Source organism: Hippopotamus amphibius, chromosome 1 (assembly GCF_030028045.1).
Source record: "Hippopotamus amphibius kiboko isolate mHipAmp2 chromosome 1, mHipAmp2.hap2, whole genome shotgun sequence".
Taxonomy (NCBI): Eukaryota; Metazoa; Chordata; class Mammalia; order Artiodactyla; family Hippopotamidae; genus Hippopotamus; species Hippopotamus amphibius.
This window is the reverse complement of record NC_080186.1, coordinates 102470261-102758618: the sequence shown is the minus strand read 5'-3', so window position 1 is coordinate 102758618 and position 288358 is coordinate 102470261. Positions and strand designations below refer to the sequence as shown.

General features: G+C 43.1%; 5 protein-coding genes across 9 annotated transcripts; 2 read left to right on the top strand and 3 right to left on the bottom strand.

Annotated features, from left to right (window-relative positions):
* Positions 1 to 23804: 23804 nt before the first annotated feature.
* Positions 23805 to 53792, top strand: VTCN1 (V-set domain containing T cell activation inhibitor 1). Its single transcript, XM_057702225.1, has 7 exons — positions 23805 to 23875; positions 25542 to 25606; positions 25771 to 25833; positions 37083 to 37430; positions 40479 to 40757; positions 46951 to 47120; positions 53666 to 53792. The coding sequence occupies exons 1-6, from the start codon at positions 23805 to 23807 to the stop codon at positions 47073 to 47075; spliced, it is 951 nt and encodes a 316-aa protein (XP_057558208.1). The 3' UTR covers positions 47076 to 47120; positions 53666 to 53792.
* Positions 53793 to 79954: 26162 nt separating this feature from the next.
* TRIM45 (tripartite motif containing 45) lies at positions 79955 to 88847 on the top strand. Its single transcript, XM_057720353.1, has 6 exons — positions 79955 to 81052; positions 82656 to 83389; positions 84637 to 84766; positions 85407 to 85521; positions 87583 to 87709; positions 88578 to 88847. Exons 1-6 carry the CDS (start codon positions 80565 to 80567, stop codon positions 88724 to 88726), a joined length of 1743 nt encoding a protein of 580 aa, XP_057576336.1. The 5' UTR covers positions 79955 to 80564; the 3' UTR covers positions 88727 to 88847.
* TTF2 (transcription termination factor 2) lies at positions 84391 to 140956 on the bottom strand. 4 transcript variants are annotated; one of them, XM_057720319.1, is made up of 25 exons: positions 140900 to 140956; positions 140718 to 140820; positions 138726 to 138812; positions 129674 to 129740; positions 127862 to 128866; positions 127435 to 127549; positions 126914 to 127096; positions 124976 to 125124; positions 123441 to 123522; positions 121525 to 121644; positions 119785 to 119935; positions 117989 to 118094; positions 114325 to 114506; positions 113465 to 113618; positions 113045 to 113136; positions 112187 to 112269; positions 111655 to 111791; positions 109228 to 109398; positions 106125 to 106183; positions 105120 to 105270; positions 104317 to 104399; positions 102856 to 102930; positions 99570 to 99722; positions 98713 to 99244; positions 84391 to 84747 (listed from the first exon to the last, which is right to left on the bottom strand). In XM_057720319.1, exons 1-23 carry the CDS (start codon positions 140925 to 140927, stop codon positions 99578 to 99580), a joined length of 3528 nt encoding a protein of 1175 aa, XP_057576302.1. In that variant the 5' UTR covers positions 140928 to 140956; the 3' UTR covers positions 84391 to 84747; positions 98713 to 99244; positions 99570 to 99577. The 4 variants fall into 4 exon arrangements, with proteins under 4 accessions (XP_057576302.1, XP_057576321.1, XP_057576294.1 ...); XM_057720338.1 differs by having other exon boundaries at positions 84392 to 84747; positions 98713 to 99722; positions 113465 to 113585; XM_057720311.1 differs by having other exon boundaries at positions 84394 to 84747; positions 98713 to 99722.
* A 19900-nt stretch (positions 140957 to 160856) lies between these two features.
* On the bottom strand, positions 160857 to 195333 carry CD101 (CD101 molecule). The gene is made up of 9 exons (XM_057696522.1): positions 195291 to 195333; positions 187282 to 187662; positions 185507 to 185923; positions 180604 to 180990; positions 177024 to 177407; positions 175912 to 176316; positions 172202 to 172612; positions 169206 to 169601; positions 160857 to 161092 (listed from the first exon to the last, which is right to left on the bottom strand). Exons 1-9 carry the CDS (start codon positions 195331 to 195333, stop codon positions 160857 to 160859), a joined length of 3060 nt encoding a protein of 1019 aa, XP_057552505.1.
* A 9411-nt stretch (positions 195334 to 204744) lies between these two features.
* PTGFRN (prostaglandin F2 receptor inhibitor) lies at positions 204745 to 282145 on the bottom strand. Of its 2 annotated transcripts, none has more exons than XM_057720258.1 (9): positions 281771 to 282145; positions 246929 to 247297; positions 243971 to 244384; positions 237616 to 237996; positions 226498 to 226923; positions 223129 to 223548; positions 214334 to 214441; positions 209755 to 210060; positions 204745 to 208252 (listed from the first exon to the last, which is right to left on the bottom strand). In XM_057720258.1, the coding sequence occupies exons 1-9, from the start codon at positions 281817 to 281819 to the stop codon at positions 208086 to 208088; spliced, it is 2640 nt and encodes an 879-aa protein (XP_057576241.1). In that variant the 5' UTR covers positions 281820 to 282145; the 3' UTR covers positions 204745 to 208085. The 2 variants fall into 2 exon arrangements, with proteins under 2 accessions (XP_057576241.1, XP_057576232.1); XM_057720249.1 differs by lacking the exon at positions 281771 to 282145 and adding an exon at positions 281230 to 281656.
* Positions 282146 to 288358: the final 6213 nt, after the last annotated feature.

Genomic DNA, 288358 nt, shown 5'->3' with positions numbered 1-288358 from the left:
GTGGATAATTTATGGTTCTGTATATGGAGTACTATGTCATCTGCAAATAGTGACAGTTTTACCTCTTCCTTCCAATTTGGATACATTTTATTTCTTTTTCTTGTCTGACTGCTGTGCCTAGGACTTCCAACACTATGTTGCATAGAAGTGGTGAGAGTGGGCATCCTTATCTTGTTTCAAATTTTAGTGGGAAGTCTTTCAGTTTTTCACTGCTGAGGATTATGTTGGCTGTGGGTTTGTAGTAAATGGTTTTTATTATGTTGAGATATTTTCCCTCTGTACCCACTTTGGTGAGAGTTTTTATTATGAAGGAATGTTAAATTTTGTCAAAAACTTTTTCTGCATCTATTGAGATGATCATGTGATTTTTGTCTTTCCTTTTGTTAATATGGTATATCACAGTGATTGATTTGCATGTGATGAACCATCCTTGTGACCCTGGGGTGAATCCAACTTGATCATGGTGCATGATACTTTTTATGTATTGTCGGAATTGGTCTGCTAATATTTTGTTGAGGATTTTTGCATCTGTATTCATCAAAGATATTGGCCTGTAGTTTTCCTTTTTTGTAGTGTCTTTATCTAATTTTGGTATCAGGGTGATGGTGGCTTCATAGAATGAATTTGGTGGTGTTCCCTCCTCGTCAATCTTTTGGATAGTTTGAGAAGAATAGGTATAAGTTCTTCTTTGTGTAGTTGGTAGAATTCCCCAGTGAAGCCATCCAGTCCTGGACTTTTGTTTGCAGGGAATTTTTTTATTATTACAGATTCTATTTCACTTCTACTGATTGGTCTGTTCAAATTATCTGTTTCTTCTTGACTCAGTTTTGGCAGGTTGTATGTTTCTAGAACTTGTCCATTTCTTCTAAGTGGTCCAATTTGTTGTCAAATAACTTCATAATATTCTCTTAGGATTTTTTGTATTTCTGTAGTATCAGTTGTTATTTCTCCTCTTTCATTTCTTATTTTGTTTATTTGGGTCTCCTTGCTTTTCTTCTCAGGAAGCCTGGATAGAGATTTGTCAATATTGTTTATCTTTAAAAAAAAAAAAAAAACAGTTCCTAATTTATTGATCTTTTCTATTTTTTATCTCTTTTATTTATTTCCTCTCTGGTCTTTATTTCCTTCCTCCTGCTAACTTTGGATTTTGATTTTTCTTTTTCTAATTCTTTTAGTTGGTAGGTTAGTTTGTTTACTTGAGATTTTTCTTGTTTCTTGAGGAAGGCCTGTATATCACTATGAACTTCTCTCTTACAACTGCTTTTGCTGCATTTCATAAATTTTATGCTGTGTTTTCATTGTCTGTTGTCTAGAGTTATTTTCTCATTTCTTCTTTGATTTCATCATTGACCCACTAGTTTTTTAGTAGCATATTTTTTTAGTCTCCATGTGTTCATTGTTTTCCTATTTTTCTTTCTATGGTTGATTACTAATTGCATACTGTCATGGTCAGAAAAGACACTTGAAATAATTTCTATCTTCTTAAATTTGTTGAGCCTTGTTTTGTGACCTAGTACATGGTCTATCCTGGAGAATGTTTCATGCACACTTGTATTCTGGTTTTTTTTGGATGTAGTGTCCTGCAGATATCAATTAAGTCCAACTGGTCTGCATGATCTGTTCATTTATGTCAGTGAGGTGTAAGAATCTCCAACTGTTATTGTATTCCTGTCAATTTCTTCCTTTGTGTATGTTAGTATTTGTTTCATGAAATTCAGGTGCTCCTATATTGGGTGCATATATGTTAATGAATCTAACATCCTCTTCTTGTATTGATCCCTTAACATTATCTAATGACCTTCTTTTTTTTATGGGACTTTATTTTGTCTGACATAAGTATTGCTACCCCTACTTCCTTGTCATTTCCAGTTGCATGAAACATCTTTTTCCATCCTCTCACTTTCAATCTATGTGTGTCTTTCTCTTGTAGGCAGCATATTGTAGGTTCTTCCTTTTTATTAATCTAATCTGCCAATCTATATCTTTTGATCAGCACATTTAGTCCATTGACATTTACAGTAATTATTGATAGGTATGTCCTTATTGTCATTTCAAACCTTGTTTTCCAGTTGTTTTTCAGTTCTTAGTTCATTTTTTCTTCTTTTTGTTTTTCCTTTTGCAGTTTGATGGTTTTCTTTTGTAGTATGCTCAAGTTCCTTTCTTTTTGTTTTTTTGTGAATCTATCGTATGTTTTTGATTTGTGGTTACCCTGGAATTCAAGTATGTTGACCCATAACTATATCTACTTGCTTTAAGCTGAGTCATACAAGTTCAAACATGTATATTCTAAAACATATAGATTTCTATATTCCCCTCCCCCACATTTTGTAATTTTAATGTCCTGTTTTACATCTTCATACCAATCCTTTTGCTATTAATTGTAGCTATAATTGCTTTTACAAAAAATTTTTTTTTGTTTTTAATCTATGTACTGGCTTATTTAAGTGATCTTCAATATTTCTATATATTTACCTTTCCTATTGTAACTTTTCCTTTTCCTATAGAGTCTTACTTCTTTCCTATTCAGAGAATACCTTTTAATATTTCTTTTAGGGTAGGTTTAGTATTGTGGAATTCTTTTAGTTTTTGCTTGTGTGAAAAAGCCTTTATCTCTCTTTCTATTCTAAATGATAATCTTGCTGGGTAGAGTATCCTAGGTTGCAGGTTTTTCCTTTTCATAACTTTGACTATATCATGCCACTCCCTTCTGGCCTGCAAAGTTTCTGCAGAAAAATCAGCTGATAGCATTATGGGGGTTCCCTTGTAACTGACCCTTTGTTATACTCCTGCTGCCTTTAGAATCCTCTCCTTATCTTTAACTTTTGCCATTTTAATTATGGTATATCTTGGCATGAGTCTGTTTGGGTTTATCTTATTTGGAACCATCTGTACTTCCTGTACCTGGATATCTGTTTCCTTCTTTGGGTTTGGGAATTTTGCAGCCATAATTTATTCAAACACTTTTCAATCCCCTTTTCTCTCTCTTTCTGGAACCCCTATTATGTGTAAGTTGGGGTGCTTTATATTATTATATTATCCCACAGATCTTGTATGTTGCTTTCATTTTGTTTTTATTTCTTTCTGTTTGCTGTTCTGATTGAATGATTTCCATAATTCTATCTTCCAGATCACTTATTTGTTCTTCTGTATCACTTAGTCTGCTACTCATTCTTCTAGACTGGTTTTTATCTCAGCAATTGAATTGTCCAGTTTTGACTGGTTCACTGTTATAGTTTCTAGTTCCTTGTTACAGTGACCTGAAATCTATCAATAATCCTTCTTAATTCCTTTAACATTTTTATTACCTCCTTTTTGAACTTGGGTTCTAGCAGACTGGTGAGGTCTCTTTCATTATTTGTTCTTTCAGGAGATTTCTCTTGTTCTTTTAATTGAGAGTACTTCCTCTGCTTTTTCATTTTACTTAGCTTTCTCTGTCTCTCCAAATTTAGGAGAAAGTTATCTGCTGTGGTCTTGAAGAGGTGTTTTTATATGGGAGCATCACTATGTAGACTGTGTGAAGCCAGTATATTTGGTGTGGGGGCTGGTTTTGGTATGGATGACAGCCATGTCTTTCCTAGAGTATGCTGGCTGTCATCTGCTTGGTAGGGGGTGTGATTGGTGTTGTGGTACCTAGAATCTGTGTTGTGTACCTGCCCTGTGGGGCAGGGCCTCCTCTTTGCTCTGTGACTGTCACCACTCTGCCAGGCGTGGGGTCTTCTCCTCAGTTGTTGGAGTAGAAGCTACAAGTTTGATCAGGCTCCATTGCCCTTGAGTTCATTCCCTGTCCTAAAGGAGGTGACCGGTAAAGCAAGTGAGGCCCATATGGTCACAGTGAACCTATGTACCACCCATGCAGGCATCTGCAATTCCTCCCAGAAGCAGCCCAAGGTCATGTCCCTTTCTCTGTTGTGTTTGTCCCAGGCCTAGTGCTAGGCTGTGATGTGGAGTAGGCTAGGGCTAGGGGCTGGGGTGCTGTGGCTGCAGGAATTGAGGTGGCTGTGCTGCCACCTGGGACCTGGACTACCTCTGTGGCAGACCTCTTCCAGGAGGTGTCCACCCCAGATCCAGTGCCAAGATGCAGTGTGGGGTAAGTGGAGCCAGAGCACTCCCACTGGGAAATGAACCACTGCATACTCCTGTCCAGGGCCTGTCTGCCTGAGACTCAGCACCCAGCTGCTCCTGTGGCACCATGTCTGCTGCTGCCAGACCCACACCCACATGTGTGCTGACAATGGGCTCTGTGGTTCTCCACCATCAGCACCACAAACACAACCACGCTCCAGGGCCTCTGGGCTATCTCCGTACAGCTAGATCGAGTCCTTTCCCAGGGCCTGTCTGCCCAAGATTCAGCACTTAGCCATCGTGTGTTCCTGTGGCACTGCCTGGTGTGTGCACTGACAATGTCTGCCTGGCTCACCACGCTGCCCCTATGTGTGCACTGACACCAGTCTCTGCAGTTTGGCCTGGATCACACCCTAGGTGCCCTGACCTTTCTCTGTACAACGAGACTGAATCTTTGCTCTGATCTCCCGCCAGGCTGTGGTGTGGAGTGAGCAGGGCCAGGGTGTTCCACAAGCACAGGTCTCTCTCTGCCCTGATTATTAGCAAGCCAGTATGTGCACACTCCTTGTAAATAGAGTCTGGGCTTCTCCAGCCCCTCTATTTGTCCCAGCAGACAAGGGGGCTCCCCAGGGTGAGGGTCTGCCTGTGTGGACTTTCTCTTCCTTAGAGATCTCTCCCAGGGGTGCCAGTCCCATCTTAATGCCTTTTTATTTTTTCTGCCCTACATGGTTACATGGAGATCTTTCTTGCAGCTTTGCTTGTATAGGAAATCTTCTGCCAATTTCCAGCTGGTTTTCTGTGAAAATTGTTCCACGTGGAGAGTATTTTTGGTGTGTTTCTGGGGGAAGATGTGCTCCTACTCCTCCATTTTGATTCCCCTCTTCCCCCTTTTATATTTTTAACATCTTTCTCTATACTACGCCATGTGTAATTCTTCAACTCTTACTTCTGATTAATTTTCTCTTCCAGCTGTATCCAATCTACTATTTAACCTGTCATGAATTTTATAAGTCAGTTATTTTTTATTTCTAGGTATTCTGTCTGGTTCTTCTCCCAATTTTTCTGATCAGTTTTTTTAGTCTCTTGTTCCTTACTTAGGCTTTCCATTCCTCTTTCATTTATTTTAACAAATTTGAAAGGCTTATTTTATATTCTGTATCTAATGGTTTCAATATTCAAAGTCTTTTCATCCCAAATCTGCTGCTTGTTTCTGCCAACTTTTGTTCATGGTATTTTTTTCTTTGTGTATGTAGTGCCTTTTTAATTATTATTTTGGGGAATTTCATTTGCTAAAATTAATTAAAGCCTGGGTTAAGAGTACAGTTCTTTTTCTTTCTCCTTTTTTTGAGGTGGGAAAACCTTTTTTTTTAATTTTTATGGAAATACAGTTGATTTACAATGTGTTTGTTTCAGGTGTACAGCAAAGTGATTCAGCTATACATATATATGATATATATACACATATATGCTTTTGTAGATTTTTTTCCATTATAGGTTATTACAATATTTTGAATATAGTTCCCTGTGCTATACAGTAGGTCCTTGTTGGTTATCTACTCCATATATGGTAGTGTGTATATTTTAATCCCAAACTCCTAATTTATCCCTCTCCCCCGCTTTCCCTCTGTTACCATGTTTGTTTTCTGTGTCTGTAAGTCTGTTTCTGTTTTGTAAATAAGTTTATTTGTATCATATTTTAGATTCCACATATAAGCAATATCATATAATAGTTGTCTTTCTCTGTCTGACTTACTTCACTTAGTATCATAATCTCTAGGTCCATCCATGTTGCTGCAAATGGCATTTTTCATTCTTTTTTTATGGCTGAGTAACATTCCATTGTGTGTGTGTGTGTGTGTGTGTGTATATACACATATATCACATGTGATATATATACAGATAGATATCATATCTTCTTCATTCAGAGAATATCTCCTTTTGCTTCTATTAAACATTGGAACTTTACCAGATAGAAACTCTTTAAACTTAATTCTTGGTTTAGGATTCTTTGGGGCTGGATGTGTTGTGAATTCAGGCCTCAAAATTGCATGATGACTGATATATACACCATTTCAGGGGAGTATTTTTTCCTCTTCACTCAGAACCAAGACCAAATGAGGTTACTGTCCCTTGGGGGAGTAGGAATCCTAGCTTATGTGAGTCTCCAATTAGAGTCCCTAGCTCATGTGGCCCCTTAGCTATATCTCTGTGTTCTGCATGGCTCTAAAGACAGAAACTTTTGGTCACTGGGAAGCATAGACTCTCTTACCTGTCTGGATTCATGTTTCTCCTTCATTTTCAGCCTCAGCACATTTCTCTTCTTTTTCTTCCCAGCAAAACCACATGTTCAAAAATATGCGACTGGTTTTGCTTTGTTTTGTTTTATTCAGCATTTTAAACATTTATAAAGCTAGATTTTTAAAGATATTTATATTCACTATTGCTGGAAATTTAAATTTTCATTCCTGCAAAGTTTCTTTTTCTTTTGGAGGGACACCTCTATTTTGTAAGTCATTTGTGGAGAGAAATGATTAAAGGGATACAAGTTTAACAAGTAATCAAGCACAGACATTATCAATTAATTCCTTTTCCAGGTTCCCCTCCTGACCTCAGTTAACCAGATCTTTTCCCATGTCCAGCTCTCCAAGGCATTTTGTTATAATTCATAGCGTTGGCAAGATTTCACATACCACAATTTTTAAAAGATTACTTTCCTTTATTTTATTATTTAAAAAATTTTAAATCTTGCATCAATAGTTATACCTTTTTGTTATTTTTTTTCTACTTTTAAAAAAAATTTTTATTTTATATTGGAATATGGTTGATTAACAATGTTGTGTTAGTTCCCGGTGTACAGCAAAGTGATTCAGTTATACATCTACATGTATCTATTCTTTTTCAAATTCTTTTGCCATTTAGGTTACTACAGAATATTGAGTAGAATTCCCTTGCTATACAGTAAGTCTCTGTTGGTTATCTATTTTAAATATAGCAGCATGTACATGTCAACCCCAAACTCCCAATATTTTCCTTTAGATAAGAAGATAAATGATAATCTCTCCCATAATTGGCTTCCCAAGAGTTAAGAATGTGTTAGTTTCCCTTAGTAACACTGTATTGATATTTAATTTAATCATTACTTCAAGTTTTAAGTACTATGTGCTAGACAGTCTGAGGAAAGCATTCTCTAAAGTGGAGAATTTATTCAACAAACATTAGATTCCTACCACGTTCCAAGAACTAGAAAAACAGCATGAACAAAGCATAGAGACAAGAAATGGCCTGGCCTATTTAGGGGCCCAAAGTAGTTTAGAATAGATGGGACATGGAGGTAGGGGGCCAGAAGTGGGACAGGAAATGGGGTAAAGGATCCACAAATTTATGTAAACTCTTCTTGAGCTTATATTTGTGTTTGGTTTTTTAAAATGTTCAGAATTCATATGCATTCTTCACTTTTTATTCTCAAATCAATACTGGAGATTTAAATCTTAAGCTTTTACTAGAATATGGTATTTGGATGTGTAGAAGTCTTAATTAGAAGAGAAAAAGAAATCTTATGTGTCACTGTAGCCCTGTAACCAGTCTCTGGGTCAGTGCCTGGCCCTGGGTCCCAGTGGGTTAGGGTGCTCACAAGGGTCTGGGATAGGAGTTGGGGGTGGGTATAGGAGAACATAGTAGGACCTTATTGCATGTGATATTGGGGAATGCAGGAACCATGAATCTACGGGAGAAATCTGTGACCAGGGCCCCAGAATTCAGGCTGGACCAGAGGGGGAAAGACGAAGAGCAGAGTCTGAAATCACCAAAAGAAGGCCTGGGTTCATGCCCAGCTCCAGGACAGAGGCAGGGTGCTAATTTCAGGAAGGCCAGGGAAACTTCGTGTCTGTAACAGACAGGTCACTGTAGATCCTAGGACAGGGAATATTGCCCCTGCCCTGGGTTTCAGAACTGTCCTTGGTGTGGACAAACAAGGCTTGTCATGGTGCATACGGCAGCGCCAGGGCAGCTGATGAGTGCAGCTCAGGCAGGCCAGGCCCTCAAAGAATGGGCCAGTAGTCTAATTGCCACATCTCCACCCTCAAAACTGTGCCCATGTCTAAAAGATGAGAATGTGGGTCCTAGCAGGTGAGAATTTGCAGTAAAACTCCTGGTAGGACTTTTGGAAGACTACACACCATATCCCTACTGATTTCCAGGATACAGTGGTCTGCTTTCCTCTGGGAATATTTTCTAGTGTTACTGAAATAAAGAGAGTGAACGATAGAAGCCTTGGAGTGTACAAATATAATCTTGTGTCCCATTTTAGGATGCAGAGGCATCAGACTGCAGGCATATGTGCTTGGGTAGATAAAAGCTTTGAGGGTGACAGATATAGTTGTTTCCAGCTTTATTCATGAATAAACAATGAAGTGATCCCAGGGCTAGGCTTTCTGAGAGGGGACAGTCCAAGTAGTTCTCTGAATGTCTTCAGTGACAGTGCACAATCCTGAAGGCAAGTTAAGGAATAAAAAGTCAAACAGTGGAAGAAAGGTGGCAGCAAAGTAGAAGGACATGGAATGCACCCCTCTCCACAGATGCATCAGGAATACACCAAAAGATGCAATAATTCCCACAAAGAACAGCTGAACACCAGCAAATGACCTTGCAGACCAGAAAGGACTGCAAAGATCCATGCATAACTGGGTAGGACAGAGGGAAGAAAAAAAAAAAGGAGAAAGAGGAGGAGAAGAAAGGAAAAGGACAGGTCCCACACCCTAGGAAACAGAGGGGAGATTGCTGAATTCTGGGAAACATCCCTTATCTGATGGGGAAACCCCTCCTCCAATGGGGAATTTTCCTGGGTCAGAAGGGAGGCATTTCAGACTGTTCAAAGAGGGTGAAGCGGCTGAGCTGTGGCAGATGGGAAAGAGTGAGAAACACACAGAGGGTCCTCACCATGGCTCAGCGTGTCCGGACTGAGACATTGGTTCACAGCTGAACAGGGGGTCTGGGAGCTGGAATGTGGGAACTGGAGAACTGGTTCAGGGTGAGAAACGTTGTTGGTAGTGGGGAGACGGACTGAGAGGACAGGAGGGAAGAAATCCGCAGTGGAGAGTACCTACCGTGGAAAGCTGTGCAGCCATAGTGGCAACTGGATACTGCTGACTCACAAGCAGTGGGGAGGAGCCACAGGTGTAGCTTCTCTCTCAGCACCTGTGACAGACAAAGGAAGGACCCCTCTGGGCCTGGCTAACACACTCAGGGATAACAAAGGCCCCCAGGTGGGGCTGGCCTGGAGTGCCTGCAGCTGAGAGCCAAAAGTCCACAGAGTGGCCCAGCTCTGGAGACATTCTGTTTTCACTTGAGCCACCGGCATCCCTCTGCAACAGGCACCCCCATGGCCAACTGAGCCGCTGTGACCCAGGCAGGGTGCCATGGTGGAGTCGTAGCAGAGGGAGGAGCTGTGGTTGGAGTCACTCTCTCAGCCTGAGCCATCCAAGCCACCGTAATCCAGGCAGGGCGCCACTTCTCACTCACTCCCAGGGGAAGGATTCACTATTGTACCCTCTCTCTCCCCACACACCAACACTTACAGATTAACAATAAAGGAAGCTCTGCTGGTCACAGAGTAATACAAAAAACCCAAGGCAGGTAGAAGGACACTTACAACTGAGACCCCAAGGAAACAGAAATATAATTATTAATTCTATTGATCTGGTCCATTCTGGGGTCAGTTTTAGTTTTTGTTTTGTTTTGTTTTGTTTTTATTGATTATGATCTTAGTCCTAAGGGATCTACAAGTTTTATAACATTTTTTATTCTATTTTTTATTCTATTTTTATTTTTAGCCTTTTTATATATTTCTATTTCTAGCTAAGTTTTTTGCAGTGCTGTCTCTCTCCTACCTTCTTTTCATCTTTATCTTTTATACATTTCAATTTGTTTCTTTTTCTTTTCATATTTCCAGTCACACTACTCTCTTCTGTTGCCCTGTCTTCTATCCTTTTTTAGTTTATTTTATCTTAATATACTTATAAGCAATATTATAGGTCTGCTCTGTTTCCTTGCTTTATTCTCCAGATGACACACTGCTTTGGTTTTTATTATTAGGTTTTGTCTTTATCTTAGTTCTAAGTATAATTGTCTGATTTCATTCTGAGAATCTTCAGTCTGTCTGGTGGTACTCTTGCTCTTTACTATATTTGATCTTAGCTTTCAAAATCTCCCTGGATTTGTGTTTGGGGGGGGTAGGTTTTTTTGTTTGTTTGTTCTTTTGGTTTTGAATTTCTGTTAGTTTTCTCTTTGATTGTCTTATGGCATACTGGGGTACTTCTGTCAGGTCTTTCTAGTGCCTTATGTTCTATTGGATTCAGTATTTGTGTGTCTTATACATGTATGTGTTTCCCTGACTTAGTATTTGTTTGATTCAACACTCTGCATTAGTCTGGGGCTTGGACAGTCTTCTTTAAACACCTTTATTGCTAGGACAAGCAACCTCTGAGGTCTGGACTACACCATCAGAAGTCAAGTGGGAGGCTCTGGGGAGGGAGCACTGAACCCAGCATGCTAGACTACTAGGAAGTCCTCAGACACAGGGAAGATTAACTGCAGAGAAATCTCACAGAGCCCTGTATCAGAGTCTAACACTTGGCTTCGTGTGACTGTCTGCAACTGCCAATGCTGGACACCTCACAGCAAACTACAAACAACACAGGAACACAAACCCACCCATCAGCACACAGACTACCTAAAGCCATATTAACCTCACAGCACTGCTCATCAGAGAGAAAAGACAGAGACACACATGGGAAAGCAGACACCAGACCCCCCCACCAGGAAGGCTACTCAAGGCACTGGACAAACCCCACCACAGGGGGCAGAGGGCAGAAACAAGAGGAATTACTACTAGGCAGCATAGGGAAAGGAGACAGCAAATCCTTTGAATTAGACAAAATGAGAAAACAAAGAAAAACCATGCAGGCAAAGGAGCAGGAAAAAAATCCACAAGACCAAATAAATGAAGAGGAAATAGAAAAATTGCCTGAAAAAGAATTCAGAGTAATGATAGTAAAGATGATCCCATATCTTGATAAAAAACTACAGAAAATACAAGGAACAGTTAATAAGGACTCAGAAGAACTAAAGAGCAAACAAACAGCAATGGACAACAAAATAACCAAAATTAAAAATACTCTAGATGGTATAAACAGCAGAATAACTGAGGCAGAAGAACGAATAAGTGAGTTGGAAGATAGAATGGGGGAAATAACTGCCACAGAGAAGGGAAAAGAAAAAACAATAAAAAGAATGGAAGACAGTCTCAGAGACCTTGGTGACAACATTAAGTGCACCAACATTTGAATCATAGGCATCCCAGAAGAAGAAGAAAAAAAGAAAGGGTCTGAGAAAATATTTGAAGAGTTTATAGTGGAAAAATTCCCCCACATGGGAAAGGAAATAATCAAGTCCAAGAAGTGCAGAGTCCCATACAGAATAAACCCCAGGAGAAATACACCAAGGCACATATTAATCAAACTAATGAAAATTAAATACAAAGAAAAAATATTAAAAGTAGCAAAAGAAAAGCAACAAATAATATATAAGGGAAAACCCATAAGGATAACAACTGAACTTTCTGCAGAAACTCTACAGGCCAGAAGGGAATGGCAGGATATACTGAAAGTCCTGAAAGAGAAAAACCTACAGCCAAGAATACTCTACCCAGCAAGAATCTCATTCAGATTTGACAGAGAAATCAAAAGCTTTACAGACAAGCAAAAGTTAGGAGAATTTGGAACCACCAAACCAGCCTTACAACAATTTCTAAAGGAAATTTTCTAAGCAGGAAACACAAGAGAAGGAAAAGACCTACAAAAACAAAACAAAAACAATTAAGAAAATGGTAATGGGAACACACATGTCAATAATCACCTTAATGTAAATGGATTAAAAGCTCCAACCAAAAGACACAGACTGGCTGAATGGATACAAAAACAAGACCCTTCTATATGCTGCCTACAAGAAACCCACTTCAGACCAAAGGACACATATAGATTGAAAGTAAAGGGATGGAAAAAGATATTCCATGCAAATGGAAGTCAAAAGAAAGCTGGAGTAGCAATACTCACATCAGACAAATTAGACTTTAAAGTAAAGACTATTACAAGAGACAAGGAAGGACACTACACAATGATCAAGGGATCAATCCAAGAAGAAGATATAACAATTGTACATATCTATGCCCCCAACACAAGAGCACCTCAATACATAAGGCAAATGCTAACAGCCATAAAAGGGGAAATCAACAGTAACACAATAATAGTAGGAGACTTGAACACCCCACTTACATGAATGGACAGGTGATCCAAACAGAAAATAAATAAGGACACACAAGCTTTAAATGACACATTAGACCATCTCGACTTAATTGATATTTATAGGACATTCCATCCAAAAACGACAGAATACACTTTCTTCTCAAGTGCACATGGAACATTTTCCAGGATAGATCACATCTTGGGTCACAAATCAAACCTTGGCAAATTCAAGAAAATTGAAATCATATCAAGCATCTTCTCTGACCACAACACCATGAGACTAGATATCAATTACAGGAAAAAAACTATAAAAAATACAAACACACGGAGACTAAACAATACACTATTAAACAACCAAGAAATCACTAAAGAAATCAAAGAGGAAATCAAAGAACACCTAGAAACAAATGACAATGAAAGCACAACAACCCAAAACTATGGGATGCAGCAAAAGCAGTTCTAAGAGGGAAGTTTATAAGCAATACAGTCCTACCTCAAGAAACAAGAAAAATGTCAAATAAACAACCTAACCTTACACCTAAAACAATTAGAGAAAGAAGAACAAAAAAATCCCAAACTGAGCAGAAGGAAAGAAATCATAATGATCAGATCAGAAATAAATGAAAAAGAAATGAAGGAAACAATAGCAAATATCAATGAAACTAAAAGCTAGTTCTTTGAGAAGATAAACAAAATTGATAAACCATTAGCCAGACTCATCAGGAAAAAAAGAGAGATCAAATGCAAATCAACAGAATTGGAAATGAAAAAGGAGAAGTAACAACGGACACCACAGAAATACAAAAGATCTTGAGAGACTACTACAAGCAATTATATGCCAATAAATTGGATAACCTGGAAAAAACAGATAAATTCTTAGAAAAGTTCAATCTTCCAAGACTGAACCAGGAAGAAATAGAAACTATGAATAGGCTAATCACAAGCACAGAAATTGAGACTGTGATTAAAAATCTCCCAACAAAAAAAAGCCCAGGGCCACACGGCTTCACAGGTGAATTCTGTCAAACATTCAGAGAAGAGCTAATACCTATCCTTCTCAAACTCTTCCAGAATAGCAGAAGGAGGAACACTCCCAAACTCATTCTATGAGGCCACCATCACCCTGATACCAAAACCAGGCAAAGATGTCACAAAAAAAAGACAATAACAGGCCAATACCACTGATGAATATAGATGCAAAAATCTTCAACAAAATACTAGCTAACAGAATCCAACAGCACATTAAAAAGATCACACACCATGATCAAGTGGGGTTTATCCCTGGGATGCAAGGATTCTTCAATATATGCAAATCAATCAATGTGATACATCATATCAACAAATTGAAGGATAAAAACCATATGATCATCTCAATAGATGCAGAAAAAGCTTTTGACAAAATTCAACATCCATTTATGATAAAAGCTCTCCAGAAAATGGGCATAGAAGGAAATTACCTCAACATAATAAAAGCCATATGAGAAACCAACAGCCAACATCGTTCTAAATGGTGAAAAACTGAAAGAATTCCCTCTAAGAACAGGAACAAGACAAGGGTGCCCATTCTCACCATTATTATTCAACATAGTTTTGGAAGTTTTAGCCACAGCAATCAGAGAAGAAAAAGAAATAAAAGGAATCCAAATTGGAAAAGAAGAAGTAAAATTGTCACTCTTTGCAAATGACATGATATTATACATAGAAAACCCTAAAGATTCTACCAGAAAACCACTAGCACTAATTGATGAATTCAGCAAAGTAGCAGGATAAAAAATTAATGCACAGAAATCTCTTGCATTCCTACACACTAACAATGAAAAAGCAGAAAGAGAAATTAAGGAAACTCTCCCATTTACCACTGCAACAAAAAGAATAAAATACCTAGGAATAAACCTGCCTAAGGAGGCAAAAGACCTGTATGCAGAAAACTATAAGACACTGATGAAAGAAATCAAAGATGATACAAACAGATGGAGAGACATACCATGTTGTTGGATTGGAAGAATCAACATTGTGAAAATGACTATCCTACCCAAAACAATTTACAGATTCAATGCAATCCCTATCAAATTACCAAGGGCATTTTTCACAGAACTAGAGCAAGAAACCTTACGATTTGTATGGAAATGCAAAAGACCCCAAATAGCCAAAGCAATCTTGAGAAGGGAAGATGGAGTTGGTGGAATCAGGCTTCCTGACTTCAAACTCTACTACAAGGCCACAGTGATCAAGAATGGTACTGGCACAAAAATAGAAAGGAAGATCAATGGAACAGAATAGAGAACTCAGAGGTAAGCCCAAGCACATATGGGCATCTTATCTTTGACAAAGGAGGCAAGGATATGCAATGGAAAAAAGACAGCTTCTTCAATAAGTGGTGCTGGGAAAATTGGACAGCAACATGTCAAAGAATGAAGTTAGAACACTTCCTAACACCGTACACAAAAATAAACTCCAAATGGATTAAAGACCTAAATGTAAGGCCAGACACTATTAAACTCCTAGAGAAAAACATAGGCAGAACACTCTTTGACATACATCAGAGCAAGATCCTTTTGGACCCACCTCCTAGAATAATGGAAATAAAATCAAGAATAAACAAATGGGACCTAATGAAACTTACAAGCTTTTGCATAGTGAAAGAAACCATAAACAAGACAAGAAGGCAACCCTCAGAATGGGAGAAAAAAGTTTCTAACAAAGCAATGGACAAAGGATTAATCTCCAATATATACAAGCAGCTCATGCAGCTTAATACCGAAAAAGCAAATGAGCCAATCCACAAATGGGCAGAAGACCTAAATAGACATTTCTCCAAAGAAGACTTACAGATGGCTAACAAACACATGAAAAGATGCTCAACATCACTAATCATTAGAGAAATGCAAGTCAAAGCCACAATGAGGTATCACCTCACACCAGTCAGAACAGCCATCATCAAAAAATCTAGAAACAATAAATGTTGGAGAAGGTGTGGAGAAAAGGGAACTGTCCTGCACTTTTGGTGGGAATATAAGTTGGTACAGCCACTATGGAAAACAGTTTGGAGGTTCCTTAAAAAACTAAAAATGGAACTACCATATGATCCAGTAATCCCACTACTGGGCATATACCCAGAGAAAACCATAATCCAAAAAGAAACAGGTACCATAATGTTCATTGCAGCACGATTTACAATAGCCAGGACATGGAAGCAACTTAAATGCCCATCAACAGATGAATGGATAAAGAAGATGTGGCATATATATACAATGGAATATTACTCAGCCATGAAAAGGAATGAAATTGAGCTATATGTAATGAGGGGAATAGACCTAAAGTCTGTCATACAGAGCAAAGAAAGCCAGAAAGAGAAAAACAAATACTGTATGCTAACTCATATATATGGAATCTAAAAAAAAAAAAAGATACTGATGAATCCAGTGGCAGGGCAAGAATAAGGATGCAGATGCAGAGAATGGACTGGAGGACACAGGGTTGGGGGGGCAGAAGACAAAGGGGAAGCTGGGATGAAGTGAGACTGTAGCATAGACATATATACACTACTAGCTGTAAAATAGATAGCTAGTGGGAAGTTGCTGTATAACAAAAGGAGATCAACTCGATGATGGGTGATGCCTTAGAGGGCCAGGACAGGGAGGGTGGGAGGGAGTCATGGAAGGGAGGGGATATGGGGATATGTGTATAAACACAGCTGATTCACTTTGGTATACCTCAAAGGCTGGTACAAAACTGTAAAGCAATTATATTCCAATAAAGAGCTTAAAAAAAAAAGTCAAACAGTCACTGTGGCTTTAGGGTATTGCAAAGGTGATCTAGATTACAGATCACTCAAGCTCTGTGGACCCTCCATCTGCCTGAGGCCCGGATCCATGACTGATGCGGAGAAAGGGTTAACAGAGGGAGCCTGCCCTGTCCTTCCCCATCAGACTGTCTCAGATTCAGCTACTGCCTCCCATCTCCCATCCTAAACTCCCATACCTGGTCCTTCTCCTCTCTCATGGGTTCTGGGGTTTGCCTTCCTGCCCTACTCTCTTAAATCCACTAAGGAAAGAAAAAGGAGAGCATGCTCTGGGCTGGGTCTTCAGGAACGACGTCAGTGGACAGTCAGAGCTGAGCGGGGCTTTGAATGGGACCCACTGTTGATAACCAGAGAGGAGGTGGAAGGATGTGTTAGGCAGAGGGCAACAGGGAACAATGCACAGAACAGCCTGATGAGAACATGGGGCTCCAGACAAGGAGAAAGGTTAGACAGACAGCATGGGGTGATTTAGGATGGTCTTAAATTCTAGGCTTAGTTTGAACTTTATAGCAATGGGAAGTCATTTAGATTAGGGGGTACTAAGATGGTAAAAAATTAAAGTTAACCTTTATAATTTTAAAATAGCTGATATTTATACTTTACGAAGCATGGTTTGTTCCTTTGGGCCCTTACAACAATCCCGTGGAGATGGAAGTGTTACTTTGGACACAGGTATAGGACGAAGGGCAGCATTCTCAATGATACAAGCCCCCTGCTCCCACTGCAGCTTCCATAGGTCAAGAGTGCCAGGCTCTCCGCGGAGCTGGTAAGGGGAGAGGGATGGCTGTGCCTTCTCTCTGTGTCATCCATTCCAGAAACGACCAGAGCGAGGTGGTGCGGGGCAAGCTGGGGAGGAGGCAGTGGTGATAGAAGAGCAGCCCAAACCACAAGGGCGTCATGAACAGGGAGCTCTTAGCAGCAGCTAAACCTCAGGCCAGGCGCTGTGAGCACCCCTGGAAAGCTCTCCTCAAGGCAAGTTTGAGAGACTCACAGGCTGTTTCAGTTCTGACTACACACACGGCTTAGGGGACACCGGCTTTTCTAACAGTACAGATACCTCAGGGAGTGGGGGTGTTTCATAAAAGATTTGACGTGTGTTTGTTATTAAACACAATGGGATCCGCTATGCTGCTGAAGGAATCTTCTGGAAATGTTTTTTTTCTCTGTGGTGAGAATAAGGAGGAACAGGAAATACAGATACGATTAGGAAAAGGAATAGTAATCAACCTTGCGTTGACTCTTGTCTCTCTCTGCTTGTGCACCGGCTAATGAGATGCTAATATGGCCTTCATGGTTATAAATAGAGCCGGCTTAAGAGTAAAATAGGATGGCTTTGCTGCAAACTCCAACACTGTCTAGTTATGAACATTCTGTATTTTTCTACCTGACACTCCCCCTTCCTGTTTTCCTTTCAGTTTCAGACCAAAGATAGCTCCTGAGAGAGGGGGACTCCTTCAATCTATGTAAACCTGGCCATGTTGTCCTTCCATGGGTTACAGCTGTACAAAACATGAGCCTAGACATGGACTTGAACCTGGGATTTACAAGAATTATGGATTTATATAAAATAGAGTATAATAATGAAGGCCATGGATAGTGGAGTCTAATTTCCCAGGGATGAGCCCTTGGACGAGTTCCTTAATACGAGGCCTTGGTTTCCCCATCTGTGGAACAAAGATACTAGTACCTACCTCACAGGGTTGTGGTGGGGATTAAATGAGGTAGATGAGGTCATGCCCTCAGTATATATCAGCTATCATTGTTAAAGGTTTTAGGAGGCTTGTACAGATTACATAACTGTGGCAAAGGCAAGGCCAAAGCAAATCTCAGCGAATATCAAAGTACAGAATCATTTAACTACAATACTATATTTGAAAGGGACTTTCGGAATTGTTCCAACCCTTGTTTGGTGCCAGAAACTCTTCCCTTCCCACTTCTCTCCCTAAGTGGTTACTCAGCCCCTGCTTGTACGCCCACACGCAGTGATGGGAAACTGCTGTCTTAGGCCAGAGCCAGAGAGCCGTGTTGGAAGGTTTCTCTGCACACTGAATCTACACCTAACCTCCTAGAACCTTCGCCTACTGGCTTCGTTGCTTCCAGAGTGATGGAGTATAGGCCCATATAGCACCTTTCAAGTTTTGGAAAGATCATCACTACAGTTAGTCCTCTCTACATTAAACTACCCTGGTTTCCCTAAATATTCTTCAAAAGACTTGTCTTCTAATCACATCACCACCCTGGAACTGTTTCTCCTAGATCAATGATTCTCAACTGGGCTGACACACCTGGAGACATTTTAGGTTGTAACAAGAGGGGCAGGGGTGCTACTGGCATCCTAACTAGAGGCCAGGGATGCTGCTAAACATCCTACAATGCAGAGGACAACCCCACCACCAAGAACTATCTGGCCCAAATAGTCAGCAGGGCTGAGCTTGAGAAACGCTGTCCTAAGTATACATGTGAATCAGTATTCTTCTTAAAGCATGGGGCCCAAAATGTACATGGAGGAGTGTCAGCTAACATTGCCATTGACCTGTCATCACTTTGCTGTTAAATTAGCCTGAGACTCAGGTAGTTTGTAGTGGTCAGTTAAAGCCCCCTTTCCTGTGTTACCGCTAACCCAGAGATAGGGCCTGCATGCCCACCTAGAAATCACTGATCAGTGGTGGCCCTCTCTCTTGCTGAGCCCCGAGGCAGACTTGCAATCTTTCCCATACAATATCCTAAGCCACCACCATTAACCGTTCAAAAGAAGTCAGTGTGCGAGATGAAATCTATTTGCTGTTCATGTTTCCCTGGTTTTGTGGCATGGGGGCCAGGTATGCTGTACCTGGGGCCTGTGCTTTGGAGGATCCCCACAATCCTGTGTTACGACCCCTAGTGGCAGCTTGAAAGAAGAGAGGATGCCTCAACCTGATACTCAAAAGCACCCAAGTCTCTCACACACTGTTTCCTGAAATCCCTTTTCCGAACACAAAGCCATCCTGACCGCTGATATTAAAGCCGTGTGGGCAGAGCAGGGCTGCCCGGAAAGGATGCCCGCTCTTCTGCACATGCTCCTCAAGCTCCAAGGAACAGCTCCTCCCCTTTGCCCATGTCTTCCCCGCCCTCTGCTCCCCACTCTTGATGTTCATGCTCTGGGTTTCCTGGATCTACGCTGGCCTTGATTTTCCCAATGTAAAGAGATGAAGGAGAGGAACTCAAAATTAGGGAAACATACTCTACACCCTGGATTCTTCAGGGAAAGAAAGAACTTGAGCACACAGCAATCCAAACTTCTCAGAAACCTAAAACCTATACTAATCAATATCTAGAGAATGGTTACATAATTTTACCTTGAAGCCCAATGCTTCACAGAGTGTTTAAAATAATTCCTTTTCTCCTTTTATGGGAAAAAAGAGGGAGAAACTCTTTGGATAGGCTGAAATAAATGTCTTCAATTTCAGCATTCCTTCATAAACCTAGTTACTTCATTAGTTTATGAACAAAGTAATGTTTGATTTATTCAAATATTTACTTGATTTACTCAAATATTCTGCTTGTGATATTTGAGTAGAATTTATTCAGATTAATCCCTCGATTGCTAACTTAATCTAGTTTCCAGAGTATTCATCATTTATCAGTTACAGGAGTGGCGATAAGCTGATGATGTATAAGGAATGTGGTATCTGTCAGCTTCTAAGTATCTGAGAAAGAGGCAGAAAGTGGACAACAGAGAAACCAACTTTGAATAAAACAAAGAGAACCTGACATACGACTTCTGGGATGAGTTCTCTACACAACAGCGTAGCAGATCCAGGAAGTCCTTGTTTTCAGAAATGGAGCGAGAGAAGATATGCAGGAGTAGGGCTGAGGGAGCCTTGCAAACTTGTAGCCTCCTGCCATGTGACACTTTTTCTAGAAGTACGGCTCTTGGGAGCACATTCACAAGTTGGGTTTGAGACCTGGCTCTCCCACTTTCTAGCTGGGAGAGCTTGGTCATTTACTTAAGCGAAGCCTCAGTCTCCCCACATGTAAAAAGGTAAAGATGGCGGTACTTACCTCATAGCATTGTTGCAAGGAATGAACGAGACTCTGTGCACAGCACTGGCACACAGAACATGACATAAGCATTAGCTGTTGTTTTATCACCCTCAGGGACCTCTGATACACTGAGAGTTGGCCCTTAAGACGTAGGTATCTCTATCCCAGTTTATTTCTTGGTAAGTCATTAACATAGTCTGTCTGCTGCTGTGCAGATTTCTATAGCACCATAGCTCACGTGTGTTTGGAAATTAGGGGGACAGTAACACTTTGCTATGGAAGTAGTATTGGTTCACATGCAACTTTTCCCAAGGCAAGGGAGCTAACATAGCAGAGAATGACAGCTTCCATGGGAAGGGCTCAGTGTGGTTTTCCTTTTTTTTCCTTAATTTTAAATGAACACCTGCACTTGGGACTCCCGCCCCAGAGACACACACCCCGGCCTTGCACCTCCCAGGTTCCACATCCCCCCATCATACCCACCTTCGCAGCAACGTCACTTGCTCCCAGCACTTTAAGTCAGAGTCTCCACTCAATTGTTTCTGTGCCTTTTACGTTTTCCCCAAAGCAGCTTCTGGGCCTACCGGGCTGCCTGCCTTGGCCATCCAAGTACCTCCCAAGGTACCAATTATTGTGTCTCTTCGAGACCGATTACAAAGTCACATAGGTTCTGAATGGTCTGCCCTTAACCCTGTTTTTTCCCATAAGCACTGCTACCTTCCTTGTGTGATTTTGTAGAATGTGAGGTTTTGCAGGAACAAAGCGTGTCTTCACAGAAATGCCTCATTTCTTTCCAGTGCCGCAGAGAGCGGCGGCAGCTGAAGCGAAGACATGTGAAGGAACTGAGCAGGGCCATCGTCAGGCAGGATGGATGTGTTTGCAGACTCCCAGGCTGCAAGGCGGGTCCCTGCCCTGAAAGGCGGAGTTCTGCAGCCCCTGCAATCACCCTCCCGGCCCAGAGAACTGACGTGTGATGCCTGGGTCCTCACCCCCATGCAGTGCAGCACAAAGAGCCACTTTTCTTTTTGGTTCTGCTTTGGAGAGAGAGTGTATTTCTGAATAAAGCCTTTCTCTTTACTTTCTTTGAAATTCGTTCACAAAAACGTACTCTGATTCTCCTATTTCTCTCAGATGTAAATACTTCCTACCTCCCTAGAATTCCTGTGAGAACTTGTTCCTCTCTTTACTGAAGACCTCACCACGTTGTCTTATTGCATATGGTGTGTATGTGTGTCTGTGTGTGCATATGTGTGTTTGTGTATGGTTTTTTTTTTGGTGCCTGTGTGTTTTGCCTCAGTTACACTGTAAGTTTCTTGAGGGCAGGCACTTTGTTTACTTCACCTTTACACTCCCTCCTATTGCCCAGAACAATGTCTTTCACATGGTAAGTACTTAATAAATGTTTAAGTGGACAAATCCTCCAAAGGCAATGACTTTCACCTGAGCTCTTTTGTCAGGCGGGTCTAACAAATGTGCACTGTGAATTCCAATGCACTGGTTAGAAGACATAATTTTGCATTAAAAATTTCCTGTAGCAAAGTTATTGGAAATTATTCTGGGGAAGTCAAAACCAAAAAGCAATGTAAGAACACCTTATGTGAAATATTTTATTCATCTTTTTAAAAAATTAATAAGAAGCAGACAGGAGTTATTTCATTTGGCTGCTCTGATAGTTCCTGGTTCTCTTTCCAAGGCTCTGGAGGGTGAGTTATTTCCCAAGGGAATACCAGCTCAGAACAAACCTCAAGGAGATTTCTGCTTAGATAGGGAACTTGCTGACAGATGGCAGGGTTCTCTTCCACAGCAAGGGAAGCACGTGGGCCTGGGGGTAAGGAAGACGGGCTCAGCTGCTTTGACTGAAACATACAACCTCCACTGTCCCCTTCCTGTGGGTGAGTATCCAGGTATCTATTCAGCGTCTCTGCTGTCCAGCACCCTCCTCAGAGAGGGTTGCCCTGTGGCAGGGGCATCCATGATTGTTCCGTGCGGCTGGAGTGCAGGATCCCGGGGGCAGTGGGGGGAGGGGCAAGGCTGGAGAGAGAGGGCGAGACCCCCTTTGGAAGGCCATGTTGGCTACGTCAAAAAGTGGATTTTTATCATGAGGGAAATGGAAAGGCACATGACGTTTTAAGTAGAGGACTATTATGATTAGTTTCGTAATCATTCTTACCAATAGCTCAGTAGCTAACCAACAGGTAACAGGTGGTCCTCACAACCATTTCCATCAGCACCACCAAGAAAATGTATCCTTAGTTAGAAACATGTGCTTGAGAAATAGAGACACAGACATAGAGAACAGACGTATGGACACCAAGGGGGGAAAGGGGGTGGTGGGATGAATTGGGAGATCGAGGTTGACATATATACACTAATATGTATAACATAAATAACTAATGAGAACCTGCTGTATAACATAGCACAGGGAACTCTAAAAAAATATGCTTGTTATATAACCATAGCAGAAAAATGAGAATGATAATAGCTAATACTTATTAAAGCTTCCTATGTGGCAGACACTATTCCAGGTGATCTTTTAAAATGTGTTAACTCAATCTTCACAAGAAGGAATGGAAATCTGAGGTCACATAATTAGTAAGTAGTGGTGCTGGGACTTGCACCTGTTCAGGCTGGATTCAGAAGCCACGCGAGTGGTGACAGCATTACACGGCCTCAGTGAAGACCCTTGTTCCCGCTTTCAACTAGGTTCTAGCCCCTAAGCCACACTCATTCTGAAGTCACCACTGATTCCGGCCATGTGAAGAATGGGTTGGAGAAGTCTAGACTAGAAGCAGGGCTGTCAGGAGAGTGTGGCAATGATGCCGCTGAGACATGGTGGTGACCGGGAGCAGCGGAAGTGGAAATGGAGGAAAATGAGCGGAATTAAGGAGAACAGGATCTGATAATTCAAACAAATGAGAAAATGCTCATTGAACACTTAGCACCAAGCCTAGGACATGCTCTTTTTGATATATCAAAATACTATGATATTTTTATTATTACCAGCTGGGTTATTCTCCAGATTTAAGTTCTAGCTTTTAATAATAAGCTTGCAGCAAAGAGCCATAAGCAAACTTTCTTTTTTATAGTAAAAAGCAACATATAAGTAGCCTTTTATGGAATATGCAACAACCATCCATTTTGTTCTTAAAACAACCCATTTGTATTGGTCTGCTAGCCCTGCTATAACAAAGTACCACAAACTGGGTAACAACAGAAAAAAAATACTGTCTCACTACTTTGGAGACTAGCAGTCCACGTGTCAGCAGGGTTAGTTCTTTCTGAGGACTGTGAGAGAGAATCTATTCCAAGCATCTCCCCTAGCTTCTGGTAGTTTGCTGGCAATCTTTGGTGGTCCTTGGCTTATAGATCTCTGCTTTCATCTTCACATGATGCTTTCCCTGTGAGTGTCTGTGTCTAGATTTCCCCTTTTTTATAAGGACAACAGTCATGCTGAATTAGAGGCCCACCCTACTCCAGTATGACTTCATCGTAACTAATCACATCTGCAATGTCTATTTCTGAATAAAGTCACATTCTAAGGTTCTGGGGGTTAGGACTTCAAAATATGAATTTGGAGGGGCGCACACTTCAACCTGTAACACTTTTATAGCAGGTAGAGCATGAATTACTCTTATTCCCGCTTTAAAGATGAAGAAACTGAGTCTCAGAGAGATGAAGTAATTCACCCAAAGTAAGTGAATTCCTGGGTCACAAATGCAAGTGTGCTGTGAGCTCAGTGGTCAGAGAGAGCCAGATAGTATAGTACCTCTTGCTATGAGTTTGTCTAGCTGTTCTCAAACATTTGGACCAGTAAGATCTGAGGCCACACCTGGGTGTGTAAAGAGAGGGGCAGTGGTCAACAGTGGCCTCTTCTTGGAATCCACTTCAGATACCCTGTTATTAAAAGCTTTATTTTGCTGCCGCTATGGCTGTACCTCATGAGGGTTTAACCTCTAGGGTAACTGTTTCCTCAAATTGTTTCTTATAAGTCTGTCGTTTCTCTCTGGTGGGCCCTTCCCTGAGGTGAGGAGAGCTGGGTACAATAAGCCTATTCAGGGCAGAAAGTAAAATGCCCCACGCTTCCCTTTGCTCTCTATAGCATCATTCTTTGCCTCCCTGTGCCTTTCTTTTGTCCTGCCTCTTGTGTAACATCAGTGTGGGTGTGGGGTGCGTGTGACTTGCCAGCAATGAGAGTGTGGCCGAGGACACCTGCCTGATGACTTCTGCACCAGAGCAGGCAGCCCTGGGCAGGCTTCCCAGGAACGGCTTCGCCACCATGCCGGCTCTGACCTGCACCTTCTGTTCTGCCTGAGTCCCTCTCACCAGCTAAAGCCGGTATCCCCTCATGGGTTCCTTTGGGCAGAAAGGAGGGACACACCCCATTTGTGAGCCCCCACCCTTGGGAGGCAGTGTAGGAAGTAGTCAAGTGCAGATTCTGGAGACAGATTCTAACCCCAGCTCTGCCACTTAGCAACCACATGAATTTAGGGAAGATGCTTAACCTATGTCGCGTCCTCATCCGTAAAACGGAGATGATAAATTTGTTTACCTCATAAGGTTATCACATGGATAAATGACATAATCCATAAATTGAGCCTAAAACAACATGTCTGCTATGTAATTCTAGCACTCAGTAAATGGAAGCAATACTTCCTTATGTGTTTATTTCTCAAATGCCTTTTGTTAATCTGCTCATTGAAAACTGGCGAGATGCATATCAAGAAGTTAACGGTTGTTATGTCCAGATAATGGAGTTACAGGTGACTTTATTGTCTTATTTTTGCTTATTTGTATTTTCTAAACTTTCTGTAATAAATATGTCTTACTTTTTTAATAAGAGAAAACAAACTCCCATCGAGGATCTACAGGGTGAAGTGGACTAGAGATGAGTGGGTACAAAGTGAAGACACGACCGTTGTCCTTAGTGGAGTTTAAAGTCTATGGAAGGAGAGGAAATAGATTAATTATGTAAGGGGGGGGGCAGTAATGCTTAGGGTGGGCTGGGGATGGAATCAGTCCCCCTTAGTGGCACCTGGCATGACAGAAATGCCATCGGGTTTTCCCCAGCATTCTCTGCGTATGCTCTTCATTGATCAGGAAATAAGAAAGTAAGATGATACACACAGTCAGATAAAAGAGCCACTCCTTTAATTTATCCCAGCAACCCAGGGGGATGGGGATGGAATTCTTGACATTCCTTTCTAAGGCACCTACTTCTAGGAAAGGGCTTACGTTAAAGAAAACGTTATGATTCTTTACATAGCACCTCTTACAAACGACCGGTATGAGCCCAGGTTGCAAAGCAGCATGTCAATCGGAATGAAGAAGTAATTTCCGGTTTTTCTCTCCCTCCGTAGCATTGTTAGTACCATCATTATACTGGCCGGAGCGATTGCACTCATCATTGGTTTCGGTATTTCAGGTATGTGATTCATTGCATTATCACAATCCATCCACCCCTTGTCACTAAGTCCCTCATCACTCGATGTGGTAGAATGGCAAGAGTACAGGGCTTGGACCAAGAAAACCTCGGAGTAGAGCACTGGTTCTTCTACTTATTGACTGTGTTCTCTGCGCTTTCTTCAGTTAACTCCCTGGACCTCAGTTTCCTCATTGATAGTGTGGAGGAAATAATGTCTACATCACCAGGTAGTCGAGAGAATCAGCGTGTTCTGTCTACCGGATAGTGCTGAAGATATCATTCTGGGATCATAGGTAACGTGCTGTGGCTGAGCCATTCTATCAATGGTTGGCCTGAGTAGATGATTCCTTTGCAATGAAGCTTCAGCTGAAGTGTTAAAGAGGATCACGTCTGTACACAGGTTTCTTAAAGAAAATACTTATACTGGTCATGACTGCTGTTCCTTGTAGGGAACAGAAGCCTTTGTGGCATGGATGGTGAGGTTCTGAATGCAGCTAACTGATGTCAGTTGCAGGAACAGTCTTCTCTTCTGTGTAGACCATGTCTCAGAAGCATCTATTGTGGATGCTGGATTAATTAAGACATTGAGTGAGTTAGACCAGCAGCTGTCCTCTCTGAAGCAAGTCGTTTGCTTCATTTCCCTTAAAGCGCCTGACTCAGGCCAACACATTTATTTTAACTTAGTCTGTGGCCAAAGCTGTCACTTTATAACTTTGCTTTTTTACAGTTCCAGCTGTCTTTTCGCTCTGTCACTCTCCTCCAACGTGTGTGCTGCCACTGAATAGTAATCACAAGACCTAAATGAAGAAAACTCATTGTAGATGTGTTTGCCTGGAAAAGACATTAGCATCCTTCTCCATTTTCTTTATCGACAAAAATATATATTTTGTCTTTCATCCATTTTTCTATTGGGTTATCATTTTCTTTTCAATATGTAGGAATTCTTTATATATTCTGGGTGCAATTTGGTTATGTGTATTGCAAAATCTCTTCTACTCTGTGGCTTGCTTTTTCACTCTCTTAATGATGTCTTTCAGTGAGCAAAGTTCCTAATTTTAACAGAGACCAATTTATCAATCTTTCCTTCATACCAGGAGTTTTTTGTAGGCAGTTTGGTTAAGAAGTCTGCCTATCCCAAGGTCATAAACATTTTCTTCTAGGTTATCTTGTAGAAGCTTTAATGTTCAACCTCTCACATTTATATCTACAACCATCTAGAACTATTTTGTGCGTGGGCAAAGATAGTGGTCAAGATAGGTCAAAACAGTATCCCTCCCCCACCTCTCGTTTTTGTCATAAATCAAGTATCCAAATGTGTATGGATCTGTTTCTGAGCTCACTAGCCTGTTTCATTCTAATATTCTTTTATAGTTCGTTTCCTCTTTATCTTATTTTCTCTCTTCCTATTCCTATTCATGGGCGCGCTCTCTCTCTCACCTTAAAATAGGTTTACAAGGTGTTAATTAGCTTCATAGTAGTTTCGAAGGAACCAGGTTTTAGTTTTCTTTTTACTTTCTCTGATTTTCTTATTTAATTAATCTTGGCTTTTATCTTTATTAATGTCCCTCTTTCTGCTTTGTTTTGCTATCTTCTAATTCTTTTTAAGTGATGATCCATTTTAAATTCTTTTTTATTTAAAAAATGTTTTTATTGACGTATAGTTGATTTACAGTGTTGCACTAATTTCTGCTGTGCAGCAAAAGTTATACACACACATACATTCTTTTTTTTAAAATTCTTTTCCATTATGGTTTAAACCAGGAGATTGTATGCAGTTCCCTGTGCAGTACAGTAGGACCTAGTCGTTGCTGTCTTTTAATTCTTTATCTAATATCTCAAAACAAGCACTTCACAAAATAGTATGTCCAGAAAGCCAATACATAGCTCTTAGTAGATACTGACATTTAGTTTTGCAAAGTGACTTACCAAGTTACTCTGCACAAGAAGTGTATGAAAGACCCAGTGCTCCACGTCCTCACCAACCCTGGATATTGTGGAATACTGTTGTGATTTTAACTTCTATTTCCTGGTGACTGAGGGACTGGGTACGCTTTCATATGAGAAACACAGTGTTGAGTGACAGAGCCAGACACAAAACAGTATATTCTGTACAAAAAACAGGCAAGTGAATCTCTGCTATTAGAAGGCAGAATAATGGTTATGACCCAGGGAAGAGTGAGAGAGCAGCCATTAGGAGGGGCGTAAGGGGACTTCTAGGGGATAGTAAAGTTCCATTTCTCAGTGTGGGTGGCGGGGACATGGGGCAGAGTTGTGATAATTCTTCAAACTGCAAAATTATGTGCACATTTTATGTATGTGTGTTATCCTTCTACAACTTCTATAACATATATTATATGTGGAAATAAAAATATTGACTGGTAAAGCAAATATTTTGGACTAACTTTTAAAGATATCAGTACATACATTTTGGTACCTTCCTCACTAATGCTTAACTCCGCTTCCACAGTTATAACTTAACCTATTTTTTTTAAGCTCTTTATTGGAATATAATTGCTTTACACTCTTGTACCAGCTTTTGAGGTACACCAAAGTGAATCAGCTGTGTTTATACATATATCCCCATATCCCCTCCCTCCCACAACTCCCTCCCTCCCTCCCTGTCCTGGCCCTCTAAGGAATCACCCATCATCGAGTTGATCTCCCTTTGTTATACAGCAACTTCCCACTAGCTATTTTACAGTTGGTAGTGTATATGTGTCTATGCTACTGCCTCACTTTGTCCCAGCTTCCCCTTCGCCCCCCACCCCATCTCCTCCAGTCCGTTCTCTACATCTGCATCTTTATTCTTGCCCTGTCACTGGGTTCATCAGTACCATTCGTATAGATTCCATATATATGAGTTAGCATACGGTATTTGTTTTTCTCTTTCTGGCTTACTTCGCTCTGTATGACAGTCTCTAGGTCTATCCACCTCATTACATATAGCTCCATTTCATTCCTTTTTATGGCTGAGTAATATTCTATTGTATATATGTGCCACATCTTTATCCATTCATCTGTTGATGGGCATTTAGGTTGCTTCCATGTCTTGGCTATTGTAAATCATGCTGCAATGAACATTATGGTACATGTTTCTTTTTGGATTATGGTTTTCTCTGGGTATATGCTCTGCAGCAGGATTACTGGATCATATGGTAGTTCCACTTTTAGTTTTTTAAGGAACCTCCAAACTCTTTTCCATAGTGGCTGTACCAACTTACCCACCAACAGTGCAGGACACTTCCCTTTTCTCCACACCCTCTCCAACATTTATTGTTTCTAGATTTTTTGATGATGGCCATTCTGACCAGTGTGAGGTGATACCTCATTGTCATAGTTATAACTTACCCTATTCTTGATCTTATTTACCACCTTGAATTAAAACTCTAGTGTTTGTCCTTCACTCTGAGTCTTGGTGCCTAACCCTTTGGGGGCCTAGAGCTAAATGGCTTGGCAGCAGAGCCCTTATAGGGTTATCTTTTATCTGATAGGGCTTTGACCATCCTAGTAAGAATTTTCACACTGTCACAGCTTCCCTGTGACAGTCACCATTTTGCTACTTATATCTTTTCCTGTGGCATAGCTATAATGACCTTGGGTACTGAGCTCAGTTCCTTGAATACAGAAGGTACTCCTTAAGTGCTTTTTTTTTTTTTTTGGCTGCATTGGGTCTTCAGTGCTGGGCATGGGCTTTCTCTAGTTGTGGCGAACAGGGGCTGTTCTTTGTTGTGGTGCGCGGGCTTCTCATTGTGGTGGCTACTCTTGTTGTGAAGCACAGGTCCTAGGCACTAGGGCTTCAGTAGTTGCAACACAATAATACTAAAACCCTACCACCAAAGAAAGATTGTCTGTCTTCTTTCTATTTCATAAGGTAAAAGCTGGTTATTTCAGATTAAATAGGCTGTTTATTAATTTAACACTATTTAGTTGGATTTTTCTCAATTGCCTCTATTAAAAGGACCAGAACCCTTACCTGAGAGCATTATATTATCACACTTTAAATAAATTAGATAAAATTTTAGCTGGATTAATACACAAGACAGTGAAATTAAGCAAAGAGCATTAGGTAGGTGATTATGATGATGATGGTGTTGGTGATATCTTTTGAACCTTTTCTGTGTTCACCTCACTGTGCTAAATAACTCTGCAAACCTTATCTGATTTACTACTCACAACAAACAGGAGATTAAATATGACTACGTCCTGATTAGAAACCTGCCTAAGGTTGCACACGGCTGGCAAGCAGGCACAGTTGTGTCTCAAGCTCTGGAAATTTACTTCCAGAACCCACACGCCTACCCATCACCCGACAGCAATGATAACACTCATGCAGAGCCTTGCGTCACTATTCCTGAGACCACAGATCTTAAAGATGTAAAGATATTCCTAAATACAGAAAAAAAAAGTCTGCTTCTTTGTAACTCTCTGAGGCCGTATATGTCACCTTCTCATAGCCATTCCACTCCTTACAAGGTCTACATATGGACCTCATCAGACATGAAATGCATTTGAGGTGGATTGTTTGGAAGAGAGGCTGAGCAGCTTCCATTAGGCTGGCGTTAGGGCAGCCTTCGTGGATGACCCTTTGAGAAGGAGGGAGATGCAGTGGAAAGGCCCCTGACCGTACTTTGCCAGTCCCTGTGCTCTCACTCACCCACTGAACAGTTCTGTGTAGTGGGAACACGTAGGGATCAGAGTTGTTCTAATCTCAGGTCTAACACTAACTGCGTGTCCCTTGGGATATAACAATGTTCCAGAACCTCACTGGTAAGACAGTCAGAGTCGTTGTGGGAATTGCACGAGAAAGTGTTTATAAAGTGCCAGACACACAGATGTGTCATAAATGGCTACTGCTGTTTATACTAATAGCATCCGTACCATTAATAATAATTTGCTATTATTAATGCATTCACATAGCACTTCCTAACATTTGTATAATTTCCAGGCCACACCAGGAAACTCCTCTGAAGTTAGGGAAGCCAGGGCAGGAAGCCACAGGACACTGCCTCCTAATTATGCTCCATCTTTGGTCACTGGATAAAGCAGTCAGGCGTGTGCTCGTGGCACCAACACAGGAGCACTGAAGTTGCTGGGAAAGAATTTGATACATATCTTTTCATTGTAGTCACCTGAGAAAATAAACAGCTGTTGGCCTTTCTTACATCTGCTTTAAGGTTTTTAATTGGTTTCATTTTCACATGAGGTGGGGATACTGTTTTAGCGGGTAGGCTCTCCACATTTTTCAGTCTGGCCCTGGATATCAGCAAAATGTGGTAGAAAGAGTTCAGGCTCAGGACTACCTCAGATAAGACCGAGTTTGATATTGGCTCCACTATGTGCTAGATACGGGGCTGTAGGCAAGCCATTTAATCCCACAGAGCCTCTTTGTCTTCACTCATAAAATGGGTAGAACAGTAATTCCTACCTCTCAAGGTTGTTATCTGGCTTAAAATGAGTCACTATTAGTAAAGCATGTAGTAAAGTGTTTCTTTCCTCCTGGTGCTCTGATCTGCAATCTTTCCAAATGATTCTAATTAATAATTGTTATCAACATCATTGATTTAAGGTTTAACGTGTGGTAAGTCAGGTACTATGTGAAGCTCTTTACCTACATTGTATCATTAGTCCTTTCAGGGACCCTCTGAGGGAGCTACTGTTATTAGCATCCCCATTTTACAGATGAAGATAATCATGGAATAGAGAAGTTAGAAAACTTGTCCAAGGTCCCATATCCGGTGAGTGGCAGAGCTGGAGCTTGAACACAGACAGCCTGATACCTGCTCTCAAATGCCATGCTCCGCTGCTGCTTCCTTACATGGTTCCTTTATCTAACCTGGGCCCCGCATCCGTCCTCCCTTCCTTCCTCCCTCCCTTCCTCCCTCCCTAATATTTATCTACTTATTTATTTTGGCTGTGCCAGGTATTAGTTGCAGCACATGGGATCTTCCTTGCGGCATGCAGGCTCTTAGTTGCGGCACGAGAGATCTAGTTCCCTGACCAGGGATCGAACCAGGGCCACCTGCACTGGGAACGTGGAGTCTTACCCACTGGACCAACAGGGAAGTCCCATGGCCCAGCATCCTTTCTGATGTCTTCTCACAAGAGCAACTGTTATCCCCAACCCTTGCCTCTTCTCTGGCAAGAGTGGCACCCACAGGTACCACCCCAGGTTCCACTGGTGCAGGCTTAAGCCTATGTGTTTCCACCTTTAAGCCATGTGCTATGGTGCCCATCTGCACAGCTGGGTTACAGCAGAAGCTGAGGATGCTCGCTATGCTACTGGAATCTACAGTACTTGTCTTACCGAGTCATTCCAAAGGGAAGTTCATTTCCCAGGTTTCATTCAGTGGTGTGGGGCATCCCAGAATCATAATTTCTATAAAGAATCCTTGCTTTGTGTTACCTATAACCCCACTTTCCAAGAGATTCCTGCTCCTCCCGCAGAGGGCAGTTGAATAGTGCCCACCCGTGTGAAGACAGAATGGCCCCAAGTTCAGCTTGCTCCCCTTTGACAGCTCCTCTTTTCCCACGCAGACCAGAGCTCTGAGAGCAATGAGCCCTCGTGAGCTGGAGAATTCATTTTCAGTAAGTGGCTGGGGCTTCTCACTTTAAAGAGGTTTGATGGAATCTTAGAGACCAATGGAACTCTTAAAATCCATGCCTGTTTACATTAACAAAATTTTGTATCCGCAGATAGCTGCCTCTAACCACCTCACAGTCCTTTTACCCTCAACACACCACACAAGAGCCCCTGGTGGTTAAGAGGTCTGGAGAGTCACATTAGGCCAGACTGTGGTTCCTAGAACGTAGCTCCTTGAGCCAATACTTGTTTGCAAAATTGAAGGCCGATTTCTTTCTGAGAGAAGCAATATTTAAATGCTATTGCTTGCAAGTTAAATTTCATTTTGTCACTTGTAACCGTCATTTATGCACCTAACAAATAAGTATTTACTGATTGCTTTCTGGGTGCAAAGCAACGGCCAGACCCTCATGGTTTTTTTTTTTAATTCTCACTGGCTTTTATTCCTCCTCCTGGTTTGCTACAAGGAGGGGGGATTTCATGAACTTTACACTCATTCCATTTGCCACATCTTTAATGCAACCTTAAATGAGCTAGAGCCTGCAGCGGGTCCCTGGGGCACCCCACAGCTGCCTACTTCTAATCATTAAGTTTTCTAAGAGATATTTCAACAAATTCCCCACCTGTGGGCTCAAGGCCAACACATTAAAATTAATTCGGTAACATAATTACTGAACTGAGGTATGTCATTACCATTTCATTCTCTCCATAAACTGTGCTAATCATGTTTTTTTGTTTCTAAAAAGTAATTTTTCAATTCAACTTTAATGGAACTTTATAAACTACTATCAAATTTACCCTTGCTCTGACATAGTTACAATTGCTCTATGATTTTATTGAGAATCATGGTATATTTTCACTGCTTTTTTTTTTTCACTGACTCACATTTCCCCAAAATTTAGATGGGATAATCTTGCCAAATGTTCCCTACTCCTACAATCATTTCGGATAAAATCACTATTTCAAACAGTGCCTTGATTTCTACTGATTTTCATTCATTCACTCATTCATTTATTCATTCACTCAACAAATAGTATTTTTCTCTGTAGAAACACAGCACTAGGCACTTGTCTTAGTTTGCTCAGGCTGCCATAACAAAATATCATACACAGGGTAGCTTAAACAATAGAAATTTATTTTCTAACAATTCTAGAGGCTGAAAAGCACCCCACGCTCCAGGCTCCAGATGGACCCGTCTCTAAGGCTTCCATTAGAGGCCCTCTGGCCTGTTGAAGCATAGAGCTGAATAACACTATGGTCTGGTCCTATAAGATCTAAGAAGTCTGACAGCCTTGCTTCATCTTGTCTCATTTTTCTATCCCCTTTAGTTTTTCCGTACCGAGCAGGCCGTGTGTAAGCCTGTCTCTATTCCTGGCTTCTGTTGAGGTGGCTGTTAAAATCCCAGTGAGTCACACCTATGATCTCCTTATCAAATGGTTATTCACCCACACCCTGAGTGCTCTCTTCAGAACAGTCTTCTCATTTTTTGCGATATGGATATGCTGAGAAGTTTCCAAATCTTCAAGTTATGGTTCCTTTTTGCTTAACAATTCCTTCTTCAACTCATCCCTCTCCTTTCCCATATTTTAATATAAGCAGTCAGGAGTAACCAAGCCTCTCTTTCGACACTTTGCTTAGAAATTTCCTCAGCTAAATATCCAATTTTAACACTCACAAGTTCTACCTTCCACAAAACACTAGAACACAGTTCAGCCAAGTTCGATGCCACTTTCTAACAAGAACTGCTTTTCCTCCAGTTTCCAATAACATATTCCTTATTTCCCATCTGAGATCTCACCAGAATCACCCTTAACTTCCACATTTCTAGCATGCATGTCAAAACTCTTCCATTACCCAGTTCCAAAACTTCCTCCACATGCTTAGGTACTTATTGCAGCAGTACCCCACTTCTTGGTACCAAAATTTATATCCGTTAGGGTTCTCCAGAGAAATAGAACCAATAGGGTGGGTGTAGATATGTGTGGGGGGTGGTGGTGGGGGGATGTGTACGGAGGAGGAGAGTGGCGGGGAGAGAGAGCAGTGAAGGGAGAGAAAGGCAGAGAGAGAGAAGGTAGAAAGAGAGAGACTCATGTTTAGAAAGAATTGACTCACGTGATTCTGGACTTTGAGAAGTTCCAAGATCAGCAGTCAGCAAGCTGGAGACCAGGAGATTTGAGTCCAAAGGCCTGAGAACCAGGAGAGCCAATGACCTAATTCCAGCCTGAAAGGCAGGCTCAAGATCCAAAAAAAGGACACGTTTCAGTTCAAGTCTGAAGGCAGGAAAAGACATATCCTAGTTCAAAGGCAGTTGGAGTTCCCTCTTGCTCAGCCTTTGTGTTCTATTTAGGTCTTTAATTGACTGGATGAGGCCCACCCACATTAAGGAGGGTGATCTGCTTTACTGATTCAAATATTAATCTCCTTCAGAAACATCCTCACAGACACACCCAGATTGTCTGACCTTATGTCTGGGTCCTCTGTGGCCCAGTCAAGCTGACACGTAAAATTAACCACCAAAGCGTTATAGGACTTACAAACATGATTAAGACATTTTTTTCCCTTGAAAAGCTTACAAATTGTGCCAGAGACCGACTAGAGACAAGGCAGAGGGAGACAGATGCTATAATAAAGGCAAAAAAAAAGTGTTCGGGAAGAGTAAAGAGAGAATCTATTGATTTTGTTTTGGCACATCAGAAGAGGGTTTCATGCGCATCCTGCCATCTGAATAGCCTTGAATGTAAGTAGAATTTGGATAACTGGTGATGAAGGAGTAGAGGGAACCATAAATTGTAGGTGCACGATGAACAGGGGTGTGTATGAAGATGCACAGCATAATTATAACCGCTATTAGCCTGCAATGTCTTGGATATCAATCTGTCAAATAAAAACAATTAAAAAGCACATTAAATCTTTAAAGCAGTGTTCCAGAAAATGCCAAGGCAGGGGATGCGGTGTGCTGTACACATACTACCCAGCTAAACTTCATACTACCCTCTTTCATAATTTTTCTCCCAAATCTCCCACACGAATGACCATGCATCGCAGCTACTCTAAGGCCTCCAAAACATCCTCCCAACCCAGCCTATGCACATGTTTTGTTGCCCCTGCCTCCTTTTTACTGATAACTTTTCTTCCATCAGTAGCTCTCTATTCTTTATAATATAAATTCATCTAGCTTGCTTTTCTAGTTCTGTGCGTCACCTGTTATCTTCATCTACTTTATAAAGGCCTAGGAGCTAATGAGACAATTCCAACCTCTTATGGGCTGGAAGACACAAGACGCCAAAGATATTCCCTATGTTCATAATGTATACCCCTTACATTTGAAAAATAGCAAATATGCTTTGCTTATGTATTTGTCCATTGAAAGCAGCAAATCAATAAATCACTTGATATGCAAAGACTACAGGATAGACTTTGAAAGGATGTAGTGGAAAGTGTGGCTGGAAAGACAGCAATAAGGGCTAACACCCATGAGCATTTCCTGTGTGCCCTGCAGTATTTAACTTTGAAGGCCATGCTGTATAGTTTGGAGTTTACTCCACAGCCCTTGGGAGCCATGGAAGATTAGTGATTAGAAAATTGACATGTTCACATTGAACTTTAAGGTCTACCTTAAAGATTATATAAGATTAATTTATGTAAAATAGATTAGATGGAGGCAAAGATGAGAGGCAGGAATACCAATAAGGAAGCTAAGAAGTCCAGTTGAGAAGAGCTCAGCACCCACCATGTTGGACTTTCTTGGCTGTAAGAAAGAGAGGTTTGTGCAGACCATTATAATGTAAGGTGTTTGTTTAAAGGATACTCAGACAGTAGGACAGGAACTAGATCTGAAAACCTTCAAGATCTAAGACGGCTCTGGGGATAGGGGACTTTCTTCATCTTTTCCTCTCATGGTCTCTCCCCCCACACTTCTTTGGGTCTGTTCCACTCTCTTCTTGAGCTCAAAGACCCATCCTCTCCTTAGCTTCACATCCAAACCATGGAAGAAGGCTCTCAAGTATATTCAGTTAATTAAATCACCCCTATAGGCATCCCCAGTCAGCAGCCTCCAGTACAGAAAGAAGAGCTGGTCAACTCTTTACAGACTGAGTGGGCTATCGGCTGAGCAAGTGAGGAAGAGGCAGTGGACGTGGCTGTCACCGTTATTAATACTTCTACTTGTGATATGTTTGGAGAGGAGGGTGTGACTTCCATCTCAGGCAAAAACTCAATTTAATTAAGTACCATTCTTCATTATGCCATAGCTGGCACTCTAACCTTGGCCAAGTCACTTCTATTCTCTATGCCTTAGTTTCTTCATCATTCAAGTGCAGATAAAAGTAGCAGCACTTTAGAATTTAGCATTCTTCAGAATTAGTAGCTATATTTAGTTAACATGAGGTTTCATTTGTGCCACTTCTGGTTAACTAAGAATACCAATACCTTATATGTGTATTACAGTTAGAAAATCAAGTTCACATCCATTTGATTTGATCCTCACAGGACCTCTTTAAGGTAGTAAGACAGATATCATTACCTCCATTTTTCTGAGACCCAGAGACGTAGTTAAGGTCACATAGCTCTTAAGTGACAAACCAGGATTTGAATTCTCATCTTCAAAACCCAAGTCCCATACGTTCTACTCTTGTTTGGTCTCCAGGTTTCAGTTTCTTGGTCTCAAAAAGCTACTGTGTAGCTTTTTTACCTACTTTTGGCAGATCTGCTGTAGGTATCAAAACTATTATCTTAATGCTCTTTCTATTTTTATTGTCTTCTTTTTTCACGCCTCTCCTGTTTTGTATATTTCTAATTTATTACAGAAGTCCCTGTTTGGCTTTTTAGTAATGAAGGATTTGGTTGTAGATGTTCAAAAGCTTCCCTTGGCATTGACCCTTGTTTCCTGAATTGTAGGAAGACACTCCATCACGGTCACTACTCTCACCTCAACTGGGAACATTGGGGAGGATGGAATCCTGAGCTGTACTTTCGAACCTGACATCAAACTTTCTGATATCGTGATACAGTGGCAGAAGGAAGGTGTTATAGGCTTGGTCCATGAGTTCAAAGAAGGCAAAGATGACTTGTCAGACCAGGATGAAATGTTCAGAGGCCGGACAGCAGTATTTACTGATCAAGTAATAGTTGGCAATGCCTCTCTGAGGCTGAAAAATGTGCAGCTCACAGATGCTGGCATCTATAAATGTTACATCATCACTTCTAAAGGCAAGGGGAATGCTAACCTCGAGTATAAAACTGGAGGTAAGTTACTTTTGAAGAGAGGGGAAGAAGGTGCCAGAAGATATTTGAGACTAGAGAGTGTGAATTGCTGATGAAATGTCATATTATGCTCATGAGTGACTAATGTCAGACAAAGACCATCCAAATTCTGCTAGCAGCCATCCTTGCTGTCCAAGACCCACACCAATTCCAGAAGTAACCCACTATAATATTAGGTCTTAAAATCCTTTGTTCAGGACTCTAGCTTCTTCCAAATGTTCTCATATATTCCCTGTAATATTTTGCTAAAATATGTTTTCTCCATCAGTGGCTCTCTGCTTTTTCCCTTTTATGGTAGCCTTTGGTCTTGCTAGTGAGAGAAGCCTATAATCTGGTCTGCAACTTCTCTGTGCTTAGAGGGCCCTAGCCCAAGTCTGAAATCATATACATCCAGGGACTCACGACAGTGGAACCCACTATAGGAGACGTTCAAAGGTAACTGACCAAAACAATATTGTCCTATAAACTCACGAATCCTCCCCCAGTGAAATCCACACTTCCTTACCAACTAAATTTAACATGTTTTCTTAATTTATGTATAAGGGACTCAGATACTGTACGGAGTAAAAAGAGATTAAGAAAACAAAGATAATTGTCCTTCCTTCTGTAGCGCTCATAGTACAGAGCTTACAGAGTTGAGGGTCAGGGCAGAGATAAGAAACATATGTAAATATCTATCCTAATTAGTGAAGTGTATTAAATGCTTTAGGTGAAAATATAGAGTGATTTGGGGATTCAGAGGAAGAGAGAGATCATATCCAAATGCGTAAGGAGGAAAGGGATAGGAAGGCCCCCGTGGAGAGAATCTGACATTTGAGAGGAGCCTTGAAGAACAGGCAGAACGTGTCCTGAGGCCTCCCAGCCTAAGCCAGTCTGCACAGGCCTTTCTTGGACTCCTCATAACATGTGTATGTAATGGTTTGAAGCATAGATCTAGAAGTCAGACGTGGGCACTTACAGTGGCCTGGGCAAGGCAACCTCACAGAGTCTCAGCTTCTTCGTCTTAAAATAGGAATTAATAGAGTCAGGTCAAAGGGACACGGGAGCCAACTGAAAGGGCTTCCAATGGCAGAGCTGGAACAATTTGAGCAACAAGATAAACAAAATAGTATTAAATTATAACTAAGTATAAAATAAATATACCAGTCCAAACTTATGAGGGAGATGAAACAAATCTTCTTTACAGATGAATTCCAAATAATGTTTTTGGATCTCTCCTCCTCCAGGAGGTGGAGCTTAGAACTTCGCGGCTCCCCAACCACCACACATAGGGTGTGTTAGACTCTGTGAAGTCCAGCTTCCAAAGAAACCTGGTAAACATACCATCAGCCAGGTGATCAAAGTTAACATCCTCATGATAAGTCATGTTGATAGCATGCACTCTCTGATGTGACATGATGAGAAGGGCACTTTTACTTCTACAGTTTTCCTCTCCAAAACCCATAACCTCAGTCTAATCATGAGAAAAACATCAGACAAATTCCAAAAGAAGGCATCCTACAAAATACTTGGCTAGTACTCCTCAAAGCTGTCAGCATCATGAAAAACATGGAAAGACTGAGAAAGTGTCACAGACCAGGGGCATCTAAAAAGACACGACAAATAAGTGCAAAGTGGTATTCTGGATGGGATCTTGGGATAGAAAATTGACATTAGTGGAAAAACTGGTAAAATCCAAATAAAGTCTGGAGTTTAGTTAATAGTAATACACGAAAGATAGCTTCTCAGTTTTGTCAAATGCATCATGGTTATTTAGGATGTTAATATTAGGGGAAACTGGGTGAGGAGTATACAAGAACTCTGCGTACTATCTTTGCAACTTTTCTGTAAATCTAAAACTATTGCAAAATTAAAAGCTTATTTTGGTAAATGGGCACAGTAACAGATATCCCTAGGACTGTGGTGAAGGACAAATGAAATAATGTCTGGAATTTGGCCCCTAGCACAGAGCACACCCTCACCCTCAGTAAATGATGGTTCCCTGTCACGTACACTCAGGTTCCCATGTCGCCCCCCGGAGCTTGTTCCCTGCCTGCTCCACATACATAAGTCTCGTCTCCCCTGCTGGGCAGCAGGCTCTTTAAGGGCACTGCAAAAGCTTTCCTTCCAGATGCCTTAGAGGACTGGGGTGGGGAGGGTGGGGGGGACTCGAGGGGGGGGAGTCAAGGAAGGGAGGGAATACGGGGATATGTGTATAAAAACAGATGATTGAACCTGGTGTACCCCCAAAAAAATAAAAAAAAATAAAAAAATTAAAAAAAAAAAAATAAAAGCTTTCCTTCCACCTCTCACTCAACACTAGCACAGTCCTTGGCAAAGGAAGATGCCAAATAAATTAATAATTTGTATCTTACCCCTTTGGCCTAATAGACATTTTACAGGCCAAAGTCCAGGCTTTAACACTTTGTACAAGTGTCTCTCTGCCTAGATAGACGAGGAAGTTAGTCTTAAGTTCAAAATGTACTTGCCTCCCCTGTGAGGAGAATTACCTTAAAAGAAAACAAATGCCTGTCTTTATTCACGGGTAGCAGGGCTGGGCAGTGTCCACCCAAGCAAACTTCAAATCCCCATAAGGACAAGGCCTGTGTGTGGAATTTCTGTGGGTAGGTGCATGCTGTTTGTTTCTTCTTGCTACCTCCCTGCCCTAACTTTACCCTCCAGGCAGAAAGATACACAAAATTCAGGAGGCTTCAAAGGTGCCTGGGAAAATAAATACCCAGTTTCCCTAATTGATCATTTTTTTTTTGTGCTCACTGGAACTCCTCTTACTTGGAGAAGTTTATTTGTTGTAATATTGTACCTAGAACTTAGGTCCTTGGAGTTTGTGATATTGGCCAAAGTGGTGTGATGTATAGCAATACTATGAGCAGATCATTTTTTGCATCTACAATACAACGGGTCATACACAGACAGCCCACTGGGAAAGCAGTGACTCATTTCAATGCGTTTTTCAGACCTAGCACCTCTAAGGCTATATTGTCTTATCTGTCTGACCTTGATATCTGCCCTTTTTGACCTTCAACCCTGCAGCCTTCAGCATCCCAGAGGTCAATGTGGACTATAATGCCAGCTCAGAGAGCTTACGATGTGAGGCTCCCCGATGGTTTCCCCAGCCTACAGTGGTCTGGGCGTCCCAAGTTGACCAGGGAGCCAACTTCTCAGAAGTCTCCAACACCAGCTTTGAGTTGAACTCTGAGAATGTGACCATGAAGGTTGTGTCCGTACTCTACAATGTCACAATCAACAACACATACTCCTGTATGATTGAAAACGACATTGCCAAAGCCACCGGGGATATCAAAGTGACAGGTGGGTTCCTTCACACTTTTGGTATGGGTTTATTGGGGCCATAGTCAAGTGTAAATTAAAATCTAATTTCTTTAACAGATATATTATGTATCAGGGCACAGAAAGTTTCACTGAGACCTTGATCACAATTCCAGTTGGGATTGCATTTGTGTAAGAAGAAAATTAATACAAAACAATATTTATGGCATATAGGTTAAAGGTGGCAATTAGTTTTCATCTTGTATGCCTTCTTACTGCCTGGAAAGCTGTGTTTAGGATTCTAAGGCCCTATATAACTCAGAAGGATTGCTTTGGTAAAGCAGTGGAGAAGTGATGATTATTTGAAATCTTTGATATGTTCAGCTGGTGATCTACATCCCACGTCCTTCAAAAATGATTTGGGTCAAGCCTGCCTTTGAGAAGACTTTTGATTTGAAGACTAAAGTTCTTAGAGTCTGCCTTAGAGTCAGTCCCTCTAGGACTTGCTCCATATCCCACTATTATTGGCCCAAGGTTAATCTGAAAACTCTAGATTGAGCTGGCCTCCCAGGCTGAGAAGACCAGGAGCCAGGGAGGCTCAACACCCTGGTCTCCCTGGGTGCTTTAGTATAGTCCAAAACCTACAATTAAATGCACAGACTGAATTATGAATTTTAAGACCGTGCCTCTTGGGGTTAAGTTGAATTCAAGCTGTAGGGACGGAGTATGTCAGGAGAACCACTGTCTTATATCAAGACTAGTACCAAGCAGGATACCTTGCATACTTTTTTTTCTGGCCACACATGTGGCTTGTGGGATCTTAGTTCCCCAGCCAGGGATCAAACCCAGGTCTGTGTCAGTGAAAGCGCAAGTCTTAACCTCTCTACCACCAGGGAATTCCCAACCTTGTACATTTCAAGTGCCCTTTAAATGTTTGCTGAATTTAACTAAATAAACCATATATTCATCAGCTATTTCTAATTAAAATTTATGTATACAAAAATACAGCCTATGGAATGGGAGAAAATGTTTGCAAATCATATATTTCATAAGTGATTAGTATCCAGAATACATATAGAACTTCTATAATTCAACAAAAAAAAGTCAAGTAACTTGATTATAAAATGGACAAAGGACTTGAATAGACATTTCTCCAAAGAAGATATACAAATGGCCAACAAGTATATGAAAAGATGCTCAACATCCTTAACCATCAGAGAAATGTAAATGGAAACCACAATCTCACCTCATACCCATAAGAATGGCTACTAACAACAACAGCAAAGCAGAAAATAACAAGTGTTGGCGAGGATGAGAAGAAATTGGAATGCTTGTGCATGATGATGAGGCTGTAAAATGGTGCAACCACTATAGAAAACAGTATGGGAAGTTCCTCAAACCATTTAAAATAGAACCAGCATGTGATCTAGCATCCCCATTTCTGTGTATTATGTCCAAAAGAATTGAAAGCAGTGTCTCAAAGATATATTTGCACACACATGTTCACAGCAGCACTATTCACAATAGCCAAGAGGAGGAAGCAGCCCCAATATCCATCGACAGATGAATGGATAAACAAAATGTGGTATATACATACAAAGGAATATTTTTCAGCCTTAAAAAGGAAGGAAGTCCTTTCATGTGCTACAACATGGGTGGATATTCAGGATATTATGCTAAGTGAAGTAAGCCAGTCATAGAAAGATAAATACTGTTCGATTCTACTTATAAAGTATCTAAAGTAGTCGCAGAAACAGAACATAGAATGATGGTTACCAGGAGCTGGGGGCAAGGGGAAAGGATAGGGGGTTGTTGTTTAATGAGCAAAGAGTTTCAGATTTGCAAAATGAAAAAGTTTTGGAGATTTTTTTTCACAACAATGTGAATATACTTAACATTACTGAACTGTACACTTAAAATGATTAAGGTAGTATATTTTATATTACGTTTTGGGTTTTTTAAATATTTATTTATTCATTCATTCATTTATTTATTTTTGGCTGCGTTGGGTCTTAGTTGCAGCACTCAGGATCTTTGCTGTGGCATGTGGTATCTTTCGCTGCGGTGTGTGATCAGGCTCTTTGCTGTGGCACACGGGCTTCTCTCTAGCTGTGGCATGCGGATTCTCTCTCTGTAGCTGTGGTGCGCAGACTCCAGAGCACGAGGGCTCTGTAGTTTGTGGCACACAAGCTCAATAGTTGTGGCACTCAGGCTTAGTTGCCCTGCGGCATGTGGAATCTTAATTCCTCAACCAGGGATCAAACCTGCATCCCCTGTATTAGAAGGCAGATTCTTTACCACTGGACCACCAGGGAAGTCCCTATTACATGTTTTTGTTTTTTTTTTACCACAATAAAAAACATATCTAATAAAAAAAATCATGTATATGAGAAAAAGAGAGCTCTCCCACTATCCTGTGGAACAAATTGGTGACTGTACCAATTAGAACACTTCTAGCTGCTTTTAACAGAAAACAAAACCAGCTCAAGCCTAAGTTAAAAGGGGGAATTTATTAAAAGGGTATTTTGATGTCTCGTGAAACCAAGGACAGAAAATGCAGTGTGGCTTCAGGAACAGCTGGAACCAAGAACTTAAATTCCATTGGGATTCTTTGTCTCTCATTTCTACTTTATTCTCTTTGCTCTCTAACTTACTCTCTCTTGTTTTAGTCTATAGGGCAAGAATATGGTTGCCAAGAGCTCCTATCTTTAAAAGTCCCTTTCACGCAAGAGAGTCACTAGACTGAAACTCAGTCCCTCAGTCTGATTCTACATTCCCAGAACGGCTTAACTTGGGTCAGCAGCCCGTACTTAGACCAATGAGGCAGTGCCTGGGTGGAAGGCCTTCCCAGAAGAGAAGGGGGAAATGAAGCATTGGGCATTTAAAACAATGAGCGTTAACAAGAGTAGCTCAGTTTAGGTCTCAATTAAAATCTCCAAACTATATAACTCATGCCTTCTAATAGAAACGACAATAACTGAACAAACCACAGAAGTTTAGAGCAGCTTTTATTCAGTGAGCAGGTTCTTTTTCCGTACATGCTTATTGGATACATCAGAACAAGTGTTCCGTGTACCAGGACTAGGACTATATGTGACTTTTAGAAGCATGACATATCAAAATTAAGATAAAATAACATATTCCTCCTTATCATGCACAAAGTGAGCTTTTAAATAATTGAATGAGGCCATGGGGTTTATATCCTGTGTTCTCTAACTATACTGCTCATTTGGGTCATTCATTCAACATGCATTATTGAGTGCCAAATATATGCAAGGCAATTTGTAAGTCCCATGAAATACTGAGACAAATAGCACAGTTGTCATAAGAGAAGTTAATCCATGTGGATATGCTGCCTAGGGGAAGGAGTTGTTCATTATTACTGTAGTGGCTCAATAAATGAGGTAGAGTTCAAACTGGGTTTTAAAGAAAAAGAATGGTTTTGATAGACTATGAAGGCATGAAGTCAGGAGCCTACGTCAGTGTCCAGGGGAGAAATAATGAGGGCCTTAACCAGGGCAGTGACAATGGGAAGGAAAGGCGGGAAGAATCAAAAGTTAATGAAGAAAATAATCTACAGGACTCAGTGACACAAATGTAAGGGACAAGAGAAGGAACAAGTCAAAAGTGGTCTGACATGGAAGCAACCTAAATGCCCTTTAACAGATGAATGGATAAAGAAGATGTGGCACATATATACAATAGAATATTACTCAGCCATAAAAAAGAATGAAATTGTATTATCTGTAATAAGATGGATAGACCTAGAGACTGTCATACAGAGTGAAGTAAGCTAGAAAGAGAAAAACAAATACCGTATGCTAACTCATATATATGGAATCTAAAAAAAATGGTACTGATGAACCCAGTGACAGGTCAAGAATAAAGATGCAGATGTAGAGAATGGATTTGAGGACACGTGGTGGGGAGTGAAGGGGAAGCTGGAACGAAGTAAGAGAGTAGCATTGACATATATACACCACCAACTGTAAAATAGCTAGTGGGAAGTTGCTGCATAACATAGGAAGATCAACTCAATGATGGGTGATGACTTGGAGGGCCGGGGCAGGAAGAGGGGGAAAGAGTCACAGGAGGGAGGGGATATGGGGATCTATGTATAAATACAGCTGACTCACTTTGTTGTACAGCAAAACAGGCACAGCAGTGTAAAGCAATTATATTCCAATAAAGAGCTTTAAAAGAAAAAAAGCGGTCTGATGCTTCTACACAGTTTGCTTAGGAGGTTAGTAATGCTACATACAACAACAAAAATGAAAATGTAGGGAAAGCAACATGTTTGGTGAAAAGATGAAGATTTTGTAGATGGTGAGTTGAAAGTGCCTGCTGTGTACAAAGGTAGAGACGTCCAACGCTGGGCACAGTACCCAGCATATAACAAGTCTGGGGGAGACTGCTTCATCCCCACTCCACATATTTCCTTCCATGGGAAGAGATCCCCACTAATGTAACCCTTCTAGTCTCTCTCTTTTCCCCTCTTTCACGCTTCCCCAGAGGAGGAATTAACTTACCCAGTTAGTGAGTTTATTAGGAGAAGCTGGGCATAAGTAGCTCAGCTCCTCGTTTCTCCTTTTCTCTCTAGCTAACCAGAAGTATACATTCTACTCTGCTCCTCCAAGCCACCAGTTTTCAGGGGTAGAATCTGCCCTTGCAGGAGAAAGCCTGACTCAGTCTTGTGCTGCCTGTCACTAGGGAAGTCTGGGCTGCAGCTCACTTCCCTGAAGACAAAGCTTAATCCTTTATTATCAGATTTATCAGTAATAAAGGTGATTTTAGTCTTCCAGTTGCCTTTTTCTGTCTTACTCTTTAATTGGTTCAGTAACTCAGCTGGGGAGAGGGTGTTTATTGGACTCCTTTGAACTCAAACAAGTGCTCAAAAATATTTGCTGAATCATTATATTTTTATTGTTTTTAATTTTTAAATTTTTTTTCCTGGTATTTAAATTTTTTTTGAGGTTTGAGATCTCCTTTTACATAATTTAGTATATAACAGATTCAAAAACCAAACTTCTTGACCTCTCAATATTAAAGAACTAAATGTGCAAAAGAACCACTATAAAATAGCACATAAAAAGCTATACATTTTCTATGAAACAATATGTGCACAGATTTTCAAAGCTGTGAAAATGCAATAAAGAGCACAACACAGTTTGGTCACTTTATTAAATGACATTAAATAGTTTAGGTTTCAACTACTAAACAGCACTTTGGTGAAAACAGTATTATTGTCATACTTGAACGCTTTTCTTTAAAAACACAATTCCAGTCCTTATATATTACAAAATAGCCTTAAAGGAAGAAGTGACATCTTTTCTATAGTACTTAAGATACTCAGTATGGAACTGAAAAGCAGACTAACAGAAACAGTAGCAACTGTAAATACAGATGTGGAGTTTAGGACAGAATTTGGGCTAAGGAGGTGGACTTGGAAATGATCAGCTTAATGGAAGTAATGTTGATTAGGCTTGAGTGGGGTTACTGTTATAGTTTTTATAGCTAATATTCACTGAGTGCTTACTGTGGTGCCAGGTTTTGTTCTAAGTGCTTTACATGTATTAACTCATTAATTATCAGAACCCTATAAACTGATTATTATTATTTTAGCCCTGTTTTATAGATGAAGAAACTGAAGCACATACAGGCTGAGTAACTTGCCTAAACTTGCCTGAAGTCACACAGCTAGTAAATGTCAGAGCTGAAATGAACTAAATGACATTGGACTGTCTAGGGAGAAAATAGAGTAAAGAGTAATTTAATTTCTTCACTTTTGCCTTTCTCTACTTCAAAATGAGAACAATACTTTCTCATTACTTTGCAGTGATGTGATGAAAGTAAATGACAGAACCTGTAAAGGTCATTGCCTAGAGGGAAAAAAAATGTGTCTGAAACCAAGGACTGGCCATGGCTGTTGGTTTAACTTATTCTTTATTTGGTAACCAATAGCTATCTGTTTATTGGCATCATTTTTCATTTGGCTGGGTGCTCACTGGAGTGGACGAGAGAAGGGAACGTCTGGGAAGGAAGGGAAAGCTCTGCTTTTAAGCCAGTTACAGAAAGGTGGAGAATGGGGTACAAATTTGCCCCCAAATTAGGGCACAAGTTCTATTAGGAACAACTTGCTCTGTTTTTTTGGGTACTTTTCTTTGCTGACCAGCCATGTGAAGAAGACATCCAGCTTTTCCTCTATGACCCTGAGCTTTTTTCTCTCCCTGTACAGACTCTGAGATTAAAAGGCGAAGTCACCTACAGCTGCTGAACTCAAAGGCTTCCCGGTGTGTCTCTTCTTCTGTTGCCATCAGCTGGGTACTCCTGCCTCTCTGCCCTTACCTGATGCTAAGATAATGTACCTTGGCTACACAGAAACATGCAAAGTCATTGGTACGACAGGTGAGATGAATCACGAGTGGTGTGGGGGATCCGTTGCGTGTGTGTGTGTCCCTAACAAGAATCAAACAGCCCCGCACATCAGCCTCAGAGAGAAACGTCTAATAATGTCAGGGCAGTAGGCACTGTCTCCACTGCTATTGTGAAAGGTAAGCATTTGTTAACAAAGAGTATGGACCTCACTGACAGACTTACAGGAAAAACAACTCCATACAAGTCAAATACTTGTGTAAATCCAAACACCTTTTCATTTATGGAGTCAACCTTGAAGGCAAACCTATCTTACTGAAGAGAGAGAGATTTGGCCCTGACTCGTTACTCTGGATTTCACAATGAAACATCATGACATGAGCATAATCGCTCCCGTAAGTGGCCTCCTCCCAGCGCCCCCAACAAAGCCCCTGTTGACTGGAGACTTGACAAATCGCTCACCAACTAACCCTCTTGCTGAGTCTTCCCACTCTCACTTCACTCCTCTGGCTTGAAATTATCGGTGGGACATTTCTTTCTGAATATTCTTCTGCATGTGGAATTTGTGTACAGCTGAGCTGATGAAGTTACAGTCAACACGAGCACATTACGCAGTGGCACTGCCACCATGCACCAGGCTCACAACCTGAGAGCTATTTTTGTCCCCGTGTCCTTCAGGTCAATTTTCTACCCCACTCTATAGTATTTGCCCATGTTGTCTTTCAGATTGACCCTAATCATCATCTCATGCCCCGACTAGTTCTAAAGCCTTGTACTTGCTCCTTCCTCTGTTTCAGGTGAGAGGAAACAAGGTGGCAGGATGAAATTTTTCAAATGCCGTTTTCATCACAGCATTCCTTTACTCTGAAACCTCAAGTGACTCTCTAGGGACTATTATGTGAAAGTTACAGTCCTCAGCTGTGCAGTCACAGCTCTCTAAATTTCTCTCCCTAAGGTTCCTCCTTCTCTCAGCTACTTATTACTGCTCTCTGGCCTCGCTCCCTCTCTCTCTGCCCCTTCCTGGGAATCTCCTCTACTCTGTAGTAATTCAGATCCACACTTCCTTCACCAATTTCCTGACGGTCCTTTTATCTCACATCCCCTTGGTGAGTGTGTATAATTTATAATACCTTACACTCTTTAAGACACATATATCCCTTGCCTAGACGGTTAAGTCCTCAAGGGAAGGCAAAAATCTGTTGATCTGCTTAGATTTTTGAGTGAAGTAAAAAAAATTTTACATTTATTTTTAAAAATAGTGATTGAAATCAAAACATAAAAATTGCAAAGGTGGTATGCAAACAAGTAAATGAGAGGAAACCCTTTCTTATGGGGCTGTTGTGGGGATCAGGTCAGATCATGTTTCCTGAGGTCAGCTTTTATCGCTATAAACTTCCCTCTTAGAACTGCTTTTGGTGTGTCCCATAGATTTTTGGATAGTGTCTTCATTTTCATTTGTCTCTAGGTATTTTTTTTAAATTTCCTCTTTGATTTCTTCACTGACCCGTTGGTTGTTTAGTGGTATATTGTTTACCCTCCACGTGCTTGGTTTTTTTTTTTTGTTTTTTTTTTGCAGTCTTTTTTTTCTTGTAGTTGACTTTTAGTTTCATAGCATTATGATTAGAAAAAATGCTTTATATGATTTCAATTTTTAAAAATTTACCACTGCTTGTTTTGTTGCTTAGCATGTAATCTATCCTGGAGAATGTTCTATGTGCACTTGAAAGTAATGTGTATTCTGCTGCTTTTGAATGAAATGTTTTATCTATACATGTATCTCCATCTGATCTAATGTATCATTTAAGGCCAGTGTTTCCTTACTGATTTTCTGTCTGGATGATCTGTCCATTGATGTTAGTGAGTTGTTAAAGTCCCCTCCTATTATTGTGTTACTGTTGAGTTCTCCCTTTATATCCATTAATATTTGCTTTATGTGTTTAGGTGCTCCTATGGTGGGTGCATATATATTCACAATTGTTATATCTTCATTTTGGATTGATCCCTCGATCATTATGTAGTATCCTTCTTTGTCTCATAGCAGTCTTTAAAGTTTATTTTATCTGATATAAGTTTTGCTACCCCAGCTTTCTTTTGACTTCAGTTTGCATGGAATAACTTTTTCCATCCCCTCACTTTCAATCTGTGTGTGTCTTTAGATCTGAAGTGAGTCTCTCATAGGCAGCATATATACAGGTCTTGTTCTTTTATCCATTTAGCCACTCTATGTCTATTGATTGGAGAATTTAGTCCATTTAAATTTAAAGTAATTCTTGATATGTATGTGTTCTTATTGCCATTTTGTTAATTGTTTGGGGCTTGTTTTTGTAAGTGTTTTTTGTTCTTCTTTTGTTCTCTTCTCTTGAAATTTGATGGCCATCTTTAGTGTTATGTTTGGATTCCTGTTTCTTCTTTGTATATCTAGCATAGGTTTTTGGTTTGTGGTTATCATGAGGTTTTTATATAGCAATCTATATATATACACATGATTGTATTAAGTTGTGATCTTTTAATTTCAAATGCATTTTAACAACCCTGCATTTGTACTATCCTTCCTCATGATTGTTGGGGTCTTTTTTTAAAGCTTTTTTTGATGTAGACCATTTTTAAAGTCCTTATTGAGTTTGTTACAATATTGCTTCTGTTTTATGTTTTGATTCTTTTGGCCCCAAGGCATGTGGGATCTTAGCTCCTCAACCAGGGATCAAACCCACACCCCCTGCTTTGGAAGGCAAACTCTTAACCACTGGACTGCCAGAGAAGTTGAATGATTACTGTTTTTGACATCATATTTTACATCTAATTGTTCTGTGTATCCCTTGAGGATATAGATGATTTTTACTACTTTTGTCTTTTAGCCTTCCTACTAGTTTTGTGCATGATATGATTTCCTACCTTTATGTTTGCCTTTACCTATGAGCTTTTTCCTTTCATAATTTTCATGTTTCTAGTTTTGGCCTTTTTAATTTAAAGAAGTTCCTTTAACATTTCTTGTAAAGCTGTTTTGGTGGTGCTGAATTCTTTTAACTTTTGCTTGCCTGTAAAGCTTTTGATCTCTCCATCAAATCTGAATGAGAGAGTCTTGCTGGCTAGAGTATTCTTGGTTATAAGTTCTTCCCTTTCATCACTTTAAATACATTGTGCCACTCCCATCTGAACTGCAGAGTTTCTGCTGAAAAGTCAGCTGGTAGCCTTATGGGAGTCCTTTGTATATTATTTGTTGCTTTCCCCTTGCTGCTTTATTTATTCACTTATTTATTTATTGGCCGTGTTCAGTCTTCTTTGATGCACATGGGCTTTCTCTAACTGTAGCGAGTGGGGGCTACTCTTCATTGTGGTGCATGGACTCCTTATTTTGGTGGCTTCTCCTATTGTGGAGCATGGGCTCTAGGTGCATGGGCTTCAGTAGTTGTGGCACCTGGGCTCAATAGTTGTGGTTCATGGGCTCTAGAGCACAGGCTCCATAGTTGTGTGCACGGGCTTGGTTGCTCCACGGCATGTGGGATCTTCCTGGAGCAGGGACTGAACCCATGTTCCCTGCATTGGCAGGTGGATTCTTAACCACTACACCACCTAGGAAGTCCCCCCTTTCTGCTTGTAATATTCTTTATCTTTAGTTTTTGCCATTTTAATTGCAATGTATCTTGGTATATTCCTCTTTGGGTTAATCCTGTATGGGAGTCTCTGCCCTTCCTGGACTTGGATATCTATTTCCTTTCCCAGGGTAGGGAAGTTTTCAGCTATTATGTCTTCATCTCAGTCCCTTTCTCTCTCTCTTCTACTTCTGGGACCCCTATAATGTGAATATTAGTGCACTTGTTGTTGTCCCAGAGGTCTCTTAAACTGTCCTCATTTCTTTTCATTCTTTTTCCTTTTTTCTGTTCAGCATCAGTGATTTCCATTACTGTCTTCCAGTTTGCTGATCCATCATTTAGTCTACTGCTGATTCCTTCTAGTGTATTTTTCATTTCAGTTATTTATATTCTTCATTTCTGTTTGGTTGTTCTATCAATACATATTTTCTCTTTGTTAAAAACAACTGCTCACTCTTTGGGTCCATCCTTCTCCCTAGTTCTCTGACCATCTTTACAATCACTACCCTGAACTCTTTCTCAGGTAGATTGCCTATCTCCACTTAGTTGTTCTTCTGGGGTTTTATCTTGTTCCTTCATCTGGCACACCTTTCTCTGTTGCCTCATGTTGCTAAGTTGCCGTTTGTATTTTCATGTATCTAGTAGGTTGGTTACATTTTTATGACCCTGGAGAAGTGATATTTTGTAAGAGACCTCCTATGCCTCCCAACAGCACACTCCCCTCCCATCATCCAAGCTATTTGCTCTAGAGTTCTTCATATGAGGGTTGTGTGGGTCCTCCTGTTGTCACAGGCTATGTGGGAGGTCTAGTAGGCTTGCATGGCCCCTGGTCCAACTGGTTGCCAGACCCTGTCTCATGTGGAGGCTGCTGGCTGCAGAGGCAGCTGACTATTGGAACCCCAGGGGGACCCAGGGCTAGTACTGGGTCACATGTGGGTGGAGTCAGGGTCCAGAAAATTCTGGTAATGTTGTCCACTGCCTCGTGGGTGAAGCACGGTGTTTAGTGCTGGTCTACTGATGGGCAAAGCCATGTCCTGGAGTCTGGTTGCAGGGCCCAGAGGTCCCAGAGATGAGTTGATCTTGGCTTGCTGGTGGGAGGGCCGGTTCCTGACACAGCTGGGTCTGGGGTGTCTCGAAGTTTGTGTTGGCCTGCTAGTGGGCAGGACTGGGGCCCAGATGGTTCCCAGGGCAGGGTCTGGCCTGCTGGTGGACAGGCTAGGTCTGCATGCTCTCAGATAGTGGTTTTCTTGCATCTAGTGTCTGCCCCCTTGTGGTTGAAGCTGGCCCAGAGGCTAGAACAGGCTTCCTGGAGGGCAGCATCAGGGCCCAGGGGATTCTGGGGCTTATACCTTCCCACTGGTGGGTGGAGCCGGGTCCTGGGCCCTCTGGTGGGTAAAGCCATGTCTAGAGGTAGCTATGGGCTCAGGTGGTCTTAAGGCAGACAGTCCGCTGATGGGCAGGGCTGTGTCCCCGTCCAGTTAGTTGCTTGGCCTGAGGCATCCCAGCACTGGTGACTACAGGCTATTGGGTGGGGCCAGGTCTTGGGACTAATGAGCTAGAGAGAGAGTTCACAATGGTGTTTCCCAGTCCCAGTAGTCCAAATGGTAGGAGCTCCCCAAAATGGCTAGTGTCCCCAGGGTAATGTCAGTTGCTTCCTGCCTCTCTGGGAAACTCTCCAGGATCAGTAGATAGGTCTGACCCAGGCTCCTATCAGATTACTGCTTCTGCCCTGGGTTCCAGAGCATGTGAGATTTTGTGTGCACCCTTTAAGAGTGAAGTCTCTCTTCCCCCAGCCCTCTGGCTCTCCTAAAAGTAAGCCCTGCTGGCCTTCAAAGCCAAATGTTCTGGGGGCTTGTCTTCCCGGTGCAGGGCCCCTGGGATGGGGAGCCTAATGTGGGGCTCAGACCTCTCACTCCTTTGGGAGAACCGCTGCCATGTAATTCTCCTCCAGTTTTGGGGTCACGCACCTGGGAGTATGGGACTTGACTATATCGTGAGTCTGCCTCTCCTACCTGTCTCACTGTAGTTCCTTCTTTATGTCTTTAGTTGTACAAGATCTTTTCTGGTAGGTTCTGCTCTTTTTCACCAATGGCTGTTGTGCAAATGGTTGTGATTTTGGCATGCCTGTGAGAGGAGGTAAGCTCAGGGTCTTCCTACTCCACCATCTTGCCTGGGAATCTCTTGATCTGCTTTTCATTCTTTCTCCTGTTCTCCAAACACTATGGTGCAGTGCACAAAACAACTTCTTTGTAAGGAAATCTGCCAGTTTCCATCATTTCCAACCTCCATGGATGTCACTGGAGGGAGATTTCCCTGAGGAAACTATCCTTTGAGGATCTCATTAGTAGAAGGAGCCCTTTCTTCTTTCCTTGATTCCCACAACACTATAAATAAGCTTTTAATGTACTGCAACTAGATAATCTGACGTGTAAAGTATAGCTTATTCATCTTTATCTTGCATTCCCTGAGAGCAGTAATTTGCAATCTTTTTTTTATAAACCATGACATACATGTAACAGATGATGTTCACATACAGTATGCAGTTGTTAATATACTGTTATCTCGTTAGCTGAAGCTCCATCTCTTTCTCTCTAGAATTATAACCTTAAATCAATTTTTTTAAATAAATGAAGAGCTCATTACTTGAGATAAACATCATAACTGACCATGACACTTTACACTCATCCCTTGGTGGAGAACTCACATAGAAGCCATCTTTCTGCTTCTGTCCAGGAGCCGGCCCACAGTCCCTCTCTCAGTTCCTGTTTGCTCTGAGGATGATCCCCTTCCTTAAGGGGAGACTCAAGCCATCCCCTTTCCCCTAGTAACCCATGATACCATGTGGCCTCAATAGAATATCATCAAAGTACAGAAAAACAAGCCCATTTCTGAACAAGAAATACACTCATACAGTGGAAGGGAGACTTTCAGTTCTTGATAAATGTTTGCTGGATTGTTGTAATGGTATCTTATTGCTGTTATTTTCAGGATTCCAGGAATCTGCAGAACTATTTCACCACAAGATATGACCTAGTTTTACAGTTCTGGGGGGAAATGAATTCACGTCTAGAACTCGGGAGGGAACAAACAAGATCAAGATGCAAGAAGAAGCCAAAAGCAACCCACAGAAGACTTCAATATGAACAAGATAAATTTATCTTCAAAGACATATAAAAATTAAAAGTTGGGAAATAATTCATCTGAACTAGAGAATTGTATTACGACTACTAAGTAAAATGCATGTGGAGACAAGTGTATCCCCATAGCTCAGGGACCTCCCCATTTCCATCCAGGGAGTGAGAGAATGGGATACTGCGTTTCTTTTGTCTCTCAATCTTTAGGTATATTGCTGTAATGTTGCCCCGAGGAAGTTTCTAGAAAGTTCGGATTGCAATATAGCCACGTTTTATAATCCATGAATTAAACTGGTAGATTCAGTACGAAGCTGCTAATCAGCTGCCATTTCAGAATTCAGTGGTGGCTGAATTTTAGTGATGGATCAAATGATACACTTTTCATTACAAAGCAGAAGTGTCCTGGCATCTCCTCCTACCTGACACATGCTTAAGAAACGTAGGAAATCATCATAATTTTAACATAAAAGTTGTAGTTGGGAGACACTGACTTTCTAAAGTATGTGAGCACCTTATTTTCAGATGATGTTCATCCTTGAGTGGTCCAGGAAGGGACCTCTTCATCTTGACTATATGTGATATTATGCCATCACAAGGTTTGAGGCTTCTACTTTATATCCTGCATGGACAGTGGTTACCTCAGCTTTCACCAGCATCTACAGCAGTGGGACTCCACCAGGTGATTTTGTGCCACCCCGGGGGACATCTGGAAATTTTGGAGACAACTTTGTTTTCACAATGTGGGGAGGCTACTGGCATCTAGTAGATAGAACCCAGGGCTGCTGCTCAACATCCTACAACATTCAGGTCATCCACCCACAACAAAGAACTAACTATTCACCCCAAACTGTCCGTTGTGCTGGGATTAAAAAACCCTGATGTAGAGTAGAAAAGGATCTAGAAAAGAGGGGAGCAAACAAACCTGTTTGTTTCCTAAAATTAGCCATAAGCTTCTCTCTGGCTGCTGCCTTAGCACAGAGAGCCAGAACTCAGTTTTGGGCAACCAGGAATTTCTGATGGGATTATCTTCAGCTGGCTGAGCGTCTACGTTCCTTTACTCTACAAATCAAGTCCTGTGAGAGAGCTGCCTGAGTTCCATCTCAGGTTCTCTCACTCTGAATTTAGATCTCAGGACTCTGCCTAGTCAAAATTCAAATTAAGGCAGAAAAACATGTAACTTCCTTGGAACAGAGACTTCTGAAAGCAGGGGCAATGAACCTTTGAAATAAGGCCCTGAGGAATGACGCTCTGAGAGAAAAGAATATTTTGTTTCCAGCCCCCTTCACACACTTTTCGCATGTCAACCACCGCCTCCCTGGCACTTTGGACGTACCATGCCTGTATTACATTTTCTTATAGGAAACTTGATTTTAGAGTTCTGACCATTCACGAGAATGATTAAATATACATTTCCTATGCTGTTGTCTGCCTAGTTTGTCAAAGAACGTGAGTATGAGAGAAAATGGATACAAAGCCATAGATAAGGTTCTAAAGATTAGTACCTAGCACATAACAGGCATTCAATAAATGTTGGTTGAAAGAATAGATAAATGAATGGGAGGGAATGATAAGAGCCTGTGAGCATGGGCAAGGTGGCTGGGTCTAGTTTCTTAAGGAAACTACCAGCCTGACAAGTCTCCATCTGGGAAAATAAGTGGTGACAGTAGGCTTGAGGCAGCTGAATGTGGGAAAATACATATGGCTGGGACAAACCCATTGCTCTAGTATCAAAAAAAATCTGATTTTCACTACTCAGGGATTATCAAATTCTCAAGTCTTAGAGGTGGAAGGGCCTCAAAATCCTCTTTCCTAATCCTTTCACTTTTCAGATGAAGACCCAGAGGCCCAGGGTGAAGTGTGGGTAACTGGCTATCCTCGGGCCATATAACTTGCCCCAAATCACACTGGTAGTTGGTGGAGGAATAAAGGCTAAAGAAAACTTAATTGCCAAAGGGCAAATTCCCAGGGGACGTTTGAAATACCTCTGCTGCATTCCCAGCTTGTTCCCAATAGGCATCTTGCAAGAAGAGAATAACGCTGAACCAAACTGAGAAAGTAAACTGTGAAAGCATAACGACTCCCAACCCAGGTTAATTCTTTGGCCTTGTCCGTGAGCACACAGTGATGTGTGCAGATGCATTAGACAAGAGATGCATCATATCAGCTGAAGAACAAAGACCGGAATATGATGTACACCACGAACATCAAGGGAAGCTCAAATCTGGATGCCAAAAAGCTACAACATTTCAGAGGTATTCACAATTTGAGGGAACAAGTCAAACTTCAAGGAGAAGTACTGGCTACCAGCTATACCCAGATTTGTTGTAAGTACACAGTGACCTCAATCTGTGCACTGTTAACTGGGGGATGGGGTGTGCAGGGGGTCATTACTGCATAATAAGGTTTCTGTCTGATGGCACTGTGGTGTGCTTTGGTTCTATTAATGAAATTTGTAATTCCTTATCTCCTTCCAGCTGGTAAAGTCTCCATACATCCAACTGGCTGCTTTGTTTCAGACTGTCTTAACATATGCCTGAGCACCTTGTTCCTCCTAACCTTGTCTTATTTCCTCTTTCACATCAATCACCTCCAGGAGTTTCAGTGTGGGAGCCATGAGTAAAAACTAACAGTCACAAAAACAGAACCTTAGATATGCTCTCCCTTATCTTTCTTTAATTTTTATCTCTCTCAAGCAAAAATTCTCCTTTTCCATGAAGCTGTCTCTGAGTGGTCCTGTGCACTCTGGTTTTACTCTTCTCTTTAGTTTATACGTGCAATTTAACACAAAATCGCACATTGTTTTGTCTATTGTTCTTCGTTGCTGAGTACCTGGACACTTTGAAGACAATGACAAAATAAGGATGGGGGCCTAGGCAGTCCTTGGAAGTTTGCTCCTAAGAGAGGATCAAGCAGACACTCCCAGGAAGCCTTGTTTGCTGATAGCATCTGCTGGGCCAAAGCAGTTAAGTCACAACTTAGAAGCTGGGGTCTGTAGTTATCACTACAGGTGCCTCTGTGTCTACTGAACGGCATGCATCCCCCACATAATGATAGGCCTGTCTCTTCTCAAAGTCATAATTTGACCTGCAGCATTATCTTATCTCTTCAGTTCCAATCTAATTGCCTGGCCTAAGAAGTATCCTTAGCATTTTCAATTATAAGGTTTCTTACCCAAAACTCTAAACAATACTTCAGATAAGAACTTTGTGGATACCTTGGTCCTATATCCCTTCTTTAGAATAAGCCAAAAGTGATACTCAGTTAAGCTAGCCTGTGAGCAGTTCATAGCAAGCTGAAACCAGTTCCTTTCTCTTTGCCTTCCATATTTGCAGTTACCAAAATTTTTTTGTAACCATTATGTATCATTATAAGGAGAACTACTAGGTTTTGACAGATAAAATTCCAGGACCTTATGGTACCTAATGTGACTTTGATGAGTTGGCTCAGATAGCCATATATGACACAAGCGGTGGGTCCAGGTCTCACACCTAGGGTAGATGAGACTGGAAATGTGACAAGTTTACAGCATAAAGATAGCAGTTTCTATTGAGAGGCAGTAGGTACCCCAGAAGAAGCCAAGTCACTGCTGCTAAATGAGCATCTATGAGAAAAATGGCAATTGTCTTTAGTTCCTCTCACCTTCCCTTTTATCCATTTTTCTCCCATACAGCCCAAACAACTCTCCTCTGGGCCCTAAATATTCTCAGTCTTTCCATCAAAACCTCCCCACGGGCTCCCCCTGCCCCCAAGAAAAAAATGCTCCCTGGCATCTAGCTACACAGGAGAAGGTAATTTCTTGACTACCTTTCTTATTAGCTTAATGCACTGTTTTCCTATGGAGACAAATCCTCACTTCATTGAAATAAAGCTATGAGTAAAAATATCAAACAGAAATATCAAACTAGTGAAAGATCCTGGGGGTATCAAAGTGTAGACCAAGGATTCTCACTGAGGGTGTTGGGCTGCTTTTTAACAATACAGGCATCACCACTTCCACTCCCATTGCTGGAGTTAAGAATCACCGTGTAACATGAGGCATTATTTGAATATGTTACCTTTAAAAACATGTAACCACTGTGGACATTTGAGGTCTACTGACGCAAATAACCATCTTTAGAGAAGGAAAGGAAGTTGAATGCTTCCTATGTCTCAAACATCATACTAGGTATTTGTCTCATTCAGTCCTTATCTTATAAGGTGGGTATCATCTTGACCCTAGCACCATCACCATCACCATTTTACAGAAGAGAAAACAGGTCCTGAGAGGTTAAGTAACTTACCAAAGATCATGTAAGCCAACAGGTTGAAAAAGCATTCAAACTCAACTCTCTCACTGCAACCCATACTATTTCTGAAAAAGTATGGTCATGCGTAAAGGTGCTATAAAAAGTTGAAAACATGATATAAATATTGGCTATCATGTTATTATATGCATTAAACCATGAGGACTCATTGGGAGCTTTCAGCTTCAGTGCTCATGAAGATCTGCAGCCATCAGTAAGGAAGGTGGCCCCTCTCCCTGGAGAAGACTGCAATGCTTCCTCAGTTACACTTCGGCATTTTCACCACAGCCCTTCCCCCACTCACAAAGTGGCTGGCAATGAAACTGCAAGCCTCCTCTAACTCACTCTAACATCACCTTGATGTGGTCCCAAAAGGTCCTTGGGGACTATCTCCAAGACTTTAGAAGATGGTTATCTGTTGTAATTGTTTTTACCAGATGATCCAAAATGTCTCTTAAGACCAATTTATATGTTCAGTGTTGTTTGGCCTCAAATATACCTGGAAAGAACAGGTTTAATTATTATAAGTTCTTCCACTGGACCACAGATGGTCCTGTCCACTCTGCCAGGACCAACCACACTGCTTTCATGTAATCAAATCTACCAATTTTTTCCATTTTTGTTTTTTCTTTTAGTACTTATGTTTATATATGTTTAAACATGCCTTCTGTACCCTGGATTAGATAAAAATGTTAACCTTTATATTTTAATACTTGCATGTTTCTTTTTCAACATTTAAATCTTTATTCCATCTGAAGTTAATTTTGGGTACAATCTCTGAGGAAAGGGAGTTAACCGTTGTCTTTTCAAGTGATTCTCCGATACTATTTCTTAATTAACTCAGCCTCACCCCTACTGACTTTTTAAATATTTTACTATATTGCATCTTCTTACATGTATACTTATATCTGCTTCTGAACTTCTGATAATCTTTGAGACCTATAATTTTAATTTTTTTTACAATTCCAGTATATATAGGAAAGGAAAAAGAATAGTTATTTGCAAATATAGTTACCCAGCTATTCCCTGGAGATGGTGGTGGATGTCTCAGACAACAGAAATCTATTTTCTCATAGTTCTAGTGCCAGAAATCCAAGATCAAAGTGTCAGCAGGTTTGGTTCCTCCTAAGGCCTCTCTCCTTGGCTCACAGATGGCCACCTTTTCAGTGTGTCCTTACATGGCCTCTTCTCTGTGTACATGCATCCCTGGTCTCTGTTCCTCTTCTTATAAGGACGCCTGTAACATAGGATTAAGGTCCACCCATATTACTCCATTTAACCTTAGTCACCTCTTTAAAGGCCCTATCTCCAAATACAGTTACATTCTGAGGTTCCGGCGGGGGTGGGGGCAGAGGTAGGACTTCAACATATGAATTTAGGGAAACACAATTCAGTCCATAACACTGGCATATAAGAAGGAACTAATTAGCTATTATTAAGTATTAAAGATGTATTGGGCAGGGCAAATGAATATCAAAGCAACCATAACGGAAAAGATATGACCAACTTAGCTTTTTTTCCCTCTATTTCACCAAGAATAGATGTTTAATATTTGAACAGCTGGGACGCAAGAGAAAGCCTTGTCCAAATAGCGACTGCTTCAAACCAGGTCAGAGGACACTTGAAGACTAGAGCACAATGGCTCAGCAGGTGAATGCTGTTAAGGGGACTGAATTGGCTAATGGCCTCCCCAAACCACAGGTTACTATTTTAAATGTCACAAAAGACCACAGAGCATGAAAAGATGAAAAATAAAACCAGTGTGGGTCCAATCTTCAAACAAGTAGAATTGAGTGATACAGGCAGTTTGGCTCCATATGACTAGACTAAATTGCCGAGTACTAAGGCTGTCTTTGGGCTAGAGGTAGATTACAATCTTTTCTGTCCTGGGGCTCTCAGAATAGAAAACACCTTTTTTCTTTTTTCTGTCCTTCTTACTAAAATCATTTTTGCAGTCCTTGTAGAGTGAAACATCTGTGTGTTGGTCAAAGTCATGCAAAAGGGACACAAACAAAACTAAGTCATGCAAAAGGGACACTAACCCTAGTGCTACATAATGTAAATATAAAAGAGGGTTTATTTGATGCCATATACAAAAATAAACTCAAAATGGATTAAAGACCTAAGTGTAAGACTGGATATTATAAAACTACTAGAGGAAACCAAGGGCAGAATACTCTTTGACATAAAGCACAGCAATATCTTTTTGGTTCCATCCCCTAATGTAAAGGAAACAAAAGCAAAAATAAACAAATGGCACCTAATTAAACTTAAAAGCTTTTGCACATTAAAGGAAACCATTGACAAAATGAAGACAACCTACTGAATGGGAGAAAATACTGATATTTGCAAATGACACGACCAATAAGGGATTAATATCCAACACATATAAACAGCTCATACAATTCAACATCAAAAAAACAAACAACCCAATTAAAAAATGGGCACAAGAATCTGCAGCAACATGGATGGACCTAGAGATTATCATACTAAGTGAAAAAAATCAGAAGGAGAAAGACAAATACCACATGATATCACCTATACGTGGAATCTAAAATACGACACAAATGAACTTCTTTACAAAACAGACTCACAGACATAGAAAAACTTACGGTCACCAAAGAGGAAGGAGGGGAGGGGGATAAATTAGGAGTTTGGGATTAGCAGATATAAACTACTACATATAAAATAAACAACAAGGTCCTACTGTATAGCACAAGGTACTATATTCAATATCCTGTAATAAACCATAATGGAAAAGAATATGAAAGAGAATATGTATATGTATATATATGTATACATATCTATAACTGAATCACTTTGCTGTACAGCAGAAACTAACACAACATTGTAAATCAACTATATTTCAATTTAAAAAGATGGTCAGAAGAACTAAATAGACATTTTTCCAAAGAGGAAGTGCAGATAACTAACAAGCACGTGAAAAGATGCTCAGCATCACTAATCACCAGGGAGATGCAAGTCAAAACCACAATGAGGTATCACCTCACACCTGTCAGAATGGCTACCATCAAAATGAACACAAACAGCAAATGTTGGGGAGGAAGTGGAGAAAAGGAAACCCTTGCACACCGTTGGTGGGAATGTAAATTGGTGCAGCCACTGTAGAAAACAGTATGGAGGTTTCTCAGAAAATTGAAACTAGAACTACCATATGATCCAGTAATTCCACTCCTGAGGAGGCATCTGAAAAAAAAACCCTAAAACACTAATTCAAAAACATACATGCATCCCAGTGTTCATAGCAGCATTATTATAATTGCCAAGATACGGAAGCAACTTAAGTGCCCACCAACGAATGAATGGATAAAGATGTGATGTGTATATTTTATATATATATACACACACACACACATAAACATATATGTGTGTATATATACATACACATATACGTATACATATATATACACACACACACTAGAATGCTACTCAGCCATAAAAAAGAATGAAATTTTGCCATTTGCAGCCATGTGGGTGGACTTGGAGGACATTACGCTAAGTGAAATACGTTGGAGAAAGACAAATATCAATACTATATCACTTATATGTGGAATATAAAAAATACAACAAACAAGTGAACATAACAAAAAAGAAGCAGACTTGCAGATACAGAGAACAAACTAGTGGGGACCAGTGGGGAGTGGGGAGGGGCAACATAGGTATGGGGACGTGGGAGGTACGAACAACTGGGTGTAAGATAGGCTCAAGGACATATGGTGCAACGTGAGGAATACCGCCATACCGCCAATATTCTGTAATAACTGTAAATGGAAAGTTTAAGAATTGTATTAAAATTTTTTTGAATTAAAACAAAAAAAGAGGGCTTATTTGGGAAAAAAAAAAATTCCAAGCAGATTCGAAAGAGCAGAGCAATGCTCTGAGCTCTTGTTAGCGTGGAATGCTTAGGCTGGGCAGAGCTGCATTGGACTCATTAGGGGCAAGCGTTCAAGCAGAGAGCAGAGTCACCCACTCCCACTGCAGTAGAGTGACCCTTTTGCACACTAATGCTCTACATATTTGCAGGAAATGAAAGAGCAGGCAAATATGACCCTATGGAAGACCCCAACCGAGGAAATGGCCTTGTTAGGAAGGGGATCCCCCAGAGCTCAGGAGCTTGTACTAGGTCATTCTCCTGTCAAGAGCTTCTAGGACCCTCCAGAGGTGCACCTGCTCAGTCAAGGAAAAGGAATAATCACACTACCTATCTACCGGCCATTGTAGGGAGGGTCAGGCAAGCCTCAGTACATATAAACGTCACTATTGGTCAGTTGAAATGCCAGCAGAAAGGGTGACAATAATGTTTGAGCTTTCACATGGCTGTGCCACTCTGAGACAGCTCCCTGCCAGGTAGGAAAGTAGAGGCCTGCAGGATTCCATTCAGATTTGTATTAGGACCCAAGTTGTGATTTAAAAACAAAAACGAAAAACAAAACCCCTCTGGAGTTACACGGCCAGAAAGGGCCATGAAAGTGGATCTCTAAATTCCCTTTGCCATTTGAAGACCACCCACAGTCTCTCATTCCCAGAGCACAGATAGCTTCTGAGTTCACTAAGTGATCAATTATTTCCTTCTGACCTTCCTCTCTGCTTCAGGTACTCAGTTACTCCCTGGGCAAATGATGGTCCAGAATCTTATCGTTAACAGTATGAAAATAGTAAAAATGTCTCAAACATATATTATAGAGCAGATGTAATTTACACCAAAGGAAGAGAGTCACTGTTACTGAAAGATCACATACATTTTTGGTAGTTACAAAAAAAAAATCTGATAATTCTCAAATTTTTATCTCCAGTTTTCATCACTTTCCCCTGATACAGACGTGTTCCCAACTACTGACTGAGCACTTCCATCTGAAATTCTCTCTTTCTAAACATATCCAAAACAAACTCATCTTTGTGAGTTATAGTATCTTCTTAAGTCATCCAAGCTAGAGGTCTCAGAGTCATCTTTGATCCCTAACACATCCTAACTAATTGGTCATCAATTCTTATCAATTATACTGCCAAAATGCCTCTATAATCCATCTACTCCTCTTCATCCTTATTGTTTCTGCCTAATTCAGCATCTTCTCTCAAGTAAACAATTGCCCAGCCTCTAAACTGATTTTCCTGCTTCCAGTTTCATTTTAATTTTTGATCCAAGAACCACCCCTTTGAGGCATAGTAGAAATTCAAGATCGATCTCTTCTGAACAAAGTAATTTGCTTCAGGAGAGGAAAAGCAGGAATTCATGGGGCCTGATTCACTACAGAGGAATGACACAGTTAAGAAATAGAGGAACGTGTCTTTCCAGGTCAATGTACCATGATGCTGGGTTTGATCCAAAGATTCTGGCAGAGTACTACGCATGTTATTGAGAGAAGAAGGAGGGAGGTTTCTTGTTGGGAGATAGAAAGACAGAGGGAAAATGGCTACTCAATGAGTGAGTTAAATTAGCTAAGAATCTAATAAGGTTCAAAATGGGTGACTATTAGCTTTCCTGAATTAATGTGCAAAAGAACTTGGGTATGTACTACTTTAAAAATTATATGCAATTTTTAACTTACAGAGAAAAAATTACTCCTAAATCCACCATCCTAATAATGATTACCATGTCTGTGCGTGCCCTTCCAGTCTTTGTCCACTGCACACACAGCTGCAATCAGAGCCTTTGTCTTGGGGAAATATATAGAATTATGTATCGAAAGATTCTATAAGTTAGAAAAAGAATTGACCTTACTTAATCTCATGCATTTCACTTGAGAAATTTGTCAATCTAGAGTACATCATTTGTAACAGAGGAGTTCCTGCTGGTGAAGAGTGAAGTTGCAGCCTGAGTTGTACCTACACAATATTATACTAAAGAAAAGTACAGAATTTGGTAAGGGGCTGTAGGTTTAAAATTGGTAGACCCCAGATTTGGGGGAAATGCCTAAAGTCTAGAAAATAAAAACGACTCTCTTACCTTCATAACACATTCTGGCTTTTATTAGCAGCATCCTTAAAAAGGAGTTAATAATGTCCACTTCACAGGGCTTTTGTGAGGAATAAGTACACTGTAAACTATAAAAAAAAATCATACAAATGTAAGGAAAAACAATTAGTATCACTCATGAGTCTGTATCTCTCACCAACTTCCAAACTTCTGAGACACAACACCCTTGTTTCCTTTCTTGGTGTCTCCCCAACTCACCCCTCTTCCCCAGAATGCTATAAGACAGAGGCAGAAACAGAGTTCTGTTGGAGCTGAGAGAAACAACCAACCAGTTTCTCCTGGGATTGTCAGGAACATTTCACCAAGAGTTTTACAGGGATAATAATAGGGATCTGGGAGCTATATTTAATATTTATAAAAGTCTAACCTGAAATTATACTGTTATCACCAATAAAGCTTTATAAGCTAAATAAAATATCAAGGCTTTATTTTTCCTTGTTTTTTTTCTTTTAAATGGAATTATATAAAACAAATATGCAACTCATAGAAAAATTCATTGTTGCTTTATTTAATAAATATTTTGTGAGGCCCCATGATAACCACAGAGGACAAAAAGATGCATAAAATGTCATAATCCTTTCTTTAAGGAACTCACAGTGCAATGAAGACAGATAAGTTTAATGCACAGGTATAATAATATATGGCAAGGGCAATAATAAGGACAATCACAATAAAGGGAATAAATGCAGGACTCTTAACCCAGGCTTGAGTGGGGCTGGGTGGTCAGGGAGGGCTTCCTGGAGGAAGTTAAACTTTAAAAGACTTCTGGGAGTTATCCAGGCAAAGGCTGTGTATGAAGGAAGAGAGGGAGACCAGATGATATATCCAGGCAGAGGGAGCAATATATGCAAAAGACCAAAGGTGAGAGAAAACGTATCACCAAGAAACTGTGGTTCAATAGAGCCCCAATGTAGAATTAGGGTACAGGAGTGATAGAGACAGGGTGTGGAGACAATGGCATTTTAAAAATGTTCACATCTAGAAAACACTTGAGAAAATAGTGCAATGAGTATCTATATTCTCTTCATCCAGATAATATGGGGTGGGGGGAGAGAGAATCGATGAATGAATTTGGCAAAATGTTAATAATCAATTGGTGGCAGAGAATTCTAACATTCTTGAGATGTTCCTTTTCCCCCAACCTATAAATGTAAATCTTTCAATTATCTTCCCTCTATTTTTTTCTTCATCTCCCCTCTTGGGAAACTTGGGAGATTAATTGGTTACAAAAATATTCTGTTATGTGCATACTCTAGGAATACCTAGCCCAATAAACCAGTGTTTCTTAATCTGTTTTTCATGACCAACCCCCTAAGGAATATTTGCAGACCTTTTTTTTTTCTAACTGCCTCCCTCAGGAAACTTTAATATACAAATATACTGTATATCTGGGTTTTCTCTGTCTCTGCCTCTGTCTCTCTCCCTCTCTCGGGGTATTTTTTAATACCCCAAGAATGAAAAAATTGTCCACTTACAGACAATGTCACTACCATTGAGAACACAAAAGAAGAATAAATCAGATTATGAATTTCTACTTCACTTTATTTTTAGAAACAATATTATATGAATCACTTCTATAAAGTAAGATAAACTCTAAGATTTCTAACAAAAAGGTTAACTCAATGTTTTATTTCAGTTCTTCTAAGAAAATGTTTTTTTATTGTTAGCCACAGACCTCATATTTTTACACCCCAGAGAACCTAGTATGGTGGTAAAAGACCTAGTTAGTCAGTTACCATCTGGTCCTGACAAAACGAATTAAATAACACAAGTCTCTGTTGGGAGGGGTTGGGGGAGGAGCATGACAATCTCAAATAGTTTGGGGGCAACAGAGGGACAACCTCAGGGGGCAACCAAGGCAAGTGCTGGAGAAGGAGCACGCTCGTGGTAGGAGGCAGCTAAACTTAGGTGTTTGAATGAGAAGGCTGTAGGAAGATAAACTCTAGCAATAACATTGTTTTACCAAGGTCTAGAGCAGTGCTGTCCAGCAGAAATTTAATGTAAGCAGTCTATGCAATTTTATTTTAGAAGCCACATTTATAAAGTAAAAAGGAAACAAGTGAAAATAAATTTAACAGCAGATTTCACTTAATAGATTTTAATTAAAATATCACTTTTAGACAAATAAACTGTAGTACATTCGGACACTGGGATGTTATTCAGTGCTAAAAAGAAATGAGCTATCAAGCAATGAAGACATGGATGAATCTTAAATGAATATTATTAAGTGAAAGAAGCCAATCTGAAAAGGCTACTTACTGGATGACAGTCTGGAAAGGGCAAAACTATAGAAAAACGGCAGGAAAAAGATCAGGGGTTGCTAGGGGTTTGGGGAGAAGAGATAAGCAAGAGAACCACAGGGAAACTATTCTGCATGATACTAGAATGGTGGATATGTGTCATTACACATTTGTCAAAACCTATAGAATGTACAACACCAGCAGTAAACCCTAATGTAAACTATGGACTTTGGGTGATAATTTGTACCAATGATGGTTCATCAGTTATAACAAATGTAACTCCCTAGAGCAGGATGTTGATGGTGAGGGAGGCTGGGGGCGGTGGGGAACATATAGAATCCTCCGCATTTTTTGTTCAACTTTACTGTGCATCTGAAACTACTCTAAAAAATAGTCCATATTTAAAATATATATTATATATCTTTTTAACATGCAATCAAGATAAAATATTACTAATGAGATGTTTTACATTTTTTATAATAAATCTTTGAAAACCAGCATGTATTTTACATTTACACCATTTCTAATTTATATTAGCCACATTTCAAGTGCTCAAAATCCACTTATAGCTAGTGGCTCCCATATTGACAGTCTGAGTCTAGAGCAGTGGCAGGACCAAGCCACACTGCAGACATAAATGAAGAACAACTGTTTTGCGCAGCAAATGCAGCTTCCAGACAAACCTTTCAATCTTCTTTCCACCCAAATTGCTGGCTTTCAGCTCCTCTCACATAGATATTCAGGAGCATCCTCAATGCAAGTCCCCTCCCCAGTCCAGCCCTCCAGATAGTATCACTCTAAAGATTTTTTTTTTTTTTTGATGGGACTCTGTCTAAAAGAGAGGCATGGAACACTGAAGGACAGAAGGTATTTATTACACCAGAGTTTCCTGAAAACACCTCATTAATATTAGGTGTACTCCTCATTCATAACAGGAGGAAAAGCTTTCAGGTCCTGTACACTGTGCAAAATAAATGAAGAATTTATTAAAATGCAGAGCAGATTTAAATGCTACCTAGAAAATAGGTACTTAAGAAAAAAACAGTTGCTGTCATCATAGAAATAAATAACTAGGCTTTGCCTCAGTTGGTGGCAATTATTTATATTTCCTTGCAACTAGAAACATTATTTATTTATATTTCCTAGCAACATTCCCTGAACTAATGTATAGACTTCTCTGTATGCCATGAAATATTATAATCTAATCATGCTCTAAATGCTATTACCAAGACGTGGGTGCACTTTAACTCAGAAAAGTTAGCTGTCATTTGAATTAGAAAAGGCACTATGTTAAATCATAGTCTGCCTTTTCATATTCATCACCTTCAGGTTCTATCACTCACAGAAATGAGGAAAAAAAAGGCATTTATTTGCTTACCATTTCCAGCAACTCTTCCAAATGAAGGGAAAGGAAAAAAAAAAAAAAAAAAAACAGAAAGCGAACCAATTATAACAAAGTAAAACTGCAGTCTCACAGAATCCTGCAAAGAAAAGCCATGACATAAAGTAGAACACATACACATCATTTTAAGTTGTACTTATATAGTTACAAAAATCATTATTAAATGTCTAACTCCCAACTGAGTCCTCTGTGAAATAAAGGAAGAAATATTAAAATAAATATATAAAATTGGTATTTAACTGTATATGGCATTTTTTAAAGTAAAAATTCTACATGAAAAGTCAAAATTTTCCCATCTTTACATGTAAACCTTTTCAAATAAGTATCTTAATACAATCTGAATATAATTTTAAAAAATGACATGATAACCTGGGATTTGATTTAAAATACTCCAACACAGAAAAATGATAATAAAAGTTGGAGAAATACTTAAGAATGACAGAATGGGCAGAACACTCTATGACATACATCAAAGCAAGATCCTTTTTGACCCACCTCCTAGAATCATGGAAATAAAATCAAGAATAAACAAATGGGACCTCATGAAACTTAAAAGCTTTTGCACAGTGAAAGAAACCATAAACAAGACTAGAAGGCAACCCTCAGAATGGGAAAAAATAATTGCCTATGAAACAACGGACAAAGGATTAACCTCCAAAATATACAAGCAGCTCATGCAGCTTCATACCAAAAAAGCAAATAACCCAATCCACAAATGGGCGGAAGACCTAAATAGACATTTCTCCAAAGAAGACATACAGATGGCCAACAAACCCATGAAAGGATGCTCAACATCACTAATCATCAGAGAAATGCAAGTCAAAGCCACAATGAGGTATCACCTCACACCTGTCAGAATGGCCATCATCAAAAAATCTAGAAACAATAAATGCTGGAGAGGGTGTGGAGAAAAGGGAACTCTCCTGCACTGTTGGTGGGAATGTAAGTTGGTACAGCCACTATGGAAAACAATTTGGAGGTTCCTTAAAAAACTACAAATAGAACTACCATTTGATCCAGTAATCCCACTCCTGGGCATATACCCAAAGAAAACCATAATCGCAAAAGAAACATGTACCATAATGTTTATTGCAGCACTATTCACAATAGCCAGGACATGGAAGCAACCTAAATGCCCATCAACAAATGAATGGATACAGAAGATGTGGCATATATATACAATGGAATATTACTCAGCTATAAAAAGGGATGAGATGGAGCTATATGTCATGAGGTGGATAGACCTAGAGCCTGTCATACAGAGTGAAGTAAGTCAGAAAGAGAAAGACAAATATTGTATGCTAACTCACATATACGGAATCTAAAAATGGTACTGATGAACTCAGTGACAAGAACAAGGATGCAGATGCAGAGAATGGACTGGAGAACTCGAGGTATAGGAGGGGGCGGGGGGTGAAGGGGAAGATGAGACGAAGCGAGAGAGCAGCACAGACATATATATACTACCAACTATAAAATAGATAGCCAGTGGGAAGTTGTTGTATAACAAAGGGAGTTCAACTCGAGGATGGAAGAAGCCTTAGAGGACTGGGATGGGGAGGGTGGGGGGGGACTCGAGGGAGGGTGGGGGGGGGAGTCAAGGGAGGGAGGGAATACGGGGATATGTGTATAAAAACAGATGATTGAACTTGGTGTACCCCCCCAAAAATAATAAATAAATAAATAAAATAAAAAAAAATAAAAAGAATAAAACTGGAAAAAAAAAAAAGAATGACAGAATGCTGTTATCTGGTGAAGCTGAGTGATGGGTACACTTTCAGGTTACACTTTCAGGTGTGTTACACTTTTCTCTCCACTTGTATACAACTTATATCTAAAGTTGTCCAAATAAAAAAGTTCGAAAATTGTTGGTGGTAAGTTTTAAAATATATGAGTATCTTTAGCAAAAAAATATGTTAAATTGGTTGTCTCTGACTCAAGGCCTGGCGTGGGAGATTTACTATTTACTTAACACTCTTAAATTGTTCATGTGTTTTTACCAAACATTATTTTATCAATAAAGAAAGATCTATATACACACACGTGTATATGTATATATGTAACACACACATACCCCACAGATATATACATACACATGCATATATGATATATAATTATACATTTTATATAATTTATATATAATATATAAAAGATATATATATATAATTATATATTTAATTACACTACATACCTCTGTGTGTGTGTGTGTGTGTGTTTTGGTAAGTGTAGAGCACTTAACACTTCCTGAGGATACTGGTTATGCATTTAGCTCTACACCTTATCAGCTGTGGGTCCTTATGCAAGTCACTTCTGAGTCTTCTTAAGGTTAACACATAAATGAGAAAATACATTTGAAAATGCCTAGCACAGTCTCTGGCACAATACGGGTATTCACTTAGCGTTGGTTTAAATGACATTTAATGAATGGGAGAACCAGATTTACTACGGAGGTAGGCCTGGCCCTAACATTTGAAGGGCCATGAGCAAGAGGAGAAACAGAGGCATTCAGCCCATGATCTGTTTTTCTCCTTCCTTCCAACAGAGGGGCCTCACACACATGTGGGTGGATATCCCAACAAACCTGATCAAGCTCCACCACTCACAACAGCTGCTCTTTGACCACTCTTGAGGCCTAGATGTGGGCATACGTATCCTGTTTATGATCGAAGAAGAGCCAGCACAGGCCCTGAAAGCGGGCTTCCGGCTATTTGTCAGGGAATTGCTAGGGTCTCAGGTAGCTAGCATCTTGTCTGGAATGTGTGTGTGTCATGGCGGGGGGTGCGGGGGGGGAAGGAGTGGGGTGGAGAGCAGTGGGGAGGTGTATTCTTAGAATTCCTTGGCCCTTGGGAAGGGACATGACTGGAGAAGGGCCATCACAGTCGGTCCTTTCAAAGCAAAGGGCCCAGGGCAGGGGACCCAGGGGCCTGGGCTAAAAGCAGTACTGATTAGAGACGAGGTGTTGTATTGAAGCACTCAACAGAATAAGAGTCAGAAAACATGGGTTCTTGCCCAATTCTACCAGTAACTTCTCATGTGACCTTAGACCATTGTCTTTACCATGAGACCATGCCTCAATTTTCCCATACATCCATTCAATAAATAATTATTGGGCTCCAATTACGGGCCAGGCATGCATCTAAATACTGTGGATATACACAGAATTTAACAGACAATAGTCCTTGCCCTCAAAGACGTACCATTTTGGTAGGGAATAAGCCATGAAGATATCCAGGGCAAACATATTCCAAACAAAGGTCTCTTCTAAATCAAAATTTTCATGATTAATCTTGGAAGTTGACGTTCATTAAATATAAATCACAAAAGAATCCTTAGAGGAAAAAGAATAGCACATGTTAAATTATAATGCAACATTATAAAGACCGCAAAGCATGACTTTTATGACCCATTCTCTAATACAGCAGAGTGAGCACTCCACAACTGCTGCTCTAATTTCAATGACAAGAATCATCACCATATACAGCACAACATCCAATCTCTCAATGTGCCATTTTCTTTATATTATTACTAATTTAATTTAAACATGTATATTTTATATAGAAGATAAATTTATATGAAGATATGTTCACAAAGTATTTATCCACAGTAACTTGGTTAGTATAATGTATCAGATGCTTTTTAAAAGGTCAATGAGCTTTATTACACGATATATATAGCAAAGGAATTTACACAAAGAGATGAATAGAGTGTGCAACAATGTATAAATAGTCTAGGAATAGCTTATATTTATGCCAAACCAATTAAGACTGGGTGCAGCTTCCTGACTACAACAACTATAGAATGTTCTGGGTCATGGCAGACGATATGGTCAGACGCATAGGGGTCAAGTGAGAAGGTGTCGAAGATCTTGGATAAGACAGCGAAAAATTTTTTTTCTCAAAAGGTAGATAGTTAAGTACTGATGGAACTTAGGCCTTGTTTAGTTCCGGTCTGACCTAAAAGCAGTCACACAAGGAGAGCCTCAAAGCTCGGATCATGCTAGCCATTGTACCGTACACCTCAAAGTTGAAGAGTTTGCCGTTTATCACAAAACATCCATTATAAGGGAGTGTTTATACTTGTTAATCTCACAATTAGAATCATATCAGGGTACAGTGAATTTCTAGATAGAAATAAAAGCACCAGTAATGCGATGCAACCGAGTTCTCCCTTCTATGTCTCTGTTCAAAATAAACAAAACAGAACAGTGTGCATTCTCCAAGCTTTACTAGTAGCACAGCTTTTTATTGCAGCTACTTCCACTAGATGGCACTAAAGACTCAGGCTCCCGGGGGGAAAAAAAATCAGAAAGCAAAAATGACCTACTGAAATAAATAATAAATTTCTCCAGTCATCTATCCCATCATTATAATCAGTTTCTTAGAAATTAAACGTGAACCTAGGCCATTTATTCACACAAGGAACATTTATTAAACCATCCTATGTTTGAGACATGACCAGTGATGGGAATGCAGAGATAAAACATTGTTCCTTGTTCTTAGTGTGGGAGGGGTGGGGTGTAGTGAGGGCAGAGGGCAGAAACAGACAAGCAAGTATAAAATTGAAATGCAGAATGTTAAAGACTTAATAGAGGTCAGGATTTCCCTGGTGGTGCAGTGGTTAAGAATCTGCCTGCCAATGCAAGGGACACAGGTTTGATCCCTGGTCCAGGAAGATCTCACATGCCACGGAGCAACTAAGCCCGTGTGCCACAACTACTGAGCCTGTGCTCTAGAGCCCGTGAGCGACAACTATTGAGCCCATGTGCCGCAACTACTGAAACCCGAGTGCCTAGAGCCTATGCTCTGCGCAACGAAGAGCAGCCCCCACTCACTGCGACTAGAGAAAGCCCTGTGTGCAGCAACACAGATGTGACACAGCCAATAAATAAATAAATATTTTTTAAAAAAAAGACATAATAGAGGTCATCACAGAGTACCACGCGTAGCACACTGAGGGGCACATAATAAAGACTCGATCGATGAAGGATTCCTAGAGAAGCTGAAGTCTGCAAACTGAGCTTTGAAGAATGGGTAGAAATTAACTAGGCAAGGAGAATGGCCAGGGTGTCCTAAGCAGAGCAAGCAGCTTGTGCAGTCATACAAGAGGCAGAAGCTCATGGTGCATGCTGGGATCAGGGTGGGGCGGTACAAGAAATGAACTTGGATGGGCTGGCAGAGGGAGAGTCAAAGCCCCTGCTAGAAGAGAATATGTGTGACAGCAGGGATTTTTGCTTGTTCTGCACAATGATATATCCTGGCATATAGTCAAAAGTCCCTCCCTTCAAGGAATTTATTATTCTAGTGGAGAGCAAGCCATGAACACATTTGGGGAAAACATATTCCAGGTGCTTAAATGATATTTGATGAATAAATGAAGGTACTGAATAGGCACTGAAGATCATGGTCAAAATGTAGTTTCAAAGAGACCTCTAACACGATTATAGCAAATGAACTGGAAACAGGGACACTAGTAATCCAAACAACGTATGATAAGAATTTGAACTAAAGCAGGAAGAGCAGGGAGGGAGAGAGTAGGTTCAGAGATATGATGCAGGGAATAATGATATCAGTAAACAGAGCCCCATATAAAAGGTGGGCTGGTGCGTTCACCTCCAAATCCCATAACCACCAAGAGAGGATGAAAAGTTTTTTTTTTTTTTTAAGGGTTGGGGGCGGGCACTAAAGGGCCCTGGGAAATAACAATGTTTAAGAGCCACGCAGAGGAAGTATACACCGCAGGGAGAAAGAAAAGGAGTGGTTAGAGGGACAGGAATAGGACAGAAAATCAGGAAGAGTGTTATAGCAACCAAAGAGGAGATTTTCAAGAAGAAATCGTCAATGTCAAAAGCTATAGCAAGTTCTGTAGATAATAACTGAAAAGTATCCACTGGTTAGAGCAGGTGGGAAGTTATTAGGGACTTTGGCAACAGCAATTTCAGGGAATTGTGAGAGCAAAAGCCAGGTTATACTGTGTTTAGGGGTAAAATGTGAGGAGAAGAAGTAGAGAAACAAGTGCAGACTATTCTTTTTAAGAGGTAGAGTGAAATCAGGAGCTAAAGAGGGATTGTAGGGTAGAAGAAGAGAGTTAAGTACGGGTATAAGCTGAAAGAAAAATCCACCAGAGAAGAAAGGATGAAGATAGAAGGAGAAGGCAGATGAGACTGGGCTTCAGAACACAGATCTTAGGAGAAAGGATTGTGCTTGGTTTGAAACAAGGAAGGAGGAAGAATGGTGAGTGACAGAAACAGGTATAATGGCAAAAGAGAAGTCAGACATGGCTCTCTGGTTCACCTTCTGTACATTCACTTCATGTCTGGTAATGCTGATCAGGCATATTGTCCAATCCAGACCTACCTGGTTTCCTAATGGGTCATCCTATCCTCCCTTCCTGGCCTTCCTGTCTCTGGTACATTCCCTGTCTTGGGCTATAGGAGCGGGCTGAAACTCCTTAAACACCTTGATGGACCCGGTCACTTACATTAGTCCTGTTCCTCTGATCCCATGACTTTGCACTTCCCTGTAACTATTATCTGCCTGGGGTCCCCAGAAAGATGAAGCAGTATACAAGCATGGAACAAAACACTAACTAATTCTGGGAGAGGAGGATCCTTAAATAATCCTTTCCCTTAATCTCACCGCATATCACTTACAGTCTGCATTATCCACAAAATTCTTGGTTGCATGTCATCCTGTTTGTTCTACTTTCAGACCATTTATTTGCCTCATCAATAACAGGTCTTTATTAGATGTCTACTGTGTAGGCCCAGGATAGGTTGCCAAGGGTTTTTCATCTTAATAGAGAGACAAAGAATGTGTATGTGTATATATATATGTATACATACTACATATATCAATACATACATAATAAATAAAAACACAATACCAGAATGTAGCACAAACTGAAAAGTGAAAAGTATAAGCAAAAGAGCTATTGGAGTCAACTCTGGAGCTCTGAAATAACAGGGAAAGTTTCACGGAGGTACTGTGAAGCAGTGTAACATAGAAGGAAGGGTATGTTTCAGAAATTGGTTGCGTTTCTTTACACTAACAATGAAATATCAGAAAGGGAAAGTAAAAAAACAATATCTTTTAAAATGGCACCAAAAAAAAAAAAATTAAATACTTAGGAATAAACCTGACCAAGGAAGTGAAGGACTTATATGCTGAGAATTATAAAACATTAATAAAGGAAACTGAAGATGATTCAAAGAAATGGAACAATATCCCATGCTCTTAGACTGGAAGAATTAATATTGCTAAAATGGCCATACTATCCAAAGCAATCTACAGATTTAACACAATCCCTATCAAATTACCCATGACATTTTTCACAGAACTACAACAAATAATCTTAAAATCTATATGGAATCACAAAAGACTCAGAATTGCCCAAGCAATCCTGAGGAGAAAGAGCAAAGCTGGAGGCATGGCCCTCCCAGACTTCAGACAATACTACAAAGCTACAGTAATCACAACAGCATGGTATTGGCACAACAAAAGGTATATGGATCAATGGAACAGAATAGAGAGCTCAGAAATAAACCCACATACCTACAGTCAATCTTCAACAAAGGAAGCAAGAATATACAACAGGAAAAAGTCTCTTCAGCAAGTGGTGTTGGGAAAGCTGTACAGCCACATTTAAATCAATGAAGTCAGAACACACCCTCACACCATACACAAAAATAAACTCAAAATGGCTTAAAAGCTTAAAAATAAGACATGACACTTTAAAACTCCTGGAAGAGAACATAGGCAAAACGTCCTCTGATATAAATCATACCAACATTTTCTTAGTTCAGTCTCCCAAGGCAATAGAAATAAAAACAAAAATAAACAAATGGGACCTAATCAAACTCACAAGCTTTTGCACAACAAAGGAAACCATCAACAAAATGAAAAGACAACCCATGGAATGGGAGAAAATATTTGCAAACAATGTGACCGACAAGAGATTAATTTCCAAAATATACAAACAGCTCATACAACTCAACAACAAAAAACAAACAACCCAATCAAAAAAATGGGCAGAAGACCTAAATAAACATTTCTCCAAAGGAGAAGTACAAATGGCCAATACACACATGAAAAGATGTTCAATATTGCTAACTATCAGAGAAATGCAAATCAAAACTACAATGAAGTACCACCTCACACTGGTCAGAATGGCCATCATTAAAAAGTCTGCAAATAACAAATGCTGGAGAGGGTGTGGAGAAAAGAGAATCTTTTCTATATATAATATATAGAATATATATTCCATATATAATACAATGGAATACTACTCAGCCATAAAAAGAACAAAATAATGGCATTTGCAGCAACATGAATGGAACTAGAGATTATCATACTAAGTGAAGTAAGTCAAAAGAGAAAGACAAATACCATATGATATCACTTATATGTGGAATCAAAAATATGATACAAATGAACCTATCTACAAAACACAAACAGAGTGACATAAAGAATAGACTTGTGCTTGCCAAGGGGGAGGATAGGTGGGGGAGGCATGGAGTGGGAGGTTAAGGTTAGCAGATGTAAGCTATTTTATATAGAATGGATAAACAACAAGGTCCTACTGTAGAGCACAGGGAACTATATTCAATATCCTGGGATAAACCATAATGGAAGAGAATATAAAAAGAGAATGTACATACATGTATAACTGAATCACTTTGCTCTACAGCAGAAATTAATACAACATTGTAAAACAACTATACTTCAATAAAAAAAAGTCAAAACAAAAAAGAAGTAGGAGGAATTGGGAGATTGGTACTGACATATATACACTACTGATACTATGTATAAAACAGATAAGTAATGAGAACCTACTGTATAGCACAGGGAACTCTCCTCAGTGCACAGTGGTGACCTAAATGGGAAGGAAATCCAAAGACAAGGGGATAGATATGCACATGTACAGCTGATTCACTTTGCTGTACAATAGAAGCTAACACAATATTGTAAAGCAACTATACTGCAATAAAAATTAATTTTGAAAAAAAGAAGTATGTTTAAATAATAAAGGTGGAAGAAATCTGAAAACAAAATTGGATAAGACCAAGAAATGTTCTTGGCAATGTTTGGGTATAACTAAAAGACAAGTTTTACAGATCTATTAAGGAATCTAGATTTTATCCTATGGAGACTGGGTGCTACTGAAGCATTTAGAATGAAGACTGATTTATACTGTATTTTTACAATTAATTTGGAAAAAATGTGTAGAATCAATTGAGAAAAAATGGAGGGTAGGAATAATTCAGAGACTATTCTAATACTTGAAGTAAGGGTGATAAAGTCCTTATCACTGGAAAATTCTACACAGTAAGGTGTTGGCAGTAGGGATGGAAAAAAAAAAAGGTACCTGCCTGGATATGGAAAAAGAGAAAGGAGGCCAAGAGCACTATAAAGTTTCAAGCTGGAGGGAAGAGAGAGGGATGATATCCTTGAGAGAATAAAATAGGAAAATTCAGAGAGCCTAGTTTAGTGAATAAAGAAGCTCAATGAAGTTTAAGATATGTGGGGCTTAAGGTGATGGGGCCACACTTGAGCACAGGTTTATAATAGAGGGCTGTGACCAAAGCTCAGGAGAGAGGTCACTGAAAGTGCAAATCTGAGAATCATCTGCGTAAGAAGAAAAGGTAGGGAACAAAGTGGAGGAAAGGGAACCAGGGAGGAAGGAGAATGTGAGAAGCAGGCCAAGAGATTAGAAGGCCAGGAGAGTATTTCAGAAGGCAAGAGGGAAAGCAAGTTTTAAGGACAAGGAAGTATGTAACAATGGAGAACACTAGAGACCATAATGAGAAAAGGCCAGTGACATGGTCACTTGTGATCCACAAGTATCAACAGGAAAGAGGAGTTAGTTTATTTGGAAGAGAAAAAAATGGGTGGTGATGGTGATCAAGAGAAGACCATAACGGAAGGAGGGAATACGGGGATATGTGTATAAAAACAGGTGATTGAACTTGTACCCCCCAAAAAAATAATAAGTCAATAAATAAAATTTAAAAAAAAAAAAAAAAAGAGAGAGGACCATAACGAAAGCAGAAAGTGAGACTACTCTTTTGAGAAATGTACTGGTGAGAGTCACAAAGGTCCGTAAGTTGAAAGCTAGCCTGGTCAAGGGAGGATCTGGTAGAAGAACATGCTAGTAAAGGATTGATTGAAAATGTAGGAACAGCAAGGTTCTGAGAAGGCAGGAAAGGCTGGAATAAAGAGCAAAAGCCTTGTGGGGTTAAACTCAGAAGAAAAGCAGTCAGGAGAAGTCTGAAAGCAGGTGTGATGAATCATAGATTTTTTTTTAGTAAAAAGTGAGGGAGTTGCTTTTCTTACTCAATTAAAGGCAGTTACTTGCTGAGTATATAAAGGATTCAATGCTTAAGAAGCTAGGAAAGCAAAGGGTAGAGGTGGTTAGGCTAGGATCTTAAACATGGTGTCATAATAAAGAGTTCAAGTCTCAGATGTGTTACTGTGGGCTGGCCACCAAACTTGAGACTTTCCTCATAGAATTGTTAAAAGATTAAATGAGATAATAAACACGTAAATTATAAAGCACTTCTTAAACAAGAGAAGCTTACAACAGCTACCATGAGAAATATGATAGAGCATGAATAAGAAATGAAGCAAAGCCACCACCAGGCATCAGGGAGGGTTAAGGTGAAGTTCAGAGCAAGAATATATAGCAAATCCAAGTCTGCACAGTTTTTGTAACTTACTCCAGCATACCGGAGTGGAGAAAGCATATTCTGAATCAGTAGGCATGGACAAGGACAAGAAACTGAAGAAATCTAGGTAAGGACTATTTTAAGACCTTCCTAGGCCTGCTTTCTTTTGGAAATCACGTGTAGTTTACATATAAAAGTGGTATTTGACTCACTGACATGTTATATGTTGGAAATGGCCAAACATTTCTATTTGTATTTTATACTTTTCATATTTCAGAGTCAAGTTTTTGTTCGTTTGTGTCAGATTCCATATTTCTTAAAACTTATAGGCTCCAGGCACTGTGCCTATAGCATGCAATGGATAATAAAGACATCAATGAGACAGCTGCCCACTGGGTCCAAATCAAGTAGGGACGGTCATTAACAAAGCAAGCGGTGAGACAGATAATCAGGTATCCTCGACGGCTTAAGCAGCTGGAGATATCGAGAACAAGTGGAGGGTAAGGAGCCAGAGTGCTACCATTTCTGCAATTTTGGAGATAAAGGTCCTAGATTCCAGGTGCAGCATATCCCCTACACGGCCAAATCAGGAGACTACTCCTAAGGGCACTTAAAGAAGACAAAGAAACTGTGAAGGAAAGGGTGCCTGATGTGGCCATCTGCCCATTAGTCTGTGAGTCCACAAGGGACTTATCCCTCGTTGACATCTCCCCCTATCCCATTGTGACCGGTCATGGGCCGCCCCTGATTGAAAAACAGAGGGGCAAACTTGCCCTGCTTCTCTTACACAAAACTGTAGAATTCTGGATGACAAACAAGCCTTTAGTCATGTGCACCTCTGGCCCCGACGCACGAAACGACGGCTTGTCCAGCCCCAGGGAGCCGGGAGGCAACGCTAGACCTCAGTCCAACAGTCTCCCCGACGGGTCCTCAGAGCCAGCCTGGCCCGGAAAATGCCAGGAGCCGGCGAGCCGCTTCTAGACGCTCTGGGAACCGGCACGCTAGGCCTCAGGGGCTGCTGAACTAAAATAAGCTGCGAGGCCCAGAGGGGAAGTCGCAGGCTCAAAGCGGCGCCAAGGAAAAAGCCGGCCGCCGGGCCCGAAGCCTCGGGAACCAGGAAAAACACCTCCCCTTCGCCTCCCGGCTGAGCCCTGGGCGGAGCTCAGGGCCAACTGACAGCGCCACTCACCAATGGGAGGGCGCAGGCTGGGTTCGTGGGACCAATCCGAGGGCGTAAAGAAGGCCATCCCCGTGGCACATACGCGCGGCTTTTTAAGTGGTACTCTCGCCTCTCTGGTCACCACAGCCACAGAGAGGGGGACAGTCGCCGTAAAATGGTGACGCTGGCTCTACTATGCCGCTCACTCCCAGCTTTACTCTTTTTCTCCTCCGAGGCCCAAGCCCTCAGGCCGCCCCGCCTTCGGCCCTTAGTGTGATCCCGCCCCTCCCCTGAGAGGACAGGCGAAGATGTGGAATCTCCAAAGCTTATTGGATGCGGGTGGTGTCCCTCTGGGGGGCTGCGGGGCCCGCAGCCGCGAGGGCCGCCCCTCTTGGAAGGTGATTGGACGCGCCTGAGTAGCCCCGGGCTGGGAGTGGTGCGAGGAGGGGCCGGAGCCTTCGGGCACCTTGGACCTGAGGGCGGGGAGGCGGTGGCCACCGAGGAGCCGGCGGGGGCTCGCAGGTCCCTTGTCCGCCGAGTGCCTTCCGCGGAGGGCCCGGTCGAGGAAAGGAGCGGGAGGCGCCCCCCCCACCATCACATCACGTGGGGGCGGGGGTGGCACCTGGCGCGTGTCTGGCGCGGGACCAGTGGGGCGGGCGGTGGTAGTGGAGGGCGATAGAGGTGCAGGGGTCCAGGAGTCGACAGCAGGACTAGCTGAAGACCTAGACCTGGAAGCGCTTCCGGGGAGGAGGACTTGGGGGACAGAGGAGGGCGTGGGCGTGTCTGGTATGGGATGCCTTGCAAAGGAGGGGGCCTTGCTGAGTAGATCTGTGGGTGGTTCCTTTGTGGAATCCTCTTCTTCCTTTTTGCCCTTTGATTTGCCGAAGAGAGAGTCCCCATGGTCTCTGTTCAAGTTTTGGAAACTCTCTCTTTGGGTGGGCCTAATCACCTACTACTTCATTATAGAACTGCCCAGGGCCTTTTCTGATACTGAGCACAAACGTGGGGAACATGGCAGAAAAGAGGAAGCCGCTGCTGGGCTTCGTGGGCAAACTCCCCAGTGGGACCACACCTGGAAACGCTGGCAAGACTCACTGTCCTTTGTGCATGGCGCTTTTCAAAGCCCCCAGGCTCTTGCCTTGTTTGCACACAGTTTGCACCACCTGTCTGGAGCAGCTGGAGCCCTTCTCAGTAGTGGACATCCGAGGGGGAGACTCTGACACAAGCTCTGAGGGGTCAATATTCCAGGAACTCAAGCCACGCACTCTGCAGCCGCAGATTGGCATCCTCTGTCCGGTATGTGATGCTCAGGTGGACCTGCCCGTGGGTGGAGTGAAGGCTTTAACCATAGACCACCTGGCCATGAATGATGTGATGCTGGAGAGTCTGCGTGGGGAAGGCCAGGGCCTGGTGTGTGATCTGTGCAGCGACAGGGAAGTGGAGAAGAGGTGTCAGACCTGCAAAGCCAATCTCTGCCACTTCTGCTGCCAGGCTCATAGGTAAAGATGGGATACCCCACCTGGTGTGGCTTAAGAACAGAGTACAAAGAGGTATCAAGACAGAGAAATCCCTTGGTGAGCAGATGGAAAGGAAAGCTCCAATGCCATGGAAGGTCAGAGAGCAATATGCAATGTGATTACAGATATTCCAGAACAGTAGTTAACTCCTGCAGCCTTTATATAATACCCATGGTAATAATAGCACCAAAGGTTTGCAGAGTCCTTTTCAGTTTGCAAAGCACATTCACAGTTTCCTTAGATGATCAATCATTTGTACTGGGTGCTAGAGAAAGAATGAGTATAATGGCAAAGCCCCTGCCCTCGATCTCATTTGATCCTTGCAACTCATAGAAAAGCAGGCACTCTTTTCACCCCTATTTATTATTTGAGGAGACTGAAGCTCAGCGATATGTTATTTGCCAAGGTCCCACAGCTGGTAAGTAGTGTGTAACAGAACTGAATTTAAAATCCAGATCTTCTGACTGCCTCCTGTGCTCTCTCTACTAATGTCCACTGCCTTCCCAGTATAAGGTGCTGATGGGTGGAGCCCCACCTCAGCCTTTGCCTTGTACCCTAGAGTTACTCTGGAACTTGGTGAGGTGGGCTGGTAGGTGCTCACTGGGGTGCAGATTATGTCTTTTATGGTGTTTGGTGAACAGTTTGTCACATGAATCACTCTGCTCCTTCAAACCCCCTTCCCCCATTCCAGAACATCACAGTATAAAGTGGCCAGAGTTTTAGGATTAGCTTACATTAGTTTTTAAGTTCTGCCTTCCATGTGTTTTCTGCCTCACCAACAGAACAAGTTAGGAGCCTTCAGTCTTTCTGTTTTTAGCTTGTAATTATGACTACCTTGCTGCCAGCTAAACAGCTGACCCCATTTTGTCTACAGCCTCTCTTCTGGTGCCAGAATAGGCATGTAAGCTTGATGCTGCTGTAATGCTAACAGGGGAACTCTGAATACTCACTGTGGTTTCCTAGGGATTTCCCTGAATCTCTAGAGGGCTACAGAAAAAGGGAATTTAAAGAGAGTTTGATTTTACTGACCAGTGATTTTACGCTTTCTAATAATGTTGATGAGTCTTGTTGAGAAAAATTCTAGCTTGCTGCTGTGGGCGATGTAGGCACTAGTCAAAGGAAATGCTTTACTGAAGTGTTGGGTGGGAGCTGAGGGAGACTGTTGTGGCCAGCTAGCTGCTTTTTAATTGCCTGAGGTTAACTGCTGTGCCGTGTGGCACAGGTCTTGTCTCTTGCTGCTGGGTCTCCACCACACTCTCCCCTCTTGCTTGTTGTAGGAGTAGGCTGTAGCTCTTGCCTCAACTTGACAAATCAACCATTTGCAGAAAGTTCCAGGATGTAGCCTTAACACTGCAACCTTTTGCAAAGTCATGTGTCACACACAACAGCCCTTGCAGGTAGGTATTATCCCTACTGTACAGATGGGGAACTGGAATCCGAGAGGGTCATGTGGTTAGTAACAGGTTAGAATGAGGAACCGAACCCAGATTTGTTGGACCCAGAGCCCATTCTCTTAAAACTGCCAGACTGTTTCCCAGCTAGAGTTGTGCCCTCATTTCGCATTCCTGACTCTGTTTGCCCCTAGGCGGCAGAAGAAGACGACTTACCATACCATGGTGGACCTGAAAGACTTGAAAGGCTACAGCCAGATTGGGAAACCCATCCTGTGTCCTGCTCACCCTGCGGAGGAGCTGAGACTGTTCTGTGAGCTCTGTGACCAGCCTGTGTGCCGGGACTGCGTGGTGGGGGAGCACCGAGAGCACCCCTGCGACTTCACCAGCAACGTTATCCACAAGCACGGGGACTCTGTGCGGGAGCTCCTCAAAGGCACCCAGCCCCACCTGGAAGCCCTGGAGAAGGCCCTGGCGCAGATCAAAGGGGCCAATAGCACCCTGCAGGAGCGCGTGGAGGCCGTGGCCGCTGACGTCCGCACCTTCTCTGAGGGCTACATCAAGGCCATTGAGGAGCATCGGGACAAGCTGCTGAAGCAGCTGGAAGACATCCGGGTCCAGAAGGAGAACTCCCTGCAGCTGCAGAAGGCACAGCTGGAGCAGCTGCTGGCAGACATGAGGACCGGGGTGGAGTTCACCGAGCACTTGCTGACCAGCGGCTCCGACCTGGAGATCCTCATCACCAAAGGGGTGGTCATGGAACGGCTCACAAAGTTGAACAAAGTGGAATATAGTGCCCGTCCTGGAGTGAACGAGAAGATCACCTTCTCTCCTAAGGAGAAAGCAGGCCTGTGCCGTGGCTATGAAGTTTATGGGGCCATCAGTACCAAAGAGGTCGATCCAGCCAGATGCGTCCTTCAAGGGGAAGGTAGGAAGGCATTTCCCATTGGCATTGAGAGGGCAGTGGACAGGACATGGTGTCAAAGACGTGTGGCTTTTTCAGCTACAGCCTTCATTCAGCTAGGGAGAGAGTCACGCTGATCCAGTGGACAGGGACCCCTCCCTTGTCCTTTTCTTACTGATTTGTTCTGGTCAGGATACAGTGAAGATCGCATACTGGGGTGAGGCTTGACCCTTTAACAGTTGAGAAAAGTAGTAACTACCAAGGAACTCAAGGATCATGCTGTTTCTCTCAGATGACAGGACAGAGGCAGTGCCCATAGGAGATAAGATCATAGACCTCAGGGCAGGGCGGAATCCTGCCTGTTCAGAGAGGATGGCTTGGACCAAGTTCTGAAGAGAGTTTCTGAGGAGTGAGGATGACAGGGTTATGGTTTGCTTTCTTCTATGCTCTTTTTGGTTCATGCAATCCACCTGTTGGCATTTAAAAGAATATGGTAGGCATTTCAGTCAGTAGGGGGAAAAACAATTTCTTTTGACCACAGTGTTGTCTTCCTAAAGGAAGCACATTATTCAAACATATATTTCACAGATCAGTGCTCACAGGAAGATTGTATTCTAGAGTCATCCTGACTCTGGCATAAGAACTCTTACCTGTTTGGAGGTCATAGATCCCTTTCAGAATGATCTCTCCCAAAGAAACACCCACTCATTTGGGCATACAATTTCAGGAGATTCTTAGACCCTTCATAAGGCCTCACAGTAGTTCACAAATCCCAGGTTAAGAAGCCTGTTTCATCTGCCTTCTGGACCAGAGGCTGTAGCTATTGAATATGCCCCCAGCACCTTGCCACAGCTACCACGCTGTGGAGCACCTCACAGCATGAAGAGTCCTTGGTGGTCACTTATACCCCCTGCCTCTTCCAGCAGGATCTGCAGCTCAGAGAGTGTAGATTGGGGTTACCAGCCTCTCTCACCATGTCTAGAGGTTTTTTTCTCGGAATACATGTGTCAAGCCTGAGTATTTTCAAAGCTTCCTTAAGGCTGAAATTAAGGTCCAGGATCCTATATGGTCCAAGAGCAGCTGCTGGCTGAGAGAGAAGCGGGCTCACCAGGAGCAACTCCCGAGAGGTGTGCCGGGGAGAGAGAGGAAAGGGAGGAAACTGGAAACACAGCCTTTTGTTCTAAAGAGAAGAGGCAAGATGGTGTCTGGTCTGCAGATGTAGTCACTGCAGTTGGCCTTTGAGGTGAGGACTGAGTATTTATCTCCCACAGATCTCCACAGAGCCCGCGAGAAACAGACAGCCTCTTTCACTGTGATTTGTAAGGATGCAGCAGGAGAGAGCATGGGCAAGGGAGGAGACAACATTCAAGTCGCAGTCGTCCCTAAAGATAAGAAAGACAGGTTTGTATTATACACTCAGGCGTCACGGGTAATGAGCGGTGATGGAACTGGAAACTAAAGGTCCTTTGCAGTAGTGGGGCTGTAACTGCAGTAGTTCCAGCCTACCTCCACATGATGCCATTAAAAAGTACGATAGGACCAAGTAGACCAGGTGTGTTTCCTTGTGTGGGTTTTAGGCCTGTATTCAATTCTCTCCCAAAGGTCTGGTCTGCCCCTCAGACTCTCTTCACCCCAAGCTTTGAATAGACTGCAAAATATTCTGTGTTAGACTGAATGGTGCCCTTCTCAAAATTCAGCCCCACGTTGCTACTAAATTGTGCTGGGAACAAAGTTATACGTCCCTGGAATTAAGAGGATGGAGGAGGGAGGACGAAGAGCAGGAGGGTACAACAGCAGCTGATTGCAGAGGGCACAGTGACATTTTCAGGGAATTCATCTGAACATCAGATTAAATCAGCGTTTATGTTGCTTACCTTCTGTTGTAAAATTTATTTCCGAGACAAGCAGAAGACACATCCTGCTTGGGGGACATTTAAAATTACTCCTGGATTTATGGTATAGCGTTTACATCCTAAAATAGCAGGCAACTGAAGCAGGCTTGCGAATGACTGGTATTTCCTGAACTCTCATCTCTATTCAGTCCAGTCAAAACGATGGTCCACGATAACAAGGATGGGACATACTACGTTTCCTACACCCCCAAGGAACCTGGCATCTATACTGTGTTGGTCTGTGTCAAGGAGCAGCACGTACAGGTGAGTGAGACCTTGACTATGCTTCCCTGACCTCCTTTCACCTGGCCGCCCTGGGTTTTGTCATCTTAGGATGTGGAGACATTTCTCACAGGATCAGCTGTGGAGAGGGACTGGGCAGGATTCTCTTCTTTCTTACTTTGCCTCACGTTAAAAATGGCCCAGATTTTGCAGCTCTTATTCTTACAAGCGGATGCCGGTGACCATAAGACCTCTCTATCCTTACTTCACCTCCTGGCAGTTGTGCTTGTGTTGTCTCATTTTCCCAGTTAGTTTGCTGGAGTTTTTAATTTGGGAAGGATGCCTTGATCACCGGGGGCAATCTGCCAACAGACAAGCATAGACACATTCAAGAAATATAATCTAGTTCAGGATTTTCTAGCTTTGTTCAGACTATGACCAGACATGGACTTCCTGGAACACCACTGGGAGCGTTGTGCCCCCTCCTCTCAACCGACCAGTCATCTATCTGCCTAACCATCTGCCTTGTTAATTCTCTACTCTACTGTGTGTACACACACACACACACACACACACACACGCTTATCTGTTACCATGGTTACTACACCACCTCCATAGACACATGTAACATTTTCTGGTTTATAGATTATGAATTTTTAAACATTAGGTAATATTCAACATGTCCAGTAGACTCTCTGCTGACATTTGAACTGTCAAAGGTGTCCACCAACCAGAAATCAACACAGACAGGGACAATAAAACAATAAATCACAATGTGTCAGGCTTGTGGTCTGTGCCCTGGGAGGACTCATGTTCCGTAGTCACGTGCTGCTTGCCTGATTACACGGTGCCCAATGGGGTAGGTGTTTGTGCAAACATTATTTCACTTTTCTTCCACACTACTCAGGCATAAAGATCATCATCCAATTAGACTGAGAAAGCAAGCTTGCCACAATGCAATGTACCTGTGTGGCAAAATCATAATTTGAACCCATATCTTTTTTTTTTATAAATTTATTTACTTTATTTCTTGGCTATGCTGGGTCTTTGTTGCTCCAAGCGGGCTTTCTCTAGTTGCAGCAAGCAGGGACTACTCAGTTGTGGTGCAAGGGCTTCTCATTGCAGTGGCTTCTCTTGTTGCAGAGCATGGGCTCTAGGCAGGCATGCTTCAATAGTTGTGGCTCACAGGCTCTAGAGCGCAGGCTCAGTAGTTGTGGCGCACAGGCTTAGTTGCTCTGCAGCATGTGGGATCTTCCCGGACCAGGGCTCGAACCCGTGTCCCCTGCATCGGCAGGCGGATTCTTAACCACTGCGCCACCAGGGAAGTCCCTGAACCCATATCTTTGAACTCCAAGTTGTTTTTAAAATAGATTCTAAAGTCTTTAAAGGAAGAGCGATTTAACATTCGAAAGGCTCCTGAGGTGCCAGACTCTCTGCTTTGTGCTTTTGCAGTGTGGTTCTCACGCAGGGACAGGCACATAGCAACACTTATTAAATATTTCCTGTTTAACGTAGGGTAGAATTTGGAGAATGGAAGTTATCCTTGAAGAGAAAGAGGCAGGAGGGTCTCTGAGAATTATTAACCACAGGCTCTTAACCTTCCTCCTCTCCATCCATTCTCACCGACCCAGAATGAGTGGATGGGTAAACAGTCATGTCCAGGATGGAGAGATGGAAGGAGAGGAACTGGCTCAGTATGTGAGGGGAAGGGGTGTGTGGCCAAGAAATTGGAGAAGGGACCACAGGTGTCCTCACCTGGTGGTGGTGTGCTCTACAGTTACCCGAGATTGCTCGGGAATGGAGGCGATAGAGACCGAGGTCAGTGACGTGAAAGCACAGTTGGGTCTACTCGTGTGTCAGGTGGTCTGCGTGCTGGGAGGGCAGCACAGATTCCTGGACCCTCCCTCTCACTGCCTTTGCACCTGGCCCTGTCCAGCTGAGCACCCCGCTGGTTACTGTCCCCCAGGCACTGCTGCCCTCCTGCTGTCCTCGTCCCTGCAGGGACAGGCCCTGTGACTTAGCTCCGTTTAGTACGTGCAATGCCCAGCGCACCCCCACCGACTCATAAGGTGCTGTTCTTTGCTCTTGGTCTGAACATTGCAGGGCTCACCGTTCACGGTGACCGTGAGGAAAAGGCACCGCTCACACCCAGGCGTGTTTCACTGCTGCACGTTCTGCTCCAGCGGAGGCCAGAAAACTGCTCGCTGCGCGTGTGGAGGCACCATGCCGGGTAAGGAGAACCAGTCGCCCCTAAAAGCCCTCGCTCTCCCTCTGCTCCTGTTTCCCAGTGGTGGGATCAACTACTACAGTGACCAGGTTCAGGGTATTCAGACTTAGGCTTTGTTTCTAGGAATGTCCTCTGTACGTAGAAATATACCACAGTTCTAACAGTTTCATTTAAAGCTTCTTTGTTCTGGAAATTGAAATAGCAAGCTGAAAAGTTCTGAGTTCTTCTAGTTTTGATACAGTTCACCAATCCTAGGAGACTTGTGCTTCTCCTGGAATGCTTGATTTCACCCTGTACCCTTTCCAACAGCCTGAGTAGTGTCAGAGATGTAAACCCATTCTGTTCCTTTTAAAACCTTAAAGAAATTCCAAACAAGGCAGGGATGGGAGAACAGATGCATACATCGACTGAACCTGGTGTGGCTCTCTTCTTGGAGGAAGGGAGGGTGGGCAAGAGGGTCAACTCAGGCAAGAGGTCTAATTATTTTCAGTGTTCTGTGGGGTCCACTCTAATTGTGGGCCTTCACATAGGCTGTGGTAAACTTTCATATAAACACTTCAGGATCTATTTTGTCTATTTCCACCACTCTGCCCTTCTCTTTTATTTAGATTATGTTACACTTAAAATCCAAACCAGTTCTTCTCCTCGAGGTAGCAGTGTTGAAATAGCACTGTTCTTAGAACTGCAGCTGACCTTCAGTGATTTGCTGCCATCATTCTTGAGAGTCCTCCTGACTACAGAGGCGACGGAGAGCTTGTCCCTCTCGCTGGGTTTTTATTAGATGTTTTCACTCCAGGAGCGTTAATTTCCAAGGTAGCTGCTGGACTTCCCTCTCATGGTGGTCTTCCCCTCTCCTCTCTGGACCATGCAGGTGGGTACCTAGGCTGTGGCCACGGACACAAAGGCCACCCGGGGCGTCCCCACTGGTCGTGCTGTGGGAAGTTTACCGAGAAGTCAGAGTGCACGTGGGCAGGCGGGCAGGGCGCACCGAGGAGTCTCCTGAGGACCGTGGCGCTCTGACGGCTTCCTGGGTCCGTGGCCATAGCTACGGCCAGCACAGCTTCAGATCACCCGAGGACCCCAGACCTTAACTCTGAAGAAACTGATGGAATTAAAAACAAAGTGCCTTATGTTATACCCTTGAGTCCAAGTACCTTCCTGTGAGTTACTCACTGATCGTACGTGCGGGTGGTCCAGCCTCAGAGACCACACTGCGCTTCTCTTCTTCTTGGCCAAAGGTTTTTGGGGGGAGGGGGAGGCAGTCAGCTGTCTGGTTAAACTTAATACCAGATGGTGCCCCTCATCACCGTCCTTTTAAAAAATATACACCATAGTCCAGTGAGAGAGCAACTGTACAAAATGGCTAAAGTAGATTTTAGACTCATAGAGTGTGTATCTTAGTTCATCTTCAAAATCCGATAGATCTTGGAAACTATTGGCTGTTAATCAAAGCTGGCTTTATAGGAGGAGTATCATGTATGCACTACTGTTTTAAAACAATGTGAGTGTGTGCGTGTTTTTGTGTGACTGAGCCCATTCATCTTAAGTCTAATAAATTCGTTAGAAATAAAGTACTCGTGTAGACTAGCAAAATAGTACGTAGATGTGATCTCATTGTCAATAGAAAAATCTAATTCAAAAAACTCTGTATCACCCCCTCAAAAAAAAAAGTGTCCTTTCTATACCAGGGAGGCTCCCTTCTGTTTTGTATAGGCACAGAGGTCCCTATGCCACTGGAATTTAGAGCTTTCAGGGGTAATGTAGTTCCTTACTTTTTGATGTATAACCTTTTTATTTCTCCCTGAGCTACTTGTTATTTAGATACTTCCCTCAGAGAATAAAAACCTCCTTTCCTCATATCCACGTGTCGCTAGCACACTTTAAGTGGATCACAATGTACTATTGCTATTTAGGTGGCGGTCCCCCACTTCCCCTCTATGCCATGTTCAGCTCATACCCCAGAGCCTAGAAGACTACTGTTTGGTCAAGGGCAGACATGTAGTCAATTAATAAAGGGGAATGCTATTGAAATAGGACCTCATAAATCCCTTGCAGATACACTCATGTCAGGGGATACAGAGCCTCCTCACATCTCACAGCCCTCTTTGTCTTTTAGAGAATCATCTTCACTCTTGTCTGTATACCTAGGAAATTAACTAGAAGCTTGGACTCCTAGAGCGTGCCTGCTTAACTGAAGAGAGTTCTTCAGAGAGGAAGTACAAAGCACTGGTGCCCCAGCCCTGCCAAGGTCTTCACTGTGTATAGTTTGTGTGTTCTTCTGAGTCACTTGATTTCTTATATAGCAAAAACTCAGCATGTATTAAATATAATTACTGAAATCTGCAGTGTAAGATCCACTGAGAAGTGACTCACTGGAGTGGTGAATTGGGTCAGGCGAAGGAAGTGAAATAATTAAACACACTGACTGTCAGGTTATCGTGGAATACATTTCCTCCTTAAGGCTGATAGACGTGAGCTACATTGCAGCTGTAAATATGAAGATGGTTACTATATTCTCACCCTTCTCTGGAAAGATTCCCTTCAGCCCTCTCTCTGACCAAAATCTGATCTTCCCAGAAGACCCTGATGGCCCTGTAACCCTCTGAAATTATTATTTGCTCTTCCTCACTCCTTATAATCACTGGGCCCAGAGGTCAGGTAGGAGTCCTTTAGCTCAGCACCGCTGCTTTAAGATCAGTGGTTCAACCACAATTCAAAAAGACACACACCCCAATGTTCACTGCAGCACTATTTATAATAGCCGGGACATGGAAGCAACCTAAATGTCCATCAACAGATGAATGGATAAAGATATGGTACATGTATACAATGGAATATTACTCAGCTGTAAAAAGGAACAAAATGGGGACATCTGTAGAGACATGGATGGACCTAGAGACTGTATGCAGAGTGAAGTGAGTCAGAGAAAAACAAATATCGTATATTAACACATATATGAGGAATATAGAAAAATGGTACAAACCAACCTGTTTGCAAGGCAGAAGTAGAGACACAGATATAGAGAACAAACATATGGACACCAAGGGGGGGAAAGTGGTGTGGGGTGTGGGGTGGGGGGGATGAATTGGGAGATTGGGATTGCCATATATACATTACTAATAAGAAAAAAATATCAAATTGTACACTTTAAATATATGCAGTTTATTGTATGTCAATTGTATCTCAATAAAAGTTCTTAAAGAAAAAAAAAAAAGTACAGGCCAACCTAAAAAAAAAAAAAAGATCAGTGGTTCACAACCAGGAGTGAATTTGCCCCCCAAGGATGTTTAAGTAAAGTCTCAGATACTTTCCCTTCGCAGCTGGGGGCAGGGTGCCACTAGCATCTCTTGGGTAGACGCCAGGAATGCTGCTTATGCTCAGTTCGGGACAGCTTCCCACAACAGAGAATTATCCAGGCCACAGTGTTGATAGGGCCACTGTTGAGAAATCCCATCCTAGACTATTATTCCTCCTCTAGAAATGGCCAGACTTGAAGCTCATGCCTTTATACAACCTGTTACCCCTGCGTGGTTCAGCCATCCACAGAGTCCCGGTCATTCCCTGTTATTCCTTGAAGATTTTAGCACCAAACTTGCTGCTACTCCAGTACTACTCCTCATCAGTCTTAGAATAATTCAATATCCACATAGCTATCATAATTCCACGACCAATTCTCTAGTGTTCTTTTTGCCCTAACTCAACATACAGTCATACCCTAGACCTTGTTTCCAACTGCTGCATATGTATAATCTCAATTTCAAGCATCCTGCAACCACGACCTCCCATCTTTCCAGCTCACCCCTCTGACTCTAATTCTTCTACCTCCCTAGAATCCCCAGTGCAGTGACCACCTTCCCACTATTCCCTTCGCCTGCCTCATGTCCTTTCCTTCATCCTTCCTCAGCTTAGACTCTACAGAGCACCATCACACTCCTGCATGTTGTCTGCCTCTGTCCTTTTTGCCTGGGAAAAACCCAGGTTAGATCCAAATCTCCATCTAACCCAACTGAATGATCCTGGAGAAAAACACGATTGTATGATGACTAGTCTCATTTTAAAGCTATCACCACCGATTTCAATGGGCTCTTAGCATTGCCCAAGAGTCTGACATCTCTCTAGTCCATTTACTCTCCACTCTCCTAGACAATTATATTTCATACTTTCTTCTCCTCAAATTGTAGTTTGTATCCCACTTCCCCTCTCCACTTATGACCTTGCTTCCTATTTCACAAAGAAAACAAAAGAATCCAGAAGAGAATTCCCTGACCTTCCTACCATATCTACAAATCTACCTATATTCCTATCAAACAAACTTCTATGAGTTCTCATTCCATCTCTACAACCCAGGAACATTGCTCCAGTAATTTCCCCCTCAGTAATTGCTCGTTTCAGAAAACAAACATGCTACAATATTCCCTATCTTAAAAAACACATTTCCCTTGATTCGTGCATTAGTCTGCTAGGGTTGCCATATAGAATACCACAGACTGGGTGGTTTAAACAACAGAAATATATTTTCTCACAGTTCTGGAGGCTGGAAGTCCAAGATCAAGCTGCCAGCAGGGTTGGTTTCTCCTCAGCCCTCTCCTTGGCTTGCAGATGGCCAGCTTTTCCTGTGTCATCACATGGCCTTTTTTCTGCACATGCATCCCTGATGTCTCTCCCTTTTCTTATTAAGACACCAGTCCTACTGAATTAGGGCTCACCCATATGATCTCATTTAACCTTAATTATCTCCTTAAAGGCCGTGTCCTCCAAATACAGTTGCATTGGGGGCTAGGATTTCAATCTATGAATTTGGGGGGAACACAGATCAGTCTATAACAATTTTTCCATCCCTCCTCTGACAGCTGCTCCATTTTTCTGCTTCCCTTTAAAAAGACCTTAGGGGCTTCCTAGGTGGCACGGTGGTTAAGAATCCACCTGCCAATGCAGGGGACACGGGTTCGACCCCTGCTCCAGGAAGATCCCACATGCCGTGGAGCAACTAAGCCCATGCACCACAACTATTGAGCCTGCACTTTAGAGCCCGTGAGCCACAACTATTGAGCCCATGTGCTGCAACTACTGAAGCCCACGCGCCTAGAGCCCGTGCTCTGCAACAAGAGAAGCCACGGCAATAAGGAGCCCGCACACCACAACGAAGAGTAGCCCCCACTCACTGCAACTAAAGAAAGCCCACGCACAGCAAAAAAAGACCCAACACAGCCAATAAAATAAATAAATTTATAAAAAAATTAAAAATAAAAAAAAATAAAAAGACCTTAAAAAAATTGTTTGCAATCTCTAACTTCCCCTCCTTGCATTCTCTCTTGGATCTAATGCAGCCTTTCATCCTCACCACTGCACTGAAACAGCTCTTGTCAAGGTCACCTGTAATATGCATGTTATGGAATCCAATGGTCAGTTCTTAATCTTTATCCTTTTGACCTATCAACAGCATTTAACACAGCTGATCACTTTCCCCTCCAAGAAAGATTTTCTTCACTTGGTTTATGTGGCATCAGTCTTTTTAATCACCTATCTCATGGACTTCCCTTCTCAGTCTCCTTTGCTAGTTCCTCATCTCTCCAGTCTCTACACATTTAAGAGCTCCAAGGGGGACTTCCCTGGTGGCACAGTGGTTAAGAATCCGCCTGTCAATGCAGGGGACGTGGGTTCGAGCCCTGGTCTGGGACGATCCCACATGCCGCAGAGCAACTAAGCCCATGTGCCACAACTACTGAGCCTGTGCACCACAACTACTGAATCCCGTGTGCTTAGAGCCTGTGCTCTGCAACAAGAGAACCCACTTCAACAAGAAGCCCACGCACCACAACGAAGAGTAGCCCTGGCTTGCCGCAACTACAGAAAGCCTGCGCATAGCAAGGAAGACCCAATGCAGCCTAAATAAATAAATAAATAAATAAAAATAAAAAGTAATCATAGAATAATTCAAGCAAATTCACATTTAAATCAAAAAGGAGCTCCAAGAATCAGTTCCTGCATTTTTATCTTCCTCCCACTTCCTAGGTGATCTCATCCTGTCATGAGTTTAAGCACCTTTTACACACTGATGACTCCTAAATTTATCTCCAGCTCCAAACTCAACATGACTATATCCAAGAGCTTACTTAACACCTCCACTTGGATGTATCATGGGCACCTCATCTTTAAGATGTCCAAAACAGAACTCCCGAGTTCTAATTCTCACTGCCCATCTGCACCGAAGTGTTTCTCCTGCAGTCTTCTCCATCTCTTCAAAAGCAAAGTCCAAACCCATTCTTAGAGGTGGGGGAGCCAATCACCTTGGAAACATTCTTGACTCCCCTCTCAAGCACTACATCCAATCCATTGGCAAATCCTATTAGCTGTCCCTTCAAAATATGTCTACTTAGTACTGCTCTCTGCCTCCACTGCTAACCATCCTCCTCTAAGATACCACGATTTCTCATCTGGACTTTTGTAACAGCCTTCTAACTAGTCTCCCTGCTTTCACTCTTAACCCTCTACAGTCTGTTCTCCACCTAACAGAGAGATCCTTTTACAATACAGCAGATTACGTCACCCACCTTGCTCAACAACATCCAAAGGCCTCCCATATTCCTCAGAACAGTCTTTACATCAGCATGCAAGGCCCCGCAGGATCTGAATTCCTGCTCTTCTCTCGTTCCTACCCTCCCTCCCCCCACCCATCACTCTATTCCAGCCTAACTGGCCTGCCTGGGGCCCCTCAAACTCTGTCTTGCAGCCTTTACAATCACTGCGCCTCCATCTGGAATGCTCTTCTCAGATACCTACATGATTCACTCATTTTCCTCAGGTTTCTGCTCCTCTGTCAAACATCATCTTATTGGAGAGGTCCCTAACTACCCTGTATAAAATAGCAACTCCCCACCCCAAGACTCCGTATCATCCTTACTCAGCTTCATCACCATCTAGCATATACATTCTATTTTTTTATTGTCTGTCCTCTTATCCCAGACTGTAAGGTCTATGAAGGCAGGGATCTGACGTGTATTAACCATTATACTATCCCCAGGAAAGACAGTTTCTGGCACATGGTAGAGGTTTAATGGATATTTTGTTGCATGAATAAAGATCTAATTGGTAGAATTTTTAGTCTGGATCTTCTTGGTATTTGTTTCTACAAGCCAGGCTTCCATTCTTCCGAACTGACATTTTTCCTTCAACCAAATACCACTTGGAAAAAAATCTCAGCCTTCTCTCAAACTTGCTGCATAAATTCTATGCACCTTAGGGACCAGCCTTGAATTTTCCAGTTACCTCAGACATCTAGGGAATTGCTTGCTATGAAGAAGCTTGTTGTATTACATCATTTCCCCCCATGTGTCTTTTCATGAATCAGATTTCAAAACTGAGGATAAAAAGCTTATCATTTATTTCAGTTGGAAAAAGGTTGTGGTCATTGGATAACCGTACTGTAGATGAAGTTCTATTGCAATAGAAAATTTCTATAAGATGTCTAGGTTCTGGCAAATGCCCTAGCCTTTAAGCAATATTAATGGTAATAGTTCCAAATTACAAATATTTAAGAAGTTTGTGCAGGTGGTGGGGAAAAGGGGAAGGCTGTTATTTGGTCTGCGCTACAATGGAGTCTAAACCCAGCTGAAAGACCTGGCAAAGTAAGACTGATCTGCAGAGACCAAGATTCCAAGGTGAGGACGAAAAGTTTCAGGATTTAGGAACTGTGCCCAGTGTAACAGAGTGCTTCAGAAATCACCTTTGAGTTGTGAGCACTGAAGCATCAACAAGGTGCAGCATTATGATGTAAGCTGTACCTCTGGTGTTACAGCTAGGAAAAAATGAGCCACAAATTACAGCCTCCGTCCCCTGGGATGTTGTAACAGGATAAACACCTGGGCTGTCTTAGATAACAAATGTACACACATCCCCGCCAGCCCACCCATTCTCTACTCTCTAAAATGCGGTAGTCACTCGGCTTTACTCCAGAGGATGTATACCTGTGTATTAGGTTTGTCTCAATTAAGATGTGGTTGGGTGGGGTGAATGCTAATTAAAAGCAGAATATAGGAAGAGGCGTTTCACCCTTTGCCTTATTAGTTTCTACATGTTGATTTCAATTCCTTCATCACTTCCTCCTTAACTAGGTCCAATCCCTGTTCGAAGCCCTCCCAGCTACGCAGACCCCCGCACTGCAGCACTCACCATGATGTCCACTTCGCAGCCACATGGGAGGATCTGATTAATGCCTGTCTCCCCGACTAGGCGGGAGGGAAGGCTCAGGACAGGGGCTGTTTGGGGTTTTGTTCACCCTTGTATTTTCAGTGCCCAGGAGTGCCCGGCACATTTAACATATGTTTTTAAATTAATGTATGAATAATTAAGCAGTAAAAGTATTCTTCCCGTCCTACCTTTCATACATAACCTCTACCTACACTCAGATTTAGCGAAGGATTCTGATAAAAAGGATTCGAGCTAGTGAAGACTTTGTCTTCCCTGTTCCCTCCTAGGGGTTAGGCCGTTCTTTCATTTCCATCCCTGCCCCCTGGCTACTCACTCCCATGGTACTTTGTACTATAACTAATTTCGTTTTTATCTATGAGAACATTTTAATCTAGGTGATACGCCTTCAAATTCTAAATTCCTGTCGTAACTCTCTATGTGTTTGAAGGTATGCCTTTTAATTCTTCCTGGCTTGCTCTAAGGCTAGATGCTACACAGCAAATAGCAGTACCATATCCCACTCTGTAAACCCAAATTCTCTCAAGGCGTTATGGTAGATCTCAAGGTTTGAGACAACCCGAGGGGCCACACTGAGCACTGCCATTTCCATGACTATCCTGTTAGTGCAAGAGAATCGGACTTCACCTTTGGGCCCTGCAGAGAGCTACTTCACTGGGCAACAGGCCATCGGAGAGAAGAAACAGCCCAGTATTCCTGTGTAGCCATTCCAGATCACATACGTGATTGCTAGAGGAAGGGGTCATGTCCCACAAAGACATCATTCTACCTATTGTGTTCATAATAACCACATGGCAACAGGAGACCTTGGTAAGGTTTTAAAGGGCCCAGGTTCTACCCAGCCATGGCAGGAGCAATGCCCCTTTTGAATTAACACTGCCAAAGAGAAGTCAAACTATAAACCTTCCATGAAGGCAACCCTGTCACATAAGAAATACCTTGTAAACTGGGTGCTCAGCAATGTTGCACTTTGGTGGCAGATGTTCACCTTCTGGCTCTTTCAGCAGCACCCATGCTTCTATTTGATTCTCATATTCCAAGACCTGGTCCCACAGCAATCACACTCGCATTTGGATGGCGCTTCATGGTTAATAGAGCATTTATTACCTTGTTGCGTCCTTGCCTAATCTGGTGAGGTAGGCAGACAGATGCAGAAAGAAAACCCGACAGGTATGGCGCCACATAAAGGAAGCCTGATTGATGCCGGGAGAACTCACAGGGCAGCACCTCAGTTAGATCACTACGTTGTGGGATGCTGGCCACTGCTAGAGGGTGCAGAGACCCACCTTGTCATGCCCCGACCTTAAGAAACGGACTCACAGTAACTACAATGAACGTGAGCCTGAGACAGACATGAGAATGCTATTTATATTAATTCATGAGACATTTCCACCCCAGGGCTAGGATTTAAGGATGCATGTCTGGTATGACAGTGGTTCCAACTTTTGCAGTATCTATCTCCCTGTTATAGGAACACCTACCCAAGACAAAACTGAGTGGCTTTGCTGGCTTAAAATCAGAATGAGGAACACTAGAGAAACTATTTAAGATACCAGAAGGAATATCAGAGTAGATTACACCGGTCAACGGGCTCTGAATACCTGAAGACAGTAGGTTATAGTCCCTGCACCCATCTTCAGACTGAAAGCAAGAATACTTGAACCTCAGAGTTGACACTGCCTCTCTCCTAAACAGTACCTGGAAAGGACACAGACAGTGTTCACCTAACACACCTCCTGACTGACAGGATCCATCCATCAATCTGGTCAAATGGGGTGTGGGGTGTAGGTGTGTTGCTAAATTCCCAGTGGAGCACAGCGAGCTGTACGCTAGTGCTCACACCTCACAGACGAAAGAACGGAGACGCCCGGGGCATCTGCCGCTAGCTGAGCACCAGACCATCAGCAAACATTCTTGCTGGCCTGGAAGCAACTGCTTCTCAGGTGACACTCCCTTTGCCCTGGTGTGTTGATCTTATAGCGTAACTTTCAAAGGGTAATCTTACATCCCCCATTTCCAGATTTTATCAGGGACCTCACTGTTAGCTGCTTTAGTTCTAAAAACAATGCCTACCACAAATGTGGAAACCAAAGTGTAGATAAGTTAATGAAAAAACAAGGCTACACCCCCAGCTAAGGTGAACCTGGAAGTAGAGTTAAGTCAGAACACTTCCTTCTAGGCCACTTGTCTTTACCTCTGTGGGCCTTCAGACCGTGTCCTTAGAGGGCACCTTTGCTTAAACAGGCCTCAGTGCCTCTGTCCATACTGTGACTGGCCTAACACAGGGCTTTGTCACCTAATTCTAACTCAAAGGAGGGCAACAGTTCTATCTAGGAAGAAATACAGTTCTTTCCAGCAGAAATTAGCAAAGTAAGTGTTCTGGAAATGACTGCCAACAAGAAGAGATGAATCTGAATGGTTTCCCAAAATAAGAAAGTCTCAAGAGTTCATATACCAGTTCGTCAGGATACGAACTACTGTATAAACAACATACAAATCTCATGGTTTTAAAACAAATTACTTCTTGATCACGTTCTAGTTCAATGTGGGTGAGCTGGGGTGAGAAGGGAGGCACATATGGGAAGGTTTGTTCTGCTGTCATTCAGGAACAGAGGTTTACCAGTCTACCAAAGGGCCCGTGGCCAACCGTAGGTTAAGTATCTCTGATCTAGTGGCTTCACAAGTCTCTAGGGGCCTGTAGTCATCCATCAATTCCTTTGTATCCAGTCGGCCAACAAGAGAAGAAACAGCACAAAGAATCATTTGCAAAGTTTTAGAAAGGCAGAAAAGAAATGACTTACATCACTTCTCTCCACATTCCATTGACTTAGAACTCAGTAATATGGACCCATGTAACTACGGTGAAGACTAGGAAATGTAGTCTCTGGGGGCCAAGAGGAAAAGGAAGTAGGGGTTAGTGGACATGAAGCATTATCTCTGTTACACTGTCAAACACATGTTTATTGGATTATGCCAGTGATGATACAAATTCTAAATGATACAATGCTACTAAATGAGACAATACTAAGTGCTACCAATACTGTAAATCTGTAAAAATACAAATACTAGAAAAATGACACAAAAATTAAATTTTATGACACACATACTACATGATATGATAGCAATACAAAATGATATAATAACACTAAATGATATGATACCAAATCTTAAATAATACGATGAGACAAATACTAACCCTCTACATGTTACGTAGGGACCCGCTTCTGCTCAGCCCACATAGAGATGGTGATAGAAGCAGCCTTGTTGGCAGAAGATGATGAGATGGGATGGAGACTGTGTTAGAAAAGGCATATAACATTGGGTCCCCATCAGCTGAGAAGAGAAAAGCGACAGAGGGCTTTCTGAGCTTTAACTGAAGCTTAGGTACAACTCTCCCAGGGCTGTTTTCCAAATTCTCTTAATTCTAAAGCATTTTCTCTTATCTGAAGTAATTTCTTGGTTTCTATGTCACTCATTAAATAAGTTGATTGATTAACACGACTGGTTAACCAAGTGGTTACCACGATAACTGATCCTCACTTTGAGGAGGGCTTGAAGGTGAAACTGAATGCCAAGGAGAGCTCAGAGGACCAGGGTTAGCTCGTTCTCCCCAGATCCTAACACAAACCAACTAGTGGCACTATTCTGAGCCCCATACCCAGGAAGTTAGATGCCAAAAAGGACTTTGAGGTCAGCCAAAGTGAGCTTGGTGAAAAATTCTCCAGATCCTGATAGAATCTGTTTGGCCAAATCTTTCTTTTTATCTTGGAGCTGCAAAATCTTCTCTTCCACTGTTCCCTCACAAACAAATCTGAAAAATAGACAAGCAAACAATCAGAAACCCAAAGCAGCATATCTAATGACATATTCAAACTTCTATTCATGTTTTAGTTTTTATTTTGTTTTTTTTTTAAAGATTTTTTTGATGTGGACCGTTTTTAAAGTCTTTATGGAATTTGTTACAATACTGCTCCTGTTTTATGTTTTGGTTTTTTGGCCCCGAGGCATGTGGGATCTTAGCTCCTCGACCAGGGATCGAACCCACACTCCCTGCATTGGAAAGCGAAGTGTTAACCACTGGACACCAGGGAAGTCCCTATGCTTTAGTTTTTAAATGAGATTTCTTCCTTTATTTTTTCTTAGGTTTGATTAAGAACTCTATGTTTAGGAAGATCTAAACAACTTAGACCAAATATATAACCATTTAAAGTGACATGACCTCAATTTGACGTATTTCTTTCTGATGCTGAGATAATTGAGAAATGCCAAAATAAGCAAAAGATATCCCTATCCAAAAAACAATTGTAGAGATCCAGTTTTCATACAAAAAGCTCCATCTTGATAGGAGCTTTAGGTCAGAAGGCCTAAAGCTTATCAAGTTTCTGCTAGGAACATGTGTGCTGGTTTAAGTACAGAGTGTTTTATTCCTTGGCTAATTCACCCTGAAAACAGGTTTTACAAATCGAGGAAATGCTCCCGTTGTCCTTTATTCACTCATTCACAGGTACTGATGAAGATTTACTACATGCCATGCACTACGCTAGGTGTAAGAACAGAGAGAAGAATACGGCCTTGCAGTGAAAGAGAACACAAGAGAGAGACATGAAAATAAACAGCAACAATAATAACATGACCTGGAAAGTGCTGTAATGGAAGTATGTCCAGCATACAACAGGAGTGAAAGGAAATCTGTCTGGGGTCTTCAGGGAAGGCTCCATAGATGAGCTGACTCTCAGTGTGACTTGTAGGGTGAGCAAGGGTTTGCCAGATGGATCAGTGGGGGAGCATCCCAGGGAATGGGAACATGTGTAAAACCGTGGCTGAGTTTTGGAACATGGCCTGCTGGAAAGGTCATCTGGTCTGGCCAGGGCAAAAGTCAAAACCTATGTTGTACTACAATGGCAGAAGCTCAAGAGGCTGGTGGGGGCTGGATCATGAGTGACTATGATCGCTGTGATGCTAAGAAACTTAGACCTGAAAGAAGGAAATGGCAGTGGGATGAGAAGAAAGGGGTGGTTATAAAAAACATCTAGAAAATAAAATGAATGGACTTGGTTTGTGAAACGTGAGTAAAAAGGGGGAGTCTAGTTTTGGCTCCATGATTAGATAAACAGTGATAGTATTCATAAAAACAAGGAATTCAGAAAATCAGTAGCTATGAGGGAGCAGGGAGAAACTATCCCAGCGTGTGACACTGTGAGTCCCTGGAGCACGTGACAGTACTTGCAACATGGGGACTCCTCAACAGGTATTTGTTTTTTGAGTTGAATGAGACAAATGAGTGAGTGAACAAATAACGGGTGCGAATGTGGACACTCAGGTTCAGATATTTCACAGGGATTTGGATATCTGGACCTGAAGTTTCGGAGACCCTGTAACTGAAGATATAGACTTTGGACTTACTGGAGGAGACAGGATTATTAAGAGATGTGCATACAAAGTGAGCTGAGAGGGCTGATAAGTATCTCATTCCAAGGTCCCAGAGACTGAGGAACAAAGGCCAGCAAACAGGAGGAAAGGTCGAATAAAGAAAGGAACGCCACCTTCAGATGAATGAGAAGACGATATGCCCTGATACACTTGCACAGTGAAAGCAATCTGCAAGTTGGCATCGAGGGCAGAGATAAGCTTGCTATGAATCTTTGCATCGATGAAGGCATACTTTGAGCCTTTAATAGATGAATTAATTTTGAGCTGTTTTTGTTTTGAAATGACATGGTCTTTGGGGGGAAGATTAAGAGATGTTCAAGATAAATGACGCTGTATAGTAGAAATTAACACAACATTGTAAATCAACTATATTTCAATACAGTACATATTTGAAAAATTAAAAAACAAAAAAAAGTGAGCTGAGAAGAGAGATAAGACAGAACAACTGACATAATCGCTGTACTTGGCAAATTTTGGAAATCACTGGTGTCCCCTAGCAAGAACAGCTTCAGTAGAGCGACAGGGGTGAAACCAGTTCGTACAGGGTGAGGAATGAATGGGAAGTAAGTAAGCAAAGATAGACAAGGGTTTCTAATTATTCAGGAAACTTGGTCATGAAAAGGAAGTTGAAAAAGAGGTCCATAACTAGACTGGATTGTACCATTAAGGCAGGTTCTATTGTTTTTAAAGAGAAGAGGGTCTCAAGTAGAGGGGTATTCTACAAAATAAGTGGCCTGTGCACTTCAAAAACGTCACTGTCATAAAACACAAAGAAAGACTGAGGTGTTGTTTCAGGTTAAAGGGGACAAAAGAGTCATGACAACTGAATGCTATGCAGGACCTAGCATTTTCCTTTGCTAGGAAGGACATCACTGGGACAAGTGGCAAAACTGAATAAGGTCCACAGATCAGGTAAGAGTACTGTATCATTGTTAACATCTCGGTTTCGATAACTTTATTATGGTTACGTTAGTGAATGTCATTTTTAGGAAATGCATATTTTAGTATTTAGAGGTAAAGGAGCACCATGTCTACAACTTACTGTCAAATGGTCCAGAAAAAAAGCTTACACACACACACACACACACACACACACACGTGTCACCACGTATACGAATTTTGTGATATTATTCTTGCAATTAAGAACTGGGGTATTCTTGTAAGAATCCTTACATTCTTTTCTATATGTCTGGAATTATGTCAAAATAAAAGTTAAAAGAGAAAAAGAGAGGGGGGGAGGGAGGGGGACAGAGGGAGTAGGGTCCTTTCATGGGCAGCCTTGACTGAGTTAAAGTTTGCACTGTACATAAGCTTTTCTCCTTCTGCAGGACCAGTTCCAAGGTTACCCCCAAATTACCTGTGTGCCCTTCCTGACTGTGACTACCAAGAAGAATATGCCCCACAAGCACCATCAGTACAGTGATCATCAAATACTTTACATTCTGTTAAAACATAACCCAAGAAAAATTTTCATGAAAGCAGACCTTGGTCCTGGGAGACCTTTACTTACTTACCTGTGTATGACAACATCTTTCTGCTGCCCTACTCGGTAGATTCGGTCACAAGCTTGATCTTCAAGTGATGGATTCCTGTTAGAAGACAGGTAAAGCTCAAAGGTACTGACATCCTAGACTGGGGGTAGGTAAATCCCATGGGCAAAATCCAGCCCGCAGTCTGTTTCTGTATGGCCTGAGTTTAAAGTGGTTTTTAAAGGTTTGTAAAAAGTCAAAATCGAAATCTACAACAAAGAATATGCAACAGAGACCTATGTAGCTGACAAAGTCTAAAATATTATCTGGCCTAAAATATTTATAGAAAAAGTTAGCAGATCTCTGTTCTAGTCTGTATGGGACTCGGAAAGTCCCAGATGTCTTCTTGCCCTCTCATGAGAAACTGGGGTCAGATTGCTAACAGTAAGTCGTGGCACCGCCGTCAGCTGAAACTATAAATAACAGAGGTTAAACCAATACTCAAATCCAGTCACTAACTAGCTGGGTGACTTTGGGCAAGTCATCTAACCACAACCCTCTAGGCTACAGATGGCTACTTAGGAACGGGAGGGCTGGCAAAAAGATCTCTAATGCCTTTTTCAATTAACATTCTATGATTCAAGTAAGGAGACTTCATTTGTTTCCTTCTTTCTAGATTCTCATTTTCAATTCCAAACTAGTTTCTCATCTTAGCTCTTAAAAATCTTGGATAACGTTTCTCCAGCTCAGAAATCAGCATGATTCCCATTCTGTTTTCCTCACTCACATGTATAAGGGAGTCCCAAGTAAGACCTAACCACATTCTCCAGAAGATAATAACAGGTTGGCCTGTTTGTGCCCATCTGGGCTGCCTGGAGAATTAACAAATGACAATCCCTGGCAACGGTGCCTGGTACAGTAATCCCTGATGGGCATCACTGAAAAATCAAAACCGGGGCGAATTATGAAACTTTCTCCTAGCAACACATGAATCATTCCCCTCATATCCAGGAAGGATGCTGCCATGTTCCTGGTGTTGACACTATGTGCAGTGAGTCCAAGACTATGTGTTAAGTGCGTGTCTAACATAATTGGAAAATTCCTTTGCCTTTTCTCTTTGGAGTAACAGTTCTCCCTCTTCACCAAAATTGAGATTTCCTTGGACGTCAACAAATATGTCTGAAATATGGTGTTTTGAAGAGATAAAACTCTTCGTTGAATGAAGAAGCTCTTAGCCATGAGAAAAATCCCTGCTCCCAGTTTCCATGGAAACAGACGTCAGATTAAGAATAAAGTGAACAGACTATTTTAAATAGTCATTTGAAGCCTTGCTTGCTCAGGAATTGAGGGCCGCCAACCAGGCCCACACCATTTTGATCTGTATCTTATACACATGCATGCACAAAGGCAGCTACGTAACACGAAAGGGACACGTTGTCAGGCCTTACTGCCCCTCTGGTCTCCCTGCTATGCTGTGACAACTCAAGAAAAATCCAGAATCGTTACCAGTGCATGTCCATAAGAAAAAGATGGTTTCCTCCAGTCAGGTTTAGACCAACACCTCCAGCCAAGAGAGAGATCAGCATAACCTTCAAAAGGAAGCACACCATTCACGTTACACAGATTTGGTCTCATAAATCATCTCTCCTTCTGTCTCAGGTTTAAGACCAAGATCAACACAAATAAGCAACATGCTCTTATCAAATTTCCTTCTGTTGTAAAGGCATTGTTTTGAAACTTTGAGATGCTATACCCCATGCCTCACCATTGAGAAAATTCTCATTTAATCTTTTTTTGGTGAGTCAATCTCAAAACATTCATTGTGTGCCTGCCGAAATATATGAATACTACCAACTGGAGCACTGGGGGTGGTTAGCTCGATAAACCTTCCACCAACCAGATTCTGTCTGTTCCATCAGTCCCCCCACCGCTGCCACGATTCACCTGCCTATCACTCAACCTGTGCTTTCCAAATTCGCGTTATCCATAATTAGATGCCTCTGTTCTCCCACTTCCCTCCACCTTTCCTCCTATCAAGATCCCACCCATCCTTCCAGGCTTGCCTCCTCCACAAAGAGTCTCTTGATCCTAACCAGTTCTGTTCTTACTCTCTTTGTAGCCCTCATATTTTTTCTCTTAGAGTATTTGCACACTTTGATATGTACCCCTGAAAAATGTCCAAGGAATCAAAAACACCTGAAGGGATCAAAGCTGTGAATATTTCTGAATTGAGCTATGTTAAAATTTTCTCTGTATACTTGGGAACAATTTGCTCTTAATTATAGAGCTCTGCTGTGATCAGCTCGTACCTGAGGGCCCCTGGAGTTGTTAAATGCCTCCACCAAGTCCATTCTCTGTTTGGGGTTGACAGAGCCATCGATAGTGGCATAAGTCAGTCCACGCCTCTTAAGGTGCAAGGCTACAATCTTCAGCATGCTGGTCCACTGAGAGACGATGACACTGGAAGGAAGGATAAAACAGAAAGCCAACGCCCCCAAATAGATGAAACAAACTCATCTGCAGGGCTTTAACGCCCGTTATTCATATGATTAGGTTATCAAATGTGAACGAGGAAAGGCCTTCTGCTACCTAAGCATACACACTTAGGTGACATTATGAGATTACAATATTTCCGGTTATTTCTAGATCCAGTCTACAACTTAGTTTGTGCAAAACGAAGTCAGGATAAAGTGGTGGCTAAACTAAAGCAATGTCTGCAGCCTGCAATTACCTAGGGGCCTAGTGACCACTCAGAGGAGGTCTGTGCTCCTGCAGGAAAAGGGTTTAGGCCGCTCCCTTTGTCAGTCAGGACCATAAGCCGCTAGGGCTTCTCTGTCCCCTCCATGCTGCACTTTATAATTAGAGTCTTAAATGTCTAGATCAAAATATTTCCCATCTACAAATGCAGTGAATAGCATACAGTAAAGTAAAACAGACAACGAATGAACCTCCCGTACCCGTGTCCCCAGCTTCGGAACACTCCCAGTCCTGTGGGGGCTCCCTGTCTGACCACACTCCTCCCCTTCCCTCTTCCATCTGTTACTCTCTTGCTTTCCCTGAGATGCTTCTTCTCTGCTCTTAAACACTTCTTCAGACCCTCAGCTTACTTGGATCCTCTAGGGATTGCCTTTTCAACCAGTGCCACAAATATTTTAATTAGAAATCATAGGGAATTTGTGCTGTAACCTCGGTGCTTTCTGCTGAGCATGACACAAGGTCCTTGATATGAAAAGCAAAGATTTATAACTATCTGCAGTATCAAATTTTCTTGCATAATTACCAGCAGTACTTGGATAATGAAATAACACATTTACCTCTTTTGGGACCCTGAATGTCTTCGGATTGCCTCCAATTCCACCAACAGAGATGAAATCTGGGAAAAGGTTGAATTGACATATGTAGGTTTAAGCAAATTTGCTTTTCCCCATTTTCTGAATTAAAGCATCTGTCTCCTCCAAGGCCTCTCCGCTTCCGGTCTTACTCCTCTCTAGTTTCCTCTTCTCTCTGCAGCCAGAGTGCTATTTTCAAAATGTCCGTTTCTTATTTTCCTCCTCTGGCTGAAGCAGTGGCTTCCCGCTGAGAATAAAGCCCAAGCTCCTTACAATGACCTCCCAGATCCTTGCTGCCCTGCCTTCCGCTCACATCTCCAGCCTCATCCCTCACTACGCCTCCTTCAAATGATGCTCATGTGACACCAACATTCTCCCTCCACTAAACCAAGCTTTGTCTCATCTTTGTCCATTCTGTTCCCTCTTCCCAGAACAGCCTTACATGTCAGCTTAATGTCACTTCTTCTTGGAGGTCCTCCTCAATCCCAGATGCCCACTGCCTATGTGCTACTATACCACCTTTTCTTTCTATTATCATGGTCTTTTTCTTGCTATATATTAACTGCTTATTAGTCATCTCTTGCTTTCACCGCCGGAGATGCTCCAAGGAGGCAGAGCCAGTATACGTCTGGTTCATTTCTGTACCCCTAGCACCCAGCATATTGCTGGACCAGAGAAGATACTATCCTAACATTTGCAGAAGGAAAAAGTGAAAGAGTTTGATCCAGTTTGAGGCCTGCTACAAATGGTGCTAAAGAAGAGAACCTGGGGGGCCTCCCTGGTGGCCCAGTGGTTAAGAATCCGCCTGCCAGTGCAGGGGACATGGGTTCGAGCCCTGGTCCAGGAAGATCCCACATGCCACAAAGCAACTATGCCCGTGTGCCACAACTACTGAGCCTGTGCTCTAGAGCCTGCGAGCCACAACTACCGAAGCCCATGCACCTAGAGTCCATGCTCTGCAACAAGGGAAATCACCACAATGAGAAGCCTGTGTACTGCAACAGAGCAGCCTCCGCTGGCAGAAACTAGAGAAAGCCCTCGCACAGCAACGAAGACCCAACGCAACCAAAATAAATAAAATAAAATAAAATAATAAATAAACAAACATTAAAAAAAAAAAAGAAGAGAACCTGTGCAGACCGAGGAATACTTGCTCAAGCTTCCCGACAAGCTCTCTGGGTATTTACTAAAACCGCTCAGGGCACATTCAAGTCTATGAGGGACTAGACACGACAACACATGGGCAGGACTCTGGAAAGCAGCTGGGCTCATTCTTCCTGGCTGCTAATGTGAATGACCTTTCAAAAGGATGTAAGGGCCCTAGAGTTCATCCTCAGAGCGGTGGAGGAGGAAGAAAATTAGACCAAGAATCAGGAGATGAAGAGAGTTCTTACTCTGCCATCACAGGGCTGGATCACTTTGGAACTCTAAGAGCTCAGCCTCCTCATCAGTAAAAAGGGGCTGAGCCAGAGGAACCGAGGTGCCCTTAGCTCTTCTGTTCTATGCCCCGCACGAGGCTGTGTTCCAATCTGAACAAACATGCCAATGCCTAGGCAGAAAGACAATCACAGGACTGTACCATTTTGAAACAGTAGGAAGGAAAAAAAGCAGGTATATGAAGTGCCTGGTGTCTTGGCAACTAGAGGTTGTAGAAAGTTCTCAAATTGCCACATGAAAAACCTAGCGATAGGTATTCTGAAAAAAATGCAATGGGAGAGCAGGATTCATGGTCTGTGAGCTGGGGCCAACTCTGTATGAGTTTAGGTTTGTGCTACCAAACAAAGCTCCCTTCCTCACATGAAATCACCTTTAAGTGGTTTTAACTACGATTAATGGGCTCACATTAAGAAGCCTTGTGAATAATGGCCTGAGTATCAGACAAGTTGTTAGGAACACAAATTATCGGGAACATGAGTTTTAACCCAATAGCTAACTGAGGGTGCTGGGACCTGAAGGCCGGCCACATGCGGCACCCCTCTTATGTTTCTCTCAGTTACTAACAGTGAAGACCTAGGTAAATATTTTAAAAATCCAATTAAAAGTAATTCTTCGGTAATACCATTTCCTGGGCAGTGACCTCCTTTCTAGTTACATTTTTTAAAGCCTTTGAAGGGAGGCGGAGGCAGCCTCAGAGGGCAGCAGAGAGGGAACCCAGCCGCTCAGGGTGGGCGAGACAATGAGCAGGTTCCAAGGGAGCCAGTGGAGAGGCAGGACTCGAGTCGCGCACGCCCTGGCCTTCCTCACAGAACCCTTCCGTTCTTAAAACATTCAAATGAAACAGAACAGAGTGACTAATGAGGACAGAAGGCTAGTAGGAAACAAACCCAGCAGATGGAAGCCTCTCAGCAAAGCAACTGGCGCTCAGACGTTTTACACAGCCTCAAGGCTCAGGGCTTTGTCGCTTTCCCAGAACAAACTGCTCACTTGCCCGGGCCCTGTTGCTGGCACACACCTGACAGACTCCTTCCCCAAGAATCCATGCCAGAAATCTGCCTTGATGCCGGGCTGGCCCAAGCCACTCCCTGAAAGCCCCCTATGTGGTAAGACTTCAGCTTTATTTGTGAAATGAAACTAGGATTTAAGACTGGAGAGAGGGACTTCCTAGGTGGCTCTGTGGTTGAGAATCTGCCTGCCAATGCAGGGGACACAGGTTCAATCCCTGCTCTAGGAAGATCCCACATGCCGCAGAACAACTACGCCCGTGCGCCACAACTATTAAGCCTGTGTGCCACAGCTACTGAAGCCCACATGCCTAGAGCCTGTGCTCTGCAACAAGAGAAGCCACCACAATGAGGAGCCTGTGCACCACAATGAAGAGCAGCCCCCCGCTTGCCGCAACTAGAGAAAGCCCATGTGCAGCATCAAAGATCCAACACAGCCAATAAATAAATAAATAAATACATATAAAAATAAACAAATTTATAAAAAAAGAAAAAAGAAGACCGGAGGCAGAATTTGACCAGCTAACATGTAACAGCTCCAGCTCTGCCGTCAAATGGCTGGGCCCACTTAGACAAACATGGCGCTCTCACTCAGGGAAACGTGAGGAGTCGAAGTCTTTCTACTAGAACAGAGGTGATCATACTACCTTGGTGCTCTCTCTCATGTCGTCAAAAAGCTCCACCCTGAAGCATTTGCCATTAAGGGAAACTGAGGCAGGCGGCTCTGAGTTATGGAGTTGAGACAAGGTCAAGGCGCTGAGCTGCTCTTCCAGGGAAAGGACCAGGCCTTCACTCTTCAGCTCTTTCGGATTCAGCGCCTGAGCAGAATCAGACAGGGGACAGAGCAGATGGGCGGTTGAGGTAGCAAGTCACGTGACCTGCCAAAGACGTGCTGTTTAACACAACACACGGCAAAATGGCTCATCATTTACCATCAGTATCTCCTCGGGTAAACCCAGATTAAAATGCAATCTTGCAAGCTTGTTTCACCAGATCAAAAATAAATCAAATGATGGAACTTCTTAGAAAATTGCCAGACAGATTATGAGATCATTCTATTTTCCCCAGCTAGAACAGTACAGTTAATTAAGCTATTGATAATCAAGATGCAATTTACCACCAAAAAAAGATACATTATTACAGCTTCTCAAAAGAATAACATAGCTCAATGAAAATTTTTTTAAATAAAAAAATTTTTTTTCAAATACCAAGAGTAGTTTTTTTTCTGTTCATAAAGATAACATATGCTCATTTTAGAAAATCTGGAAAAGTTCAGAAGTGTATAAAGAAAATAAGAATCCTTGATAACCAAGGAGAAAATAAATTTTAACTACCAAGAGAAAAAAAAAAGAATAACATATTCCTCTTTTTTTTTTTAAATTGAAGTATAGTTAATTTATAATGTTTTGTTAGTTTCTGGTGTACAGCAAAGTGATTCACTTATACATACACACACACATTCTTTTTCAGATTCTTTTCCATATGTCTGTGAGTCTAATTCTGTTTTGTAAATAAGTTCATTTGTATCATTTTTTTAGATTCCACAAATAAGTGATATCATATGATTCTTGTCTTTCTCTGTCTGAGTTACTTAAAATGATTATCTCTAATCCCATCCATGTTGCTGCAAATGGCATTATTTCCTTTTTTATGGCGAGTAATATTCCATTATATGTATATATGTATACAAACATCACATCTTCTTTATTTATTCATCTGTCGATAGACATTTAGGCTGCTTCCATGTCCTGGCTATTGTAAACAGTGCTGTAATGAATATGAACATTGGGGTGCATGTATCTTTCTCAACTAGTTTTTTCCAGATATGTGCCCAGGAGTGGGATTGCTGGATCATATGGCAGCTCTTTTTTTAGTTTTTTAAGGGATCCTCCATACTGTTCTCCATGGTGGCTGCACCCATTTATATTCCCACCAACAGTGTAGGAGACTTCCTTTCTCTCCACACCCTCTCCAGTATTTATTGTTTGTGAACTTTTTTAATGATGGCCATTTTGACTGGTGTGAGGTGGTACCTCATTATGGTTGTGATTTGCATTTCTCTAATAATTAGTGACACTGAGCATCTTCTCATGTGCCTATTGGCCATCTACATGTCTCCTCTGAAGAAATGTCTGTAGGTCTTCTGCCTATTTTTTGATTGGGTTATTCATTTTTTGATATTCAGCTGTATGAGCTGTTTGTGTATTTTGGAAATTAAATCCTTGTCGGTAGCACTGTTTGTGAATATTTTCTCCTGTTCTGTGGGTTGTTTTTTTGTTTTGTCTCTGGTTTCCTTTGCTGTGCAAAAGCTTTTAAGTTTAATTAGGTCCCATTTGTTTATTTTTGCTTTTATTTCCATTACTCAAGAAAACAGATCCAAAAAGATATTGCTGCGATTTATGTCAAAGAGTGTCCTGCCTATAACATATTGCTCTTAATTATGGATATGCCTCTATCCAATATAAAGACAACTTTTCTGATTATATAAATACTTGCGTTTTCATGACTAGACATAAAATTAGTAACTATACTAGCTTTATGACATCCTAAAATACCTAAGTATTCATATATGGTTTCCTTTTTAACGAGATGCCATTTTCTATTCTAAAATAAAGCTTATTTAAACAAAACAGGGACTTTCCTGGTGGTCCAGTGGTTAAGACTCCGCACTCCCAATGCAGGGGGCCCAGGTTCGATCTCTGGTGAAGGAACTAGATTCCACATACTGCAACTAAAGATCCTGAATGCTGCAACTAAAGATCCCTGCATGCCGTAACTAAGAAGATCCTGCACCCCGAAATGAAGATCCCACATGCTGCAACTAAGACTTGGTGCAGTCTAAACAAAACAAATAATAAAATCTGTTCTCAACATCATGGGAAGTATCTCAAAATCAATAAAGATTAATATAAAATAAAGTAAAATAAACAGTCTTCTCTTTCCTATCCCACCAAAAAACAAAACACCCTCAAACCCCATTTTCCTTGATCTAGCAGACTGGATCCCAGTTTCAGGAGACTGAGTTGGATTTCTCAACAGCCCCTCAGGAATCCCACACAGGTGGCTTTGCTTACCGACTTCAGTAGTGAAAGATGACAGCAACACTGGCGGAGTCTCAGCAACTGTGACAGTATGTGGACAGTGCTGGATGTCTGCGGGTCTGCTGCCATGGAAAGCCCAGGCCCGCTGGACCCAAACTCCTGGGCCACTTCTAAGAAGGAAAGCAGACACAGGAAATAGTACAGGGTTTAAAACAGAGATATGGGGAAGAATCGTGAACTAAATGAGGAGATTTTAATCTTCTTTGATCTGCGGTTCAATCATATAGTTCTAACTCACTTCTCTACCAATTAGGCCAAATGAAATACTGGTTTTCTTTATAGACCTACTTGCATTTTAATCAAACACAACTTGAAAATAACGAAAGAGAAGTTTAGACCGCCAGGTCTGGTGCTTGCAGGTGAGTAGGTTTGCTTTGGTTTGAGGTTCCAAGCTAAGGTCAAGTCTCTGCAGTCAAGAATCCACGACCCCCATCCCTGCAAGGTTACCGAATCTGCATCCACGATGCCATGAGTTTTGTGTACTTACGAGTGTCCTACTGCTTACCTCGACTGAACGGATTACCGGGGCTTCTTCCAGATTGGTAGCCCCCACTTTCATGTCTTTTTAGATAGGATTGCAGAGCTGACCTGCCTCAGATCAAAAAAGAAAATTGCACATATAAAGGCCGCTAAGACCAAACAGGTTTACAATGGTCACTGCTTAACTGTGTTTGCGGTAGGACCCTGAAAAATTATAAAAATGAACTTGTTAAACGAAGGCAGGCTCACAACAAGCACTGGGCAAAGGTAATAAAAAATAATATTTTAAAATGATGAATAAATATTAAACATATTAACATAAAATATTTAATATCAATATTGACATGTAATACAGTAATATGTTATTAATTAGTATAAGTTAATATACTATTATAATATTTATTAACAAATATAAGGTATACAAAGAGAAAAAACTCATTTGCACTGGAAGTGAGAGGTACCAAGTAGGAGAGTATAAATCTGGAATTCAGGGAAGGATAAGAGTTTTAGAGAAAATGCAAAGAAGAGATGACAAGAAGGATTACCAGCAGTTTTTTAAAAGTTCCAATGAGAGGCTAGGCAACAGGTCAAAGGTCAAAGAGACATACTTTCCTAATACAGAAAGACTTGGTGTACAGTGTGCACACCCTAGACCTTCTATGCAAGGAAGCCAATGCAGAACAGGTTCAATGTGTATATGAGACATAGGTGAGCTGAGGAGGGGTGAGGAGAGAGAAAGGGAGATTGTTTAAAAAAGGAACACAGATATCCAACTTGTCAATAATACCATAATTTCAGTTAGAGGAACCTTGGCCCTGCACTCACTCCCAAGCAAGAACAAGAATAAAATAGATGTGAGAAGGTACTCCTTCACTGCACACACCTTGAGCTTGCAAAAAGGACACTATAAACATTCTCTTCGTCTTCAGAAAGCTTTAAATGGTGCAACTGAAATTTACGCTGGGGCAGCACCACCTGGAAGAGTAAAAGAAAAAAACAGCTGGGATGAAGTTATACAAATTAACTTAACATTACAGAGTACACTCCCCAAGGCTGACACCGGACATCTAGTCAAGCCCTGGACAGTAGCTCCCACCCTTCCCTGAAAACAGGACTGCTCTAACACACAGCACAATAGGACTGCTGCAACATAAGGGGCAGGACAGCCACCTGAGGGCCTCCTCCTAGGAAAACAGGAGACTCAGAGGCTCCTGAAGCAAAGCAGATGGAGGTTCAAGCTGAGTCAAGGACATGGTAGCCCTCCTTCCTGGCCTCCCCCAGGGACATGGGTCAATGTGATTACCAAGGGCTTGCCGGTGGGGTCCAGCTGGTCTTTTGTTCTCCTCAGCAAAAGGCTCTTGGTTAAAATATTTAACCGTTCTTCTCCTTTCTTTGAACCATTGTCAACCTGACTCCTCCACACACTGAGTTCATCAAATGGAGAACAACGGAGAAATCTTTTTCATTGGAGAAGGATAGAGAATAGGAAAGAAGCATGGAAGGATGGAGGAAAGGTTCAAAGACATAAGATGAAAAGCAAATCAGATTTCACATGTCATCCAATCATTGTCAATAAAAGTCAATTTCATAGCAAAGCTCTGCTAGACAGAGCAAAAGGATCCAAGTCAATAAGGCACATTATAAAACCACATTATAAAAATGTGAATTTTCCCACTAACAATGTCTATATCATCACAAGTCATATAACCAATAGCTAGAATTCATGCCTAAAACTTCAAAGGCTAGTAAAGAAATTCTGTATCCTCATATGAGCTGACTTGAATAAAAACAGGTATTTTAAAATCTGCCTTCTTTTCTGTTTACTTCAAATAAATTGTAGTCCTGATCCCGGGCCATATGTTTTAAAGCAAAAGTAGCCCAAAACATTCCCGGGACTGAAGAAAGCTGACTTTTGTTTCCTTTAATTTAATCGGTCCTGTATTTTCTCATATATAGCGGTTAGATGTCATCAAAGTCCTATACCAGCCAATCAATCAACAGATTATATCTCATAAATGTTAATTCTTCTGCCCTTTAAATGTTGACAGGCTTGCCATCTGCTACACGAGATAATCTGGTACACACTGGAAATATGAGATATGAAATAATCATGAAGGGTTACCGCAGGGTTCACATCTACATAATCCCAAAGAGTTTACGCACTTCAGCAGTGAATACATGTCCAACAAGTTGTTCTGAATGGGGGTTCCAGTGACAGCCCAACGGGCTTGGGCTTGGAGCTTACACACGGCCATGGACACCTGCACTCTGGGATTCTTAACATTGTGAGCTTCATCCAATATGATTCGAGCCCAGACTACACGAAGCAAAGGTGATGAGTTACCCTGGAAGAAACACAAGCGAAATCCAATAAGAGTACAGGAAAACATGCATGTCATCAAGAAGATAATAACAAGTATCAAAGACCTACTCTTAGGGCTTCCCTGGTGGCACAGCAGTTAAGAATCCACCTGCCAATGCAGGGGACACGGGTTCGAGCCCTGCTCCAGGAAGATCCCACATGCCTCAGAGCAACTAAGCCCGTGCACCCACAACTATTGAGCCTGCACTTTAGAGCCCATAAGCCACAACTGTTGAGCCCGTGTGCCGCAATTACTGAAGCCCACGTGCCTAGAGCCCGTGCTCCGCAACAACAGAAGCCATGGCAATGAGGAGCCCGTGCACCACAACGAAGACTAGCCTCCACTCACCACAACTAAAGAAAGCCTGCTCATAGCAATAAAGACCCAACACAGCCAATAAGTAAATAAATAAATTTATATATATATATATAAAAGACCCACTGTTACCTTCAAGTTTGAGGGCTTAGATCAGGTACACTGAAATAAGAATTAAGCTTAAGAAACCAAGAGTGGTTGGACAGCTACATGTAAAAGAATGAAATTAGAACATTCTCTAACACCATACACAAAAATAAACTCAAAAAAGACCTAAATGTAAGACTGGATACTATAAAACTCTTAAGAGGAAAATATAGGCAGGACAATCTCTGACATAAATTGCAGCAATATTTTTTTGGATCTGTTTCCTAGAGTAATGGAAATAAAAGCAAAAATAAACAAATGGGACCTAATGAAACTTAAAAGCTTTTGCACAGCAAAGGAAACCATAGACAAAATGAAAAGACAACCCACAGAACAGGAGAAAATATTTGCAAGTGAAGTGACTGACAAGGGGTTAATCTCCAAAATACACAAACAGCTTATGCAGCTCAGTATAAAAAAATAAAAAACAAAAACAAACAACCCAATCAAAAAAACAGGCAGAAGACCTAAAAAGGACATTTCTCCAAAGAATACATACAGATGGCCAAGAGGCATATGAAAAGATGTTCCACATCACTAATTATCAGAGAAAAGCAAATCAAAACTACAATGAAGTATCACCTCACACCGGTCATAATGGCCATCATCAAAAAATCTACAAACAATAAGTGCTGGAGAGGGTGTGGAGAAAAGGGAACCCTCCTGCACTGTTGGTGGGAGTGTAAATTGGTGCAGCCAACTGTGGAGAACAGAATGGAGGTCCCTCAAAAAACTAAAAATAGAGTTGCCATACGATCCAGCTATCCTACTCCTGGGCATATATCTGGAGAAGACCATAATTCAAAAAGATACATGCATCCCAATGTTCACTGCAGCACTGTTTACAATAGCCAGGACATGGAAGCAACCTGAATGCCCATCAACAGAGGAATGGATAGAGAAGATGTGGTACATATATAAAATTCTACTTTTATATGTAAGATACTAAGCCTGACACAAAGAACATTTCCTACCCTCAAGGAGCTCACAATCTAGCAGGGGAAAAAAAAATAAAATAAGCATAAAGATCGTTACACAAAATGTATATATAGTAAATCCCACTGGATAATTCAATACAAGATAGCAGGAACCTAGTTGGTCTTGTTCACTGCAGTATCCCTAATACCTGAAATAGCATCTGGCAGGAGGTAGTGTTGCAACAAAAATAGAAATGAGTTTTTTCCTCTCCTGATAACAAGGAAAATAAAGGGAACCATGAACAGGCTGGAGAAGTAGCATAAACTGGCCTGAAAGTGTTAACCAATCCCAGTTTTATTTTAACTGTTACTAATTCGTAGGGTCTGCAAGGAGATATGTCCTTTGCAAAGCTAACCTCACTCCAACTGCATGTGAATTACACCCTGCACCTGGTGTTTACACTCCTTACACTCCCTAGTAGCAAATCACCCCTTACAGCATTCTGCATTTCAGAAAGAAGGTTACAGGCGATAACCCAGAGACAAAAACAGACCCAGCTTACCAGGCTGCCCCACGCCAGGTGTGACTGTTTCGAAATAAGGCTGGAAGAAGAAAAATGCAAGACCTTCACTACTGTGATCCTTATCCCCTACCCCAGACTGCAAGCCCCACCTATAAGAGGTCTCCTGATTCCCCAGGGAGGGGGACACAGTTTTTGAGGTGCTAGCCTGCTGTGTTCCCTCTCTGCCAGGCAAAGAATAGAGCTACTCTTTCTTTTCTCCCCCAAACTCTGTCTCTGTACTTCTATTTGACACGGGTGCAGAGAGAGCCAGATTTTGGCATCAGTGGATACTCAATATTTGCGGAATTAAATGGAGTGCCGTGACAGAAGCAAGCACAAGGTGCTAGGAGACGCATTTAACCAGAGGGGGAGGCAAAGCATTCCGTTCAGAGGGAGAACAGCACAACAGCACGACAGAGCGTGGACGGAAGTACACTCCTTGGTATGGCTGACATGGGGTGCCACTGGGAGGGCTGGGGTGTAGGGGATGAAGGCCACTCAGGCAGGGTGAGACCATAAAAGGCCTAATATATCATTTAAAGGAATGAGGGTTTTAGCTTGAAAGCTAAGAGGAATCACTGAGGAATCTGAAAAGTTAATCACCCTAGAGAAGGCAGAGTTGGTCATGAGATGGAGAAGCGTCCTAGAGATCTCCCCACATACAGAAAGCTGCGAATATCTTACTGTGCTTAGAATAAAAGCATATGCAAAAGAGCAGTTCTTGAAACAACACTTTATTTTCAGGAGGAAAAAGCCCACAACAGCTATGCAATAAAGCCTCTACTCTACATAACTGAGACTACCCTGGACACAGCAACAAACATTCAGGTTTTTTCCCTGGTTATCGTGTAGTCTCTGGCCCACTGTAGCCTTATTATTTGCAACCCCTTTCCCAGGGAGGTGGAGGAAGGCAGGGAATAATGGCTTAATATCAAAATACTAGTCCTAACACTAAATATAAAACACATCCTGAGAGTATACCCCCAAAACTCTCAAATAAACACTGCAACAAGTCAAGCCTTCCCATATTCATGTAATGATCACCACCACAACTGCAATGTAGTTTTTATTTCTAAAAACAAAAACAAACCACTGTACCATCTCCACCTTTATCGCTGAGGAGGTTGTCTAGAGCACGGATCCCCAACCCTCGAGCTATGGACCAGTAGCAGTCCGCATCTTATTAGGAACTGGGCCACACAGCAGGCGGTGAGCGAGCAAAGCTTCACTGGCTGCTCCCCATCACTCACGTTACCACCTGAACCATCCCCCCACCCCAAAGCCCATCCGTGGAAAAATTTCTTCCATGAAACCGGTCCCTAGTGCCAAAAGGTTGGGGACCACTGGTCTGGAATAAAAGAGAAGGGACACAGGAAAGAACACTTTGTTTCCACAGGTGAAAGAGTTCAAATGTTCATTACCTCATGGGAGGGTAACTTTGCCATCTGTGATGCTGTGAAAAGACTCCTGTTAAATGATCTGTGGTTCTGACCTTACTTCCCTGGCAGCACCCACGCCTCACCTTCACACTGGAGTCTGCACCTGGGATCTCTCCCTCTTGCTTCTTTGTGGGAATCTCCTTGGCCAGAAGGCTGTAGGTAGTGACCACGATGTCATATGTGGAGAGGCTGCAAAGATATAACAGGGAGCAAATGGTAAACTAACCCACTGTGACTCTGACAATGAGAGACAGTTGATTCCTTCACAAAAATGCCTGTGGCTGGAAGCACAGACAGCAGAACTCATTAATTTATGTCCCTAATTCACATACACGTGACTCTGGAGAGGTAAATTTTATACACCTGACTTCCTTATCGTTTACCACTGGTCATTTTTACAGATTGTTCACTATAACTAGAATAGCCTCCCACTTTCCAGCCAAGTCAGAGAGGATCATCTCCGGCAGGGGTTATATTAAGCTTGATATGATGTGGCAAGAACAGAAAGTCAGGTAGGGTTGGGAGTTAACATTTAGTTAATTTGACACAGATGACGCTAAAGTCCCAAGGAAGTAAGAAATCTTTGAAGTACTGTTCATCTTACACCAACGGTGCTTTCTCCTCATCATTCTGTAATGGATTTGTAAAAACCCATTCACCTAGCTTTGACATTTGGGCATAAAAATACATCCTGTACACTTTCAGTACCTCGCCTATACTCTTTACATGTAAAGATTCTTAGTGAAAAGCACAAATCTTTTTCCAAGGAAGCTTAATATTGTACACCTGAGGGAACTTCAATAAATACTCTTGATGAAAATATGCTGAATTTGGAGAGGCAACGATGTCTACATGTTGCCTTAGCATCATATAAAAATGTATAATTCAGAATAATTTCAGTTAGCTAGTGCATTCTGAACATCAAACCCAATATGATCAAAATGCAAATCACGTAAGATGCAATTCACTTCTAAATAAAAATCCACAGTACTCCAAGCCAGAGAAGGCAGGCAGGATGGCCACTGCTGCCCTGATACCTTTCATCTGCTGAAATGACTCTCAGTCGTGAGAGCTGGTGTGCCCTTAAGACTGAGGGTCACCAAGCTGGCAATTTACCCCCTGAGAGACTACTGCCCTATTCTTTAAGATATAAAATACCCAGTATCAGAGGTTGTGGAGAGAGATTACTTAGAAGCAGAAACAACTTAGTTCTTAACTAGATCAGCAAGTATTCAACCCAGATCATCATATCACAATTAAGAACAAAAAGCAAGCCCTTTAAAATCAAAAGACAAAGACTAGGACTACAATCACCACCAGGGGAAACATTTTCTTTCCTCCTTCCTGATCATCTCCCTTCAGGAATTCAGTTAGGTTTAATCCTAAACTTTTGAATCTAAAACTTCTTAGGTGCTTCACATATGAAAAACACAGCCATAAAACTATAACTAGCCTATATCAACTAATCACTAATATTATATCAAGATGCTCTGTAAGACTGAGCTGGTTCCATTTACACTAACGGAAAAAGAATGTGAATTTGGAATCAGAAATTCAGCAATCATGAAATAATTGTGACATATCCCCTTTTATCAGGGGAACACTGCTGCTCCCTGGCTGACAACTCAGGCATCTCAGCCTAACCCGCATGGCAGCTTGTCAAGGACAGTGACAGGATTCAACAACAGAACCCCATTCTCTCTCAAGATGCATCTCTTAGCACAGGTGAAGGCTGTTTGGTGATGAGCGTACCTCTGGTCTTCACAAATACCACTAGCCCTGATTAAATGAAATGTCAGGGAGAGCAGGTAAGGTCAATACGGCGCCTTAAGCCAAGATGCTGAGCACCTCATGCTGACGGCAGTATTTCTGCACTTACACTTTTGCACGTTGATCCCGGTTTGCCCCATGATAGACATACACTCTTAGTTTGTTGTTGCACACGCATTTCTCCACCTCATTTTTCCAGTGATGGATCAGGGAAGCAGGGCAGATGATTAGTGTCCCATCGGAAGTGAACTCAGAGGAGTCTTGAGAGGGGGAAAAAAAAATCAACACCTGTTACACTCATTAAATAGCTTTAACTTCTTAAAGGCATTACCTCTTTCCCTTGACTGACATTTATTCCTTCGATGAATATAACTGCTGCTTTTATTTCTACACCTAGCTTATACCTTGGAGATACTGCGGGTTCAGATCCAGACCACAGCAATGAAGTGCATATCACAATAAAGTCACACAAACTTTCCGGTTTCCCAGTACATGCAAAAGTTATATTTATACTACACTATAGTCTATTAAGTGTGCAATAGCATTATGTTTTTTAAAAAAGGTTCCTAGCTTAATTTAACATACTTTGTTGCTAAAAAATGCTAATATCATCTGAGCCTCCAGCAAGGCATAATCCTTTTTCTGGTGGAGGGTTTGAAGTTTCTCGAGAATTACCAAAATGTGACATGGAGACATGAAGTGAGCAAATGCTGTTGGGACAATGGCACCAAAAGACTTGCTCAACACAAGGTTGACATAAACCCTCAGTTTGTAAAAAACAGTATCTGTGAAGCACAATAAAGCAACGTGCAATAAAATGAGGTCTCCATGAAGTAGAATAGAAAATGGAAGAAATCTTTTAATTCAAAATCATTATTTCTTTTTTTCCCCTATAAAAGTAGAAGAGAGAGAGGCTAAAGAGGGAGAGGAAAGTGGATAGTATATGACTTCAGTTTAAAAAAACCCAAAAAACCCCAACGCACTTTCACAGTGGCCAGGAGGTAGAAGCTGGATCATTTCCTAACTCATCCTGAGTTGATTCATTACAAGGGAGGACTATTACTTTTCTCTGAAAAGCATAACTTAATTACATTCACATTAAAGTATAAGCACAAAACCCCCTGGGACAAGCAAGCATTGCTTCAGAACCAGTTAGTGATGGAGTATCTGTACCACTGCCCCCCATCCTTCGTGTGTGTGCATGTGCACGACTCCACGAAGGGACACAGGGTCCAGCTGCAACAATGGCCACCGGAGACCCTGAGAGCAGATGGCCACAGAGCCTTTAACTATCTAACTAACTGAGAAACATACATGTGTGCATGGCAATTCACATGCGGTGCTGTCTATACATAATACACAGGACCTTTAAGGTACTTACACAGTTATTACATTTTAAAAACAGAGGCTGAAATAAGAAAAACTGTCTAGAATCTGGAAACTTTTGGAATTTCAGAAACATGGAAAACAGTATCTGCTATGGTGGCTAAAACCTGGATTTCTCACAGATCTTCCATCAAAAAATAACATATTAACTAATTTGGATCTACCCTGTAGTTATATTCTCCACATTAACAAAAATAATCATTAGGTTTAAACTAAGGTTTCTAGAGCCTTAGCTGTCACTATAAAATTGTTTCTAATCACAGGTCAAGCTAACCTTATATTAAAAGGAAAAAAATGATCACTTCTAGTTAGCACATTCAGCATCAGAAACGATACTATAGGAACGTAGCCTAATAATAGTTTTCCAATAAATTAAATATGACCAAAGGCATTCTTTCATGGCTGAAAAACCTCCACTCTCTGGTGCCTCACATGATTTAGGAAACAGCATGCTTTTGAATACCATTTTTGGAAAGCCAAGTCAAAGCCGTGGTTTTGTCCTTTTCTTTGTTTTTCTCTTGATTCTTCTGGGTCAGGATGAGTGCAATCATGGTCAGGGTTTTTCCTAACCCCATATCATCCGCTGGAAAGTAAAAACAACAACAGGAGTGGTAACTACTTAGGGCAAAGAATCAGCTCAGCTTCGAGAGAAGCAGCCCCGGGCAGACATCAGCCCTGGTCCTCTGCTGTCAGCGCCATTCCAGTCGCTATGCTCTGCCTCCTCTAATGAAGCCTCTGTCTTTCTTATTCAAATGAACACGAACTCTTGCTATTTATTTTGAGATCTAGGTCAGAGACATTTACGATGACGTCTGTAAAATTTAAAACTTATTATTTAGATCTTATTCGAGTCTCCGTGTTATATTGTTACTTACCCAATACATTCATTGATATATCTCTCAGTTTGATGATGTTGCCTAGTCTTTTTATTTATTACCCAGCAAAAGCAAAAAGGTCCAGTGATATATCCTACCACCCACTTTACTACCACACGTCTGGATTTAGAGTTCTCTCAAGACAGTCTTCCATGCCCTTAACTTACTCATCAAAGAAGATTATAAATGAGCAGTTCTTGGGTACTGCCATTGTGCCAGTTACTGAGCTTATCTAATTTACTATTTATACCCTATAAAATATTATTAGCCTCTTTTTAACAGGTTAAATACTCATTCTGACATAGGCAGAAGTAAAATGTCACAGCATGGGCTCTGGGTCAAATTCTGGCTCTGCCACTATGCAGCAGCTGACTACTCTCCTTTAAAAGGCCAGCTTACAAGGCTGGCCCCTGTCTAGCATCTGGGAACTCGGATATTAAGAGGGGTCCCCCCATTCCCAGACTGGTAAGAGTGGCTCACTACCCCTAAACGGTATAGTTTATGCTGAATACCTGCTTTCCTTCCGGGAATCTGGAATTTCAGTACCTGCCAGGATGAAGCTACCTATATGACCAGCCCCCAATAAAAACCCTGGTTACCAAATCACTAACAAGCTTCCCTGGTTGCCAACGTTTTACACGTGGAAGAATTAAGTATACACTGAGTGACTCCACTGGGATGGGCCTCTGGAACCTGAACCTGATTTCCCCTGGACTTTGCACCATGTGCCTTTTTCCTTTGCTGATTTTGATTTATATCAAATCAAAATAACTCAATTATTATTCAATTTATTTAACTGTAATAAATTACACCCGTGAATATGACTATATGCTGTGCATCCTAGCAAATCATCCAACCTGGAGGTGGTCCTTGGGACCAAGACACAGCCGCTTCTTAGCCATAGTGGACATCTGTCATGTTTTCTGTAAGTTGAACACCTTGGAAAATTTTAGTGTGACGAGTCCCCAAAGCAGAGCCTGGAAAACTTACTTCCTGCCTCTTCTGCAACGAAGACACCAGCAGCATGGCCTTGCTCTACAGAGCACTTACACTCACACCAGACTTCAATTCAGATGTGAGCAACTGTAGAAAAGAGGCTCCCGGTGAAACGCTGTCCACAGGAAGGGGTGGAGACAGCTGTGTTGGACTTCAGGGCGACAGTGCTTTCCCCTACTGCTCGATGGTGCAGAGAGCACTCGGCTGGTGACTTGGCTTTGGCCATTGCTCCTAGAAGTCCAGCCCGGCCCTCCACATCTCCCAGAGATTCTGTGGACCACCACAGAATAAACCCTCCCTCTGCCTCATCAGCCAGAGTCACTAAACCCTCCCTCTGTCTGCAACCAAGACCTGACTGATCCCATGGCTGTGTACTCTGCAGCATGTGGCTTCCCACACCAGTTTCCTCATCTGTCAAATGGGGTGTTAGGGCACCTGCCCACAGAGTTGTTGAGAGGACTGAACGAAGCCATGCATTTGCTGGCCCTTATGCTAACACCAGACTCACCCAGAATTCCTCCTCGTGGCTTCTGACTTTCCCGCCATAGCAGCCAGGCTAATGCCTGCTTCTGGTGTGGCAGCAAAGGGATCTGAAAAAGGTAATAACCAAAAGGTAAGTATAAATTCCTAATGAGAGGCTATGCTGAAGCCTGGCCACATGGATTCCACACTCTACTAGTTTATTTTCTGTAAGTGACCCTCCCAATATTCTAGTTGTCAGATCAGCCACTCATTTCACCTGGAAGTCCTGGACTCCTCCCTCTCACCACACGTCCTGGTCTGCCCAGGACATGCCAATTGTCCAGCATGTCTATCAAAAGTCACCTCTCTCGCTCTCAAGTAAGAGTCCTGCTTTGTCTGCTTAATCAGCCCAAGTCAGTTTCTACTGCTTGTAGCCGAGACCTCTGACTGGTCACCCTACTTTTATCAGTTGTTCTGCTGGCTTTTTCTCATTATCTTTTTTTTTAAAACTTATTTATTTGGTCACACTGGGTCTTAGCTGTGGCAAGGTGGGCTCCTTAGCTGTGGTACATGGGCTCCTTAGTTGTGGTATGCGAACTCTCAGTTGCAGCATGCATGTGGGATCTAGTTCCCTGACCAGGGACCAAACCCGGGCCCTCTGCATTGGGAACACGGAGTCTCAACCACTGTGCCACTAGGGGAGTCCCTCCTCATTACCTCTTAAATGTGACTCTCCTCTCTGTGGGCAATGTCCCAGTCTACACTGCTAGTCATAAACTGATAGCCCTTTAACTGGGGGCCCACCTTCTAGTCTTTCCTTCCTCCAGTTTATCTTGAACTCTGTGACATGAATAACCCTCATAAAGCATCCCTGCTAAAAATTCTAGTGATTCCATGATATCTCTTGAGCTATTCCAGTCTAAGTTCCTTCACCAAGGCCAGGCTCCACAGCAAGGGACTCTTCCTGCCTAGTTATATCACCTGCTGCTTCCAGCTCAGGACCATGTCACCTGATCATCACTTATTAATACCAATCTCTATCTCCCCTCTGACCACAACTCCCTCTAACTGGAGTATTTGGTTTCTATCCTATCTCTAGGCTTGCAGTTTCTTTAAGGCACAAATAATATTGCTGACCTACACTAACTTTTCCTTTATTTCAAATCCCTCTGTACTTTGCATACAGTCCATAGTACATGACAATGCACATTTTCTGTCTTACAGTTATTGTCTAATTGTCTTACATAAGTTGTACATGCACTTTCACCCTAACTAGTTCATTAAGAGTGGCAATTCCTTTATATCCCTGTAGCATCTACTGAAGCTCAATAAATGGATCTGTTACTGCTACAGACATATATAACTGTATGACTTTACGGAAAAAAATGTGCTGTTTTTTCTTCTCACTGCTAAACAGAATAAAAAAGAAAATAATGCAATGGAAGCCATTTCAGCGTTACTTGTAGAAAAGACATGTCAGAATGGCACGGTGGTGGGCACTCTCACAGTGGTTGCCCCCCTCCTCCTGGGCGCTGGGATGCTGTTACAGGACACTCGGCCCTGTGGGCCTTCCCGGCTCACCTTCAACCCAGCTGGGTCCTCTGCCACAGTTGTCTCGCCAGGATGCAACTCGAGTGATCGATGCAGCTCGTCAATGGCTTCACTTGTGATTTTCCACACTGAGCAAAGGCGATCTTGGCTCCTAGGGCCTGCATACAAATCGAGGTTACCTGAAAGTGTTGCAAGTATTATGTCCTGGCCAGAGCTGCAAAAAGGCAATTCAGCATTTGTCATATGATGGATCTGTAAGGACCGAAAATTCTTGCCTCCAGATTCCCCTAGACTCACAGGCTTCACTGTCCCCCTTCTCTGTTTGTCTGTTATTTTTTTAAATCACATTAACAAGTGTTCTAATAGAGGACAGAATAAAATAAAGTACAATAAAAAAGTAAGATAACCATATTTTTTCTTCAGCTTTGAAGAGGCAGCTGAGAAGGTAATACCATTAAAATTTTCAGAAAAAAAGACCCCTGAGGCTGGATGCAAAGAAGAAAAGCCAGCAATAGAAAAGGTCACGCTAGAGGAAGTCTGCCAAAATTCAGGCAGACGGCGGGGGGGGACAGGCCCGTGATGTGCACGTCCCAAGACGCCTGCACCGCACTGGGAATATAATACTTCAGTGCTCGAGCCCACTCATTCTACACAGAGAAATTCTACTGAAATTAGGTCATAAACACGAGCACCTTAGCTGGTTGCAAGTTTAGGGACGAAGTATCCAAAGAAGAGATTTCTAGACAAAGAAAAATTAATTATCCACTTAAATGTTAAAATGTTTTTAAATGAAAAGCTATTTAAATGCAATTCTTTCCTAAACATAACTTCTTACCTTAATAATCCACCGTAACTTAATTTCTCTAGGCAACTCCATCACCATGGTGATTACTGAATGATGCTGTCACACAGCAATGTTTTTCAAACAGTCTGCAGCACAGCTATTCTGTGCCACTGGACCAAGAATGTTTTCTTTTCTTTTTTTTTTTAATGGAAGTATAGTTAATTTACAACATTGTGTTAGTTTCAAGTATACAGCAAAGTGATTCAGTTACATACATGTATTCTTTTTATATATATATATTCTTTTTCAGATTCTTTTCCATTATAGGTTATTACAAGATATTGAGTATAGCTCCCTGTGCTATACAGTAGGTCCCCGTTGTTTATCTGCTTTATATACATACATACGTTTTCTCTGTGCCCTTTCGAAGAGACCTTTGCTTCATCTGGCACCCTGTCTATTCCTTACCCACTGTTGACTACTGCTCGTCAACATTCCTGTCCTCCCTTCCTCCTGTTTTCTTTTTTCTCTCCCTTTCCCTCTCTGCATCTCGAGCAGTTCTCAGTTGGGAGAAACTGGCTTTAGCTTTTCTCATCACTGCCAGCTCACCCGAGCTCCTGTCTCCTGGTCAGCAAACCAACTGATCATATTACATAGCTGAGGCTCTACGTGGGATCTTCATTCTGCAGCTGCTCCTGAATTCACTGTTCTCTGCAGAGTTCAGGATGGAAACGCTCATTTAAATAGGGTTAAGTGCTCTCTGTGGGTCTATCACTCACAGTCACATACTCCCCTGCTCTGTCTCCGTGCACGTGTGCACATGCGCACACGCACACACACGCACACGCAGAAGGAATACAAACACATCCGCTGGTCTGCCTCCCTCATCATGACATGAGTTCGAGTTTTCATTTATAAACATTTACTGGATGACTCCCATATGCTGACCACTGGGCTGTCTGATCAAGGACCGTGAACAAGGTCAGTGAACAGGGTAGACACAGTCTCTGCCCTCACAAAGATCTAGATTCCATTGTATAAAAACTTAGCTGAGCATCAAGAGCTTTATTACATGGGCAGCTCAGAATGGCTTCTCCCTTCTCATGGGCACAAAGGCATCTACGAGGCAGCATTTAACTCGCAGGTGTCGCTATTCCCACCAGGGCCAGGCCCTCGGATCTCACCTCCACTGCAGTGATCGGACGCCCCAGCAGCCTTCTGGAGGGCAGCCTTCAGTCCCAGCAAACCCAGAGCCTGGAGATCCTGGCCCTGCAGGGGTCTGGGAGGCACCAAGTGGGGAGGGTCAGCGGTTGTTTTGGTGCAATTACCCTGTTGTGGTACTCGAGTGTTACTCTTCTCATTGGTGCCTGCTCAAAACACAAGGGAAGAACAGATTACACTTGAGAAAAGTGAAGACATTCTATGAGCGAGGTGAGGTCAAGAGAGGGTGGGATTGCCATGAGCTGGGGAAGGCTTCTTAGAGAGCGTAGCATTTAAACTGTTTCTTAAACAATGGGAAAAAGACTTGAGTCCACAGGAAATAGGAGGACGTTTCTGTAAATCACAGGTGTAACTTAAAAGGAAGCTCAGAAACAGAAAACAAGATGGGCAGGTAACTGAGTCGACCTATTCTTTACTGAAATGGCTCTGGAATGTCTTGTGAAGTTCACGCAAACCCTGGGTTTGGCGGCAGAACCTCTTTTACCTTGCTTTGAGGAGAGGGACAGGGTACTGAGTGCTTCCTCCAGCTCCTGAATTTGCTTGTACAACTTCTGACCCTTGTCTGGAAGAGCCTGAACGTTCACCGATGCCAGTATGCTCTGGAAAACAGATCTCATAAAATGGGTCACTCCTCTCAAGTTGTTAGATAGTTTCAGATTAAAATAGCCTAAAATGCTGACACTCTGAAATCATGGTCTTTTACCTATATGTGTGAAAACCAGAAACTTTTTTCTTTCTAAACCCAGCTGACTTACCATCCCTGAAAATATAAACATAGCAAAAGGCAGAAACTAAACATCCACCTCTAAAACCTTTCTCACATTAATATATTTAACTTGTTTGTGGCGCCCCTTATCTGCCCACAGCAAGCAATGCTCCAAACTTATAAACAAACCACAGGTCAGTAGTACCTTCTTTTGTTTCAGTTGTGTTATAAGGTACACAGGTTGGGCTGCTGGGTCTGAAGGTTCTCCCTTTTTGGAAACACCTGAGACAGGAGAAATTTTTCTTTGCACACTCTGACCAGGACATTCAAGGTTCTCCTTCTTCTGTGAGTCTAGAGTCAAGTCAAAGGGTAAGGGGATCCCTGGCTTAGAGGAAACAAAAACAGCGTCATCTTCCTCACTGTCAGCACTGCTTGTGTCAGCATCTTGCCTCTCTCCCTGGAGATGACAGCATGCAGCCAGTGGTGCAGGCCGAGCAGCTGGTTCCTTTGGAGCGGCCACACCCCGGGTCTCCGACTTTGCCTGAAAATGGCCGTGGGGCAGACTCTTCTGGAGCGTCTGCATGCTTGGCTCATCCTTTGCCTTTGTTTCTCTAGCCTCCCAGCTCTTGGGGGGGTCCTTGAGGAGGTGTACCCCCTTCAGGGGCTGGCTTATTGGGTGCTGACTGTGAACAATCCGCGGCAAAGGCTTAGTTTCCTTTTCCCTTGGACATGCTGATTCTTTTTGGACAGAATGACTCCCACCATTTGACGTCTCCTGAGATGCAGATGGTTCTTTCAGCTCATTCCCATGGACCTGTTTGGATTTCATCTCAAAAATGTTTCTTTTGTGCATCCCTTCAGTCCCCTTTGCTTCACACTGAAACTCTGTCTTCTCCCCTTGCTGCTTCTCTTGAACTGCAGATTGTTTTCCCTTTACCCCTAGACCAGATGAGGGATCTTTCTCCATCCAGCACTTAGATTCAGGCTTCTGTTCCTTCTTTCGATCCAGGAGTGGATCTCCCTTTTCCCTTTGCTTCTTATCAGCTGTCTTTTCCTCATCTTCACCTGTGATGAACTGCTTCCAGAGGGATGGTTCTTGATTCTTGTCAAGTGCCTTGAACGGATTTCTCTGCTGACTGGAAGGATAACGAGATGGCTCGGAGGCATGCTGGGACTTACTGGTTACAGAATGTTCTTTGGAATTAGGATCCTAAGAGACAAAGGAAATAATATAAAATATTAATGCAACCTTCACATCTAGAATGCCCTTTTCCAGAGGAAATGGAAACACAGTAAAAGCAGTCCAATTTTTCTGAATGTTCCTGGGATCATTTCGCCCTCTAGAAAGGACTGCCAAATTCACAAAGTATTCATTTCTTAACAGTACTTTCAATGCTTGGTTCCTTCTCTGTCTGTGATCACTGCTTTTCCAGGCCTCAAGGAAAAGTGTGACCAAGTCAAAGTGTGTTAATAATAGCAATAGCCAAAATGTATACTTTTCATGAAAAGCTATTCTCTCAAAATGAACTTTTCCCCAAACCTAAACAGTATCCTATGCCTGCTTTGATTTTGGCTTTAGGAAGGTTTCACGGTGCAAATCTAGAATCTTAAGTCCAAGCTATCTCCCTACCAAAACAAGTCTCATGACCTCACACAGTCTAGTTCCTCATGCACTGGATATCTGTAGGGTCTCTCCTAGTTCTCACAGTCTGGAAGCTTATGAATTATACTCAGCTTATACCAATATCAAGTAGTCTATAAAAACATGCTGACGTCAGTCAAGTAAATTTAAAATTTTCCCTAAATAGGAGAATACTGACTATATTTAAGACCTAAATAGGCCTTTGAATTAAGAGTCCTAACAAGGTCTACCTTGCTGAAAGAAAAGAACTGTCTTTCAGAGACAGTACAATGAAGACCAACCAGTTCATACTGGAATTCAGGGTCTCTTCAGGTGATCCCACAGATTAAATAATCTTAACATAGTCAGGTTTGAAAACAGACGAATAATTCCTACCTGCCATGGGATACTGCTACACCACTGCTTCCCCTCTGCCTTACTTTGAACACATCGGAAGAATAACCTAATGAAGTATAAAACACAAATAAATCAAGTTTGTGGATATCCATTAAAACATGAGATAAATTTGTTTTTAATTCAAGAAAACATCTTACAATTATTTGAAACCAGCTTTGAAAGGTTACTTGAAACTAATTACTCTTATATGTACTACATTTAAAAATTCTTTACCTCACAGGATATTTATAAGAGTGAAAGGATAAGAAGGATAAGATATTTATAAGAAGTGAAAGGATACAGATGTCACAGTAACCAGAGGGTATTCACAGGTTTATACTTCTAACTGTACAGAATGAAGGACATGGGAACACTGATCAGCAAGGGCTGCTAAAATCAGAAAAAAAGAGATAACCAGACATTGTGTCCCTAATGGGAAGCCACAATACCTCCTTTAAAGAAACAACAAACAAAACCCAAGCCAAACCAAAACAAATAAAAACTAACCCAAATCTGTTCAAACTTGGATCCAATTACCTGAATTCAATGACCAATTCACAGGAAATACAAACAATAGAGGAACACATAAAACTAGACCAGAGGATGTAATCTGCAGACTCTTAACAGTAGGAAATGCTATTAAGATAAACAACTTGATTCCTTCAACAAGTAAATCACAAGGGAGAAAAAAAGACCCACTTAAGAGACTTAAAAAACATATCAGTCAACTGCAATTTGTGGACCTTATTTGGATCTCGACTTAAACAAATGAACAAAAACTACTAAAAAATAGACTATTTAAAACATTTATGAATCTACTGGAAATCTGTACTTCAGCTGGTTAAAGAAAAAAGTTCATATCTATTAGAGCTACAAACTGAAATATTTACAGAAGAAATGATATTGTCTGGGATCTGTTTCCAAATATGGCAGGAGTTGGGGGGTGGAGTGGGTAGAGTATATATGGAACAAGATTAGCCACAAGTTGGTGATTGTTGAAGCTCATATGCTATATTACTGTATCCTGTCTACTTCTGTATATATTTCCAATCTTCCATTAAAAAAAAAAAGACTGAATACAGACTTACATCCCAGTGCAAGACAATCCCTGCTCATACAAACACTACCTACATTCCAGCTATGCAAAAATGGCTACTTTGTCCCATCCTCAAACTAAGCCATGCACTCCCCATCCTACTGGACTTGCATGTGTACCACCCTCCATCCAAAGGATGTCCTCTTTATCCCTATTTGCCCACCATTACCCCCATCAGGAGACGTCAAAGTCCTACAGGTCCCTCCACATCTAGTACAAGACATACCTCCTGTGTAAGGTTTTCCCACATTCCCTGCCCTGTTCCTTCACTGTACTGTTTCGGTATTTTTGTTGTATTACACTTGAATCTGTCTGCGCAACTATATTTTCAGCAACTAGAAGACACTAAACACATATGATCTCTCATTCCTAAGCCTCACCCTTTGTACATAATAAAGTATTTCTAAATTAAACCAAACCAGCTGATTTTTTCCTTACCCCAAATGACTCCTCAAAAATATTTAATCAGTTAAATAAGAGCTTTTAAAATAAATATTTTATTTAATTGTTTACCTAGGTAATATACTCAATCAAAAAGCGTAAAATGGCAGTGAAAAGCACCCCCTCCCCATCTGTTCAGTTCACATCCCGCCCAAGTAACCATTGCTATTAGTTTTTTTGTTTGCCTTCCCAGATATGGTTTTAATGCATATTCAGATCAATATAATATTTTATTTCTTCCTTTTCTACTCAAGGTATAAAATACTTTGCTTGCTTTTTTTAAAAAACTTAACATGTCTTGGAGATTTTTCTATAAAAACATACATAAAGCAATTGCTTATGTGTATGTATATATTCTACAGCTGCAGTTTTTTACACAGCTACAGTTTCCCACTATAAGGATGTTCCATTACTTATTTAACCAGACCCCTCTTGATGAACAGTTTGGTTGTTTCCAATTCTTTCCTATTAAAAGCAATATTACAATGAATAACCTTTTGTATAGGTCATTTCACATGTGTTTTAATATATCTGTAGGGCAACTCTCTATATCTCATATTGTGGATTAGAACTGTCTGTTTTTCTTCATCAATTAGCTTCTAGACTTTATTAGTTCTCTTTTTGCTGCTTTCTAACTCAATAAATTAAGCTTTACCTGTGCTAATTCCTTCTTTCTGCTTCCTTTCTGTTTAGTTTCTTGTTCTTTTACAAACTTCTTAAATTAGTCCTGTGACATACAACACGAATCACAACAGTCTGAGTCCTAACTTAAAACAAATCCTAAGCAGGTCACGACCCCTTGATGCCATTACTTCGCTTGGACATAAGGCAAAGATAACAAGCCCCAAATGGACAAGTATTCTATAAAAGTCAAGTTAAAAAGAAAACAGGACCAGCCCTTCTCATACAAACTTACAATTTTCCCATTCAAGCTCAGAATTTTAAAAAACATGTATTGGTCTCTAACTTTTCTTACTGCAATAGGATACTATATTGAACATATAGTTCTGAAAATTTCTGAAATGCCTTGAATGCATTCAAAGTACTGGCTACTACTAAGGGAGTCCTACTACTTATGAAAATAAGTCAAAACAAATTCCTGCTGTGTTAAAAGTGTATCAAGTACTTGAAATGTTTACTGAAAGGATATTTTATAAATAGTACCTATTTTAAAGCCCACGGCTCATAGACTTGCAAAAGAGGGGCAAGATTTGGAGAAAGAGGGAAGAAAACAACAGACACTGAGCATCAATTATGTGCTAGGCACAGTGCGAAAAATGCTTCTACTTACATTTTTATTAAAATCAATTTGGATGGGCTTCTCTGCTTTTAGGATAAAAAGTTTGTTATGTTTATTAAATTGTAAATCAACAGAGAAAGCAGTGGAAATATAGTCTCATAGAGAAAGCAAACATTGATTCCACTATGAAAAAGACCATAATTTCTACAGTATATTCACTAATTATTTTCCAGAACATAAGTTCTTAACAATAATGATGAAGAAACTAGCTAGAGGTCATCCAAGGCCAAGGCCAAGTCTCGATTCCTCCACTTTCTCAGTAACCTTCATCAGCCTTAAATCTCCTACTGCTGATCTTACAGTTACAGAAGCATCTGGCATTTGAACACATCCAGTGTAGCATTCTAACACGCAGATCGGACTTCCCGCCAACCTTCGTGTGTCTCTTACCCCAAATGCGTCGCAGGGCCCTTAGAAATACGGGTCCATGTCTATACATGCGGCAACGGAAAAACATAAAGCTGAATTTCTACCTCATTCTTTTACATAAAAATTCAAGATGGAACAAAAATGTAAAGAATGAAACTGTAAATGTTCTAGGAAAAAAACGGAGAACATTTTTGTAAACCTAAAGTGAAGAGGGAATGACAAAATCCCGCAGTTGAGAGAGAAAGGACTTAGTAATTTGACTATATAAAAGTATTAAACCGCATAGTAAAAACACTACAGGCAAAATTACAAAACAAAAAGCAAACAGAGGAAAGTAATTGCTATACATATTATAAAAGGCGAATATCCTCTCCATACAAGGATTACTTCTGTGGTACAGCACAGTGCACAACACTCTACAGCACCTAGTAAAAGTACTGGCTTTATTGAGTGGGATTCTACATGGGTTGCTGGGGCCTGAGGTCCTTCTTCACTGGTCTGGCTCATGCCCAAATGCCTCTCTGTCATCACCCTAGATAATTATCATTGGGTTAGATAATTTGTATGCCAATTTTACCCAGTAACTAACCAACCACACAAGGAGTTTCCTAGATGTGCAAAGATTCAAGTGCAATTAAAAGTAAAGTACTTTGGAATGAAATTGAGATGTGTGTAGTGAGGTAGATGGACCTAGAGTCTGTCATACAGAGCGAAGTAAGCCAGAAAGAGGAAAACAAATACCGTATGCTAACTCAAATATATGGAATCTAAAAAAATGGTACTGATGAACCCAGTGACAGGGTAAAAATAAAGATGCAGATGTAGAGAACGGACCTGAGGACACAGGGTGGGGGTGAAGGGGAAGCTGGGACGAAGTGAGAGAGTAGCATTGACACATATACACTACCAAATGTAAAACAGATAGCTAGTGGGAAGCTGCTGCATAAAACAGGGAGATCAACTCGAGGATGGGTGAGGACTTAGAGGGGTGGGATAGGGAGGGTGGGAGGGAGGGCATATGGAGATATGTGTATAAATAAAGCTGATTCACTTTGTTGTACAGCAAAAACTGGCACAACATTGTAAAGCAATTATGTTCCAATAAAGAGCTTAAAAAATAAAAGTAAAGTACTTTGAACATCCCATTACAACCAGTTATTTAGAAAACTAAAACTTGTTTCACCCATCTGTAGACAAAAGAATATTACCATCTATTTTGACTCCTTATCCTTGAGAACAAAAGCTGAGAGAGAGAGACAGAGAAGAGAACATGAACTTAGGAGCTGGTTGACAATATCCAACATCTGTATATCAACATGTGGCACATCATTCACGTCAAGGCAAGAGTTCTTCCTTCTGGTTCTACTGAGCGACTATCATAGTTTCCTTTAATGCCCATCAACAGGGTCATGGCTGAAGGGTCAGTCAAATGCTGGTGATTGGTACCATCTGGTGTTTAGCTAGAGAACTACACACAAAAGCAGCTTCACTCCAAGGTAAGAAAAATGGGCATCTTAGTCCTACTTTGGTTTATACCTCCCCTCCATTATTCTGCTACACCAGTCTCCTAGCTAGGTTAAGCGTTAAACATAATAGTATTAATTCAAAGATATAAAGTAATTTAAGTTCTTGAAAAGAAAACCCAGTTTGGGGGAAGGAAAAGCTGTACTCCTTGATGTTATTCTCCAGAGCAGAGGGCTTCTGGCTAAATGCCTTACTGTCTATTAAGAAAGTCATCATCCATAGACACATTACCTATTTCTTTTAAAATTTCCAGCATGTACCACCTATCAGGGTACTTGCTGGATTTTCTGCTTTTTTTGCTTTATTTTTAACTTGTTGTGTGTTGTAGAACTGTATTTTACTTGTCCTAAAACAACCTTTTTAAAGCTTTAGTAAGTACCTCCTAATAAGTGTTCTAGATTAAGGCTAAAAGAAATACATTCAAGCATTCTTTTTCTATTTTTAAAATAATGATCACTTCTCAGCCACATCTACCTAGGGTGAGGAATATTAGAGACAAGTTCTCAAAATTCTGTCTTCCGCCTAGACCTTTCTTGGAGCTGCACACTCACTTTTCTAGCTGGTTTCACATATACATAAGATACACTGAGTCCAAAGTTATTTCTGTTAGCCCTCCTCTACTGATGGCACCTTTCCTCCCTCATCTTGCTTAATGGTAAACTCATCATCCATAAACCCAACTAGGCAACCATTTCTTGAGCACTGACTACGTGCCAAGCACCAGACTAAGTACATCACACACATGACCCCACTGAATGTTCACCACCCAGGGAAATCGGGGCTACCAGGACCACTATCCCAGCTGAGTAAATGGAGGAAAGAACATGCTTACACATGCTTAAACACCCTACCAGGAAATGTGCCGTATCAATTTCGGCAAGTGTTCTCCAGCCTAAGTGCACCCAACTCCACTGCCAGGGCTTCAATCCAAACCCATCTTTCACTTAGAGAAGGTGGGTGTGCCTGGAGTCGGTTAGACGTAGGCTCAAATCCCAGCGATGCCACATCATAACCATGGCACCTCAGGCTCCTTTTCCCACCTCTCTAAATGTTTCCTCATCTGTCTATAAAACAGGGATATTGAAACCTATCACAGCAGATTCTATGAAAGGTAAAGAACATGCCATGTAGTAGGCATTCAATAGCGGCTATTAGTTCAGTGGGCTCCTTGCCTCCACTGCCTTCCCTTCCAAATCTAACTTCCATAGTTCTTCTTTTAATGCAAATTGAATAAAAAAACTCTTCAGCAGCTTCCTACCACATAGAACAGTATTTCTGTATGATTCAGGGCCCCCAGGAGTATGTAAAGGAGAACGTCCTAACTTCATGCACTAGAGGCTTACTGGCCCCACTGTACTAGCAAAAAACAACAGAAAAGTGAATTTTTTAAAAATTCCATTTATAAGGAATTCCCTGGTGCTCGAGTGCTTAGAACTCTGCACTTTCACTGCCGATGGCCTGGGTTCAATCCCTGGTCGGGGAACTAAGATCCCACAAGCTGCATGGTGTTGCCAAAAAAGAAAAAAGAAAAAAAATTCCATTTATAACTGTCAAAAAACATAAACACTGACGAATAAATTTAACCAAAGGGGTATAGATGAGAACTATTCCATGATGCTGAAAGAAATTTTAGAAGTCATAAATATACCATGCTCATGAACTGGGAGATCAATATTGATGTCAGTTCTCCCCAAACTGATCTCTATAAATTCAATGAAATCCCAACTGAGTTTTCTGAGGAAATTTTAAAAGTCGATTCTGAATTTTATATGCAACTGTAAAGGACCTAGAAGAGCCAATCCTGAAAAGGAAAGCTGGATTCACACGATCTCACCTGATCGTGTCAGGACAGGCAAATAGATCAATGGACGAGCTTAGCAAGTCCAGAAACAGACCCACACATGGTGGTCAACCGATTTTTCACAAAGGTGCCAAGCGTTTCCATGGGGAAAGGAAAGTCTTCCAAAAATGGTTGCAACAATTGAATAACATTCATTCATTACTATATGAAAAATAAATGAACCTCAATTCGTATCTCATACGGTAACCCAAATTATTGATAATATGAGGTAGAGTACAGACTAAACAAGAAAGCCATAAAAACAAAACAAAACAACAAACCCCACAACTATAAAACTTCTAGAAGAAACTACTGGAGAACTTTACGATCTTGAGGTAAGCAAAGATTTCTCGGAGAAGACATAAAGCACAAACCATAAAAAAATGGTAAATCGTACTTCATAAAATGAAAAGCTTCTGCCCCTCAGAAGACAGTCAAGAAAATGAAAGCCACAGATTGGTAGAAAACATTCACAATACATGTATCTGCCAAAGGACTTCTACAAAGAATACACAAAGAACTCTTCCAATTCAATAACAAAAGACAACACAGTTTTAAAAATTGGCAAAAATCCCCCAAAGTTACACTGTATGATTCCATGTACGTAACATTTTGAAATGGCAAAATTTCAGAGCTGGAGATCAGGTTCATGATTGCCAGGGGTGTACAGGGGGAAGCAAGAGGAAGGTGGGCGTGTTATAAAAGGGCAACAGGAAGGATCCTCTGGTAATGGAACTGCTCAATATCTTGATTGTTGTAGTGAATACACAAAACTACATGTGATAAAGTTATATAGAACTAAACGTATATGTACACACACAAATTAGTACAAGTAAAACTATCTTTACAAATGAGATCAGTGGATTATCAATATCCTAGTTATGATACTACCCTAAATTTTGTAAAATGTTACCATTAGGTAAAGTCTACAGAGGATCTCTCTGTACTATTGATATTTCTTTTAATTGCTTGTGACTCTACAATTATCTCAATAAAAATTTCAATTTAAAAAATGGGCAAAAATTTTAAACAGATACTTCATCAAAGATACAGAGAAACGGCAAAAAACCACATGAAACAAAATGGTTCTCATAAATGGTATTCAAAATGGTATTCATAAAATGGAATTCAACTGGGCCATAATAAAGAATGAATTACTGATACACACAACCACAGGAATGAATCTCACAGATACTGTTACATAAAAGAAGCCAGATACAAAAGAATACATACAGTATGAATCAAAACAATGATTGGCTATGGTGGGTGGGGAGATTAACCAGAAGGGATCCAATGACACTTAATGGGGTCATGGAAATAAGTATTCTATATTTTGACTGGGATCTTGGTTATAAGGATGGGCATAAACCTTTCTCAAAACTGGTTGAGGGACTTCCCTGGTGGCGCAGTGGTTAAGAACGCCTGCCAATGCAGGGGACATGGGTTTGATCCCTGGTCTGGGAAGATCCCATATGCCGCGGAGCAACTAAGCCCGTGCACCACAACTACTGAGCCCATGCGCTGAAACAAGAGCAGCCACTGCAATGAGAAGCCACGCACCGCAACAAAGAGTAGCACCCGCTCACCACAACTAGAGAAAGCCCCCACGCAGCAACGAGGACCCAATGCAGCCAAAAATTAAAAACAAAACAAACAAAAAAAAACCTCAACCGGTTGAACACTTAAGAACTGTGCATCTTATTGCATGCATAACAGTTAAGAAATACAGTAGTAGAGGCAGTTTTCAGTTACATAAAAATTGTGAAGATGGTACTTGAATGCCTATACTTGGGGGGGGGGGGAAATACATCTAAAATATATAAATTCCAAACTGCACAGAATATCATAAAAAGACTATTAACATCTGGCCCGTTCCTTCCTGGCCAGTCTAATCTTCTGACGTCTCCACTGAAATATATGCTAAACTACCACTGTACCAAATGCTTGCAATTACTTCATGCCTCTGTACACTAGTGCAGCTATACTGATCTGTTAAATATGACCTCTTTTTTGCCCCTAGCAAACTCCTACTTATTTTTCAGTACTCATGACAAACATCATCTGACACCTATACAGACTTCTCCACCCTTCTTCTGAGTCCCCATAAAAGGGAAACTAGCATTTACTGAGTATTTAACATACATTAGACAGTTTTACACGTTGCCTTGTTCTACTACCAGAATGTGAAAGTTGACCCGTTAGCACAAGTTAATGACTGTTGGTGGGCTGATGTTATTGAGAGCTGGAGAGGGAGGGAGATGGAGCAGTTTATCCAGAAATTAACCAGAGGTCAGGCTTCTCACACTAACCAGTAGCTCAGAAGTTAGGAAGTGACAGCCCAGAAGATCCAGAAATACCATTTGTTTTTTAATGACTTTTAAAGAATAGTCAGTCCTAGGAAGAAACCTGCCTGTAACCCTTCCAGGCCAAGGAAAACAAAAACAAAAACAAATACACTTAGCTATTCCTTTTGGACACCTACCTGTATTCTTTCTTGTCCTGTGTTAGAAACAGATACTGAAGCTCTACCACAAAGTCCTCATGCAATAAACAGTGAGAAACAGGAATGCTAGAGGAGAAAAAAAATTGAAATTTTGTTTTAGGAGGCAAAGAATAGAGATCAATATACTAAAATTAAATCCAGAATATGGGTTTTAAACTTCAGGGTCCACATATGACCTTTCTACTGGGTTTGTAAGTCCCACACACTTTTATGTCTATGTGCGTTCCTCTAGGGAAAAGGCCCACAGCTTTCATCTTTTCTCATGCCCCCAAATACAACGTGACAATAAATATACCTATCTTTTTCCTGAGGACTCAAGTTTAAGATGATACTGTGCTATGGGACCACTATACTGTGATACCTCCAAGCTGTGGATTTTCCCCAGGTTCTTCTATCACCCTTTTTCCTTTAATAATCTGTTGGCTGTCACTCAGTGTTGTTTGCATGCTGCCTTGGGCAACACACTATACTAATTTGCTTCATGCTTGGTTGGCATAAGTTTACCTCCTCCCTTCCAATTTCTTATTATGAAAGAATTTATGTACAACATTTTAGAGTAAAGATCTAAAGTACTCTCACATGACCTGTGGTATTTCCTGTCTGTCTTTTTACTTACTCTGCTTACCAGACATATTCCACATAGGTCAAACTTATCAAATAACTGTCTTCATGTCAAATATTATTGTATTAGTTTGCATAGCAATATGTTCGTATAAATGGTACTCTATATAAGGGCATTTTTCTTTTCATTTAAAACCAAATCTTATGCTTCCATTAATGTTTAATTCCTACAAATCTGAATGTGCTTTCATGTCTCATGAAACTTGAGCTAGGTACTGAACCGAAAAAGCTCCATATAGATATGTGAAATTAAACAGTAAGCTCTGACATAATGATATGGTGCTGACAGCTTGAGTATTTTTGTCTGGTCCCTTCTATCTTAAGATTTAACAATGATTTAAATAAAGTCATTCTGTATGTAATTAAACTGGATCCCAGTAATTTCTTTCGAATGAAAAAAAACGTATTAGAAGGCTAAAGAATATTTTCTCTAAAAATTTAGTTTCTAAATCTGAAAAAGGATAAAAATCTTTCACTTAGTTTCAAAGCACAACAAAAACTCAAATCATCTAAATCACGTGGGAGAAACGTGAGACGTTAATATATGTGTTGAAAAAATACTTTATGGGCCTTTACAGATATAGAAAAGTACCTTTTCTAAACCAAATTCAGTAGAAAGCAGGAAAAATGCATAATGATGTGACAGTTTAAAATTTCACATAGAAACTGTGGACACCTGGTACTGTGAAAACATTAACAACACTTTAAGAGAACAGTATTAACTTTCCTCACTTCAAAGAAGATGCTTAATAATTCTGGGTCTCAGCTTTCAATTTTGTAAAAACTAGAGTGCTGATGTTTCTTTCAGCTTTAATCCCTAAAGTAATTTATTTCTTTGGAATATCAATCTCACCACTTAAATGCAGAGAATCCTATTTTTAAAGGGGCCTGTTACTCTAACTGCCACAAGGTTTTCACCTCAAACATTTAAAAACCAGTCTGGCCTAAAACTAGAGCAAAGCTGGAGCCAATTCCTTTCTGTTTCGCCTGTATGTCCTTAAACGGGAGGATGGTAATGTTCGAGAAGGGTGGGTCAAGCCCTGACGGATGAACAGAAACCCAGAACTGAAAAGGACCAGAAGGATCCAGGTGTAGCCAATCCCCCACGTCCTGTGAGGGAAATGGCGGCCCAGAGAGGGAGGGTAACCAGCCTTGGATCACACAGCAAGCAGTAGCGGAGTGTGTCCCTAACGTGCCGTGGTTTCCTGGAATTACCAACTACTTAGAGGGCCCTGACCCCGCAGACCAGGGGCCCCAGCTCTCCCAGTCCTTGCGGGAAGTGGGGAGCCGGCGACTCCTCCTGAGGGGCCACGCGCGGTCGCCCGGAATCGTGCCAAGCTCGAGACCTACTCCGTGGCCCGCACGAAGCCGCATGTGTCCGTCCGGCACACGTAGAAGCTCTTTCCTTTACTCGGGCCATCGCGGACGCCGGTCTTCAAGAAACATAAGGCCCCTGAGGAGAGAAGGTCGACAACGATCACGCCACGCTAGGTTGACAGACCCCGAAGGACCCTAGGCCCTGGACCGCCTACCGTGCTGCGGACACCTAACTACTTCCATCGCGCCGCTCCTTTCCGCTTCCCCGAAGCCAACCCCACCCTCAACGCCCGCTTCTGCCTTTTACCCCGCCCTCCTCATTCAGGAACCAATCGTCACCCAGCTCCTGGAGTCTTTAACCCCCCCCCCACCATAATTCACCGCCGCGGCCTTTAGCCACACCCTCCCTACCTACTATCAGCCAATCAGACGGGAAGTGTGCTCACCTCCAACCAATCATAGCCGCCCTGAGGCTGGCGGTGCGGCGAAACCAAAAAATGAGGCGAGGGGGCGGGAGGACCCGATCTTTGGCTTCTGGGGCGTGGCTGATGCTAGAGGGAGGTTTGGCGGCTGGCGGGGCTTCCGGCCGGTGGGGTGGCTTTTGCTTTGCAGGTCCTGGAAGGGGAAAGGATGTTGACTGTGAGCGGGGAGGCTCTAGCGTACCTTCAGTTAAGACCTAGAGGCGGCCCTAGAGGAAGCAGGCGTTGCAGACTGCAGAGAGCTCTGCAAAGAAGGCTCCCTTCTCCCGGGGGCCAAGGACGCCTGGAGCTTCGCGCTCAGCTGCGAGCCGAGACCTGACGCTAGCGGGCGCTCTGCCTCCGCGATGGGTCGTCGGGTAGCGGAGTCCCGGAGAAGCAGCCACCGCGGGAGGCGGCACTGGATTTGCAGCGAGGGCGGGTGCGAGTGACGGCCGAGGGGGCGTCCTTCAAAGCTGCGCGGGGAACTGACTGGTCTGTCGTAGAGCAGGCATAAAGACTTCTCCAGGCCCCCGCCATACAAAGCGCTGACCCGTCCACGTCTCTCTTGACTCGCCAGCCTGGCCACATAGGCAGCATTTTTAAGGACCCCGAGACCCCTAGAAGTTTGAGTGTCTCACCCGAGGTCAGAGGATTAGTGAGTGGGTGGTCTGCGGACAGGTACGCAGGGGACCGTGCAACTGTCACCTGTGTTACTGAAGGTTCTCTAGGCATTCGCTGCAGGAGACCTAAGGTTGAAATGTCAAAGTGGAAACAACAGAGGAGAAATAAGTCGCCTTGGACTTCCTAGGCGGCACAGTGGTTAAGAATCCGCCTGCCAATGCAGGGGACAGGGGTTCGATCCCTGCCCCAGGAAGATACCACATGCTGCAGAGCAACTAAGGCCGTGTGCCACAACAATTGAGCACACGCTCTAGAGCCCGTGAGCCACAGCTATTGAGCCCACGCGCCTAGAGCCAGTGCTCTGCACCAAGAGAGGCACCACAATGAAGAGCCCACGCACCGCAATGAAGAGTAGCCCCTGCTCGCTGCAACTAGAGAAAGCCCGTGTGCGGCAACGAAAACCCAACACAGCCAAATAAATAAATAAATAAATAAATAAATGTATATAAAAAAAGAGAAAGAAATTAGATCACCTTTGGTGAAAGGGAATTTTATTTTGCACATTTTGTATTGTCAGACTTTTTCTACTAGTATGCTTTTATAATATTAAAAATCGAAGATAAAGTTAAAAGAAAGGTGACTATTTGAAATCGTAATCAGATCTCTCAGTCAACAAAAAGGGAGGGGTAGAAATCAGAGACTTATTGCAAGAGAGATGGCTTCATCTTGCAACTAACTATTGAGGACCATATGTGCAGACATATGGTGTGGCATGTGCAACTGTACTTACGGAGACAGTAGGACAGGAAATCTGCAAGTTCTAGGAAATCTGGGCTATATGATAAATGTAAATGTCATAGGGGATCCAGAGGAGGGGAGACAAACCTGAGATATCATTTATTAAACAAATCCTTATTAAATAGCTTTTTGTGTGCCCAGTGTGGACTAGGTACTTGAGAAATATAGAATTCATTTATTCATACACAAAGTTTAATAGGACTATTCTAACCACAAAGAGCTTGTTCAGTATTTGGAGGAGACTGAACTAGCACATACTGAACACTTAAATAACAATGTAAAATAGTATTTAAATGTCAAGTTAGCAGTAAACTCTGTAGGACTAGATAAAGATATGTCTGGAAGCAAAGCGGAGTTAGTTTGTACTAACTATCCCTTCTGAAACACCTATAGATAAATGTACAGATAGGAAAGGAGCAAAAAACAAATACATAAATTCAGGCATTTTCAGTATTCCCAGATTGTAATTCTCCCACTGAGAGATTTTTTATGCATGTATTTAATAGATGCTGTATTAAGAGAAATAGACCATGAATACTGGATTTGCAGGATAAGGGGCATGATAATTTATTTATTGAATAATATCTTTTTGAAACAAGACAAAATCAGGGCCTCTTAAATATCCCATTAAGGAAGAAGCTCTTCCTCTGCTCCAACCCCATGAAACGTCCAACCCCATAAAAGGATGCACAGCCAAATTACAGAAAGCGGGAATATTTCTCCCGTAAATTTGGGATATACCAGAACAAAATGTTTAAGCTCTGGACAGTTTGTCCCAACTGATCATTTTTATAGGGGTGAAAATACAAATAAGTTTTTTATGAAAGGTGGCCATAATATTGTCATATACTATAGTGAATTATACAATACACACTTTTCAAAATGCACACATTAGACTCTTGGAGAGCCCTTTGAACACAACGTGCTTTATAGACCCTTATTTTGAATAAAATTGAGACTCTGAGTTTGTTTTTCTTTAAAACTTGATGTGTTCAAAATGAATGCATAGGCTGAGTGCTAGAGCTAGATGGTTTAAATCCACAGGTTAATGAGCCAATAAATTCTTTCTGTAAAGTATGTGATGCAACTGTTCTAAAACTGGATTGTAGTAATGGCTGCACAACTATATACATTTCCTAAGACTCAGGGCACTGTACACTTTAAATAGGTGAATTCTGTGACGTCTAAATTACCCTTCAACAAAGCTGTTAAGAATAAAGATACACTGTATAAGCAATGCCAAAACATCTGCATGGAAAACAAAATCTAAGATCAACCACCTAGGTATTTTGACATCCTAAGGAAATTAATGGGTGAAGGAGGAAAATAGTAGAAACTCTTTAGTTTTAGATGATATTATCCTTAACCAAAATGGTTCACTGACCTGTGGAATAAAATCCTGAGTGGTGCAAACACTCATTTTAATTCTTGGGGAAATGAAACAGTTGTATTTTATCTGGTCAGTATTATGCTGGCTGGTATATATGAAACATGGCAGGCATCAGTAAGATACTGGTGGTGAGAATATCAGCTAGAGGTCACCCCTTGACATCCCTGTCACTGTCTGGATTGTTTAAAAAATAATCAACAATTCCAAGTTTCAAGTTATTTTAAAATTCAAGTTCTATGCAATCTTTACCTTTTCTCATTGTTTTAAAAAGGAAGTTGTCCAAATATGTTTTTCCATAATACATAGCTGATAATCTAGGTATATTTTGAATTTATATCCCTCTGGGTTTTTGCTCATTGCTTTGGGGTGGGGAGGGGTAACTAATTTTAAACAGTAGATAAAGGATTTTTTGTCTCCCTAAGGCACATTATTACTAAAGGGAAACATCACTGTAGCCTAACTTCTGAGGTATATTGTGAGATAAGTGCTTTCACACACTTTCTTACATGTAGTTCTCACAGCAACCCTGGCAGTGGGTATTCCTCAATCCCCATTTTAAAGAATAGGATACCAAAGTTTCGAGTAGTTAAGGAGCTTGCCCAAGGCCATGCTATTAGCCACTTCCTTACAGAGCCTCTCCTTGAACTTGGGAACCAAAAGATGAATGCATAGCCTGGGCATGTTTTCCAGACCCAAAGTCAGAAAGCTGACACCAGACAAATCAGGGGCTGGAAGCCATCTTGGGGGGAGTCCCAGTCCAGTTCTTGCTACCACAGTGTTTTTAGGAAGATAAATTATTCAGTGACTCATGCAGATGTTTAACCTACACAGAGGCAAGCATCCAGATATTTGTGTTATACAGACATAGCGCAACAAATCCAAGATAAAAAAACAAACCAAGCCCTGCCATTTTATAAATGATCACTAGGTAGCAGCATATTAACATAAAACCAAACACAAGGTCCACCTCTTCTGCTGTTTTCATTTTGTTTATTTAATGATATGTAACAGTACTTCAATTTCATTTTATTTTGTGCCTTTCAAATACATAACCATTTTAAATTTGGCCTTTGATAAAGGTACAGTCAGGATGAGAATATAGTAAAGACAAATCTGGTTATAATTGGAAAAGTGAAGAGATTTTACAAATTCTTTTGTTGTAGCAATATTTTGTGTTAGGTTCCAAATGTCATAGGTCTTAAAATATTATCCCCAAAATGGTTCAAAGCAGGCCCTCCCTCATCTACTTTTCTTTTTCAGTAAGTGCAAGATTCAATACATTTTTAGTAAATGTATAAAGTTCTGCAACCATCACCACAATTCAGTTTTAGAAACGTTCCATCACCCCCAAGACTTCCCTCAACTGTGTGTAGTCAATTGCCACTAACACCCCCAGCACCAAGGCCACCCCTGATCTGCTTTCTGTATTTGTAAATATGTCTTTTGCGGACATTTCTTCTAAGTGGAGGATACAATATGCAGTCCATTGCCTCTGTCTTCTTTCATTTAGCATGTTTTTGAGGGTCATCCATGCTGTAACGTGTATCCGTGTTTCACTCTTTTTATGGCTGAACAGTATTCCATTACATTCATCACCAGTTGATAAACATTTGGATTGTTTTCCCTTTGGATTTACTAGGAATCATGTTGTTGTGAACATTAACAAGTCTTTACGTGGACATTTGTTTTCATTCCCCTTACTCAGATACCTATGAGAGGAATTGCTAGTCAGGTGATAAATTCATGTGTAACTTTTTAAGGAATCACCAAGCTGTTTTCCAAAGTGGCTGTGCCATTTTATATTCCCAAGAGCAACACATAGAGTTTCCAGGTTCTCCACATCCCTGTCAACACTTGTTATTGTCTGTCTTTTTTTATTACAGTCATTCTAGCAGCCGTGAAGTGGTGTCTCACCATGGTTTTAATGTGCGTTACCTAATGACCATTGAAGTTGAGCTCCTCTTCACCTGCTTGTTAGCCATCATCTTCCTCTTTTATAATGGTCCTGAAAGGCTTTTTCCTTTAAAGGTTTGTATGAAACTTAAACTAAGACCTAAGCAGGAATGATATTGTTTTTAACTCGAGTAGATCAAAGAAATACTAATACATAATGTTGATGTTTGTAGAATGTTAAGTAACAAAATTGCATATGTATTGTAATTATAAGCCTTTGGGAAAAAAAAATTTTTTTTTGGCTGCACCACCACAGTGGCATGTGAGATCTTAGTCCCCCAACCAGGGATCCAAACTGTACCCACTGCAGTGGAAGTGTGGAGTCTTAACCACTGGACTGCCAGGGAAGTCACCTGTGAAAAATATTTTTAACAACAAACTATTAACTTTTTTTGTTAATTAATTAATTAACTTATTTATTGGCTGCATTGGGTCTTCATTGTTGCAAGCAGGTTTTCTCTAGTTGTGGTGAGCAGGGGCTACTCTTTGTTGTGGTGCACAGGCTTCTCATTTCAGTGGCTTCTCTTATTGCAGAGCACAGCCTCTAGGTCCTCGGGCTTCAGTAGTTGTGGCACACGGGATCAGTAGTTGTGGTCTGCAGACTCTAGAGTGCAGGCTCAGTAGTTGTGGCACACAGGCTTAGTTGCTCCATGGCGTGTGGGATCTTCCCGGACCAGGGCTCGAACCCATGTCCCCCACATTGGCAGGCAGATTCTTAACCACTGCACCACCAGGGAAGTCCCTATTAACTTTTTAAAATTGAAGTATAGTTGATGTATGATATTATATAAATTAGAGGTGTATGAAAAAATGATGCACAATTTTTGAAGGTTATACTCTATTTATAGTAATTATAAAATATTGGCTATATTCCCTGTGTTATACAATATATCCTTGTAGCTTAATTTTTACCTAATAGTTTGTACCTCTTACTCTCCTACCCCTATATCAGCTCTCCCCCCTTCCCTCTTTCCACCGGTGACCACTAGTTTGTTCTCTATGTCTGTGAGTCTGCTTCTTTTTTTCTTTTTTAGAAATTTATTTATTTTTTTATTTTGGCTGCATTGGATGTTCGTTGCTGTGCGTGGGCTTTCTCTAGTTGCAGTGAGTGGGGGCTACTCTTTGTTGCAGTGCACAGGCTTCTCATTGCAGTGGCTTCTCTTGTTGCAGAGCACGAGCTCTAGACACACAGGCTTCAGTAGTTGTGGCTCACGAGCTCTAGAGCTCAGGCTCAGTACTTGTGGCTCATGGGCCTAGTTGCTCCACGGCATGTGGGATCTTCCTGGACCAGGGCTCGAACCCATGTCCCCTGCATTGGCAGGTGGATTCTTAACCACTGTGCCACCAGGGAAGTCCCTTTTTTTGTTATATTCACTAGTTTGTTGTATTTTTTAGATTCCACGTATAAGTGATATCATACAGTGTTTGTCTTTTCTGACTTACTTCACTTAGCATAATGCCCTCCAAGTCCATCCATGTTGTTGTAAATGGCAAATTTTCATTCTTTTTTATGGCTGAGTAGTATTCCATTGTGTATATATATTACATCCTTTTTTTACCTCTTTTAACAAGCTATTAACTTTTAAGACTATATTCCATTTATATACCTCTGAGAGGTTGAATTGGGAGACGGGTGCAGTTTTCATTTTCTATAACTCACATGTATTGCTCTTATGACTTAAAAAAAATCCAATAAAGATATTAAAAGCAGACACAAAGGAAAAATAACAGAAGAAATGCACAAAATTAATAATGATGCCAATTTAAGGTGGTAGGATTATTGGTAGCTTTTTTCCTCTTTTTTTGCCATTTTTCTATACAGCCTGCAATGTTATTATACTATTGGGTAAAGCAGTTGTAGGACCCACATCTCCATACCTCACCACAGAACCTCTTAAACTTGCTTAGTTCTCAGTCTAACAATCCTGACCTTCCTGTAATTAATTCTTTATTTTATTTTCTTAATTCATCCCATTTCCTTTTTTGTGTCTAATCTCAATGTTCTAGCAAGATCTCTTTTCCCTTAACTCTATTCTAGTTATTTTGCTTAATTCTAATCTTATCCTCAACTCCAATTCCAAATATTACTAGAAAGCAAGGACACTGCTTGCTTGTTTTCTAAAAGCCTTGCCTCTTTAGAAATTAGCTAACCTAGAGTCTCAAGGCCTCTTGTGGCTCTGTACTTGTTTGCTGGCAGTCACCCTGAGTTGCATTTCTCCGGAAAGGCAATAAATGACACGAGGGTAGATTCCAGGGTCTCCAGTTGAGAACAAATACATTGCCCAGTGCTTCAAAGCCTCTGCCATGATATTTTGAGCCTCCCTAGAGGTGGGCTCTTAGGGGCTGAGGAAACTCTGGCAGAGTTCTGGCTAGTTCTCCCTACATTCTTCTCCTTCTTCTTCTTTAATGAATATTTAGTTATTTATTTACTTTACTTTTGGCTGCATCAGGTCTTAGTTGTAGCACGCAGGGTCTTCTTTGGGATCTTCGTTGTGGCACCTGGGATCCTCTGCTGTGGTGCACAGGCTTCTCTCCAGTTGTAGTGTGCCAGCTCAGTAGTTGTGGTGTGTGGGATCTCTAGTTGTGGACCATGTGCTCAGTAGTTGCGGGCTTAGTTGCCCCACAGCATGTGGGATCTTAGTTCCCCAACCAGGGATAGAACCTTTATCCCCTGCAATGGAAGACAGATTCTTAACCTCTGGACTACCAGGGAAGTCCCTACATTTCCCTTCTGAGTTAACCAACGGGCTGGAAGAGAACAGCCTCTGTTTTCTGCTATTTGTCAGCACTGAAACACTCAAAGAATTCATCAACCTTTTAATAATGTGAATCAGATTTTGTTTCTCCTTGCTTAAAACTCTTCAGTGGCTTTCTATTGAACTTAGGAAAGAGGTGTAAATCCTCATCTTTATTCACACAGGGCCCCATGTGCTCTGGCCCTGCCTACTTCTCCCTCTGCCATCCTGTTCCTCACCTCCTGTGTTCCAGCCATTCTGACCTGCTTCCATTTCCTCAGTGTGCCCAGCTTTGTTCATGTTGTACTTTCTGCTGGGAATGTTTCTCCTAGCTCTTTATTTTATTTTTTAAAATTTTATTTAATTAATTTATTTATTGGCTGTGTTGAGTCTTCATTGCTGCACGCGGGCTTTCTCTAGTTGCAGCGAGTGGGGGCTACTTTTTGTTGCAGTGCACGGGCTTCTCATTGTGGTGGCTTCTCTTGTTCCAGAGCACGGGCTCTAGGCAAGCAGGCTCAATAGTTATGGCTCGAGGGCTCAATAGTTGTGGCTCACAGGCTCAATAGTTGTGGCTCTCAGGCTCTAGAGCACAGGCTCAGTAGTTATGGTGCACGGGCTTAGTTGCTTCGCGGTATGTGGGATCTTCCCAGACCAGGGCTCGAACCCATGTCCCCTGCATTGGCAGGCAGATTCTTAACCACTGCACCACCAGGGAAGTCCCTCTCCTAGTTCTTTAAAAACCTATCCCCTTACCCTTTATGTCTCACTTAAGTATCCCCTCGGTGAGACTTTCCCTGACCATTTTATCGGTGGAGGGTCTTCCTCATCTTTATCTCAGCATCCTGTTTGCTTTCTGTATAACATTTAGTTTTTAGTAAGTTGTCTGCTTACCTGTTGATGGTCTGTCTCCTCTGTTGATTATATACGTAAGCACCAAGAGAGCAGCTTCTGTTTTCCTCACCACTTGCTATATATATACCTTGTAAGTGAAATAAATTAAACCATACAGTGGAAGGGACCTTAAAGACACCTAGTGTGTCCTCCCAATCCTCTGCACATCATCCCTAATGGGTTCACGATAGAAAATTCCGGTCACAGCAAATTCTCTATTTGGGTATCTCAAAATGTCTATTAATTCTAATATATATTGAATAGAAATCTGTCTTTCTGTCTAAAACTTCCCCTTACTTGTCATCTGGAGTTACATATAATACACCTAATTCTTTTCAATGTCACTTTCAAATATTTGAATACATATTCTCACTCCTCAGAGAAACTGCTCCAACTGCTTCAATTACTTCTCTCCTTGCCACACCCCTTCACCAGCATTTTTCAATGAATGTTTGCTTAATTTGAGGCATCTCAAATAGAATTCAATGTGAAGAATACCATGGGATAATTATCTCCTTTTTGGGAAGGAGATATGACCACTTCGTGTATACAATATAAATCTGCAAAACCTTTTTCTCTCTCTCTTTCTAACAAATGTTATGCTAGTAATTTATATAACAATGCAGTCAACCAAAACCACTGCTTTCATTTCTCACGCACGAACCCAAGTCTCCCTTACCTGGTGCATCTAATTGCCTGAACTTAACTATGGCTTCTATCCTTCATCTTGTTAGTTTTGATCCATCATTCTAACCTGTCTAGATCTCTTTGAATCTTGTTCCTGTCAGCTGACTTATTAGTGCTATCTCCTGGCTGTGTGTCAACTGAACACTTGACAAGCCTGCTAGTTTGACTTCATCCAAGTTGCCAGTAAAAATGCTGAACAAGGCAGGCACATGAGCACAACCTGGAAAATTCTCTTCCAGGTAAACATGGTGCCTTTGTCATCACGCTTTGGGTATGGTCATTCAGTCCGGCGTGGGGTCTCATGAATGCCATGTCACTCCTTCTTGCTCAAACGCCTCACTGCAGGTCATGAAGGCTCTATCTATGGCTGTCCTTGATGTCCCAGCCTGCAAAGCATGGCAGAAAAGGAAGTGAGATAAACCTGGGTCATTTGTTTCTTGGTGAGCAGCACAGGAAACAGCCCAGAAGCCACAGGGGGATGTGGTTCTTCAGGACGAAAGCTCTTGTCTCACATGGGCCCATGATTCATTCAGTCACATCATCTCTTGTCTTGTAGATTTGCCTCACAGCACCAGTCACTTCTCACTTATCTAATCTGCAACCCCCTTCTTCCTCTTGGTCCTCTCTCAAGATTTACATGCATTTGGATGAAGGCTAGGAAGTTCTAAGGGAGCGATTTGCCACAGTTCAACGTTGAGAAGAAGAAGAGTTAATAATTCTTTTGATGAAGCTCTGTGGCAGCCTTTCTGGGCAGCCCGGGATATCCCCTTCAAAAGAGCTAGCTCTTCCTAGCTCTTCAGTTCTTCTTTAGTACTTTCTCACCCTCCCTTTCCTGAACTGACTTCCACCTACTCTAAGCAGAAGTTGACAGACCTGTTTCCACACACAGTAGACAGCACTTACTCTCTCTACTCTTCTGGGGAGATGGCGTGTCTTGCCTCAGTCCTGGCATCTGAAAGGTTTCTTCCTGAGAGCTTGCGGGCTTCTTCCTTCAGAAGCCACCGGCACCTGGTACAGGGCATCTAAGAGACCCACCTGAGCCTACGAAAAGAGCTTGGGTGGGGCCGGGGCTGTGAAGTTCTTCTTTCTGTAGTTTGTGGCTTTACCTTCTGCTTTCTCACTTTTATGTGCTAATTGCCCGTTTCTTCTCTCCCAGTCCTGTTTTTCTCCTGTTTTCCCCACTAACTCCTCTCCCCCAACCCTCAACACTTCTCCTGTGGTCCAGAAGAGACAAACACAACATTAATGGTTAGCTGTAAAGGATAATCTTCCAGGGTCTTTGTATTCTCACCCAGAGCTCTGCAATAAGCAATCCCTTTTCATCCTGAAACTTTTTTCATGATGACACCATTCCTGCCACTTTAGTAAACACCTATTTTTGATGGAAGAGCTGAAGCATGGCTAAGTGGTAGGTAGGGAAATTCTGCATGCTTGAATGGTTTTGCTTTTAAGTTACACACCCTACCCATGTGTGTACATGTACAACAGACAATACCAAACATGTAGCACTCAAATAGCTTACTCCATCTAACCCATGTAAACGGGCACGAAGAGCACAGTTACAGGGCAAACCACAGTTCAACTCATTCAGTACGCTGTCAGTTCTGCTATGGACTGAATTTTGTTGCCACCCCTCAACTCATCCCCCCCTCCCCCCAAGTTCATATGATGAAGCTCTGCTTCCCAATGTGATGGGATGTGGAGGTGAGGCCGTTGGGAGATAATTAGGTTTAGATGAGGTCATGAGGGTGAGGCCCTCATGATGGCATTAGTGTCCTTATAAGAAGAGACATGCGAGAGGGCCCTCTCTCTCCCTCCTCCCTCTCTCCCTCTGTCTCTCTCTGTCATGTGAGGTCACAGTGGGAAGTTGGCCGTCTACAAGCCAGGAAGAGGACCCTAGCCAATGAGCTGTCACCTTGATCTGGGACTTCCCAGTCTCTAGACTGTGAGAAAATGAATTTCCATTGTTTAAGGCACCGAGTTTATGGTATTTTGTTGTGTCAGCTGAGCAGGCTAATACAAATTCCTAAGCTAATTATTTGCTATCTGCCATAACATTTGTTTTCCAAATGTGCCATTTGCCCTCAAATCTACATGTAAATTGAATTAGCTAATGAATACAGGTATAAAGTACCTCGGGATAGGAGTCTCCAGTGACTTCATTTCCCACTAATTCCCATGTATTTATGTATCTTCCCTTGGAACTCCTGGATTAAACTACACTGGCTTCTCATTTGACTGTAAAGCAGTTATCTAAACGTTCCTCTGTCCATGTTACCTTGATATCTTGACTCTTCTCTGAAACTTTATACTTAACTGTCCCTAAGTTAGGCTTTTAGATGGTGGACCCAAGCAATGATCCCATTTTGTGGCAAAGCCCATTCTTGCCTTTCATACTGTCTCTCTGTTCTTGTGTTAAAAATTAGGAGTTTAAATGCAGGTAACTGGTTTCCTCTTCAGGAGTAAAAAGGATTAAAATGGCCAGTTTGTTGATGATGATAAGGATGATATGTAACATTTACGAGTTTTAATTTCTTTACCTGCATATCTCATTTCAGCCTACAACCAATGCTGTGAAGTAATGGCTATTCCCTCCACCTTACAGATGAGGGAAGTGAGGCAGAAAGATTAACTGCCAAAGTTTACACAGCCAGCAAGTGATGTCATCAGGGTTTGAACCTAGGCATCTAAATCCAGATCTCACTTTCCTGACTATTAAGTATTCATTGCGCATGCCATCTAAGAAGACCAAAAAGTCAAACTGGAGGACCCTAAGAGGGGGCAGTTAGCAGCCTCGCTGCAGCTGACTTCTTACGAGGGTTTATATGTTGACTATTTTTGTGTGTGGAAGGGTTACTAAATATCACAATTGCCACTTAGCCTTCTCATGCCAGGTGGGAAGTCTCCTGTTTACTGCGTTTGAATGGTTCACACTTCATACCATACTGCATACCTTCCTCAATCAAGAAAAAGTTTTCACAGACTCAGAGACATGGAGAACAGACTTGTGGTTGCCAAGGGGGAGGGCGATGGGGAGGGTTGGATTGGGAATTTGAGATTAGCAGATGCAACTACTATATAGAGAATGGGTACACAATAAGGTCCTACTGTATAGCACAGGGAACTATATTCAATATCCTGTGATAAATTGTAATGGAAAAGAATATACCGTATATGTTTATGACTGAATCACCTTCCTGTACAGCAGAAATTAATACAACGTTGTAAATCAACTATACATCAATAAAATTTTAAAAATAAAAATAAACATTTTAAAAAAGTAAAACGTTTCAAGTGAGGAATTTAGATGTGTGTGTTAGGGCTGACACTAGAGCTAGTAACCCTTAGTCAGTATAGAAGCTAAGGCCAGCCCACAGCCACTTCAGGCTCCTGTAACATGCTCAATTTTTTGGTTCAGTAGTGATGCTTTTTGCACAAACAGCCCCATTTGTCAGTTTTATGGCTAGAAGATATTTGGCCCACACATGGGGAAGAAAGTCTATTCTAATACTCAGATCCTTTCATTGGGCTGGTCCTATCTTGGGTATTGAGAACAGAAGAATCTTCAAACAATTTCCTGCAGCCAGCAGGGTGGTACAAATAGCTGCTGTTGGACAGACCATTAAACAATACAAAGATTCCCTAAAGACAGACTTAAGAACTCATAACATCTGCCTTTCTTTAGTCATGGGAGGCCATAACCAAACATGCTCTCATGTGTCTATTTGAACAGCATCATAAGACAGCACAGAGTAGCCATTCAATCAACATGTGCTGAGCTGAATGGAAATCTGTGGGAACCACGGCAAACAGTGCAAAGGGGTCCCCTGCTCCTCCAATCCAATTTCATCTCCCCTTTCTAGAGCCAACCAACAGAGAGCAGGTGACAGAACAAGTACCTGTCATTGTTTTCTGCCCCAGTGATCCTCTCATTACCTTATATGTACAGATCTTTGCTCATGATGAGATGGTAGAATCTCTACAGCTAGAGGAAGCATACAGTGACAGAGAGTTGCTTTCAGAGTCCATGCATGTGCTCTGCCTCTTAATGCTCAGTGACCTTAGGTATGCTACTTAACTGCTTTTTCCTGGTTTGTAGTTTAATCTCAGTTTCTTCACAGGTTTGCCACAAAGATTCAGTCCTCACAACTCACTAACGTCTTTCTCCTTTCCTCTTTGAGGAAATGGATGATGTCAGTTATTTCTGTATGCCTGGATCCGAGTGTATGTCTTGGCACATGTTAGATATCAGAAAATGCATATGGAGTAAGTACAACTATTTCTCTTTTATATGACAATCCCTTTTTCTGTGCTGGTCATCTAGTTGATTCTCAAATACCTTTTTTTTTTTTCATAGATGTACAATTGTCTTTTTTTTTTTAACAAATTTATTTATTTTTTTATTGGCTGTGTTGGGTCTTTTTTGCTGTGCGTGGGTTTTCTTTTTAGTTGCAGGGAATGGGGGCTACTCTTCTTTGTGGTGCACAGGCTCCTCATTGCCGTGGCTTCTCTCGTTGTGGAGCACAGGCTCCAGGTGTGTGGGCTTCAGTAGTTGCAGCACATGGGCTCAATAGTTGTGGCTCATGGGCTCTAAAGCACAGGCTCAATAGTTGTGGCGCATGGGCTTAGTTGCTCCGCGGCGTGTGGGATCTTCCTGGAGCAGGGACTGAACCCGTGTTCCCTGCATTGACAGGCAGATTCTCAACCACTACGCCACCTAGGAAGCCCCTCAAATACTTTTTGAAAGAAAGATACTTTTTTATTAACTTTAAAAAATATATATTTATTTATTTGGCTGTACCTGGTCTTAGTTATGACATGCAGGATCTTTGTTGCCACAGGCAGGCTTTTAGTTGTGGCACGTGGGATCTAGTTCCCTGACCAGGGATTGAACCCAGGCTCCCTGCATTGGGAGCACAGAGTCTTAACTGCTGGACCACCAGGGAAGTCCCGAAAGATGCTTTTTTAAAAAAAACTCGGGTGTAAGTTATTTACATACAGTAAACTATTGTTATGTATCATTATAATATTTATATTATATATGTATTAAGCTATACATTATTAAGTTGTCATTTACATATAGTAAAGTACTCAACCTTAAGAAGACAGCTCAGTGAATTTTTACATATGCATACACTCATGAAACCACCACCTGGATAAAGATAAAAAACATTTCAGTTGCTTCAGAAGTTTCCTTCATGCTACCTTGCAGTCAGTGCTCCCCTTGCCAGAGGAAATCGTTATTCTGACTTATGTCACCATAGATTCATTCTTGGACTACATACCTGTTTGTGTCTGGATTCTTTCACTCAACAATACTGTGAGATTCGTCCATACTGTCACATATGTCAGTAGTTTGTCCATTTTTTTAATGTGCGTTATTATTCTGTGATATACGTAAACCATAATTCATCCATTCACCTATTGATGGACAATGGGTTTGTTTCCAGTTTTTAGCAATGAAGAGAGCTATAAATACTCTTGTGTACATCTTTTGGTGTGCGCAGGCATTCATTTCTCTTGGGTAAATGCAAGGAATGGAATTGCTAGGTCATAGGGTCAGTGTATGTTTAATTTTATTAGAAACTACCAAACTATTTTACAAAATAGTTGAACAGATTTATGCTCCTATCAGCAATGTATTGAATTCCAGTTCCTCAAATTCTTACAAGCATTTAATGTTGTCAGTCTTCTCAATTTTAGCCATCCTGATGTAATGAATTTGAGTTTTCATTTGCTGGTTATTTATGAAGCATGCACTTGTTAACAATTCCTTATCCAATGTGGGCCTCCCTCTCAGCAAATGGCTTCATGTGACAACTATCCTTCCAGTCAAAACATCTCTATTTGGCAGTCAGGGCTGGTGCAGAAGAAGCCTTGGATTCAGAGTTGACATGGTAGAAACTCCAAATTTCTAACAAGTAGATTAAACGTAAAAGCAAGTATCAAAAAGATAAAGTAAATAGAAAACCAGTTGGAATAATGAACGATATAACTCTCTCCTATCCCTACACTTATCAGTAGAAAATTTCGTTAACAAATACTTATTCAACAGAAGAAGAATCTCATAATGTGTTGTATTTGACAGATATGTATTAGCTGCCTCTATGAGCTTGATATAATACTAGAAACTTTTTGATAATTTTGTTCAGTTCCCAAAACCCTCAAAAAATTGTTATTGTCTCCATTGTACAACTTAGGAAAGCAGAGATAGTTTGCTATGGATGGCTACCCTGCTTTGCCTTGGTACTACCACAGCCCTCACCCCAACCCCCATCCATCACCTAAGCTACTGCTTTTTTCAATTCTCCTAAAGAACAACTGTGCTTTCCCTACTAGATAACATCCGATCGCTCACCCTGTCCACCAAATGAAGTCCAAGTTCTTACCCATATTCACCATCTCTTTTCCTGCCCTTCCCCAACCGTAGTTAGAGTTTGCCCTAACTACGTTTCCATGTTTATCTCCCATTGCTCCCCTCCATAAATCTGACACTTAAATCAAACCAAAGCTATTCTACATACGATGCTTTACATGAAGCTACCTCTGCCCCCAGGCTACTGTGTACTCCAACTTCTCCTTTCAATCTATTTCTTGACATTTTCAAGTTCAAATAACATCTCCTTCGTGAAGTTGTCTCTGATTTCTCATTGCCCACAGCAATTTACTGCATTGGGGGTAAAAATTAACAGCCAGCATAACAGAAGCCTGAGCTGAGCCTACTGGGAATGCCAACTTCTCCAGCCCTGTCTGATGAGTGGGGAGCCTCCCACGAGCACAATTTGCATGCTCCACCTGCAGGAGAAAAGGCACCTTGTGATGAAGACGTTTCAGAGGTTCCTGGGAGCTGAGAATGGGAAATGGAGAGCATAGCATGAAGTCTGTCTCCCAGACTGGTTCCAGATTGGCTGGTGTCTGGACCCAATAGAGAGAGGAGATATTGAGCCAAAGCTAAAGGAACTGTTTTCTCAAGAGAATCTTTAGAGACATATGAACACAAGCAATCTTGGACCTGTTTGCAATCCAAACAGAGTGTCATGCAAAGACAGAATGAGGGTTAGGCACTCTTCCTTGCTTACCACCGTCCGGCTTTGGCATCTCACATGCTCCAGCATCCCCACCGCAGTGGGAGCCTGTAGATCTGAGAAGGACAGCAGGAAGCCCAGTGGGAGGGGACTTGTTTGTGAGCTCATATGAATTCCCAGAATCCAAGGGAAGCCCCAGAAATGCTTGAAGAACACGTTATAGATGGCCAAGACTCTTTGTAAACCTGGGGTGAAAATCTACAGAATTTGGATTATTAGTGTTGATTCAATTTCATTTATGTGCATAGATGAGTAAGGCCTGGAAGAACTTGGGTTATGCTGACTTTCATTTATGAAATGGTTTAAAACATCTTCATGTATGTATCTGATGTGATCTTCATAACAACCATATGAGGTGGATACTATTATCACCAGAGTTTTCTGTTATCAGTGGATGGAGCACAGTGCTGATTGTGGAAAGTGTCCAGGACTTTTTGTCGGTGGGCCTAATTTTGAGCTCTTACTCTTCTGCATGTGGCTGAGCGATCCTGGATAAACCCAACCTCTCTGAGCTTCAATTTCTTACCTGCAGGACAGGAATAATAGCCACTTTTGCACGGGGGTGCCATGAACCTCTGAGATGATGAACAACTCCTGTACAACTGTGAAAAATTATCATGGCACAGGACTTTCTACCAACTGCATTCATATTCTGCTATAAATCAGTCATTCCTATCCATGTCTCAAGAGACTGAAAATAATGTGTCATCTCATTCTGCAACTCAATGGGATGGTGTGTAATACCTCAGGGTGATGAGTTTCTCATCTTTAGTGAGAGTGTGGTAGAAAGGATTCATGCTTCAGAACTGCTTGGACTAGACACCAACCAGAGAGGCTAAGATTATTTATTGAAGTCATCAGATCTATAACAGATAGAGATATAAGAGGTCAAATCAAGTTTCCCAGGAATACAATATGTGGCTAATACAGATATTAGAACATCAGCCACTGAAAGAGAGCAGGGAGTGGCAAACTTTTTCCGTGAAGGGCCAGAGAGTAAACATTTTAGGTTTCGCAGGTCATACAGTCTATTTTGGCAACAATTCATCTCAGCCATTATATCATGACAGCAGCCATAGATAATGTTACATAATATGTAAGCAAATGAGAGTGCCTGTATTCCAACAAACTGCATTTTAAAAAATAGGTGGTGGGCCACCTTTGACTTGTGGGCTACAGGTAGCCAGCTCCCAAGACAGAGGTTTGTCCTGTTGCCAAGGAGGATTTACTAACATAAGATGCCAAAAGTAAAACCAGGCGGTGGCGTAGAATAGAAAAGTTGAAATCAATGAATAAAAGTAAACTTCTCTGTGAAGTCTGGAAAAATAAAATGACTAAGTACATAGTTGGAGAGAGAAGAGGTTTCATGTAAAAAGGCCTGCTGAATTGGATGAAAACAAATTTTATTCTAAAGAAGTTCAGAAAGGTAAAAAGAAGACACCTGGATTTTAGTTACCTACAAACTACTGTGGGCCAAAAAGCATGATGTGGCTTACAAAATCCAGCGTGCTCTAGCTCCCATTAATGAAAGCAGAGCATCTAGAACAGACTGGGTGCTAGTCCCAGGGGAGCGGGGCTGTGTCTGCTTGAGTCACGACTGCTTGAGTCTCACACCCATCCAGTGTTAGACACCCAGGAGGTGCTCCCTGGGCAGTAATCATTCCCATGCTCTGCTCTGAGTGGAGCAGCCGGATATTTGAGGGTCTGGTCTGTGCAACCTCTGTGCTGAATTCAAATGTGATGAGCTGGGGTTTGAGCTGAGAGCTGAAAGGCAGTATGCAGGCAAGGAAGGAGAACAGTGGCTGGGGGCAAGAGTACCCCAGGTGGGGGCAGCACCAGGATCTACGTTGATTCTCTGATTAGGCGCAACAGCACTCTCTTTACCTTCAATAGTCAATTAAAATACAGGTTTCTGGAAAAAGTGGCAGGGGGCGGGCGGGGGTGGGGGGAGGCAGTAACCACAGTTTCCAAGAAGTCTTAACATTAGCTTTGTGTTCGGAAACATGTGCTCCCTTAGCTGAGAGAGGAGAAATCAATGAGCTGCCCTGGTTAAGAAAACATTAGGAATATTTCAAATGAGGCTACAAAGGGAGATGAATTCAAGGAACTGGTAGGCCTGCCGTGGGAGTTCTCCCAGCCACCAATAATCCCCTTGCAAAGGAACTAATTATGTTTGGAGAGGACGTGTGCACGGATAAAATAATTAAAAATAAATTGCTCTCCTTGGAAATGCAAATTAACGCGTGTTAAAGCAACCCTGTTGGTCACATAGAGAATCAATAGATGTGTTTTTTCTCAAGTCTGCTAGGTGGCACTGATTGATTTCCAATTCTGGCTACAACAGGGCCTGAGCAGCTTTTGAAACAAAGGCGAGGGGACCTCAGGCCCAGTGGGGACAGTTGTTATCTCCTAGGGGACAGCGGTTGAAAGCCTTCAGCCATGACACTCCCCACCTCTACCCCCGACTTTTCCTGGCCAAGAATAGAGGGTGCTGAGATTTAACCCACTAGTCCCCCTGAACGCCTAGCCCCTGCCAGAGCAGGATGGGATGGTAGCTCTGTTAATCCCTCTGTCCTCAGATAACTACCACAACCCCCTTTCTTGCTACCCAGTGCTGTCAGGTCAAGGAAAATAAGGCCTTGGCTAAGAAGAGCCAGTAGCCAGATGGACCTTTGGGTGTGGGGAGGAAAGGGAGGTATGAGGCCTTGGGGAGCTGACTGGAGCTCTGTTGGAAAATTTTTTTAAAAAGTTTTTCCTCGGCAATGACTTAATATGTCTTACGGAGAAAAGAAAGTGAGAAAGAGAAAGAAAGGAAGGAAGGAAGGAAGGAAGGAAGGAAGGAAGAAAGGAAGGAAGTCAGGCTACAAAACACTTAATCCTTTCATTAAAGAACCAATATTGATTAAGCACCTACTATGCAGAGCTTGCTCATGAGTGGCATTTACAGATGGGATGGAGATGGGGTGAAGGAGAAAATGGGATTTCTGCCTTGAAGGAAGTCATAGTCTGGCTGGGAGGCAGATTTGACGTGAATGAAGGGCACATTCCCAACTCCTTTTGCCTTGCTGGCATCAGGTCTTTCCCTACGCCTCTTATCTGGAGGCGAAAGATTACCTAGAGCCAGTGTGGCTGGACCACTGAGCGTTCTCCAGGGAATCAGTGACGTAAGAGAGGAGAGGGAAGCATCACTCTGCGCTCTGCCATGGGATCTCATTTAATCCTCGGCAGCTGTGTGAGGGAGGTACTCGTCTCCTTACAGGTCTTACTGATCTTAATGGATGAGGAGCCTAAGCCTTGTGAGGTGTGGCAAGTGTCGGTCAGGGTCACAGAGCCACCTAGCTCCTGGGGGGGATGCAATGGGTAGATGAGGTGACACATGAAGAAGCCCTTAATAGTGCCAGCACCACACATTGCGCTCAATAAATGTTCCCTCTGAGTCCTAGGTACCTTGCCCCAGGCCACAGACTCAGAGAAGGACAGAAGCAGGCGGCGATCCTCTCCTAGCCAGTCCCGTTCCAAAGCCCGCACTCTTTCCACAGGGCTACAGGCACCTCTCAACTGTCTTCACCATCCTCTTCCATCCTGTTTATGGTCCTGCCTCCAGCCCCTTTCAGGTCCATCCAGAGGGCCTTTTCTTTCTGTACGTTTAGACTCAGAGTTGACAACTTCCTGGCCTTCCGGTACAGGCAGAGGAGGGAAATGAGCAGAGGGATGAGTGTGACGAAGGGGCAGATGACTAGGAAATAGAGCAACGGTGCTGACGAGCAGATCCTGGAAGGAAACGTGGGCTCTGCAACAGAAAGGAGGGAAAGAAAGAGAATGATTAGTCTCCAGCTTATTTGTACTCATCAATTATAAACACTTCTGGGATTCATTGTTACAGGAAGATATATGTAAAAATAACGGGGGCAAATAGCAGTGCACCCCTTAAATCACACGTGAGGAGCAAAGGGAAGGGAGTTGGAAGAAGAGAGCTCCAGGGCGGCCTCTTCCAGCGTGACTCCCCCTCGCCCAGCCATTTCCAACCACCAGAGGTTCCAATGACCTACTTAAAACTAACAGCCAGAAAGAAAAACAAAACAAAAAAGAAAACCTCTCCTTTAATCTTCTTTCCTCAGAAAAAATATCTATCATTCAACCCTCGTTCCCAACTCTGTTGCCGGTCCTGAATTTTTAACTGAGTTATTCCCACTGCTGCTTCTGAAACACACACACACACACACGCACACTCTGCACTGTCCTTATAAAACAACAGCAACCACAAGTAAGAAGCACCATCCCTTTCTGAATCTCCAAATTGGTCTCATACTCCCCAGGCACACCCACCCACCTCCTGGATTCAGCTCCTATCATCCCCTCTACCTGGCATGCTCAGAACATCGTATCCTCTGTGTCCCCTCTCTGCTGGCTTCACTCGCCATCACTCTGGCCTTCCCGCCTGGCCTCAAGCACAGTTTTCCTCTTCTTTCTATCCTCGTCCCATACGTGTCTTTGTTTAGACCTCTCTCATTCCCTTCTAACCACCTTTGTCATCACAGTTACTGGAGTAGGTCTGATAGTGTCCTTTGTTTCTACAGCCCCTGCAGTGCCTAGCACATGTGCCTGATACCGTTTGCTGCTGTGAATCAAACTGGATTGACTGCAAGCACATAGGCAAAGGCTCGTGTATAAAGGCATACTAAAGCATCGGGCAGCTGTGGTCCTCAGGGAGGCGCTACCAGCACACAGACACGCAGAGCACGTCCGGGCGGCCCGCGAGGGGTTCCTGGCCACACAGCCGGGGAAGCAAAGGTGAGAGAACTGCCAACACCACAGGCTCCGGGAAACAGCGCCTCGAGTTACTTGTCAAAGGACAGGGATTTGGTCTCTCGATGCAGAAAGACACATGCTTAAAGAGACACCAACCATTAAATGCAGTCTTCTGACTACATGTATTTATGACAGGATATTCAAAATCAGGGCTCTTCTGGAAAATCTGATGCTGATAGTAGCTGTGCTTTTATTGGAAAATTGTAATGACCTAAGCACTCTCTTCTTCAGAGGTTAAGCTATAGGATCCATGGGATTACCAATGCCTAGAGATGAAGACAATAGGTTTAGAGGTCCCTGCGCCCAACCTCATGCTGCAAGAATTCCATTTTTGGCATTACTGATACATTTTGCACCTTGAAGAACATCTCTTTGTAGGAAGTCAAGAAAGAATCTAGGGGCTTCCCTGGTGGTGCAGCAGTTAAGAATCCGCCTGCCAATGCAGGGGACATGGGTTTGATCCCTGGTCCGGGAAGACCCCACATGCCACAGAGCAACTAAGCCCATGCCCCACAGCTACTGAACCTGTGCTCTAGAGCCTACGAGCCACAACTATTGAGCCCACGCGCTGAAACTACTGAAGCCCGTGCACCTAGAGCCCATGCTCCGCAACAAGAGAAGTCACCTCAATAAGAAGCCCGAGCACTGTAATGAAAAGTAGCCTCTGCTCTCCGCAACTACAGAAAGCCCACGCGCAGCAACTAAGACTCAATGCAGCCAATAAAAAAATTTTTTTAATTAATTAATTAAAAATAAACTTTAAAAGAATCTCAACCTGTCTCTAGCTTCTGGGTTATAAACTCCTGGAGGACAGGACATACGTCTTATGCAGCTTTTCCTTCTGTGCCGCACTTTGTTCATAGGTCATCAATGGAGACTAAAGGAATGAGTCAACTGCATGAGTAACTTGCACACACGGGAACTCAGGGGTAGCTGCCATCCATGTTACCCAGAGGAAAGATCATCACTGGACATGAGGCTGGCAGCTCTACCTAGGGCTGGCAAGGAGCTACAAGGGTTTGTCTGGCTTTTCTCTGGTCTCATTTATATTCTCCACCCTAAATTTCGTTTTGTTTTTAAAAGGGTGGGCAATGATAAAGATAGATTTTGAATTCTTTCTTACCCCCTCTCCACATCCTACCTGACCCTTCTTTCCAAGGCCCTCCTGTCTACAATAATTCTCCCAGGTCTTATCTGAATACATTTGAAAGCATATGGTTAAGCAGGAGGGATAGACTGCAATGCTGAAAGAGAATGGAGCTGTAGAGACCAGCGAGTAAGAGTTCTGGCCTTGCTACTTCATACCACTCATGTGCAGAGTAGGGATTGAGCACCTATTACATCTCAAAGAGAGCTGGGTTCAAATCCTGGCTCTACAACTTGCCACTATGGACTTTGGACAAGTTATTTTTCTCTCTCTCTAATCATTCGTTTCCTTGTCAATCAAATGAGGATAATAATTTCTAGAGTTGTGATGAGGTAACACTTAATAAAGCATTAAACAGCACCTAGCACATTTGTTGAGTCAGCAAGGAATAAATATCAGCTAGAAAGCTACCAAGAAAGTTAAGAAAATCATAGGCAACTTTTTCCCAGGAGACCAGGCAGAAAAGAGGGCTGAACCTGCTGATTCCTCACTGAGGGTCCATAGGCTTGTCCATGTCTTTCCCCGGCCCAAGTCTCTCCCTTAAATCTCTGATCTCTCTGTCCCCGGGGCTGGGTGGCATTCAGCTGAGAGTCAGATGATTACTTGGGAGACTCTGGCTTCCTTTTCCAACCATGGGAGGCAGAGATTTGGGAGGTAAGAGTCCACAGCATCCATGTGTCACCGATGCTAGGATGGTGGTGTGATGACGGGGAGATGGAGCTGGCACGTAGAAGGTGGAAAGAAACCTGGCACTTGGGTTTTCTGCCACTGAGACTCTAACCTTCAGTGTGAAAGGACTGCCAGAGGGCTTGACTAGCTGAATGGGGAGGAGGCTGCTGGGCTTAGAGCAATCTGCCATCCAAGGACGACAACGTGCGCCCTTTGCAGCGCTGAATTGGCCAACAGCTAGAAACTGTCAGCTCCAGTGCTTCTAAATTACCTCTCCTGGGAGGGCCGTGTTTGCTCTGGGTTCCACAGTCACCATTGCCACCATCTGCCTCTCATCCATATCTGGATTAGCATTAGTGACATTCAAGACCATTAAGGTTTGGCATTTTGAAGCAATCCGAGTAAGTGCCCAGTGCTCCAAGTACAAGGCCTGTGAGGCAGAGCCAAGAGTGTAATGAGAACGCTTCATCACGAGGTTTAGTTTGTAACTTGCTGCTACCCCCCAGCCAAACACATCATGAGGAGCATTCCTTTCTGACACTACCCCAGAAATACTGACTTTGGAAGAAGAAAGGTAGAGGATGATGCGGGGGCTACCAACTTCCCCCCAACCTAACCCCAAACTTGGACAGCTGAGATGCCAGCTGTGGCAATGTGGGAGAGGGGGCTCCTGTCAAGAAATGCCAGTGGGTTAGGTAACCTGATACAAGTGCATCCCAGAATAAGCGAACCCCTGACAGCATCGGTTTCAACTCCATTGAAAACTTACTTGCTCATTCTGTCATCAAGTGCTTGTTGAACCGAGTGCTACGTGCCAGGCCGTGTTGCAGGCACCGGGGCAGCGCTGATAAATGGCATGTTCTCTTCATAAATGTCAGTGTGATAGGGGCCTGTATCTCCTTTGAGAATCCACTTTCTAAATATGTCCTCACCCCCCAAAGCTGGGAAATAGTAACAAGTACCATACTGCTACAAACAATCCAGCCCCAGAAAGCTTTATAAACTTGCCTATTAATCACAGAGAATTATCTAGAATGAGATACAAAAAGACTCAAGGTGCTAGCCCCTGCTTTGGCTTAGTCGTAGCTTAGGAAGTGAGATGGATAGGAAAATGCAAGGTGTGTTCCATCAGGGAAATACGTCTCAACTTTTCTGCCTTCACAGGAGCCATTTGCTTCACAGTTCTATTAAGTAGTCCTAAACTGAACTAAGGCTGTGTGCCACAACTATTGAGCCTGTGCTCTAGATCCCTGGAGCCACGACTACTGAACCCATGTGCCACAACTACTGAAGCCAGCCACCTAGAGCCCATGCCCCTCAACAAGAGAAGCCACCGCAATAAGAACCCCGTGCACCGCAACAAAGAGTAGCCCCCCTCGCTGCAACTAGAGGAAGCCTGCGTGCAGCAACAAAAACCCAATGCAGCCAATAAATAAAATAAAAATAAATAAATTAATTAAAAAAAAAAAAAGTAGTCCTAAACTAACAGAATTGCCAAACAGAGGTGGTGGAAAACCATTTGAGAAGTAAGAATTGGTAGCCTATTGTATTTGACCTGGACTTTATTAATATGTAGAGCTGGTCCTGACCAGGAGGGCAGCTACACTGATACAGTGAGTATTTGAGCATCTTCCATGTGCCAGGCACTGTGCTAGCGCTGAGAACAAGACACTCAGTCTTTGCCTTCTCAGAAGGTATCGTCTGGCACTGATGATGGGTGTTAAGCAGGTGCAATGGCTAAGAGAATAAGGTAAGTCACTGAGAAAGTGGCAGTTAAGTTGGTTGGTGAAGGATTAGTAGGTATGGACCAGAGACAGATAACATGAAGCAGCATTCCAATCCGGGGGTGGTATACGTTCATTCAAGATGTTGGGCTGTCAGTCCTATCCATTCTCTCCCAACTTTCCTCTTTTTCCTCTCCACTGGCTCTTTCCCCTCTAGAATGTAAATGTGCTCAAGTCCCTACCATCTTCAAACCAAAAGAGAACAAAGCAAAGCTTCACTGCACCTCTTGTCATTTGTTCTTGTCTCTCTTTCCCTTTACATCAAAGCTCTTGAAAGCATGAACTGGATTTGATGTCTCCACTTTCTCCCTGTAATCTGATTTTTCTCACTATTTTTCTGTAATTGCTCTATAATGTTAAACCCAATGGGTATTTTCCTATTTTTGTCTTAATTGGCCTCTTTGCACCAGTCGAATCTGTTGGCTCTTTCCTACCTCTTGATACCCTCCTGACTTTGGTGTCTGTGATACCACCAAACCCTGGTTCTCCTACCTCTAGGCTAATCCTTCCGTTCTCCTTCACAGGCTCCTCCTCTGCAGTCACCTGAGAAATGGTGGTATATCTCAGGGGTCCATCCTTGGGCATCATTATAGGCTGTAAGTTGATGATTTCTAATCCATAACTCTGGCAGAGATCTCATTTGGAAATCCTGAAGTTTATTGGACAGATATCCCTAGATGACTCACTGGTACTCCAAATTCAATTCCAGCCCAACTTATTCAAAACTGAACTAATCTTCCCCTTTAGACCTTTCTCCTATATTACCTCATTTAGGGACTGTCCCCACTATCCACCTAGGCCAGAGACCTGGTATTCATCCTCGATTCTATTCTGCTCATTCACCCTCCATATACACCTAATCAGCCTCTAAATCCCGAAGACTCCATCTCCTAATATGGAATGTGGAATGCCTGTCCTTCTCTCAGCCCTCATGGGCACTACCTTAATTCAGGCCTTCATCTTGTCTAACCTGGGTCCCTGCAATCAATATCAAATAGTTATCCCTGCTCTATGCCTGCCTCCCTTTTGATTCATATTTTAATACTGCTCCCAGGGGGAGCTTTCTAAAATGCAAATCTGATGTGTCACTCTCCTGCCTGAACTTGTTCAATGACACTCTGTGACTTCCGTGAGAAAGCTCACCTTCCCGAGCCCCATACACAGGACCCATTTGACAACTGTACCCTTTGTATCTCACGAGCCTCCTCTCTTGCCATCCTACCAGTTTCTCTGATCATCTTGTACATCCTTTCCTTTTCCCAAAATACGTACCTCCCTTTTTTTTATAGGCCCTATATTCTGGGGAACTTTCCCAGATCTCCTCCCCATCCAGCCGTTCATCCCAGCCCTGCCTCTGCTCCTTCCTTAGTGTCTTGAGACTATTTCTTTCATGACACCTACCATGTTGGACCTTACTTCCCCCACTGGACTCTGAACTCTGTGGGAACAGACGCTGTAATACATTTTTTGTGTGTCCTCATATAGGTATTCATTGAACAAATTAAAATATTTTATCACATAAACAGATATACACATATGTAGGTATATATGTGTGCCTGTGTTTGTGTGTGTCTAGCATGTTTGGAGGTATAAAGGGAAAGGAAGTAACGTGTTGAGCACTTACAATGCGCCAGGGACTGTGTAGATACTTCATATGCATTTGTATTATGATCCTCATTTTATGAGAAAGCTGAGTAACCAGGGATTGATTTCATAGCTAGTAGGGAAGTGACAGAGCTGCAATTTGAGCCTAGGCTTGTCTGATTCCAAACCGTTGGATTTTTTCATCACCCCTACTGTCTCCCCAACTACCGGAAAGCCAGGTAGCAGAAGCAAGATGCTATATTACAAGGATTTACTTGGGAACACTTAACGGTACTTATGATGGAAACCCTCAGGTTCTCATGGTGCAGGCTTTCCAGCTCCTTCAGCTGTGGAGAATACAAAGACCATTCGGTTTGTCACATTTTCTTTCCAGAGTTCATCTTTTTAAAAACCTTACACCTGTTTTATAAACCACAAAGATGAACAGTGTATATATGCTGCGAACAATCCCATCCATCTCGGAGGAGATGTGCATTTGAATCACAGAATATATACTTTTGACAGTTATTACCTATTTATTCTACTACAAAAACTGCTGAATCTATAGAGCCTAGGAATTCCAGTGGGAAAACATGTATGGGATGTGCTCAGGGTGGGGACTTCCTATAATTGTTGGAATGGAAGAAAAGCGGATAGGAAGATAAATTCTGCCTGGACACTTGGGAAAAGAATCCTGCTGAAGAATAGTCAAGGGAAGAGAATGATAGACTCCAGGGAACAAGTTAGATAACTCTGACTTCTACTCTAGAAGCCTTGCTGGGGCTGGGATGCAAATATCCCAGCTCTGAGAAGGTGCCATCCGTTCTTAGTAGCCCTCTTTCCCTCCTATGGACTGTCCCCAAAGCTAGCGGGTGCTGTAGGGATGTTATCCTTATAGATCCTTTCTACTCTTCCTGGTATGAGGCACCAAGTCCACACCACTGCCTCTCCAGTGACTCTCTCTCCCTGTAAATTTAACCTATAACTCACCTCTCGCCTTCTCCTTAAATCCCACCAGAAAGAAGTGGCTCAGAGGGTGAGCAGGCCATAACATCTACCAGCTCATTAATCACCTGGGAAGATTTACTGGCCTGGCTGGAAGAATTTTTACTTAATGAATGCCTGTTATATGCTTGGCACCACACTGGCTGGAAGGAAGCCCTCTTCTCCTTCACAACCTCTTGTTCTGAATGCCTCCTAAAGCTGAGCACTCAGCAGAATAGGTTGACCTTCCCACACAGAGAAGAGTCACCCTTTGGCCAATGGTCTTCAAGCAGCTGCCTTTTTGCCAGAGCCTATAAACAAGTTCTATGGGGCACACTTCCTCCCCTGTTGCCTTTCAAGGTACAATTAGGAGAGGCACACCCAATGCCTATCATGATCAAAGATCTGATAGTCTGCTGAACACATCAATAAGAAGCTTGGCACTTATTCACTGAGAAAGGCTTTTTTTCTGTTTGGTTGGTTTTTGACCCAGGGAGCATTTAGATGTAGCTGATTTTGAATCAACCAGATCAAACACAAAGTCACCATGTCCCTATTCCTCATCCTACTCCCACCGCAGGTCAGCCTTCTGAGATTGGAGACTCAGCCAAGAGATAAGGATGCCCCCTTCAAACAGTATTTGGTTATTTAAAGGGATACAATGCTGAGGGCTTTTTTTTGTTTAAGAGGGAAAGTAGGGGAGGAGGTCAGATGCCCTTGACATTTAAATGTCCATGCCAAAACCTCATGTAACCTTGTGTGTCCAAATGAGTTACTGTTGAGAGAAATAGCGAAGTCATCTTCTTGAGGGAGTCTGTACGTTGTTTTCAGCCGAAAAAGAAGTAAAACCTAGCTGGGCGGGAAAGCGTAGGAGAGGAGACAAAGCGTCTCCTGGTCACGTGCCATGCGGGTGAACCCCTAGTTACCTGAAGGCAGCACCGTGAGCGCCACGTGCTGTGACTCGTCTGACGCTTGGTTGACCCACTTGCTCGGGTTGCTGTGTAGCTGCCACTCCGCCACCCTGCACCAGTACGTTCCTGCGTCCCCCATCTCCACCCGCTGCAGCGTCAGGACAAAGTCTGCAGGGGATGCGCGGTAGCAGTGCAGGCGGCTCCTGAGCCCCTCTTCGCCATACTCCAGCACGCCATCATGCTGCAGGTGCACCAGCATTTTACTTCCAGAATTTTCTCCTTTCCAGTACCACATCGCAGAGAACAGGGAGGCTGTGCTGCCAGCAGTCTCCAGGCTGCAGCGGATGGCCACCTCGCTGTGCTCGGAGGCATTTTTTGTCCCCGACACTTTGGAGATGCGTATCTTACTTCCTAGGGGGAAAAAATGGTGGTAAGTTCGAGAGGAACCCAGACTTTAGATTGGATACCTCCTCTGAAAAGTCTACTTCTCATTGAAGGGATGCCATCTTACAATCCTTCGATTCTTCATCTTTAACACTTTTCCTCGACCCCTGTCCTTCTTCCATATTTGCCAGAACATTCTCTGCTATGAGTCAAACCAGCCACTTCCCTTCTTCAGCCGCCTCTTGCCTGCTGGACCTGCCACTGAAAACCACCCAGCTTCACCGGGTGCTCTCCCTTGCTGCTTTTATTTCTCTCAGGTGAGCTCTCTCTCTGTTTCCCAGAAAGGCCATTCCAAATGTCCAGCCTTCCCCTCAAGTCCCATATTCCATCACTACCCCTTTTTCTTAGCAAATTACCCTGCTCCCATACACCCGATATCACCTTAGGTACAGACGCAGGGAAAGAGGAGGCTACCCGAGAGACTGAACATTTTCATACATGTGTTAGAATACCACTCAAGGAGACTATTTACATTATTGGATTAGACTAAGTTTCAGACAGATTTTGACATTTACTTTTTTTAAATGTTCCCGTTAACCAGCAGGTGAGCACTTGGAAGGACGGCTAGAGTAGTTACACACAAAATAAAGAAATTATAGCATGCACTAAATTTTCAGCTCTACTACAAATGTATTTATTGATCTGTCTTTAAAAGAGCAACTTTCTCTGATCCTAGACCCTTTTTTAGTTACCCTCTTTACTCTCTCCTTCCCTTTATAGAGAAGCATGTGAAATATTAGTTTACACAGTACTGTCTCTACTTCCTCACCTCAAATTACTCTCTGTTGCCTTCGGCTTTCCAATCCCATCACTATGCTCCGGCCAAGGTCCCCACTAAAGGCCCGATTTCCGAGCTCAAGAGACTCTCCAGACTTTATCGTCCTCTCTGCAGTTTCTGTCATTGAAATCCAGTTTCTTCTGAAATCCTCTCCTCTTTTGATTTCAGAGAAAGCATCTTGCCTTCAATTCTAACCAATCCTTCTCAGTATCTTTCCCTGGGGCCTCTTCCTTAACTCACTTCCTACACCAGGGTACACAGCTAGCTACCCCCAGCCAGCCACCCCCAGCCCACAAATATGTTTTATTTGACATCTTCAGCATTTTAAAAGAGTTTGAATGCATTATGGGCATTCCAAAATGAGAGATGTCACCAAATAAAAAAAAGATTTTAGGCATTTCTTGATAAAGTATTGGACAACAGGGGTCCCACATTTCTAAATGGGAAGTGCTGGCTCGAGCAAAGAAGTGGTGTGCACTTCTTAAAGGGGTGGGCACAGGCTGTCAAGATTCAGCTTGGACAACTGGGAGAAAGGGATGCCAGCCACCCAGGCGGAGAACGGAGTGGGCATGAGCCTTGTGGGATGGCCAGGATGATAAACACTCTTAGGGATGATTTGGGACATGCTGAGTGTGAGGGTCTCTGGGTCAGCCAAGAAGAGATGTGCAACAGGCAGTTGGGTAGAAAGGCCTGGAGCTCAGGAAATGGGGGCTAAGCATAGAAACTCTGAGCTGTTTCATTGAAGGTGGTAGTTGGAACCCAGGTGATGTTTAAGAAGTTTTGAAGGGCACAGAGAAGTAAGAAGAAAAGTGGGCTCTGGTGTCCCTGAGGAACACCCACCCTGAGCAGGGAGAGGAAGAAGGGCCTGAAGGGCATGGAGGAGAGGGGCCAGAGCGGCAGGAAGGGACCCCCGTGCTCAGCTTCTGTTTTGCCCCTGCTGCTCCCAACCGACTGTGAGTTCCTTCAGGCTCTGCCTTGTTTATCTGGATTCCCCATTGCCTAACACGTAGCAATGTTCATTATAATCTTATTTTTTTGACATTACATTGAAAATAGAATTTTAAGTGCCAAACTAGATTAACTTATTTGCATTGTGCTTTTGGATCCCGGCCAGTTTCTGAACCTTAGCTGTGACATTCATTTAATTTTAATCAACATTGGAGGTGACCTAACTAATGCTGACAGATCTAATCAACCCTGTCCACATTTAGACCACGGCACTCTTAGACCAACGCAAACGAATGGAACTTCTATTTCATTTTTAAAGATCTCCTGAGGAGGAGGAGATGCCCTCAGTGAGCCATTCCAACAGTTAACTACTCTAACTTGCCTTATGTCTAGGCAGCCAAATGTTGAAAAGCAATCTCTCCACACATCCCTATAGAGTTGTGCAGTTTCTGTTCACAGTGGGAAAAATATGCTCTGTATGACTCTTTCTCTGCCAAATTACAGTAGAGCCCCACTGGAATGACACAGCTTGTTATTATAGAGAGCTGGAGATACAATACCCAGGGTAATTGCATAGACCAGCCTGCCAGGCTGAGAAGCAAACCAGTCAAAGCGATCTTGCCCCCATCTAAGCTTCTCCAAATCTCAGCTTGACTCACCTGAAGTGACCCCCGCCTCCTCTGGTGGGCTATCCAGTCCTGCAGTCATTGTACAGGTGGACACAGTTACTAAGACTCTAGGTCATATTTTCACCTTCATATAATCACCCCATAGAACAGCTGCCCAAGGGAAGATGGTAACTCTACAGAAAAATGCGTGAGAGTACACTTGCAGGGTTTACCTGTGGGCCTGAGTTTCAATTCTGTTAGACCTGATGTCTTTTCTCCAAGCTTGTGCCAAGTGCCATGTGTAGACCCGAGCCATTCCTCCACAGCGCAGCGATATCGGCCCTGATCGCTGTCTTCCACACTCACGATGTGCAGCTGAAACAAGTCTTGGGACGCTTTCTCAGCATGGTATTTTTGTTTTCTCCGTGTGGTCTGAAATTCATCCCCATATTTTACTACCTGGGTTCGGTCCATTTCTAGGATCCTCAGCCAGGGTGCATTAGTGGAAATGGGAGAGAAGTACCAAATAATGGCCAACTGAAGGTTTCCAGGGGATTGGGACAGGATGTTACATTCTATGTCAGTGTTGGAGTTGATGGAGATCTCTTGGACGTGACTGCTTGAATTCACTTTCAACTTGCTCTCTAAATTAAAAGAATGGTACCATTACTTTTGTTACTTTGCTAAAAAATAGAACTTTAAGGTAGAAGAGACATTAGAGGTCAACTAGGGCCATACCTCCTACATCCATCAGATGTGTGAATTCCCTCTTTAGCAGCCCCACTAACTGCTCGTTCAGCCTCTGAACAGCTCACTAACTGACAAAGCACCCATTCCATCCTTGGACATGCTGCCACGGGAGCATTCTTTCTGGCATCAAGTTGAATTTTACTTCTCCATAATTTCCATCCACTGGTCCTAGTTCTACTCCTGCCCCAGAGGAGTAGGATAGGGTAGGTGGGGCAGGGAGGAAGTGTCATGCAGAAAAGCCAACCTCTTCCACATGAAAATGCTTCAATATTAGATAACCAACAAGGACCTAGTGTATAGCACAGGGAATTCTGTCAATATTCTGTAATAACCTAAATGGGAAAAGAATCTGAGAAAGAATAGATACACGTATATGTATAACTGAATCACTTTCCTGTACACCTGAAACTAACACAACACTGTTAATCAACTATACTCCAATATAAAATAAAATTAAAAAAAAAGAAAATGCTTCAATATTTAGGCACAGACATCTTCTCTTCTGTAGCATCTCATAAATCAGATTAAGAGAAAGTGGCCCTATTAATGCTTTGTCTGTGTTTCCTATCCAGAGTACTCCTAGAGCCACAATATGCCAAAGTCTAGTTGTATCTGCCTGCAAACATGGGTAAACAAGAGGGAGGTATACGTGGCCTATTAGGTCTCCTTGCAGCTACTCAACTGTGGGAACATTGTATGGGTATCCTTTAACCCCAGAGCTTTTCTGCTTTGTCAGAAAGATGAACGGGAAAACCCAGCTTCTAAATCTTACTCTCATCTTCTTGCTGACATCATCAATTCTACGTTTGTGACTGCTTATTGATGCTGCCGGTAGGTCTCTTTTACTCTTCCTTCAACAAACATTTATTAAGCACATACTATATTATGTGCCAGACTATTCCAGGCTCTGTGGATTCCCTCCCCTCAGTCTGTGCTTAGATGGAGAGACTAGTACATGGACAGAGGCTTAGAGATTATAGGATTGTGACATCCGGGTGGGACAGAGGTATGCAGAAGTGGCTATCAGAGCACACAGCAGCACTATCTATCCCAAATATAGGAGTAAGGAGGGGCTTCCTGGAGGAGATATCTCTAAGCTAAGTCTTAATAGGAATTAATCCGATGGATAAGGTGTTAAGGAATTCCACGCAAAAGAAGCAACTTGAACAAAGACTAAAAATGAGAGCGAGCATAGCGTATGTGAGGAACTGTCAGTAGTTCAGTGTGGCTGGAGGTCAAATTCAAGATGCAGAGCGGAAAAAGATGATGCTGGAAAGACACACATGTACCAGATCATAAAGGACCTTGCCTGCCAGGTAATGGGAGTTTGGACATGAGGTGGACGTGGAGGAGTGGTGGATGACTCGAGTTTCTTGCTTGGATCACTGATGGATGGGGGGGACGTAGAGCACAATGTCAGAGGAGTAGCTTTGGAGGGATAATAATGGCGTATTTACGTTTTGACACATTGCGTGCAGACATGACTTGGAGGCAATTGCATTGATGAGTCTGGAGATCAGAAGAGAGGTCTTTCAAGATAATGAATCTGGGAGTTGTCCGTATATAGCCTGAATCCATGGGTAGGAATGAACCCACTTTGGGAGACTGTACAGAATGAGAAGAGAGTAAACTGAGGATGAAACCCAAAGGGATGAGTCAGCAGAGGAGGAGGATTCTGCAAAAGAGAATGAGAAGGAGCAGTCTGAGTGCTAGGAAGGACACCAAGAAAATCTTGTGTCATGAGGCCAAGGAAAAAGAAGTTTTAAGAAGAAAGGATTGCGAGCCCTGCTCTGGGAAGATTCCACATGCCACGGAGCAACTAAGCCCGTGCGCCATAAAAAAAAAAAAAAAGTATGCTTCTCTTTGGGGCTTCCTAGGTGGCGCAGTGGTTGAGAATCCGCCTGCCAATACAGAGGACGTGGGTTCGATCCCTGCTCCAGGAAGATCCCACATGCCACGGAGCAACTAAGCCCGTGTGCCAAAAAAAAAAAAAAAAGAAGAAGAAAGGATTGGACCAACAGTTTGAAACACATCAGAAAGGACAACTAAATTAAGGCATGAGTTAATCAACAAGGAGAATGTTACTATTACCCAAAATATCGCTCAGTAGCTGAGAGAATGACAGCTACATTTGAGCAGTTGCTTGGTGTGTCAGGCACTGTACTAGGAACATGTCACCATCTTTAAATTGCACATCAGCAGTTTGCACAAGGGGTCACTAGCCTTCGACAGATTAAGTGCCTTGTCCAAAGTGATGCTGCTATCCAGTGCTTGTGAGATCTAAATGACAGCAAAGCCTCCTGAACACTGTGCCCCAGCAGAATGGAAGTCATGAAAGAAGATACTGGCACAGTAGAATTTGTGAAGTTGTGTCTTACTTTTAATCTCTATGCTCTATTACCAGTTGACAAGGTAAAGTATGTTGACTATAATCATAAATTCTCTAACTCTTAAACATTAACATATCAAAATGAGTGGGTAAACGTATTTAATGGAATTTACATTATCCATACCACTAGGAGAGACATTCTAAGCATTTAATGACTGGTCAGGCATGGACAGGACCAATCCGAAAGAATGCCTTAGCACTGGAGCTGGTCCTAGAGGTCCCTTGCTGTGCCACGTGGTGCCCTTCAGTTGCTGAGTGGTGGGGACTTATGGGAAATGAGGAAGGGGCAACAGTTATTATTCGTCAGTGTGGAAATATTTCAATGTTTTAAAAACCGGTATGGCCATTTTGTGCATGTTAACTTAATGTTAACCTGGATATCACTTTGTGTGTGTGTGTGTGTATTTGTTTTTGTTTCTGGCTGCTTTTTTTTTTTTAATTGAAGTATAGTTGATTGACAATGTTTCAGGTGTACAGTAAAGTGATTCAGATATATGTAAATGTGTATATATATACACATTCTTTTTCAGATTCTTTTCCATTATAGGTTATTACAAGATACTGAATATAGTTCCCTGTGCTCTACAGTAGGTCCTTGCTGTTTATATATACTAGTGTGTATCTGTTAATACTAAACTCCTAATTTATCCCTCCCCGCCCTTCCTGGTTATCACTTATATTTGGTGTTTACTTATAGTACAAACATGGGGAGAAGGTATTTTATGCTTAAATTCTATAACTTACCCCAAATGGGAGGAATGTTTTAAAAAAAAAAAAGCAGGGTTAATTTCATGTAACGTTTACCTGGTAAAGTGACATTGATCCTCAGTGGGTGAGAGATCGCAGAAGCCCTCATGGGGCCGTTTGTGTGCAGGGAATTTCTGTCATAAACGTCTACTTTACACTGATAAACTCCTGCTTCTTCTTCAGTGGCATCATGGATTAGGAGTTGAGAACGAAATGAAGACTGTGAAACCTTCGTCTTCTTTTGGAACTGGGGTAGGAATTTCCCCCATTCAATAGTGCCATTATGGGTGATTTGAAGAAGCAGATCAAAGGCTCGAGCCCCAGCGGGCTGGAACTGCCACATCACGGTGAGTGGAAACTTGAGGTCAGGGGAGCCAACCCTCACGATGCAGGACAGGTCAAAGGTGTTGGTTAATTTCACTTGTGGTTGACGGCTCATGAGACTAACTTGTAAACTTGACTCTGTGGGCAGAAATGGGAAACACAATTTCTAGTACGTTCATCAAATCAAGGTACAGTGCTTCCAAGTTTTCCTAGTCATAGCCTCTTCACATTGAATCATGCATTTCTACATTGGCAGTATCAAATATTTGGGGGTAGAATTTGATTCACAGTACAGTCTGTTCTGAATTCTGACCTCAATTTTCCAAAGTTGACCCTCTTCTAAGAGTGTTCTTAGCAGAGACAACAAACAGGCAGTGTTTCTCCAGTCTGCTGCTTGGACAGCTGCTACTGAGTGGGTGGGGCACTCCCCAGCCCCGCTGGCTGGCCTCCTTCCCTTACCCCGACTCCTGGGTGCACCATCACTCTTTTGCACATGCTAGAGGAGACTCCACAGTCCCAGGGCTGCAGCTGTCAGAAGCCTGAATGTATGAGGCTCCGCTCCACTTGGCATATCTCTTTTCTAAGTCTACTCTAATTCATACGATTTTGTTTTTAGCCTTGAATAATAGCTTACAAGTTGCACCCTAAAGAGGATCTTGATAAAGGTGAGTAAACCTTAGACATCAGTTGACAGACATGGTAGCCAGAGACTGCTCTATGTCCTGGGGTACACGTGCTGTCACTAGGGGATTGAGGATGACACACAATTGAATTCCACGGCATTCACTGCCGAAGGAAGATACTGCTGATTCGCAAGTTCAGAGAAGGATTTCGCGGACACTTACCCAGAGGTTTCACAGTGACTGACATCTTGTGAGTCCAGCTCTGATGTCTGGCCTGGTTCCGGGTGCTCTCAGACACCCTGCACTCGTATGTGCCGCTGTCTGTGACGCTGGTGGAGGTGAGCTCCAGCTGGAAGGTGGCCCAGTCCATTTTCTCCAGCCTTTTGCTGCTGTGGTGATCAAGCTCCCCGTAGGAGGCACCCAGCTGCACGGTGCCATCTTGCCCCATTCCGGCCACAAACTCCGGCTGTGTCTGGCCTTGTGGGACGTGCCACCAGCTCACGGACAGGAGACTTTCAGCTCCACTCGCCTTGCAGAGAAGGGTCAACGCCTCTCCTTCCCACACTGCTTGCTGCCTGTTCTTGATAGACACGACCACATTTCTTGCTGTGGATTACAGATTTTAGAAGAAAAAACTATTTCAAGTGAATGAAAATTTTTCTAAAAGACAGTGAAATCTCATTAATTAGGACTGGACTACTTTGTGACAAATCCGTTAAGGTTGTTCACTCCTGCACCACCCACAGAAAAAAAGATTTAATCAACACGTAAATAGTGGAAACAGCAGAAAGAATACCAGGAGAACTTATTTACACTTAAACAATGTATAATTTGCCCTAATTTTTAGTGATTTGTTCCTTAGGACCATCTAGTTGGGAAAACATCTGGTAATATTTTGTTTAATTAATTAGGGTTGGTGTATGAGGCTGAGAGTAATGAAGTTGTGTATATTTAAATGCTTAGTTTTTTAGAATTCAGATTTTCACAGTTCAAAATGACCTTCCTCTCCTTACTTATCTTTCCCTAATTAGTATGTATTCTGAACAGTGAAAGAGTATTGTTAATTATATTTCTGTTCAAAATAATGCCATTAAAAAACAATTACTTGAAGGGAAAATTTATGTATATATAAATATATATATAATAAATATATGTATACATTTTCCCCAAGTATTTTTTAAATATCTATTTACCTATACATATATATATATATATATATATATATTTCTTTTTTTCAAATCATATATTCATTCATATACATTGTTGGTTGAAGGGCAATCCTTCCTATATTTGAACTATAATGTAAAACAATAAATGTACATCTGGCTCCCAGATAGGAAATTCAAGATGTGTAGAAATGCAGACGTTCTTTCAACAGAACTTCCTGTGCAAGGCCTTGCCCTGTGTGCTTTGTGGGCAATGCAAACATCCCTGAAGCTCATGCATCCTCGGCAGCCCAGCCTCACGCTTAAGGCCAAGGTCCCCGGAGTCAGAATTACTCTGGGCAACACAGTGAACCTCTCTGAGCCTCAATTTCCTTTCCTGTAAATATGGGAGTAATAATAGCACCTCCCTCATGCATTGTGAGAGGACTAAATGAACAGCACATGCAAAGGGCTTACCCTGGCTGGGAAGGAGAAGCACACAGCAAAGGTGAGCTGTTAGCCTCAGTGTGTAAGGATAGGCACTTCGTGAAAACAGAGGAATTCAAAGCCAGAAAAGGAAAAAGAAATAGATTTTTTTTTTAAATTTATTATTTCTGGGTGTGGGTGATCTTAGTTTCCTGACCAGGGACTGAACCTGGGCCCTAGGTCGTGAGAGCATGGAGTCCTAACTACTGGATCACTAGGGAATTCTCAGGAAAACAAAATAGAACTGGCATTAGAAATCTAAATAGGATCTAAATGAATTTGCAAATTGACCTTCCCTGCTGAGGAAGGCGTTCAGTCTTTAACTGCTTTATGTCTCAGTGTATATGTTACAAAGGCAGAATGAAGGCTAAAGTCCACAAATAGGTTAATATACCTATATCTATATATCTATATCTATTACATATATATATATATATATATATATATATATATATCAAACTTGCTTCCAAATTTTGGGTATTAGAGGCATAATTATACTTAATTTTTTTCAAGTTAAAAAGAGGCTCATAACTAAAGTTTAGAAATTAGAGGGGAAAATAGTACTCATAATCTCACTACTCAAATATAACCATTATGATTAGTTTCAACCAGCTTCAGTCTTGCTTTTTTTTTAAACTGTGGTTTCCTTAGTTTATTTGTGGTCATTACTGCCTCTCGGTAAGAAGTGATAAACTCATCATGCATGTGTAAGGTACAAATGCATAGCAGTAGGGAGTACCCTCTTCTGTTTAAAGCTTTCACAGAGGATAAACTCTGCTCCCATTTGAAGTAACGGTTTACGTTTCCAAACCAAATATTCAACAGGATCTTTAATAAATCTGCTAATAACTTTTTCTGTTTCTACATAAAAAGAAATAGGCTGGACTCCAGCCTGCACAAAGGATTATCTTTAGCTTGGGAAGACCATCTACTTGATAGGCTTGTGATCTGCGGGCCATGTAGCACACTTTTAGGTCCCTTTGGCACAAATTCCTACGTCCTCAGATCTGCTCCAGCGGAGACAGATACACGAAGTCGAGATTTAGCTCTGTGTAAATATGTAAACACGCCTACATAGTTTTTCTCTGAATCCTAGCAAGTCAGACCAAATGTTTAGTGTAATAAACTAACACCAACACACTTCCTGGCTCACTACTCTAGGCCAAAGCTGTGCATCTTCACTCCCAGCAAATGGGGTGACAGAGAAGAGCATGGAAGGGAAATGTTTCTATCTTTGGAGATGCCTCCAATAAGCAAGTACAACAAGGATATCTTCATTTTGGGTTTGTTTTTGTTTTTATTTTAGTTTATGCTTTGGGGCAATTCATCTTTCTAGACTTTGAATTTAATACCCAGCCCAGAGAATTGTAATATTACTTATGGATTTATCAGTTTTCTCTCCACACAAAAAGCACTGATGATTCAAACACATTTAAGGTCACGCAGACTTCAGAAATTAAACAAGACCTGAGTGGCCTTCCAGATACCTAGATTCATGTGGATAGGCGTCTCACCACATCATAGCAACAGACAGGCAGTGGATCCTGCTCAGTATCACTTGCTTCTTCTTTTCTTACTCTGAGTCAGGCTTTGATGCAGAATTAAGACTTAGTATCATTCCTTGTATCAGTTTAAGATAATAGAGAATTGAAGAAAGACACCTGAAAGATGTTGGGGGAGTAGGAGGGGTAATGTGAGTGTTTATTTCCCAGGAAGGAGGCAAGTGTAAGCTCCTTTCTCTTAATCTACTCAAAACACACACACCCAGCATGAAGACAGAGGGCTTCATTAATACAGATGTTCTCTGCTAAAAGAAAACCCAATGGACAAAAATTAGAAACAACAGCCAATAAAATCAAAGAATCTAAGATGGCAAGAAGGGACTTAAGGACAGTTAAATTAGATGTCATTATCTTACAGTTACGAAAGTGAGATTGAGAAGTGAAGCACATAGTGTGTTCATGGTGATGGCCCACTTAATGGCTCAGGAATAGGACCCGGGTCTTCAGCTGGTTTGAGTGCTTTCCTTTGCAGTACTCCACCCCACCTCCAAGTGATCTGATTGACACCTGACTTCAGCGGACCTCACCCATGTCCATGAAGGCATCCTGTACTCACAAAGGAGGGCATCTAAAAGTAGCCCAACTGTGTCTGGCCCAGACTTCACATACCTGCTGTCTTCCTCAGGTGCATGTAGCTGTCTGGTGACTGTTTTTTCTGAAGCACCTGCCAGGAGCCCGTCTGAGCTCTTGTCACCTCTGCCACTGTGCATCTGTAGGTACCTTCATCCTCTGGACCTACTGAGAAGATCTTGAGAGAGAAAGACTTGGGGCTTAACTTTGAAACCTGGAGCTGTCCTTGACTCACTCTTTCTTGGTAGTCTTTCTTCAGACCCAGAACTCCACCGGCATCAATGTGGGCTATTTCAATATCATTGAAGAACCAAGCACCCTGAAGCTGTGGGTCCTGGCCACCGCCCATGACCAGGCAAACCAGTTCCAAGGGTTTTCCTTCAGGAACTGTGCTCTCAGCCGTAATGTTGACTTGAAAATCTCTCACTAGGAAACAAAATCAAGGCAGAGATTTAGAGAGGCCACTGCATCTATCCTTTCAATACCAGAGAGAGATGATGCGTCCTGTCAGGATAGTACAGGGATTGAATTTCATATGGGAGATCAGTTCTGAGGAGTAGGTAAGCCAAAGAAATGCCTAGAATCAAAAATGCCCTTGACTATTCTTTAAATCACCTAGAAAGAACAACATATATGATTTTCTGAATGCAATCTGATTAAACAAGATGTATACATAGATGTGTAAAGTACACAGTAATGTATCTTTTTAAATAAAATATTTTATACTATGTTGAATTGATATAAATTGTGATTTCTTGCTCTCATTTTTGGCTGAGAATATCCAGTGGAATTTTCCTAAGTTAAAAGCATATGTGATATATGGCAAGTCCACAGCTAACATCACACTTAACAATGAAAAGCTGAAAGCTTTTCCTCTAAGATCAAGAATTAGACAAGGATGACCACTCTCACCACTTCTATTCGACATAGTACTGGAAGTCCTGGCCAGAGCAACTAGACAGAAAAAGAAATTAAAGGCATCCAAATTGGAAAAAAACAAGTAAAACTGTCACTGTTGGCAAATGACATGATCTTATATATAGAACCCCCCCTCCCAAAAAAAAAAAAAAAACTCCACTAAAATACTGTTAAAACTAATAAAGAATTTCAGTAAAGTTGTAGGATATAAAATCAACATACACAAAAAAAATCAGTTGCATCTCTATACACTAACAACAAACTACCAGAAAAAGAAATTAAGAAAACAATCTCATTTATAATAGCATCAAAAAGAAGAAAATACTTAGGGACAAATTTAACCAAGGAGGTGAAAGACATGTACAATGAAAACTATAGAACACTGGTGAAAGAAATTGAAGATGAAACAAATAAATGGAAAGATATCCCATGTCCATGGGTTGGAATAATTAATATTGTTAAAATGTTCATACTACCCAAAGCAATCTAGTTTCATTGCAACCCCTATCAAAATTCTAATGGCATTTTAAAATAGACAAAAGCAATTCTAAAACTCATATGGAACCACAAAAGACCCTGAAGAGCCAAAGAATTTTGAGCAAGAGCTGTAGGTATCACATTGCCTGATTTCAAAATACATTACAAAGTTACAGTAATCAAAACAGTATGGTCATACAGAGTGAAGTAAGTCAGAAAGAGAAAAACAAATATCATATAGTAATGTATATATGTGGAATATAGAAAAATGGTACAGATCAACAGGTTTGCAAGGCAAAAATAGAGACACAGATGTAGAGAACAAACATATGGACACCAAGTTGGGAGAGCGGGCGGGGGGGGTGGGGGAGGGCTGGGATGAATTGGGAGATTGGGATTGACATATATACATTACTAATAAGAAAAAATATATCCAACTGTACACTTTAAATACATGCAATTTATTGTATGTCAATTATATCTCAATAAAATTTCTTTAAAAAAAAAAACAGTATGGTATTGGCCTAAAGACATATAGACCAATGAAACAGAATAGAGCCCAGAAATAAATCCATGAATCTTTGTCAATTAATCTTTAACAAGGGTGCCAAGAATACACAACAGGAAAAATATAGTCTCTTCAATAAATGGCGTTGAATAAACTGGATATCCACATGCAGAAGAATGAAAGTGGACCCCTATCTCATGCCATATTAAAAAAATAAATTCAAAATACCGTATGCTGACTCATATATATGGAATCTAAAAAAAATGGTTCTGATGAACTCAGTGACAGGGCAAGAATAAATATGGAGATGTGGAAAACAGACTTGAGGACACAGGGTGGGCTGGGGGGCTAAGGGGAAGCTGGGACGACGTGAGAGAGTACCATTGACATACATACACTACTAAATGTAAAATAGATAGCTGTGGGAAGCTGCTGCATAACACAGGGAGATCATCTCAATGATGCGTGATGACTTAGAGGGCTGGGATGGGGAGAGTGGGAGGGAGTCGTGGGAGGGCGGGGATATAGAGATATATGTATAAATACAGCTGATTCACTTTGGTGTACAGAAAAAAACTGGCACAACAGTGTAAAGTAATTATATTCCAATAAAGAGCTTAAAAAAAAAAACTCAAAATGGATTAAAGATTTAAAAATAAGACCTGAAACTGAAAAACTACTAGAAGAAAATAGAAGAGGGAATTCCTTGGCAGTCCAGTGGTTAAGACTCTGTGCCTCCACTGCAGGGGGCACAGGTTCAATCCCTGGTTAGGGAACTAAGATCTCACATGGCACATGGCATGGCAAAAAAAAAAAAAAAGAAGGACAAACTTCTTGACATTAATTTGGGTAATGATTTTCTGGATATGACCCCACAAGCACAGGCAACAAAAGCAAAAATAGGCAAGTGGGACTGCATGAAACTAAAAAGATTCTGCACACAAAAGAAATAATCAACAGAGTAAAGAGACAATCTACAAAATGGGAGAAAATATTTGCAAACCATATACTTGAAAAGGGGTTACTATCCAAAATGTATACGAAACTCATACAAATTAATCGCAAAAAGCCAAAACCCCAAATAACAAAAATGAGCAAAGGATCTTAATAGACATTTCTTAAAAGAAGACATATAAATGGCCAAAAATATGGAAAAAGATGTCATCACTAATCATCAGGGAGATGCAAATTGAAGCCACAAGATATCAACTCACATCTGTTAGAATGGCTATTATCTAAAAGACAAAATATAGCAAGTGTTGGTGAGGATAAAGAAGAAAAAGGAACCCTTGTACACTGTTAGTGGGAATGTAAATCGGTATGGCCATTATAGAAAACAGTATGGAAGTTCCTCAAAAACTAAAAGTAGAAACTACCATATAACCCAGCAATCCCACTTCTGGGTACATATCCAAAGGAAATGAAATCAGTATCTCAAAGAGATATCTGCACTGTTATGTCCATTACTCATAGTAGCCAAGATATGGAAACAACCTAAGTCCATCAAAGGATAAATGGATGAAGAAGATGTGGTATACATACACAATGGAATATTATTCAGCCATGAGACAAAGAAAATCTTGCCATTTTCAAAAACATGGATCAACGTGGAGGACATTTTGCTGTGTGAAATAAGCCAGACACAGAAAGACAAATACTGTGGAAACTAAAAATGTTGAATACATAGAAGCAGAGAGTAGAATGGTGATTACCAGGGGCTGAGCTAGTGGGGAAAATGGGGAGATGCTGGTCAAAGGGTACACAGTTTCAGTTACGCAGGATGAATAAGTCCTGGAGATCTAATGTACTACAGCTAGTATACAGTGTGGTATAACTGGAAATTTGCTAAGAAAGATCCTAAGTGTTCTCACCACATACACAATACAACCGTGTGAGGTTATGGATATCTTAATGAACTTGACTGTAGTCATTTCACAGCACATATAGATATCAAAACATCATATTGGACACCTTAAACATATACAGTTTTTATTGATCTAAATAAATAAAATTTTAAAATACTGTTTTACATTTTAAAAAATTGTTTTCAAAGAAAGAGGGAAAAAGCACATGTGATGTATCTCCACAGGACTCCCTGTGTATAACTTGGACACACAACACCATCAGGACAATTTGCAATGGAACAGAATAACACTCCTCCTAAAAAAAAAGAAAAAAGAAAAAAGACTTCCATGATCCACCGTTGGATCACTGCATTTAGCAGGGATATATATGGTTATAGACTTCTTCCTACTGGACCAAAGCCCATGTGGAGAGACCAGGAATCACAATGGAGGCTCCCTGCTTGCTTTGGTGAAAATGCCAATGGATCATGAAGAGTAACACCATTCCAGGGCAAAGGGGTGGGAGGAAATCCCAGTACTAAGATAAGGCTTCACATTGGAAACTGGAGCTACTCTGAGGCCCAGGTGTCTGTGGTGAGAAGGCCATGGAGAGACACAACTGTCTTCAAACGCCAGCTCCACTTCGCACCAGCTGAGTGATCTTAGGCAGAGCATTTAGCTGAGGCTCAGGGTTGTGTTTCAAAAATGGGGACTTGACTATTTGCCTAAGAGGGTGGTTGTTCGGACTAAATTAGATAATGTAGATAAAGTGCTTAGACAGAGCCTGGCAAGCATGGCAACAAAACTATTTCCATGCATGGCTTGTGGAATCTACGTAATATTCAACAGATTTTATCCCATATAAAGCCTCCTGTGGATAGAGCCCAAAGTGAATGTCTTTCTTATTTATGCTTCCCAGATGACAAAAAGAAAACTTACTCAAACTTTCTAAATGGTCTTTTTTGGATCCAACAAAAGATTAGAAAAAAACAAAAAGAGAAAACTCCCTGGCAGTCCAGTGGTTATGGCTCCTTGCTTTCAGGGCCAAGGGTGTGTGTTCGATCCCTGGTCAGGAAACTTAGATGCCTCAAGCCAGGCAGGGTGGCCAAAAACAAAAAGAAAAAAGAAAAAAGAAAAAGATATCTCCCAAATACCCACTATTAGCTATTAATGAATTTCCTAAGAAGATAAGTACCTGCCGGCTGGACCCACAGAGTTGTTTGATCTGTCTGCTTTCTCGTGATGGAAGTCCAGCTTTCATCCGGATCCTGAATCCATTCAGTTGCCTCACAGAACAGCTGGCCTTGATCTGAGGGCCGGAGCCTCCCTATGGACAGCCTGAAGGTAGTGACCCCGAGCTTGTCGAACCGCACGTCACCAGCTGCAAACCTCTCTGTATACGAGGGCCCAGGGAGCAACGTAAAATCTTTGGAGAGAGAAATAATCTTGCTGGCTTTGCTTCTTTCTCCATCCTGTGTCAGGTACCAGGTGACAGAGAGGTGGGTATGTTGAGCTGTGGCTTTGGATGCCTCACAGGTAAGTTCCAATGGGTCACCTTCCTCCTTACTGAGAGTCTGGGAAGTCATGGCAGCAGAGAGGGTATCTGGAATGACTGGACACAGAGGAATGATGGTAATTGACTCAGTACCTGTCAGACTAGCCTCCTTAGACAAAGATGGTGCCCTGACACAACATCTGTAAAGTACATATTTTGAGTTAGTTTTCCACCAGCCATATGCTTTCTCTATTGCTAACAGGAACACTGGCGTCTACATACATACGGTCTGTGGAACTCCACAAAGCTATTGGTTCACTGTTGTATGGACCTTAATTTTACATTTTTAGCATAGGCTGTAACCAATTTAGCTACTCAGATACAGAGGTTTTAAACAGGAAAAGCACTGGGAGATAGAAGACCTATATTCTGATCCTGTATTTGTCCCTATTTGACTTCATGAACTGGAGCAAGTTACTTCACTTCCTTGGGCCTTCACCTGCTCCCTTATAAAATAAAATTCTGAAATAATCTGTTATAGTTTATCATTCAGAGCTGAAATGCAACTCTTCCCAAAGTTTTGATAACCATCCTACTACCCTACCTTTTTCTTCTTCCTCAAAGGAAATCACACAGCCTAAGTTTATGTGAAAGCAACACTTAGATTCAACAATGAATGCTTATTGAGCATCTGCTTAGTGCCAACCACTGTGCTAGGGAGTGAGGTAAATGTTCTCATGGAGCTCAAGGTGAGGTCGGGCAGGGTCATGTAAGTAGCCAATTACCACAGAAACTGGGTGAGTGCTAATAACAGTGGTGTGAGTAGAGCATCAAGGAACAAAGGTGGGAATACTGCCTGAGACGGAATGGGTTTCACAGAAGAGGTAATATCTAAACTGGGTTCCAAAGTATATGTAGGCGTTTGCCAGGCTGAAAAGGGAGTGATAAGATATTCTAGGCAAAGGGACAAAAGGGTAATTTCAAATAATACGACCCTCGCCCCCTAGGTAAATATGTTAGAGGATGGTAGTTTGAGAATAATTATTTCCAAGTTAATGACTTACTTCCTATGATATTTATTATATTAATTATATATATATTAAATATATTAATATCAGCTCTTCTATCAAGTTAATATTCTGCTTTCAAGAAGACACATAACATGAGAACTCTCAAAGCCTTGTCTAATGCCATGCTATTGTCAACCTATGAACAGCTGTGGGCAAGGCCTAGGAAGACCACATACTATCTAACTCTTCAGGACAAAGTCAATTGTGAAAATGCACTGAGAGTTTTAGAGAATATGAGATACCTATTTGTGACAAACTCCAAAATACCCAGAGGGGTATGTGGGCTCTTTTGCCAAAACAAACAGCACAATATAAAGCCATGTCACCTGGCAAGACTTTGTGATGATGGAGACACTGGCTTGTCCCCATCAGGGATTGGCTAGGAGAGGAGGACACACAGCTTACCAATTAGATCAGTCTTTGCACTGTAACTCCCATAGTATCTTCCATCAGTGTTGGGTGTGTGACACTCATACTCGCCGGAATCCTTCATCTGGAGCTTGGAGATGTGCAAAAAGACTGAGTTACCCTGGACCCTCTCCACGTAGATCTCCCTGCTTTGTACCCGCTGCGTATACTTTGCGTAGGAGAAGGTGGCATCCTTGGTGCTGATGACCTGGATTTCTTGGGTCGGGGCTGTGGGCAGGTAAACAGACCACTGGAAATGCTGCTCTGAAGGTCCCTGGTGGCCAGTTACATTGCAGCCGATGCTGATGGGGTAACCTTCAGCTCTGAACAGCGGTCCTTTCTGAACTGTTACTTCTCTCTGGCCAATGCTGAGCTTAGCTTGCAAGTAGGAGAAAGAAAGGGGAATAAAAATAGATGAGTGCTCCAGTTCCCAATGTGCCACATTATGTAGCTCCCTGTATTACAACTCTAGAAAATGAGACTGCAGGTTATTAGCTACAATCAACTCAAACGTTCAATATCTTTTTCAGGCTGAGAAGCAGTGGAGTGGCTTGATGACTTAATTGTTCTTTTATAATTTTATTTCCATAGTAATCTCTAGTCTCTTAAAAAAAAAAAAGTTTAGCTTCGTCCATGTAACATGACCACTTTCATAAAACATATCTGCTTATCTAAGTGCCCCTGAAGTAAATATGATGTATGATAATTCACCTTTTACATTGTTTTATGGGAAAATTCCTCAGTATACTTCCTCAAGCCTCCAGTTCCTAGGTACCTGTCCATGAACTGTTCTTACAGAAATGATTGCTGGAGAGGCAAAGTCAATGACACTGCCCGGCTGCCATGCTCTTTCCTGCTGGTTGGTTGGAACTATTTGTAGCTCCTGGCCAGGTCTGATCCAAGACTGGCTAAAATTAGCATCTAAAGAAGCGGCAGTACTTCCTTTCTATACCATGGAGGATTTTTCATTTTGTAATTTTTTAAAAAGCCACTGCAGATTTATTGAAAAACTTCATAATAAGTGGCTGTCAAGTCCAGAAGGATCTGGGATCAGACTGATTTCAGTTGTTCTCTTACCCAAAGTTTTCTGTTGGGACCACTATGGAATATTTCCTGTTGGGACAATTCTCAAGTATTAGGTTTAAAGGAAAAAACATTATTCAGTAGTAATATTTCCTTTGACATACACATTTTCAAAATCAAGACTTTTTAGAAATTAATGTATATATTTATTATGTTACTATTAAAGGCTAGTTTATTTTGTGTTACAGAAAGAGCAGAGAACGAATGACAGAGATGCCACAAGGGTGAGCTAGATCTTTCACTCAGGGCCTAGAGCCCAGAGGAAAGACACAGGAAGAGTCCAACAGGGAGCAATTGCTGGTAATATGGAATTAACAGAATAGAGATCGTGAGAAGGCATGGAAGAAGCGGACCATCCACTGAATTTTGTGAATCCACAGAGACAAAGAGGAAAGGAGACCAGAGTGAAAGACAAAGTGAGAGAAAGAAAAAACGACATTACAGAGACCATGATAAGGCTGCGTATAGGAATTTTAGAATGAAAACAATTCTGATAGGAGGGGACCTGCAAAAAAAGTAGGGTGAAAGGGTAAGTGGTCTAAATGCCCATCAACAGATGAATGGATAAAGAAGATGTGGCACATGTATACAATGGAATATTACTCAACCATAAAAAGGAATGAAATGGAACTATATGTAATGAGGTGGATAGACCTAGAGACTGTCATAAAGAGTGAAGTAAGCCAGAAAGAAAAAAACAAATACTGTATGCTAACTCACATATACGGAATCTAAAAAAAAAATGGTGCTGATGAACCCAGTGACAGGGCAAGAAGAAGGATGCAGATGCAGAGAATGGACTGGAGGACATGGGGCCGGAGGAGGGGGAGGGGGAGGGGAAGCTGGGATGAAGTGAGAGAATAGCATAGACATATATACACTACCAACTGTAAAATAGATAGCTAGTGGGAAGCTGTTGTATAACAAAGGGAGATCAACTCGATGATGGGTGATGCCTTAGAGGGCCAGGATAGAGAGGGTGGGAGGGAGTCGCGGGAGGGAGGAGATATGGGGATATATGTATAAACACAGCTGATTCACTTTGGTGTACCTCAAAAGCTGGTACAAGAGTGTAAAGCAATTATATTCCAATAAAGAGCTAAAAAAAAAAAAGTAGGGTGAAAGGGTAGGTGGTCACCTGATGTAGTCAACTAAAAACTGCATATGTATATAATCAATGGAAAACTGGAAAACAAACATCCAATCAATCAACCACACAAATTTCCAGTCATCATTTAAAATATACTGATTTATTCATAAATCCCAGTTAATGTGATACATGTGTATGATGCTCTTTATGTAATAAGCGCTTAGGAATAGAAGTTAGACCATATGAGAAAAAAATTCTTTTGTTATTTTAATTTTTCAAAAAAGTTTTTATTGACATAGTTGATTTAAAATGTGTTTCAGGTATACAGCAAAGTGATTTGGTTATATTTATATATATATTCTTTTCCAGGTTATTTTACATTATAGGTTATTACAAGGTATTGAATATAATTCCCAATGCCATAGAGTAGTAAAATTTTTAAATACTATTTACCAAAAAATGATATTACAGAGGCAATTTAAAACATTGTCAGCAATGCTACCTAGTCTTAGACATACATCTTAGAGAAATGTTAGCACTGCACCAGGCTACATGTGAAAAAGTATCCACAGCATCACTGTTCATTACAGCCCCCAAACTAGAGACCACCACATGTCCATCAACACTAGAACAGGCAGACTGTGATACATTCATAAAATGGAATCTTACACAGAAACGAAAGTGAGTGAATTGCAAATGTTTAATGGAAGATGCTGAACACTTTAGCATATACTCTTTTTGACTATATACAAAATGACTCTAAAATTTAAAGAAAGGTCAAAAAAAAAAAAAAACCTATACTGTATTGTTTAGTGATGCAAACATAAGGGGTGAAACCATTAGAAAAAAAAAAAGCTAGGAAGTAGTTATCATGAAAGTCAGGAAAGTGACTGTGTGTGTGTGTCCGGATGGGGCATAAGGCACGGTGGGTGGATGCTTCTAGGATCCCAGGAATGTTATAGTTCTTGACCTGAATAGTGTTTACATGGTTTTTCTTTTTACTTATTTGTTAAATTGCACAGCTATGTTTTATTAACTTTCCTTATGTGTTATATTTCACAATAAAAATATTTTTTAAATTATGGTTTCTGAGATGTTTATGTCAGGGGCATGTTTCCACAACATTATTTTTGGTGTCTAGGCAATACTTACTCAACATTTTTTACGACTTTTCACAGACATGGGTACCACATTTGAAACATTTTATTGTGAAAACTAGCAGTTCGTTTTCTTCTGCTTCATTTGCTAATTATTCAATACTTATTCAACCACTTATAGTGTTTCTGATGCTTCAAGGACTAAGATATGAAAGTGAGTTTGGGATAGTCTCTGACTTCTTGATTTTACAATTTAGTCAAGTAGGGTGGTAGTCATCCCTCCCAAAAAGAAATATGGTAAAAGCGCTTTGAGGAATTTGAAGGAAGGAGAAATTACATTTTGGGGGTAGGAAATAGGTAAGGTGTATGGAAGAGATAGTATTAAACATGGACCTTGAAGATGGTTATGACAATTTAAGTGGAGAGACAGGGTCTTTTAGGTGAAGGAGACTTCAGGAAAAGACTATATAAGTAGAAATCAAAAGAATTGTTCAGGAAATAGGGAATAACTGGTTGGATTGGGGGAGGGTTACATGAAGATTAATAGAAAGAGCTAAGATTGGGCAGGAATTTTGAGTTGAAAGCATGAAGGGCTTGACTATCATGTTTAAAAGTTTGGACTAGGCAATGGGGAACCTACTGAAAGCATTTGAGAGGTCTTAGTAAAATTAACCTGACAGTGTGTAGGATGATGGAGTTAGAATAGACATCAGGTAATGATAGTGGCCCAGGAGAGAAATGATGAAGTCAATAGAAATGGAAACAAAGGGGCTATAATTTAAGAGCCACTGTGGAGATAAAACCTATAGAGTTTGTCAGTGTCTTAGATGCTTGGAGGTAGAAGGAGTGGATGGAGGGATGGAAGGCAAGAGGAAATCAAAGCTGATACCAGGTTCTGTAAGGGCGACTGGGAGTAATGGTACTGTTAACAGGAATAAGGCTATCAAGAAGAGGTACTGTTGTGTTCAAGGGTGAAGGGGAAGACAACCCATTTAATTCTGGAAATACTAAATTAGAGTACCACGTGGTATACAGGGAGGAAATCAAGCAAGCGCCTGGAAATAATATTTCAATATATGTCTGCATCTGTATCTGTATCTATCGGTCTATCTATCTATACTTTAAAATCTATTCAACCCTTTGAAAATGTCTGTAATCTGGTCCTCTTAAGAACTCTGTGATATTCCCATATTTAGCAATGTCAAAGTTGTAAATGGTGGAGCCAGACTTGAACTTGGATTTACAAATGTCAAATTCCTGGCTGTCTCCATTGTTTTCTCACTGCTTCCCACAAATGCTTATTTGTAACTAGGGAGAGTTCTGGGCTGTAGATCCTGATTAGGTCAGTTACATGTGAGCACTGGGAAGTGTTAGGGAATATAAGGAGGGGGCTAAAGAGAGATTATTAGATGAGCTCTCTATTTAGGAGATCAGATGAGGAACAAAACCTACAGAAGGAAGAATCAGGGAGGTGAGAGGGCAGCCAGGACACAGTAGCTTGAAAACCAAAGGAGCAAAATGTTCCAAGAAGAAAGAGCTTGTCAGCACTGCTGAATGTGGCTGAGAGGGTAAGGACTCTACAGGCAGAAGAAAGTCCTTTTAGTTTTATGAGGAAGAGGTCAGTGCAGATCTTTGTAAAAGAGGTTTCCATAGAGCAGAAGTAGAGCATTTCAAGGATAAGAAGTAACTGCAAGAAGCATAAACTACTCAAGAAGTTTCATGGAGAAGAGAAAGAGAAGACTAGGGTGGCAGTTAGAAAGAGTGGATGGATGGGGTAGAGCAGTGAGGGTGGATGGACGCGGGTAGCTCTGCATGTTTCTGGGCAGAGGAGCTGCAGAGGGGAGATGGATGAAGCCAGAGAGAGCAGGATGAATGGCAGGATGAATGGAGTAAGGTGCTACTGGAGGCATGAGGTCAAGAACATGATTGGGAGGGTACTGCTTTCTCAGGAAAGGGAAGGAAACAGTGTGGAGATTTAACAGGTATTGTGGAGGTAGAAAGGAATGATTGACAGAGACCAGTTCAAATGGCCATGCATGGGGAATCAGACGCGGAAGCATCTTATTGTCAATCTATTTTCTGTGGGTTGTTGCACATCTCTCTCGTCCTAAAGAGTAAAATACCACAGGGGACTGACCCATTGCTTTCTCTTTTAATGGACAGAGGGTTAGGCACCTCTGCACAGCAGGTCAGATTCTTGTTGGCTGATGGATACACAGCTTGGCATTGACATACCGCATTGGAGTCACATTTTTGAAACACAAAGAATTTCCTAATGGTATTGGCTTTTTTCAAAAACATCACTGGGATTGCCAAATTTTCTATTTCAGTATTATTTGAAAGGGGGCTATGTGATTGCACTATATAAAACGGCCCATACCTGACCATTTCTGATACACAAAAACAGCAACTTCAAACGCTTCCACCTTATACAAAAGCTAGCTGAAGGACATCAAATACAACAAGTAACTTCTCCTCCTTTGCCCATACTGATGGCTGTGGGCAGGATGGAGGCTCAGAGTGCTTCCATGCATAACTCAGTGCATTTCTTTTTCATGAATACAGTCTCAGTAAGACAGACAGTAGCCCCTCCCCAGGACCCTCTCATGCTAATGACTTTTATTTGTAGGGCAGCTAGTCAGGGTGAGGGGTGACAGACCAAGCAGACAAAGCTAAGTCTGAGAGCTCATTTACCCATGACTTTAACCTTATCTGGCCCCATGTTCTAACCAGATTCATCAGTCTTTACATATTTATTTAAACAATTAATTAGGACAAGGTATACGTGTACTAAACAATGCAATTGGTCAGTTAATCATTCATCATTTAATTAACTTCCTTCATTTCTCCCTCCGTACTTGTAAGGACAAATAGCAGGCTTCCAAAGATTTTTTTCAAGCTACTTCCTGACTTATGGGTTTTTCAAATAAAAATTGTGGCTCTATACAAAATCAGCGCTTAGGAGGAGTCTAAATTTAGAAGAAATAAATATATAACCCAGTTTAGGTAATGGTTTAAATGGGGTGTGGAAAGGCTTGAGGCTTCCCCTTTGTGAACCTTGGTTATTATCTTCCTTTTCCCAGGACTTTCAGTCTACTCACCAGAAAAGAAAAAAAAAAAAAGGACAAAGAGAGAATTTGCAATTGTCTGACTTATTGCACAATGTAAGCCCAGTTTCCCCATACACAAGCCAAACAACACGGTTCACAGACACAAAGCACACTCTTGAGAATCACACTCAGGTACCTGAACAGGACAGCTAGGAACACACCAGCCAACCGTCCCCAAAGGACCCCACCAGTCCACCTAGCCATCACTGCCTGCCAAGCCAAGCTGGTGGGCATCGGTTACCCAGCAATTGGTCCCAGTAACTTCCCCTACAGGCAGCCTCTCACCCCATCAGGCCCCACATCTGATCTTTACCTCACACTATCCAATGTCCTGTGAGACAGGAACCCAGTTGAACTCAAGCCAAGGTTTATGAAGCACCCCTTTAGGCTGAATGCTGCACCCTTTTCTGGTATTAGCTGCAGCCTTGGTCACACTGATTCTAAGCTCTTTTAGTTCCCCTCTGGTCCACGTTCCTTCACTAACTCCACCCAGTCTCTCTAAAGCAGAAGTTTTTAACCTGGGTCCACACGGGGGATTAAAGGGTTCATAAACCTGGGTGGGAAAAAACCCACACCTTTATTTTCACTGATCTTAATGGAAATTTAGCATTTTCTTCAGTCATGAGAGTAGACAACAAACCACAGATATTTTCACATCACACTACATCTCTTTCAGATAACTTGAAATATTGTCCACACTCATTACTACTGTGAAGTTTGGTGGTTAAAGACCACCTCTAGATCTTATTTATGTAATACATAAATAATGAAGCAAATGAATGACTACATCACAATTTAAAATATTTCAAGAACCATACTTCAATATGATTGAGATTCCCTATAATATTATACCTTTTAATTTACACATTCAAAAATTATTCTGAGATGGTGTCTATGGGCTTCACCAGATGCTAAAAGAACCCATAGCACTAAAGAGTACCTGCTACCTGCTCTCTCTGCTCTGAAATGATTTCATTCCTTGCCCAGTTCAACTGTTCTCCCATCCACCCCCAAATTTCTCCTTCCGTCTCCCCGTTCAAACACACATAAATGCCCATAGGCCGGCTGAGGTCCTTCCACATGCCCCTCAGCAGAGCCAAGTGACTCTTCCTAACCCCCTTCTCAGTCTCTTACTAGTCAATTCCCACTTCAGCTCACAGGTGAAGTCCAGAGCCTTCTTATGGGTTAGCCTAAAACGACTAAGTGCTCTCATGACCCTTCCTTCCACCCAGCCACACCCCCAAGGCACACTTATTTAGACAAGCTCTAACATCAGGCATCACCTCTCAGTCTGAGGAGTTAAGCCTCTTCCCATCTCCAGGGATGGGTTATCCTGAGAGGATAAAGTGAAGCCAGGACCAGCAAAACTGGCAGGTCTGGCAACACACACAAATGTAAAAACCAGTGGGATCAGATTCACAGGACTCAGGCTAACATTGCACCTCCTGGAACTCAAGGATGTCTAGGTGGCCAAGAATGTCATCAAAAGTCAAAAATGATCGCCATCACCAGAGATGTGTGGCATTGCTTTTGCTGTAGAGACCAAATTGTCCCATTTTATCACCCAACAGTCTCCGTTTGACTAGCTCCCATGACAACAGTAACATACAGAATTATGACACTTACTCAGAAAGAGAAAAAAAGATGCCACTTGTGGGAAGCATGCCATTTGGACGAGTACCGACCTTTCCTGGTGGTGTCACTGAAGTTGCTCAGATGCCGAGTGACAAGTGCTGTGCTCTCACTACAAAGATAAAGAGGAAGCAGTGGTGCGGTTTCCAGCCCACTGGGGAACAGAGATGGCTTGCAAAGAGCAGTACGGTTTGCTTTATAAGGCTCTTTGTTAATCACTCAAATTTGGATGTGAAAAAGTTATCTACATGGGTAGGTAACCATATATAGATGGAAATAAGATGGGCCTCCTTCTGGTTAAATACATACCATTAGGTAATGATGAGGGAATTCAAGTAAATAGAATAAATAAAAAATCGAGAAGCAATTTTCTCTTCTTAGCCCTTATCTCGCCTCCCATCTTGGAAGAGAAAAGGACTGAGAAACGAGAGAAGCATCCCTGGATCCAAGACAGAAACCTGGGGAGACCTGAGGTGATGGTGATGACGACGTGCTCTGGAGTCAGGCTGCCCGGGTCTGCACACAGATTCTATTTTTAATAGTTGATCTTAGAAACATTAATTAACCTTTTCTAACCCTCATCTACAAAATGGAGATACTAATAGTATGTGCCCCATAAGACTGCTGTGAGAATTAAATGAACTAATTCGCTGAAAGCACTTAGAACAACATGCAGTACATAGAAAGTGCTTGATGCCTATCAGCGACATTTAAGGGAATCTTCAGCTGCCCAGTGTGGGCCTGGGCACCAAGGATGGCAGGAGGAAGTGATGAACGTACGAGCTGGCACTGAACCCAGGCCAACTTAATCCCAGTCCTCGGCCAACTTAATCCCAGTCCTCGAAGACAAGCCCATACAAGGGATGAGGTCACTGAGGATGTTAGTTCCCCAGGTTGAGCCTCCATATAGATGGGTCAGTAATCGCCTGGTCTTCTTCAGGCCACAGTTACAGCAGATCCCTGTTCCATCCACCTATCCAACAATGTTTTTATCTTCTGGGTGCTGTTGTAGGTGCTGCACATACAAAGTCTGTGTTCTCAGGAAACGTCCATTTACTCAAATAACCACAATGTAATTTTGCAAGCACAACAATCAGTGGGGCACTTAAAGGGAGTTGGGGGGAAGTGAGTGGGTGGAAGGGAGGGTCAAGATCGGCTGGGCCACATGAGACAACCAGGGAGGAAGGGGGGCCGAGGTGCAGTTGGGGAGAAACAGTCCAGCATGGATCATGGTACACTAGATGGGCCCTCCTGTTGGAGTAAAGTTTGAGGATGGTGTGAAGGGAGAAGGGTCTATAGAGGTGGGCTGGGGCAGACCGTAGTTGGCCATGCACACCAGCCCTAAGAGCTTGACTTTAACCTTGTAGAAAAGGGAAGCTATTAAGAGGTTTTTGGTTTTGGTTTTTTTGTTGTTGTTGCTTGTTTGTTTTAAGTAAATGGCCTGGTCATATTTTTCTTTTAAACTGAATACCAAATGAGGAAGGGAGGCAAGGCTAGAAGCAGGAAGACCAGGTACAATGTTTTTGCAGTTTTCTGTAGGAGCAATGATGAGGGCCTGAATTAGGGCATTTAACATAAAGACAGAGCAGGGAGAGCTGAAGAGGTCAGCAAATACTTAACAGAGCACCCGTTTAGGATAAGCACCCTACCAGGTGCCAGAGATGCATATGGAATTAAAGTGTAGCCTCCAATCTTAGGAATTCCTATTTTTGATGGTGCAGCCTGGTGGAGGTGAACAGGAAAGAAATCAGAACATGGCTGGCTATCTATCACACAAGGTAAATTAGGGGAGGCCCCCTGGGAGAAACACAGGTAAAGAGACATGGACAGTCGAAGGAAGGATAGACCACATCTAATTTGAGGAGAAAATCTTCAGGGGAAAAGTGGCACTTTAGGATTTATTTTCCCAGTGGGAATTAGAGGAGAGTAGGGTAAGATGCTACAAACTCTCATCTGGAAGCCTCTAACATCTATCCTTTTTGAATTTTTATTTTTCCTCTTCTGTTTCTTCTTTTTAAATTATTTTTTTAATTGAGATATAATTGATGTATAACATTATATTAGTTTTAGGTGTACAACATAATAATCTCCCTCTGGTTTTATTCATTAGCAGTGATGCCTAACAATAACGCCCCTCCCCCATGTCAGTCACCCTACAAATATCAGTGTCTTTAGTAAAAGGCCCTGTGCTTCCCTTTTCAAGGTACAGTGCAATGCTTGGGGTAGAAAATGGGCCCTGCCCTCCAGGAAATTGGAATAGCTTCATAAAGAACTGTAGATAAGAAACGGTAGCTATAGAAGGTAGCATGTACATATATATCAAAATTTAAATGCAAATACTGTTGTTGCAGTAAGTTCTCATTTAGGAATTTATCTTATACATTTATGTACCCAAGTTGAAAATGGAATGTGTTAGTTTATTTGTTGAAGGATTATTGTAATTCCAAAAGACTGGAAACAAACTTTCAAGTCCCTCTGTCACACACTGGTGAGGTAAATCCTGAGACGCACTCACAAAGGAATACTCCACAGTCACCGAAATGAAAAGGGAAACTTTATTTATGCTAATGTGAGAAAATCTTCAAGATATATCACAAGTGAGAAAAAAATAAAGATGTAGAAAGTGAATGCCCCCCCCCCCAGAAAAAAAACCCAAAAAAAGAAGGTAGCATGTGATGACTATCCATTCTATGGCTCAGGCAAGAAATACCCAAAGAGTTAAGTGGAGAGACCACTGCAGGCAGGGGGCAGCCATAGGTCACTCAGAAAAAGCTGGTTTTCTTTAGGTCCTTGGAGATCTGGTATGATTCAAATAGGCAGAGAAGATAGAGCAAAGGATATTCCACTAGGGAGAAATGAAACATACAAAGATACAGGGGCAGGGATGTACAGGTTGTATTAGGCAACAATTAAAGGGCAGTTTACCTAGAATGGCAACTTTAAACTACCTCTCCAGGCTGTTAACTCACCACTGCAGTTGGAGAACTCATGGGTCACACATCCCTGGCACCAAAATTTACTGTATCGGTTAGTTATTGCTGTATAACAAACAGCAAACTTTGGTGGCATACAACAGTAAGGATTTATTTTTGTTCACGAGCCTATGGAAGCTGGATGGTCAAGGATGGTCTTAGCTTGGATCCCTCTCACAGCGCTTGAACAGGCCAGACTGGGCACATTTTCACAGTGATGTCAGGGGTCCAAAAGGACTAGGGGAAACACATCAGTACTTTTTAAAGCTTCTACTTGCATCATGACTGCTAAAATCGTACAGATCAAAGCAAGTCACATGGCCAAGTCCAAATGCAAGAGATGGGTTAATAGACTCTTTAGTGAAAGGAACAGCAAAGTGACAGAGCAAAAGAAGTAGAGACCTGGGGCCATCAATGCAATCAATCTGCTATGTGCATTGAAAAGAGAATTATTTTAGAAATAAGCATTGACCACAGAGACAATCATTGCCAATAATACAGAGGACCCTGTATTCCTGAAACACACATAACTAAGTAAATGCTATGCAATTTCTCCTTCTTGATTGTTGATAAATTTTTTTCCTTTCCACTTTAGTGGCTCCATTTCTGCCAGAATTTAACATTGACAGGGTGATGTTGCTTCTTTTCTGGAGGGAAAAAAAAAAAACTTTCTGTTATCAAAGGGAAAAGAAAAAAAGAAGAAAGAAAAAAATAGAGCCAGTGAGCGAGACAGTTATTCTATTACCTTGGGGATCACTGCAGTGCATTGCAATTGTATCAGTTGAAAGGAATGTAAAAATGGAGTTCCTGATTTAGATGGAGGGAGAGGGCCAGTGCTAGACAAAGCAACACAAGGATGTACTAAAGAAAAAAATCCTTTAAGTTCCTTGAAGAGTAATGAAAAGTGATGTATTTTTTTCAGATTTGACATGCTCAAATATTAATTCCACAAAATGATAGAAATTGCAAGTATGACCCCAGCCTAAGCATTCAGGCCCAAGAATTATTTAAATTGGGACCTTCTACATGTCAGGTTCTGTGCAAGTCATTTTCACATATGCAGTGTTATAGACTAAAATCACATCGCTATGTGAAAGGTATTACTAATCCCATTTTACAGATGAGAAAACTGAGGCTCAGAGAAATCAACGAACCTAGCCAAGATTGTATGGCTAGGAAATGGGTGCATTCTATGGCTGCCTTCTTACTTTTGGCTCAGTGCTCTTTCTATTATACTTTCTAGCTTGCCATTCATAATTATCAGAAGGCAGAATATATGGGACAGTGAGCGACTGGAGGACGGAAAAGAAAACCCCAAAGGGGTCAGCAGGAAGCCGATCAGGAATTTTCCCCTTTCCTACTTGAGCTCCTACAATTCAGGTCAAAGTGATTGCTACCCCACAGGTGTGGGACTTGCCAAGGTTTAAGGAAGCCCTGGGGCTGAGCCTCATGACTCCACGTACGGAACACCAAGCAGTGACACTACAGGAAGGGATCGCAGTGAACTCAATCAATCCCTCACAGAACAGTAGAAGAAACTGAGGCCTCGAGTGGGCCCGGTTACAGCTTGGGTCCTGTGATGGAGAACAACGTCCAGGTCTTTTACTTTCCGTCAGCCGGACTTCACCAGGAGCTGACAATGAGCTAACCAAGGCCAAGAGAGTTTCCAGATGTGTGGCAACTCCTCCTGTCTGTGGGGAAAAGCCTGCACTAGATTCCTGTGGGCAGAAGCAAAGGCCAGGGCATGGGAAGGGGGGTGGAAGAGGAGATGGGGACCAGGGGATGGTTGTAGCAGAGAAAGAGCAGCAGACGGGATTCCCGAGCCATCTGCTGTTTTCAAATGCTCCCTCGGGAAGAGCCATTTCTTAAATTCCCTACTAGGGAGTAACTGACAACGAGCTCTGATTTTAAAAAAAGGAAGGGGGGGAGGCGCCTCAGAATAGGCACCAAAGAGAAGAAAGGAGGAGAAGGGACAGGAAGTTTGCTTCACCTGAGCTTTGGGTACAGGTGAACCCCTGAGACGCAGGTGCCCTGCATGGCCTCCTTGGCCCGTGAAGCAGCTCAGGTGCCTCGTGACCCTATTAAATGGCCACCTTTTCTCCCTCGGTTCAAACCGCCTCCTCTTCCTTCTCCTTTTCAAATGTGTGACAGTTTCCCGGTGTTCTGTATTCTGCTTCATTTCCTAACTCGCTGGCACTTCAGCCCACCTCGATCTGGGCTTGGCTCCACCCAAACTTCTGAGGTCACAGCGGTGGACACTGCTCAGCTCTCCCCTGACGTGCTCCTTCCGTGGCACAAGGTATGACCGGCCATCGGCCAACCTGCTTGGAATTCTTTCCTTCCTTCTCTGATGCCGCACTCTTGCCAGGATTCTCCCTCTCCCCTTTGGAAGTTCCTACACAGTCTTCTTCTTGATGGAGCCCCTTCTCTGGGCTTCTGTCTTCAGCCCTTTGCACCTCACGCTGCTTCAGCCTCTCATGCCCCATCTGTATCCTGACAATCACAGACCTATCTCCACCCCCAGCTTCTCCCTTAAGCTCCAGGCCAATTATCTAGCTGTGTTGAACATGTCCACTTGAAGGTCCTGCAGAAACTCAAACTTGTGTCCAAAGCTGAAATCATGGTTTTCTCCTTCACTGGTATTGTCCATCGTGGTTGACTGCACCAGCACCCACCCAGACCCATGGCTGGTCTCCACATTCCACATCTTGTTATAAAATCCTGTCAGCTTTTCCTAAAACCCTTAATGAATTCATTCCACCTCCTGTCGCAACAGAGAGCTGCGATTTTTCACCTGGATTAATGCCCTTCAGTTCATCTTCCAGCCATGCCTGCACCCCACCCCCTTCCGCAGGGGTAATCTAAAATGCAAACAGAGCCATGCACTCTCCTGATTAAAGGTTTTCAATGGCTCCCCCAAACTTCTAGACGATCAAGTCCAAACTCCTTGACTTGACCTTTACGAGCTGGCCCTTGAGAACTTTCCTACCACCTCACTCCTCAGACACAGAACCACTGTATTTCTCTGAATGTCTTATTCTCTTTCTTTAACTTTGTACATGCTATCCCCTCTGTTTAGAGCCCCTCCTACCTGGTATATGCCTATTCATTACAAAATAAAATCAAATCTAAGTTTGCATCTCCTACGCAAAACCTTTCTTGACACCTTATAAAGTCCACCACTTCCTCCTCTATCTCTGTCAGTGAACTCCTATAGTTTTACTTACTATATGTAATAAAATGAATTATTCACATGCCTCCCACTCCTACAAGACCATGACTTTCCTAAGGGCAGGGGCCAGTTCTTACTCATCTTTCTGTCTCTTCAAAAAATAGAGAATGGCTAAAATAGGCACTGTAGCTGGTATAGTGATTTAGAACATGTACAGACTTTGGAGTTGGAAAGACCTGGGTTCAAATCTGGAGCAAATTAGTTCCTTTAAGTCTCAATTTCCTCATCTATAAGAACAGGGACAATAACAGTAGAAACTCCATTACCTGACACAATTAGAACTGTTAGTTGATCACGTAACAGAAAAATCAGGTAAAGAAAGGAATCATAAAAAGATGCTTATGTATCATAAAAATTTTATTTTCACCTCAATCATATACATATACATTTGTTCACCAATCTGTTAACAGAGGCCCAGGTCTCTCCTTTGAGTATAGGTATGTGGACTGGAGTCTCCTCGCTTTTTTGTATAAACCAAACCTATGTCTTTTTCCACAACTTTCGGGTTTGATTTCTTTGAAATGGAGTGAGAATTTAAAAAACATTTGTGAAGCCAATGGAGTACAGATCCTCCCATGTTTTTATGATTTGTCTCCCCTTAATCTTTTGTAGTTGTTTTGCCAGGGCCTAAGTTGATAGCACTAAAAAAAAAAAAGCATTTGCCTCTATCTAGTCTTTCCAGAGAATTCATCTTACTTTTATCAACACCTCTTTCTTTAGCACTCATATTTCATTGGGTTACATGTCATTCAATGAAATTATATAATTATAGTAACCAGTACTGATGGCACAAATAGGCTGGGGAACACAGGACACAGACGAGCATCACTGCCCCAGGTGGAACTGAGCCACGCAGGTGCACAAGCCCTAAGCGGTGAGCGTATTAATCATGTCTTTTATTTCTGGGTTTTGATGCTTTGACACCTAGGACCTTGCTGATCCTAAAGAGACTGCCCCGCCCAGGGCTGGCCAGTTCCTAGAGAAGGGAAATAATTCCAATTCGCCTGTGAGCACGTCTTCCATGTGCAAACCAACCAATCTATAGAGTCCATACCCCCTCCACCTCCTCCATCAGGCTCTCACATTCAGGACTGCTGTTTCCTGCTCTGATCACCCCAAGGCCAGGAACCAGATGTGTTGGGGGTGGGGTGGGGTGGGGCAGGGAATAGCTGGTGTATTAAATTAAGATTATACAGGTTAGGACCTGTACAAGCCACCCACGTGGGATCAAAAAGTTGCTCCCTCAGCATCTGAAACTCCCACCCAGAGGAAGTAAAACCCCAGGGCCATTTTGATTGAAGGTGCAGTTTCAATACACTCACACAAAGAAAGTCAACTCACAAGACTTATTACTTACAGATCCCAGAAACCAGGGCCAGGGAGCCAACGAGCCAGGGAAGGGCAGTCCTCCGACGTCCCAGGTGTCCAGAGAACAGGAGACGGAGCAACTGACAAGCACCTATTACTTACAAGGTGGTTGGGGCAGAGGCCGCAGGTTCAGCTCAAAATGGTTATTTTAAAAGGTGTCCCGGGAAAAGCAAAGTGGGAACTTGGGGTGGGTTCTTATCTAAATGTCCAGGCTCTGGCTGTGAGCAGGGCTATTATACTATAAAATCCTAGGCAGCAACTCAAAATAGCTGTTTTCTCATCACACCAGATAACTAGGAATACTCCCTATGCCCCAGAACCCACTGAAGTTATCCAAACTAGGCAATCCTAAGCCTGCTGACCGATTGCCTGTTCCCTCCTGTGAAAACCACAGTGAAGGCTGTTGGCCATGCTTCTCCCCTGCTCTCTCTGCTGCCTGAGGGACCCTGGTGCTTTCCCATGTGGCCCCCTTTTGTGTGGCGTGACCCTTCCTCTTGGGATCTGTGAGTGTAACAAACTTTTCAATGGCAGTCATCTCCTCATCTGTTGGTCCTGCCTTACCTAAATAACCATTAAACCTGTAGTTTATAACAGTGCGCTTACACACACTGGTCAGGGGTAAGGCGACGTGGCGTGGCTGTTACTTGGAAGATCCAGTTACATAAAGAGCAGGTAAGAAGTCTTCTGCTGTGGTCACCTCGGGGCGATCTAAGGCACTTACCCAGGTGGACGGCACATCTAAGCATCCCAGGGTTAGTTAGCTATTGTCATAGGGGTGAGGGGTCTCTGCCCTCGGGCCACTTTCAGACAACCAGAGCATCTGTCAGGGGTTCCTCTCCTAGCCTAGAGGGGCAGAAAAGGCTCCCTGGGACCTGAAGATGAAGTAGGAGTTGGAACAAGTGGAAAGAGGTTTGTAGACGAGCAAACAGCAGGTGCCAAGGACTCCAGGAAAGGACAAAAGTGGCAGGTTTTCTGCACTTAGCACAGTGCCTAGGCCACAGGAGGTATGCAAACAAGTTTTGTTTTACTTTTAATGTAAACTGAGGCAGGAACAGACTCAGCAATAGGTGTGGGACGGCTGAAGACCAGCTCTGTGTCAGTGTGTTGATAAGAGCAGAATTCTCCCTCTTCACGGAGAAGCATGCAGTGTTGGGTCATTTCCCAGAGCAGAGAGCTCACTGTGCTCTCTGTGCTTTATAAACCGCCAGTCCCTTCTATATGCCTGGATTGGAGCCAAGCCCCAGGCAAGGTTAGTAACCAGGACACAGACCCAGCCCCTGAAGACCTCACAAACGAGGTGGTCCCTGCCCAAGACACAAGTGGGGAAGGCCAGCCGAGGCTGAGCGGCTGCTCCCCGGGCCAGTAGGGAGGTGGGGCTCCCAGCATTTCCTCCTGTCCAGCTCCCTGAAGCCAGCGGCCTGGGGAAGAGCACTGTTTTTATATAATACGCGGGCTAGCACCTTCTGGACTGGTTTGGCTCCAGACTGAGTGATGAGTCAGAAAAGCCGTTCTGTTCTAGGCACGATATGGTCACAGAACTTGGGTGTGTTTCCTCATCCGCAGAGAGGAACAACCTCTAACTTCTCTCTTTCCTGACAGGAGTCCTAGAAGGTCATGAGAATTCACAGAAAGACCGCGAGACCGTCCATCAGCAACAGGATCCTAGCCCTCGCCTTTCCGCTGGGTGAGAATCTCAATATTGATCCTGTTAAATCCATTTCTTCTTTTATCTTTGGTGAAAATCTACAACGCTTTCGTAGGACTCCAAGAGATCAAAAGGTGCTCGAGTTGCAACTGGAATTCAGCCACAATCCCTCATGCGGAGGAGATGAAAGGGTAACAAGAGGCCGAGATCAAGTTCCTCACACAACTTCAATTTAAATTAAACTTCCTTTAATGAAATAAAAAACAAATGGTGCATTGCATAATATTTTGTGGTCACAGTATAAAACAATACAATTAGTTCATATAACATTGGATATGGACAAAAATACACAAGACCCTTTCTTTGTCTATGTAAAATTCGGCAGATCCGTAAGCGCCACACTACAAAAGAAAGTCAGTCAACTTTTTTCTCCTAGTGATCTGCACGCAATATTTATCACTGAGAATTTGGTCAAACAGCGGAGGAGAACTTACCCAAATCCCAGTTCCCTTCTTCCTCTGTTGTCATCGGTGAAGCTAAAAAAATGTTTTCTGAAAGTAGCAAGTTGTGTAGTATTGCTTATTATTTCCTGCTAAAGAGGCTCAGTCTTTGGCTCACAGATGTCAGTGACAAAATCATGGCTGCAGGCAGTCTGCAAAGCAAGAAGCAAGAGCCACCAGGGAAAACAGACAAGGGTCTGGGCAGGAGGGGCCACCTTTACCAGGATCTTAGGGAAAGCCATGGATAGGAGGGCAGAAAACACACAAATAAATACATTTCTAAATCAAGATTTAAATCCAGTTGGTGAGTCAAGAGTTCCATCGTCCCATGAAAGATCTGAAAAGTTGTTAAAAAGTCAGAGCTTGCATTTTCTTTTTTTAAAAAAGTGGAAAGTGTATGTAAACATTATAAAGTAAACAATTGAAAGTAATTTTGAGGCTTCTAGCTGAACACAGCTTAGGCTCTTTCTGGGAATATTTTTATGATTAGAAAAAAAAAAGCCAAACTTTTTATCAAGTTTCTTTGTGTCAAGCAGTGCAACTTCACCCGTGTGAATCGTGGCTGGGTCCTTCCATTCAGACCAGTGCTTCTGGCAGGAACCTCTTCCAGAAAAGCACTTAGTGAGGGGCCCTACTTGGTACAACAAAAAAGTACATCTCACACTTTGAACAGGACACACATTCTAGCCACGTTTATGCCCCTGGAAGGAAGGAGGTCCTTGGTACAACACCCTGGGATTTCTCCCCACTTTGTACTAGCCCAGTGGACAGAGGGTGGGGCTGGGGGGTGGTCAATGTCTTAACAGCCCCAGCTTTGAACTGCGACAGCAGTTTGAAAGGAAAAGGTACAGTGTGTGAGCACCTTTACTACCACCGAGTGTCTGCTGTGACCCATGTGTGGTTTTACATACACCTGGGGCCACCTGGTCACATCCAAAGCCAAGTACCATTTCCTCCTACCAAGGGCCTGTACTACAACAATCCTGAATTTTCTTTTAGGAGGCATGATAACAACAAGGGCTCAAAGGGCACTGGCTGTTCCTAACACAGCACCTGTTTCTATTTCCTGTTTGCACAATCACCTGTGACCCACCTCCTCTGAAATAGCACAGTTAGTAAACAGCATGTAGGAAATCCCCAAATCTAGTGCTGTCAAGGCCTCCTCCCCCTCCTCTAATCACTCATGCTCTGGTGGGGCAGACCTGCTGCCCATCTTCCCACCACAGATACTAGGCCTAGGATTCATCTGTGCTGCTACCATTAGTGCAGAATCTAGTTTCCATCACAGGAGCAGTCCCCTTCAGTGGACAAACCAAAAGGAAACATTTGGTGGAAATCTACCCCCTAGGGGTGACTTGGTGATAAGTGCAGAACGCATCGTGGGCAACAGGGTGAGGGAAGTGGAGGGGAGAATGGCGAGCTGCGAAGAGTCTGGCTCATCCGGCCCACTGTGACAAAGAGCTGCACATGAATGGCCATCATTTTGTATTACTTTATTGCTCAAAACAAACGAATCTTTTTTTCCCCTTCAGAAGACAGAGCAGTATGAGATCCTTCAGAGCCAAGATAAAAGCACAGAGGATTGCAATGTTGGGCGTGAGTCACCAGTGAGCCTCGGGGAACCCTACTGGGATGCTTCCAAAAGGCCAGCGCTGTGCAGGGGCGAGGCACTTCAGGGAGCGGAAGATCTCTTTGGGTCTACTGTCCTACTTCCGGTACGAACGAGCGGGCAAAAGGGACCGCTCTCGGATCTACTTGGTAGGCTAGTCACGTGGCAATAAATTGCCGGGTTTCCTTTGTGTTCCTAATAGGAGGGCAAACATACCACAAAGTATACCCTTTCTCACTAACCCCCTGCAGGGGATTTTTTAAAGACTGGAAGGACTGTAAAGGTCATAGAAAATGCACGGTTCTTCTAGGTAATTTCTGATTCCGTGAAGTCAGTCTTGCAAGCAGCAATTCGCCTCCACGTTAAAGAGCCCAAGCAGCCCGTGAAGGACGTGGGGTGTCCGTGGTTCCCCTGCAGACCCACAAGGCCTCTGCCTCTCACAAAGGGCCGGACAGGGAATAGAGGTGGCTTCTTCTGCCTGAACCACTGATCCTCTGCAGAAATCTAACTCCCAGGATCCCCCTTCCGTAATCCCCGGGTCCCCCTGAGGCACGGTGGCCTCCGAACTACGGGAGTGACGGTCTGATCCTTTCCTTGTCCCCAGCCTCCTCCTCCTCGCAGGCCTTCTTACTGCCCTGGACAGAGGTGGCTGTGCATTTTTCTTCAATACTCATTCTTAAGGCTAAGGTGGCAAGATAAGGTGCTTGGTGGAGAGCCAAATTCTCGATTCCAGGGCCGTTTCAGCACTCTCACATAAAGCAGATGGGATAGAAATGGAAAAGGGGGTTAGAAAGGCAAAAAACCCAAAGAGAACAAAACGCATCTGGGCTCGATAAGAAGTCACGGACTGCAGGTTTAGATTTCAAATGCGGTCTAAACCCCCTGAAAATAGGGGGTGGGGGAGGGTAGTAAAAGCCACAAATTACCCTTCTGCACTGGTCTGTGTCGTCCCTCGGCCGGGGTAAAGGGTCGCCTTTAGCGGCTCTCCCAACACGTGCCTCCGACCCGGAAGCGGAAGCAGACGCCAGCTCTCACGCGGGCCGTTCCGTTCTCACGCCGGCCGTTCCGTTCTCACGCGGGACAAAGAACTCTGAACGCCCTCACCCCTTCACCCCTTCCTCACCGCAACCCCTCGAAACAAAAGGTAGAAACACACACAAGTCAGAGATCTACAAACCAGTAGGAGAAAAAAATTAGACAGAGGTTAACATTAAAAAGCCGCCGTCGGGAAAACACACACTCGATTGTTCTATCAGAAAGTGCCGTGGGAAGAAGAGCTGTGTGCTGGTAACCGTGTCCGCGCTCAGAGCCTGACATGCGGAAAAGAGAGAGCGCCGAGTCCCACCTGAGATTAGAGAGGACTGGTTTTGAGTGTAACACACGTCACGTTAAAAGATCACTGTCCTCTTCTCGCCCAAACTGCTCCTCGACCGTCCCTCTGTCCCGGCCTTTCCCGACACCGGCTAGTCCATCTCCATGGACATGAGCCGGCGGCGCTCCCGCCTGGTCTCCTGGACCTCCTTCTTACAGCACCAGTGGGAGCTGCAGTACCCGATGAGGCAGGACAGGAGCCCGATGACCGTGGACAGGCCGACACCGATCAGCAGCGGGTACTTGAAGGCGTTCAGCACTGGGAGGGAGAGACCAGAGAGGGAACGGGTTAGCGATGCGAGGAGGGCCTCGGCGAAGACGACCGCCTCCCCTCTCTACCGCCGCCACGGGGTCTCCCCCAGGGATCTGACCTCAGGCATCCTGCACCCAGCACCTAGCACGGTGCTGGAGACCGAGAGCAGCTCAAAAGTGCCCCCAAAATAAGCAAATGTCTCCCCACCCGATCCTGTGCAGGAACAAGGGGGGAAGCCAGAAAAAAAAATCTCCTTCAATGTCTTTGAATGTCAACTTGCTTTTTAGGGTTTTGGCAGGAAATTGATTTTTAAAAGTCAGTATAAGGGCACCACACATTCGGCAGCAGATGCATCCTTAAAAAAACCGTACAGAAATCAATTCTATGCATCAGATAACTGAAGTGTACTAGGGGAGCTATTTTAAGTAACACTATAGTAAATTATCTAGCAAAGTGAATAATCACTCCCCACTTGTTTAGTAAATCTGGGTTTTCATATGGAGTGACTTCAAGCAAGACATTTCTAAGAGGCAAATATGGTATAAATGACTAAGTTGCAGGAATGCGTGAACACTGTTTAGATCCCACACACTCAAATCCCACATCCCCCCGTCCCCCAAAGTACCAGCACGCCTTGGGTGGAGGCTGGCACTGCCGTTACTTGCCTGACATTTAACACAACAGCCCCATGAGAGATTATTATCCCATTTAAGAAGAGAGGAAACAAAGGATTAGAAAGGCGAAGTCATCTCATCTGTGGAAGAGCTGGGGTTCCAATTCCAGCCTCCGCCCAACTGACACATCACCAGGGGAGCACACCCAAAGGCGCCTATTTAATCCTTGGAGGCACCTGGACTTGAATTCTCTCCATGAGTGTTCTGAATGAACGTTTACTCTGACACTTTTTACTCTGACACTTTTTGCAGACAAGACATATTTCTCATGAACCAAGAACAACTGCCCCCACTCTGAGAGGCCAGGGAGCAGAGGGGTGGGGAGGGGGCCCTCTGACCACTTAGTTAGGCTGACCGTGGTGGTCAGTGTGGGCAGACAAGGCCAGGAGGTCTCCAGGAGGCCCCCTTTACCAAGAAGCAGAACCAACAGGAGGGCAAGAGGGGCAGGAACCCACTCAGAGCCCCCTTTGGAGACCTGGACCCACTCTCTCGATCTGTTCTCTGCTCCTGCCTGGCAGAATCCATGCCAACCCTAGGACACAGCAAACCCTAGGACACACAGTCGGTGTGTACAGAATTTATAGAAAGCATCGAAAATCTTTCCAGTAAGTCTTAAAAATCATTTCCCAATGGTGCCTCTGGCACACATGAGACCAAAGCTTGGAAAACAGCAAGGGCTGTGTGTGCTCTTTCTGGGTACAGGCCCAGGCCAGGCTAGAGAGAAAGCAGGCACATTCCTCAAAGGGTGGGAACCTGGATGCAGTCAGCGGCAGCAGAGCGTGGAGAGAAGACATTCCCCAAACACCAAGAGCGTTATTTGTGTGTCATTCTTACCATCCATCTTCACAGTTATAAAGATGGGCTTGGACTGCATCTCTGCCTCCTTCTGCCAGGAACCTGTGGGCGACTTCACCCACGGAGTCACAGAACAGTAGTAGTTGCCAAAGTCCTGATCCTCGGAGCCATGCACTTGCAGCAAGAATTCCATCATGCTCACGCGCTCCAGGCTGAGGCCGCTCTTCCAGTCCCTCTGGGCTGTGGTCACAATTCCCTTCCGATCCAGGGATGACAGGAGGACGGGAGCCTTGTCCAGTCCGAAGGAGTGCACCGCAAACCAGGACACATCAAAGGCCATGTCATCTATGGGTGACCAAGCCAAAACCCTGGGGTCAGTGCCATGGGCAGAAGTACCAAGTACGGCTAACATGTGTGAAACCTGACTGTGGGTCAGCACGGCTCTACATGCCTTAGGTCTCCCCACATCCTCTCAACAACCCCATGAGGAAGGTACTGTCACACTTCCTGCTCTATGGCAGGACCAAATAGCTGGTTTGAGGTCACACAGCCAGGAGGTCACAGAGCTTATGGCTTAACCCAGGAGTCCAGCTCCAGAATCCACCCTCTTAACCATGCCACTGCCACCACCCAGCTGAAGGAGCACAGCCCCAAACTTGTCTCCTCCAGAGAACACGGGATGTAAAGCTGGTATACAGTGACATCGAACGCTCTGTCTCCCAGAGAAAGCAGAGTGCTCTGGCACTTCAGGCAGAAGAACCCAAGACTGGAAGGACACTAAAGTCGTAAGGAACAACACGGACATAAAGTGAATCGTAGAAAATGGAGAGTTGGAAACAGTTTAGATTTTATTGTTCACTGTGATTTTCTTCCCCCTGAAGTGCTTAAGTTCAAAACAAGAAGAGAAAAATGTCAAGCTGAGAAAATTGAACACACTAACAGTCCCAGAGAGTGTCACTGCTGAATCGTGAAGCACTCTGCAAAATTAAGGTTCTAACAACTTCAAATACATGAATATGGCCATAAAGAAAGACCACTTTGGCACAAGTGGTAATTCTCATAGAACGTGGAAACAGAGCGCACATCCTATGCCCGTGACCTCTTCTTCTGACTGTTACCAAGCGATACCAGCTGTGTCAGGTCTGAGAGTCACCCCGCAGGCAAGAAGGGACTGGGAGGCCACAAGCACTGCTCTATCTTCAATTTGCTTGACAAGGCTTTCTATACAAATGTTAAGTAATGCAATTTTCGTTAAACAAAAAGTAACACCCATTTAGTAAAAATACACGAATAACCTCAAAAAGCACATTATAAAGCAAATAAATTATATTCAGATGCTTACATATTAAAAAAGAATGTAAGCAAAACTAAAAGCAAGAATTTGTTTCTTTCTTTCTTTGGCCACCCCAAGCAGCTTGCAGGATGTTAGTTCCCCACCCAGGGATTGAACCCTGCAGTGGAAGCACAGAGTCCCAACCACTGGACCACCAGGGAATTCCCCCAAAGCAAGAATTTCGACAAAATTATTCAAATGATAATTTCTATTCAGCTTACTCTAAAAATGTTAAGGGCCACAGGCAAATCTCAACACTACATATGTGATCTCAGCCCTCTACCCTGATGCACCAAAACATCATTTCTCCTCCCCATCGACTCACTGTGGCACTTGAGCATAACATTTGATTGTTCCCAGCGTGTAGATCATCTCTTGCCAAAAGGACCAACTCCCTGGGGACAGAGGGAGTGCGGTCACCGTCCTCACACCCTCACAGTGCCTGGGCAGAGTGGATCACTCCCAGGTCCTAGGTGAACACTAGCTCAGTGCTGCTGTCACCTGCAGGCACCAGGTGCTTTGCTGACGGCAGAGTCACTGCTGTGTCCCCATTACCTGTGCCCAGACTCTAAGCCCAGTCCTGCCGAGCCTTCACAGTGTGGCGGCCAGGCTGCAGGGTCAGGCTACCGGAGCTAGAATCCCAGCACCGGCTCTTGTTTAGCCATGTGACCTGGGTGAGTCACGTAACTTCAAGGAAGTTACAATAGCACACACAGTTAGTGAGCTTTATAAAATGCTTAGAACAGCACCTGGAATGTGGGAAGGAGTCAGTAAACGTTGGCCGCCATGAACATCCTTCTCGCCACAGTTCAACATACACGCTCTGTCCGAAGAGATGCTGTGACAGGAAGGGCACTGCCGCCTGCAGCAGACACTCCTGGTGCCCTGCCCCGACCAGCTGGAGCACCGGGCCCCCAACTGCCGCAGGTTCTGGCTGCTAAGCTCTCACACCCGTACCCTTCCCTTCTCCGGAGGACTGGCCTTAGCTGACAGAAGCCGCCTCCTGGAGAGCCACGCCCCTCCTCAGCCATTCACTGTGGACAATGACTAATTGGGAGGGCGGGTCCCTTGGCTCAGGGAGGTCACACTCTGTGGTACAACCCCTGCTCTGGAGCTCCCCATAGAGAGTTAGACTTGTTTTGAAGATCTTCGCCTGGCTTCTTCCCCTGCTCTTTCCTGATTCCCTCACTCCCTCATAGTTTCCTCCTGAGGGCACATCTTCAATTAATCACTCGCACGCTTGTCTCAGGCTTTGCTTCTCGGGAACCTGACCTAAGACGCCCGCCTCTAAAAGGCCGTGATCTACCCCTGCCCCTCCCCCTACCTCGGCACTCGGCCTGCTTGGGCCACATGTCCTTTCCAGAAGAGAACTCCTCCACAGCCCATAGGATGCATGAGGAAAAACGAAATTACGACTTGTGTTTAATTATTCAGAATCTCCCACTCATGCAGTCCAAGAGTGCAAAGTTCTGGAAAATTGTGATCTGCAAGATAACAGCTACCTATAGCTTTTGTAATTACACTGGAGGAAAAGACTTATATTAAAGGTACAACTGGTGACCCATTAATTTACTAAGAGCATTTAAATGATTTATTTTTGTATATCTCTATAAATGAGCTTTTTAAATTTAAAAAAAATTTTTTATAAACGAGCTGTAAGGGTAAAAATGGTATTACATTATCCAACTTTTGAAAAGGATCTCCTCGCCCCGACCCCTTCCTGGCAGTCTCCACAGGAGTGGCAGGCAGCTCATTCAAGACCTAGGCTCCTCCTTCCTAACTCCCAGGACAGAGCTGACCCCTCTGTTGTTTTGGATGGGTTTCTTTCTTTTCCTTTTCTTACATCTTCCACGAACCTTTCTCCTTTTTCCTCCTCTAAAGCTCAACCATGTTTGGGTTCCCTGCGAGAGTCAATTTTGGTATCAATCAACTCGTCCAGGGGTCAGTAAACTACAGCTTGCAGGTCCAATCCAGCCCACCACCTGTTTTTATAAATAAAGTTTCACTGGAACGCAGCCAGGCCCATTTGTTTACATTACTCTCTTCGGCGGCTTTCGGCTTTCACTCTACAACTGCAGAGTAGAGTAGCTGCTGCAGAGATCATCTGGCCCACAGAGCCTAAAATAGTTCCTACCTGGGTCCTTTACAGAAAAGGTTTGCTGACCCTGAACTAGCCACACCTAAACCTTCAATGGAGGCCCTGCAGAAGCCAGACCTTGGGGGGCAGTGACCCAGGTCCCTCTTCTCTTGGTCACGCCAGATCCACTACAGCCCACACTCACTTCACTGACAGCCTGCCCTTAACACAAAACGGAGATCTGCTTCCAGTTTCCACCCCAGGGCCACATGTCCAGTGATCTCTGCACAGAGAACTCTGCATAGTTTGACCTTTTCGAGGTGCAAATCTGTGCAAGGCCACGGCTCTGCTTGTGATGGGGTGGGCAGTACAAAGACGCCCAAGGTCAGGGCATGGGCAGCCCCCAGGCAGTGAGTCAGGGTCTCCACAGGCTCTTTAGGAGAAGGCAGAGATGAGTACGGTCCTGCTCAGCAACAGAGACACACCTGTGTGCATTTAATGTTCTTTCAAACCCCGAGGGTCTGAGAGTGAGAACAGTGCCTGGAACTAACAGGGCCAAGCAGAAAAGGTGTAAGGCTGCTGGCCCACAACTGTTAGGTATCCTGTTGGCAGCGCTAATATTTTCTGCAAAGAAAAGATTTACAAAGATTTCCTAAGAATTTACAGTAGCACCCCGTGGTTACCTGCTACTCATTTACTCTGCTCTGTATTTTTTTCAGTGTTAAATCGCTATCTGATGTTACATGACATGGTGATTTCTTTCTTGTCTGTCTCCTTAATTAAGTTGCAGGCTCCATGAGGGCAGACGTGGAGTGTTTTGATCACTCCTCTATTCCCAGCACTAGAACAACACCTGTTTATAGGAGTTCAATAAATAGCTAAAGGAATGAATGAAAGACAAAAAGGAAGGGAGCTGGACTCGGCCACTGGGTTGCAAATCACCCTGAATCAGCCCCCAAAGTGGCCACTAGATCACCCTAAGAACTCAGATTCAAATGCCTGGCTGTGTTTCCAAATCATTGAACAGATAGTTACATCTGTTTAACAAGTCCTTATTAAACACCTACTGAATACTGCCAGGCTAGACAGTTTGGGAATAAACAACCAATCCAGTCCCTGACCTCCACATCTGTGTAACATAGTGGGGATGGTATGAGAAACACTTACAGAAAGCATTACGGGGAAGGGGGAAGGATGGAGAGAAGTACCTGGGTCCAGGGCTGCTCCTTCGACAGTGATGATACAAAACAGTTTGATGAGATCTCCCCGGATGACGGATGGTGTGTCGGAGTGCACAGACGCATTAAATATAGGACCTGGAAGAAAGCAATACCACCTCATGATCCTCTTTCACACTGTTTAAATCCCGTTCTTGGTGTGTGAACGGGCATGTAAATGTGGGCTCCCCTTCCTTGGAACTGGGGTAAAATTCACAAAATAGGTGTTCTAAGGTGGTTTTCTTTGTATTCAGAGAGACATGCATTAAGCACATGAGATTCATCTTAAGGTTACAACCATGGTCTCATCTGAAGGCCACCCCCCACCTCCCATCCTGGTACAGCCTGGGTTGTTTCTGGCTGCACACGGTTCATTTCCAGGCCAGAGTGGCTCAGAGGTCAGAGGGCTCAGGATGACATCAGGGACACTTTTGGTCCTGACAGAGCGAACAGCCCCACTGTACTGGGTGCTGGCGACGGGCCCTGCTATTAAGAGGCTGAAATCCAGTAAGGAGACGGGCATGCCAACAGTGACGGCATTTCTATAAAGTATGGTGGGAGCACTGAAGACAATTCCATTCTGCTGTGGGAAACTGAGGCAGCGTGGAAACTCCTTTTTAAAAACTACCCAGATACGATTTGTCTTGCATACTTTTCTGGAACTCTCCCTCAATACCCAGTTTACTTTTATAAAAGACCCCCTTTCCTTCTTCCAAAGGCCAGAAGATGTTTCTACACAAACCATGGTATCATTGACTCACTGCAAGACAGAGTTGTTCCAAGTTTGTAAGTTGTAAGGTAATGAACATATGTATGAGAAAGAAAATATGAAGGATAAAGTAAAAGGAATTTAGGGCTAGAAGTTAATATTTACCATGGAGTCATTTGACTGTAGGCATAATTATTATTGTGCTATCTCATTACTAGGCACAAATAAATGACTTACTAAATTAAAAAAAAAAAAAAAGGTATGCCTTGTAGCGAAGAAATCTGCAGCTCCAATCCCCTCCTTAGGCAGAGAGAGGGGCTAGGTACTGCCTTCTTTGTTTTTAACCCCTTTACAGCTTACTTTTAGGTGACAGCATTACATAGCTTTAAGCCAACCTGATCCTAAGAGCTTAATATTTACCTTATCTGAATTCCTAATATCTAGGAATAGGCAGACCTGAAGAAGATTCCAGAATACCAATGCTACAGGATTTCCCTTGGGTTTTCTGGAAAGCAAAGATAGATGGCCCTGGACACTGATTCTGAAACTCATTAGAAGCTAAGAGCACAGGTGTAACTACCTTTACAATCAGATTACCAGAAAGGAAAAGGTACTTTTTGTTTTCACATCCAAAAGAAATGACTGACAAAGAGAGTAAAAGGGCATGTGAATCAATGAGGCAAAGAACTGAAAAGGCTATATTTTCATTTCAACATGAGTAGTAACATGAATTCATCACATGGCTCTCCTAACACAGAGTCCGTGGGTAATCTGTGTTTTGCTGGGAGAAGGTGAAGGATGGTTGTAGAACATGGAAACCTCGAGGCATTAGGCAGCCCTGGGCAGGTTCTGCTGAGCGCTCAGATTCAGTCTAGGGGGCAGAGAACGTAACAGAATGGCAGTCCCAGGACATGGGGAATGGGATGAAAGCAAAAAGGACAAGGAAATTCACCTACTTCTGTGCATCACGTCCTTCAATTAACTCGGCTCAGCCACGGTTCCTTCAGGTGATTACCACTCTGGATTTACTGTTTATAGCAGGGAGGTGGGAAAGAATTAAGCCAGTTGCTCTGAGTTGGCTCAGTGGTCATGACTGGGGGGAACTTCATGCCATATATGGTCATCTGTGAGGACAGGTTAGCAGCACCCGTGGTGAGCAATGGGGACTGCATTTTTTCTCTCTGACTAGAAATTTCACGGTTATAAATAGAACTATACTATGGGGCTTTCTTAAAGTGTCCAGGCCCCTTCTAAGAGAACACAGATAATAAAACACAAGAACATCTTCATAATGGACTTAGGTTCCTATTTACTTAATTTGAAACAGCAAAGGAATGTGGACGTATTTCCTTTACCTTATTTGGACAAATTTCCTTACCTAATTTGGACAAATTTCACTTTCTTTTCTTTATATTCCCAAAGAAAATCCAAAATGCCTTCTAGGTCACAAGTCACAGCTCTCATTTCCCCTCGTGGCCGTGGGAACAACAGAGCATTTGTGCCATGCTCAGCAGGCAGACAAGGACCAGGGAGAAGGCCTGCACTGTGAGCTATTCACAGCAGTGGATTTCCTTCAAACGAAATCAACAACTCACTGTTAATGTGGGTCGTTATCCCAGGCTTAGAAATATTTTTATTATGGTCAATTTCTGCGGTAATGCTGTTTTTGTGAGGGGATGTGTCTGGTTAACTTCACAGATGACAGACTACGGCACAGATAATTTAAGTGAACAACCAGAGTCACTACATGTCCCCCGGATCCCTAGTCTGCAGAGTACACGGACCACTTAGCTTTTAAACAAAAACATTGACACAAACCATGCTCCAACTCTAGACCCTAAAAAAAGGCTGTAAACCACAGTATTTCTGTGAAAGCCAAAACTGCAGACCATCTGCATGGCCATCAATAGGATAATGGGTAACCAAATTCTAGCAGGTGTAGTCATTAGAGTTGGTATTTACCTAGAGTTTTTTATAACATGGAAAATGCTTATCTTATAATGTTAAAGGTGGGGGTGGGGGTAGGGGGTAGGGGGATACAGGTCATAAAACTGCATATACAGCCTGATTTCAAAGTCATGAAGAAAACATGCAAGGAAAAAATTCTAAGAAGATGTATACCACCAATTAACAGCCTCTGGTAAGATTATGGGTGATTCTTCCTTGTATGTTACTATATTTTCAAATTTCTCTATTAAGGAAAAAAACTTCATTACCGTTCTTTTAAAAGGCCAAAATCCTTCACATCATCACACTTAAACTGTATTATTCCTCCTGATACTTTGAATCAGTAGAATTTACAACTCAGTAGGACCCCTTGGGGAACACAGCCCTCATACCAAGAGGCAAGTGTCCTGAAAATAGAGGACAGAAAGGTGGATACCAGGAAGGACCTCTTTGTTACTATGGTGGGTGTGCTGCTGATTTTTAGGAAATAAAGGCTCTTCAGCATCACGTCAATGTTTTCTTGGAGGTTTCAGGGCCATGGCATTGTGCTGGGTGTTGGATTTGATGGCAGTTCCTCTTAATTAAATGGTGAACTGACTATGACAACTCCATGGATTAAATAAAGCAAACACCTTAGGCAGTCTATTCAACCTGTAAACTACAGTGATTTTATCTGTTATGCTGAGATTTAAAGAACTGAGAAATAGATTCAATGCCCATTCCTCACCTAGAAATACATACAGAAGATTTTATGTCTCCCCTCTTTCTCAAAACAGTTTTAAAGAAACATCAAATAACAAATGGAAAACAAATTGGAATAAAATCCTATAGACAATAAAACAGATACACAAATAAAGGACAAAAATCACAGCCATCTGAATCTCAACAGTCAAAGAAAAAGCATGTGACAACACCCAACACTTCATCATGATAAAAACACAACAAAGGAGGAATGAAAGAAAACCTCCTCAGCTCAATATTTGGCATCTGTGAAAAACCCACAGCTACCATGATACTTAAGGGTGAAAGATTCTTAATGCAGAAAGCTCTCCCTAAGATGAGGAACAAGACAAGGATGTCCACTTGTGCCACTACTACTCAACACTGTACTAGATTCTAGCCGGGGCAATTAGACAAAAAAAATAATTAGAAGGTATTTAGTAAAAGTGAATAGAAGAAATAAAACTATCTCTATTTGTATTAGATGACATGATCCTATATTTAAAAAGCCTAAGTAGTCAACAACAGCAAAAAACTATCACAACTAATAAACAAGTTCAGCAAGGTCGCAGGGCACAAGATCAATTCATAAAAGTCGGTTGTGTTTCTATACACTTGCAATGAATAAACTGAAAAGCAAATTAGGAAAGCAATTAATTTACAATAGCATCAAAAAGAATAAAATACCTAAGATAAATTTAATGAAAGAAGTTCAACATTTGTACATTGAAAACTAAAAACACCACTGACAGAAATTTTAAAAGACCCAAATAAATGGAAAGACATCTCATGTTCGTGGATTAGAAAACAACATTGTTAAACAGTAATCCTCTCCAAACTGATCTACAGATTTGACGCAATCCCTATCAAAGTCCCAGCTGTCTTTTCTGCAGAAATTAATGAACTGATCCTAAAGTTCATCTGGAAATGCGAGGGACCCAGAAGAGCCAAAACAATCTTGTAAAAGAACAAAGCTGGAAGGCTCACACTGACTTCAAAACTTACTAGAAAGCTACAGCAATCAAACACTGTGGTTCTGGTATAGGAAAAGACATAAGGATCAACAGAATAGAACTGAGAGTCCAAAAATAAACCCTTATATTTGTGGTTAAATGATTTTGACAAGTGTACCAAGACAAGTCCACGGGGGAAAGAACAGACTTTTCAACAAATGGTGCCAGGACAAATAGGTATGCACATGCAGAAGAATAAAGCTGAATCCCTCCTTCACACCACACACAAAAATTAACTCAAAATGGACCACAGCCCTAAAATGTAAGAGCTAAAACTGTAAAACTCTTAGAAGAAACCATAGGTGTAAATCTTCATAATCTTGGATGAGGCGATGGTTTCTTAGATGGGACACCAAAAACACAAGCAACAAAAACAAAACACAGACAAAGTGGACTTCGTCAAAATTTAAAATGGGTGCTTCAAAGGACACAATTAAGAAAGTGAAAAGACTACTTACAGAGAAGGAGAAGATATTTTCAAATCACATATTTTATTAAGGGACTTTTGTATTCAAACTATGAAAAGCTCTACCACCCAAAAATAAAAAGACAAATCAATTTTAAAATGGGCAAATGGTTTGAACAGACTTTTCTCCAGAGAAGATACACACTATAAGACCAATAACTATAAGAAAAGCTACTCAACGTCAATAGTCATTAAGGAAATGAAAATTAAAGCCACTATGAAATACTACTTTACATCCACGAGGTTGGCTATAATAAAAATGATGGAGAAAAACAATAACTAACTAGTGAGAATGTGGAGAAACTGGAACGCTTACACATTGCTGGTGGGAATGTAAAATGGTGCAGCTGCTTTGGAAAACAATTTGGCCATCCCGCAAAGAATTAAAGAGACCTACCATATGATCCAGCATGAGTCCTAGGTGAGAAATGAAAAGTTTATGTCCACACAAAAACCTGGACACTAATGTTTATGTCAGCATAGTATTATTCATAATTGCCAAAAGGTGGAAACAATCTAAAGGTCCATCAACTGATGAACAGCTAAACAGAATGTGGTATATCCTTAAATTGGAATATTATTCAGCCATAAAAAGGAATAAAATATTGATACATGACCTGGAAAACATTATGCTAAGCAAAAGAAGCCAGTTATAAAAGCACACATATATGCTTCAAATCATATGAAATGTCCAAAAAGGCAAATCTACAGAGATAGAAAGTAGATTTAGGGGCTGTCAGGGGCTATGGGTAGAGAGATGGGAGTGATTACTAATGGGTACAGAGTCTGCTTTCTTGGAGTGAATAAAAAGTTCTAGAATTAGATACTAGTGATGGTTATACAATATTTATCTGTGAATATACTAAAAACCACTGAATTGACACTTTAAATGGGTGGATTTTATGGTATGTTAACGATATCTCAATACAGCTATTATCAGAAAACAAGCAGATGCACAATAAAAGAAGCTTGTGTTTTCTTGGCTCTTTCCAAATCTAAGGCTTTAAATCAATATTTACTCTTTATTAATCTAAAGGTTAAGGGATTATTAGGTACCAGAGGTTATCTCATTATATACTATAAAAAGTTATAATAATACAAAATAATATTAATAGAAAACAAACTTTACTAAGCTCTAGTTTACCTTTAATATAAATGGTAATAATTAAATTCGACAAATATCTTGCATTCATTATACTGATTCAATTAATACCTGAATCTTTACAGATCAGTATGAATTTACAAATTCAGAAACTGCTAACTGGAACCCAGGGTAGATTTAGTAAAAACATTCAGTATTAAACTCAAAAGTGATGATCCTTCACCTTGATATTCTAAATAAGATTGGGAATCAAAAACTCTTAAATCATCTACCTGTTGAAACACACATACACACACAGACTTGTCAAAGGAGCTTAATGAATTACACAGATGAATAAGAAACATTTCCATTTAAGAATATGTATGTATTCTATTAAAAAAAAAGTGGGGCTTCCCTGGTGGCACAGTGGTTAAGACTCCATGCTCCCAATGCAGGGGGCCTGGGTTCGATCCCTGGTCAGGAAACTAGATCTCATATGCATGCCACAACTAAGAGTTCACATGCCACAGCTAGGGAACCCATGTGCTCAAACTAAGGAGCCAACAAGCCAAAACTATGGAGCCTTAGAGCCGCAACTGAGGCGCCCGCGTGTCACAACTAAGATGCAACCAAATAAATAAATAAATTTAAAAAAAGTGGACCTTTCTGCCTTATAAAAACATCTTACTTACCAAAGATAAAATCGTTTGGAATGGATACCAAAATGCTCATTTTAACTAACCCTCCCACAGACGAACATCACTAATAACAAAGCAGGTTGACGGATATATTCACCCACACCACCACCGCTCTGGAGACTTGACTAATTGGAAATCTTTTTCTAGTCCAAAAGCAAGGTGAAGCATATCCTATAAGGCTGGGATACTAATCCCCTGTATGGAAATACTGCTCTGATAAGCTGGGCCAAAAACAGTACTCATCACATTCAGTCCTAGGGATCTCAAAGAGTGAAAGTCACGGGCTGGATAAGACTTGGGTCTTAGCTTTGAATCTTCAACTCTTGGCAAGTTATTTAACCCCTCTTAAATTGAGAGGCTTAGTTCCCTCTTCTCTTTATACTCCACCATGTTCCCTGAAGGATTTGATATAGGTGTGTGCCAGCTGACCTATCTTAAAAAATGAAGGTCAAAATGAGGGTAGTATGTTCACACAAAAATTGGTGCACAAGCAGCATTATTCATAATAGTAAAGAACTGGAAACACTCAAATATCCATTAGCTGATGAATGCATAAACAAAATGTGGTGTACCCACACAATGGAATATTATTCAGTCGTAACAATGAAATGCTAATGAGAATTTATTTTGCATTAAATGCTACAGTATAAAAAGAAGGAGATATGTGGTTTTTCTGTTTGATTTTTTAAAAAACAATCAGTATGTGTAGTTGTGAGTTACATAGGTTTATGCAGAAAGAGCAGTTAGCTATATCCACCACAAAAAAAAGAAAAAAATTTTTTTGCCAACACCTCCCAAGCACTTTGGGATTCCTAAACTCATTTTCCAATATAGAAAATATGATATTTACTCTCATTTTTTTGCACTTCTCAAGACAAAATGGCATTAAGTAAGAACTGTGTATAAATGTGATTCACAGGTACTTAAAAACTTAAAAGCTGCAACTGAAAGAAAAGGTCTCTGGGCTTCCCTGGTGGTGCAGTGGTTAAGAATCCACCTGCCAATGCAGGGGACACGGGTTCGAGCCCTGATCTGGGAAGATCCCACATGCCTTGGAGCAACTAAGCCCGTGTGCCACAACTACTGAGCCAACGCACTGCAACTACTGAAGCCCACGCACCTAGAGCCCATGCTCCGCAACAAGAGAAGCCACCACAATAAGAAGCCCACACACTGCAGTGGAGAGTTGCCCCCGCTCTCCGAAACCACAGAAAGTCCACACGCAGCAACGAAGACCCAACGCAGCCAATAAATAAAAAATAAGTAAAGAAACATACAAAAAAAGAAAGAAAAGGACCCCAATATTCAGATAATTATATTTTCTTTTTCAGACTACATTATGGAGTTTATATCTCATTTATTTTATAAATGTTTTCTTCAAAGCACTGTGCCTTCTGACATTAAAGTTTTCATTGTACTACATTTTTCATGTAAGACCAAATCCAGGATTGCATTTTACAGTGCTTTTTCTCTCACAGTGCTGCTTAAAAAAACAGCTAGCATTTTGAATTTACAACACGTCAAAGATGACACAGAAATTACATTTATTTTTGTTCTTGCTAAAACTCTGTGAGCTACATTTATCAAGATATTGTGTTAAATTACTGGCATTCTCTGGGTACTAAATAAAAGGCTGCAACTCTCTAACATTAAATATATATACTTACATATATATGAAAAAAATTAAAATTAAATTTAAAAAAAACAACAAAAACAACATGTTGCATAAATGACTCTTGAAAACACTATGCTAAAAGGAATGAAGCCAGACACAAAGGTTACATATTACATCCCATTTATGTGAAACATCCCATTTATGTCCAGAATAAGCAAGTTTATAGAGACAGAAAGGAAATTAGTGGTTGCCAGGGGGTAGGAGCTTGGGGAGAGGGTGGGGAGAAGAATTAAAGGGTGTCAGCTAAGGGTGCAGGTTTCTATTGGCTGTAATGAAAATATTCTACAATTGATTGTGGTGATGGTTGCACAATTCTGCGAATATACTGAAAACCACTGAACCATATATTTAAAAGGGTAAATTGTATGGCATGTGAATTATATCTCAATTAAGCTGTTAAAAAAAATGAAGCCATCAGATCAAAACCCTAGGGTCTCTTCCAGCTCAATCTATGATTCAACAGGGTCCCCTGCTCACCTGAGGTCTGGAAGTCTATCTCAATAGGATTGGAGAGACTGGTTGCTGCTTCTCGCCACAGGCTGCCCCTGACAGGAGACCAGGCTGTCACCATGCAGCGGTACAGCCCCGCATCCGAGACTTGAGTCTGGTACATTCGATAGCGAAATTCATCTTCCTGCACTTTCTCTAATACAACACCATCCACCCGCGATGCATCTGTCCAGTTCTCCAGCTTCACTACAGAATCCTGGTCCAGGGAGATGATGTACTTGGTTTCGTTGGGACTGGAGAGGTCCCCAACAGGCTTCTCAGCCGTGATGAGAACAGAGTAGCGTGGCGACTTAATGTTTTTGGAAGACACTTTGCAAGTCATCTCAAATGTATTTCCGGCAGCGAAGAAAGGCTTGGGCTGCCTCGCCTTCACCACAAGCACGGAATCTGCAATGAAGTACCAGAAAGATGTGATTTCTAACAGGATTAGCCACGTGGATATGCATCTGAAAGCACAATATCAAGGAAATAGGAATTTATTTGCAAATTGCCACACAGTAGCATTTACGAAAACCTGCAAATTTAGAACGGAAATCACGTGTGTGAGTCAACAAGCTGAAAACCACCACGCTGGAGGAGGCAGAGCAGTCTGATTCGATTTAGCGGGTGTGAGGGAACAGGGGATCGATGGGTGAGAATTTGCTTTTAAGGATGTTCAAGTCCTTGACAAGTTTCACCCAGAGCAAGGATCTGGGAAGCTACTGGTGCCCCCAAGGATGTGAGGGAGAACTCGCTTCTAGTGAACAGGGGAAGATGCGGCTCTAGGGGATGCCATTTGCCTCTCTGGCTGCAGAGAAAGTACCCTTAGCTTAACCAGCCTGCTTGAAAGGGCAGAGCAAGGGAGAAATGGGTTCTCTCGCTGTTTCATCATATGATGGTAACATTATAGAACGATTATTCCTAAAGTGACTGGAGCATACACTTGTAGATCTAGTCATTTCCACAGAGATGTTGTTTTAACATTTTGAACCAGTGTCCAGGGGTACTAACTTAAAGTTTAAGTGTGTGACTCCCTGACTCTCCATCAAAAAAAAATAATCCCTAAGCATACACACATTAGAATCCATCTATATTATGACAGCTCAATGCCAGGCACTTGGAAGGTACTTAAGTATTTGTTGAATGGATGGATAAATGAATTAAACACATCCTTTTATTCTTTAATGAGATAATTCTATAACCCATCCAGTTACAGAACAAAATTTTTATGTTGGGGTTATTTTGGGAATAGTTGTTCCACCAAACCTATCAGGAGAACATGTATGGTATAGGGTTTCTCCAGAATCACTAATTCCTGAGGTTCCACGAAGCCATTCACATTCTTTCTTGGAGTTTAAATTTGTGAGATTAGAAGAGATCACCAAAGGTTAAACTGAAAAAAAGTCCAAGGACTATGTCCTCAGGCATCTAATGTTTGAGGGTCAGGGAAATGAACAGAAACCAGCAAAGGAGGCTGAGAAGAAGACCTATGAGGTTGGAGAAAAGCCCAGAGAGGGTAGTGTCCCATAAGCCAAGGAAAAACCAAAGTATTAATATTTCCAAGAAGAGGGAATGATCATCTGTGTTAAATCCTGCTAAGTCAAGTAAGGTGACTAACAACTGGACTTTGCAATATGTCAATCACTAGTCATCTTAACACGAGCAGCTGGGCAAAAGCCAGGTTAGAGCAGATTAGAGACTAGGAGGAGAGAAAACGGAGATACTGAGGACAAACAAATCAAATCCTTTGGCTATCAGAGGAAAGAAACAGAAACGAGTGGGAAAGGGGTGTGGGGAACAGAAAGATGGAGGGGGAAGAGAGATCAAGATTAGTTTAGCTTTAATAAAAACAAAACCAAAAAAACCCACAACGAGAGATCTAACAGCATGTTAATAGGCCGGGGAAAACAATGGGAGTCATCCAGAGAGACAGATGTGTTTAGAAGACAGGCTGCTTGGAATCGAGAGTACGGAGGGTTGTCAGTCATCAGAAGTGAGATGTCCAGTGCAGGGTGTGAGCTGGGGAGTGAATAACCAAAACAGGACAAAGGTCCTGATGATATGATGCTTAGAGAGGAGGACAGGGGACTGAGAATGAACGCCTTCTCAATCTTAGACGCACCTGGGAACCATCTTGGGAGCATCTGAAAATTCCAGTGCCCAGCCTGCACATAACCTCAGGCCAATTAAGACAGAATCTCTTGTGGGACTCAAGCATCAGTATTTTTTTAAAGCTCCTTGGGTGATTCCAATGTGCAGCCACATGTGACCCAGCACCTACATGGATAGTGAAGCTAGCCAGACAGGAGGAGAACTGGAGAGAGGGGCTGCGAGACAAAACTGAGCATCTTCAAAGACTACATGAGGAGGACCAGGGGTGGACAGGTGATGGCAGTGAGAGGAGGTGGAAAATCTTGTAACAGGAGATCTGAAGCTGGATGTTTTTAGGGAGGAGGGAAAAGAGCCTGGAGGCTGCAGTGAGGGATGAGGAGGGCACATGCCCCATGTAGGCGGGGTTACACTGTAGGAGGAAAACACCAACACTCAGGAAGGCTCCAGGGAGTATGGTGTCCTCTGGGAGAGCAAGCTGGGTCAAGTTTACTGTGAGGAAGAGAAAGGGATATTCAGAGATGAGGTCAGGAAGCAGGAGATTCTACCAAGTTCTAGAGGGCCCTGTTTGGAGATTTCAGAGGCATGGCGATGAGGCAACAGAAGTGTGTGGAGGGCCGGACGCTGCTTCACATCCGGGACATGAAGGAGGACCCAGGAGGTCTGGCCTTCCTGTAGTGATGGACTAGACCAGGGGTAAAAGACTTGATGACTCTGATGTCCCAAGGCACACAGTGCTCTGAACATTCCGGAGAAGAGGCAGCAAAGAAATAACTGTTTCCCTTAAGTTCTTGTCAGCACTTCCTAAGAACTGTCTCTCTGAATGGGTGACTGACCGCTCAGGGGCAGGCGCAGTGGCCTGGGGAGGCCCACTCCCTCTGGCGCCCGTGTCCAGTGGGAACTCGTGGACAAGAATCACCCCCAAAGGCCTGTGCGAAGTCTGGCTTAAGACCACCCAGTGCAGCAACAGTGTCGACGGCTTTTCCCAAGCTCCCTGGGAGCTCCTACAAGATGCTCTTCCACCAGCGACCAGGTCCCAGCCCTCTCGTTAGGACCTACCTTCTCAGAGTCATCATTGTAAAGGGGTTCACGCTGAGAATAAGAGGAGCCGTCACTTGAGTTTGCATTTCTTGGATCCCTAGTGTAAATGGAAACCTGCAGGGTGACTGTACATCTGGAAATGCAGAGTAGGTTGACTTAAGCCAAAACAAAACAAAAAAAGTTCATGAACAAGAAGAGAGTACCTACCTTCTGATGCCCAAAATATGCTGACGGGTTTGGAGAAGACATCCTTGCTCTTCACCCAGCTGTTGTTACGCTGTTTGGTCCAGGCAGACACAACACAGTAATAATTGCCCCTGTCTTCCTCTGTAGTCCTTTGGATTCGGAAATTGAACGTGTCCGTACGCTCCTTAGAAAAAATGAAGTCTCCATCCTGGGCCCGTTGCTTGCTCCTCTCTCCGTACTTCAGCGTCCAGTCGCCGTTCATGACTGCAAGGAGTTCGCTGGTCACCACGTCATCACTGCGGCGGTTCACCCTGTAGTACCAGGACACCGTGAAACGGACGCCCGCCTCCACGCTCTTCGTGTCCACTATCCGGCATTCCAGCTCCGTGAGGTCATCTGAGAACTCAGGGACCCTAGAAGCATTCAGGTACACCTGATACTCTGGTTCTGAACAAGACAGAGGGGCCAGGATTTAAAAAAAAAGAAAAGAAAAAATCAAATCAGAGCAGTTTACCAAGAATTAGCAAAAGGAACAAGAAAAGTACTGTTCTTATCCTGACACTCTTAATGTCCATTCTGTTAGGTACAGTGATAGAAACGGAAGCTTTTACATTGTCTGGGAAGGATCCTCTGAGAGTTTGTTATTGCAAAACTTGCACCATGCTGCCCCCACTACCCCCTCCTACAAGAAAACCTCCCAAGGCCAGAAGCCAAAAGTCCCCAATCAGAGTCTTGATCTTTCCAGAGGGGGGGGTCTGCTGTCTCCCCAGGAGGCTGGAGTCTTCTGAGAAGAATCTCTTAGGAAGCTTGGTGTCCATGCTCTACCAAGATGTTCTCTGGCATGCCAAGCAGTGCCCAGAGACCTCCAAAGCCCCCACAGGAATAGCACTGGAAAACCCAATCTCAGAGTGCATTCTAGCTCTTGAGGCCAGTCAACCCACTGTGGCTCGGGTTCTTGCCATCCTTGGCTTTGCCCCAAAGGCAAGGCCATTGGGTCATCATTCCTCTCGTGTACGGCCATCCTCAAACTCCCCACACGGTATTTTTTTCACTGACACACGTAACTCTCCCATTCAGTTCTGCCAGCGTGGAAGGCAGCTCCCTGTGATCCTGGCTCTAGTAAAGCCCACTCACTATGACCATCCTACTTCCCGCCAGGCACAAATTCTGATGAGCGAGGGAGGGAAGCTGGAGCTCTCCTAGTGTCCCCACTGCCACTGTCACAGCCCTGTTATTTTTCACTTGTATAAAACCCCTCCTCCTGTGAGGTTCACTGTTTGCATTTCATCCATTTCTGCAATTCCACATCAAGCCCTTCCAGGAACTGGTATTGGGACCTCCCTTCAGTGCTTCCTTTCCTCTACCTCCACCCCCTCCACGTGTCACATCTAATTATCTGAAGTTATACAGTCACCACAGTCTTGCACCACCGGGTGACCTGTTTGCGGTGGCCTCTCCTCTTGACTGCCCTGCAAACTTGCCCTCATTCTTCAGTGTCACCTCCTCTGTGCCTTCTTCGTGGGTCCCCAGAGTGTGACACCCTTTCTCTGTGCTCCTGTAAGCCATGTAGGCACTCTTGTATGGCAGTTATAACTCCTCACTTGAAGGTCTTGTCCCTAAGCTTCAACAACATGGCCTTGTATTCAGTAGTCACTCAATAAATGTTTGCTACCTTGATACTACGACTTTAGAAAAGGCTACATTTTTCTCTGGTAGTACCTTGCCTGCTAGGAGACAAATCATTCCACCTAAAGGGAACTTTGCATTTGCCAACACTATATTCACATCACCTCCATCAAACAGTTTAGTTTTATTTAACACTGCTTTTATTTATGACTCATACAAATTATAAACTGCTGAGGTCAAGGAACTGCTCTTTTGTGATCTGTACTTCCAATGAAATGTATAACATCATGACTTCCCCAAGAATGATTCAGTGGCCAGGAAATGGAAAGAACTCAAAATCCTAATTCCCTCAAATGTCATCTTCACAAGCATTTAACTGTAAGCGAGGCTGGACCCCGTGCCATAAAAAGCTGAACCCGCGCAACTCTGCCCGCTGATGGGAGCCTGTCCTCAGTGCTGTGGACGTTACAGAGACATAGGCTAGAATGTCATCTGCCACCTCGTTTCACAGGCGCTGAAGATGCACAGCTCAGGGGTTTCCTGGCCCTGGGCAGAGTGCTAACACACACACTGCCTCTCTAGCAACTGCTGACTGTGGAACAAACACTGTAATGTATTTATGCCATCACAGGCACAAGATGAGGAATTCCCAAATTACCCCACATCCCGGGTTTCAGACCCTTTCTTCATGTCGGACTTTAGCACAGCAACTAGAGTGGGACAAGGACAACCGAGTTTGTTTAATGTGGAAAGGACAGACTTGAACTGGTTGTGCATACAGCAAGACCACCCTCCTCAGTCCTCTCAGGACCGAACGGGACCACCAGGTCATCAAGCGTCCTCATGAAACAGCAGCAGCAGCCTCCTCCACTCCAAGCACGACGCCAAGCCCCTTCGCATGGGTCACCACATAAACCCGGACAACACACCGTGAAGCAGTAAAGAACAGTGGTGAGGAGCCAGGGGTCTGGAAGCCAGACTGTGTTTGAATCCTGGCTCTGCCATGATTTGCTGTGTGACCTTGGGCAGATGACTTACTCTCTCTGGTGCCTCATCTGTAAAAATGGGGAGAATGACAGTAACCACCTCATAAATGTTATCATGCGGATTCATCGTTAAAATATATGTGAGAGTGCTTAGACGGGTGCCTGGTCTGTGTGTGTGTGGGGGGCGGGGTGGGTGGGGCGGGGGTGTCCTGGAGGAGGTGGGTGGAGAGGGAGGGGAACTGGGTTGCGAACATGTTATTCCTGGGGTGCAATAGAGATGGCAAGTCAAGATGCCGAGGACACAGCTCTGTGCCAGTGTTTGAACCTGGAGTCTAAGAAAGAGCTGGGGCCAAAGCAGGGGAACAGACACACACACACACACACACAGACACACACACACACACAGAGCTAAAACCGCTCTCCAAATAAACACAGCAAGCCCCTCCTCTTAACTTTCCAACCACTGCTCCTGGTACCACACCCCACTGTTCACTCTCCCAGTCCCTGCTCTCTCTGGGCAGTGCCTAAGTCTCACAATTCTACCTCCTCAGTGTCTCTTCCACTTCTCACATTCCAGGCCTCACGCACAGTAGGTGCTCTATAAGTATCTGTGCACAGAAGTAAAAACCTCACAACTACCACTCCCATCCTGGCCCTCTGCCTCCAGCCAAGGTTATTATAATAACCTTCCAATGCACCTCCAGGCTCACACCACCACCAGGTCATCTGTTCAAGAAGCCTCCCATGGCTTTTCCTCTCACCTACTGAGTTAAGAACACACTCCCCAGCCTGGCATTCAAGGCCTTGCCGAGTGTGAGACTAACCCCCTCTGTCCAGCTCCACCGCCCACGGCCCTCTTGTAGTTACTCTAGACTCTGTTCCAGTGGCTCCTGTCACCACTCCCTCATCACCTCTTCTGCTTCTTCCCACTGCTGCCTCTGCCTCAGCCCCTGGGACACCTACTCAGTAAGGCGCTGGGTAAACGACTGAACAGATCCCCCCATTCTACTCCCTCCTCTCCCCCAAGATGGATCTGTTTAAATCTAGGTATCCAAATGTGGAGAAAGAGAGTACAGGGCTGCAGCATGTGTGCATCTAGTTACAGGAATGCCAGCTTGGCAGAAGAGCAAAATCCTTTCATTGACTGGTTGGTCTCCTTGTTCTCTGTTAAAACTAAATCTTAAACAGATGATTGAACCTGGTGTACCCCCCAAAAAATAAAAAAAAATAAAAAAATTAAATAAATAAATAAATAAATTAATTAATTAATTAAAAAAAAAAAACAAAAAAAACTAAATCTTATGCCCCCAAGAGGAGGATCCTAACGCAAAAACAAACAAAGGTGGATTCTTCTGAACTTACAAGGCGTATGTTTCAGTGATTTAAAGGATGTGCAAAGGTCATCTGGACTATCCCCCAGCCTTGGAGGTTGCCTTTAGACTTACACTCCTAGAAAAGATATGACTCCACTACTTCAGAAGGGTAGGCGTGTGCGTGGGTTCTTATTTCTTTTTTGTTCTGGTGCACGTGTGGAAATCTTCCTTTATTGCTGCTTCACAATTTTAAAAATTGTTGGCAGAGATTGGGCCTATTCTGCAAGGTCCATCGTGCACAGACCTCTCCCAGGTAGCCTCTCCTACTGAATAGGAAGCCTCCTTTGAACTCAGCAGCCTGTCCCACCTCTACTTCTTATTCAGCAAACGTTCACAGAGACCCTACCACCCGCCAGGCTCCCTGCTCTCCAAGGACTACTTGAACATTGCCTTGAATTTCAGTTACATGTCTGTCTGCCTCATGGACCTTCCATAGGGCTCTTTGCAGGGTCTGGGACCCCTTATTCGATTCATCTGTGTGTGCTATGCGTGCAGTGCCTTGTACATAAAAGACATTAACACACTTGCTGAATTGAACGAAATTTAATATTTTGCATAAAAATGCTCATTTTCAGTATAAGCATTTCACTACTGATTACTGCTATATTCTGCTTGATCTCATCAAGAAATCATCTAAGAACGTAATGGTGGTTATGTTTAAAAAATGCTTGTCAGTTACAGATGCACAGTGAAGTATTTAATGGCAAAATGACATGATGTCTGGGATGTGTTTTACATTATCCCAGAAGGAAGAAAAAAAAAAGAGAGGGGGCAGGGAAAGAAAGAGAGAGAGAGAGAGAGAGAGAGAGAGAGAGTGTGTGTGTGTGTGTGTGTGTGTGTCCAGGGGAGGGAAGAGAGATGAAATAAGATTAGCAAAATATTGATAACTGCTGAAGCTGGTAGTTTGTTCCACTTCTGTGTAAAGTTCTATTTTAAAAGTTTAAAACAAACAACCAACCCACCCACATCGTAAGCCCTTTCACAGAATACTGAGGCCAACCTAAGGCAGGACATCACTAACCTTCCGAGAAACAAAGATCTCTCCCTAATCTGGCTGCCAGGACAACCTGCTCATTTACACACGGCCTCCTGAAGCCGCCGCCTCCCACAGTGCAAGTGCAAGCTCTACCCCCACCCCCACCAAGAAAGACTTTGGTTTTTGATCATGGGTCATTGAACTCCTTTGTTATAACTTTCAAGACAATGAAAATGTTCAGCATCATTGGCTACTTTGTAAACGCAGATATTTTGTGCCTACCGCCTGCAGGAACCTGAACTGGGGGTTTTCACAGATGACCTCCTTTTTTTTACTCTCACAACAGTTCTGTAAGGAAGGTACAGGATACTAACAACTGGCATTTATGGAGGATTTCCTGTATGCCGGGGACCATGCCACACGCTTTTCTTACATTCTCGTTTAATCTGCACAACAACCTTACCTGATAAGTACTATTTTCAAGTACATTTCCTAAACAAAACAAAAAACAAAATCAAAGCCCAAAGGAGGTAAGTTCAAAGACTAAGGTCTTGCACGGTGTGGGGTGGGGGGTGGGAGGGGGCACGGGGGCAGAATCAGAGGAGAGGCTTTGGCTCCATGGCCTGGCTCCCACTACGGCCGAATTGCACAACCTCATTACACACCCAGTTATTAATGCTTTCTCAAAGCCGGCTCCATCCCAGAAGACAAGAGTGACGATAACAGCTGAGGCACTAATCCTGAACTGTGTACAGCAGGGCAATGTTCTAATACCCGCTTTGAAGCTTAGCTAACTTGGGAGAGCTAATAAAATGAACAGGCTGCACGCATGAGTCAGAAGGAACAGGAGGAAGAGGGCCCTTTTTTCTGCTGATGCTGGTTTTATCATCCTGAACTGGGCAGGTACTTCAGAGGCAGCTGAGCGAGTTGACTAACTGTCAACGAATTGCCACTATCGTCACTGGTACACGACAGTTAAATATTCTCTGGGAATTTCCTGGCTGTCCGGTGGTTAGGACTCCCTGCTGTCACTGCCGTGGCCCAGGTTCAATCCCTGGTCAGGGAACTAAGATCCTGCAAGTCGCGTGGCATGGCCAAAACAACCCAAACAAACAAACAAACAAAAACAATTAAATATTCTCAAACATTTAATAAGAGAAGGCTATAAATAAGGCGCTGTTATGAGGGGGAGCACTTTAACCTACTTAGGTTATTATGAGGTCGCATTCAGCATTACCAATTCCAGAGCAATAGAGGTGACATTATTTGAGTGGAATACCTATGCCCCACACCCAAAGCGACACTCATCCCAGTTTTGTCTTTCTTCATCCTCACTCACTCCTCCCAGAGAAAGGAGAGAATACCAGACTTGGGGGCGGAGGCGGGACAGGGGGAAAGGGGCTGGGTATGGTCAGCTCAGCCTCTTCTCTTTGGACCCACACGTTCCCAGTTCCCCATGCCCTACCACACCCCCACGGCTTATCTGGTTGAGAACCTGGTGGGGAAGAGCATGTTCTATATTGACTCTCCCCCAGAACACCAATAAATCACTACCCCCACCACCATGAAAATGTACAGAGCACTTAAGTGCCAGGCACTGCGCTAAGTGATCTGTAGGCATTACCCCAAGAAGCCAAGAAAACCAAAGCTTAGAAACCATAAGTGACAAGCCTGAGATAGCACGCCTAGAAGGTGGTGGAGCAGGACTCCATTGTTCTTCTGCCTTCGGAGATAATCCTGGACAGACAGCAGATCGTAGCTGCCTATAAAATTCTGCAGATCTAAATCTTATCTTCTATAGATGGCAAAGAACTCTCAAGTCTCTCCCAAGTACTTAGCAGATTAACAACTCCTTTTAAAGAAAAACAATTACCTTCCTCCATGCCACATGGCTGGAAGAGGAGACAGTCCTCGAGTGGGGAAGGATGCAAATCAGGTGCTTAAGCCTGAATAGCACCACTCAGCTCTGCCTCCTCCTGCTCGTGTATCTGAAGCCTGTGGAACTCTCCAATTAACACCACAGAAGTCTGGGACTTCGGGCAGAGAGCTCAACCATGAACTGATTAGTACCCAACTCTTGCCAAGGGCTCATTTAAGACATCTGATAGCAGAGGGAGATGGCTTAATATGCAGATTAACCAGCCATTCCTCCAGATTCTCTATAGTTTTAGCCATGTACTAAATTGGATCAACACAAAGCAACATTTGTCCTCCACAGTAACTCAGTTTCTTACAAAAACTCCTTCACACACTTAAGATTTATGTCCTTAGCTTTTATGGGGAATGGATATAAGAAACATCCATTTAAACAATCACTTGGAGCTTTTGTAAAAGAACAGTTGAAAGCACTGTCCATTATGTTATCCAATGCCCCTTAAATAAAAAAGCACATGACAAATTCAGTGCCAAGAAAAAGTTTATCTCCCTTTTGTTTGTTTTCCTTCATCAGAAGAGGAATGTATAACCACAACTCTTTTTTCCTCAACTCTCCAAAACTTCAGAGGCGAATTCAGTACTCAAATGCAGTAACTAATTCATCCCAACCATCTTGCAATATCTATTCTTTGATTTTTTTTTACCCCTTTTGATCTCGATTTTATTTTTGTGCCTCCTGCTTTAAATTGGACTTCGTTTTGCAAACCAACTTAAATCTTTTTCCCTTCAAAAGTAGGGCATCCATCCTAAGTAAAGAGGCTGCTTCTTACCTTCTAAAAAATCAGTGTTCCCAGCTGCTACCAGTGCTCTTGGACTTGACAGACCCATTCACGTCAGTGCCCTGATCTGTCTGGTTAACACGATGCAACATGAGGAGACCTCAATCAGCTTCAACCCCTCATCTACTCAGTGCACCAACCCCAAGCAAATGAGGACAAGAACCACCCAGCTTTTAGGACTCTACGCTTTAGAGTTTCAGAAGTGAAGCTGATTTCCAAAGCCCAACTATTTCAACATAGGATGACAATACTTGGGACAGACTCCCCTTAAGATGAAAATACTCATGACAGACTTGATCTAGGGCCATAATTCTGTCCAAGCCATCCCAAACATTTCTTCTGAAATAAAAGAAACAAGCATTAACCACTGTGTAGATTCTATTTTCCAAAGATGGCCGCAGTAATGTTTCCCATCTCATATGCCCTTTTTGCAGTGTGACCTTGCTGGTCTCCTGTTAAGAGATGGTGGTCTCTTTCCCTACCCCCTTGAACTTGGACAGACTCTGTGATGGCTCTGACTGATAGAAAACAGCAGAAGTGCACTGTGCCAGCCCCAGGGCTAGCTCTCAACTCGCCAGGCGTTTCCACTTCCTCTGTCTTGGCAGCCAGCCGCCATGTAAGAAGAATGACTGTCCTGGGAAGATGGCGCCGTGGGAAGCCGCCTGGATGAGCCACTACGTGGGGACTACGTGGGGCATGAGAAAGCCATCTGGAAGGGGATCCCCGGCCCTAGCTGTCCCAGCTGTCATCACGTGTATCAGAGATGAACCTCACAGAGTCCCTCCCTGATTCCTGACCCTCAAAACTGTAAGCACAATGAAAATCAGTGGTTTTCAGATGGGGATTGGGACAGTATCTCACTCTCACTGTTACTGTGGGGAGCAAATATTTAATGCATGTAAAGCTCCTGACCCAGTCCCTGGCATGCAGTAAGTGTTCAATACACGGTGGTTATTATTTTTAATCTGTCAACTTACAAAACTGAGCGTTTTGTGTAATACCTGCATAGGGAACGGACTTTCTCAAGGGCTCTTTCGTGACAACGTTCCACAGTTACACAACATAGGATGACCTACATTAAATAGAGTACTTCCTGTCTTACTGTCCCCTGTCAGTTAGCTCCAATAGGCCCCAAGTTGCATGTGGCATGGTCTCCATGTGCATAGGCATGTGTGTTGTAGATCTAGAGAGAATCACAGTGTCAAGCCAGGCCTCATCACTGCTGGGCAGAGACTCCGACTGGGAGGTCCTGGAGAAAGGTCTACTGCTGCACTCCTGCCTGACTCACCTCCTGACAAGTGTCCAGGGAGCTGTGATGGTGTGAGTCATAGACACAGGGAAGGAGGAGATTAAGGGGAAGACAGAAGAATACCACTTACCCTCCTGGCAGGTTTACCCATGTGCAAATATCTCTGAGTATTCTGAGCTAAACATTATTGCTTTCTCTGCCATTCTTCTCTTCCTATGCACATATCTGAACAGCATCCACATGTTGTTGCTGGTTTATCTACCCATTGGGCCAATGTTTATTGAGTGTCCATTACGTGCAAAGAACCGTGGGAGGGGCAAGGTCTGGGGCCTTAGACCAGCCAAGGAAAAACACACTGACACCATTTCACGACAACGGTGCTGGATCCTTCGGATAATAACCGAACCTTTTTCCCACAGTTTAGTCTCTTCATTTCTTCCCACTCTCTGGAGAACACAGCCACCAACAAATCCCTTCTAGCTAAAAGGGCCCGTTCCCTCCCAGAGCTCCCCTCCTGTTTCCTGACAGTCCCTGTGTCTCCCCCAGGGTAGGCTGGGATCAATGCAGGAGGACTTCAAAGAGGCCCTCAAATTGGAGTGCAGACAGCACTTTCTTAAAAAAAAAAGAGAGAGCGAGAAAGAGAGAGGAAAAAAACCCGCTTGCGCTGTGATTCTAAGGCGGCGGGGGAGGGGTGCAGAGCATCTGCACGGGGATCTGACAGCACCGCTCAATGCACCGAGGATCAGGGCTGTGAGACACATTCAGCTCCAGAGATGAAAACTCTTCTTTTGGTGCTGACAACATCTGTTTTATTTTGAAGGTTGCTAAGGAGAGTTCTAGCTGGGCTAACATTGTTCCAGTTCAGTACTTCATAGTGAGTCTCTTGCATGGGGTTCAGAAGGCAGGAATAAAAGCTTGCCAGATAAACCCCGCTCCTTTCACTTTGCAGATATCAAAGAATCACTTTGCTACCAGGGATGACGAACACCCCGCCTAGTCTGGCTCTGACTTGGACGGACCCTCTGCTTACTCTCTTATTACTCTTCTTCTCCCTGCCCCCTCTGTCCCCACTTGCCAACTCCCCATCTTTGCCCAAGAACAGCTTATTAGGAAGAAAAAGACTGAATGTGCCACTAGCCCAGGAGAAGGTTTCGATGCTGAGAAATGAGCTGAGAAATGAGCTGGGGCTCACGGCGGGAGGATGTTTAGCATTAGACAAAGGAGGAAATGATCTCCTAGCCTTTAAAGATCTGTCTTACCTCCTGATAGAGCAGTGCCAAATGGGCTCGGAACAGGCAGGGGACAGGAGAGAGATCAAGCTCAAAACAGGGAAGAGGCTGACTGGCCTGTCTCCATCTTGCAATAAAGGACGCAGGAAGACAAGAACTCCACGCTCCACTCAGCCCAATCCCGCCTAAATTCACTTGCAATTAATTACAAGAGAGTAACAAAATTAGGAGAAGTCAGTCCTGGAGGACAAGCACTCAGGAAAATAAGGGATGGGGAAGATGAGAATGGTAAAAAAAGAAGAGGATATGACAATGACCTTCACATATATGACAAGTAGCGATAATGTGTGTGGCAAGGTGGGCAACAGTTGAGGGCCACTCTGCTCCGCCCCCGGGAATCGTGACTCAGACGTGGGGGGGGGGGGGGGGGGGGAGGCGGATCCCTCCAGAAGAGCAGGGGAAGCAGGAAGGCCCCTACATTTAACTGGTATCTGCAAAAAAAAAAAATTCCTTTGGGGATTCCAGGGCATTCAGGGAAAAAAACACGTTCCATTAACTGAAGGAATTCTTTTCCTTCCCTGGGCTTTAGAAAAGTACCAGCTCCTGCCAGAGAGTACCTAGGAGTCTAGGAAAAGGAAAGGGAGGATGGCAGTGTTCTTCCTCCAACAAAGATCCATTTCAAAGAGCCATTCAGCAGGACCCCCGATCCTGCAAATCTTGACAACAGAAGGAAACTATATCCTCTCAAATGGGGGTATTGAGACAACCGAGGCCACATTATCTAAACATTTCCCTTGCCTGCCAGATTCTGTTTCAGCCCGTTTTGCTTTCACCCCCCAGCCTGGGATCTATCCAGGAGAAAGTATGCCTGTCCTGATATCAAGAACGCCAAAATAATGTGAAACACACAGCTCCCTGACGCCTCTCCATATCCCAGAGGAGGGATTAAGCTAGAGAGGTGAAGAGCCATCCTCCAAACCACTCACCAAGCCAGGTCACAGCCACAGCAGCTGGAGCCGACATGGCCTCTGCCACCTTGTGCCAGCTCCTGTTGTGCCCGGGTGTCCAGAGAGCCACGTGGCAGAAATAATAGCCAGCGTTCTCTTTGCTAACATCTTGAACTAGTAAATGGTAGGAGTGTGCATCCACGTGACTCAAGGCCACGCGAGGAGAGCTGTGCACCAGGGAATCACGGTCCAGCTGAGCCAGCACACGGGGGCCAGGCAAGGTGCTGTCGGGCGTCCTGCTGAAGTACCATGTCACCTCGGGTCGGATGTCATCCACGCGGTCCGCTGTGATGTTGCAGGTCAGGCCCAGCTCCTCTCCTTCAGCCACAGACACATTCCTGGCCACAGCTGCTCGGAGAACTGGAAAATTAAAAACAAGGACATCTAGATAATCTCGATTATATCTGCCGCTCCCACCCTCAGCCCCTCAGCGCATCTCCTTTTACCTTCTTATTTGTAACATTCAAGTTAGAAGGCTTGGACTACCCTGGTGGCGCAGTGGTTAAGAATCCTCCTGCCAATGCAGGGGACACAGGTTCGAGCCCTGGTCTGGGAAGATCCCACGTGCCGTGGAGCAACTAAGCCCATGCGCCACAACTACTGAAGCCCTCGCGCCTAGAGCCCATGCCCTACAACAAGAGAAGCCTCCACAATGAGAGGCCCGCACGCCACAACGAAGAGTAGCCCCCACTCGCCACAACTAGAGAACGCCTGTGCGCAGCAATGAAGACCCAATGCAGCCAATAAATAAAATAAATTTATTAAAAAAAAAGAAGGCTTTATGTAGTTTTAAGTGCTTGAGAAATATATTGAATAAATGAATGAAACATGCTATATTTCTTTTTATTTCATTAAGACAATAGCAGGAAGCATATATATGCTTACTATATGCCAGACACTCTTCACAGTGCTTTAAAAATTTCATCTTCAAAACAACCCTATGAGGTAGTACTATTATAACCTTTATTTTACTGATAAGGCAATTGAGGCACAGAGAAGTTAAGTAACTTGCCCAAGGTCACACAGCTAATACGCCCTAGAGCTAAGATTCAAATCCCAGCTGTCTGCCTCCAGGGACTCTGCTCTTACACGTTACCCTATCATCACGTAAGCTATCACTTGAAAACAAGTCTGCTGAACATCACGCAACTAAAATTATACTTTCTCCATACGCATGATAGGGCTTGGGTGACTTTCAGAGAAAAGACAGCTCAGCTCTGGCTGATACATACTTTCTGTTGGAGGCTAGGAGCTGGAGGGTAGGAAGTGAGTGTAAAACCATCTTCTGGGTAAAAGGGGGTAGGGAGGATCCTAAACAGAGGGCTGGGAAAGTGAAACCAGACAATACGGCCTAACGAGTCACGTCTTCCAAATGCAATGCACTTAGAGCATCATTTATTCCATTCCACACACCCGCCTTAAAGTCAACGATAAAGCACATATTCTAAAACCAAAACACAATGATTTCTGGATTACCCATGCCACTGCCCTCTCTCATTAGCGTGCATAATTAAAAGCAAACTATATTTGGATGAAGCACTGAAGGATCTGGTGTCACGGTCTCCAGGAAGATCTGGTTTCAGTGTTCCCCTGTCAAAGCTTTTTACATGGAAACGTTTTACTTTATTCAAGGGATTTTTTTGCAAAGAAGTTGAACATCTGTAATCAGAGTAGAAAAACATTCAACACGTGGTAATGCTCTGGGAGCAACTGTTTAGATGATAGCTAGCTGACACCTCCCAGGGGATGCAAGGGGACGCACAGCACAGTCCCGGTCTTCCGGCAAGAGTCGCTCAGCATCAGCTGCGGTCTTGGGTCAGCTCAGCCACAAACGCTGGCCCTCAGTTCAGAAAAGACCCAACCCCAAAACCCATGCCCTTTGGAGTAAATGACTTTCATATGAATATTTCCAAAGGCTGATGATATTTCAAACAAATGTTTCAGGCCAAGTTCAAGATCCATCTTGAAGAAGGCAGAAAATGAGGTGGGCATAGTATTAGAAAAAGGAATCTAAAGTCTAATTTCTCACCTCTATCCACCTTCTTCCAAATTCTTCCTCCTCCTTCACCCCTTTAAATGAGGCAAAAATAATATGAGATATGTTTTGAGAGGAGTCAGTATAGAAACTGCTGCCCTGAGCCTGTGCTGAGGTTTGAACCACCCCATGTACAAACCATGGTCAGAGATGCTGGAATACTACTGCTGGCGTCCCTCTATGCCAGCCACCACTACTGGAGGTAAAAGAAGGCTCAGGAGGGAGCCAGCTGAGGAAAGAAGTAGGCAATACACAGCTGTGAACTTAGAGAAAAGAGATTCTTGCGTTTAGAATATTGGCAGAAACATCTCTTTAACAGTATAGTTTACTTTCTAATTTCTTCTCTGCAAGTGGCTAAATATCTTGCCAAATCACTAAGCTCAGTTCTCACATGTTCTATGGGATTGGAGGGTTCACTGTGGGGATAGGATGACGCACGATGAAGGGAATAAAAGAACCAGTTCTAAGGACTCGTAATGCAAGAGGGGACCTCAGACAAAGCCTGCGGTGGTACAGGCTTTCTTCTACTGGATATAACTGACCTATAAATTAGACGCCATGATCTACATCAACCAGACCACTCCGTACACGGTAGGGTTTACTGCCATCTACATGACACAGTCCCACCATCTAAGTAGCTTTGTGTCATTTATCATAACAACACGATAAGAATATTTAAGATGCTAGCTATGGACAATGCTCACTGCAGCACTATTTACAATAGCCAAGATATGGAAGCAACCTAAGTGTCCATCAACAGACAAATGGATAAAGAAGATATATTATATATATACAATGGAATATTACTCAGCTATCAAAAAGAATGAAATTTAGCCATTTGCAACAAAACGGATGGACCTGTAGAGTATTATGCTTAGTGAAGTAAGCCAGACAGAGAAAGGCAAATAGTGTGTTTTCACTTATATGTGGAATCTAAAAAATAAAACAAACAAATCAATATAACAAAACAAAAACAGACTCACAGATACAGAGAACAAATCAGTGGTTACCAGTGGGGGGGGGGGGGGGGGATGAGAGGGGGAGGGAGTGGGACAAGATAGAGGAAGGGGATCAAGAGGTACAAACTACTAAGTATAAAATAAATAAGAAAGACATACAGATGGCCAACAAACACATGAAAAGATGCTCAACATCACTCATCATCAGAGAAATGCAAGTCAAAGCCACAATGAGGTATCACCTCACACCAATCAGAATGGCCATCATCATAAAATCTGGAAATAACAAATGTTGGAGAGGGTGTGGAGAAAAGGGAACTCTCCTGCACTGTTGGTGGGAATGTAAGTTGGTACAGCCACTATGGAAAACAATTTGGAGGTTCCTTAAAAAACTACAAATAGAACTTCCATATGATCCAGTAATCCCACTCCTGGGCATATACCCAAAGAAAACCATAATCCCAAAAGAAACTTGTACCATAATGTTTATTGCAGCACTATTTACAATAGCCAGGACATGGAAGCAACCTAAATGCCCACCAACAAATGAATGGATAAAGAAGATGTGGCATATATACACAATGGAATATTACTCAGCTATAAAAAGGGATGAGATGGAGCTATATGTAATGAGGTGGATAGAACTACAATCTGTCATACAGAGTGAAGTAAGTCAGAAAGAGAAGGACAAATATTGTATGCTAACTCACATATACGGAATCTAAAAATGGTACTTATGAACTCAGTGACAAGAACAAGGATGCAGATACAGAGAATGGACTGGAGAACTCGAGGTATGGGAGGGGGCGGGGGGTGAAGGGGAAACTGAGTCGAAGCGAGAGAGTAGCACAGACATATATATACTACCAACTGTAAAATAGATAGTCAGTGGGATAGTCAGTGTTGTATAACAAAGGGAGTCCAACTCGAGGATGGAAGATGCCTTAGAGGACTGGGGCAAGGAGGGTGGGGGTTACTCAAGGGGGGGGAGTCAAGGAAGGGAGGGAATACGGGGATATGTGTATAAAAACAGATGATTGAACTTGGTGTACCCCCAAAAAAATAAAATAAATAAATAAATAAAAAAATAAATAAGATACAAGGATGTAATACACAGCACAGGAAATATAGCCCATATTTTATAGTAACTTTAATGGAGTAAAATCTATAAAACTATTGAATCACTAAGTTGTACACTTGAAATATAATATTGTAAATCAACCACACTTCAGTTAAAAAAAAAAAAAAGAAGCTAGCTATGGAGAGTGCAGGTGTTGAAAATCAGAGAAAAGACCATCACTCCAGTGTGGTGGTCCTTAACCCAGGGTCCACAAAGACAATTTAAGGAATCTGTGACATGGATGGGAAAAGCGAATTATCTGTTTTACTAACCTCTACTTGAAATACAGCATCTCCTCTCATTATGAAACTAAGCAACAAACCAGTGTAGTAGTATCTGTCCCTGGGACCTTGCTTCCAATAGAAATCACAGATATTTTCACATCACATTATAATTGTTGCAGATATCTTAAAATATCATTTATATTCATCACTTATCAGAAATTACAGTAGTTGTTAGGCCTGCCACTATATCTTATTATTTAATGCATTAATAAAACAGTATACTACTATATAATAAATCTGTCTTAAAAATATTTTGAAAACTATTTCAGTGTAATTGTTTTCCTTTATGAATGAAAACACATTAACTCTGAGAAAGGGTTTGTGAGCTTCAAAGGACTGTCAAAGACGCCCATGGCACAAAAGACTACAAACCCTCAGGCTCGGGTGAGAGCCAGATGCTACTGCCTGCCTAATAGGCTCAGAGTGTGCAAGTCTTATAACTACACTCTGGGTTGTGTGGCTTGTTTGAAATAAAAGAAAATACCTTTGCAACTGAAATTCTTCCATGAAAAGATAACTTGCTGCCAATCTGAAACTCTGAACCCTTCCACCCCATTAGAACGGTTGTTGGATGCAAGCTGAATATCCAAGCTTTCCTATGTCAGATTCCTGGCAGATCATTTTCAAATAGGCAGGTGACCTAAACCCATCTGGAAAGTGACTTCTGCAGCCAGGACAACCAAAACTGAGTGTGACCTGCAGCCTCTCTTGTCAGCAAGAGCACCTCCAACCTCACTGATGGCCACAGTCACTCAAGAACGTCAGTCCTGCTTTTACCAAATCTAGCTACCATGTTGTGGTATAAATGCACACAGGACAGTGAAGCCTGCAGAGGAAAAACACTCCCTTTGTGTATTGTTTCCCGCTTTCCTTCCAATCTGAGCAACAGAGCGGCCACACACTCTTGTTTATAGCCAGGAAATGAGTCCAGCCAAGGTCTTCCCAGTTTACAAAACAGGAGGCAGCAGCCACGACAGCAGAGCGCTCTGAGATCTGGAGATGTCAGACTCCCAGCAACCCAAGCCTATCCAACCATCCACAGCAGTGACATCACCCTAAGACGGTCTCTCTACACTTTCTCTCTGCCAAGCCAGAAGCTCCAGAGGCCTGGGAATGATCCCCAAGTATCTCTGACCCCAGAGCCCAGGACAAACTGAGCACACAGTAGATTCTCTACTGATGCTTGTTGGATACTGAGTCAAAAATGCCTTTCTTTCCTATTCGTTTTATGGGTTTTCGAAAATGTATTTTGCATTTCCTTAATTACTTCTCTAGTAGCAGTAAGAAGGTTTTTGCTGTTTTTTTAAAGGCTGGTTCACAGATGACAACAACTTCTTGCATACAGACCCCAGGGCTGAATGCTCCTGGGGTATGTGTCATAGAGGAAATAAGAGAGGCCCACCCCTAGGGAATCCCTCACCCACATGGGGATGTCACATCTGAGGGGACCTGAAAGGCAGACCTAGAGGACCTAAGTCAGACGAGAGGTTTGGGGATGAGCCGGGCACATCCCCAGCAGCTGTGGGGAAGGGCAGATCCAGAGATTTAGGAAACACCAAACAAAATGAAGCCAAGGGAGCAGGGCGGGGGCAGCTCCACCCAAAGCCCCTCCGAACACCAGGCGGGACCTCGCCCTGGCACTTAAAAGGACTTAATCTTTCAGTCACAAAACTCTCTTAGTATCTTATGTAAACTGCAGCTTCCCATGGTACGAATCCAGATAAAAAGCAACTGCAAAGCAAAGCTTGGCATTTGGCACAAAACGAATGCATCCTCCCCAAACCATCAACACCACCCTGTGCCTCACGGGTCCACGCCAGTCCTCCTGGGAGCAGCAGAAGTCTTGTCAGAGAAGAATAAGGCTCCCGCCTAGTTCTTCACACCGCATTGGTCAGAACAGTACCTAGTGTAAAGCATACAATTTCCAGAAGCTCACCTGTTGGCTGGACCACCACGGTGGCCACATCCACGGCTTTTTCTTGAATTTCTTGCCAGTTACCCTGCTCTCCGATCCACTCGCTGACGATGCACCGGTAGGAGCCCTGGTCAGAGGAGAGGGCCCGGGACACGGAGAGGCGGTACCCGTCGCTCCCCACGGTGTCCAGGCGCACGTCCCCGCTGCGGTAGCGCTGCTCGTAGCCGGGGCCGGGCCGGAACCTGCCCTCGTGGGTCAGGGAGAGGATGCTCCGCCGGGCGGGGCCGCGCCGCACCTCCCACAGCAGCGCCAGGTGCGTGTGCAGCGGCGACGCCGTGGAGGCGGAGCAGCGCAGCTCGAAGGGCTCGCCCTCGCGCAGGCTGGGGCCCGAGGAGGGCTGCGGGCTGGCGGCCACGCGCAGAGCATCCGGCAGGACTGCAGGGAGAAAGCGCAGCCGTTAGCTCACCACCGCCCCAACCACTGGGCAGGTGCCCGTCACCCTCTGGGGCTTGCGGGACAACTTCTTCCTCCTCTCCTCTGTTCTAATCCCCAGACGGGCACGTCTGCCCGTTTCGCTTCACCTATGATTTCAACTTTCTGACTCGAAAGAAGAGGAGACACTAATAAGACCCCCTGCTAGAACTGGGTGGTGCAAACTCCCTTTCGGGAGCTGTGCCTTGAGGTTGTACTTCTGCCACCCTTAGGCAAGTCACTTTACCTCTCCGTGCCTCGGTTTCCTCATTTCTAAAAAGGGATGACAACTAGAGTTATCTCAGGAAGTTGACTGAGAATTCAACCAGTTATAAGGGAAGGCACCCAGGACAGTGGTTGGCACTCAGCGATCACAATCAAGTAGCTGGCCATCACTGTCGAGCACTCCTTTGCTAGGACACAGGCTGGAGTAGAGAGCCTGGGGGATCTTCTAGGAGTTAAGGCAGTGTGATCTGCAGAGCACAAGAGCATGGGAGAGCTTCCTGGGCCTTGAATGTCTAAGGGTGAGCAGAGGGTATCTGCAGGTTAGGAATCCAGCATGGAAAACTGAAGCCTCAGCTATTTAACCATTAGGACCCACTAGGGGAAAGCTGCGCTCTTCTACAGTCTAGAAAAAGGGGGCTGGAGATCAGGGAAGTGTTGGTGAGAGCTGTTGAGGAAGGGGAGCCACACATGATGTAACCAGCGAGGAGGCTGGATGAGAGAATCCCCAAACACCACTGTGCATCATCTCCTTGGATTTTCCTGCCATTCCACACTCAGAGACAAATTCACTGTCCTTGACGAGGGACTATTTAATAGAAAAAAACTGCTACATGTTTAGAAGGACACATCCCAAAGACCCTATCCCTATTGCAAATGAATATAATGACATAGTATATACACCAGTCTGTGAGTCCCGCTAACATAACTCAGTTCCCAGGACCAGTTATCTCTGAGGCCATGGATATATAGTTTCAAGACCCATGAAGCTGAAGGCCAGAGAGACCCTAGGTCACGCATGGCAGCCACCAGAGGCTCCACCTGGGCAGCCAGCCAGTCTCTTTCATGGCCATCCATCTGTTTTCCTGACCCAAGGAAAGCCTCTCCTTACTCCTGCCTTTCAAAGACTGGAGAAGAAGCAGAAAGACACTGGGTTGGGGGAGGGAAAGGCGTAAGTTCCTCCTGCTGCCTCCAGCTCCTCAAGAAGAAAATTACACGTGGAGGCAAGGGTGCATCTGACCTAATGGAGGTGTAGCAGGTGCGTGATGACTACAAAAGCAGTGCATTATTTAACGCCAATGTGAGAATGTCTTATGGGACTTTTTTCTAAAAAACATATTTGGATTTTGTATAAGAATGACAAGAGGTAATGGAAGAGCTGGATTGGATGTTTTAACACTTGCGTCATGGACATAGCTGTTTTATCCCCTCATGAGCCTAATGGGGGAACAGAACCTGGAATATGGTAGGAGTCTATAAATCATTACAGAAGGAATGAACGCTTGAATCAACCCCTTCTTGTCATTTCATCATGTATATCTTCTACTTTCCTGATCATTAAATACACTACTACCCTGGCATAATTCTTTTTGGAACAAGGCAGGATACAAATAAATGCATAATTACGTAATAATAATAACACTAATAATGTTTCTATTTTGCTAGCTCCAAATTAAAATCATTTGTTCTTGCTCATTTACTAATTAGCTGTGTGATTTTAGGTAAGTAATTAACCTATGCACTTCCATTTGCTCATGCGTAAATTAGGGAAATACCCTGCCCTCTCTTCTTCACTGGGTTGGGTATCGACTGTATAAGTAAATCAAACAGAACCTGTAAAGTGAAAAAACAAACAAACTCAAACATTCCAGATATATAAGGCGTGATTACTTGCACAGACAGGCCAATAAGGTGGCAGTGACCACATCATTCTTTCTCCACACACGACCCCTACAACTTCTGGAACAGATACTAAAATCATGAAGGGCACAGAGAAAGACATGAGCTTTGAAGTAGCTGTTAGGCCCATAAACCTGAACAGTGTCATCATGACCATCACCTTCTCGTCCCTAACCTGACCACGGCGTTGTTCTGCAGCTTTACACGTCCGGACTCACCTTGACCGCTATGGAAGGCATGGTTTTCGGGAGGAGGAAGCTGAGGCATGGGACATGCCCACAGCCACAGAGCTGACAAGTGGGAGAGCCACCATGGGACTGAGTGCAGGCAACCTGGCCCAGAGACGGACTCTCCATCACACACCACACTGCCTCCATCCCCCTGCCACGATGGGATGCCTCACAATCATAATGGAGTGAAGAGAAAGGGCCCTCAGAGGCCACCTGGCCCACCCTCTGCCTTTAATCAGGTAAGACACTATTACTCCATTGGACAGAGGAGGGAACCAAGCCCCAGAGGTCTTGAGTTTCCTGGCACGGTCACCCACAGCTGAGTGGCAGAGGAAAGTCTGGTACCCCGGCACAGCAACCCCCCGTGAGGATGTACCTTGAACCTGCACTGTATCCTCATAGTTGCCCTGGACGGTGGCATCCGTGCTGGGGGTGGAACACTTGTAGTGGCCTTGGTCTGAGGGCTGGACGTTCTTTATGTGCAGCTCCACGGCGTCGTTGGCTGTCCGCCGCAGCAGGATGTCACCCCTCTGCAGCCGCTCGCGGTACTGCGGGGCGGGGAAGCTCACCTCCCAGGTGCTGGCGAGCTCCACAAAGCTGCTGCCCGAGGCTGAGAAGCTCCAGTCAAAGTTCTGCTCGCTGGGGCCATCGTAGTCGCTGACGTTGCAGGGGATGACCAGCTCGGTGCCCACCACTCGCACCAGGCTCCCCTTGGGGACCCTCACCACACGCCCTCGACAAAGCGCTGCAACGACAAGAGGTGAAAGGCAGGGCTTGAATCCAGTAAGGTCTTCCCAGTATAAATGAGGCACATGTGGGGGCTCTATGGCTCCCAGGCACGTGGTGGAAATGTGACATCCACTGGCTGGGGAAATGTGACACTGACCACCGTGCTGTCAGTGTCTGTACAGAAGGCTGAGCCCACCCCAAGGACCCCAAGCCAGGAATACCCCCCTCTGGTGAGTACCTTTCATGCAACAGTCTCCTAGGATCGACAGGGAGGAAGAGACGCACTAAATGTAGGCTAACTGTAAACTTGAATAGCTTTCTCCCTCTTGTTACTATTTAACCTACCATGATCGCTCAACATCATGTAGAAATACTTCAGGGTTTGTGTGAAAGGAAAGGACACAGCTAATCAAGTATTTACATTCCTGCCCACCCTATATCAACCATCTTCCCTAGAGACCATTCCCTGGGGCTCCTGAGACCCGATTTACAATGATGGATGCCAATTTTTAAATCCTAGAGCAGCCTGCTGATAAAATGATTTAACTCTGGTTATCTGACGTTGCCTATAAATTAATTTTAAAATAGGACGACTCTACCAAGTATTAATTTTCTATTTTCTGGCTCATTTCCTTCTCTCTACTCTTCACCTGATCTAAATTCAGAATGAAGATAGGGAAGCACAAACGGAGAGAGTGCCTGGTCTGGCTGGTTGCTGGGTGTTGGTAGGAATGCGGCAGCTTACTGAGGATGACATGCTTGGTGGACAGAGCCGAGTTCACTGGCATTCCCTGCCCCAAGAACACAGACCTCACAGGCTTCTGGGAGGGCCCTTAGGGACCACCATCTGTGTGTCCTTTAAGATCGCTTCTGTGCAATGAACTTCAGCACATTTTTCTGTAGTGTGTTTATTACCTGTGTTAGCATTTCAATTTGGACCAAATGAACTTGCATGACTCTTTCCTGATGTTCTATGAATAGGTATAGCATTAAGATATACAGGAGAAAGCATGGGCTCTGAAATCAAGGAGACAATTTTAAATCTGAGAGATCTCTCTTCACTATGGCTTCCTTAACGATAAAATGAAGCAAGAAGGATTCACTGAGTTGATGAAATAAAATGGCTAGCTGAGACACTGCCATGTAGTAAGAGCTCACTAAAATGGAACTTCCATTATTTATTTTCAGTTTTGTGTTTCTGTCATTTGTTATGGGTTGAACTGTATCTCCCTACCACTGCCCACCACCCTCCCCTTCACATGTTGAAGTCCTAGCCCCCAGCACCTCAGAATGTGACCTTATTTGGGAATAGGGTTGTTGCAGAAGGAATTAGTTAAAAAATGGGATGAGGTCACACTGGAGTAGGGTGGGCCCCTAATCCAATGACCAGTATCCTTAAAAGGGGGGAAATCTGGACACAGACAAGCACTCAGGGAGAGTACCATGTGAAGGTCAAGGCAGAAAATGGGGTGATATGTCTACGGTCCAAGGAACGCCCTGCACCCCTGGTCCCAGGGGTGGACACTGGGGCTGAAACCAGGTCAGAGTCCTCCTGGCTCTTTTTTGCGGAAGCGGTTCAGGAAGACACTTTCACCTCCTTTGGAATCAGGGTGCTACAGAGCTGCTTTGCTCTGAAGCTGCATGTGGGCAGCCCTCCTGACCAGGTGAGGAAGCCACCTACAGCAAAAGAGACCCAGGCAACGCTGGGACCAGAGACGTGCACAGAATGTGCCCTCATGACCAGATGGCATCATCTGAGCCACTCGATCCGCCACACCTGCTAAATCATTCCACACGTGCGCGGGTGCACGCACATGTCTTCCCCTGGACATTTCAATTCCTTGCAATTCCACTCACACCCACTTATATTCCTTAGGTTAATTTCTGTCACTGGCAGCTCAGGGCATTGAACTACTGCCCAACAGTGAGATCATTACCAGTTCACAAAAGAAACAGGCCATCTTTTTCACATTTAATTTCAGAGATGATGGGTTAATTCTGAATCTCCCAGAGAGACCCTTCCGAAGGAAGCCTCATGGTGGAGACCCGTAAAAAGGAGCACAGCCTAATGCTTACCCTCCTTGAGCCCAGCTTCCTCATCTGTGAAATGGAGACACAACCCCTTAGTGCTGGGTAAGGATTAACTGAGCCACAGAGCACTCAGGACATTGCCCCGCATGTGGTTAAGAGTCTGCGGCTACCTACTCTGCAGGCCGCCTCTAGAAATAAACCTGATCACAATTGTGTACTTTGCTTCCTTGACAGGTTTACAAAGGAATTTCCTAATGTGTAAATCTTTGCAATTCCCAGCCCTTGTCAAGAAGCTGGCCAAGGTTAACAACTGGCTCAATGGGGCCCTGCGGCACATGGCTGCACTCCTTGTAAGGTCTCTGTCTTTATTCTTAGTGGGTGGGGCTCAGGAAACTGAGCCAGCTGCTGGTCTCAGCTCTCTAGTCCTGCTTCCACAGAGTTGCCCAAATTATCTTTTTAACATACAAATCGCGTGTCACTTCACTGGTCAGAAGTCTCTCATGGCTCCCCATCACCTGCAGGACACACTATCTTCCAGACCCCGCACTGCGATCCCGTGGTTCAAGCCACCTTCCCTCTCACCTGAATTACTGTAACAGCCTCCCAACGGGCCGCCTGCCTCCTTCCACTCTTGCCTTCCACCCTCAACACAGCCAAGCCATCTCTTAAAAACTTGAGTGTATTACGTCCTTACTCTGCTCAGAGCTTCCCAATCACCCCCCATGTCACTCAGATAAAAGCTAAGTCCTCACAGAGGCCATCAAGACCTCACAGGACCTGGCCCTCTTTGCTTCTTCAAGCTCCTCCCTCCACGGCACTCCAGACATGCTTTCGTCCTAAGACTCTTGAGCACAGACACCTCAGGGTTTCCGCACATTTCCTCTGACCGGAGCACTCTCAGATGTAAACCCCGCTCCATCACCAGCTTCACATTTCATTCTAGTGTTGCCTTAGTGAGGCCTTTCCTGACCACCTTAAAATTGCACACACCTGCCCTCATTCTCACCAAATTTTCTTCTTATCACTAATATTCTTTATGTGTATTCATATATTTTTACTATTATTTTTTATCTGCCTCCTCCCGCTAGAACGTAAGGTCTATATGAGCAGTGATTTTTATCTGTTTTGTTCACTGCTGAATACCAGTGCCTAGAACTGGGCCTGGTACATAGTAGTTGTTCAATAAATATTTGCTAAGTGAGTGAATGAATAGGAGACATACAACAACCTTCATAGTCTGGCCCATGGCTACCATTCCCAGCTTTATCAGCTACCCTTCCCCCACCCCTTAGTACTTCAACAAAACTAATACCCCTTCACTCTCTGGAAGTGCCATGCTCTCTTACGCCTCACAGCCTCTGCTTCTGTGCCTCCTTCATCTGGAATGCCCCCCAGCAACCTCTCAGCCTCTTGCAGGAAGCAGCTCCAGCACCACCTCCTGTGTGAAGCCTTCCCCATCTCCCCTGGGTCACTTAGGCACTCCTGCCTCAACTCAACCTGCAGAAGTACCTTCGATGCTGGCTAGGTTACAGTGCCACTGGGAAAAGCCAAGCAGATAGGAACAGATGCTTGAAAGATCAAATTCTAATCTAAGAAAGATATAAACCCAAGCAGTGTCGTACATGCAGAACTGGGTTGTCCCCTCATCTGTGCAAAGCAAGATTTTGAAGTTTAGTTAACAGAATTTCAACTTGCTACCAGCAATCTGGTATTTAGCACATATTTCTTTTCACATTGTTAAATAACAGCTAATAATATTTAAAAATAAATACAACTTGTAAAACATAGAGCATATGGCTCTTCCCAAATCAAAAAGAATATCTGCAAAGCCACACGTTGCCAATTTTAATTGAAACCTCTTGTAACAGTCGATAACTAAGGGGAAAAGAACAAAATTTTCCTCTGGTTTTCTGAATTCTACCAGTATTTCAAATGAAGAGTCCCAAATACTTCGGCACCTGAACTGTATTAGTTTAGCTTTCTATAAAAATGTCTTCACTAAGAAACAATTTAAAATTGTAGTTTCATTTGTTTTCAGGGGTCAGTATAAGAAACCTTCATATGAAAAGCATTTCTTGGGCTTCCCTGGTGGTGCAGTGGTGAAGAATCTGCCTGCCAATGCAGGGGACATGGGTTCTATCCCTGGTCTGGGAAGCTCCCGAATGCCGCAGAGCAACTAAGCCCACGTGCCACAACTACTGAGCCTGTGCTCAAGAGCCCGTGCACCACTACTAATGAGCCCATGCTCCGCAACTACTGAAACCCGTGCACCTATAGCCTGTGCTCCATGATAAGAGAAGCCACTGCAATGAGAAGCCTGTGCACTGCAACAAAGAGTACCCCCCGCTCTCCGCAACTACAGAAAGCCCGCACATAGCAACAGACCCAACGCAGCCACTAAATAAAATCATTAATTAATTAATTAATTTTTAAAAAAGCATTTCTTTATTAGCTTAAAAGGACTATTGAGGGCATTATTGTGTTGTTCAACGACACAAGAAACCATATGATAAAAGTTTCTTAAAATTTAGTAGCAGAGGGCTTCCCTTGTGGTGCAGTGGTTGCGAGTCTGCCTGCTAATGCAGGGGACACAGGTTCGGGCCCTGGTCTGGAAGGATCCCACATGCTGCGGAGGAACTGGGTCCGTGCACCACAACTAATGAGCCTGCACTCTAGAGCCCTTGAGCCATAGCTACCGAGCCCACGCACTGCAACTGCTGAAGCTGTGCGCCTGGAGCCCACACTCCGCAGCAAGGAGAGGCCACTGCGATGAGAAGCCCACTGCAGTGGAGCATAGCCCCCGCTCTCCGCAACTGCAGAGAGCCCATGAGCAGCAACGGAGACCCACCACAGCCAATCAATAAAAAGAGAAATACAATTAATTAATTCATTTAAAAAAGAAATCACTGTCAATTAAAAATTACATTTACCAAAATATTTTTTAAAAAAATTTAGTACCAGAAAAAAAATACCTGTTGATGGACCACTGTGTGTTCTTTCTCCAGAACACAAGAACTATAAGGCATCTCTCACCATTCAGGCCAGTAACCACAGCCCCAAGTACCTTTGATACTCAACACAAAATTAGGCTACCTTAATAGCACCTTTTTTGCAGTGTATGAAGGCTCTGATGCTAAATCTCTCTCTCGTAATCCCAACTAAGTGGTGCAGCACCACATCACCATGCCCCAATTAGATCAGACCCTCTTAGGTAGGTCTCAGACCCGGCACTGCTTCCTAACTCCTGTTTGTAAAAGTTCTACCAAAAAAAGAAAACAAAACTAAAAACACACAAAAAACCCCTGAATATGACTGTTACTGCTAATTTCACCATCTTTCTTTTCTCTATTCCAACTTCCACATCTTAGTTTCCCCAACATATACAAAATTCATGTGTCCTTTTTCACCTTAGTGTCAAGGAAGTCTAGTACTAAATATGACAGTGATATATGGAAACTAGCCACAACTTAAATTTCTAATAATTATCTCTTTTCTCTGTCTCTACACCTTCCTCTGTCTTCTCTGCTGCCCTTGTACTTTTGATTTATTTAGTCTTATTTTAAAGTTTATTGCATGTATGTGTGTATTTCATTGTAAATTGCCTCAAATATGTTTGGGGGAGGAGGGGAGATAAGTAGGATATTAATTTCAAAAGACTAATAATAGAGATATCTACCTTCAGGAGATTCTCACTTTCTGCTATGATGCATTAGCTTGTAACAAATTAGCTCCCCGCCCCCACCGCCCACCCCTAGAGCAACTACAAAAGATGGATAAAACACAAGAAACAGATAATTGAATGCATTGGTGATCAATCCGGGTATCCAGGATTAAGGGGCCAAGATCACAGAAACACCCCAAGGTGGGCCTGACAATGTCCACTGCTTTTTCTCTCGAAATACCTGCCAATTTTAAATTGTGTAGCAAAAGTTAGTAAGTAAAAGTTCAGAACTGCCAATGCCTCATGGGGCCAAGAAGACAGCAACTGAAGTTCAGGGCCATTACGAAAGTCTTGGTCTAGGGAGTTTCCTGGTGGCACAGTGGTTAAGAACCTGCCTGCCAATGCAGGCAACATGGGTTCCAGCCCTGGCCCAGGAAGATCCCACATGCCTCGGAGCAACTAAGCCCATGTGCCACAACTACTGAGCTCATGTGCCACAACTACTGAAGCCCACATGCCTAGAGCCTATACTCCACAAGAGAAGCCATCGCAATGAGAAGCCTGCACACCACGACAAAGAACAGCCCCCGCTCTCCACAACTAGAGAAAACCCATGTGCAGCAACAAAGACCCAATGCAGCCAATAAACACATTTATTAAAAAAAAAAAAAAAAAAAGAAAGAAAGTCATGGTATAAAACAAACAAACAAAAAAAGAAAGTCAGAGTCTGAGGTGGAGGGAGTTGGTGGGGGAAGATTGGTTAAGTGGCTGAGAAGTTAAGCAGAAAATAAATACTAAGGGCCTAAAAGGTTAAGCCAAGTTTTCGACCATCTCACAGTACTTAGGAAATAAAAATTGGAATTCCAAGTTCACAAAGGAAGGTGGACTATAATGAACACCTCAGAATGAATTATAGCCCTGGAAAGGGCTGTGCCTTTGGAGTAAGAGCAAAGCTGAAGAAACAACCGGCTCCCATGCATACTGAAATCTCATCTCAAAACATCTCAATTCCTCACTGGATTACAGTGAGATTCTCTTTTAGCCTGCTAGATTCTCTATTAGCCTGCTAGGGGCAAAAAAAAAAAAAGTACATCTTCTTGTGAAGAAGATAACATCATACAGAGCCTCTACAATTTTTCAATATTCAATCAAAACCTACCAGACATTCCATACAACAGCACCAAATGACTGAAAACAAAAGACAACAAAACAGACAATAGAGAAAGATGCAGGGACTTCCCTGGTGGTGCAGTGGTTAAGAATCCACCTGGCAATGTAGGGAACACTGGTTCAATCCCTGGTCTGGGAAGATCCCACATGCTTTGGAGCAACTAAACCCATGCACCACAACTACTGAGCCCATGTACCACAACTACTGAAGCCCACAAGCAACAAGAGAAGCCACCGCACTGAGAAGCCCGCACACCACAATGAAGAGTAGCCCCAGCTCACCGCAACTAGAGAAAGTCCGTGAGCAGCAATGAAGACCCAATGCAGCCAAAAAATAAATAATTTTTTTTAAAAAAAAGAGAGGAAAAAGATGCACAGGGATCCAGATATTGGTGTTAACAGAGATGGACTTTAAAATAACTGATTAAGTTACTAAAGAAATAGACAAGAGTATTTTACTTCTCAACTTAATGTATTAAAATAATCAGATCAAAATTCTAGAACTAAAAAAATATATAAAATTAAGAGCTCAATAAATGAGTGTGATATCAGATTAGATGCAACAGAAAAGAAGTCAGTATAAGCTATTCACACTGAAGCCCAGTTTACAAAAAAAGATGAAAAATGCAGAAAGGAGTCTAAGGGACACATGAGATACAGTAAAAAGGTCAAACATGTGCAACAGAGTCCCAGGGTGAGAGAGAAAGAATGTGACAGAATTAGGCAGAATTAACTTCTGAAGAAATAATGGCGAAGGTGCTTCTTAAATCCACAGAAGACATCATGCCGTAGATTCAAGAAGTACTATGTATCTGAGGCAGTACAAATACTTAGAAAACCACACCTAGGTACATCATTGTAAAACGGCTGAGAGGCAGAGAAGGGAGCAACAGTACAAGGAGAGCTGACTTTCCACAGAAACGATGCTCACGAGACAATGGAATGACATCCCTAAAGCAGTGAAAGAAAGTAACCACCAACCCAGAATTCTACACAGAAAAGATATCATTAAAAAAGGAAGGCCGAGAAGAGCTAACACCTATCCTTCTCAAACTCTTCCAAAATATTGCAGAAGGCGGAACACTCCCAAACTCATTCTACGAGGCTACCATCACCCTGATACCAAAACCAGGCAAAGATGTTACAAAAAAAGAAAACTACAGACCAATATCACTGATGAATATAGATGCAAAAATCCTCAACAAAATACTAGCTAACAGACTCCAACAGCACATTAAAAAAATCATACACCATGATCAAGTGGGGTTTATCCCTGGGATGCAAGGATTCTTCAATATACGCAAATCAATCAACGTGATACATCATATCAACAAATTGAAGGATAAAAACCATATGATCATTTCAATAGATGCAGAAAAAGCTTTTGACAAAGTTCAGCATCCATTTATGATAAAAGCTCTCCAGAAAATGGGCATGGAAGGAAATTACCTCAACATAATAAAAGCCATATATGAAAAACCAAAAACCAACATCGTTCTCAATGGGGAAAAACTGGAAGAATTCCTTCTAAGAATAGGAACAAGACAAGGGTGTCCACTCTCACCATTATTATTCAACATAGTTTTGGAAGTTTTAGCCACAGCAATCAGAGAAGAAAAAGAAATAAAAGGAATCCAAATTGGAAAAGAAGTAAAATTGTCACTCTTTGCAGATGACATGATATTATACATAGAAAACCCTAAAGACTCTACCAGAAAACTGCTAGCACTAATTGATGAGTTTAGTAAAGTAGCAGGATACAAAATTAATGCACAGAAATCTCTTGCATTCCTATACACTAACAACGGAAGAGCAGAAAGAGAAATTAAGGAAACTCTCCCATTCACCATTGCAACAAAAAGAAGAAAATACCTAAGAATAAACCTGCCTAAGGAGGCAAAAGACCTGTATGCAGAAAACTTTAAGACACTGATGAAAGAAATCAAAGACGACACAAACAGATGGAGGGACACACCATGTTTCTGGATTGGAAGAATCAACATCGTGAAAATGACTGTACTACCCAAAGCAATTTACAGATTCAATGCAATCCCCACCAAATTACCAATGGCATTTTTCACAGAACTAGAGCAAGAAATCTTACGATTTGTATGGAAACGCAGAAGACCCCGAATAGCCAAAGCAATCTTGAGAAGGAAAAATGGAGTAGGTGGAATCAGGCTTCCTGACTTCAAACTATACTACAAGGCCATAGTGATCAAGACAGTATGGTACTGGCACAAAAATAGAAAGGACGATCAATGGAATAGAATAGAGAACTCAGAAGTAAGCCCAAACACATATGGGCACCTTATCTTTGACAAAGGAGGCACGAGTATACAATGGAAAAAAGACAGCCTCTTCAATAAGTGGTGCTGGGAAAATTGGACAGCAACATGTAAAAGAATGAAATTAGAACACTTCCTAACACCATCCACAAAAATAAACTCCAAATGGATTAAAGACCTACATGTAAGGCCAGACACTATAAAACTCCTAGAGGAAAACATAGGCAGAACACTCTATGACATATATCAAAGCAAGATCCTTTTTGACCCACCTCCTAGAATCATGGAAATAAAATCAAGAATAAACAAATGGGACCTCATGAAACTTAAAAGCTTTTGCACAGCGAAAGAAACCATAAACAAGACTAAAAGGCAACCCTCAGAATGGGAAAAAATAATTGCCTATGAAACAACGGACAAAGGATTAACCTCCAAAATATACAAGCAGCTCATGAAGCTTAATATCAAAAAAGCAAATAACCCAATCCACAAATGGGCAGAAGACCTAAATAGACATTTCTCCAAAGAAGACATACAGATGGCCAACAAACACATGAAAAGATGCTCAACATCACTAATCATCAGAGAAATGCAAGTCAAAGCCACAATGAGGTATCACCTCACACCAATCAGAATGGCCATCATCACAAAGTCTGGAAACAACAAATGTTGGAGAGGGTGTGGAGAAAAGGGAACTCTCCTGCACTGTTGGTGGGACTGTAAGTTGGTACAGCCACTATGGAAAACAATTTGGAGGTTCCTTAAAAAACTACAAATAGAACTACCATATGATCCAGACATCCCACTCCTGGGCATATACCCAAAGAAAACCATAATCCCAAAAGAAACTTGTACCATAATGATTATTGCAGCACTATTTACAATAGCCAGGACATGGAAGCAACCTAAATGCCCATAACAAACGAATGGATAAAGAAGATGTGGCATATATACACAATGGAATATTACTCAGCTATAAAAAGGGATGAGATGGAGCTATATGTAATGAGGTGGATAGAACTAGAGTCTGTCATACAGAGTGAAGTAAGTCAGAAAGAGAAGGACAAATATTGTATGCTAACTCACATATACAGAATCTAAAAATGGTACTGATGAACTCAGTGACAAGAACAAGGATGCAGATACAGAGAATGGACTGGAGAACTCGAGGTATGGGAGGGGGCAGGGGGTGAAGGGGAAACTGAGATGAAGCGAGAGAGTAGCACAGACATATATACACTACCAACTGTAAAATAGATAGTCAGTGGGAAGTTGTTGTATAACAAAGGGAGTCCAACTCGAGGATGAAGATGCCTTAGACGACTGGGGCGGGGAGGGTGGGGGGGACTTGAGGGGGGGGAGTCAACGAAGGGAGGGAATACGGGGATATGTGTATAAAAACAGATGATTGAACTTGGTGTACCCCCCAAAAAATAAAAAAAAATAACTAGTTTAAAAAAAAAAAAAGGAAGGCAAAATAAATATGCTTTCAGTCAACTCTCAATAAGGAAAAGAGAATAAAAAGAAATGCTAACGAAATACCAAAAAGGTATACTAAAGGGAGTTCTTCAAATAGGAGGAAAATGACCCCGTATGGAATCATGGAAGTGTAGGAAGACATCAAGAGCAACAGAAAGGGTAACTGTGTGGGTAAATCTACTGAATAGTGACTATGTAACACAATATTAGTAATGTCTTCTGGAATTTAAAATCTATGCTTAACTAAAATATATGGCAACAACAGCACAGAAAGCGACGGAAAGAGTGAAATAAATAGAGCCCTAAACGTTTTCTAAGGTCTTGTATTTGATAAGAGGAGCATCAGAAGACACACAAGTCAACAACGTATGTTCTAATCTCTAGAATAACCATAAAAATGAAAGAATGGATCACAAACTAATGAGAGGGGGATAATAAAAAATACTTGATTAATCAAAGAATCCATAATTTCAGCTAAAATCATGTAAGCATTTCTCAAGTATTTACTTTGTAATGTGTTCGCTCTGATTCACCACCAAATTTCTCTCCAAGAGGCTGGGATTGAGTAAGAGGAGGAATAACAGCATACCGTGTAGCTCTTACATGCCAGACCACCCCCACCATAGAACCGAGGAAACCGAGACTCACAGAAGTTTAATAACTTGCTGAAGGTCCTAACAGCTAAGAAGGGAGGGACTCAACCCAGGTTTATCTGGCCCATGCGCTGCATTGTCAAGGCAAAGATGGGCTGGTTTTGTCTGCAACTGCATTGTTGATACTACCACCTTCTGCTGATTTTGTCTTCGCTCTGAGTGGGAAGAAGAAATGGCTTGAAATGCCCTATAAAATATTTCAAATTCTCCAAGGGCAATGTGAACCAGATAGGCAGCAAAGTAACCGAAATGAGTTACTAAGGGAAGAAATATATATTCTTAACATGAAATAGAGAAACAGAGAAATGGGATTGTTAAAAATAACTTCCCCTTCCTTCAAAATTTTTTTTCTGACAGACTGCCTTCATTATTTTAAGTGATGCTAACTCTACATTTCACACTTTCATATTCAAACAAGGTGAAGAGAACTTTAGTCTAGAAACATATGGGAAGGACTTTTGGAAGCCCCCTGCTCTGACTTTTCAGCAGTGCAGATCATTAACATGCAAGAGGTGACTGTTTCCAGATTACTATTTGCCTACCTCTGAAGTCCTCAAGGAAATAATTAAATGCCTTCAACTTTCTTGCATCATGTAGAATGGATGGGGACAGGCAAGAAGAGTCGGGCAAGTTTTTCAGCGCAATTATTCCTGCAATGTTTATTTCAATAAGCGCTATCGGCAACCATGAGGAGTCATTAAGAGAGACGAGCTAATGAAGAGGAACCTGTGTTTATCGACCCTCTTCCACCCCCTCATGAGATCCATGGGAAATAGATTTTATTTCCTAGGTGATCGTCCACATTATTCTAAGTCAAGGCCTGTAGAGTACGGCAGATCTGCACAGGATTTTTGCGATTTTTCCTTTTATTGCTCAAATTTTATCACCTCACTGAGCTGCTGAGAAGCAAACAATCTGACTTTATAATCAGAGCCATTTGTAAGATAAGTATTGGAAGTTATTGAGTCCAGTAGTACAGGTAGACGGAAAACACTGAAACTGAAGAGCCTGTGGTATTTCACTTTGTCTTGTAAAATGACACCTAAATCCCCTTCCCCAGTCCTTACAAGGCCTTTCAGAGAGACCCCCGGGCCTATGGACTTCTATTTGAAGTTCTCAGTCCACATGGGATTTAGAAGTGAATACAGAGAAGGCCAAACCTGTAAACTCTCACAGAGCCTTTACTGCAGCATCAGACTTAAATGCAAAACCTTTGTCTCTACGTGACTGGCACTGAGAGGTCTGGCAGGAAGGGATCATGCCGGCTTTCATCCAGACAGTCCTTCAGTGATGGAAATGCAGCAATGTACACATTAAACAAGTTACAGCCAGCAGAGAATGTGTAATGAAGTCACATATGGCAGTACTTCAAAATCCCATCCAAACGCAAATCAGGTTCTACTACAGCAGGCCTTATAATCATTAAAAAAAAAAAAAAGTTCAGCTAAGACCTCACAGAGATAAACCAAACGCAGTATGAGTCATTTAACAAGCAACTATTGAGCAAGAACGCCGCGTGCTAGATGATATGTGAGAGAGGAAGGTCAATCAGCCCCGGACCTTCTTTTAAGAGACTTACGGTATGTTGAGTCATAAGGGGCAGGTGAAAACTCTAACATGCGGAAGGATCTATGTAACCAAAGAGAGGCACTAGCGACTGCCATGGGGTTCCACAGAAAGTGAGGGTGTGTCCCCCCAAAGGGATCAGTGAAAAGCTTCCTGCTTGGGCCTTTGAAATGTGGCTGAGGGGCCGGGGTTGGGCAGGGGACACTGAGGAGGAAGATGTTCAGAGTCAAAGGAGGTGCACAAGCAAAGGCCGAGGCGGGACATGTGGGGAGCGGTGAAGAGCAGGGCGAGTGCCGCAGCCAAGAAGAGCAGGCTGGAGGGGGGCTCCCCCGGTGGCGCAGTGGTGAAGAATCTGCCTGCCAATGCAGGAGTCGGGTTCCAGCCCTGCTCCGGGACGATCCCGCATGCCGTGGAGCAATGAAGCCCGTGCGCCACAACTACTGAGCCCGCATGCTGCGACTGTTGAAGCCCCCGTGCCCAGAGCCCGGGCTCCGAAACAAGAGAAGCCACCGCAATGAGAAGCCCACGCACTGCAGCAAAGGGTAGCCCCCACGCGCCACAACTAGAGAAAGCCCACATGCAACGAACAGCCAATAAATAAATAAATAAATTTTTTTAAAAAAAGGGCTGGAGTGGTCAGTCAGGAGCCCTCTACAAGATGACAGGGCTGGGGTAGGGGTGGGGGGTAGGGGTGGGGGGTAGGTAGGTTGGTACAAGAATCAAAAGAAGAGCAAGCGCAGGAGCAGGAAAGCAGCAGCTCTGAGAGCCACGCTGGACGAAGGATCCACTGACAGACCCGAGAAGAGAGACACGTCCCAGGGAAGCTGAGAGCTGCTAAGGAAACCCAGAGGAGAAAAGGAGTCAGTGCGATTCAGACGAGATGAAAGTCCACTAGAAATGGAAACCCCCTCCAAAGAGATCTGAGCCCCAGATGAATGTGGAGTCACGTGCCTGGAGAGGAGATCTGGTGAAGATCTGGGAGACATGGAGGGCCATGGGGTCACCAGAGAACAGAGAAGAGGGACAGGGACAAAACCATAGTGAGCTCCTATTATTTAAGACACAAGTAGAGGAAAAGAAGCAAAAAAAAAAAAAAAAGGAAAAGTAGCCGCTTAGGAAGAAAACCAGAAAAGTCTTATGTCCTAGCAGCCAAGGGATGCAAGAATTCCAAGAAGGAAAGGCTGGGAGTGATACCTACTGTTTTGCTGATAGACATGCCCATCTACTTGCTCCCTGGAGGCTGCAAGCTCCTAAGGACCTGGTTCCTGTACTATCTGCATCCTGCACAATATCTAGAGCAGGATCCCTATTATGTTTCAGTTTGGAAAAAATGAGCAACAATGTCAAAGCTGAAGAAAAGTCCAGGTAGGTGGGTGCTGAGAAAAGACTTCTGAACTGATGACCACATATCCACTGGTAACCTCCACAGAAGTGCATTCGCAGTAATGTGGTGTGGGACTTGGAGAGGAACAGCCAGGAGAAAGGAACAATCAAGATGTAAGTAAGGGACTTCCCTGGTGGCGCTGTGGTTAAGAATCTGCCTGCCAGTGCAGGGGAGACGAGTTTGATCCCTGGCCCAGGAAGATCCCACATGCTGCGGAGCAAACTAAGCCTGTGCGCCACAACTACCGAGCCTGCACTCTACAGCCTGTGAACCACAGCTACTGAGCCCAAGTGCTGCAACTACTGAAGCCCACGCACCTAGAGCCCGTGCTCCACAAGGAGAAAAGCCACCGCAGTGAGAAGCACCCCCCAACCCACACCCCACTCACAACGAGAGAAAGCCAGTGCACAGCAACAGAGACCCAACGCAGCCGAAATAAGTAAATAAATAAACCCTATTAAAAAAAAACAAAGTAAGTAAGAGAGAGTATAACCATGAAAAAGACCCCAAAGCAGGCAGGAGGAGATGGAGGGCACGAGTGGGCAGTTTATCCTGGAAAGTCAGCCAGCTGGTCCTCTCAGCACCCTCTAGGCACTGCAGACATTCGGCCAAGAGTCTCTGCTCACAAGAAGCTTGTGTTCCAGTTAAGGAGAGAGCGGGGAAACAAGCCCGGAGCACTGATAAATGCTATCAAGATAAAATATGCCAACATGCTGGTGACTGGGGGTGGGGGCGGGCTGCTTTTAGCCAGTGTGGTCAGGAAAGGCCCCTCTGAGAAGGTCACCTATGAGTTCAGACCAGAATAAGGAGGAGGCGGCAGGAGTAGAACTCTGGGATGAGATTGCTCCAGGCAGAGAGACCAGCAAATATAAAAGCCCTAAGATGGAGCGAGCCTGGGGTGTTCAAGGGATGGAAAAAAGATCAGTGTGACTGGATTATAATGAACAAGCGGGCAGAGGCCTTGGACTCTGGTTGAAATGGGAAGCACATAAACTAGGGAATGATAGAGGCTGCTTTACTGTAGAAAGCCCACCCTGGTTCCTATGTGAAAGACAATTACAGTGAGGCCAATCTGGAAGCAAGGATACCATAATAGAGGAAGTTTTGGTAGACCAAACAAAAGATGATGGACACTTGGTCTCAGCTTACAGTGGTGGTAACTCTCAGGAGGAGTCAGATCCAGGGTATATTTTGGATATAAAATGAAAGGATGTCCTGCCATTTCGAATGTGGAAAGTGAGGAAGAGGAACTGGGATGATACAGGCTCTGGCTTGAGCACCTGGGTGCAGAGCAAAGCCATTTACCGAGATGGGAAAGTAACTGGCACGAAGGAATTCATGTCAGGCAAGGCTGGAGTTCTCTTCCGGCCCTTTTAAATCTGAGATGCCTGCTGGACAATGCGAGTAGGGGTACCGTGAAGCAGGCAGTGAATATATATGTCCGGAGCTCAGGGCGGGGGGAGAGGTCCAAGCAGACATTCATTGAAGTTACCAGCACATAGACTGTATTCAAAGCCACAAGTCGCATGGGATCACATAGGGACAGAGTGTATACATACAGAGGAAAAAAGAGCCAAAGACAGAGTCCTTACTTTCTTCAGAATTTAGGTGAAAAGGATGGGTAAAAATATAGCAAGGTTTTGAGGCCAAAAGCTTGAGGAACCTTAGGTTGGTCTCCAGCGTCTCAGTGAAGCAGCAGAGAGGGGTTTAGATCCTGGAGATTGTGGACAAGGTTTAGGATAAGAATTAGAAGGAATATAACGGAAAGCCATCACAAAATTAACACAAGGTTCACTGAGGTGCAGTAAAGACGCCCTAATTGGTGGGAAATTCAGGTGGGCTGGTTTTAAGATTTTCCCCAGCAAGATGATAAAGCTGAGACTTAGAGACTAAGGTTGGTGTGGATTACTCAATTACAATATGAGGACTGGCAAAGAAATGTGGCAGGGGGTCCTTAGGATGCTAAGGAGCTCACTGCTGACAGGCTGACCACCGGAACGAGAGCCCAGGAAGTGAAAGTGGCTTGGCAAAAAAGGAACTTTCAACGTCAGGGAGATCACAGTGAGGATGAAGAAAAGGTTCAACATACGGGGGAATCTTTTGAAAGGAGTAAGGAGAAGCACTTGTGGTCACAGAGAGGCAATCAGAGTTAACAATCAAAAGATGAAAGAATTCTGAGTGATGACAATGTCCAGGTGCAGCCATTAAATCTCACAAAGTATGCTATTTTCTTAGGGGCTAAGATGACCACAGAAGGCACTTCTTGGGTCCTTGCTGACCTGAGCTGACTGCAGAAACACAAGGAAGGGACAATATGACTAACAGACCACGGGGGTGAAATAGGGTGGTACAGAGATCTAAACCTTGTTCTCACTTCACATTTACACAGCAGTTTCTGGCTCTAGTCTGCAGTCATTCATATCTGCAAATCTTTTAGCTTTCATGCCAGGAGAGGACGGAAAGTAAGCATCTGTTTCCCCAGGTCAAACAGGAACTTGGTGATAGAAATTTTCGCACTCCACGGGAATTGACAGGCTCTTCCGTCAATGCAACTAGCTTTCGCTGCTGAGATAACCATTCCCTCTGGCACTACAGACAAGAAAGGCAAGGAAGGCAGGAAATGCAACCGAGGAACACAGCTGCAAGTCACTTCTTAAAGACTGGATTATTAACTAAGTGAACGTCTTACCAGTGAAGCACTAGATCATATAACCATGACATCGCTCCGGTTCCACGGCCTTTCAGAGATCCCAGGGGGCCAGAGTCATGACAAATCCTTAATTCTGCATTATGAAACTGTGCGGGTTTGTACTGGGTTAACATGGTTAAGGTGGAACTACACTTCCCGGAATCCTCCTCCCTGTGCAGTTCCAGGTTACAGCTGGTCCAAAGACAAGCAAGTGCCTGTGAGATTTGGGGAGGTGAGAAGGAAGCAACAGCCATTATGCTCTGGTGGTCACCAGGGTTCAAGGCAGCCAGAGACAGGTGCACAGGTGTTGGTGGGCTCCAGTTCATTTTTGCTCTTCCTTCTGCTCTGGGATTCTCCCCAAATGCTATCTTTACCGAGCAACACGGATCCAAGACCACCAGATGCTTGGCTGCAAACTCACAGGTGGTAGCTATGAAGAGGTAATTACCCTTACACCCACTCTTACGCCAGTCCCACTCTGCCCGGCCTCTCGATTCCTCTGCCCCTAACAACCTGTCCACCCCCATTAGTGCTTCAGGGGGGCTGACTAGTGGCTTTTCCTTGGTCCTTTTCCAGACCTTCATTTCCCCAGCTCCTCCCAAAATTGTGTAGTCTAATTCCTCTACTAAATGCCTTATTCCACAATATTCACAGTGGCTCTGCTCCTCTGATGGAACCCTGACACAGAAGCCAAGTATTGAGCAGAAAGCTTTGACCTCAAGGATTCAGACAAAAACCACCTTACATTTATAGCACGGCTTTAGAGTTTGCAAATCCTGTTCACGTGATTTAGTACTCAACCTTGAGAGGATTAAATAAGGAAACTGAGGTTCCGAGAAGTTAGGTGACCAGAGAACAACACAAAGACACAAAAGCCACTTCGAGGCAGTCTGTACTGGTGGGTAACCAAAATAACTCAACAAAACATGAAATGATTCAAACAGTTCTCTGTCCAAGGACCAGAGACAGAAAAAGCTGAGGCGAGATCTATCCACAAGGATTATTTTAGAGTGTTCTATAAAATTAACAGCTGCTGGAGGCCCCAGCGCTGCCCAGCACCCCTCGCTACCCAGCCATTTTCAATCCTCCCCATGTTTGAACAGGCCAACAGAATCTGCCAAGTTCTGTGTGAACACCTGGTCCTCCTTTCAGTCTCTGGTTTAAAGAGAATGGAGGATTCACATGAGTTTAAACTTGCATCTGGGCATGAATGCACCTGAGATAACTGCTAGTAAAATTCCCCCCCACTCCTTCCCTTGAGCAGCTCTGTCCTCTCTCCCCCAGTTTTACTGTTTCCTATGCCCACTTTCTGTTCCTCCTTTGCCTCGTCCAGCCCTCCTCCCCAACCAGGCCTTAAGCCTACCTTCGATGTTTACAGACACACTGCCAGATGCCAAGGGTGGTATAGAAGCCTGTGCCAGCTTCCCCAGTTAGGCCCAGTGAAGAGTATAGTTTGGTAGTTTGATTCGAACAGAAAAAGACTCTGACTTCACAAGCCCTTTAAGGAACAGACCTTAACTCCATCAATCCAGCTTTTCATTCCTTCACTCAGCAGCTCTTTACTGCACACCTGCGGGGTGCAGAACCATAGCATCAGGTGAGCTGATGAGCCTAGCTGAGGCCTAGCCAAGTGTCAAAGTCAAGGACGATGCAGCAGTGTGGCAGCCTCACAGAAAAGTGTTTGTGTGTGTGTGTGTGGGTGGGGGGGTAATAAATTAAAAGTCTGGAATCAGCAGATACAAACTATTGTATATAAACTATATAAACAACCAAGTCCTAGTGTAGAGTACAGGGAACTATATTCAATATCTTGTAATAACCTACAGCAAAAAAGAATCTGCAAAAGTTATACATGTATAACTGAATCACTTTGCTGTACACCAGAGACAAACACAACATTGTAAAGTAACTAAACTTCAATAAAAAAAATTTTTTTTAAAAAGCTGGGAGGAGATAAGTCCTCCAACAAGGAGAATCTTTTAAAATATCAAGTTAATAAAGGACATGCGGGACTTAGGGAAGGCAGAACCAGGAAACACAGACACGCACTCATGACATGAGGCTTAAACTCCTTTGGTGACTTTCTAGGCTCTTCACAATCTTATAACTCTCTCCATTCTCAACCCCTTCCCGTGAAGCCCCTACAACTTAACCCTCCACTCCAGCTACCACAAGGTTTCTTCACACGAAACCAGCATGCTTTTATAAACAGGTGTATTTCTTTACTTATGTTCTTCCCTCTACCTGAAACAAATAACCTGCCCTTTCTCTGCCAGACAAAAGCCTACTGATGGTCCAGACTTAATGAAGTCTGTCTTGTAGAATCCCTCCCTGATCTGCCCCCAGGCCCAGGCAGAGCTCAGAATGTGCCTGCTGAGGGTTGACTCGGCATGGCCACCGTGATCATCCCAGGCTCGTTTACTTGTCCCCCGCCCTCATGGGACTGGGAGCTCCGTGAGGCGGCAGACGTCTCCCCACCACCACCTTCCTAGCCCAGCAACGTGCGCGCTGATGTAATGGCTGGGATCACTCCTATCTCAAGAAACTTCTGCCAATGGGAATTTTAGAGCCAGAACTAATCTTTGGACCATCATCTAAGTGGGTTAACAGGAGTTACTTCATCTCACTTGTATCAGAAACAGCCCCTCATTGATGAATTTTCAAAAAAGCTCTTCGCTAAGCTCATGAGAGAAAGTGAAGAGCATATGGTTACAGCAACCACAATGCACAGCATCATCAAGTTCTCAGCACCCCAGGAAAGGATACCATCTCAATACTCCAAACACCAAATTCTGCCATATCAGTTTTATTATCACTCTTCTTCGGGGCTAGACAAGCCAATGACCTGGGCGCTCTGAATCCTTACAAAAAGGTTCCCAATCCCGAAATGCACTAAAGCCTAAAAGATGCACATACAGGTAGAGAGGATACAGGTAGTGATACAAACAGGTAAAGAGGATACAGGTAGTGATACATACAGGTAGAGAGGATACAGGTAGTGATACATACAGGTAGTGATACATACAGGTAGAGAGGATACAGGTAGTGATACATACAGGTAGAGAGGATACAGGTAGTGATACATACAGGTAGAGAGGATACAGGTAGTGATACATACAGGTAGTGATACATACAGGTAGAGAGGATACAGGTAGTGATACATACAGGTAGAGAGGATACAGGTAGTGATACAAACAGGTATGGAGGATTATGTCAGTTGTCCCACCTTTTCTGCAAAAGCACCTCTGTCTAAATTAGCCCAGAATGCTCTCCCTTTTCTTTAAACTTTCAGCATTTTTTGTCTAACAATCCTTAGACACTTTTTTTTTTCTGCCTGCCCTGAGCAGTTTGCAGGATCTTAGTTCCCTAACCAGGGATCGAACCAGTGCCCCCTGCTGTGGAAGAATGGACTCCTAACCACTGGACCACCAGGGAAGTCCCCTTAGACATTTCTTCAAGGCCACCTCTCTTCCTGTGTAAATGTCACGCCTCCACATTAAGACTGGCAGCTACAGGAGTCTAGGGTCTGTGACTATGTCCTTATATACTCAGAGCTCGAGACTAAGGCCTGGCACAGGGTAGATAATAAGCAGTTACCATCCAGGCCGACAGTGACACGAGGCACATGCCGCAGGCAGCAGCCCTGCTACCCCTTCCCACAGACGTGGCCAGAGACGGCCACTTACGAGAACAGTGATGGCAAGAAGGAGGTGTGTGGTTTGGACTAACCCAGCCACCAGGCGCTTGAAGCCTGCACTGGAACCGAAGGAATGTGCTTCTCCACGCTGTGAGCAACTGAGATAAAGCCCAGGAAGGAGCAGATGCCAGTTGGGGATGGAAGAGGCTGTGCCAACCCCACAAAGGGAGGAAGGGGCGGAGGGGTAGAGATAACAGTGAGAACCCATGAGTCGTCTGTCTTCCGCACGAGCTGCCAAGGGAAAAACGGAGAAAATCACACGAGGGAGAATGAGGACTTTCTCATCCCTTCCTTTTCATGTGTGGATTCCATCTTCTCCTCCCCTACCCCAGCCCACCAACCTCTGTCTTAGAGATGAAATCACCTGCAATTACTTGGGAAATGCTACGGTAGTAACAAAAAAGGACAGTAATCACACAAACAAAAGATAAGATACACTGATAACCTCTGTCCCCCGGATGACTTAAGGCCCACAATACGGGTTATATATATATATATATATATATATATATATATATATATATATTTCATATACAATATATATTATATGAGGGTGAGTCAAAAATTATCCACTCTGACTGTAGAATTTAACTAACTTTTAGAAAAGACAAATAATGTCATTTTGCAACATAATATCCTTGCTTTTCAATACAGTTTGTCCATCTGTCAACAAGCTTTCGTATTCCCTCATTAAAAAATGTTTTAGGCTGATCTGCGAGCGGCAAATGCACCAGAAGTGAATCTTTGTCTTCGTAGGGCTGCTTTCAGGGGACCAAACGGGTGAAAGTCTGATGGAGCAAGATCAGGACTACAGGGAGGATGCTTTAACACCTCAAAATGAAGTAATCCACAACAGACAGGTTTCAAAAAGCTTGTGCAAGATGGGTACTGAAACAACTCATGGAAGAGCATAAACAGAAGCGTTTGGATGTCTGCAAACAAAATTTGGACTGATACTCTAAGGAAGGTGAAAGTTTCTTAAAGAGAAGCATTACTGGTGACCAGACAAGGATTCATTACTACGAGCCGGAGAGTAAACTGCAGGGTATGGAATGGAAACATTCTCAATCGCAAACCAAGAAAAAGTTCAAAAGTTGGAACATTATCAGGAAAAAAGTTCAACAATCAACAGTGCTCATTATAGTGAGATGCTTATTGAAGAGCTGAAGACTAAACTTTGGATTAAATGCAGAGGACTGCTATCCAAGGGCACTGTGATCTTACATGACAATGCACGTCCACACACTTCTGCCCACACTGCCGACACTCTGCAAATACTTTGTTTTGAGGTGTTATAGCATCCTCCCTATAGTCCTGATCTTGCTCCATTTGACTCTCACCTGTTCGGTCCCCTGAAAACATCCCTACGAGGATGAAGATTCACTTCTAATGAAGTGAAGACAGCGGTGCATTTGTGGCTCGCAGGTCAGCCTAAAACATTTTTTAATGAGGGAATACGAAAGCTTGTTGACAGATGGACAAACTGTATTGAAAAGCAAGGAGATTATTTTGCAACATGACACTGTCTTTTCTAAAAGTTAGTTAAAATAAATTCTACAGCCAGAGTGCGGATGATTTTTGACTCACCCTTGTACATGTATATATGAGATATATAGGCATTTTCTAAACACATAATTTAATCATTCAAAGACTCAAAGTCCCAAGACACTGGGGTAAACAAAAACAGACCTGGCCCTGCTTTCATGGTGCTTACAGTCTGGGGTGAGACAAACACTCAACCTAGTAAACAGATCATTATAAATTGATAGCCGTGCTCTGAAGGAATGGGGCCCGATGAGAGCCCAGGACAAAGGAACGGAGGCAGCTGTGTGCTCACTACACAGGCAGCCTCTCCTCACCACGCCCCCCCCACCCCAGGTCAGAATGCATGCTCACCTCTCCCAGGAAGTGAGGCTTGAACTGGGCTCCAGAGAACCAATTAAAGAGAAGTGACTCCAAGACAATATATAAACATAAGAGGGGCAATGTGCATGCAGATTATAGAGTGGTTTATAAGTGAGGGAGTGAGGGATACTTGGGAAGACTTCAAGAGGAGTTGTCAAAACTTGATTATGTGTTTCTTTGCTCTGAGGCCCCAGTGCTGTCAATGAACACACTGGAGAAGATCTTGCCTTACCAGGGCCATTTTCTTGGGACCAAACATAGCAGGCTGCAGGATAACTCCTGATAGGCCTGTGGGTCCTGAGGGTACAACTGGGCAGTGCATACCACCTCGCTGCCTCTGTGACACTCAAGAGGTGCGGTAACAGAGGCACCATCCCCAGTTACTTACAAGGCAGGTTCAACACTAAGCTCTCTGGGACTCACACTGACATTCAGAAAAAAACTTGTTTGCGGGACAAACTGTTATTAAAGTGGGACTCTGATGAATAGACCACATGATTATATAAACCTTGTTTCCATAGAAAACCATCTAAAACTCCCCATCTTCCCTCTGAAACTTATCTGTGTCTCTTTTCAGGTGATAGTCCTTTGAAGGAATGCTCTGATAAACCACCTAAGGGGAATATTAGCAATTGTTTTGTGAGCCATTTTCCTCGTAAGAAACGACCAAAAATAGGATTATGGCCTGACTTATTACCTTAATTTAGCAGACTGGCTTCCTGTGGGCGCCAGCCGGCCTCACCAGCCTCATGCATGAGGGCTCCTACCTGCTCTGCGGGCACTGAGGATGCTGCTGCCAACGTTCAGGGTGACTGTGCTCCCGTTCTTCCCCTCCACCCTCCCCGCCCCAGAGTTTAACGTCCACACCCCCGGAGGCCTCTCTTACTGTTCCAGCTTAAGTCAGCTAATCCCCAAATGGGGATATCTCACACGTGGATTGACTCCCACCTCCGCGAAGCTGTGCCGGTCATTTTCCTACCTGAAATGCTTTTCCTGCTCTTGGCTCAAACCGCTTTCCAGACCCACCTGCTCCATGAAGCCTTATGATAAAGCAGCTCCAGGCCTCGTTTTTATCCCTGTAATTCTGACAGCCCCATATGCACAGCTATCCAATATTTCATCCACTCAGATGTTTAAAAAGCACCAACAATCCATCCTACTGTTCAGTTGTAACTGGTTCGGTTTCCATGTTGGACTCCATTTCCCAACTCCTTTGTCATCTTTCACAGTGTCAGAAACACGGTCAAGAGCCCCTAAATGCTGCTGAAGTCCTACAAAATAAGGCCGCAAGGAAAAGCAGGAATGTCGTGTATTAATAGCTGGGCGCAATGTGTTTACTTGCAGCTGCATCCACTTTGACCAACGTGACCAAGCCCCTGCCATGGCACTATGGTCTTAACTTGGAACTTACGGTATGGATTTCCCAATCAAAGATGATGGACTATAATGCCTTCTAATAAATAAGAAAACATTTGGATGTGCCAGCCTTCAGAAAATGGAAAAATGAGTAGCTGTGCCAAAAGTGGTTTGGTTTTGCTTTTTTTAACTCCTCACTGCAGCATAAGCCAAGCAGCAGTACACTAGACAGATATCAAATCCGCTAACATTCTGTTCTGAGGACATCCTAGAGAGGGGCAGTGCATTTATAAAGCACCATCCACCCCCTCGCCTCCAGAACAGCATACGATAGCACGCCACTTCAAACACAGGGGAGAACGCACTCCCAGAGGGTTTCTGATGAGCCTCAAAAACCAGCATCCACAGGTGCACCTCAAAGTAGCCCGGAGGGCTGGGCAGCAGCCGGCATCCAGTGAGGACTGAGGTCATAACACAGGCTCCTACCAAAAGCATGGAGGTTTTCCGGAATGTATCCTTTTCACTGCTACTGTATCCAACATCATTTGCACCTTCCCCTTTCAGGCTAAGAGAATAAAAAGGAAGAGAGTCCCCAAACGCTGGAACACGTTGTTTAGCCAATTAAGGCTATTGATTGGCAATGTCAGAATTTCAACTCTCCTACTCTATAGGAAGGTGGAAAATCCAAAGTGGTGTCAACATTTGGACCTGGCTAAAGGTGTCTGTGTTCCTTCTCACTGTGGTTTGGGGGTGTCAGGAAAAGGGGAACCAGTGGTGTATAACCGTCTACCCGTTCAATGTGAGAGCTAAGTGGGGAAGAAAATACAAATCACATTGCTAAGGGCTGAAACTGATTACTCAACCGCAACTTACTTGTGGCTGATATCCTCAACGAAACTTACCAAAAAAAAAAAAAAAAAATCAGTAATAAGGAACAGTCTGCTATCTAAAAAACGCTTTATTGGTTTTACTGTTTCTGTGACTTTTCTCAGAGGTCTGTCAAAAAATGCAGTTAGTTCAGTGGTGGGGACACCTCGGTAGCCTAGAGCACAGTGAGGACAGATGCCAGTTTCACCGCACAGGATGGGCTAGGAGGCGGAAGTAGCTGCTGCTGCAGTGACAGAACAGCAAACAGTTCCCAGCACCCTCAGAGGCACCAAAGCCCCGCTGCAAAGAGGTGCCAGGCAGGTGAGAGATAAAAGGCACGGGCTGCAGACAGGAGTGCTGGGGAAGATGGGCGAAGAGCCAGGGCTGGACCAAGCAGCCCATCTGGCCCACAGCAGGGGTCAGCATGGACTCAAAGAATTCTGGAGATGGAAGGGGGCCTTGGGATCAGCTAGCCCAGCCCCTTACTTTACAGAGGCTAAGAGCTATTCAGCAACTTGTTCAAGGTCACAAAACTAGTGAGTGGAAGATCAAGGGCCAGAATCCCAGCCTCTGGTTTTAAAAGACAGGGACACAAATGTTATCACATCTTAACTAACTATATCAACCCCTTTCTATGTTTTCAAACATGTGTTTGACTCGAATATCTGGACTAAGGTTAGAGAGGCAAAACAGTGTATTGTGGGAATGAGCCCAGGCTCTGGAGCCAGGCCGTCTGGGCTTGAACCCCAGCAGCTCAGCCACTTACTGTGTGACTTTGAACAAGTCACTCCACCTCTCTGTGACAGTTTTCTCTGCTATCAAATGGAGGTCATAACAGTACCTACCTCATGGGGTTATGAATCCTACTAAGTAAGTTAATATATGGAAAACGCAGTGTCTGGCACACGATAAGTGCTATATAAAGTGTAGGAAGGAATTTCTTAAGGAGGAAATAATCCTCATGTTGGTTCCTCCCCAGCATACCTGCTCCCAACCCCCATTCATCTTACTCACAGGTTAAGACCTTTTCCCTGCAACACCTGGGATTAATGCTTCTAAAATGTCACCCTTGGGACTTCCCTGGTGGCACGGTGGTTAAGAATCTGCCTGCCAAAGCAGGGGACACAGGTTTGATCCCTGGTCCAGGAAGATCCCACATGCTGCAATGCAACTAAACCCACGTGCCACAGCTACCGAGGCTGCGCTCTAGAGCCTGAGAGCCACAACTATTGAGCCCGTGTGCTGCAACTACTGAAGCCCACGCACCTAGAGCCCGTGTTCTGCAACAAGAGAAACAACCACACTGAGAAGCCCACGCACCGCAATGAAGAGTAGCCCCTGCTCACCCCAACTAGAAAAAGCCTGTGCACAGCAATGAAGACCCAATGCAGCCAATTAAATACATACATACATAAATTTAAAATGTCACATCATTGTCTCCTAATCCATTCAGCCCAACCCAGTCAGATGTTAGAGGTAAACTGGCCAAAATGACACAAAAGGTGAAAACTCTGGCTACTACCCACCTAGCCTACTACCCCTCAGATTTGCACTTCCAAGACCCTGAACTCAGAAATTACCTTTTGACCCTCACCTCCTACCTTCCTGGCCCCCTCACTCCCTTGCGCCTCTGAATCTGCTTTTTTACCCTCCTGTCCTCCAGGCCCTCAAACCTTCTGCGATTCACCAGGCCTTCCAGCCTCTCAGCTGCCTGTCCCACCTGGACTCCTCGGCCAACTGTCTCTGTGATGCTGTCAGAGCATTTTACAGATTCCTGCACCCCTCCTCTCATGGTGAGATCACATCATGTCCCTGCCTTGTTCCCTGGCTGATGCACCTGGTGGGAGAAGGTCATGAAACGAGGCTGATTGCCTCCACTACAGACCTAAGTTAGCCCCACCCTTCCTGGCTGACCGCCTGCCATATTCCCACAGAGCCCGCCCCATCCCGCTCTCCTCTAGCTCCGATGCTCTGACCATGGCCTTTGCCTCAGAGTTTGCCAAAGCAGCCCAGGCCTCCAAATAACCCAACTGTCAAGCACTCTTCCAGGCAAGGGTTTCTCAAAATTTAGCATTCGAATCCCCTGGGGATATGGTTAAACCACAGACCCTGATTCAGCAGATTGGGCTGGGCCCTGAGATTCTCCCAGGTGCTGCCAATGCTGCTGGTCCCCAGAGTCCACTTTGAGTAGCAAAGTTCTAGGGATTTACATACATGAAATTTAATGTGTGCATTTTTCCTAGACATTTTTTTTTTTAAATAAGAAATCAAACTTTTTTTTTTTTTTTTGGCTGTGTTGGGTCTTTGTTGCTGTGTGCGGGCTTTCTCTAGTTGCGGCGAGCAGGGGCTACTCTTTGTTGTGGTTCACGGGCTTCTCATTGCCGTGGCTTCTCTTGTTGAGGAACACAGGCTCTAGGCGTGCGGGCTTCAGTAGTTGTGACACGTGGGCTGGGTTGTTGTGGCTCTCAGGCTCTAGGGCGCAGGCTCAGTAGTTGTGATGTACGGACTTAGTTTCTCCACAGCATGTGGGATCTTCTCAGACCACGGATGGAATCCGTGTCCCCTGCATTGGCAGGCGAATTCTTAACCACTGCGCCACCAGGGAAGTCCCCTAGACATATTGTTTTTAATCTTCGTGAAAAAACTGCAAGAGAGGTATTAGTCCCTTTTCATATGTGTGGAAAATAAGGTTCCAAGAGGTCAAGAAACCTGTCCAGTTTCACACTGTTGGAGGGCAGGATTCAAATGGAGGGCTGATTCCAAAGCCTGAGCCCTGTTTTTTCTCTATGTGATTCTGAAGAGCAGAAGCGGTTTAAAAACACACATGTAATGGTTTATTTGCAATACAAATTAGTGAAATCTTAGCTGATGAAGATGGGAGAAAGATGGGTTATAAAATGCCGAGGTCCACATGCTGCAGCTTTCAACTAACAGGCCTCAACGCAGCTGTCAGAGAGAAGGTTAATTCTACCAATCAATGTGGACGAGGACACCCAGAGGAACATGAGGGAAAACTTTCAAAAATGTGTACAGAGAATGAAAGAGAACATATAGGTGACCTCTAGCTGCTATGTCTGGGGCCTCTCTCAGGGCTAAAAAGGCTGAGAGCACTGCAGAAACCACGTGCCCCACACCACACAGCTCCTGCCCCATTCCTCCTCCTCCATCCTCTCCAGTCTCCAAATCCAAGGCTTTTTTTTCTCTCTCTGGTTTCCTGCAGCACTTGACTATTCCCTCTTTAACTAATCTATCCATCCATCTCTGCCTGGCTTCTGACAGAGTGATCTCCTGGTTCTTCTGCCATCCCTGTGACACTCCTTCCAGAACTCGCCCTCCCATTTCCTGTTCCCTAACTGTGGGCATTTCCATGAACTTGCCCTTAACCCCCACCCCCATCATCCAGGTGGTGCTGCACTTTCTGGGGACACCACCCACCACGCATCTAATGCATCCCATCCCACCCGTGGAGGGCAGATCTGAGTTGGCTCTGTCTGCTGTGGAATTCCCAGCACTCAGAACAATGCTTGGCCTGGAGCTGTGGGCACTCTGAATTTTTCCTGAATAAATAGATGAGCTACTCGCCATGTCACTGAGCTTCTCATCTTCCATATTCCAACTGCTCATCCCAAGGCCAGGATGGGGCTCAGGGGCTGTTGTTCCCCAGGTAAGAGAGAGAACTGTCAATTTCCATCCAATCACACCACACACAGGAAACGGTACTAGATGTATGACTCTTAGGGTAGACAGGGCTTCTGATTTCGAGGTGGCTCTGACCTGTTGGCTCCAGGGGCTAGGGTGTCAGCTGGCACAGTCAGTGCTTTTTAGATCTTGGAATATGTTCCTCCACACCAACTGTAGTCTTTGTGAAGCAACAGAATTAGACCCAGAAGTTAACACTGACACACTTACCACCCACCTGAACCCCATGTGGGTCCCTCACCATGGCCCATAAGCTGGGATGTTCCAGCCCTGTCCAACCCTAAGTAAGAACAAGGAAGAGCCGTGATTAGGGTGTTCTTGGCTTGGTGTCCCTTTCGAGGTCTGAGAAGTAACCCCATCTGTCTACATTACTGCCTTTATTTCATTAGGATTCCAAGGTAGCATCCATTCGGAAATGTACCCTGAACCCTTACGCACAGTGCTGTTCTTTATTGTTCTAAGCCAAATTTATCCTAGACAGAGCAACACGAACCAAACCCTGCTTCCCCAATCCCCTGAAATATCCTGAGGGATGTAAATGCTTTCACATTCAGAGGCTTATAAAGGTGCAAAGCAGGATGCAATTAGGGTCCCTGAACATGATACTTAAACTTGAATCAGGCTGCTTAGCGACTGCATAATCTAGCACAAACACATAGGGAGTGCTGAGAAGCCAGCCTTCGAAGAACACAAACTACGTGTGCACAGGCACCGGTACCTCTAGTCTCCTGGAAATCACATTGCTGGTCCACGACAGCGTTAACTACTGGGTCTAATTCTGTTGCTTCCCAAAGACTACAGTTGGTGTGGAGGAAAAATATTCCAAGATCTAAAAAGCACTGACGGTGCCAACTGCAGCACTTTGCCTTTTCCAGAAGATAAATTATGAAGAATTTTTGCCAGTTCAAGTTATTTTCCCAAAGCAGAGAGTCAAATGGCCTTGCTATCCTGCCTTTAAGAAACCAAGGCAATTAAATGGAATAGGTAGGAACTGCCCTGACAGCTTCCCCCAACTTCATTTGATAAAGTGAGACGCAGACACACACTGACAGACAAGCACACACCTTATTTAACTGCCAGACCCAGCGCTGGTATGAAAATGTACATTCAGTCTATGGGGTAGAAATCAGCCCAGCAGCTCGGCACAGAAACAAAATAGCCATATAAATGCCGACTAGCCTGACTGCCTTGTAAGGAATGATCACTGACAACCGGAGTTCCTATTCGGCAAGCTAATAAGAATAATTATAGCCAGGGCAGGCATTAATCAGCTTGGCAGATACAGGAATTCTGTTAACAAGGCTAAAATGGGAGCCGAGGACTCTCTGAAGGCCATACCGCTTCAAAGACCGTTGAGCTGGATGGATTGACTAGGGTTCCTCCTCCTTCAGTGCTTTCTGGAGGAAGCTGCAGTTTGGTCTCTTTCCTCAGAGCAGGGGTGGTGACGCCTTAGGGGTTGCAGAGCTGCCTCCACATCTAAGAGATGCATCCTGGCATCGCCCTCCCTTCAGGAATCGTGTCTGGGCCGCGCTCCCCCTAGAGCTTCCTCTTTTTAACGGCACTTTTGCTTTCAAACCACTATCATCCTTTTTCGTCTAATCTTGAGAGTGATACACAGTTTAAGATTATGGCGCACATCGGTCAATCTTTCCTTAGCAGAGACCAAATATGGGTCTTGTGATCAAATCCTGGCTCAGCCAGGGAGTCGCTGTATGATTCTGGATAAGTCATTTAACTTTCCTGGGTGTCAGTTTCCTCGTCTGTAATATGGAGAAAACAGCAGTACCTTTCTCAAACTGTTGTGAGAATTCAGCACACTGACTCTTGGTTTGCACACTATAAATAACAGCTATTACTATTCTGCACCTGACAGGTGCAGAGCGCTGTGTAGAAGCTATGAGAAAAGACCAAACAAAACACTCAGTATACGAACACGTACATTATATATGAGTGGCTATGCCTGGGCAGTGGGAGGGTGGTCACATTCATCCTTTTACCTTATATCCATTAAAAGCGACACTGAGGCTGCAAGCTGTCCCCCAAATCTGTTCTTCTTTTCTTCCACAGTAGCCAGCACACGGCTACCAGGTTCCTCTGCATTTCCCAGCTTCCCTTGCAGCTACTGTGGCCTGGACTAAATCCTCTGCCATGGAGTGTGTGCACAAGGGATGGGGGCCACTTCCGGGCTTAGCCCAGGAACCCTCTAGATATCCTTCTCCATGCTCTTTCCCCTTTCATGGCGCTGGAAAGGCAATGACGACAACCCAAGTGATCTTAGAAACTACAGGCTGAAGACAGCAGAAGCACCATTACCCTGGGAGCCAGAATGCCTGTGGGGAACAGTGATCACACCCAACTATTTCATCAGAAACATCCCAAACCCCACCAAGAACAGTTAGGAAAGACACTTCTATTGTTTGAACCACTGTGGTTTGAGTCTATTTGTTAGAGCAATTTAGCCTATCCAATACAGTAATACAATATCCTATGTTATTTGGATTTTTAAAATACAGATGCAATGTTTTTGTTTTTTAAAAACTATTTCGATGGATTTGCAAATATTTTTTTTAAAGACACACATTAAGAGAGTATTTTAATCCCTCTCCACAATCTTCACACCTTCCACTCTCTAATTCATGCTGCACCCTAGGACTGACCTCCTCAAACACATCACCACGTTGCATCAATCTCACGCTGCAAATTTTCAACGACGACCCACAGATAAAACGATATATACACGCATTCCTTCAGTCAGCCAATATTTATCAAACACCTACTCTATGTCAGACACTTGATTACTAAGAGGAATACGGTAGTGGACAATACCAACCTGGTCCCTGCCCTGTGGGATTATCATCAGGGTGGGGATTCAGACCGGGAACAGACAATCACATACAGTGAGATAAATAAGTGCTATGATGGGAGAAGCACAGGCTGCCGTGGCAGCACCCACAAGGCCAACAAGCCCACCCACACAGTGAAGGCGGCACCACTGCAGGAACAGCCTTCAGAATCCATCCCAGACCCACTTTTCCAGTTTGCCCCCCCGGTACTCCTTCTCCCACCTTCGGTTACACGGAATTTACTTGCCCTTTCTGAATGAACCATGTACTTTCACTCATCCATACTGGATGCCTTTCCCCAGAGCCAGGAAGGCTCTTCCATCCTTTCTTGCAAAATACTAATTATCCTCAAGACTCAGCTCAAATGTCACCTCTTCAGCAAAATCAATCCCAATCCCAAGTCAAAATTAATCATCCTCTTCCTTGCTTCCTACCAGTACTTGGTTTCTATGTCAGGTATTTCATTCTGGCTTATGGTTGGCTGTTTTATTAACTGTCCACCCACCCGCCACTGACCACTCAGTGAGACACTGTGTCTTGATCATTTGTCTGGGACACTCTTATGGACACAGTGGGCATTCAAGAAATGCAGTATTAAATGGGTGAATGAGACAGGCCAGACATAGGCAACGGAAGTGAAAACCTGCTTTATGAAGCTGGATGGGTTCTGTTGTGATCGTGATAGGTAGACTCATTTAGGGAAGCTTTATGGAGGAAGTAGTTTTAGGGGAAAAAGGAAATACACAGGTAAGAGGAGAGAAAAAGGAGAGGGAAATGGAAAGGCCAGAGGTTCACATACATCCTATGTAAAAGATAGCAAACAGGTTCCTTAGAGTGAAGCATCTTAATCTGAGAGAAGACTAGAAGGGAGAGAATACAATGGGCAGAATATCCTCTGAAGAAAATCATAAGGGACCAATGAGCAAAGGTGGGACCTCCAAAAACAATCCTGAACTTAGAAGGGAGGCTGGGGGAAAAAGTCAAACAGGAAGATGTCAGATCTGTGTGGGGAGCTATCAGAACCCAGCTAGCACAGTAGCTTTAGCTATAGGAAGGATGGATCACGGAGTCTGCACTATGGGAAAAGCAACAGAGTAGAGCGACAGTGTGAACACAGAGGACAGAGAGAGTGACAGCAAGATTATGCCCAGGTTGCAATACAAGAGGAAAGATGATCCAGCTTATCAACATATTGGGTTTCAGGAATCAGTACAGTACAGAGTGGTACCACAGGGAGGGCCTCCCAGAGGTCACGCGGAAGCCACACCAAGTGAGATTCGGTACGGCACAGTTAGCAGGTGAACATGAAGTTCAGGGACTGTCAGGGGACAAGGCATTGGCTGGTGACACCACAGACACTCCCTGCGTGTAGTCGACACATGATGTCCAGCCAGGGCAGGATATACTGATATACCTCCAAGACTTCCCCAAGCTGTACTTTCCCCATTTCCATTTTTGCTTTTGCTGATCTCTCTTTGCCCCTCTCCCTTCTTCTTTCTTACCAGTTATCTCACAGACATTCTTTCCAAATTTCTACCTGGCCCCACCCTCTTAACTAGTGCAGGGGTTGTGAACTGCACAACTCTAGAGAGGGTCATTCACACAGAGGACGAAGTGAGCAGCAGCTAGCTCCTAGAGTTGTGCAGTGCACGTTCTGTGCAACCAGTGGCCATGGCCCTGCGTGACCCAGACACATCAGCCAATTATGTAATGAGTGCGGACTATCACCAGCAGTGTACAACGAACAGAAAACTTACAAGGGTCCTAGAGTGAAAGGAAGAGAATAAAAGCACTAGGATCCAAGACCCTGGAAGAGATGCTACAAAATTAAGTGAAAGATCTGGAAGCTTTCTGCACCTGGTTGCAGCTAAAGCAATGTGGCTGGGTGAGCTCCACTAGGGAGGAATTCCAGAAAACCCCTCCGAGGTGAAGGAAGAAAACACAGTAGCAGCAAGAAAGGCTGGCCCCCCAGCACAAGAGTCACGAGGCTTGGGACAGTGCGGGGCCTGTTGCCAGCAGGACGGGAGTGGCTATGGAAGGCCTCCACTGGGACCCTTGGCCATACGTGCAGAGCAGTCATTTACCCTGTGTTGCAGCTGGGGCCTGGCTGGGACAGACACCACACACCATGTGCTTTATAAAAGATTCAGCTCTGCCTTCTCCAGGGGTGTGTTAGAGAACCCCCGGTCAGGTCACAAGATTCCTTCTGTTCTGGGTGTCACTGACCAAAGGGCTTCAAGAAGAGCAAAGCTTTTAAGAGCCTGCCTTCGTGATCCATGGTGGGCACTTAATAAGCAGACTATTTCTGTGGCTGATAACCACTTGGTTATATTAATATAATCACATTATACGACGTGAAGATGGTGTCTGTGTGTACGGGTGAATGGAAGATGGAGAGGGGAAGGAAAGGATAACACACCAAAGATTCCTTGGGTTGGGGGAGGGCGCTGGGCAAATAAGCAAGAGGCACCAAGGTTTAGAGAGGGTGGAAGACAGAGGACAGTAAGGAAGAAAGAGTAACAGGTAGGAAAAGTTGAAGAAGCCAAGGCTCCTGGGTCTTTGTGTGCAAATATGCAGCGAGGCAGCTTCTAGAGGAGCTGAAGGAGAAGGCTGAGGCAGAAGAGCTAGCCACAACTAACATGACGGAGGGACCCGCACACCGATTTTCTCTGCAGCGCTCTGGGCCACTCGGTGACCTTCGCGGAAAGAAGTTGGTGGATCCTCTCGCTTCCCTGGAAAGGCAGCTCGGCGCCGGGGAGTGTGTGCGGAGCGCGGTTCGGCCGCTCTCGGCCACGGCGGGGCAGATCCAAGCCGCAGATTTCCTCTCCGAGCCCGGGACGCGGGCCGGGACCGCAGGCACCTTCCGGGCCGGGAGTTCAAGGTGAGCCGGCTGCCGGCGGCTAACAGGTAGGGAGGGCCGGGGGAAGCCGCCGCGGGCCACTCCCCCGCACGCATGTGGGGGCGAGGCTCGGCCTGCATGCGGGACGACGGCGACTCGCACCCCGCGCTCGGCCCGGCGGGATCCGCGCCCGCTCCCCGCCGGGCCTCACCGCCCGCGGACCCCGGCCCGGTCTTCCGGGAGCGGGAGCGGCCCCGGCCCCGTCGGCGCCCCAGGCCGCGCGCGGCAGCCGCGCCCCGCCGGTCCCTCCCCCGGCGCCCGGCCGAGCCCCCCGCGCCCCGCCGGGCCCCGCGCGCACTCACCCAGCGACAGGAGCGCCAGCAGCAGCGGCCTCGGCGCCAGGCGCCCCATGCTCGCCGGGCGGGAGCGACTCTCCCCCTCCTCCTCCTCCTCCTCCTTCCCCGCCGCCTCTCCTCCTCCTCCTCCTCCAGCTCCGGCTGCTCCAGAGTCAGCGCTCCTCCTGGGCCGCGCGCCTGCTCCGCTCTCCTCGCGAGCCGAGAAATCCCAGCGCTGGGGCGGACGTGCGCCCCTCGCTCCGCTCCCGCCCGCCCGTCTCCGCCCTCCTCCTCCTCCTGCAGCCGGCCGGGCACCGGGAGCCGGGCGCCAGGGCCGCCCCGCCGAGCCGAGCGTGCAGCCCCGACCGCTTCCCGAAAGCAGAAGGGAAGAACCGCAGCGCCTCCCGCCCGCCCGCGCCTCCCATCCGGCGCTTTGCCAGCAACAAACACAAACTTTCCCAAGCCCCTCCCCGCTCCAGGTAACGGAGGCAGCTTCGGGGCCACCCGCTTAAAGGGGAGGAGGCGTCGGAGCCCACCCAGCTCTCCCCTCGGGGCCCCCGCCCCGCGACAGACTTTCCTCCGACCTTTAAAAGTTGGCCTTGCAAAGGCTCGTCTGGAAATCCCATCGCTCGAGCAACATTCCGAGCCACCCCGCGTTCCACCACCCTGGAGGCACCCACGCGGGGCTCCAGTTCCCCGCACGTTCACCCCCTCGTCCCGAGCTAAGCACTCCACCGACCGGCCGCTGGGACCTGGCTAAATATTATTCAGACAGGACTGAAAGAGGTTAAAAAGGACTTTAAAGGCCGGGGATTCCGGCCTCCAAGGTGCAGAGGCAGTAAGCGTTTGGGTGCCTTGTCGGAGAACTCACAGCGAAGTGTCGAGACCAGAACCCAGATCTCACAGGCTCTGCTCGCTGCCCTGAGGCTTGGGGGGGGGGGGGGGGGGGGGGTCCTGGCCTCCCCTCGCCCGCCTCCTTCCTTCTCCAGGGTGCCTATGGCACTGATGAACACTTCCCACAAATAGACCCATGGCGGGGTGGGGGCGGACGCTGGGAACCCAAGTGTATTAATAGCTACAGCGCTTCATATGGAATGTACTCTTCAGACTTTTTATTTATTGCTTTAACTGGACACAACTGGTTGCCAGTAATGATTCTTTTTCCCCCCACAATGGGGCTTTGTGCCTTTGATTTGAATACAAAAGGCCCAGTATTGGGGGGGAAGAGTTTAGTGTTCATTGTTTAAAACTTCTCAGGGATAATTCAGACATACAGGGAGCAGTACCGGTGCCCCAGTCCCCCAATACCACAGCCTTTCATTAATATATGCAAAACAAATCACAGATGTTGATGGGAAACTGCCCCAGTTGGGGAGAGGAACATTGCTTTTACTCTGATACATCATTATTTCCACTAACAAGTGTTTCTTATTTCCAGTAACAAAAGTGCCTAAATTTAGCCAGATATGAACTCTTCTGCAAGAGACTCTAAAAAATTCATCCCTGGCGCGGTGGGGGTGGGTGGGTGGGGGCAATAATGTGAATGTACTTAATGCCATTGAACCGTACACTTTAAAAACAGTTAAAATGGTAGATTCTATGCTATATATTTTTTAACACTATAAAAGAAATTTTTAGAATTCACTTTCATCGCCAAGCCTTTCTTTATGCCATTCACCCACCCTGCAGTTCCTTTCCATTTCCCATCCCATAGAGTCCTCTAGAATTTCTCTGAGAAATTTTTCAATTTAATTCAATCAACCTTAAAGGCACGCCTAATGTTAGGCCTTGGGAGATGCTGGAAGTACAGAGAAGAGTAAGACCTGGCCCCTCCAGAAGCTCAAATCTTTCCCTTTCTTAACTACCCACAGTGCTTAATGTCTGAAGCACACATTCACGTTCAGTTTAGCACATGCTATGGACTGAATGTTTGTGGGCTGCCCCCCCCCGCCCATTCATATATTGAAGCCCCAATCTGCAATGGTATTTGGAGGTGGAGACTTTGAGGAATAATTAGGTCCTGAGGATGGAGCCCTCATGCATGGAGTTAGTGCCCTTATAAGAAGAGATGTGAGGTACTGATGAACTCAGTGACAAGAACAAGGACGCAGATGCAGAGAATGGACTGGAGAACTCGAGGTTTGGTGGGGGGCGGGGGGTGAAGGGGAAGCTGAGATGAAGCAAGAGAGTAGCACAGACATATATATACTACCAACTGTTAAATAGATAGCCAGTGGGAAGTTGTTGTATAACAAAGGGAGTCCAACTCGAGGATGGAAGATGCCTTAGAGGACTGGGACAGGGAGGGTGGGGGGTACTCGAGGGGGGTGGGGGGGGAGTCGAGGGAGGGAGGGAATATGGGGATATGTGTATAAAAACAGATGATTGAACTTGGTGTACCCCCAAAAAAATAATAAATAAATTAAAAAAAAAAAGAAGAGATGTGAGAGATTACATTTATGCCATGTGAGGATACAGCAAGAGGGCATCTGTGTGCACACTAGACCAGTACCTTGATCTTGGCCTCCATAGCCTCCAGGCATGTGAGATATAAATGTCTGTTGTGTAAGCCACCCAGTTTATGATGTGATTTGTTATATCAGCCCAAGCTGACCACATACACACTGCTCCCATGTCTGTTTAATAATGGAAGGGCTTAAGAGACTGTCATATGCTCATTTTATATCTCTCACATCACTGCAGAGTCGATGTTTGCTAAAAACTCTTTTGTTTCACAAACAAAGTGCAAGTCTGAGAGTCTGCCTGGCACATGGTAGGTCTTCAGTAAATACTTGTAGACTGAATTAATGGCCGGCACTGGGCTAGAGCCTGGGAATACAGAGGTAAATATAACAGTTCCTGCCCTTGAGGTGCTTTCAGTCTGTGCATCCTGACTTAGTAGGTGTGAGAGTGTTGCAAGGTGCAGTTTTGACACAAGGGAGTGGTCAGTTCTGGGGAAATTCATTCAAAAAAACTCAGAGGGGATGACTGTGAACCGAGTTTTGAGTGATCAGCAGGTCTTTAGCTGTGAGGCGGAGGGATGAGCTTACAATAGATGCTGTATGTCTAATGTGATAGGGATTCTTCTCCCCTCCCTTCCCCACACCCAGATGTTATTAAATTAATGGTGCATCTTACAATCATGGAAACAACAGTGGTTAGTTGCAATGGAAAGAAGAAATAAGACTGTCCAGGCAGGGCCAGTAGAATGAGGACTAAAAGTGGGTGGCCTGTTGGTGGTGGGCAGTCAACTGTGTCACGGAAGTCAGCCCAAGACAGCCATTTTTGTAGCAGAAAATGAGGCTAAATAACTCCAGATGCTTGGTCATAACACCACACCCTTTGCATAGCCTTGACTACCAAAGGATAAAATATGTCTCGAACTAAAGGAACATAGCACCTGAAGCAGACCAGCATAATTTGTTAAGTCATGACTCTGGAATCTGATGATGCTTTTATTATGAAAGATATTTATTTGCCAGAGTGAGTAACCCCCGAGACAGGTCGGGCTTCTGCCCCAACCAACTGTTCTCGGTTTGCTTAGTCTGTTGGCTTGCCTGGGGCAGGAAGGCTCACTCTGACCCACACCCATCCCTAAGGAGGTGAGTTCCACCTCCACTGGTTTCCTGCCAGATCACATCGACCCTCAGAGGCTCTGGTCCCAACAACCAGCCATTACTGTCCCTTGATTACACGGATCTGACTGCAGACGTTACCCCTGAAAACTCCATGAGGGTCCCACACTCTCACCCCGAACAGGTTTTCCTGCTGAGATCCGTAAAATCGCATTGCTTAAAGTTGAAGACGGAAATGTTAAAAGGTCCCAATGAATGAATTTGCCGATTGTCCTAGGATTCACCCAGAACTTGTGTGTCAGCTTTGCCACCTCCACCGGCTCGTACTCCCTCTCTCCCTCTCTCCCTCTCTCTCCCCCTCCCTCCCTCTCTCTCTCTCTCTGTCTCTCCAGATGACCCTGATGCTACTTTAGCAAAATGGCCAGCAAAAGAGTGTGTTTAATGCTGACATTTCAGCACACTAATCATTTTCATTAAATTGTCCTTGTGTTGTTTCCAGGTGTCTGTTTCCCCTGTTGAAGTTAAACAGGGGATTACTAAAAGTAATTCCCAAGTAACTACTAAATTTCAAAAAGAAATTTAAGACTTAATCATAGAATTAGAGAATGAAATTAAGAGTTAAAAAGGGAGGGGTGGGGAGAGGAAGCCTTCATTTCCTAATGAGTGAGAGTAATTCAGTACTGGTGAGGCCGTGAGGGAAGTTGTGGAATGCCCATCTGACAAGCTTCAAAAACAGTAAGGACTATGCTCTGAGACCTCTGGCCTCAAAGACCGAAATGGGAGATAGTGGGGAAATTGCCCTGAGATGCCTAGAACTGCCGCTGATTCCTGGCCAGAAGTGACTTCCAAGCATTTACTCCTGCAGGGACACTGGGGTAAAAATGTGAGAAGGAAAATAAGAAAATGGAATGAGACAAGGCTTTTGCGATAAAAGCTTTCTACAAAAGTGAGGCATTATGACTATATTAAGAGTATGCAGAGCCCTTGCCCTAGAGGAGTTTATAATCTAGTTTAATGTATCAAAAGGCCTGGAATGCTGTAAGGGAAGGGGAGAAAATTGATGCCAGAAGAGCAAAGGAAATTGAAAGGGAGGCAAGTAGATAAGAGAGGCACCAGTTACTGGGTGTAGTATTGTGCCAATATGCTTTCATCTGGGCTGAAAATACCTCCAACAATGAATAGAGACAGCAGAGTCCATTACGGGAAGAAAGTGTGGCCACAGCACAGAAGTTGGAAATAGCTAGAGGGAGCTTCGGGATGTTGGAGGAGACGCTTTACCGAAAGTTAGGGCTGCCGAATGTGATGGTACCCAAAGGTGTCCACCTGGCCTGATCTTGTACCCTGGTCCTGAGCTGGTGTGCCAGGGAGGGGGCTTTCTGCATTCACTGGAAAGCACTTTACCCTGGTCTTCACACAGAAGTATGGGGGGGGCGGGGATCAAGGGGTGGGGATGTCCCGCTTCCTTTCCCTTACCATTCCTCCGCCAGACTTTCTTACCAACTTGAGCTCTGCTTGAGGGTTCAAATGGGACAATGCCTTAAGTTCCAGGCGCTACATTTTAAAAACATTTGCAAACTAAAACGCATCCAGAGTAGAGCTGCTAGCTAAAATACAAGATGCCCAGCTGAATTTGAGTTTCAGATAAACAAGGCATTTTTTTTCAGTACAAATATGTCCCAAATATTACATGAAGCATACTTATACTGCAAAAGTATTCCTTGTTTATCTGAAATACAAATTCAGCTGGACATCCTACATTTTTATTTGCTAAGTCTGGCAACCCTTATGCAGCGAGGAGTTACCTTATATGGAAATAGGTTCTTCTGGAAGACTTGGAGAAGACAACAGGGAGCCCTGTGTGGTTATCTTCAGATTATGTTGAAGTTTTGCATTTCAAAGGAGGAATAGACTCGCTTCAGGTGTTATGTTGAGTCACTGAGTCAAAATTGCTAAGAGACTGAATTGGCCTCAGTTGTCATTACCAGTTAGTCATCAGCGATGAGGGGAGCTATGTTATTTGGTGTTATCCTTTCCTCTCTAAAAAGCACTCGGTGAAAGGTTACATGCCTACCTGGAAGGGGGGCCATGGGGGAATACTGCATTGGGTGAGGCCCTAGACTAGCTGCTTTCAAAGGAAGTCCTTTCCAACCCCAAGATTGTGTAATTTATCTAAATCCAAGCAACTCTCTTTTCTAGTTCCTCTTCCAAAGTTAAGTTTTTGTCCCTGGTGTTTCCTTTTCTTGAACTTCCACCCCTTTGGGCTGGACTTGCATCGAATGGTTAGAGAACAGAGCGAGGTTGGATGTCAAAGCTGTATGGAAAACTAGGATTACTACACCTAGTTTTTTTTTTTTTACTACCTCTACTACCTACCTACTCTACTGGTGGGGACTTATTAATTACTGCAAAACCAAGCTACCATTTTTTGTAGATATCTCCCCATTTTTATCCACTTTGTAGCTCATAATTGCCCTCAGCAAGTCACTGAGCAGAGAGGTACATTTTTGCAACTTTGTCTCTCCTGGAAGGTGCCTTAGGAGTGGTGTTTTGCAAGCCAGCCACTTCGGGGATACTTTACCAAATGGCTTTTCCTTCCCTGGGGCGGAAGCCGGTTTGTAGCCCTTGCTTCCGTATTTTTTTCTGGTCTAAAATTGTTGCATCTGTGTTTTGTGACATAAAGTTTGTGGGGCCTGAATCACCCATTTGCCTCTCAGTTAGAAAGAACGCAAAGTTACGTTCTAAGGGGAATCTTGGCGACTTGCCCATGAAAACCCTGGAGGTAGGCTTCCCGGCCATGGTGGGTGTGCTGGTGTGCCCCCAGCATTTCACAAGAGGATGTCAGACCTGACCCAGGTAGGGTGCTTGATGGCTAGAGCAGGTGGTTTTGTGCTTAACCAGCCACCTGGAACAGCCACCATCCAGATGATGATTTCAAACTTTCTGCTGCTCAATATTTTTAAAAGCTCAGCTGCAAGAAACTATATTTATGGAAGATTACCCAACATAAATGCAGTCTATACATTCCTTTAGATCCTCTGAG

What these genes read in the sequence shown, in the direction of transcription:
- VTCN1 (XM_057702225.1), top strand. Translation starts at nt 23,805, where the DNA reads ATGAATTACTCTTATTCCCGCTTTAAAGATGAAGAAACTGAGTCTCAG. An exon ending in CCTCGAGTATAAAACTGGAG is followed by an intron (nt 37,431 to 40,478) that starts GTAAGTTACTTT and finishes TCAACCCTGCAG; the next exon opens with CCTTCAGCATCCCAGAGGTC. An exon ending in CGGGGATATCAAAGTGACAG is followed by an intron (nt 40,758 to 46,950) that starts GTGGGTTCCTTC and finishes CTCCCTGTACAG; the next exon opens with ACTCTGAGATTAAAAGGCGA.
- TRIM45 (XM_057720353.1), top strand. Translation starts at nt 80,565, where the DNA reads ATGGCAGAAAAGAGGAAGCCGCTGCTGGGCTTCGTGGGCAAACTCCCC. An exon ending in ATGCGTCCTTCAAGGGGAAG is followed by an intron (nt 83,390 to 84,636) that starts GTAGGAAGGCAT and finishes TATCTCCCACAG; the next exon opens with ATCTCCACAGAGCCCGCGAG. An exon ending in CCTAAAGATAAGAAAGACAG is followed by an intron (nt 84,767 to 85,406) that starts GTTTGTATTATA and finishes ATCTCTATTCAG; the next exon opens with TCCAGTCAAAACGATGGTCC.
- TTF2 (XM_057720319.1), bottom strand. Translation starts at nt 140,927, where the DNA reads ATGGAAGTAGTTAGGTGTCCGCAGCACG. An exon ending in GTGCAGACTCCAGTGTGAAG is followed by an intron (nt 114,507 to 117,988) that starts GTGAGGCGTGGG and finishes TGTTTCTTCCAG; the next exon opens with GGTAACTCATCACCTTTGCT. An exon ending in GACATGTATTCACTGCTGAA is followed by an intron (nt 113,619 to 114,324) that starts GTGCGTAAACTC and finishes CCAATGAAAAAG; the next exon opens with ATTTCTCCGTTGTTCTCCAT.
- CD101 (XM_057696522.1), bottom strand. Translation starts at nt 195,333, where the DNA reads ATGGCATGCTTCCCACAAGTGGCATCTTTTTTTCTCTTTCTGA. An exon ending in TGCAAAGACTGATCTAATTG is followed by an intron (nt 185,924 to 187,281) that starts GTAAGCTGTGTG and finishes CTCTGTGTCCAG; the next exon opens with TCATTCCAGATACCCTCTCT. An exon ending in GCTCACGGTGCTGCCTTCAG is followed by an intron (nt 161,093 to 169,205) that starts GTAACTAGGGGT and finishes TTTCTGTTGCAG; the next exon opens with AGCCCACGTTTCCTTCCAGG.
- PTGFRN (XM_057720249.1), bottom strand. Translation starts at nt 281,548, where the DNA reads ATGCAGGCCGAGCCTCGCCCCCACATGCGTGCGGGGGAGTGGCCCGCG. An exon ending in GGATACAGTGCAGGTTCAAG is followed by an intron (nt 244,385 to 246,928) that starts GTACATCCTCAC and finishes TTCTCCCTGCAG; the next exon opens with TCCTGCCGGATGCTCTGCGC. An exon ending in AGGAGCAGCCCTGGACCCAG is followed by an intron (nt 210,061 to 214,333) that starts GTACTTCTCTCC and finishes GGTCACCCATAG; the next exon opens with ATGACATGGCCTTTGATGTG.